The sequence below is a fragment of the Larus michahellis genome, chromosome 3 (assembly GCF_964199755.1).
Source record: "Larus michahellis chromosome 3, bLarMic1.1, whole genome shotgun sequence".
Lineage (NCBI taxonomy): Eukaryota > Metazoa > Chordata > Aves > Charadriiformes > Laridae > Larus > Larus michahellis.
In genome coordinates, this window is record NC_133898.1 from 7285687 (window position 1) to 7493964 (window position 208278).

A 208278-nucleotide genomic window follows, 5' to 3' on the forward strand; every position below is an offset into this window, starting at 1 on the left:
ACTGCCTCAAGCCCAGATCTTGTGGCAAGTCATTCAGAAAGACATTCACCCTGATTTATGGGTACCAGTCTGGATGTGAGAACGCCACACAAAGCAGTTCCTGTCTTGAGCTTTATGCAATGAATTGCAAAGTTAAGTTGGTTCATGGGTTTGAAATGCCTGTAATCCAGTAAGATTCTCTCTCCAATTCCAGGCGGAAATAGTGTGTAGGTGGCTTATAAAACTTCCTTTCTACAGTGACCCCAAATCTAAGCAAAAGGTCAGAATCATTTGTGTTGCTTCAAAGGCTCAATTGTTACTCAGGCCAACAAGTTAGCCATGAAAAAACTATATTCAATTCTGCAATCTATGACATAGCTAAGATAAACATGGTGAAAGATTGTTATTGTTTACTCAAATTCTTTCTCTACTGAAATTGTAGTATCATTTTTCAGTGCATTAATTGCTTATGGTTCTCATGCCATGGTTTTTAAATCTAGGTGCTAATAACTATATTTTGCTCCCAGATACACACACGGCCAATAGACTTCCTTTATAGAAATTCCAAAACAGGTGGATGAAATCTGAGTCCCAGTAAAGTTAAAGGAGTTTTGCCACAGTCCAGCAGGGCAGGCAAGCCCCTGTGGGACCAGTACCAATTCCGGTTCCCACTGAGGTACCAGTACCAGCGCCAGCTGAGGTGAGGAAATGACTCCTTTTACTTGCATAAAGTTGTTTTGTGATACATGACCGTAACTCCCTGGCAAATACAATCTTTGAAATGTGTCTAGTTTTACGCAGGAGAGGCTGTGTAAGTCCACATCTCAACACAGCCCAAGGACCTTGCTGTTGCTGTGTGTGTGCCCGTGCGGGTAACACAACTACTCACACTGCTATTTGTTGTTGTTACAATGGAATACAAGATGTAAAATACAGCTGTTGCACCGCATAAAACAGACTACTATTACAATGACATTAACTGCTCCTATTTTAGTGACACCAAATGAAACGGGGACCTCACAATAGAAGTATTTGACTGACAAGTGCTTAATGGACAGTAGCCCGTTAGACTTAAAACCAAACTAGACAAGGCAGTGAAACAAACAGAAGACTGAGAAAGAGGAATTGATTTATGGATGGCTGCGTGGCAGATAGCTGAAAAATCAGGAACTGGACAAAACAGATCAGAGAATTAACCATCTACAAATGGTCTACATTAACTTAACCATCCCAACAAATATTAATCATTCAAATGCCAGAAAGCCATTTATTAAGTTACAAGGCCCTTCAACCTCAGTCAATAGCCATTCCATTTCAACCTGGAGTGTACCTACCAAACAAATACACAGGAGCCCCATGGAAGTGTTCTTTAAAATGCAAAGTGTTGGCTGAAGCTTCGTGTTTACTCTTTCAAGCCATGTAAACCTGAGAATAAATCCACCTGTTGCCCTTTCTTCAATGAGGTCACTAAAAAGACCTCCCTTTTATTTGCAAACAGCTTAGTGGCTACCAAAGAGCCGTCACCAATAAAGTTATTCCAAACAAAGATTAATTCCTGATTAATCACTGGGAAGGGTTAAATCAGCACTAAGGAAAATGCCAGCCACTGAAAAGCGAGATTTTTCTGTAGTAGTTTATTGCAACCTTCCATGCTGAGGCTAACTAGAATTGGACAAAAGAAGATTTTTAAAATTCTGAAAAGTAAAGTGAAAGGTCATAAAAACAGAGAAAGTAAATAATACAGAACAACAAGATAGACTGAAAATCAGGAAAGATAACAATAACAACATGACCAAACAAAGTCTACATTTAGGTAATAACCTGGGAACGAGAAGAAAGGAATAAAATTCAGCTCTATGAAAAGTCAGCTCCAAATAAGTCATTTGAAAAGAGCTGAACACCTGTTTTGTTAATTACCAATATATCAAACTTAAAGTAAAACAGATTTATTACCAATGATAAGTCCATAATACCTTTAACAACCCATTTATTGTTCCTCAAAATATCCTACACAATTTTCCTATGATTTTCAAATGCACACACTCAAATAAACAGCGGCTAAGTGCTCCGTACTGTATGTTCTGCCAGTAAGCAGTCTCAGAACGGAGGTGCCAATGATCTTCTAGCTGTGGAGCGTACTGGTTTCATTGAAGGTACTTCTGACATGTGTCTCTGAGAGAAACCTGGGACGAGCACTATATAATGAACCCTTTGCCATGTACACCCTAATAAATAACCAACAAGTTAGAGACTGAGGCTGGTGGAAGGCCAAATCCTCCTTCTTGTGCCTCAAGAGGCAGGGGAGGAGGAGGAGGATGAGCTCTGCACCACAGCTTCTCTCTGGAGACGCCGGGGCAGCACAGGCTGACCCACAGTGGGATCCTCACCAGATGGATGAGTTGGAGATGGGAGGACGGAGTTCCAGCTGGAAATGGAAGGGCACACAGCTTTTTCCGGGCTAAAATCTTCTGCTTTCAGGTAGTGAGACAGGTTGACTGAGGAGGATCCTCAGCAGATGGATGAGTTGCTGCAGGATAGAGAAGAGAGAATGGAGTCCATCTGGAGATGGGAGAGCACACAGCTTTCTCCAGGCTAAAATCTTCTGATTTCTGGGAGTGAAAATGTATCCAAGGAAGCAGATGTTGAAAGAAGAAAGGCCTCCTTTACAAATTCTCATGGGAAAGCCCAACTTCTCACTAGGCAACAGCCTGGAGGGACACTTTTTGACCTGGCCTAGCCCTAACCAGAGCTGGGTATGAAGTTCTTTTCTCTCCCCACCCAAACTTCAGAAATGCCACCTTTAATAAACCATAAGGAATATAAACCAGCACAGACCTTAATGAAAAACAAAAACAACTGTTGCCTTAGTCCAACAGTCTTGAGCTAAACATTTTATTTAAGTAACTCAATAGAATTATGCTTCTTGATCTTATTATTTAAGAGAAACAAATTTTTTAAAGTTAAAAAAAAAAACCAAATCAACCAAAAAAGAGCAAATCTGAATTAAATAAAAAGGGAAAAATGACTCAACACAAGAGTGTGATCCCCGTGTTAATCAAGCACCATGAGCTGAGCTCTGGGCCTTTTGGGTAAAAGTAGCTCCATTAGCAACCCGTAGAGCCCTCCCGTTGTGCTGCACCACTGTAAATTGAATGTTGGTGAACTGCATAATATAATGTGGTGTTTGCAAAGCCACTGCGACCTGGCTTTACTCCACTCCTGTTTACATCAGTAAGAGTGCGACAATTAAATTCAATGGAAGAATAGGTAAACTATGGAGTCCAAGTTTCTTTCCAGTATGCTCTCCTAAATAAGACTTGCTAACACTGTATAGACATTTATGGGATGTTGTTTGCTGGAGCGGTTACAGTGACATGCTTGTATTCTTTGTTATGAATTGACCATAATGATAAACACATCTGTCTTAGGCAAGGAATGTTATTTAAGGACTGGAGAATGATGCCTTTTGCTTGAAGCATTTGCTCAAATTATGTGTTTTTCTCTGACTTTTTCTTTCTATTTTTAATTAGGCAATGCAAAACCAGGAAAGGGAGAGAGAGAGAAAGAGAGAAGAGGAGGTAGAGGAAGGAAGAAAGAGAGGACGAAAGAGAATGCAAGAAAGTGCTAAAGAAAACAAGAAAGACAAAAGAAAGACAAAGAAAGGAAGAGAGAAAGAGAGAAAGAAGGAAAGAAAGAGAAAGAGAAGAAAGAAAGAGAAAGAAAGGGAGAAAGAAAGAGAGAAAGAAGGAAAGAAAGAGAGAAAGAAGGAAAGAAAGAAAGAGAGAAAGAAGGAAAGAAGGAAAGAAAGAAAGAAAGAAAGAAAGAAAGAAAGAAAGAAAGAAAGAAAGAAAGAAAGAGAGGAAGGAAGGAAGGAAGGAAGGAAGGAAGGAAGGAAGGAAGGAAGGAAGGAAGGAAGGAAGGAAGGAAGGAAGGAAGGAAGGAAGGAAGGAAGGAAGGAAGGAAGGAAGGAAGGAAGGAAGGAAGGAAGGAAGGAAAGAAAGAAGGAAAGAAAGAAAAAGAAGGAAAGAAGGAAAGAAGGAAAGAAGGAAAGAAGGAAAGAAGGAAAGAAGGAAAGAAAGAAAGAAAGAAAGAAAGAAAGAAAGAAAGAAAGAGAAAGAAAGAAAGAAAAAGAAAGAGGAAAGAAGTCAAGAAAAGCAAGCAGCTGGTGCTGAAACTGAGCAAGACTCTTTCTCTCTCATTTTCTTCTGCCTTTTAATAAATCATTGTAGCAGCTTTGTGACAGGCCTCTGTTATCCATAATGCCCAAGCAAACAGCTTTTCTTTCAGCCTCTATTCAGCTGGCTGCCAGGGAAGCAGGACTGCAGGCAGGAAACTTCAGTGGCTCAGCCTGCTCCCCTGTAATTCAATTAGAAAAGCAAGCATGAAGTCAATATTCATTGCGCCAGGCCAGAACTGCACAGCACAATGAAATGATAATGAGAAAGTTCACAAAGGAGACGGGCTTAATGATAAGTTTTTAAAGAGGTGCTGCAGCGGGTGACCCTCTGTACGACTGGCAAACACACACAGGCATATGGGTCTTTACCCTCTGGGATTTACTCTCATCCCTTGCCATCTGTATCCAGGGCAGACGGCTGATTGTGAATCCAAGGGAATCTCATGATATACTGTCTTAGGTCGCCCTATTCAGCTATTTTGCATCTCTGAAGGGAAAGAAGACATGTTTCTTAAACACCCACGCCCCAAGGGAACACATACAATTTGCTGGATCACAGGTAATGCAGTTCCAAGTGGCAGGGAGTTGTGACTCCCAAGCCCAGCAGGGAGGTTGGGCCTGTGGGGCACAGACCAAGGAAATAATGAGAGAGAACTTCCAAGACTTCGTGGAAGTGCAGAAGAAGAAGAACTGCACCCTTGTGCTTTCAGAGCAAGGCAGCACTCGGCCCCTACAACCGTGAGAACTTGAAGCATTTGTGCTTTAAACTGATCAGTACTGGGTAAATGCTGGACCCAATTCTGCAGCTCCTCCTCGAAGAGATTTCCCGCTGGGGAAGGTCTCTACATGATTTCCTTTCTTCTCCTTTTAGCACTTTGCTGGTGACAATAAAATATGTAGTTATTTATTTTGTAAACATCATTGTATTTAGTTTTAAAAATAATGAATGATTGAAGTAGTAATTAAAAAAACAGCATTGTGTGTACAAGCCCAGAGTTGCCTTGTTCTAATTTTGCATTGCAATTCAACATTCCAGATATGACGGAATTTGTTCTTTTTAAAATTACTTCTATGGTAAAGCCCTGGGCCCCTCACAGAGGGACTTGGGCCTCATTCTTTTCGGTGCAGTACAGAAAGAACGACTCTAAGCTCTGACTCTAAGCAGGCAAACATGAGAAACAGAAAGTTTTTCTTTTCTTCTTTAACAAAAGGGAAACAGGGCACACGGAGCTTATATAAGTTCCCTGAGGTCACACAGGGTGTCAGTGACAGAGGCACAAATTGAATTCAGATTCTCAGGCTCTCGGTCCCAGTTCGTGTCATATTGTAGTGCAGGGCAGTCCAAAGCTTTAACGCGATTTTCAGAAACATGTTGTTATTGCCCTAAATTAATCTCTCAGCCTAACATATATTAACATTCCACATATCCCCATCATCAGCAATGGATGCTTAATAAGATGGTAAATAACTAATACATGTCAACAGCTGTATATTTTCTTAAAATCAGGAGGTATTTTTCAACATAATTGCTCATGACAACAGCCCGTTTTTTACTTCAGAGCCCCACAAAAAGGAAGTCAATTTTGCCATTCTTCCTGATTCAAAAAGCCTTCCACTGCCAATAATAGAAGTGGGTGGTGAATTGCTTCATCTGCAGTAGGAAGCTCTTCATGTCCTATTGGGCCAGTTCTTCAGCTGCTACAAACCCACACAGCCTCACTGGAGGCAATTCAGCTTTGTCAAGTCACGCAAGCCAAGGGCAGATGTATTTGTGTGCCCGTTGAATCTCTTCAGGCCGACCCAATCTCTGCATCTCAAAGGGGGAATGCAGCACTGCCCACCACGGGAGCTACACTCGGGGATGTAACAGGTAGAACAGGCTGGTTGGATGTCTCTTACAGCCGTCACTCTTCTCCTGAAATCCTCCCTGGGGGAAAAGCAGAGCTAAACAGCAGAAACGGCAAGCCTGTCCCAACAAACCACACCGATGTCCTGGACTCAACCCTCACCCCTCTGAAACAACCCAGGATAACAGCAAAGCCTCTCAGAATGAGCCGCTTTCTTCCAACACCAACCAAGAGATGTTATCTGAAAAAAAGGGAAGAGTTTTACCCCTAAGGCTGCACACACTTGTGGCAGCTTCTGCAGTTCACAGTTTTCAACCATTTTCTTCCCCTAACTGCAATTTGTTGGCTTTTGCCAGAATTTTGAAGGGTTACAGATCCTGGGTAGACATGAAGGGATCAGATGCTGAACTGATGTACATTCTTGTCTATACTGAATTATGCCAGGAAAGGGTCAGATCCCAGGACTTTTCCTTTTGGTTAATTAATCTCCAGTGCAACTCTAAGAGGCTGGAGAAAAAGGGGCAGGATAGCCAGATCTTTGTTATGTATTTGTACTCATTCTTACTATTATATAAAAGGCCAGAAGAGATAAGAAGTACTAGTCATATTAGATATCAGTACAGAACATAATTATACTCTATCTTTTCACATATATATAAACCCCAATGTTCACAACTAAATGCAAATTTTGGGTACTCTCCAAAGGCCCAATGCGTGAAATGAAGTCCTCGCTGCTCAAGAAAACTGGAGCTCAAATGTCCCTGTGTAACTCCTGCACGTAGCTGTCAGAAGTGATCACAATAACTTCCTCTTTCTTATTTTAGAGGCAGCACTCTCACTCTTATGTAACAAAGGCAAAATCTGTTGAGGTCAGGGATTCAGAGACACCAGCTTCGTCCACTGAGTAGCCTTCGCTTCTCAGTGACAGGCCCTGGGAAGTTCACAAGACACTGCAGGTATCTATCTCCCTTCAGTTATCACTCGTTCATGTCAGACCCTGCTATCCTGTTTCGTGCTCTGTGCTGTGGTGGGAGACGTTGTCTGCACAATATCTTCAGCTGAGAATTGGGTTTTCCTGGAGACATTAATGCATGCAATTGGCGCATGCTTTTCTGGAGTATTTCTATCACCTTTCAAAGATAGAGACAATCAAATCTCTCCTCCACTCATCAAGGAAATCCTTAAAGCATCAAGTGGGGAATTCCAGGCCAGCTTATGGCTGCTACTTCACATTTTCTCAAGCAGTAAGGTAACATGGGACGAGGACTGTCACAGTGTTTATTTTGAGTTCCCTGGTGAGAAAAACATTTGACACTTATCCTGGATGGCTGAAACCTTCCTCCCTTCCTGGGGAAGTCAGGCTATCTCTGCCATTCATATACAGCTGCTGTTACTTGACTTCACCCGTCCCCTCCGAACACCCATCACTGAAGTCAGCTCCCCTAGGTCAGGCGCTAACCTTCAGAAGGGTAAGGTAAAATGGAGCTCTCGTCTCTGGCTTGGTCATGGTGTTCATTAGAGATGAGCTCAAAACTTATAAGCTTACCTCGAAGAAAAGTACTAGGAAAACATTAAAAGCCCTCTCAAAGTTCTGCATCTTTCCAGTTCCTGCCATGTTGTATTCAGTCCTGAAGCAAGCCATTTCAAAATGGAGGAATTGAGAAAAGTGCACTCAAAAGGGAAAAGGTGGTCCTGTAATTAAGTGATTAGCCTGACCAGGGTTTAATTTCAAACACTGACATAAGACTGCTTTGTACCAATGGGCTCTCTTCACTGTGCCATTTTAAGAATAAATGAGAGATGATCACACTTTTCTTCCGTTCTTTGTTTTGATTATCAGTGTTTAGAGGCAGATATCTTTTTATTGGATCACAATGTAGCTTGCACAAGAGACTTCTATCTTCTGAGAGATCAACGTGTTGTGATACACCTTAAATTTATTTATTTTATTTATATTCACTACAGAACACGCCCAGATGACGAGGAGCCTCTATGCTTCATGTACCCTTTCAGCAAAAAGGAGTGAACTTGGAGGCAAAGACACAGACGATCTAGGTACAGGTTTTAGCCAAAGACCTACAAAACCACGTGCCGAATTCAATCCAGCAGAGAAATTACAGAAACACAGAATGGAGAGTCTATTTATGTTATTAATAATAAAGGTACTGCAACCAGTGAGTCCAGAGCTATGCATTTACAAGGAGACACGCAGTGTACACAATCAGGAATCCTTATCAGATTGTTTGGTCTATCTTTTCCATTTAAAAGTGATGTTTAAACTATGTTTATAGACAAAAGAATTGATCAATGAACCTGTCATTTGGTCAGGAGTAACATGGAAAAAATGAATCAGGTGATGAAAATATTGCCATTTCTCCATGTGGGGAATAAATTGAAGATATTTTAAAAAGATTTTGTCGAAACTTTGGGGACACGTGCATCAGCAAAGTCAAATGTTACATCTTTGAAAATTTCCCACAAGCAAACATCTCTAAAGATATTCAGAAATGAGATTTTCCAAAGGTAAAATAGCTGGAAAAAACCAGAAACAGAGATTTACTATTATTTAAGCTCTTCAGCTGCTCCCTAAGAAAATAAACTTGGAGTTAAACAAAAACTTGACTGTTTTCCTACAAAATAAATAACAGTAACATTATACCCACTAAACAGGAATCAGCTGTATAAACAGTTTACCTGCCACTGACAGCATCAACTATAGAGAGAATTTCTGGGCAACTCTATTCAAAGAAGGAATAACCCAAGTTATGGAACCATTGTAACCCAACTCATAATAAACACGAAGAAGCAAGTAGGAGGGGAAAATACCTAAAAACTTCATAATCTTGACTAAGCATCTTCAAATTTTTTACTTGAAAAAGATGACAATCACCACACTGTTCTACTTATCACTTTAAGCTTGTCCAATAGTTGCCATTATAAGCCCTTTCTTCAAGATTTAACTGTCTTTAACCAGCTAAACTCAGTTCAGTAATTTCTGAAACTTGACTGTCTAATTTTCCACATTTATTTTCTTCACCCACAAATAGACAGACGTTGTATGCAATTTGAAAGTATTTTGCAGCTTGGAAACAAAGGCCTATTTTTCTGTCCTGCAGTCCCCCTGGACAGTTTGATTAATTATGATGAATTAAATCTGAAGAGCACACAAGCCTCACATGGTCCAAGCAAGGGAAGAAGGGGAAAAAAAATAAATCAATCATTTTCACAGTATCATTCTCTGCAAACTTGGACTATAATAACACAGTGATCAAACGATTTGCAGTTGTGAACACTAAGAAACGGGAGCCTTTGAAACATGTCATCATGGCAGAAACGTATCTCCCCTCCTACTCTCATCCTTCCCACCAGTTCAGCATATGTAAACTTTTAGGTACTGCATGTTCAAGTTGTTCCCACAATATATAACAGAAAAATGTATGCTGTTGCGGAACAGAGGCTTGTGCAATAAATACTTTGTGTGCTCAAGAGCCTAGAAATAGATTGTAGGCTGCATGTGTATTACAGACTTGTGCCAACATAGCTAGATCCATCAGGTGCATGAAGAGAAATGATCCTGATGGAACACAGCTGGGTTTCAGAAGCTGTCTCTACAGTCTTATTTATAGCAGCAAAACTGTCCGTGTTCTAGTTCAGTGCTTGAGAAAAGGATATATAACAGAGCTTTGCTAGTGGGGCTGCATCTACAGTAGGAGCACATCAGCTGTAGAATACATGATATTTGCAACTGATACAAATCACCCAGCACAAATCTGGCATGAGATCTAGGGAGAGAAGCTGGATGTGGAGGGATGACATGCAGCACTTTCTAAGACAGTGTTCTCTGAAGAATGAAAAGGGCTTGACTCTACCTTGCCCCAAATCTTGCGCTGTCATCCTCATCAAAGGAACCAAGATGAAAAACCTTCTCTCTTCGATCTTGGGTACTGGTACATTTCACACCACTTTGTGAACAGCTTTGTTTAGTAACCAAGTGCCCTGAAATAACAGATCTGAATCCTCTCATACAATTTCAGCTTTATCATGCCTGTAGTCACTTTTCTTTTAGAGGATTTGCAATAGGAACTGAAAGCTGAATTCCTCTTTGTGCTTCTTTGGACCACATCCTCGGCTAGTACAAACTAACTTAAGACCCACAGATGTCACAAAATCTTCCCATATTTATACCAGCTGAAGATCCAGCCTTTGTTTGCCAATGAGGCTGTTGCTCTACAGTAATACTGTTTCTGGTCCAAGTAATTCCTAACATTATTGTAATTTACAACACTATCAGGTACAAAAAGGAAAGAGTAACCACCAGGAACAAATCTTCTTTCCTGGTTCTCTAGAGTACGTGCATGTAGCTAATGCATGGTCAACAGAAAAAATACAGGGATATGCCCATAAAAATATCTTCTAATTATCTTAACCTGCTGCTTTGGGACAGATTTCACTGTTCACTTCCCTCAGATGCTCTCCTGCCTCCTTCCTCACACCCTGTGCGCTGTCAGTTTGCTGTCAGCTTTACAGTATCAAGCGTGTGATCTCTCCGCTGGTACCCTGTTCAGTGTCATTTAAGCTGGCCAGTCTGCAAGGCCACCAAGGTCAAGGAACTATCAGGAGTAAGGTTTCTTAAGTGCAATGTGTGAGACACCATCTGACACTGTTTATAGATAGAGTTAGCCTCTTATTGACCATGGGATAGAAGTTAAAAGCATTGCCTTGGGAGTTCAAATGTGTTAACCTCTGAAGTGATGTTTGAATTAGGGTTATAAAGGGCCTAAAGTTTTGATCAGAGGCTTGGAGAATAAAAAGGATTTGGAAAAATTTTAGAGCAGGATCAGAGTAGCTATACTGAGTGTGCCAACTGCTATATTATTGTTGATTTAATTGAGTCCATCTATCAGGTCTGTGCATTATGTGATCCAGTTCCAAAGATGTTTCCCTGCTGCAGCTGACAAAATACAGACTATACACTTCAAATGCAGTTGTCGGTCTTTAAAACAGGCAGTTACAAAACATGTTGGCTGCTCTAGCAATCAATAATGGGAAGGGCAGTGTACGTTGGACTAACTCCCAAACAATTAAATACTTGCCAGTGTAAAGTAAAAAACGACGCAAGACCACGCCAAAAGCTTGTTCACTGTTTGGCAACCCACAGTATTACAAACACTGATGGTTTAATAATCAGGCAAAATTAACAAAGCTGGAAAAGCAGAAAAATTTTCTGGGAAGTTTTCTGATGAATACACTGAAGAGGTAACAAATACACCTTCTCTGGAATTGTATCCACATGCCACCTGGAATTCCTGATGCACTGTTTTACTGGAAGTTGACTCACAGAGGAGGAGTTTAGATACCTGTCACGAATTACAGACACAAACTATGTAGACATCACACAGCCTTCGGCAAAAGAAGCAATGCATCTAACCCAGAAAGGAGGCCCCTAACAGCTTAAACGTTTTGGAGCATTGGACCTTCAGTCTCCAGACTGAGAATGAACAATTCAGCCCAGCTCTGAAAACAAGGGAAGGAAAGTGCCATCTCAGGGTGCAGCAAGGGCCAGTAACTCCCTAAGGGACCAGGGCCTGGGTGTGATGACACAGCCAGGGGACAGGCGAGCAAGGCGAGCAGGCACGTCTAGAGTGACAGCCCCAGAGCCCGGACCACCAGCCAAGTTCTTGGAGAGCTGAGGCCAGGCCAGGCCAGGCCATCAGACTGCAGGTTGGGCCTGGAACAGCAGGGCCCCGTGGCCAGGCAGGGCAGGGCTGTGGCAGAGCTGGAGAGTGGCATCCTACGGTGTCACTGGGGTGGCGAGTGATGGCCCCAGCTGGGCTGAACTGGAGCCCTGAGCCATGAGCAGGAATGTGAGTGGAAGCCCCAGGGGAGGCAGGTGGGGCCATTAGTGCCATTTTTTCCTTAAGAATTCCACTGTTTTTCAATGTTAAATTATCTTTCTTCCCATGCCTTGGTTTCGCCACAACAAAGTGTTAAATATGTTGACAGTTTGAGCACCGTTATTAATTTTTCCACATTTGTGATCTGTCTTATTAATACAGAAAAGAGAGAAAGAGCACCAAAACTGCAGAGAAAGAATGGCAGAAAGGTGCGTGCTATATGCTATTCCAATTGTTGTGCTTAAAAAGTATGGTCTTTCTTTTACTACTCCACAGTCTTGCAATAAGTATGTTACCTCTGTGCACTGAAATAATAAAGCTCTGGCACCCATGCTTTGATTTGCGCACGGAAGAAGGGAGTCACTTAGGGGCTTAGAGACAACCTCCCCTTTGCCATTAATGCCAGCTAACATGGCACGTTTACTTGTTATCATGTAACATGCAGGTACATGGCAGTTTCCCTCGACCTCTCCGTTCAGGCAAGGGCTGGGCATAGCCCTGCTCTATTTCATGAAGGACTGAGAGGGGTCTGCAGCCAAACTGGACAGATGATGCTTCAGAGATGTCAGAGAGCCAGTCAGTGGTTATTGCTCATGTGGCCAGAAACAGAGACCCTAACTGGCATTACACATAGTCCTGAGTAGAGGTTTGCCTTGTTGCAAACTTCCTCGGTCTTTCAAAGTGTGGGAAATATGGTAGATTTTGGTATTATTTATCTGAAACATAGCAAGAAATGCCATGAACTCAACTATTCTTGCTGCTTCCTACTGCAGTGCACCCTTTCTATAGTGATGTTGTAGGATATAAGATCCATACTCACTTTTTCTGGGACCATCAATTATCTAGAATAATAATCTTTCATACTTTTTAATCCCCCCACTGCATAGCTGAGGAAATGGCAAAGTATAGGTAGCTATTAACTTTGCATTGAAGATCATTTAGAATGTTCCCGTTACACACACACAGACCTCTGAGCTGGACTTAACTTTAAAGACATTTCTCTTTCAGAAGATGGTGCATTTACCTGGGGTAACGAACATTTCCCGAAATCAAATATTCTGGTGCCCAAACTAACACAAAACAGGTTGGTTTCTCTAACTCTCCCCCTCTCCCCTCCTTATCACTTTTTTTTCCTTTTCTCACTTTCTGTCTTCCTTTCTTTATTTCTTAACTCTAGCACATGAAACTAGCATGGGAGTAACTGGATATAGAAATACATCTCTATTAGCTTTTACACTTCAGGTAAAATATGGTACTGTGCGATTTCTAAGCATTTACAGAGAAAAAGGAAACAAAGCAAAGTTACCTAAAAGGTGTCAGTTTTAATACTGCAAACTATCAGTTCAGAGTGCTACAGAATATAGTTACCTTTCTTTAACCCTGCAATAAAACATGTGTCAGATCTGTAGACCAGACCCCAAATAGCCCAAGCCCAAGGGTGCACAACCCTTCCATCTGCCACTCAGCTATCAATAAAAGAATTGTCCCAGATAGGATGCGTAAACGAACTGTCAAAATACAGTAGTAATCTGTAGAACCAAAGTCTCAATGTAGACAACAATCTCTGATTAATGAAAGAAAAAAACTGATGTCAGCCAAACCAAGAAGTCCTAGACCTGGAGATAACACTATATATTGTACACCACCATATTTTGTATATCATAAAAAACTTCCCAGGCGACAATAAAGAAGGGAGGTAGTGACAGACTGGTAAGTGGTGTTTACTTCAGTAGTGTCAGAGGTGGATTCTAAGCACAGCCCTAGAGCTGTTCAGGTGAGGCGTGCGAGGAGCACGGGCTACCTAAGAAACTTTGACAATCTCACTAGAATATGAACCCAGTGTTACTTAGGCACCTTCCTTTTTTCACCGTTAGTTTTTACTCTGAGGAAAAGGAAACGCTAGAAAATGAATTCTGTTAGTACGTATTAGTTTGTAGCAGAAGATACAAATTTTTACTCAGTGCTTTGTAAGGAAAGGCACCAATTTGCAATGCAGTCTAACTCAAATTGCCTGCTGGCAAACAGTTCGACTGAAACCCTGGGAAAACCAGACCAACACTATGTGCCCTGTAATAGAAAACCAAAATATAGTTCTAGAGGCTAATTTTGACCCCAAAAGCTTTTTTGAGCTCTCTCGTAATGCTAATAACTTTTTTCTAAGTCAGGATCATTTTAGACAGAGGTACAATCTGATCTGCAATCTGCAGTTATTCAGAGGATTTGCAATATCTCCCTGACATTAAAATTGATACTTTGGCTGAGTATTCCACCCTAGCAGGAATCAGCAAATATTTAGAATAGAAACCTCAGATCCTGTTCAACACCCATTTGCAGAAATTATGTAAAAAAATCAGAAAGAAAAGTTTCGCCTTGAAAATTCAAGCTTGACTTTCCATATTTTAAGAGCAGACTAAAACGTAGGTCGGTTGACTTAAGGTAATATTTTAACCAGAAAGCGCAAGAAAAGAAACATCCTAATTGACTGAAAATCCAGCTGTGGACTTAAAATAGAATTTTAAGAAGTCGCATTTTTCATGTTACTAAGTTCAGCACTGTCTAGTCTTTGAAGAAATGGATTGGCTCGACAGAGCTAGCTGGAGCACTCAGCATTCACACGGGAACTCTCTTCTGCTGTCAACTGGCCCAAAAGCATGGCTGTGAGACTTACCATATCCTGGCTGCTAGCTATTAAACATATCTGCTAGGGCCACCTTCGTGCTTAAAGGAGAAATTTAGAGTAGGAACTTTTTAAGCTTTTTGTGGATGCTTTGTTCTGTTTAAAAACATCTTTGCCTTTACCGGAGAGATTTTCAAAGCGGAGGAAAGAATCTGTGGGCTGGATCCGTTCCATTTTAGTAGTAATTAAACTCTCTATTCCTAAAGGCCCAGTCTAACCCTTAATGAAATAAACAGCATCGCTCCCATTACGTTCTGGAGAGGCAGGATCCATTTCCATCTACTTAGGGTTCTTCACATGAATGCCTCCTAACTGTGCTCAAGACAGCAGCAGACAGAAATCATAGTAGAGCAAAGTGTTTGAAACTAGTATCTCTAGCACGATGACTAATCTGTGCCACATTTTCCACTATCAATCTCTGAGTGGAAACTTCAAAAACCATATCCACTGTCTGTTATATTAGCATTCTGTACTTAAACCAACCACTTCATCCCTTGATTTCCATGTAACACCCACCTCGTAACCATATACATTGAAAGCCTGCCGTGCCAAGTGTTTCAGGGATCCTGAAATGAGTCCCTGCTAGCACTAACTTTTCCATCTTCAAGGCCTTTACCCTACCCACTGAACTCTCCCCCTATTTCCTTGCTGCCTCGTGACTCACCACTGAGCCATGCTGCCTGTGCAATGCAACCAAGCGATCTCTAGCCGCCGAGCCCCAAAATCCGCCTCACTCAAAGCAGTACAGTAGCAGTCTTCTAAAATTCAGCTGAACTCACGGGGTTTCTGACTTCTCTTAGAAGCGATACTGGTTGGAAAAAATGCCGATATGGTGAAATCAAGATATCCCACAGAATCATTTTTACCTCTTTTTTCTTTTTTTTTGAAGGAAAAAGAATCAAGAAACATTTCAACCTGAAACCTCTTTAGTTTCCTGACAGCTCATTTATCCAGCACATTGACAGCTCATCAGGTAGAGAGGCATCCAGCATCTGCAGTTTATTACGCAGATGGAGCCAGGGGACCTCAGGCTTCCAACTGATCACTGGAAAGCTCTATAGTAAGACCGAGTATTTATCTCAATTTATAAGCTTCAGGGACAAGGTTCTTCAGAGAGTGAAAAATCAATGCAGCTGAACGGAAATTAGCAAATGCCAGGGCATTTGCAGGAGCTGGGGATTTGGCCCTTGTTTTGTAATATTTGATTAAAACAGACTTCCACATCCCAAATGCTACACTGCCAAAGTTGAACATCAACTGCACGAGCAGCTATGCGGCAGGATGTGGAAAACTACTTTGTGTTAATGATTCTATGCTCTAATCAATATTCTACAGTGAACAAGTTAGTGTTTCACAGAAGATAAGACAATGGGAGCAACAAGTGTCAAACCACTAGGGCAGTGCCAGATTTCGTACTGCTACAATCCCGTACTGCAAGCATTTGAAAGGTTGCCTGAAGCAAAATAATAATAATTGCACAAAACGTATGCAAAAGAATCTCACTGATCTGTGAAATGTAGCATTTCATCACACAGATCCTTGTTGTTTGGAGAATAAGAAAGGCAAAGAACTCCAATGAATACTCTTCAATAGGAAGTCAATCAGCTTATGGCTGTTTATATCGCATACGGACTTGATCATATGTCTGACTCATTGGTATTTTTCAAAGAATTAATGGTGTATAAATCACATGATTAAAGCCATTGCAGGGTGTTTTATAACTGTAGGCTCTCTTTATAAACCTTAAGCTTACTATGTGACCTAAACCTGGCTCGGTTTTATAATTTTTTTATTCAGTTGCCAAGAAAATCAACTGGCAATGCTCCCCTAATTGTCTGCATAGACAACTAGAAGGTTTTTAAGTATTCCTCATATTCAAATCTTTCTACCTGCCTTCGTTAAAATTTTGTGAAGCTCTACTGGTTAGCCAGAAGGACCTCCACCTTGAACAGCCTGTCCCATCTGTGATTACAAACCTGTGTGCTCTCTCCACCCAGACTTCACGGAGGCACTCATTCACAGGGTGAAAAGTGCCAAACCTGAGCCCACAGTGACTACAGTTCTATACAATCACCCTCTGCTTGCCCACCAATCACAAACGATTTTTCCCATTCCTGCTTTTTACAAATCCCAGAAGCTTGTTCTGGGTGTCTGATCAGGCAAGTCTTTACCCTCTTATTTCAAGGGGTCTGGAAAAGAATGAAGAATGTTGTAATACGAGACATAGTTCACTAACGTGAGCGTGGAAAAGATCTTTAGCACTGTCAAACCACCTGTTACAATGAATATATTTAACAAAACCTTATCTCCCTTGATGGCATGAAAAGCTAAGCACTTTATCCCAAAGGTTTTCTCTGCTGTCTTTTTTTTTCCAGATCAATTTCCATTTCTGGTATTTAAAGATGGCTTCAAACTGTTTCAGTCCACATAATTTATTAGTCTGAAGACAGAAGCGTTCCCCTCTAAAAACTCTTCTGCTTATGTGCTGTTGGAGATTGGAAAGGGTAAACTATCTGGCCAGTGGGGATCATCCAACATAGGCCCAACAAGCCAGCAAGGACCCATTTTTTTTATTTATTTATTTACAGGCAATACAGGAAGAGACTGATAATTAGAAGAATAACAATGAAGTTACTCTCACAGTCGAGGAATAGAGAAGCCTATGAAAGCAACATGAATAAAAAGTTCAGAGCCCAAGTACTTCATTCTGAAACTAGAAGACAGTTGGGGGAGAAGGGACATCTGTTCCCAGAACAAAAGGCCAAGAGGGACAGGATGGGGGGAGCTCAGCTTGTTGCAGCCCCCCCGAGCCACTACATAAGTTTGTTTTAGCCTGATATGATCTTTAGCTCTCTTTGGAAGACGCATGCATTTAACACTGTGCTGCTTCTACTTACTGTCACTACTAAACCCTTTTTATTCCTCTGCAGGGAAAGCTCAGTCACTGAATCTGTCTACTCCTTCTCCCCTCCCCTCCCCTCCCCTCTGACCCTCAAAGCCAAGACATGAAGTTACATTTCTCTATTTCTTCCATCAGCTATTGGGGTATGAGAGTTCCACTAAGACATGGGCACGTTCCAAAAAAAACATGCGAATAAGGACTTCTGTGTTTTTAAGACCTGACCCAAGATATTTATTTATCCAGAAGTTGAAATTCTCACGAGCAATGGGTGAAATTCTGAGGAGAGGAGATCTGCAGCAGGCCTGGACAGAACACTGAATCTCAGGGCAACAAGTGCTATGATATAGGCAATGAAGGATAAGCCGTAAACCAAGCGTCAGCAGAAATCTGTATATTAACATCATTTCATAACTCGCATCAGTCACTTTTATATTAGAAAGGAGTGAGAATGAAAACATAGGTACACTTAAATAATAATAGGGATTCCTACAAATCCTGGAATGATTTACTACTGACAGTGCAGTAATGGATTGCTTATGGCAAACAGGAGATTCACAGTTTCCCAGGAGGCTTATTCCCCCACTGCAGGATACAAATAATTCCCATTGACTTCAGTGCCTTTCCTGCCGTGAAGGACTAGGAATTTATTGGCTTCAGTGGGAGTTACGAATAACTTGCGTGAGGAAAATGAAACCCTAAAGAAACAAATTAAGAAGGACTCTGTCTACTTCTTAAATCTATTTCAAATATTTCTCTCTATGTCAGCTGGAAAAAACCTGCACTCAGCTCAAACTTACCCATCTATAGAAACTAAAAATTCTAGCAACATCTAGAAACAAATGTATATGGTCAGTGGAGCACAACTAGCAACAAAAGCCATAAGAAGCTGAAAGATTTCTCATGGAAGAAGTTCTCTGTAGAACATTTGTCTCCTGGACAGATTTCACCAGCTAACAGCCAAGGTGCCTTCACCCTGCAGATGTACCACAGGGTAACCTCACTAACACCGTGTAGTCATCTTGCTGTAATTGTGCACTTTGTTTCATTTACCAGTGAAGAGCAATTACGTTAAAAAAATCAACCCAAATAACAGGTTCTACTTTTTGACAGTTGTGTGCTTAAATTCCCATCCTGACCATCTGCACCACTTGTCTGGCAGTATATCTGGTGCAGAAGAAGAGGAGGATGAAACGTTCTTCTCTGAGAACCATATTTGGAGAAAATTCAGTGCTTTAAAGCAGACATAAGGGCTAATATTTAATGTTTGACCAGCAGATGGACAATCACACAGCTGTTGGCCTACCTAGTCAGGCGTATCACATTTCCACAACAGGAAAGTGTTTTCAAGAAACCAGTGAAATGTGCACGTTTGGCAGCTAAGTGGGTGAGCAGAGGACTGTTGTGGATTTCTTACCGCCTCATCACAGACATCGAGCTGGAGCAACTCCTAATGACAGGAAACACGGCCAGAGGATCTGCTCCAGTGTCGCAACTTGTATGGAAGGAGACCTCCACGCAATTTCCACTGGAATGGCAGCACTGAAGGAATCACTCCTGGAAAGAGGAATTAATAAATTACTCTCTGACATCCTAGGAAATCTCCCACTGGTGTCAGGGAGGCTACGGGCACAGGTGAGGGAACAAACCTGAAAAGGCAGGACTCTTCAACAAGAGGAAAATACAGATAGTACTCTCTGTGTATAAATTGATTATTTTATATGATATAGCATTTAGGTTCAGCAGAGCTTTTCCAAGCTAACGGAGACTCGCAAAACCAAGTAAATGTGGAAATATGTCCTTGTAAATGTCACCTTTGTGTAGCAGATAGGGATTATGCAACGTGTTTGTTATTTTCAACTTTCCATTTAAAAATAAAAATTGTTTTGCTTTGACAAACTCTACTGCCTTTGTGACAGGCCCAAAAGATATCACTGTCAGGTGTCTCAGATTGTACTAGAAATGTCAGATGATTTCTAGTCACAAAGCCCACAGCAAATAGAGGGGAGGATTGCATTATGGTAATGTGGCTTAATACTTCCATAGAAAGTCTACATCCAGCTGGAAAGGAAAGAGCATCTCCAGAGGGTTCAGTACCATATATGCTGGCAGGACAGTTTGTGGACATAGGAATTGCTCCACATCTTTATTTTCCTTTTAAGCAGAAACTAGGCCATGAAAAAGCTAACAGTGTGTACACAAGTTTATAAGCGATGTATTTGCCAGAACCGGTTTGCCTTTGCTGTTGAAGAGAGCGTAGACAGCCTGGATGACTAAGTAACACAGATTCTGCTGAAAGGGGATGAAGTAAAGATACAGTTTCGTAAAGGATTTAGTAGAAGGGAGCAGGGGGAAAAGGGAGGTTTCATTCTGTATTTGCTATTTTTTAAAATACCTGCCATTCACTTAGTTCCTAAAGATCAAAAAGAAAGTATCCTTCCAGAGTATTTTCATGGGCCCTGGGGCCAGGCAGTTGCTAATCTGGATGAGTCAAGAGCATCCACTACAGAGGAAACAACAGCAGGAAGCAGGGAAATCATCTCAGACTTCCCCTGGCTTTTCTGTCTGACTTAATAGGGAGACCCCACCTACACATTACATAGGGTCAGAGCCATATCCCGAGGCTATAGGGCATACAGATTCTTGATCATTCCATTACAGTAAGGATGTACATTTCTCATTAAACTCAGAAACAATGCTGAATAGCTACTCAGAAGATTAACAGGACCTCCCACTTCATGGAAACAGTGACTGTTTACATAATAAGTAATGACAGTAAATCATAACAAATCCTAGGAGAAAACTCCAGTGAGAGATAAAATAACATGACCTGCTGATTTTTCTTCTTTTCTCAGTCTTACAATCCATGTCTTTATTCCACCATCCTGTAAGGATTTCTACATGTACTTAACATCAGTAGTCCCACAGGTTTCATTAGTCTAATTAAGTGCAAAAAAAATAAGTACATGCATAAGAGAATGTCCTTTTTCCCCTGTGCTTATGCAGTGCCTAACGTGGTAGGATCCCTCTCCATAGCTTGAGCTCCCTACCACTGTGATATAAATAATACAATACATTCCACTTTGCAAGGTTAAACAATTAGCATTCTAAATACAGGGCTGGTACAAAGTAGCACCACTATTGATCTCCATTACAATGCTCAGCTAGACCAGCTGAGGATCAGACCCTACCTAAGATGGTGAGGAATTTGCAATATGCAAAGGAACTAAACAAACATATTTCTGCGGGGAAAAAACTTGCAACTGGACAACTGGTTTCTGAAACTCAGCTGCCGGTTGAAATTAATTACTGAAGAATGTCCTGCATGAGAAATTCTCGTTCCATCATTTGCTATATTATAATACAACGTAGCTTTCGCAAGACAAACAGACTTCATTACTTTTCCCCTGGGAACTCCTCCACTCTCTTTTTGTGCATGTGCATGCGAGCAGATCCATAATTACACAACCAGAACTCAGATTTGCTTAAAATGAACCATTCTAGTGCTTACTCCCTAACAGGATGCTCCTGTGAAAAAATACCTATTCCTTGGTAAGACAACAAAGTCAAGGCAAAAAAAAAAAAATATTAAAAAGAAAATTGGTTTCTTTTCACATCTAGCATTTACTTGTGCTGCACTTGCTTCAAGAAGCTCACATCAGGCCTGAAAGATAGTATGCTAGGTGCTTTACCAACATGTGAAAGAAGGACAGTCTGTTCCTGAAGCTTTCCATCAGAAGTGTGTCCGCGTTACATTACAACGCATGACTTTTAAGGGAAGGGATTGCCTGTAGCAGACGAACAAGGCTTGGTGCAAAAGGTCTGCAGGGCCACAGGAACGTAAATGCTTCGCATCGGTGCAAGACGGAGGCGATGCACACCCTGAGAGCACGGGCTGCAGCCTTCTGCCAGCCCTTGCGACGTGGCCAGGGTGTCGGACACAGGCAGCTTGGAGAGTCCTCCTGCAGTCTCCCCGTGTGGTCAGCAGTCGGGAGAGGGTTCTGGCTGCTCTTTTAATATTATTAGTGGTTTAATCGTCCAACAAAGAAACAAAATTCAAAACAAGGACTCCAACATGTGAATTCGCTATACTTCAGCACTTGCCCAGCTTCCATTCATATGGCAGCTAAAAGATCTAGTGGAAAAGAACAGACTTTAATGACCATGCGTCCTTGTGCTCTGGAGTGTGGGCTACAGCAACTAATAATAGATGAAGGTTTACATGTTTTTCTTGTGTTTCTGCTGTTTCATTAATTCAGCTTGTGCCTGGCTACTTATGTTAAACATTCCCTTTGTGGCTTTCTCTAAATCTTAAATTTTGCATGTGACCACATGTAAATGTAAATGTGTATTTTTATGGTCCCGTAATCTCAGTGCTTTTAAATCCCAATTGCCTGAAGGCATACAGGGAGCTGAAGCAGAAAAGCTTGGTCAGTTTGTGATCATTTAGAGCTAGTTTATTTGCTCTTTCTGAGTGGATTCAGTTCCTGTAGAGGTTTTTGCCTTTCGTGTAATAGAGTAAAGATAAGATCTAGGAACCTAATTAACCCTGCAGGGCCTGTGAACAAGGCTCATTAGAAAGCAGTCAAACACATTTATGTTTAAATACCTTATTTATAGGAATTCATATCACATTTCTGAACAGCAGATGCACATGCCTCACACTCATACCTTTAACCGCTGTAAACCATTTCCTTAAATAAAGCTGAAAAATGCATCAAGTTTGAGCTCAAAGTCATCTGGATTATACTTGTAAATTGCCTATCGTTCGAAAAACTACTCAGTAATAAATTAAAGTCCTGTCTGCAGGACACTGTGAGCCATAGTGTCCTTTCACCTGCACCCAAAAAAAAAGACACACGTTCCATAAAACCAGCATTATTGCAGCCCACATCCTGACCAGTAAACACCACTCGGAAGCAATTTCTCTGGGGACTTTCCCATCTGTCCAAGGAAGTGACAATAAAATATATGTGATCACAGACATCTCTGAGGACTTCTGGAAAGTCTTAGTAAGGAGTCAGAATAAGGTTATTAAAAACCTCATTCTGAGGTTACTCCATATCTCTGTAAATATTCTGGGTCAGACAGTAGCAAAGTATGGGTTCTGGTACTCAGTGCCTATGAATATATACAGGTACTTGTCATACAGGCTCAAGTTACTTGAGAACAAAAGTATCCTCAGCAATTCTGAATTCTTTGTCTTTCCCAACCCTTCATTCATTCCACCCCCAGCCCTCATCACACAGAGATCAGAAGAGCCAAGCAAAGAGAGATCTTCGGAAATATCTGACGCAATTTTCTACTCTGAAGAAAGGTATAGGAAAAGAGATGTTTATTTGTGGGCACAGCTGGTTCACAATTTGCAGTTCAAATCCACATCCTCAAAGTACCAGCACTTGACGTATCCTGTTGATCGAGGACTTCAGGAGCCTGATGCTGGTGATTAGCCCTTGCCTTATGTGTTGGTGCATTACTGGGTGCAGCTCTACGTATGTACTGTGTACATGGCGGCTTAAAAGCCAGGAGAACTAGTCTTGCCTCTCGTGACATCTTGAAGGAGCGCCTGGATTCAGAATTAGGCCTGGTCAGTACTTAACTTTGTTGTAAGAGACTGCCTGACCAGTGAGTAGGATAAATGATGCCACTGGGACTGAAATGTATCTTAAAATTAATCACTCGCTTAATGGTTTTCCTGGAGAAGGATGGGTTTAAATACAAATTTAAGGGCATTTTCTGCTGCAAGGCTTGTGAGAGTGAAGATCCCGTCACAGAGAGATTCTAAGCACAACAGATCTACACTGTGTTATTTTAAAATCAAAGGCATTATAAATTTAATTTATTTTAAATTCTATATCCAGACACAATTGGTAAAAGCAACCAAATCTTTACGCTGTAAGTTCTTCAGGAAAGGAATGAGTTTTGTTGGGATTTATATGGCATTTAATACAACAGAAACCAGTCTAGGACCGGGGCACCTGCACTGTAATGTTATACAAATGAATATAATTGTGTTTTTTTAAAAACCCTTAGCTTAAAATTCTGTTTCAAAGGCCTGAAATTAGTGTTTTACTAGCCAGTTTAAAAGCACGCTGTTTAAAAAAGACAAAACCTCTACTGCTTCTATAAGTAGATCCATGATTTATATTGTGAATCACTTTGACAAGAGGAGGAAAATCCCAAATCAAGTTACTCTTCAACCTGCACTAATAAATCCTGTGTTGACATGAATTCTTTTTTTCAGTGCTTCATTTTCAAGGAGTCATGTGGTTTTTTAATAATCAGTCTTGTTGTTTCCTCTTCATCCTATTCAACAAAGCAGCAATAACTGCAAAAGCATCTTAGGCAACACACAGCAACTCCAATGCAGCACTGAGAAGTATCTCTGTGAAATCAAGTTTAATGAGATATCAAAATATTACATCTGCAAGTCTTGGCTGCCGGACAGTACTTTGGAAAGCAACGCCAGTTTCCCTAGTCCAGATTAGTCAACATCAGGTTCGTTGGTCTAACATTTCACAAAATATTTTCCCACATTTGTCCGACTGCAGTTTGAAGGGTGTAGCTGACAACATAAATGTGCCCTTAGGTGAAAATCCCTAAACATTTCCCTCGGCGATCTTTTCGTCTGGACATTACCAATGCAGATGTCTGTAATCAAGAGATCTCTATGGACCTGCTAATTATTCCCTAGGCTTTTTCACTGGCCATAAAAATCCCATTTGTCGCAGCTTGTTTGCAGAACTGCTTCCATTTCCACAGTGGTGGCATTAATTAGCAAAAACCTGTGAAAATTGTGGGAGTTTATACGTTCAAAAAAACCCACTCAGCATTGCTCCTAAATATTCCTATAAATTCAGCCATGGCAACAAGTCCTGAAAGTCCAACTTTCTCAGTTGGAACAATTTTTCATGCTTGTAGCAATAAGTGGGAAATAATGGGGGTCTCAGATTCACATTAGGAAAGTTGCTTCTGTGACCTCTTCATGCAGATGGATGGTGAATTTCTCAGATAATAAATCAAAGTTTCCTGATGGTAAAGTGGCATCTCTTGCTGAGGCCCGTAGAGCTGCTGGCTGCCCTCTATTCAAAGGCAGCAGGCCTCTACCCTGCAGGATGCTTTCTCTACAAATCCTTCAGTCACGATCAGGAGATATTAGGGCCTCTATAAACTGCCCAGGCATTTTGGGGAACAGCCAGCATCCTGCTGGGAAATGGACACTTTTCAACTTCATTGACATCTGTCACGCATACAAAGAATAGAAAGTGATCAGGAAAAAAGCCACATTATGACTTTCCCATCAGCAGGGCCAGTTAAGTCTTTGTTCTTAAAACATATTTAAAAGGCTCCTCAGAGCTACCTTGCTTAATAGTATCTTTACTAAGAGAATCTTACCTTTGGGTTTTAATGACCGTAGAATGTTTCTCTGTTTCTTGACACTTTTTGGATTCGGCTGACTTTCCTGCAGGAATTTCAAACAAAAAAAAAATAGCTGTGATGCTAGTTTTTCCATGCAGTTTTTATTAACTTTCTTCCGAATAAGTCCCTGCAAGGAAAACGACACCGATTTTTATTATCAGAAATATATTTATTAAGTGACAATCTAACTCCCAGAATAGCAATGCATTCATTTTTTTGGAGTTAAAGCTTTTTCCCAAATGACTCTAAAATAAGCATGGGAAAGTAGTACTGTAAATACAGTAACGAATTTCAAGCGAATATACTTTTTTCTCTCAACACATTGCCTATAATAAAAATCATTGGGGACAGGGCTGTGAAGTATTGTGCTTATATAACATAAGGATAAAACTTAAGATGATGCGCTCTTGCTATTTATAATAATTTTTAAGTGTCTTACACACAGACCACAAAACTTCAATAGTAAGTGGTAACTGAAAACAGGATTTGGCCAGCTGGCTTCAGTCTTTTTACTAGTTCCACCCAAGTCAACTAAATTCAACTGTGAGGTGAATTAAGAACTGGGCCAGAGCTTCATATTCTATACGAAGACAAAATTGAGATTGATCAGGCAGAAGTATGGGAGATAATGTACTTACTTACCCAAATAAAAACCAGGGGAAAAACCTCAACATGCCTGCTCAGCTGCAGTGACAAAGCCCTAGTACTGCGCAGGTGCCTGGGGAAAGGGATTTAGCTGCTGGTGGCTGGACAAAGGGGAGCAGTGACAGGCTGGGAGCATCAGTCACTGAATGCTGACCATGGTCTAATATTTGCAATTTAAGATTAAATGTAAGATTAGATGAGCAAAGGATAAGGTGGACTTAGAAATGGGTCCCGGTGAGCCTTACAGCAGACCACTAAGCCCAAAGCCAGCTGGTGCACTGGTTTCCCAAAGCAGCATGAGAGCCCAAGAGTCATACTAATGAGTCACACCTGCTTAAAGCCATCGCAACAGAGAATGACGAAGGGCAACCTGGTAATGGAAAGCAGTCTGGATCCCTCCATTAGGTGATAGATTTTTAATAACCTCCCCCCCGCTTCTAGTTAGAAGACTTTTTTCTAACAGCTAAGCCTGACTGAGCAAACTTAGCAGCAATGTCAAATTTAGGAGTCTTCAAAGTTTTAATGGAAAACACTATCAAATTCCGTTGGGCAGAAAATGTGCTTTTCATGAAGAAAACCTCTTTGTTAAAAATTAACATACCGAAAGCATTAACATAGTGTTTAAAAGACTAGGCTCATTCCGAACACCTTAAAACAAAAGGAACTACAACATTCCAGAAATAGGTTTTCATTCGGTCAGGAGTTTAACAGTTAAATACCTTTAAAGGTCCAAAGTTTAATGATTTGGACCCTGGAATGACTTTTTAAAACTGGCTAATTCTACTAAAGCATGCAATTTTTTTATAGGAAATGGGGTTTTCTGAAATAAAGCTGCAATTTCCATCTTTCTTATTATGACTTCATGGACTACCCACAGAACGTAGTTCACTGCACACTGCACTTCTGGGTGTATGAGAACACAGCACAAGGCTGATGGAGCTCAGTTTATCACCATCAGTGTGACCTGTGCTCAGAGCTCTGGTTTGGAGTGCAGGATAACCCAATGAAGTATTTAAGTAAGTAGACACTTCATATTCTAGGATACAAACAGTGCAACCAAAGTCAAAGAGTCTGTTCGAGTGCTTAAAACTACTCACAACCTCAAGCGTTTTGCTAGATGAGCCTAAAGTACTCCCTGTCTTGCTGGATCAAACTCTGATGTAAGGGCAAAGAGGTGTAAAATTGCAACACAGCCAAATCACGCTAAAGACAGCAGTGAAGTAAGTCAGTGGTCTTCCCGGTTAATGCTAAAGCTACTCCATATAAAACATTTTAAATGTCAATGCTTTAATTATGTATTGACTTTACTTTCAAACAGGGGAACAATCTGAAATGATTCAAAAGTGATCCTGCTACTTTTGAACACAGCTTAAGTATTGCAAAATTGAGATTTTCAAAGGGTTGTTTTGTTTTCTGTTTATTTTCTAGAAACTGTCAAGTAAACTATTGTCCTTCTACTCCTTCTATCAGGCTATACCTTCTTCTGAACAGCTGCATCTTTTATAACTTTATATAGAGGGCATTTCATCACCGAGATTTGAAACAATTTAGATATTCTGGAATATAAATACTTGAGAAGCATCCTTAACAATATGCAAATATCTACATATTCTAAAGAAGTGCATTTACTACTAACAACCGGTGCACAGCTAAACTCTTAAGGCAAACAGCACAGATTCTGAAACACAGGCATTTATGGAGTTTGATTTTATATCATCAGGTTCTCTTTCCAGCATTATAATATAGCTTCAGAAATGATCTGATACTATTGTTCCCACGTGCCCTGTATATAAGAAACTGCCATCCTTCTTTTACCTATTGTCCTATTCCATGGAGGCACTTCTGGGTTCTTGGTTTGTTTAGGAAAATCCTACAGAATGCTGAACATGCCTTACTGTCACTCAAGCACATTTAAAAGCTAAGGGATGTCTCTCCTCTCCCTGGATCAAATAATTTCCTCTGTGTAAACATGTTTAACATTTTAAAACTCCTTTTACACATGAAAAAATCTGGCAATCTTTTCCTTGGTATTCTCTAAAGAAAATGTGAATTCTTCATAGTCCTTTGCTGTAAAGGGGAAAATTCATTCACCCTCTGACATTTCATCCTTTGCAGTTACTGCAGAAGATAAGCTAATGACCCAAGATTTGTAAGGGGACTGCCCCATGCTGCGACTTCCCAATTTATAAAGGCCACACGGAAGGTTTCACTTGTCTCATTAACTTCCCCACTGTACCAACCAGAAGTTTATTATACAGTACTTTTCTCTTTCAACTTTTACAGTTCATATACCTCGGCAGGAGCCTGCACACAATGACCCAGGACGCCCCTTCCAGTCCTAGGTTCCTATGAGATGCATGAAAACAAATCGCAAAGGTCCAAAGCAGCATTTTTAGAAACTTTAGATGAGATGAAGCACAACAATGGAACATAGGATTCCAACAACGGCCTTCAAGGTAATATGACAGACACAAACCATATTGTGTTTTATATAAACTATACAAACATTTCCACTTGATTTCCTAAGGAAATGAGGCTTATGCAGTCATGCCGTCTGACTGTTCGTGTCTCCCCCTAATAACTTTCAAACCCACCGGCACATTTCAATGCAAGTTGTCAGGGGAGAAGCAAAAGACTTGGAGATAATTATGTTCCTACAGGTCTTGTCATTGCACAGAGGGAAGAGACCTAAATTAGTGCCCCCAGCTGAGGAAAATCTCCTTGAAGGAGTGGGATCAATGGTTCCTCGTCCAACCAGTACAAATCAGCTTATTTCCAGCCTTCAAATCAGTACGTGTGTAGCTCCACAGCAGATGCAGCGGAAGCCGCCTTTTGCCCTTCTGGTCGTGAGTGGTTCTGGGAAGGATCTGGGGTCCCTAGAAGGTGCATGGGAGACAGGGGATATGGGTCCACAGGAAACTGAGCTTCTGTTGCTCCTGGAACAGCTCCTTTTTTTTTTTTTTTCCACAAAATGAACAAGGGTAGTTTCTGATTTTAATCCCTTGGCTGGACTATTTCTGCTCTCTCAGTTCTTCCATTGGCCTCAAAGGGCTAGGAATCTAGTACACAGTCACTCAAGAATGCTTGGTCATACTACTGGCTGCGTTTTTCATTACAGATCAAGAAATTTATTACTGGGCTCAGGATTCCCTCAGACCTTTAAGAGACTCTTCTACAGAGCGCACGTCCCGTTCTCCTAACCTTCCCGTAATTTATTAAACCACATGAGTCCCCGCTGACATGCAAGGTTTGCTCTTTCGCACAGTAAAGTTAAATCTACCTAATTTTATTCTTTTGCCACCCTTTGCTGGAGGGTGTCCTTTGGAACCAGTTCATCTTCCAATTCCCAGTTACCTTCCTTGCCCACCCTCCTGCCTTCTCTTTTTATTCCCAGATCACATGCACTAATACTGCCATATTCAGAGGCATTCTGAGACACCTGATAAGCTCATGCTAAGTGGAATGCAAAATGAGAAGACACCCCTTGAAGCCATGCTGCTGACATGCATCATATGGAAAAGTTTTGTGAAAGTGGCTGACTTCAGCATCCCGTGGAGCATCCTAAATCCTGTCACTGCACTTGAAAAAAAAAAACCACAAAAATTTTGAATTAATACATCTGGATGCAAGAAAAATCACCCTGAAAGAAAGAACTAACACTCTGAAAAACATCTGACACCGTTTTCATTCAAGCCACTAAGTCAAATAGAACAGGTAGTGCAGCAACTTGAGAACTGAGCAGAAGAAAAAAGAAAGCTTAATCCAAATGTACCTCGAAGTACAATACTTATGGATCCAGCAGAGCCCATCCTCTTTTAACTTAACAGCTAGTTAAGTACCCACCTACGGGGAAGAAGGACAGATTCACTGCATGTGAGATAAACAGAATACTCCTGCCAAGTTGGAGAGTCTTTTAAAAGTCAGATTGATTCAGTGAATAAATTAAAGACTGCAATGCTTTACACACTTAGGATGGAAAGCTTCCTTCCCTTCCAAGTTATCTGACACTTCTTTTGAGGAATTACACTACGCAAAAATGATTTCTGGAGATTGTGACTTTGAAAAAGGTTTACGCTTGCATTCTTTGCTGAAAGTGAGTTACATGCTGGGGATGCAGTCATATTTTTAAAGGATTCACCAGCAGACCTTATTTTTAGTAACCATTTAACAAATCTGCAGAAGAGCATTGATCTTAAGAACTAATGAATGGATAATGTTGTTAAAATAGCATTTTTCAAGAAGGATGAAGCAAAAATGAAACTGCAATGAGGACATCTGAACAAACAACACACCATCCTCCAAACCCAGTGTTATAGCTCACTGTTGCTTAAGTCAGTCTGTTATTTGCATGGATATGAATTGTGAGAATTCGGCTTTTTTTCTTTTTAATGAGTTATTGATTTTAGAAAATCACTCAAGGCAGAAAATCCATACATTAACAGGCTGGCTTCACTCGCCAAGATGTGTTATTTTATAGCACTACTGAGAAAATTCAATGCATAAAGTAATTTCAGCTACTCTAGACAAGACAGATCGATGTGCCTCTTAGACAGAGATCAACGCTTTACGGTACTGATCAATAAGGAAATACTTGAGAGACTCCTCCCTCAGAGGGATTAAGATGTTTACACTTTTTCAGTATGACAAAGACCTGAGATGCAGAACTAGGGGGTGAAGTAGATATCCTATTCATTGCACACAGAGCTCTCATAGATTTCCAGCAGGTTCCCTTGTCTAAGAAATTCCAGGTCTTGAAAACTACGAGCTTGTGAGAATGTAAAGGTATATGCTTTTAAATTCAACAGGATGTTAAGGCAGACGGGTTTTTGAAGGGAAAAAAGAGGAAAAGGATGATTTTTTTTGTCTGGGCTCACTTGTTTTTTTAAATCCTGCCCCCTTCTCGCCCCCCTTCAAAAAAAAAAAGTATAAATTAAGTATAAATTAGATTCCTACTTTGACTATCTTAGGTGTTAAATGTACTCACTTCCTTGTGACTTGTTAACTGACAAATGCTTCCAAGTTAAACATTGATTTTCCTTTGCCTCCTTTCATTCCTGTCTTGAGCAACCTCTGGGATTGTGGGATTACAAAAAGAGTACATACATATATCACCCATTTCAGGTTTCATGGACTTCGGAATCATTAGGTCTTTATACAGTAAACCTACAACAGACAAGTCAGACTACACCGAGTGCTATTGCATTGAAACCGAAGTAGTTAAAGTTAGCAGAGGTGCGATCTGGCCCACTATCTGGCAGGAAATAGTTTTGCAGAGATAACTGAGTGGAATTCTACGGCATGCAAAATCCATATGGTCACATTAGATAGTCTTGAATTTCCTTCTCATCTAAAATCCATTAATTTAGTCATGTTTCCTTGGTAAATGAAAGAGGAACTTTTGACGAGCTGCAGATATATTTGAATCTTCACTAAATTTCTGCTGTAGCTCTTGAACTCAATATTGTCCCAACTTTGGACTAACTTCACTGTGATTTTACTGCTTTGTGTTTATGAAAGTAATCACACAAATTAATAAAATAAGCACAACATCCTATGAAAAACATTTAAAAACAAAAATGTCAGTGAAGTAGACAAAGTCCAGAACAAAAATCTTCTGAATTTTAGGTCTGCTTTGCTACTCGCTCCCAAGAGCAGAGTTACTTGCTTCATTTTTCTGCCTCGTTTTTTTCCTTAAAAATAAGAGAAAAGCTGCTTGCTTGCTTTTCTCTCAAGCATATTGTAAAAATTTATTTTTGTGCTTGCTTCATTTATTTAGTTTACTCAAATTTAATAAGGGTCTCATCCAGCAAAGCTTCTAAGCATATACCCCACAAACAATTGTACAGCCTTCTGTAAGAGCAGAACACCTTCAACCTGACCTTCACAACTGCGAATTTTTATCTTGCACAGAAAGTGCACTCCCTGAATTTTACCCCTGCATTCAGGGGTTCTTGTTAAAGCGGATTTCCCCTTCTACACTTGCAATGAGACTATCTCTAAGAGCAAACCTGCCCTCCGGCTTGGCTTCTCTGTACACAGTAGAGACTGCACCGATGAATGCAGGGAAGAAAAAAGCTGGCTGGAGAGAGATGTAAGGGAGATGAATGGGGCTTTACGTTTCTTCTGCAATGAAAAGAGTAATGATATAGAAAGGCAGAAAAAAAGATGTGAGATGCTGCTCTGGGTTCTTCAGGTTTAGGCAGGCATCACCTACTCTGGTTTCTAAGGAAAAAAGCAAAAAGGAGCCCAGTGGCCATACACCATAAGGGGTGTGCCTACCCCAGAATTTAAGTGCCTAAATGGCACATTTAAGACTCACGGAAACTACCTTCGAGAAGCTCTGATATCTGTCAGTCAGACTCTCATTAGCAAATCAGGCTCCAGCCTTAAGTGATGTTGCTATTAGGAGTGAAGGAGGCTGTTGGTTAGGCAAAGTACTGTCTCCCTTTATTTGGAAAAACTTCTAAGAACTGTAAAATAATATGAATAAAGTGTGGAAGAAAGAAGAACATAAAAATCCCACCAAAGTCAAAGCCCTTCAGAAAGACAGAGTAGAGATAAGGGAAGTTTAAGCAGTAACTTGCCTCCCTAGCCAATAGGAACATGGTCTCCTTTCAGGTAATGGCTGATTATGAAGCCATAGATGATTTATACAGTTTAGTTAACTCAGGCAGGGGAGGCAGATTATCAGACGTATGGGAGAACTATACTGAAGCAGTACAGAAAAAAAGACGGAAATATTCTGTTACTAATTGATAGTTGGTATGAGGGTCACGCTGATATTATAGCGTAGAGGGGGGAAAGAGAGAGAAATATTGTTAAAGGATTTAGGAATAACTCAACTAGAACTTGCCAAGAAAAGAAAGACACTCTACCCAAACTGAAACTCAGGGGTCAGGGACTGTTCTGACAGATACGAGAGACAACATACAGAAAAGGAGACCTGTAGCAAAAATATTGGGAGTTCGCAAAAACAAGGCATAGTTTGTGAATAAGAGAAGCCAAGATGACATCTGGTATTTGGAAAAAGATACCAGAACTGCGATGGCTCACATCATTTTGGCATTTGCAAACTTTTGAAGGGAGGTGCTGGAGAAAGTCCAGTACAAAGTCAATGGCCACTGCATGACTAGCTTGGAAAAGGTTGTAGGGCACTAGATAGTGCTGCAGAGCATCAACTGACTGCGAGAAAATGGATTGCTTCATTCACGTTGGACACGAACATGCAAGACAGTTTGATTCCAGAAAAAGCAATATTTGTGATACCTCGCTAATATTAGCGATGACCATAGAAAACAGCCAACAAAATGCAAAACTCTTCTCTTCAATAAGGAAAAGTAAACTAAGCATTGAGGTAGATAAACCAGAGAGATACATTGTGTACCAAGAGAAAGTATTTGCTGTGGTAAAAAACCTGTTCCTGGGTCTTCTTAAGAGTGTACATTCACTGCAAGGTTATGGGACAGAAAAAAATGAAGAATTTCATGTAAACTTTCAGGGGCAAGCAACCTCTCTGAGTACACAAAACTCATCGAGAGCCCAAACACGTGATATTTTACACTCCTGGGAAAGTGGCTCTGGAAGCTACTAGAATATTTGAATAAGAATATTGTTTGAGAATAAGCAGAAGAGTCAAGAGTCAGTTCAATCATCAGTTCAGATTAAGGGGAAAAACTGAGTTCTTCAGCTGTGTATTGCCACCTCCATTCTCCCCCAACAAACTCCCCCCCCCTCCAAATCTTCAAATGTGCTCACTCAAGCAGTCAAAGAGATCAGATGCAGAGATCCATTGGGAGAGTAGTGTGCAATCTGAAGGTAATGCGCAATCTCACCACCCAATACTGATCTGAGAGGACAACAGCAGGGAACAGACCCAGGGGCAAACCACAATAAAACCAGGAAAAACTGAAGGAACAAGTTAGAGGCGCCAGACCCAAGGTGTGACTGAAAATCTAAATCTGAATTTCCATGGAAATTTCTATGACGAGTACCGGCGCAGCCTTAACAGCTGGGATGCTGAGGTTTCTGAAGACTCACAGCTTGCTGTAGTGGCACAGAGCATCCTGAACACTGAAAGAATATTACTAATTAGTTAATAGATATTCAGACCACATAAAATGCTGTATTAGGTTAATGTTTTGCAGGAAATAATTTTTAACATAATTTATTATAAGCAAGTTGGAATTTCATACATCACCCAGTCTTATATTAAGCCAAACTGAGTCTCAGATACCTTGGCTCCAAGCAATTTCCACATGGCAGAGGACAGGATGCTACTCTTGCTTTTTACATGTTTCTCAGTGATGACAGTCCTCTGACAAAACTTGCAAGGTTGTACCTATATCAAGTTCATGGTGAATGAGGTAAGGCTCTGCTCACTCTGATGTAATCTGAAATAAATGGGATGGACAAGTGATCAGATTAAAGAAGTGGGTCAGATCTGCCGCTGGCGCTGCTCCACTGACGTCAATGGAACTAAGCTGATTTACACCAGCCGAGTATCTGACCTGGAAGTTTCAATGTATTTAGACAAAATAAATGAAAATGTACATAAAAAGCTCCCCTTGGAAGATCCCAAGTCCAAAACCCTTATTCCTAAATAGACTAAATAAATAACAAGAAAGCAGCTACTGTAGACATCACTCGTTACAAGTCAACAATGAACAGAATAAAGGTCAGGCCACCCTAAATCTTTAATTGCCCCTTACACTCCTGAGTGAGAAAGAAACTGATAATTCAGCACAAAATCACCTTAACTCCGACCCAAAACAAATATCTTAGCAGTAACCGTTCCTGGAATGAACAGGTGCTGTTCTTTGCCTCATGAAACATTAACTTCAATCCACACCAGGCAACTAAGGCTACAAAATAAAGTTTAGCTTTGGCCATGAACTGGGTCATACCTTTATTGCTGAAGAAAAGCAGCGTTTGTGGTCTATATACAGGAACGCAAACGCTCTCTGAAAACAAGTCTACATGCATAGATAAACTTTCAGGTGTTCCTCAGACATAAGTTCACACACCCACATCCTTATCCTAACTCTAATACAATTTCCTTCGGAAAATGTCTTTATAATTGCTGTTCTTCTAAACAACACTTTGAAAATATTACAGTCAGATGATACGTGTGCATTGTAATACTTCGTAACTTCATCCCTGGTGAGAAAATATTTAGCTGTTGATAGGGTAAAACAACCATAAGAAATGGCAAATCAGGCTTATTATAATGAAATTATAAAGCATAAATATTTCTTTGCATCTAAGAATAATAGGCCATATCCTCAAATTGTTGGAAATCAGTGTTGCCCTGCAGAAATTACATAGCTTTGCCACTCACACAAAGTCAGTGTTTGCTGTGGCGCATTTATCATACCAAAAAATAAAACATATCCTCAGTTATTTAAGGATAGTGATCTAGAGAGACAGAATTTCAGACAAGTTTAGATATATTTATTTTCACAAATGACGCCGAACTGTATGTATTCCATACAAAAGCACTCTAATTTGTGTTTCCAGTTTACTTCAACCTTAGCAATTCCTAGGTGCTTCTCTTCACACCGTGTTGGCTTAAAGCACAGATGTTTCTGCTGAGGCCTAGAAGAGAGCTGGAGACTTTTATCATGTTTTAAATGTCCATCAGAAATCATACATTCCAGAAACAGTCAAATTGTCTTGCTGGACATACAAACTTAGTCTGGCATCTCCAAGTCTCTACTGCTTGTGTTTGCCACAATAAAATTAAGTATGTTTTACGTACATGAACTCCCTCCAAAATATAGATAGATTTGTTTGTATTTATATTATTGATTTTTTTTTTTTCCTTACAGAAAAATAACTATTTTCCACTTCTACACTTCAGCCTCAGTTTTGAGGTCTTACTGATTCCAGCTTTCTGCTGTCTTGGGACACAATCTACACCTGCTTTGTGCTACAGAAAGGATGAGCAAGGATGCAAACCTGGGAAGGCTGACTTGCTCGTCTAATATATCCTTCTCTACATGCAATTATCGACACCTTCTTTCCTTCTGTGGGTTTGTGCACCAGAAACCCTCTTCTCCATACATCTACCCTGGGTAGTTGCATGCAGAATAAGCCTTGTGTTGAACTTATGCTGCCAGCATTCCTAAAATGCTACAGCTAAGCACAGAATTTGACCTATAGCCCACTGGAGGAAAAGTTCAAACACAAAATGAGATATCCATTCCACAATCTGAATTCCAATAAGCAATTTCCTTTTCCCAGTGTACCACAGATTCTCATCAGATAGGCAGTAACAGAAACCTTGCCAGTTTTTATTTTATTTTTTTATAACCCACAAAATTTCTTCAAGCAATTGTACAGATTTCAGGCTTCCCTTTGATCAGTCTTTGCAACAATGACTCCGGACCTTTGCCTAGGTATGATTCCTCCATCCCAATACATACAATGGAAGTGCCCTAGTGCACAGAGAGCCTTCTCATTAAAGCTCTAATCTGTTCCACTACATTCTTGCAAGACAGAATTATCCAGCTTTAAAGCATGCCTCAATAGTGAGCCGTAATAAGACTGATAGAAACAGCTTAAGTAATTGGATTGCTATATGGTATTGAATGTCTGACAACAAAAGATATCAATCTCTATTCTACTACCGAATCTTTGTTCCAGCAATGAATTCATTTAGTAATGCACTTGGAGGCTTGCAGTCCCTGCAGGAGAAATAACAGACTGCGGACACAAAAGCAGGGCCATCTGATGAGCACAGAGAAAGCGACTGTGCCATTCCAAGAAGTTAATTACAGTGAACAAAAGCACAAGACTATGACTTGTTGACCATTACCATAATCACATTACTATAGTCTTCTTTTATTCCCAGCGGCAGAGGGTCTATTCTTTCTTTCCATTTGGCACTGTGCATCATATTCGTGTTTTGTCACCTGAAATGTATTGTAGAACAGACCTCCCTCTAAAGATAGCCAGAAACATCACAGTTCTGCTTTGGTGCTGTTTCCTTTACAATTTATTCTTTCAAGGCTAATTTATGAATACTGTAAGTAGATTACTTTTTTTTAGCTTTGAACAAAGGCAACAGCTACCAAGATTTTCTGCAAATGAATATTTGTAAGAATTATTGCCTATGAAAGCTTGTACTTGTGACATACGATACTGCTATGATTTATGTATATTATTGTAACTCAGACGTGATAGAATGGTTCATGACATACTGTTTACACCCACACTCCTTCTGGAGCTAAACATATCCCGTACTTGCGTGTATTTAACAATGTTTTAAATCCTTATGGTTACTCCTGATTTACTCCACAGTAAAGGTCCCGTCTAATAACATGTGACAAATATTTTGCTCCAGACAAAAGCATGTTCTAAGACCTTTAAAATGTATGACTTGGTGGAAATAGCACTGGGACTCAGTGTTTTCATATCTATTAGACATAGTGACGTACGAGGGGGCTAGGATACCTAGAATCGGGGGAGCTGGGTGGCATCTGTGTCTGAGAAAACCCTCAGCTTTCAATTCCATATGCCAGGGGACAAATTTTTAACTGGCGTACATCAGCCAAGCACAAAGTTAATATATCTGGTTCCAATAACTACACACATTTCACGCAAAATACAACCAAAATAAAATGTAGCTAGAGCTCTTCTTCTTCAAAGTAGCTTAAATGGCACAGTGAATTAATTCCCAACCACTTAGAATTACTCAAATGGTGCTGTGCCAAAAGCTGTATGAATTTATTTTTTTAACATTATGATCAGCTTCAGTAGAGCTGTAAGTACTTCCCAGTTTGAAGGACAGGGAGAAACGGGATAGTTTGCAGTGGAAAAGACCACAGCAGTGTCCATTCCTCACAGAAAGCTCCAGAAACAGATCCCCAAGTGCTCTCCAAGAGAAGGAAGAAACAAGCAAAAACATGGGAGAATATCAAGGTCACCAAGTTTCGTGTTCAACCAGGAAGAAAATGGGTAAGTAGCAGGAACCTGCCTGCAATCCACCATAGATTCATAGTTTCTGCACAAAGAGCCCAATATCTCTGCTATTTAACTTAACATAAGGATCATAAATTAGCAGAACACCTTTTAACTAACAAGAGTATCAAGAGTGCTGTCATAGGAGCAACTGAATTACCAAGTGCTAATTGAAGCCTCAATCAAGCCTCAAAAGAAGCTCTAGTCTACCCAAACCCTACCTCACCCATGGTTGGCCACAGAACACCTTAGCTAGTCATTACAGCCTACATCCTGCCTCTGTAGTGAACCGTCCCTCTCACAGTGCAGCTCCCAAAGGAAGGACAGGGAGGTTTAGTGAAGAAGCATGGTTCTCCAGACCTCAGCTGACCAGTGTAATTTCTAGTTTGCTAGAATGCGTCTCACCCAAACCGATCCTTTTCACACCCCAAAAAAAATCCCTTGTGGACCAGCCAAACCCTGAAAAATTTCAACCAAAGCAGGACATGCTATTGAACAAGAAACTCCCCAGCAGAGCCCTGGGGATCCCACTGGATGACCACAGGGCAGTCTGATAAAAATCACCCACCACTGACCGGAATCGCTCTCTGTGGTACAGTCTGACACACCACAGCACATTTCCTGTCATACGCAACCCATATTCCAGCAACAGCCCATCAACACCAAAAACCAAAAATACCCCTCTCTCCTGAAGCATTTCTCCCCTCCGGAATGGCAATGCTCTGCAGAGCACTGACCACAGAACCCAGTGTTCAGACGTGGAAACTGAGGCACCAAATGGCAGCACGGCTTACTGGGTATTTAAACTTGGAGGGGACCGTGGGGTCTCTGCTCACCAAGGCCTCTCCTCTTCCAGCTGTGAATTCAGGAATCCCCCAAAAAAGTTGTGTTTGAATTGCGGCAGCTTCTATACCCAGGCCTGACTTTTTAATAGCAGCACTGCTGGTTTGGAAACACTAAGCAGTATAGACACTTCCCTATGTAGAGTAATGATTAAAATCAGCAGAGCTTTAGGCTCCCTTGAAACTTGCCGAAGATTTATTCTTTAAACAAGAGAATGATTTATTTCAACAATTATCTTCAGGCGGATTAAATTATGTGCTTTCAGGGCTCTTATTCACCACAAAATTAAGAACACTGGGTGCCAGCCATGGAAGCCCCATGATCCTTTGAGTCTCGGCACTGACGGAGACTCATCCCGACCCACGAGAAAGAGCTGTCTCTTTCCCAGGGCCACAAAATGCCATCCCTGACCTTCTGCTTGGCTCCACCATTTGCACAAATCCTTTGGCTTCCCCCTACTTGACCTCCTGCAAGTTGCAATGGACATATAAGGCACATGGCTCCCCAGGACCACAGTAGGCATGCTCTGCATCGGTGTCATGACAGAAGAGTTAGGCTCTGAAAGGACTGACTGATTACAAACCAGATGCCCCAAAGCAATAGCATTTCCTAAGAGTATCTGTTTTAAAAGGCTCTAAAAGACCAAAGAATTTTTCAAGGAAGAAGTAGCTTTCAATGAGCAGGAAGTCTCCACCAGGAACACTGAAAGCATTTTTTTTTTAAGAATAAAATTCAAGAAAGCTTTTCCTGCATCTTACGAGGGAGGGCCCTAGCTTCAACTAACAGTCTAAGAGTGTACTTATTATCATGTAAGGCTACCTTTTGGCTTTGATGAATCAGGCTGAAAGTTGAGAGAGAGGGAGGGAAGGTGTTGGTGAAGTCTTGCTGATAAATAAACTCTTTAAATAAATAAATAAACCTCCAAGAATCGCAAATCCAAACTTAAATAAAGGGGCTCTTGCGTCAAGCAAAGTTTTGGAAGAATGACTCATGCTTTTCCCCCATTGCTGGAACCTAGATCTCTGTTTCATACAGAAAAACCCTCAAATGTTGATTCTCCTTTTCCCTTCCCACTCCATTACTTCTGTTTCCCTTGATTTCAGCTTTTGCTCCCTTTATGGTTTTACAGCTTTGACTCAGTAAATAAAAGCCAGTTGTTCTGTGTGTACTGGACTTGTTCCTGTTCTTTTCACCACAGACCAAGATGACTCCAAATGAGCCATTCACACTGCCTAATGCTCAGTGTCAGCAGCAAGACACTCTGAAATACACAGAGTGCAAGCCTTCCTAAAACACGCACTCCAGAATTAAAGATACCCAAACGTACAGAAAGCATTAAAAATGTAATGTGAACATCCTGTAGAAGACCACAGGCCCTGAACCAATAGATTTTCAGTACCACCATACTATGAGTCACTATCGATTTACCTCCAGCAGCAACATGAAAGATCATGCTCAGGCTGAAAAGTCATGCTCAGTGCTGCAGCTCTCCTGTAATTTAAATACCTTTATTTTCACTCGGCTGTAATTATTAAGTAATAGCAACACAGCATGCCTACCTGGCTCAGCCAAGACATCGTTTTCCTAGCAAGAGAATTCATTATACTTCTACTTTGATAGTCTAAAACAAAAAATTAGAGACTTGGATGAGATAAGTGTTATAAAATCTCGTCTAGACGGTTGTTTATAATATATGGGCATTTAGTATAAATTTTATTCCTTTCCTAGTACAATAGTGTTGGTACGTAAGTTCCTCATCTGAAATACTGAATCCACAGGAAGAAAAGAAGAGAGCAAAAACAACAGGGGTCCAGAGATTGGCAAGCGAAGTGGCTAGAAGTTAGAAGAAATATCTGGAAAAAATACGCTGAAAACACTAGGATTATCATTGTTAAATGAAAAGGAGATGAGAGTTACATAACAGATCAAACACACAGAAAGTCCATGTCCTCTTCAGCCTCTCTCATAACAAAAGACAAAGGTTCTGCCAATGAAGTAGAAAGATAATATTTAAAAGTGATTTCATAAAAGTTTCAATCTGGCTAATTAATCTGTGGGAGACTCTGCCAGAAGAACAACTGGGAAACCAAAAATGCTGCATTTCAAGATGAATTAGCGCTATTTACAAGATACAACGAAATGGTTATAAAGCCCTGTGATTCTGATCCAAACTACTAACTAAAGGCTCAGGGTATTGCTTTCTAATTTCTTTGCCCCTTGTACTGACCAATACCAACAAATGTTATTGCACTGGATATCTTATCTGGTATGACAGTGTTCGTGCTTCTCTATTGCTTTCCTTCTTATATAACTTACTTCTCTATAATATAGTGATATTAATAGCATTTTCCTTTTTAAAAAACAGTCCCTTTCAAGCTCAGAGATGTCAGAAATCACTAAAATGCAGGACTTCCATTGTGAAAGTGTTGCTTATATGAAAATTATTCTCATTATAGCTTTTTGTTGACAAAAAGCCAAGGACCATTTTGAGTGAGAATACAATTCTTGTGATAACATACATAAGCGTAACAGATACTGTGAAGGAACCACACTGTAATAGAAGCAATATCTACATTAATGGTTATGTAAAAGCAGATGTTTCTAATGTTTAGGGATGTTCTTTACATGCTTTTGCGTTTCTGGAAGTTTGGGGGCAACTGTTTATTTATTTTTTAAAAACCTTGAATTGTAGACTAATCAGTTTTAACTGTGGTCAAAGTTATCAAATATGTAATCATGTTTTAGAAAGCTGTGTCTTGATGAAAGATGTGTAAAATAAAAACCTCACAGGTCCTTTTAGATTAGTTTTCAAGCTATGTTTATCAACACTGGTTGAGTCATCAGAATGAAAGACTAGCCTTGTAGTCAATCCATGGGGCACACAGCAAGGTATTTCAGCAAAAGAACCTCAGACAATTGATGTCTTCAGTTTCATGTTAAAGTATATATTTCATTTCCTGCCTGGGTTGTTTTTGTGTAAGGTCTGGGCTAAGTGCTTATTCCTAAGCAGGCTTTCTTATGCGCTGTAATTCACTTTATGCCTCTATGCCATTTTTCTGTCCCAACTACTTGAACTCAGTTTTATGGACCAGGGATTGTCTCCTGTTTAATAAGCACAACCATCGCAATCATACTGGAAGCTGTCTCACAGGAATCAGCCTTTCACTCTTCATCTCTGTACAAGGCCTTCACCAAGCCATTTGTTGCCCTTAAAAAAATTGCAATTCCAATATGACTTTCCATATATCCGAGGCCAGCTAAAAACAGCGGGACAGTATAAAAACTCCTGGACTCAATGAGAGGTTTTCTAGCAACTTTGAAATACTCTGTATAAAATTACTCAGAAGTTGCCCAACCTGCATTAGGGCTGGTCTACTTCATGCCTTTCATCAAAGTCTCTTCATCCTTTCTCCCATCAATGAACTTCCTCCCAAAACTCTGCAAGTCCAGTGTCTTCTCCTCTTGTGAGCAGGATCACTCAGTTAGCCATTGGATGTAGAGTACCAACCGAATTTCAGATCTGCTGGACACATGTCTACCAAGAACAAAGGAGGTCACAAACGTAAATTTCTTCTGTACTTGGAAGGCATCACCTTGGGTATAAATTTTGCAAAAATCCTCCTCTAGAAGCAAGTTTCCCTTAGCAAAGCTAGCTTGGGCTTGGGCATAATCCTCTTTCAACACCATCCATGTTTTCTGTAACCTGAAGTCACAAAAATAAAGACCACATTTGAGGAGAAAAACAGAACTCACTGTATGTACATACTCTTTTTAGAACACCGCCTTTCTTTTTGCCAGTTCAGGTCTGACAGCTTTGCAGTTTGTCACTTGATGTGGATAGGCTGGAACAACCTAAAACCAAGCCATGCACAAACTTCTGTACAGCAACAAATCTTCCAATCACTTGCCACCAATGACTGCAGTGCACTCACTCGGCCTACAGAGCACCATAAGCACTCTTTCTCAGGGAAACATCATGCTTAGAATCACAGCAGAATGAACTGTCAAGTCTTATATCCCTTCTTAATGAGTTAGCAAATGGGCTGACTTTTTTTTTTTACAAGCATCTAACTTGTGAATTGATAGCGTTTACCCTTAGCTATTATTTTTAAGGAAGCCCACTCTGGCCACAGTACAAACATCCCTTTTGCTGCAGGCTGCTCCTTTGTCTAACAATCAGATACATGGAGCCTATTGACTGGTCCACTGCTCACAGAGAGATGAGGTTCCCTGGGTATAGAGCTCAAACTTTCACTAGTCTCCATTCAAGTTAAAAATGGCCACGTTAAAAAAAGTTCAAAGAACTGGCAAACAATTCCAGAGTCCTAGAGAAATAAAAAATTGCTAGAGGAAATCTTCGTCCGGCATAAACAAGCCTCTCTTGGTACACTGGGAAAGCATTGTTTTCCACCTACCCCAGTGACAGTCTTCAGAAGAGCAGCATTTCTACTTCACACAAATGAGAAAGCCCTTCACACAATGAGAAAGCATCTTTTTGTGCACAGCCAAGGAGAAGATGGGAAGGTGCGACGTATATCCTATGACCTGTACAGGATGGGTGCAGTTGGGGCCTGCCCTTCCTGATGGCAGGCTGCTCTGGAAAGCAGAGAGAAAAGGGGCTGCTCTACGTTTAAAAAAAAAAAAAAAAAAAAGTAAGAAATAGAATCTTTCCAACAACAAGGACAGCATCAATCCAGCTTGTGTGATGTCCTCACATCCACAGAGCCCTCGGGAATCCGTTCTCCTCCAGCCTTAGGCAAGATGGACCAGAGTGCTTTCAAAAGGTTTGTGACTGTAAGAGGTGGGGGGTGAGAGGTAAGAAATCAGTTCTATGTAAAGATATGTGGCTCATAAAAAAGTGTTGCCTTCTCACTTGTTGGCCTAGATGAAATAAATAACCTTCTGCACAAGAAAAGAGTTGTTTCCTACCAAAGGTGAGGTAGGTACCATACATGCACCTTCTTCAGTTGGAGAGGTGCGTTGAAGGAGCTAGCAGGACAAAAGACACAGGGAGAGGACTGCTGGACCCATGGGAGGGAACATAGCTATCCCAGAAATCCCAGTCTCTTCACGGCTGTTGGACAAAGGATCCTTCTTCCTTCTGCAAGGTCTTTCCTCCTGTATCAAGAACTCTGTGAATCAAAACCCTGAGGAGTTCAGGAATTATATGCCCATTGCTTCATGAAGATGCATTCAAGAAAGGACTGGACAAGTCATTAAGTTAAAGAGCGACTTCGCTGCAACAACTGCCAAATCCCTATCAATCCAATTTTTACAAGCACTGAATATTGCAGCAACATATTTACTTAAACATAAGTAAAACAGTGAGCTTAAAAATATGTAGCAATAACTTTCTCTTTATATTTTCTAATAAAACCAGTTCTGACGTAGATTTCTACTCTCATATATAACACATTAAACAAATGCTTTCCAGTTTAACCAGCTAATACTTACATACATTCAGAATTGTTCTGTTCTGAAAGTATGAAAGTTTAGTTATGGAAGATGACTTGATGATGTGCTTTAATAGCTTTATGGGCAAGCAGTAAAACAAACATGTTTTGCCACAAACTTAGGCAAAGGGAGGCTCAGGGATGCTAGGAAGAGAAGGAAAGTAAGAGATAAGATAGAGTGGTGAAAGGCAAAAGTTGCTATCAGTGAGATCTGGTGCTGAGTTTGTCCCTTATATGTTACTTTGCAAATACAATGGACACGCAACAACAGGCTGGAAAACATCAGTTAAGGAAAAAAGTCTATAGCCTTATATATCCCTCTCAAGTATCTTCTTTAGCAATCTTGCATTTAGTTTCAGTGTAATATGAACAGACCTATCTACTTACAAAAGCTCCCCTCTTCCCACCAGCCTTGTTTGTTATTTTATGTGTCTCTGCATCATTTGCAGAGTTTGCTTTGATCTACATTCCTCCTGGATGTGCGGTTTCCTTTTCGGCTACCAAAAGGAAAACTGTTTGGTTTGAGAATTTGCTTATTTTGAAGCTCCACTGGCCCAAAATACCTATTTTTAATCCAAATGAGCACAGCTCAGTGCTTTCAGCTCTTCAGCGCTGGTTGCCTTCCTTTCAGGAAAAACGTCTTTGAAACAATAAGTGACCTCTTCATACTCTAATAAAATTGCCAAACTCTAATCCTAGCTGGCATAAATGAGAGCATTCTGTTTGCTACAGCTGAGTTTGAATATTTACACTCATGCATAATTTGATCCTTGAATTGCTTTTATGTTAACACCATCCTGAAATGATCAAAATTTTGTTCCACACCTGACACCCAACAACATATACCACTATGCTCTAAAACATCATCAGAACAGCTAATTATGAATTCTTTCAATATTTCTCTATTACAGACTCAATCTGTCTTCCACTCATGGCAGAATTCCTGCTGCCTCCAAGGCTTGGCTGGGCTTTGGTGCATTTATAATATGACTGTAAATCTTCTGCATACAATATGTGATGTTGAATGTAAAGTCTGAGCCATTTTAATCCTTCCTCCTTCTCTAATAAGCATCACAATGCCACCACACTAGGAACAGTGCATAGACAAAACACAGTTCATAAATAACAGGTAAACAATCTTCAAATGAGAAGAGAAGACAGGACACATCCTTGGAATGACTCTTTGACTGGGAAACAGGATATATTCTTCAAGGACCTTGCAGGAATAGTCCCAGAGGACAATTAGAGATTAGATCTTCTCTTCTATGGGGTTAGGCCACAGGAGTTAACTTGGGAAACAATTCAGATAAACAAAGTGCTAGCAAGAGGAAGGACACTGTTAGATTTTGCTTCTGTGTCTTTACTAGACATGGGCCTTCATGTCAAGCTCCACATTAAGAACTTAGTTTCAAATGGTAGCAGATCATTAATTGACATCACCAGTATTGGAACGGAGTAAGCCCCTATGATTCTGGAGACTAATTAACTATTGTGAGAATATTCTTAATGAGATAGCCTAGAATTAGAGTGTCCTGATCCACTGACTGAAAGTAAGGGCCAACGTGGTTAGTATCATTCAGCAAATACGCAACTCTTTCTTTAAGTGCAAGTGCAGAAGCTTGAAGATTTATGCTCTTTTCATCTGCAGCCTGGTGTACTGTATGCAGCCAAAGGCAGACATGCTGTCTACGAATAATTTTTGTTTTAAGAAAAAAATTGATGAAGGAAATTTGTACTCAAGTACATGTGCGCCCACAGACACCGCCGCACATAGAGCTGCACAAGTAGAGGGAGAAACAGTGTTCCTACTTTGCAAGAAGAAAACCATTCCTCTTAAACACACCTCTATGCCCACTTTACCAGGGTAAATATTAAGAAAACAGTTATCAAGGATGATGAGTAACTGAAATGCCTAAGAACAGTTGCCCTTTTTCATACAGATATATATAGGGGGGGGTGAGGGGGGAAGTAAATAAATGGAGCAATGTATAAGCCCACCCTTGTAAGCCTACATGAATTATGAAGAAGCTTTGCTGGAAGAGGAGACACATATACAGAAAATCTGAACTTCTGAGCTGCTCTGTATCCAATTTAAAATTTAGAAAATGGAAGCTGTTTCCTGCTAAGTGTACGTGGATGAGGCTATTGCAGATTCTAATGTAAAACATAGTGGTTTTCTGTATGCACTCTTTTGAAACACATTTCTCTCTATCTTTAAAATATAAGACTTTAATAATAAGGACACATTAGAACATAGTGATGGCATTCTGTGTGGTTCATTCTGTGAAGCCATGTTCTCCCACTCAGAAAGTGAGAGGATTAAAATATCACAGAAGAGAATCAGTACCTGAGGCACCCAAACAGTAATGCCAGTGGACGATGCCAGAAACACCTGGTTTCTTTTTTTATAGATTTAAAATATATATAAATAGATAAACATTGTAAATCTCAGATAAATAAGCTAAAAGCAGGAAACACCACATGTCCCAGCTGGCAATGCGTTACAAAAGCAGCACATCAGGGTTACCCCAAAGCAGACCCCTAAGAGCAGTGCCTGTCCCGCTGCCTGCAACGCAGTGCCTCAGCTGCACTGCCTGCCATCTTCCGCATTGTCAGTACCACAGCTTGCATCATTAAGACTTGAAACTGATCCACTTCAGTGATTAGGCTGATCCAAGGACACGGACAGAAGAGCAGGATTTAACGGGCAGGCAGGCAGGAAAAGTCTTTTAACACTTTAGAAAACATTGACTTGGTGGAAGGAATTGGTGAGCTCAAGGGATTAGTAATGAGATACTGAGCCCCTTAGCTCTAGGTCACCACACTGAATCAGGTCCAGGTCAGTAGAAATCAAAAGCTGTTGCTGCTCGGTGGCCTTCAGGAAGTCAGTTGGTGGTCCTACCGTAGCTACTACTGGCAAAATATCTGTACCGTCATGACCTGTAACAGTTGGCAGCACTTACAGGAAAGGTTTAGGACTGGCATGGTACAGGAAAAGACTGAGCAGAGAAAGATGTGCCAGCAAACACACTAGGCTGGGACTCAAGAAAACTGAGAAAACAAGCTCCCTGGTCATCTACAGATTTCCAGTATGACTTGGGGCATGAGATTAAGGACCCTGTTCAAGAAAACTTTGTTTCCTCACTGCTATGGTCTTCACAAGGCATTTGTGACCTAAATGTCTCTGAAGGGTAAAGCAATTGCTGAAGTTCAGATCCCTACCTTTAAAATGGGAGTAACTAGCTCACAGGGAGATCCACAGTAAAGGGGAGATTAGATACAAAAGCTAAACGAGAAACCAAGACAGGTGAGCGAAGCCTTTTCTACCTAAAATCAGCTCCCTTAACTCTAAAGCAAAGCATTTCCTGTGTATGCACAAGACTCCCAGTCACAAAGCTCTGTATTTAATATGCTTAAAAAGAACAAATTCCCCTTATAGCAAAGAGTACCCCCCAAAACCCCCCCACATTTCCACTGTTGCCCTGCAGAGCAGCATCAAAGAATCCAGCTGCTCCCAGCTTTTGTCCCACCTAGGATGAAATTCTAATGTCTATGTTGTGCAGGAGGTCAAATAGATTATCATCATAGTCCCTTCTGGCCATAAAAACTATGAAATTGGAGAGTGAATCACAAACTATGGGACACTATTGAAGGCAGGATAGTAGGCGGCATAGTTCAGTGATAGGGTGTGATATCGCAGAGTAAATCCGATGTTCTTAGGCTGTGTGAAGCTGGGAAACTGACATTTTGCCTTCTTTGTTGCCCCTTTGGGACACCGAGAGAGATGCAGGTTATTATAATAATAAGCCCAGTTTCACTCTCAATGCAGCCTAAGAATATTGCCTCTTACGGGAGTGAGTGCGTGAAGGATTGAGAAACACTAGTTATTTTCAAACTGGATTAAGTCTTTCAAAAGCTAATAGGTTTCCAATGAGCTGTGGTGTTGCTGCTGCAGCTGCTCTAATTTGAGAATAAAAGAATGCAGGCTTTGTGCCTAGGGACCTGTTATTGATCTGAGCAAGGAGGATGGGAAGGAAGGGGGTAGAGGAGGGTTATCCTCCTTTCAGCTGGGGTGGGGGACGCTCTTTTCAAAGTCACATTATCTGCTAGTAACAACAAAGCCTAACCCCATGACATGCTGCTCTATACAGGATTGCACTTGTTGAGAACTAAAAGCATTAGAGAAAAAAAAAAAACTCCTCTGGCAACCTTGTGCAGCTAACTTCATTGAGGGCCCACGAGACTCAACAGATGGGTCTCAGGACTCCCTCATTAGGAAACATGCCTGTCCCTTTGCATCTGGTGCCCCGCTCTGCTCTGTGCCACGCACTCATTAGCATTGCAGGCTCACAGATTCCTTAGCACGTGCTTCCAATAAATATTGGAAAGAAAGGAGAGGAGGAAAGCCACTGCTTGGAGCAGCAAGATGAGAGGTCACCCACTAGGCTGGGAAATCCTTCTACACACACGCAGGCACTCCCCTGCAGCCCCAGAGGAGGGAGGACAATAAAAGGCAGCCAACCACAAATGCGCATTTAAAGGGACAGGTGTGGAATTGCTTCCATTCAAGTTGTGGCAGACCCTCATTCGTTCCCCTCTGCCACAGTAAATAAAAATCATCATTATATATAGAAAAAACCCCGACAATTCAGGGCAACACACAGATTGTGGATCTGCGAGAGCCTCTGGCCCTTTTCAGACGGAAAGCGGATGCACACTGGGTAATGCCATTACCTCCAAAGAAATTAATTGGTTTTAAGGGTCCAATTCTACAGCCGGGCTCTTTTTCTTTCAGGTCTTCACCAAGCATGTCTTGCTGCCACAGTGCCACAAACTGGGGATGTCCTTCACCACACTTGGAGTGGTCCATGACTCAGGGCCGAGATCAGGAGCGACTGAAGGGAAAAACATCTCCTCTGTGTTTGAAAACGTTGTGAGACAGAACAGCTGGCAGGGAGGCAGGAATGTAAAACCTTCCAGGTACTGTGGAAAGAGCAAAGAAAAACCTTTCATCAGAGAGGCAAGGTGACAGGGCACTGTATCTTGCTTATACCCCCAAGAATAAGGCCTTTTATTTGCCAGCTCTCCACAATGCCCCTAGCCTATTCCTATTTTATTCCTTCTCATTCACTCGTTTCCACTATCCTGCTAGGAATTGCAGGGACCTTGATCACAGCTAACTCCAGAGCAGGACTGGGAGAAGCTCTAGCAATTAACTGCCGAAGTTGATATGGACCTTGTTCAAAATGCAGTGTTTCAACACCAGAACTCCCAAATCAGAGCAGACTCAGCCCCTTCTGAGTGCTGCTGGCTCTATCGTACATTCCTGTCACATCTCTCACTGCATGATCAGTGACAGAAAAGCCCTCAGTGCAGATATAGGTAACACCTGCATGCCAGTTGCACTCTTGTAACATGCAGAATGGTCAAGGTTTTGGTTTGGTTTTTTTTCCCCTGTTTAAAGGATGGACACGGAGAAAGCCATTTTTAGCCCCTTTGCCTAAGACCTTGTCTTTATCTGTACCATCAAGGATGCTGCTGAAACAAAAAAGGTTTGTTCTGCCAGGCAGCAGGCAGTGCCAAGGGACTAAACAAGCACAGGTCATTGTGCCATGGTATATACCCCTAACTCCCTGTAGATCAGCAGGGTCACTCCCATCCACCCAACTTTGCAGCTCAACTGACTGGCCATTCCAGCAAGTTACTCAAGCGCATCCCTAACTTGAAAGTTTTTTGTTCCTTCATTTAGGCACATTTATATTTTGGGCTGAATCTGGATTTTAGTAATCCTAACTCCTCCGAATGTTTCTTCATGCCAAAGAAAGTAACTCCACTTATATTCCCCATGCAGGACTAAGTAAACCCAAGGCACAGAATACTGGTTCATCCATGGAATAATGGAGGGTGAAGGCAAGAAGTTCATACACTGTACACCCAAATTTAAATTTGCTAATTGCAGCTCTCTTCTTTTTAGTCATTTCCTTAGCTAAATGACACCCCTGTATTCTTCAATCTTGCACCCTTGGGATTGTTTGTGATTGAGAACGCATTGAACACATACTATCATCTGCATTTAACAATGGAGAGAAAACGATCTACGTGAAAACTGCAGACATTTTGATGCTTTCATAACAAGAAAATGAAACAGCCTAGGTTTCAGTGCAGCCGTTTCTATGACTGACAATAGCGGAGGTTACTGCTTATCAAATTAAAGTGTCATCTTGTCTGTGACAGACGTGCCAGCACTGCTCAGTGTCACAGTCTTTGCACCTACTGGAAGCTACACGAGCTTGATAAGCTGTCCCCCTACTCAGACCTAAAACCCTAGTTCAGCTCTCACCCGTTTTTAGAAAGTGGGGATTTGAGATCAAATCGCTGGTGTATAGGAATCCCACCACTGGGGAGGATAACTGAAGGACAAAGCAACTGGGTTCAAAGGTAAACGTGGAGGCATCTGATCCTCGAAGGGTTAACAGAGAAACAATCCGAAAGCAGGTTTTATATGCATATAAATAAAGGAAACAGTACTATTCCCTGGAATGGAGTAAGGTCTCAATTTTAAGCTATGACAGAAAGCAATAATATTATGGATTCAGTTAATTACAGCTGGATAAAACTTAAAAGCTCTACAATAGACATATTTTTTTGCTCTACAACTTTTAACTCTTTCAAGGACTTTACTAACATGGTTCTCACTAACATAACTTCCGAGTACCCCACAGTCTTTTTTATTGTTCTCAGAGTACCCTCTGAATTAGACTTAGTGCCTCATTTTAATTCCAGGGAGCCAAGGTACAGAAAAACTAAGGTAGGAACTTTGAAGTCACAAAACGCACATGCACAATGTATACAGCGGGGCTTTGAAATTTTAATTCCCTTAAGCAGCATGCTCCAGGGAAAGAGGAAAGTAAGCGCTTGTGGCGGCAAACTGGATTTGGATCTCTGGTCACCAGAGCATCATCTTCTCCAAAATCTTTTGTCACATTTGGAAAGCTTGCAACAGCTTCAAGAAATCGCCTATCTCTGAAGAACCGAAGCTTTTATGGAAGTAGGCATGCAGTGCTCAGTGTTTGGTAAACTGTACTCTTTTTCCTAACCTCCACCACTTGCTCAACTTTCTCATCGTAGGTAGTTTTCTCTCCCGATCCATTTGTGAAATAGTCTAATGTGGGGTGTGGCCTCCCCACAAAACGCTTTCTAATTAGTTTCTAAACATTAAATGATTATGGAAGTGCAATTCCCATTCCAGTCAGGTGATGAAAAGCTTTACAGGAGTTCAGTCTCACTTTGTAATTAGAGAAATTAGCTTTCTAAGTTTAGATCACTCAACTGTGCAAATGGGTTCATCTGGTGGAATGTGTTGCTCTGAAATGTGTGTCAGCCAAGCAGCGCGGCACAGTCCCTATCTCTGCCTGTGCGACACTCGCCCAAGTGGGGAGGTCAGTTCCAGTACAGCAAGAGGAAAATAAAGTGTTATGGGTGTATTATAGGAAAGGCCTTATCTAAAAACTCGCTCATCTGTGATGGACTGGAGCGATATGTTCTTCTCCTTGCAATAGGGAAGCTTAACTCCTAGATAAAGGATTATCCAAGTGGGTGAAATATTCACTCGTTCACTCAGTTTGTCCAGAATTACATCTACAATTGCAGTAAATTAATTTTAGAGGGTGGCTAACTTTGACAAGCAAAACTACTTTTATAAAAATCTACAGAGAAACAAAGGGCTCTGTGAGCCTCCTTATTTGCTGTGAAATGAGGTCATCAAGCTTTACAAATTCTGTGACTACAGATTCCCTGTTTCAACTGATTCTTTTCTGGTAGCTCTTTCTCCTGGTTTATTGGAGGCTGATGCAGGATCAGGCCCCCACGATTATGCAACTTGATCTGCATTACAGTAGTAAACAGAAGTTTAGTCACTGACTTGAAAATGAGATGGATCAGATCCCTGAACGAAGAATTTTTCCAGGGTCACCACTCCAAGCTTACCTTCAGGTATCGCAAATCTAAGGAAATCCTGTGGGATTGTTCACAGCCATGAGTCACTGAGCTTTAAAAGGAAATTACAACTTTCCTAGCAGAAAGTCTTGACTTCACGACACCTGACCCTTGCAAGCCAGGCACTCCCTCTAAAGGCTGTGATCCTCGTCCCACTGAAGTCCTGGGCATCCTCCCAGTGGCTTCAGCAAAGCGGGATCTAACTCTATAATAGGGAACTGATTCAGGCCCGAAGCAAAGTCCTGTCTGTAACACTGGACCTTGGCACACGAGATGTTTATAACGGCTTCTAACATGGATGTAATCTAATTATGTCAGAATAGGAAGATTACCAGGAAGTAACTTTACGCAATGCGAAAAGCTGAGTGCCAACACTGAAAAGTTCTTCACCGGCCTCAAAGGAAGACACGTCGGCTCCACGCCTCGTGAGACACAGGCGTATGCAAGCAGAGCATTGCAGCAGGAATTTTACATGCACCAGGCTCAGGCCACTCAAAGCAACTACAGCTCAAGACCCCCCTGTGCACATGCAGCAATTTGTACATTGCTGCACACATAGTGAAATGGGCATCTTCAAAAGATCCTCAGGCTGCATAATACACTGTGCTCAATTGGTTTTCAGTGGCTAGACATCTGGCCTGAAGAGGTCAGTGAAGAAAAGCAGGAGATAAGACTTCAGGGGTGAAATTCTGGCCTTAATAAGTTAAGGGGATTTTACTCCTGACTTCCAGGAGGTCAGAATTTCTTGCAGGGCTGCAAGAGAGAGGGTTCGCAATGCGCTTCTGCACATGACTCACGCTTTGCCTTGGTTTACCTATCAGTAATACTTTGTGTCTCAAGACATTGGGAGGCTTAATTCATTAGTGCTTGCAAAGCATTTTAAGTTGTTGGACGAGTAATTCTGTTTAAGGGCAGCTACGCTGCTGAGTCACAAGCACTGTGGGAACCAGAACTCTGGATTTCCTAAGGGTGGAGTAACCTCCTGCAGAAAGGCCAATTCCAGACCTGCCCTAAAGGTATGGAGCATACCAGCAAGCAGTAGGGTATTTAAAGGCCCAGAGGAGCACATGTGTGGCACTTGTGAATGAGTAACAATTAAATAGGCTGTGGAAGCTAACCAACACCCGCTGAAAAAAAGGAGAGAGGCACTGGTCCTCGTATCACCAAACTGCAGCCGCTTTGCGGATAAAACACAATGAAGGTTTACCAGCCTAAGAAAAGGTAACGGCTCCGAGTAAGGAGCAAGCGATGCTGTTAGAACTTCTGGGCTGGAAGGAGTATTCAGCCATAGTGCAGCCCACAGGCATGCCAAAATGGCTGGTACGTGATCTAAGTTTGAAACTCACGAGTGGAAAGCGATCCGACAGAGTCTGAGGGAAGCATGAGCACAATTCTAGGGTCCAGGGGCACAAACACAGCCAGCTTCGCAGCCTCGGGCACCCCATCGTAACATGACAGACCTCGCCACAGCCGAGAGCGAGCGTGTGCTTTGCTTTTGCCATAGGAAGTGAAAACAAAGGATATAAAATTAGATCAGAAAGCTTGTTTTCCTCTACATTCTGGTGTATAGAATAGACATTTGCACATCTACGGTGTTGGATGGGGCCACAATGGAAGATGGGGCCGTAAGAATAGCTGTCCCGGATCAGACCAAACGTCAGGCAGGCTGGGTTCCTGTCTCCAGCGCCTCAGGAAGAATGGGACAGCAATCCAGTGACAGTTCCCAGCACGCTCACCCAACTTCTAGTCAGGGAATTCCCGAGCCAGACGCAAAGCTAGGGGCTGTGTTTTTGTAGGGTTTTTTGGTTTGTTTGTTTGTTCAATGCCCTTTGGTGCGTGGCTCTTCCTCCAGGAGCTAGTCTGAATGCCCTTTGCTACTGTGCAAACTCTTGGGCTTCTCAGAGTCCTAGGGCAAGGAGTCCCCACCCGGCTCTGTGCCTCAGGACCCCGCTCCTGGAGGGATGCGGCCGACAAACCCCAACACTCACTTGGAAGCTGGGCAGCGCCGGGAAGCAGGCGAGCCTGAGAGGCGGCTACCACCGGACGAGGGTAGGAGAAGCTTTCCGTGCAAAAAGCGACCCCAAAACCTTCATTTTTTCCCCTTCAAACAGCCCCGGGAGGCGACGAGGCGAGGGCCTGCGGCGCCGGGGCAGGGGGAGCCGCGAGTCCCCTCAGCGAGCGGCGGGCGAGAAAAGCCGCCTCAGGCGCGAGCGCCCCTGAGGTGAACGCACGCGCCCGCTCGCCCTTCCCCGGGGCCGCCTCAGCGGGGCGGCGGCGACCCCGCCGCTCCTCCCGGTAGCCCGGGAGGCACCTGCGGAGCGGGGCTTCCCGGGGGAGGCGGAGCGGGTCCCCGCCACCTCCCGCAGGAGGAGCAGCCGCAGCCGGCTAACCCTCCTCCTCTCCTGCCGGTACCTACCTTCCCCTGCTCCTGCCATTCCCCTCCTTCCCCGCCTCATGCATATGGATAGGCGCATGCGCGAGCGGGCGGCCTCCCCGCCTGCCGCCCTGGGCTAGATGAAGGCGAGCGGCGGCGGGGCTGCCAGACGGGCGGCCGGCGGCGGGGTGGTGTGTGTGAGTGTGTGTGGTGTGTGTGTGAGTGAGTGTGTGTGTGTGTGTGTGTGTCTCGGGGGGCGGGAGGGAGGGGAGCCCTCGCCGCGCCTCCGCCGCGCGGTGGCCGGCGACCTGAAAGAAATAAAAGGATCGGGATAATAATCGCAATAATAAAATAAAGAGAAAAGGGGAAGAAAAGAGGGAGGCGAGAGAATAAGGAGAATAAAAGGAGGCCGGGCTGCTTTGCATTGAAGACCGGGGCGCTATTGAAAAGCGCTTGAAAAGCGGCGTTGTTCGGCGCGGGTGCGCGCCGCGGCCGGCGCGGTATATTAGAGCGGGGCGGCGGCGGCGGCGGGCAGCAGCGGCGGCGCCTCCTCCTCCTCCGCCTCCTTTTCCTCCTCCCCTCCTGGTCTACCCGTCCCGTCCCGGAGCGAGCGGCGGCGGCGGCGGCCTGCAGGCGGGCAGCGGCGCGGCGGCGGCGGCGGCATGCGTGCGCCCCGGCGGGCAGCCGCGGCGGCGTGCTCTCTCCTCATCTTCCTCCTCCTGGGGCTGCGGGCACAGGTACGTACCGGGGCACCGCCGGTCACCCCCGGGATGGGGGAGAGGGGACAGCCCGCACCGGGGTCCGCCGCGGCGGGGGCTGTGCCGCCTGTCTCGCAGAGGGTTGCAGTGGACGGGTGTGAAGCAAAGCCCGGACCCGCCGCCGAGGCACCGCCGGTAACTTCTCTGCGGGGACGGCTGACGCGCAAGCCCTCCTTGCAGCAAGGCTGTATTCCCTCGGAATAAAAGTTGCAATTGCTGCAAGCCACTTTTTTTTTTTTTTTTTTAATTTCCGAAATTTCTTTTTTTTTGTTTGTTTCTTAACTGGGACTAATTTCAGTGTTCTGAATCCCAGCTGGTTTTCCCCCGGTCTCAGCTGTACCTCGGAGGAGGCAGAGGGGCTGCATTTCCAGGCTACATCGTTTTGTTGGGTTTGCCCTGGCGTGTACACTCTTGGGTTGGTTTAGGTTTATTTCCTAACGATTTAGCAGCCTTCCCCGCACACGCGGTTTTTTGGAGTTGGCACTTAAGGTTGTTTTTTAGCATTAAAGGCGTTATTTGCTTGGGGTGATTTATGAGCCTTGCTCATGGATGCCTGATAGGGAAAAGCTTGGAGTGGTTGCTTTTTTTTGATGTTATGCGTGTGCTTCTTGAAAGCACACTTAAAATGACTTTCTCCTGTCTGCAAAGTTTTTGTAGATGGCATTTGGTGAAAAAAGTGAGGTAACTGTCTGTTTCTTGTTTCTGTTTTTTTCTTTTTTTTTTTTTTTTTTGTTTGTTTGTTTTCTCCTCCAATTCTTTCTTGGGATTAACAGGTGACTTTAGCATCGGGACAGTTCGAGTTGGAGATCTTATCCATGCAAAATGTGAATGGTGAACTGCAAAATGGAAATTGCTGTGATGGCACCCGGAACCCAGGAGATAAAAAATGCACCAGAGACGAGTGTGATACCTATTTTAAAGTTTGCCTGAAGGAGTATCAGTCGCGGGTCACTGCTGGCGGTCCTTGCAGCTTTGGATCCAAATCCACTCCTGTCATTGGAGGAAATACCTTCAATTTAAAGTATAACCGGAATAATGAAAAGAACCGGATTGTTATCCCTTTCAGCTTTGCCTGGCCGGTGAGTTGCGTGGCCTGCTCTGGCTCTGCTTCTGTTGGACGGTCCTGGTTGAGATGGGCAGAGGGAGCTGAACTCCAGCTTCTCGCACAGGGGGAGAGGGACCAGGATCGGGGAGGGAGCAGGCATCTTGGCGAGAGCGTCAGGAATCCACAGCACAGAAATAAGTAAAATGTGGTGGTGTTTTTGTTTTTGCTCCCTGGGGCTCACAATGCGTAGCCTGTTAAATTTGAAAGTCAGATGTGCAGTGAGGGGGATCGAAATGGGTCAGGGAAGCAAACCCAGTATCTCTGCACTTTACAGCATGAATAAGTCTCTTGAGACTTGGAAGGTCAGAAGTTCATTTTTTTTTTTTTCTTTTTTTTCTTTTTTTTTTTTTTTTTCCTTCCTAACCAGTGAAGTCTTGGGCATAAGCCAAAAGAGCAGTGGGTTAGGGGCTGTAGAGGGATCCCGTGTGAAAAGTGTGTGTCATAGCTGGCCTCCTTCCCTGGAGCGTGTTTGGGAAGGCTTCCTGCTTCTCCCAAGGGGACAATCTCGCTGCACTGCTTGGTGTTGATGGGAGCTGCTGTTGCTGCTCTTCGTGAACTAGTTGCCAGCTTCCCTGCGAAGCTTGCTATGTTTTGAGGTACTTGCAGACTCCAGAAGCTGAAGACGGAGAAAAGCCTGGCCTTAGCTTTTGGTCCGTTTCCCCCACTCCTCCCCACAGCACACCTTTTCCTGGCTGCTTGCCTCTGCGGTCCATAGATTCTGGCTTCCCTCTAGTTGTGTGCAAAACTCGATGGCTCAAGGAGGTGGGGCTCTTTGCCAGGCACTTTCCCAGCGTTGTCCACTCCAGCAAATACTGGTCAGGTTTGTAGAGTGGTTGAGATGGAGGATGGGTGACCCCTTCATTAGCTGAAGCCTGCTTTGTTGTTGGATCATGTAAAGAGCACTTGCTTAGACTTCAGTGCTGCTTCTTTCTTCTGGGGTGCTTGAGAGGGCTGAAGCTTTGATATGGTCAGCTCTGCAGAGGAATCCTCTGCTCACTGTATAGAAACTGAGGACCATTTTTACAAAGGGGACATCACCCAGGACAGACCCACAGATGCAGGCTCCAGGGCTGTAGGGCTTCTGGAGGTAGAAGACTACCATGGCCTCGGATGGCAGGAGGTGCATTGTTTTGTGCCCCGCAGTGCTGGGCTGCATGCAGGCAAGCAAAAGCTGAGGATGGTCTGGGAGGGCTTTTATGCGTGCACAACAGCCTGTCTTTTGAGGTGGCTGCCTGGGATGCTATGGTATGAAAGCTGAAAACTCCCCAAAACTCCAAACTCCTAAAACTTCTATTTAGAGATCACCTAGGAAACAAAACTGTTTTTCCTGCCCCCCCCCCCCACCTTCTCCAAAGGTGCTGAGCAGACAGTTTCCCACCGAGTGCCTTGGGATATGTTGATGCTCAGCAGTTTTGAAAATCCAGTCATCCTAACCTAGATGCCTAAGGTCGTTTTTGCGAGGGGAGGAGGGCTCTTTACATGCGTGCAGGGGAGGGCTGAATCTTGTTTCCTATCCTCCGTCACTATCACTGCTGGCGAGGGGAAAGCCAGACTTTCCGCTCCCTCCAAAGCTTGGCCCTTCCTAGTCAGATAAGGACTGGTTGCTGGGAGGGCTTGGACTTTTGGGAGGGAAAGCCCACCCCAAAAGCATTCATTCCTTCTCCAGTTGGAGCGTAGACACCCACTTTGTAGTCCTACAGCCAAGCGCTGCAGGCAGCCATGTGTTCTTGAAATGTCCTGTGCTGCCTCCTACCTGCCTCTTCTGTCAGTTGTGACTTCTGGAGTCTTGACGGCTGGAGAGGCGCAAGGGCGAAATCCAGTCTGCGTTTTTAAGGAGATAGTATTACAAAGTACAATAGCAGAGTTAACAAAAGTATTCTCTGTTGGAAGTACAAGTCCTTCCTTTCTTTCTTTCTCTTTTCTTTCTCTTTTTTTATTTTTTTCTAACATGAAATGAGATAAAACTGTTATCAAATATGCCATCAAAGGGATAAAGGGCTTTGTAAAAATCTGAGGTATTTGAAGCTTTGCCAACGGCTGCAGTGGTTGTGTTGCAGATTTTGAGGTTTTTCAGAAAAGTCAGGTTCATCAGGGATTTTTTTTTTTTTTTTTTTAACTAGCCCCCTACCCTGCTCCCAGTAATTCAAGATCCTTGAATCTGAAGTATGTGTATGTATATAAAAACAATGTGAAAACTGAATGTGTTCCTTCTAACAGCCCCTCTCTTCATAGGGTTGGGAAGGGAAATCTGTGGGTTTGAGGGGGCTGGGGACCCTGGGAGAAGTTTCCCAAGCTTGCCTGCATCTTAGTGAAAGAAATGCTTCTATTGTCCCACTGAATCTAATTGAGCACTGGAATCCTGGAGCAGCAGCAGCAAAACTCCAGTGCAGCCTTTGAAATGTGTAAAACTCGTCAACTTCAGACACTCTGGTTCCTAAGACTGGAATTTTTTTGCAATAAACTCTTGCATGTTCCCACGCAGAAATGCACTTTTTGAGATTGTGATGATAGTCTGTTTGCAATTATCAAGCTTGCCTCCTAGCTTTAACTTCCATAGCACACAGCTTTTATGCTAGCCATTGTGACTTTCAAATGGCATTTGAACAAAAGAATATCTAATGTGGCAAAGCTCTTATTTGTACTAAAATTGTGTACACAAATCATTTTGGGCATTTTGAAAGCTCTACAGATAAAGTAGTAAACTTAATTAGTCAATTCAAATCCGATGCTGAGATTTCATAACTTAAAAAAATTTCTTTAGATGGGTGAATACTGTTGACTTCAGTAAAAGCTTGAGACTAGCGTTGCATTTACCAATGTGGCTAATTGTGAGAGTTGTCTTTGAATACATCCAACTGAAAATTACAGTAAAGGTAATAGGAGTGAGACCAAAATGTTAATCATGTTGCACCTGAAAATCATGCTCATCTCAGAATATGTATTGTTTGTGGTCTGCTGTCTGAGGGAGGCTTTTCTGGGATGTTCCAGCTTGAGTCAGTAACATTAAGAAGTCTCATTGCCTTGACTACCTAAAAAAAACCAAACAAAAAACCCCCCAAAAAACCTCTTCCCTTGTCAAGCTGCCCCCTTATGCCATTTGTGAAAAATAGTTATATTGCATTAGAGGTCTTTATTCATCATGTGAGAGGGGAAGAAAAGAGAATGGTGTGCTTTAAATGTACTGTTAAGATTTGGCTTGTAGTTGTAATGTAGATTTGAAGTGTCAGAGTTTTATTAATAACTTATGCAGTTTGCTCTTGTCAGTTTTGATATGTACCCGTGTGAGTAATGAGTGTGGAGATGGTGGGCCATAAATTAATTTAAGTGATGGGAGGTTTGAGTAAGTTGCTAGGAAACGGGGCAGCAGACCAGCATGAAGGAACTAGAGTGCATCAGAAAGCTGCCCTTGCAGTAGCTAGCAATTCTTCAGTAAATTGAAATGATGGTGATTTTTAAAAAACTAAAATAATAATACGCATAGTCTTGCGTCTTGCATTCATTTTGAGACTAGTGACTCTCTTGACAGGCAAACTTGGCTTAAGAGGCCATATAGAAAAGTATGTAACAAAAGAATTTCCATGTTCCAGTTGTCAAAGTCTGTCTCAACAAGTTTTGTCTCATGGTAGACACATGCTCGTCTCTGACATAAATTAAATCTCTTGCCTTTCTTAAAGAATCCAAAACGTGATGTGTGCCGTACCTTAAGGGAGCAGTGCATGAATTAACTAAGGAAAGCATAGCACTAAACTCTGCTTTTATGTAAAGAAAGATCTTTTGGGGGTTTGGCGAGACTGTGAGTAAGAAGGAGGTCAAACTTGGCAATTCCTTTGGTATGCATAGCTCCAATTTCAAACGGCTTGTTTATCCTGAAATTACGATCCTTGTAATTATTTAATATTGGGGCCAATTGCACCAACACACCAGGAAACTACTGAGGTGGAAAAAAACCCTTCCAGCATCTAAATGACTTTAGCATAAAATACAAGTAAAAAGAGTTTTGAACATCTTATTTCAGTCTTATGCTAAAAAATAAAATAGTCAGCCTTTCCCCTTTTTAATGGCAAATCTTACCGCTGCTGGTTCCTGAAGATGTAAAATGTGTTTTCTGGGTAGGCATTTTTTTTTCTGACTAGAAAGAGATAATGAAAGACCTTTAGTGTTTTTTAAGCTTCATGAACTTCTTCCCCCTGTCTTGACACATGAGGCTTCCAGAATCCTAATCTGCAGCTGATATTAAAGTAATAGCCTTTTGAATCTTGGAGGAAAATATCACTTCATTCAACTCCCTTTGTTGTTTTTTGTTTGTTTGTTTGTTTTAAAAAAAAAAAAAACCCACAAAACAAACAGTAGGTCACAAGTATAAAACTCAAGCTTGTTTTTTTGATTTTTGTTTTTCCCTCCTTCCAGTTAACTTTTTGAAAACTTGCAGAAGTAAATGCTAGATAATGTTCAAGCTTTTCTTAAGGAAGACCTGATAAGTCATCTTGAAGCATGGGCACATCAGAAGAAATTTTTGTAATAACAAAATGCATATTAATCAAATCCACACTGTGTCGCTTACTGTTGACTAATAATTTAAGAATAAATTTTCAGCACTCAAAGGGCAATGTTTTGCCTGGGTTTACTATCCAAAAAGGAGCTGGGAGTATTAAGTGACGTCTGAGGCATAATTAGCATCCACAAGTCTGTTTTTTCCCAGGACTGCAGAGAAGCGATGCATCCATTTGGAGTTTTTGGACTTCTTACATGTTCTTAAGAGTTATGTATGTTCCTGTCAGTTCAGAACTTCATCTTCCCGGTAAATCCATTTGACTATATTACCATAATATGTCTAAAAATAAATCCTCATCCTGCCTGCTCCCAGAATTTTTGTTCTTGTTATAATAAAGGCCTGCTCCAGTTTAACTTCAGTGGCAGCTGGACTGGACCTGGCGTTGGAGCTTATTCCTAAACTTTCTCAGCCTGCATATATCCAGTGCTGTCAGCTTGTTTATGCAGCTGGAAGTCTGCATGTCTGAAAACGATTGCATAAAATTGATGCTTCATGCTTAAAATTCTAGTTAACTCAAGGAAACTTGCTGCTTTGTTGCAGACTGAAGGCTGCAGTAGAAGTAAATTAGTACTGAAGCTGGTAAAGTTGGGCCTTAGCTAATTAAGTGAGATGATGTGCCGTACAAGAGGCTGCACTCTCGTACATGGCCCTTAGTTCAGCTTCAGTTCTTGAGTCTGATGCTCTGCGGTACATCCAAAAACCTTAAGCTGCAGTTCTTAAAAGTATTTCTGTGTAGATAATACCAATGACAGGATTGGTTTTGAAAGTTCAAACTAAACTTGACTTTGCATTTCTGCTGATGGATAGAAGTTTTGTATGTTAACTGACACAGTTCTAACAATTTTAGCTGGTAATCCGTATGCCTCAACATGGGGAAAGATCAAAACTAGAAGCTGTTGTATTTATTTCTTGTTAGTCTGTGGAGCTCATGGTTATGTGGTCACCGCTGTGTAGTGTAAATTACACTCATTATTCTTGTAGTATTCTGAAGAAACTGTAAAATGTGGATAGAAGTGGTTAAAGTGGTTTGTAAATAGTCAAATATCCAGAGTTCTTTACCAGCTCAACCCAGTTCTTATGCACTTAGGTAAATAAGTAGAAAGGCTTCTTGTTCAGGCTTGCTCTGTGTGAACCTGACTGTTTTGCTTGGCTGGCTACTAGGTATTCTCTCTATTAACCTTGCCACCCTTTTGTAACTGGTGCATTTAATTATCAGTGGGATGCTTTAAACAGGTAGGGGGACTGATAAGAGCAGGTAATCTGCTTGTTGGGGAAGGTTGAAAGCAACCATTGACATCTTGGCCTACCTGCTAGTCTTTGACAAGTGAGGCTCCGTGAGAAAATAACTGCGTAATGAGATAAGGTACCGATTAAAATGCTGTTGTCGTACGATGCACCCAGATAGCTGAGATTGCTTAAAATCATTAGTTTAAAAAGAAAGAGATGCTATACTTTTTTTTTTCTTTTTTTTTTTTTTTTTTTTAAAGGAGGGGAGGAGGGAGTCTCCCCACTCTGTCCCAGTACATTGTTCCATTAATGCATGCTAGTTTTATGATTGGAATACATTGTAGTCCGGCCACCCAGACAGAGGCATTGACTGCTAATATTAACCAAGAACAATAGTGTGTCCATACTGACTGCAGTGAGGATTACAGAACATAATGGGGCCTATCCAAAAATAATGCTAATACGGGACAAGCAACAGGAAGCAGCAGTAGACTCAGCATTGCTCGGCTCCCAGACAAACCATGGACTTACTTCACACAATGGCAACTTCAGCACATTATGTATTCACAGGATACTCATTATTCCAGCAGGCTTGCCAGATCAGAGATCAGCCTGGTTTACTGGATGCTTAAGCATATGCATAGTTTGGATAGCGGTACTTTTGTGTCCTTCATCATTTGGCAGGAGGGTGGCAGTTGTATCGCGGAGAAGGTCTTGCCTTCAGTTACTGGCTTGGCTTCTGCCAAGGCGGAATCGGGGGAAAGTCTCTCCTGGAAGCTGGTAATACAGTTAAATTTGGTTTTGTGTCTTCCCCTTTATGTGGCAATGAAGTGTTTACTGGCACTAACAGCAATGAAGGAACTACTCAAAACGAAGACTGAAGGAACAGAGTGCTCTGTTTTCATGTGGGCATATTCTGATGAGGCTCTTGGCTGGGCTGCCTGCTTGAAGTGCTGCCTAGGTCTTGGCCATGGGCTCCTCCGCGTGAGCCTGTCACAGTTTAGACTTTGTTTATATATGCGGGGTTGAAAGAGTAACAGCTTTATAGGGTGTTGCCTGACCCTTATGTAGGATGGCCCAAAGAAGAGCTTCCTGAGGATGTTGCATTCGACAAAGGGTTAAGAGGGTTAGGTTGTTTCCCTCCTCTTCCTAAATACATCCATCTCTCCTCTGAATGAGGAACCGGTTGTCTTTAACTCCTTTGAAGAAATATTCTGTTGTCAAAGTTGACTGGCTGACCGTGGCATGACGTTGTGACGCATCTGTGTGCCGTCATTGTGACTTGTTGTGTGGCAACAGGGGTACCGAAGTGAGAGTCCCGCTGACGTTTAGAGGAAGTGGTTTTGTGACTAGCATTAATTCTCCTCAGAGATGCCCTCCTCCCTGGCCCTTGGGCACTTTGAAATATGCCTCAGTTTACCTCTTCCCTATCTCATCCCCTTCCAGCTGAAGGGAGGAGGGATTCCTGGAGCTCTTGGCAATTTGCTGTGACCTTCTTCCCTAGGACACGGGCAGGGTGCGAGCACCGTTCTCACGCTGGTCTTCACAGCTGTGCGTGGCTGGCAGAGCACAAGAACAACATTGCTGGGCTTAACCTGCTCTCCTTGTTTGGCAGAGGAGGAGCAGGCACAGCATTCAGAATGCAAACTTCCCACTGCATTTGTCTAGTCATGGTTTCACATGCTCAGCAAAGCTCTTGCATGGTTTAACCACAAGGACAGGAGGGAAAGAAGTTTGACTAGTTGCAACCCCTTTCAAAAAGGAGGCAGTCCTTTCACTAATGAGCCTGATGTTTTAATCTTGCTCTCTCCCACTGACTTGCAGAATGCCTTTAGAAGCCAAAGTACAAAAACATCTGTGTTGGGTGGATGTCTGGATGAAGGGAGGGAGAAGGTAATCAAGCAGAGAGCTTTAAACACCTTCTGCTTACCTGGAACTGCTAGTATTTCATTTAAATAACCAGAAAAGAGGTTTCATTGCCCTTTCAGAACCTTAACAGGGACAGTTTCTGATGGATTTCAGGGTCTTCAAAGCCTTTCTTGAGCTGTGTTATCAATCGACCAAGACTAAATTGTGGTGTCTTGTCATTGAGGAAAATAGCTCTTGCACATTGGTGCTTGCTTTGGTTTGTTTGGAGTGTGAACTTAACCATTTCCATCCTCTCATAGCATAACTCGTTGGAGTTTTGCTTGAATTTGACCATGCTGCCTTTCAGTCCTTTGGGCCGATCAGACCGTGGATGTTCTGCAAACTGTGCCGGCTTGCCATTCCTTTCAAGCTGCCTTTACTCTCAAGTCAGAATCCCTGCCTTCTGGTCAAGCTCAGGTTTACAGTGGCTAATTGGGTGTGACTCTGCAAAGTTCACTGCTGCCTTATTGCCTAGGACGTTGCTTTGATGGAATAAGGTGCATGACGTGGAATTTTTGTGTCTGGATATATATATTTATTCAAAGATGGGCAAAGGTCATCTATGGGCATGGGAAAACTTAAACCTCCACGCTGTAAGTAGTCATTCCTGAGATATCTGAATTGTTGATCTATAGAGTGGGGATGATATGCGCTTTTAAAAAAAATCTCAACAGTGCAGTCTTTTCACAGAACTGGATTTGTTTTTTTTTTTTGGGGCGGTGAGGAATTGGCTGGAGGTGTACCATAGTTGGATTGTTGGGGGGGGGTTGCTACTGTTGTGAGGCTGTGGGTGTCTGTGTGCCTTTTGTTTAGAAGGGTCCCATCTTGAACACAAAGTCTTCCTTTTCTTTGCCCCATGCTGCGAGGGACAGAGCCAACAGATTAAACTGCCATTCTTTGTATCGTCCCTTTTCAGGACAGGGATTCCTCATTTAAAATATTCAGATGAGGTGAGAGAGGGCACATAGAAACCAGAGAATTGCTAGGGTAGGTCTGTTCGCCCTGCGCTTTATTGCCATCCAGTTAAGCAGAAGCGTCTTCTGTCTTAAGGCAAACTCCTGCGTGGTGTTGGAAAGTGGTCACGCAAGTATCTAGCAACAGTAGCACTTAAAGCTAGGATTCAGCCTTTCCTTTCCTTAAGGGCTAGGTGTGTTGGTAAACAGTCCTGAGAACCAACCGGGAACTGTTGCTATGAGTTTAGACAGAATATCTTCCAAAACAATTATGCAAGGCCGAAAGGAAAACATCCTTAACTTTATTGGAAGTAGTGCTAGTTGCCATAATTCATTCTCTATATCATAATATTTTTTTTTCAAGCTTGCAGTAACATGTTGTGCTTGTGCTTCTCAATGTTGGTAATTAAAGCAGTGAGGAAGCACCCAAGATAGTGCAATCTGTATCTGTAATATGGCTTAGGAATTCTATTCTGGTTTTGTTTGTTTGTTTTTTTTCTCTCTGACTTGTGTAAGGACTTCTTAAATCTGCTTGATACGGTGTTAAACGATTGTGTTGTCTTTTATTTTTCAGAGTTTCTTTCAAGTTGAGAGACTTGGTCTAGAATAATAACAAAAAACATGTAACTTTCATGAAATATTAACCAAAAATGGTTTTGGCCAGTGGAGCTTCTGCATAGAAGTTTGGGCACATGTCTCGGCTTGCCCAGCTTTGCTTACTTTTTGAAGCATTTTCCCACAGTTATCAGTGAACGAAATGGAATCCTAGTCTGCTTTGAATATGAAACATATTTAGGCTATATTCCAAGCCGGTGTCCATCACAAACTAGGTTTTCATTCAGAGGCTGCATGCTGTGTCCAGTCGTGAGAAAGCAGTCTGCTTCGACTGTTTTTCCTTTCTTTTTTTTTTTTTTTTTTTTTTTCTCCTTTCCTCTCCTCTTAAGGAATTTGAGGTCTGCCTTACACTTGCACCTTGTAGCAGCTTATTCTCAAAACTGTATTTTGGCTTCTGTTCCAGAAAAGGTGTTAAGCGCTGCAGACCACAAATAAGCAGGCTGTAACTAAGCGCAGATACAATTAAGAAGCAGTAAACCTTACAATGCACAGCTTTGATGGCAAAGCATCAAAATCCTTAATGGAGAGTTTTATTTGTTCAATTATCGTTCTGCTCACCGGAAAGATGTTACATTTATTGCCTCATTTATAGTTATTATTATACTTGTTACTCTTCAAGTCATATTTTTTTCTTGCTGTCCCTCAGCTTTTTTGGGGGAGGGAATGTTTTGTTTTTGAATCATTCTGTAAGTTTGTATATGGCTGGGTAAATGGCAATTTTGAAAGATACAGCCTGGATAATAATATCTCTGAGCAGAGCTGGGGGAGGAGAAGACGTTTTAATGGCTCTTGTTCTCAAGTGAGGATTGAAGATAAAGGTGGCTTAGATGTAATAGCTGGCATCTTTCCAACCCATGGAGTCACTTCAGTTAGTTTATGCTTATGATGATTGTTATTACTGGAGTGCTAGCGAGCTCGCTGGCAGATTAGTACGTCTGTAAATGTGACACAGGGTGGATAGTGCGTCTTCCCTTTCCCTGCTCTTCCCAACAGACTGATCTTAGCCTTTGTTTTACAGTGCTTCTCTCTCACCGCCCCCTTCCCATCTCCATCGGTCCTTCCCTCCGTTACCTGATACTTGTGGGAGCTGCGATGGCCCTCATGCAGACAAAGCTTTCAAAGGGGGTGCTGAAAAGCAAAGTCCCTGGAGACTGTGCTGTCAAGGCAGAGCACAGTAATCTTAGCAACACTTCTTGCTTTCAGGACGGCTGGGGGAAGGGACATCATGGCTACCTTTCTGTAACTAAAATTCTTTTGAAGCAGTTTTTGAGGGTGGGTGTGTGGAGGGCTTTTTTTCTTTGTTTTCTGATGCTGCTGTGCTAGCTCGGTGATTTCTCTCTTCCATGGGCAATTCTTCCACACATGCTTTATGGTGGCTACAGCATAGTGTCAAAGGCTGTACTTCCTGGTTAAGCACATAAGATGCATTAATGATGACAAAGATGAGCTATCCAAGGTGAAAGGTCCTCTAAGTCAGACTGGATAAGATAGCTTACGGGATTTCAAGATGATCATGTTTGTCTCGAGGATAATCTATTACCTATTTATGTTTTCAAGTATTCCACTTTAGGGCAGAGACCAGGTTTATTTTTGTTTTCAAAATTATATATATTTTTTTTTTCCGTACAGTCACGTGTGGCTTTGAAACTAACTCTTATTTTTCTTTTGCAGAGATCCTACACACTGCTCGTTGAGGCATGGGATTACAATGATAACTCTACTAGTAAGTATTCATTCTTCTGGTTTACTTAGTTTGGACACCTCAATTTCCTGACCATTGAAAGGCTTTTGGTAGTCAAACCAGCCCACTGCGAGTAGGGCATGAGGAGAGGGTAAAGCTCTCCCCGAGACAACAATTCAGAGCAACTACTCCAGGCTCTGCAGCAGCCTCTTTCCCTCATATTGCCTGTAGAGGGTGAGTAGCTTGCTCGCCTAGGCACCAACAGTTTGATGCCTAAAAATAGATGCTGTTAATTCCCTCTTTCTCCGTAGCGAGAATAAAAGCCAAGGGCTTTCTTCAGGATTTTTTGTTTTGATTTATTTATTTTTTATTAGGAGTGATATTTGGAAGCCTGAGTCTTGTTGACTTGGGACATCTCTATAAACTATGTGCTTCTCAAAACGGAACATGCTGCTTTAAAAAAAAAAAAAATAATAAAAATCTCCATAAGACTTGGTATAGATATGACTTTAATGGCTGTAGATGAGAAACAGGAGTCTCTACCAGCTCTTCCTTGGGAGTTGGATGTCTAGGGATTTATATTCAGGGGCTGAAAAACATGTACCAGACACCACCTGGTACAGCTGGCTGGAAATCAAGGGTGGGAATCTTTTGCCTGGAATGTCTTTGGTTGGTTTCAGAAACTTTCTGCTAAGCTTTTCCTCTTGGCTAGAGGAATCTGTGTAGAGTCTCTTGGCACATGAACTGTTCTGCTGTTACTGAAGTAGGTGGGCAAAATTAGCTCTATTTTCAATCTAAGGCTTTAATAGTGTGTGGTAAAAGCCACAGGAGAAAGTATGAATCTGAACTCATAAACTTTCTGTTGACACAACAAGCCTTTTCCTTTAACAAGGAAGCGGCAGCACTGGGGCCCATCTTACACAAATCTTACAGCAGCTTCTTGTAGTCCGCTTTGGAATGCCAGCTGACAGCCGCACAGTAATGAAATGGACTTCGTGCTTCACGAAAGAAAGGCCTTGTAGAAATGTGCACAGTACTATGGTTTTATATTTTAATGGGTGGAGAGTACACTGCTTAGGAATGGCCTTTGAGCCTGGGAACCTTTCTGCACACATCTGCTTTTTAATTTATTTATTTTTAATATACATGGGGTGTCCTATTAGTTCTTAGGTCTAGAAGAGTTGTCCATTGCAAACGATTGATGTGACCTGTCCGCGATAGCCACGGTTTGCTTTACAACCTGCCACGTTCAGCACTGTTGCAGTACCTGCGATTTCAGGCCCTACCCCGGCACAGTCATGGAGCGGTGACTAGGGGACTTCTTAGCTATGGAGTGTTTTATGCAGGCGCAGAAAATAGATTGCTACAGCAGCAGAGTTGTATTAAAAATGGAAGATGCCTGAATTCAAAATGACGGTCTTGTTTACAGTAGGATCTGAGAGTTTTTTCAGACTGGGTCTCTGCCACTTTTACTATTATTAGAGCTCATCTTTTTTCATGAAACAACTGCATTTCCAAAGCTACACAATGAACCCTTTCTTTGCTTTCATGTTCTGGAAGTACAATTGTCTTCAGACAAAATTGCCTCATTTCTCAGCAGTGCATTTGACCAAGTGCAGACATGTTCCTACATATGTTCCTGATTTGCATTCCTGCTCTAGCTTTGCTGTCATATGCCCCTCTGTGGGTCACTTCAGTCACTCTACTGCACAAAGCTTTTCCTTTGTACTGCATCGCTTTGCTTACAGTCAGCTTTCCCATAGCTGAAGAATAAGTCTTGAAGAACTAGTTAAGGAAATCACCAGAACTGAACAATTGTCATCGTATAGAGTGATGAGTGTTTATTTTTGTATTTTTTTAATGTTCTTTCACCCTGATTACCACTGAATTGTAAGGACTCTGTGAGAGCGCTCTCTCAAAAAAATAAAATTAGTTTAGTAGGCTTTGTGTAACTTTTCAATAGCTCTAGCATCCTCTGATCAATGCAGTTGTTCGGAGATCCTAGAGTGGATGCTTCCTTCCCCCCTCTACATTCCACTCCTCCTACGTTCCCTTTACCACATACTCTCTCTTGTCTCACTTCCAAGAGTAGCTTGCAGTTAAATTCTGGCCCTGTTGAAGCTGATGAGAATCGTGCTTTGTTGGAGCCAAGATTCAACTTAAATGGTTTTCTTACTCTGGTTCTTGTCTAGATGCCATCTTGCTACTGTCGCTTCTTACATAAAGCTAATGGGGCTGACATTGCAGCTCAAACTATGTCAAAGAGCTATTGTAAATTACTGGTATCGGTTGCATGTGAATTCCAGTCGGGCATAAGAGACTTCAGCACAATGTAAACCAAGCCATAGCTGGAAGTTGTCTGAAACAAAGACTTTCAAAAATAACTGTGCTGTCCTTGGCCACACAAACTGTTCAGAGGAGTCTGGGCTTTTTTTTGTGTTGTTGTTTGCTCCCTGATGATGGGTAGTTATAATTTCCAGAAATTGGAGGAGCACTGAAAAGCAAAGGTGGGCAGTCAAAATAGCTAATTTCCCTGTGCCTAAAACCTCTGATACAGTTGCCCACGGAATAAAAAGATGCATTAAGAACTTTGAAGTGTAGCCACAAAAAGTGAATGAAACCAACCAACTCTCTGACAGCAAAGTGCGGAGTGTAAAGATGTACAGAAAGCCTTTCTCTTGCGCTTCATCAATTTCTAATTGGTTAATGTTTCCTCTACCTTCCCATCAAAGCATGGCGTCCTGAGTCAGATGATGTCAGGGGAGTTAGGAAGATGGCTTTCCCTCAAGCCTTGGCTGACTGCTGCTTTTTATTTACTTAACCAGTCTGCTGCTTTGGGATTGCTTACTATAAAACATTGTTGGTGCGGGCTAAGAATGGAAGAGTTGTTGCAATGCCTTCCCTGAAGTCTGGGTCAGCACGCTTGTGTAAGGGCGTACTGGCAGGTGGGAATAGGGAAGGGTGGAGAAATTTTTGTACAAGAAGGAACATGCCAATACTTCATTGTGAAAACTGTGGGTGATGGCTAATGGAAAGAGATTTTAAGTCTGTGAGACCTTACTTGAATTCAAAAGTTTGGTGGTAGCTTCACAATGTGTATCAAATGAAAAGCATTTTAGCCATGATCTAAAGTGAAATTGCAGCTGGTTTTCATCTGTGTCCTTAAAAAAAAAAAATAAATAAAGTCCAGCAGACTAATAAGGATGTTTCCATTTGAGTTCAGCCTGTGGTTAAGGGCTCAAAAGAGCCGGTGGCTGGAGTGAGATGTCATAGGCGTACAGCAAGGACATGCTTCCTAATGAGCTGGCAGATAGGGGAGGAATGATAGAGCAGAGGCAAGAGGAAAGATCTCTTTTCCAAGGCGATTGTTTTTCTGGTGCCAAGGACTGAAATAGCTGTCAGCGGTATGTTCCCAACGGGGAACAGGAAAAGACTGGAAAAGCAAGAGTGAGTGTGTGTGTGTGGAGGGGGTTTGCAAAACTAAATTGAGTGTCACTCCCCTTTTCTTCTGCCACTTACAGGAGAAAAGGATAGAGTTGTTTTACTCGCAAGAAACAGGATGTCTTTATGCACTGAGTCGGTATTTGGGGAAATGCGTTTGCTTTCCAACTGTGCTGTAGATCGGGGTGTAATCTTGGCAAGTGCAGCAAAGCCATCTCCAGCACGCATGAGTGGAACTATAATCGCTTGACTAGCCCCATTCAAGGCGAATAGATATGCATCTGCTTAAGTACCTCTTAGAATTAGTCAGTAATCTTGTTGATGAGATCTAAGAGCCTTACACCTGCACAGTACAGGACATGATATTGCTCTGGATATACCAGTATGGAAAAGTCCTTAGGCATCTACATTATTTGTGAATGGGATTTAAGTTAATAAAGGCCTGTGTGCGTTTCAAAGTCTTACACATAGATGTGGGGTTGGGGGCTTAGTGCCAATGAATAATAAAAACTGATTTAAATGGAAAATATTATAGAACCAGAAATACCAGAAGGTGAATAAGAAGCTGTTGCCCTTAATTTCACACTGTAAACACTTAATGAATGCTGTAGTCTCAAGGCAAGAACATCCCCCAAAATAGGGAAATGCTTACAGTATCAACACTCTTCTGTGGTTGTGCAGCAAGCGCTTTGACCTGACTTTATTCAAAACTGCCGGCAAGCAGGCGGGATCTAGTGGGGAATTGATAATGGCTATCTGAGGCTTGAGAAGCCTGTTTGGATGTTCTTCTTGAAAGCTACAAATCAAAGGTCCTTGGTAATCCATTTAAAAGTATTTTAGATGAAAAACTGCCCATGTGTCATCTTAAGCTTTATGTGGCAACTTCATTAGTCTTCAGTTCTGCCTTATGTAAAATCCCCAAACTTTCTTTTGTAATTGTTGGAAGAACAAGCTGAACATCACTACATTTTAATTCTTAACACTCAAATGTGCCAGTACTTCACACGCTGCTTCCTAATGCATCATTGGCAAACTGCCCTTCTACCGAAAATTCTTCTGTCGCTGGATTATGTTCCTGTATACAGAACAGTGTAGCCCAGGTACTGCTTATTTTTGGTTTTGTACTATGTCTGCAAGGATATTTTGGCTGTTTTATGATAAACTTTTACTGGGCAGTCAAGTGCTTGCTAGCAGCAGGTCGTAAGGCAGTGTCAGCTCATTTAAATCACAAGACCTGGACTACAAAGTGAAATACCACAGATATATACAATGTTCCGAGCTAATGTGAAATATTATTATTTCAAGCCATAATTTAGACAGTTGTAGGGCTCTAAAAGCCAGAAGACTTTTGCTGGAAGTAAATGTCAAGTAGAAAGTCAAAACTTTGAAATGCTGCGTAGCGAGAAGAGGGATCTATATGCAGTAATTCGAGTTCTCTGCTTTGAGCTCTGGTAGTCTTGAATTTTCAGTGTCAGCTAACATCTGAAGAGAGAACTTCCACGGTATTTCTCAGCCAAAAGCTTGTGAGATCACTGATGTCGACTGAATGCCAGAGTTGCTAGTTTTCAATTTTGTGTTTACACCAGAGTCCCAGGAAGCTGCAAACCTTTTGTGGTGACATTGCTTTATTAGGCTATTGTAGTGTGATGTTTTTGTAAATATTCCAGTTAAAAACAAAACTCGTACCATTAATGGAGAAGCCTGGAAAACCACATTATGTACCAATCTATTGTAGCTAGAAGTAAAAGCAGCTGAATTTTCTTTAATCGTGAACTGTATGATACTTACTGGATGTCCTTACAGTGCAAAAGAGATAAGTGATTGGCAGGAACCTATCAGTCCTTTTTGATTTCAAGCTTTGTTCAGTTTGATAATGCTGCATGTGTGTTTCAGTTAATGGTTTGTAGCTCCAGGGCAGCCTTATCTTACTTTCTAAAGCAGAAAATTAATAAAACCAACTGGCTGCCTCAGAGAGTCTGCCTGCGACGCTAGAGCGCTGTGGTGTGGGAGGTAATGATACCCAAACGAAGTGTTAACTCTGACATCTCTTCTGACTTCTAGATCCCGATCGCATTATTGAGAAGGCATCCCACTCCGGCATGATCAATCCAAGCCGTCAGTGGCAGACTTTGAAACATAATGCAGGAGTTGCCCACTTTGAGTATCAAATCCGTGTGACTTGTGCAGAACATTACTATGGCTTTGGCTGCAACAAGTTTTGTCGACCGAGAGATGACTTCTTCACTCACCATACCTGTGACCAGAACGGCAACAAAACCTGCTTGGAAGGCTGGATGGGACCAGAATGCAACAAAGGTTTGTGACGAACGCTCAACCCCTAAATGATCAGCAGGCTCGGATAGGATCTGGGTGCATCGTATCCAGGTTGCAGTTCAGTGGTCAGTTTGTGCAGACAACAGGACTGATGGGACAGCAACAAACTCCTCACACAGAGAGCTAGGGGCAGGAGAAGACTAGTTTCTGCCTTGTTTTAAAATCTTGGAGAGGCCTGACAAGTACCGGGCACTTAGAAGATGTGTTCTTTCTCTGATTATCCACATCTTTGCCCTTGGGAAGAAAACCCAGCCCATTGACTTCAATGGGAGTTCTTCTGCTGACTTCAAAAAGGATTTCCCCTTTGGTGCAGAACTTCAAGACAAGCAGGAAGGAGAGACTTGTTTTAGAGCTGACCTGGCAAGCGTAAAGCTTTGGTGTGTGAAAAGTCCCAGGCTGTTTGTTCTACCTGAGATGATGTTTAACATGTTTATTAGGGAATGGCAACTTCCTAGGTAATTTCAGAAGGAGAAAGCAGCACTCTGAATAGGAACAGACTATCAGTGTGTCTTGCTGACTGAGTTTGCCTGCAATTTGAATCTTTGCTCACCTGAATATCGTGTCTGTTCAGAGATAGGGCTCCAAAGTGAATCCAGAGTAGTTAAAAGTTGCTTTGAATTAGATGTAAAGCCAGGAAGAGTGGGACGGGTCACCTGCAAAAGACAGAGAAAGGACACCTGTAGACTCAGAGGCTTGAGCTCTCTCAGGCGAGATGGTTTCTCTTGCATAGAAACAACTCTTTGAACGGCATTAGGGACAATTCCTCTGCAAAGCTAGCTGATAGGTTTCCTAGCACAGGGAGCCACCTACCTTGGCTTTCCTTCCAGTAGACTTGATACGACAGACTTGTTAAACCCTTGGATTCCGTAGGATTACAGTGCTGGCTAGGAACTAAAACATTCCCAGGAGTGTGAAGATGCAGGAAGCGGGCAGCATGCTGATACTATTCTTTTTTTTTTTGTTTGTTTTAACAGCTATTTGTCGTCAGGGATGTAGCCCCAAGCACGGTTCTTGCACAATTCCAGGAGAGTGCAGGTAAATGCTCCCTCTCTCTCCTTGTTTCCCCCGACCCTCCCCCCCACCCCCAGATAATTACACAAGCGATGCTAAACACAATAGGATTGGGGAGGGAAGGTGTTTTTGGAGTCATGTTTTTGACCAAGGCACATTATTCATGCTGACTTGCCCAGAATAAGGGGGGAGCAGGCTTTTAATGCACTGATAATTTTAAGAAGCTTTTGCTTTGTGAAATGGTGGCACTGGGGGGAAGGGAGGTGTGGGATAAATCGTGTGAATGCTGCCTAATGAGCACTAACTAATTGTTTCTGCATAAATAGTGCAAATGTTTTGTGGGTATGGGTTTTTTTCCAACAGCCTGATTAATAGGCTTTTTCAACTACTAGCTTGAAGTACAGAAGTACACAGAAAAGCTTGTGGCTTTTCTCTCCTCTTCTCCTTTTCACTGTTTTCCCCCTTCCTCCCTCCCCCCCCCCCCCCCCCCCCCCGTTTTCTTCCATCAGTAGGCAAAAGTCAAGCATTCTTTAGAATGGGATTAGTTAAATCTCTCCGTTCCTTTACCATTGTGAGCCAGGCTCTGAGTGCTGAGAGGTTAATAGCTGGGATGAAATCTTGTCAGTAGGCTCCGATGAATGCAGAATCTTGCTCCCGTGCTTTGAAGCCCATTCTGTCCTGGCAAGGAGACAATGAAAAGCAGAGTTTATCCGTAACCCAACAATTAAATATTTGGAATGCCTCAAAATATACAGCAGAGGGAAGTTTTCTGACTTACTAATAGAGGGTTAATGGATATTGAATGTGGACATTCTTTATCAACAAACTGGTTGTTAAGTTGCTTCATGCAACCCTTTATTATATCTGTTGACATGCGATAGGGAACTGAGCGCTTCTGAGGTTACAAAACGTTGATATTGATCCTCCGTAGGAAGGGTAAATAGTGAAGCTTGGGTATTCACGGATAAAACTCAGAAGCCTGAAAGGAATGGAAAGTAGTTTTTCTGCCTAACAAACGTATTGGTGGATTCTCTATTGCTGGAAACTTTTGCATGAAGCGGGCTGCTTTTCTTTCTAGATAAGCTGAAGTTCAAACAAGAACTAAATCTGGGGTGTCGGACAGACTGTATTGTATAAGAAGTCAGCCGAAATAGTCACAGTGCTTCACTCTTTCTCTCTGTCCCTCTAATTTATGCTTCAAAACCAAACCAGAACCAAAAAAATCATCAAGGAACATTCTGAAAGTATGGTAGGAAGTAACTTCTCATCCTGCACAACAAGAGACATGGCAAAGTGAAAGTCAAGCCGCAAGATGGACTGTTGTAGCTTACACTCCGTGATTTTAATATTTAGCAGCACTGATATAAGCTGGTTAACCCCCAGAACACCAAATCTAAATCTTTTTTTAATTAAAAAAAAAAAAAAAAAGAAAAAGAAGAAAGCCTAGCAAGTGGTAGGAAGTATCGGGGGGCCAGATGGCGAGAGGAGTGTATCAGTCAAGGCTACCAGTGATTTGTGCTTCTGTCATCAGAATAAACATGCCTTGTAGGGGTTGCTGTCTCCTAGTCAGAACAACAGGCTTTGTTTCCAGATTATTTTTTTTTCTTTCCTTTCTCTTTCTAAGTCTCTTACCTCCCACTCACTGCCCAGACATGCACTAGTGCTCTTATTTACTTAAGGTGCAACTTTCCCACACTTGATTTGCATAGTCTTGAAACAATGCTGTCCTTCTGGTGCTTTCAGATAACTTCTGCTTGCCAAGTTAGACCAATATCTTTAAAGTGAACACAGAAACAAGATTCCATTTTCTTTTAAGTTTTGATGAGTCATATAGCCTGTATGTTACAAATGCAGCAGAGTATAAAAATAACATCCCAGCAGAAACTGCTCTGGGTTCTGGTACAATAGACAACTCGCAAACGTTCTTAAAATATCCTTTTCCCTTTTGGTGCAAGTCACTTTCTTTTAATGCAGGCGAGCCAACAAAACCATATTTACTCATGAATCACTATACAAGGAAAGTTAACTTTAAATTTCTCATGAGAAACTGCTGCATACGTATTATTAAACAAGAATTATTACCATGAATCTTTTTCTGGAATTGGTATCTAACTTTTTTTTTTTTAAATGCCCATAGCCTTAACCAATTTTGTTTGTTACACTTTGAAGCCCATCATATCTTTGGCTCTAAAGCTCATGGTTTTTTCCTCTGTGTGTGTTGTGTGTTTGGGCTTTTTTTGGGGTTTTTTTTTAATTACTTGTTTCTCTTTACACTGGCTTTAAAGAAAATTTAAAAACCCAGCCCTTCTGATTTGGCAGAAAAGAGTAAAAATCTCAATTTGGATACCTGGTTTTGCAGGTGAGGTCCCTTAGTTTTGCTTGTGTGTGAGCTCACAGGCAAGCTGCTTTGAATGCAAAAACACCTTAAGAGAGTATGTTCCTAAATTTTTATTTTTGTGCATTCTTATTATATTCCCTATACAAAAGGATTTTCCAAGAGCTACTTTAGAGAGAGGTTGTTTTGCCCGATCTGGTTTTCTTTCATGTTCTTTGCACACACAGACACATAAGTTTCATAAGCTTTTTTTTTTTTTTAAACACACAAACTAATAAGAATTTCCCATTGACTTTGAACAGGCTGCTATTGAAATAGCTATTAAAAAAAAAAAAGTTAATTAAGATGCGGTTTGTCACCTGAGATTTTTAGAAGGGGAGTCAGCCTTACCACTAGCTGTGTGAGATTACCCAATGGATAGATCCTTCTAGCCTTTTCCCATGAGAAGAAATTGCCAGTAGAAGAATGGTGGGGGGTTTTATAAATAGAAAGCTTAGCTGACTTCTGTACAGATGAGGTTTGTTTTCATAATTTAGTGACAGCTTAGTGCATAATTGCTGCTGATCAATTACTCTCAGGATCTGTTCATGAAATACAGTACCTCAACAAACCCTTGCTTTTCATTTTCAACTTGTTTTCCTTGTTTCTATCTATAGATCCACTTTAATTTGAAGAATCCTTGGTCTGCCTTGCTAGTGAGAACTAAATGAAAGCCAAAATGAGCTTTCCCTTAAGGAGGCTTTACTTTAAAAGAACATCTTCCTTTTAAGTATGGAATTCGGCTAGCTCATTGATAGCGGCAATAAATAATTTAAATAATAATAAATCATTCTCCAGACGTGAAATTAAAGTTTCTCAGAATTGGATATGTTTTAGTTATTTCCTGAAAAGAAGTTAGCATAAATCAAACTCTGAAAGACACTGACAACTGATCTTCTTGGAACACGTGTAAAATCCTGATGCGTGCTGTTTTCTTTCATCTCTTACTGTGGCCCAGTCCATACTTGCTCTTACATCTTCTAATTCAGAATAAGGTTAGCTTCCGATAGAGCAGAGAACTCCTAATGCTTTGCCGCTGCCTTGCCGAGGGCTCAGAGTTGGGTTTTATGGTTTTGTTTGTCTTCCTGCAAAGCCAGCGTGGCTGAAATGCCTGGAACCCTGTGTTCATGAGGATTTCTGGATAATTATTGTTTCCACTGACTTTTTCTTCCCCCCCTTCAATTTATAAAGCACCCTGTCAAAGTCCAGAGATTGATTTGTAGTGCACACCCACCCTCTCTGCCACATTTGTATGAGGCTCCAAAAGAGTATTATTGTGCTGAATGGCCTCATGCTGGTTCTCTCAGAACAGTTATTCTTTTGTCAGGAGGCTGGCTATGGAGACCTTGGCAAAACTACTAAAATGTTTGTTTACAAGAAACCATCAAACAAACCTTGAATAGCTTCTCCCCTCCCCTCGTCCTGCCCATCTCCCTCACCTCCCCAGTCTTTCTCCAAGCTTTGGAGCTCCACACTCGATGTACACAGAGCAATTTGAACGGGGTTGGGGTTTGTTTCCCTGTTCTGATTTTTCTTTTTTCTTTTTTTTTTCTTCCTTAAACGAAGGTGTCAGTATGGATGGCAAGGCCAGTACTGTGATAAGTGCATTCCACACCCAGGATGTGTCCATGGCACTTGCATTGAACCATGGCAATGCCTCTGTGAAACCAACTGGGGTGGTCAGCTCTGTGACAAAGGTATGCTAATCTTACGGAGAGCCAACTGTAACACTTGAATTTTAACGCTGGCAGACTTAGCAAGAAGAGAGTGTATCCGAGACTGAGTAATTCGGCCTCTTGAAACATGGTGGGAGTTTTTTGTCCTTCAGCTACTTAGTGTTGTCTCCTCTGCTGTTCTGGCGTTGTTAGCATATGTGCTTAATTTCTCCCTCTCCTACTCTTGTGTGCGGATGTATCCTGGAAAGGCTGTAGAATAATGGAACAAAGCGTGCACATGGTGATGTTTCTGTTCTTTCTCAACCGTGGCGTTATTGCTCCTCACCTCTTGCAGATCTGAACTACTGTGGAACCCACCCACCCTGTTTGAATGGTGGTACCTGCAGCAACACTGGCCCTGATAAATACCAATGTTCCTGCCCTGAGGGCTACTCGGGACAGAACTGTGAAATTGGTAAGTGTTTGATGCAGCCACTGAGCCGCCACTTGGCAGTTAATTCTTGCCAGCTTTTAGCGGCTGGTTTGGGATATGTTTTATGAGGTTGGGGAAAAGTCAATTTCTAACATTAATTATGATGTCAGAGCTGGCTATAAAGATCCAAGACTTGCTTGTTCATGCTTCTTCATGAACAGCTGATATCTTTGAACATCAGCCTTCTGCTCACCGGAGAGATCACTGCAAGTTACCTTGTCTGGCTCTGCCTCAAACAGGTGCAAGTCGATGCGTTAATGAGTTTTTAGCACAGAAGATGACTTCCTGCTGGCTAGTAGCTTTTTGATCCACAGCTCTCGCAGGAGTGCAATACATCAAGAGTAATGATGGTGTGTCCAGAGTAGAAGCGCGTGGAGGGAGCAGGGGGTGGCTTCTGGTGATATTGCTATAGTCTCTACCATGATGTCCTTCTGTCCCGGTGCAGCGGAGCACGCCTGCCTCTCTGATCCTTGTCACAACGGAGGAAGCTGCTTAGAGACGTCTACAGGATTTGAATGTGTGTGTGCGCCTGGCTGGGCTGGACCAACTTGCACTGACAGTAAGTCCTTTCAAAATTGAATTTAAAATGTGCTAGTTTGCTGCTTTAGATCAGTCTTTCTAATCCCTGATAAACTTACAGGGCAGCCTGCTTAACCTTTCCCAGCTTTAGTGTTGGTTCTTGGCATCCATTTATACCGTGGTGCACGCTCTTCTTCATGCCAAGGTTTTTGTTAAATGCAAAGGGACAGAATGGCCAAAGGCTTCTTGAAAGAAGCAGGACACTGAATTTTCGTAGCATTCTGGCAACTTTGTTAAAATACCGTTTTGAGAGACTTGCTGGATCAAAATCTGACTTCCACTTGCAAAAAGGCCGTGGGTGTAAACTGCTTCCCCTGTGCTTTGAACCCCCTTTCACGCTACTATTATTTTTAAAGGCGACTTTTGCTGAAATCAGAGTAGACCTAGAAATTCCAAGCAGAGGTCCTGTTGTCTTTCTGTTCCTCGGGGCAAATCCTAGTAGCAGCAAATCAAATTTCTCAGTTACTGACACTGCCTGTTTGGGAACGCAGCTAAGCCTCTCCTTACTTTCCCTTACAGATATTGATGATTGTTCTCCAAATCCCTGTGGTCATGGAGGAACTTGCCAAGATCTAGTTGATGGATTTAAGTGTGTTTGTCCACCTCAGTGGACTGGCAAAACTTGCCAGCTAGGTGAGAACTGCTTTTCTCTTCATCCAGTGTCGCTCTGGGCGGCGGAAGATAAATGCGAGAGGGATCACAGTGCAGCAGGCAAGGGCGGTTGTGCCCTTTGTGTTAGGCATGTTGATGGTTCCGAAGCCTATGGATGTATTCTGGCACACTGAGAGCATTAAGTGCTGGTGTTTGCAGGACTGGGGTCTAGGACAGTCTCTAAGCAGAGAATGGCTTCCTTCTGTCGTTGTTTTGCTGATGCAGTTGAAGGAAATAGTTAACTAAGCCAAACAGACATACTTTAAACCATAAATGAAGTGGAGAGGGTGCATGTGTATGCCTTCCAGTCCCACCCCCACATCTATTTCTTCCTTTAGCCTGTGAGAAAGTTGCTGTATCTCTTCAGCCATGTCAACTCCTCCAGACCAAGGAGTTCACAGCTGGGTTCCAAAATGTGGATGATCTCATGAAGAATGAGCTGTCTGCATTCTTTACACACCACGCTAATCCCAATGACCAGGCTGTAGCACCTCCTCCTTCAAAATGCTCCCTTGAGATGTGTGTGGAGGGGGGGGGTGAAAGTTGCTCTTAATGAGTGGCTGTGTAATTATCAAATAATTAGCGTAGCCTGTATGTTCTAATTGCAGAGAAATTGAAAGAGACTGATGTATGATTAACTTTTGTTTGTTCAAGTCACGCTAATCCATGCTGTATATTACAAGTTCCTCTTAGATCTGAATGAACTGCTGATTATTGCTGTGAAAACCAGCTGTAGGCTTCCCCCCGTCCCTTGCCCTACAAGCCCTGCGTTTGGCCATTCACGTTGGTTTTTTTTTCAGATGCGAATGAATGTGAGGGCAAACCCTGTGTCAATGCCAACTCCTGCAGGAACCTGATTGGCAGCTACTATTGCGACTGCATTACTGGCTGGTCTGGCCACAACTGTGATATAAGTAAGTGTCCGTATCCTTGGGCTTATCAAAGGCCGATCGTGTGTGTACATGTATTTATGCCACTGAGTTCTAAGCTCAGATTTAAGTATCAGGCGGAATCCCAGCGGTTGATGTTTTTAGAAAGGGAGTAGTTGGTGTGGAATGAAAATACACATTTTTTATCAAACTCATTAGCCCATAACATAGCTATATTCTGATAAAGGGACTAAAACAATGATGTGAAGTTTCACTGCCACTAGTAGAAGAATCACGAAAGGTTCCCACCCATTATAACCACCTTATCTCAAGGAAGGCATGCAGGAAACTTGACAAAAGGTTTATCTAACTGCAGTTTCAGAGAGACTTGAACTCTGTATCTAGTGTAAATATATTTTTGCCTTCTAACCACGCTAATTTTATTACAGATATTAACGACTGTCGTGGACAATGTCAGAATGGAGGATCCTGTCGGGTAAGCCATTCTTGTTTTATTTTGGTTTCCGTGAGACTTGCAACAGTAATGAAAACATTCGAGTCTACACACAAATAGTGTGGAAAATAGCAATTAGCTGGTATAAATTGTCATTTCGTTGAGTTGGGAGGAGGGGCTGTATCATGCTACAGCACGTCGGGGTAAAAAAATATAACTGCAATAAATGACTCATTTTCACTGCCGGTGTCACCAGTGAATGGGCTGGTTTTTGTGCAAACTACCTACTGTAAATGTAGATACTCCACTTCAAAACGTGGATTAATGTATCCTGCTTGGAAATTAAGAACGTAAGCCAGTACTGGTGTGTCTGTGTGTATTTTTCCCCCTAAATATTCTTGCCTTGTTTTAATTCGAGCTAGTTTCTTATGTTGGTATTGGATATAGTAAGAGGATTATTTTTATTTTTTTTTGGACTGTCACCTTTCTCTTTTCTTTTTTTCTTTAATAAGAATGTATCAAAAGGGAGGAAAAAAAACCCCTTAACTCTAAACTTTCTTGTTCCTTCCCAGGACTTGGTTAATGGTTATCGGTGTATCTGTTCACCTGGCTATGCAGGAGATCACTGTGAGAAAGACATCAATGAATGTGCAAGTAACCCTTGCATGAATGGGGGTCACTGCCAGGATGAAATCAATGGATTCCAATGTCTGTGTCCCGCTGGTTTCTCAGGAAACCTCTGTCAGGTAAGAAGCATGGGTGAAAGGCAGGCCCTCAGCCAGCGGTGTTTCTACCAGCACTCAGGATCTGTACACCGAATGCCTTGCATCCAGTGAACCATAGTATAAAGTTGTACTTGATATCGCTGTCAGTCTGCCAAGAAAGTGCTTGATTAATATATATTGGGGGGGAAAAAAGAAACCAACGAAAAACCCTCACGGGCTGCTGAGGATTCTTTTTGTTAAACAGACCGCAAGCATTTGCGTGTTGGGTTTTGTTGGGTGCTAACGATTAACTTTCAGTGGCTGTTAAATATCAAGAGCGGTGTCTGCTGAAATAGTTGCAAGTCTCACTAAACTCTGAGCATTATGAACAATTCATTGAGGCAGCAGATAAAAAGGTCAGATTCCACAATGTCTGCCTGTCGTAGCGAGGGAAAGCTAAGATAAAACTTCTGTTTCACTCAGCCTTCTCCCTCTCTCCCCTCCCCCCCCCCCCCCCCCCCCCCCCGCTTTTTATTTCCCTTTTCTCTCTGCACTACTTACAGCTGGACATAGATTATTGTGAGCCAAATCCTTGCCAGAATGGTGCCCAGTGCTTCAATCTTGCTATGGACTATTTCTGTAACTGCCCTGAAGATTACGAAGGGAAGAACTGCTCCCACCTGAAAGATCACTGCCGCACAACTCCTTGTGAAGGTGTGTGTTACCTTGCAGGTGAACGGGAATGACTGACAACAGTTTCTGCCCCTCCCCTGGCTGAAGCCACAACGCAGCTCCAATGGTGTTAGTCAGTGGAGCAGCCTTTGTGTAAAGAGGCTGAATTTTGCCCTGTGCCTCGTGCCTCTGTTTGTAGGAGATGAGTACTATTTGTAAATATGAGACAGTCTTATGTCAACGTGGGCACAAAACACAGGTAGCAAATAACCTGCCTTGCTGGCCACAAATGTGGTCCAGCAATCTTCAGATAAGATGCTGTGATTATTTGATGCGCAAACACTTGGTACAGTCCTTTTATTTTAAAGCAGCAAGCTTATTTGGCGCTGTTGTGGTTTGCGGTTGGAGTCGGTGATCTTAAAGGTCATTTTCCAACCTGAATGATTTTATGATACGCCTGTCTTCTTAAATGTCCATTACTGGATTAATTAAAGTTAAAATAAAATGTTGCTCTTAGCTTAAGAAATCAAGTAGAATGGGCAATACTCACGCGGGTCTGTGCTTTTTCTACAGTAATTGACAGCTGTACCGTGGCAGTAGCTTCTAACAGCACACCGGAAGGAGTTCGTTATATTTCTTCAAACGTCTGTGGTCCTCATGGAAAATGCAAGAGCCAAGCAGGTGGAAAATTCACCTGTGAATGCAACAAAGGATTCACTGGCACCTACTGTCACGAGAGTAAGAGATAAGAGAGAAAATGTTTTGCTGTCCCCTGCTCTTTTTGGAATAAGATTCCATCCTTTCCCCCCCAGACCGCTTTAAGGTTTCTTTCTTGTAACACAGTGAACCTTGGAACTGCTTTAAGTTTTCATATCCTGCTTGGGTGAGGCAGATTGGAATTTGCTAGGCCTTGGGGAAAGTTCACAGTAATGAACCTTCTGGCCTTGAATTGTATGTTTTTAAAAACCTTATGTATACAAGATCTGAGGTAGTTAATAGTGGGGTTTAACACGGATCTTAAGGACTCCTGATTTTTATTTTTTTTTTAATAGTAGTTGTTGAGTGACAGGCTCATCACTTTGTGCGCTGTTTTTCAGCTATTTCTCATCTTGCTTATAACCCTTCCTCTCAAAACAGTCTGCAATAGCAAGATGATACTTCTAGTTTGATTTAATCTTTTTCTCCTTCCCCCCCCCCCCCCCAAACTGTTGCAGATATTAATGACTGCGAGAGCAACCCCTGTAAAAATGGTGGCACTTGTATCGATGGCATCAACTCCTACAAATGTATTTGTAGTGATGGATGGGAAGGAACATATTGTGAAACAAGTAAGTTAACCGTTCTTCAGCACGCAGAAAGATCTCCTGGAAATACATCAGGAAGGGATGGCCTGTACTGTCTTTAAGAGGATAGTGACCAATGCCAATTCAACATAAACTCTGCTGCAAAGGCCGCAGAGGACAAGGTGTCACCTTTTTTTCCACTGAGTCCCGGGCTTTTGAATAGGAACTAAACACAAATTAGGAAGCTGGACTGGAAGTAGAACCTGGCTCTCCTCCTGTTCAATTTTCTGCCCTACCCTTTGGGTAACTTCCTGTAAGAAACCCTTAGCGTTAGTACACAGCACTTTAAGAACGGCACATCGGCACATCACACTTGTATTTTGTCGGTCTCGGGAACAGGGGAGGAGTGAGCACTCAGCTCCTATCCCCTGACTGGTAGGGTAGTTTATGTAACAGGCCTTTGCACTTCTTGTTTACTGAAAGAAGATGCCAAACAAAATGAAAATAAACTGGTGGAATATTCTTCATCTCTGTGACAGCGCTTAAAGCTTTAAAATACTGACCTAAGTGTTTAATCCATGATTGAAACACAGGCCGAAATTAGGGACAGGACATGCACCTTTCAAGCATTAAGTGTGTGTCAGTTCTGTAAACACTGCTTAGCTCGTTTTCTCTCCTTAACGTATCTAGATATTAATGACTGCAGTAAAAACCCTTGCCACAATGGAGGAACTTGCCGAGACTTGGTCAACGACTTCTTCTGTGAATGTAAAAATGGGTGGAAAGGAAAAACCTGCCACTCCCGTAAGTTCAGCGTTTCCAAAACATAACAGGCGTGCTCTGTTAGGCTGCTTAAACTTGTTGCATTGCATTATGAAAGCCCTGATATTAAGGGTAGTTTGGGTTCTTCACAGGTGACAGCCAGTGCGATGAGGCAACGTGCAACAACGGAGGAACGTGTTATGACGAGGGGGACACTTTCAAGTGCATGTGTCCTGCAGGATGGGAAGGAGCCACTTGTAATATAGGTAAATACCCCGTATAATCGCCAGGAAGCAGATGCAGCGCTGAATCTGTGACCTCAGTTTTTCCTCTTGGCTCGCTCTTGGCAGCTTTCTAACAACTTAGCGGCAAATCTTGTTTCTGTTACAGCAAGGAACAGCAGCTGCCTGCCAAACCCCTGTCATAACGGTGGTACCTGCGTGGTCAGCGGGGATTCTTTTACTTGTGTCTGCAAGGAGGGCTGGGAAGGACCCACGTGCACCCAGAGTAAGTCGTCTCTGCTTGAACTTTTCCAGAGTGTTGCATGATGAGAACATTGGCTCATCCTGTCGCCCCTGGAGTCGAGATTGAAACCAGAAGGGAAAGCTTGTTTGATGTAGGCTTTAGCATCACCTGAATCTTTGTTTTTAATGACTTTATGTGATAGAGCCTTGACCTGGGCATGAGAAAGTTGCAAATGAGCTAAGTGGAGACAGATGTCGTCTTGTTTTGTCCCACATTCTTTTTCTACGAGCAGCTCTGTCTGCTTCCACTTTCCCCCCGCTCCTTGTTAGATTCTTTACAAGGATCTCTTCCTGTGTACATGTGTTCCACAATGTAGTTAACAAATTTTGTGGTAGAAGCCTGGAATCAATTTAGTGGAGAATTTGAGCATATTTTTGTTAAAGTTGAGCTAAGTGTAACTTGGGCATTAGGGGAAGTTTTGATCATTCTTTACTGGCAGTAGAGTTGCGTTAGCCAAAGTTTGCATATTTAATGTTGTCTGTCTTGTCTCTGCAGACACAAACGACTGCAGTCCTCATCCCTGGTGAGTTTAATATGTTTATCTTTCATCCTTTGCTTTTTTTTTTTTTGCTTTAGAATTCTAGATTCTTTTCATCTGTAGCAGTTTTTTTTTAACATATATAATGACTTTTCGTTATAGTTATAATAGTGGCACTTGTGTGGATGGAGACAACTGGTACCGCTGCGAATGTGCTCCGGGCTTCGCAGGCCCTGACTGCAGGATCAGTAAGTGTCTCAATGGCCCTCTGCCGTGATTTTCGTCTCGCTTGACTCTTGTTGCAAGACAATCATCTTAATTAAGTGGTAGATCAGATTAATGATAGATGTGCTGTGTCTTCTGCATCCCTACCTAGATCTGTAGCAGATGTGGGGAAGAAAGGAATTGCACTGAAAATTAAAGAAATCTTAAAGTTCATTGAGCTAGAGCCGAAACCTCTTGGTTCATCTGAGTGGGCAAAGTGCCCTTCAGGATAGTCTGCCCAGTTAGATGTATTTGTGTGGCACAGGTTTCTGCCTGAGATGAAAGCGTGCCAGCCAAAAACCTTGTCAATTAATAATCCACCTACAAGCCCTGAGGTGATGCATGCACTTCCCTGTAATTTAATAATAATTACAGGTAGGAGGACACTAACAGTCTTTTTTTTTCTTTTTTTTTTTTTATTTTATTTTAACAACAGCCATGGAAATAGAAGTTTCTTAGTAGCAGTACAGCTAGAAAGGGGTTTAATGTTGTCACCGGTTGAAGAATCTAGTGGGGGGCAAAACTGGACTATGTCAAAGGAGAGGAAGTGTGTTTGTGCGAGAGGGAATGCATCCTTGCCCTTGAAACGCTGAAGTAGCCATAGGGGTCAAGTTTTGATCTTTTAGTGCCACACAGCAACAACTTCAAAGAACTTGCTCTGAGATTTTGCTGGTGCTGCTAGTAAGAATCTGTCTCTGAGTAGACACTAGAAAATGAACATAAAGCTCCAGTAGGCAAATCTCTCATGTTTTTTCTGACAAAACAGAAGGATGCTAGAGAGTAACTCTTTTATTTCCTCTCCTTCCCATCATAGATATCAATGAATGTCAGTCTTCACCCTGTGCCTTTGGAGCTACATGTGTAGACGAGATTAATGGGTACCGCTGCATTTGCCCACCGGGTCGTAGTGGTCCAGGATGCCAAGAAGGTATTCCAGATGTCACAGCTGGTCATGATAGTTGTGGCAAGATCTGTGTAATTGCATGTTAACAGGCTTTTTTGGTGGTGGTGGGGTGTTATTTGTTGTTGTTTTAAAGCAAGTCTCTTTATTGGAGAAGCAAACTTACCACTAAGTTTGGATGAACTTAGGAAAGGGGGTTTTTCACTTTTTTTTTTCCTATTTTAAGTTTATCATTCTGTTCAATCTCTCTCCAGTTACAGGAAGGCCTTGCATTACCAGCGTTCGAGTGATGCCAGATGGGGCTAAGTGGGATGACGACTGTAATACCTGTCAGTGTTTGAACGGGAAAGTCACCTGTTCTAAGGTAGAGCTGCGCTGTGTTTTGGGTGGGTTATACTGTCTTCTGTCCTGTAACCGGCAGTTAATTATCACTATTTATTCTCTTCCAGGTTTGGTGTGGTCCTCGACCTTGTGTCGTACATGCCAAAGGTCATAACGAATGCCCAGCCGGACACGCTTGTGTTCCTGTTAAAGAAGACCACTGCTTCACTCACCCCTGTGCTGCGGTGGGGGAATGTTGGCCTTCGAATCAGCAGCCCGTGAAGACCAAATGCAATTCTGATTCTTACTACCAAGACAACTGTGCCAACATCACCTTTACCTTTAATAAAGAAATGATGGCACCGGTAAGCAGCAGAACATAGCTCTCCATGCTGTGGCACGTGCGTGCTTGCTTCCCGCAGCAGGAAACAACTGTTTTGACTGGTAGAAGTACAGTAGAAGCTGATGCTCCCTTATTATCAAAGAAAACAGAAGGTAGAGAAGGATTAACAAAAGATTAAGAACAAAAGCTGGTTTGGAGGGAATTTCACCTCCTCTTCCCTTGAAAACTCTTACTTCGGGGCAAAAAAATATTCTGTGTGTTTGTGTGCATATATATTTAAAAAAGACCAACACCTTTTTTTGTATCCCCCAGGGGCTTACCACAGAGCACATCTGCAGTGAATTGAGGAATCTGAATATTCTGAAGAATGTTTCTGTTGAATATTCCATCTATATTACCTGTGAGCCTTCACACTTGGCAAATAATGAAATACATGTTGCTATTGTAAGTATTCCTGGAATATTTTTAAATGTCTTCGTAGTTGTTTGCTTGGATACGTGTGCAACATGTGGATTTCATAAAAATCCTAATGCCTGGCTCTGTCAGCACTTCTCGTGTTTTAGTTTCCATCCCAATTCCCTTTAAGAACAGGGAAGAAATCCTGGTTACACGTGCGTACCTGAAAGCTACCATCTGGTAGCAACTGTAACAGGGGTAGTAAAACATTCTTCTGTTGTACTCTCTTGAGCACCGCTTTTGGGTTTGTTTGGGGTATTTTTTGTCTTCTTTTTAAAGATGGAGACAGAAATTCTGCATTGGTTTCTGCCCACAGCAGGGTTTTTTTGCGTGTTTTGTTTTTTTAAGTATTAAAATTACTGAGAGCCTTAACTGATTGTGAAAGTTTATAAATAGCAGATTACCCACGCATCTGATCTGGCATTTGGCATTAATTGTATGACTTCTTCTGTAGTCTGCAGAAGATATAGGGGAAGATGAAAACCCAATCAAAGACATCACGGATAAGATTATTGACCTTGTCAGTAAGCGCGATGGTAACAACACGCTGATTGCTGCAGTTGCGGAAGTCAGAGTACAACGGCGACCAGTTAAAAACAAAACAGGTAAGCTTTTCCTTCTCTCCAGAAACTCATACGCTGGCCGTGACTAGAGCAGCTTTTCAAAGCAGGTGAAGCTTTTCTCACTCTTGAGGTTTGCAGCGAGTCTGAGAAGCTCTGCCTTTTGGCCCTGTTAACTGGGAACAAGAAGGAGGCTTTGCACCAGGATCTTAGTACTTGAAAAAAATAAAAAAAATTAAAAAATGAACAGTTCTGAAAATGCTCTAAAAGGGCTAAGCTGTTAAAGGTTAAAAGGGCTGCCACTCTTCAGCCCCCTTCATGGAGAAGTAAGGAAGAAGAAAGCTAGTGAAGTCGTGCTGCCTGGCTCTGAAAGCTTCCATGTATTTACCTGGCAATGCCACTGTCCAAATGGGATGAATTAAATGTTCAGGTCAGAAATCTCCATTATTAGCTTTCCACGTAGCGCCAGGCGTGCACTGGCATCTTACTGACAGTCACCGGTGGAGAGAGGAATGACCGCAGTGGGTACAGAGCCAACTGCCCTCGGGCTGGGAGATGTTCTGGGAGCTGGGAACGCAGCGTGAAGCGTGACTGGCTCTGTGCACATGAGGAAGACATTTTCCGTGAGGGCTCTCGGACAGTACTCCCGAGTCCTAAACTCACTGTAAACACCCTGTATTCTAAAAGAGCCGAGATTATCTTTATGCTACTGTCCGGACCCCAGTGAAAAAACCACAGGCTTAAGAACTGAGATTTGTTTTCTTTGTAGAAAGCCTTGAGTGGAACGCTTGGTTTGCAGCAGGTTTAACCGGTCTCGTATCTCTTCCAGATTTCTTGGTGCCGTTACTGAGCTCGGTCCTAACAGTAGCCTGGATCTGTTGCCTGGTAACTGTTTTTTATTGGTGTATTCGAAAGCGCAGAAAGCAGAGCAGCCATACTCACACGGCCTCCGACGACAACACTACCAACAACGTAAGGGAGCAGCTGAACCAGATAAAGAACCCCATTGAGAAACATGGAGCAAATACTGTCCCGATTAAAGACTATGAAAACAAAAACTCTAAAATTGCCAAAATAAGGACACACAATTCAGAGGTGGAGGAAGACGACATGGACAAACACCAGCAGAAGGCCCGATTTGCCAAGCAGCCAGCGTACACTTTGGTAGACAGAGATGAAAAGCCCCCCAACAGCACACCTACAAAACACCCGAACTGGACAAATAAACAAGACAACAGAGACTTGGAAAGTGCACAAAGCCTAAATCGGATGGAGTACATCGTATAGCAGACAGTGGGGTGCTGCCATGCAGGGCCTTTAAATATCATTATAAAGGCACTCAAGAGCTTGTAGTTCTTAAACTGTTGTGTAATATTTGAGTCTAAGGCTATTATTTACTTAGAATCCCTGTGTTAATTTAAGTTTTGACAAGCTGGCTTACACTGGCAATGATAGTTGCTGTGGTTGGCTGGGATACCAAGTGCTGCATTTCACATCTATGCAAAACTAGTCAAAAGTGCCCTCATGTAAATTCAGCTGTAGCTGATACATCACCGAAACGTTTCATAAGGTATTACATAGCCTTATTACTCTTCCTTAGTGTTAATTTTTTTTTTCTGCCAGATGTCCCGATTTATACAGTTTCTTTAGAATAATACATTTTATTTATATTTATTGAATTTGAGTTTTTTGTATATTGGTTTTATGGTGACGTACAACTAGTTCTGTATTTGAAAGTGCCTTTGCAGCTCGGAACCACAGCAACTATCAAAAATAAGTTTATTATTTATTTTTTTATTGTATTTTTGTTGGGGGCGGGTGGGGGGAACTTGTCAGCAGTTGCTGGTAAATGAAGAATTTAAAGAGGAAAATGTGTCAAAAATAGAAGTTTGTATAGATATGTAAATAATTCTTTTTTTATTAATCACTGTGTATATTTGATTTATTAACTTAATAATCAAGAGCCTTAAAATATCATTCCTTTTTATTTATATGTATGTGTTTAGAGTTGAAGGTTTTTGATAGCATTGTAAGCTTGTGGCTTCTCTATTTTGAATTTATTTTCTTGTTACATGTTGCCTATATGCCAAAACTAAGGTGTTCTAAAATAGTTTATTTTTAATAGGATGGGCTTTCATGCCTTGATGCTGGTTTTTGTACAAATGTCAAACGTTTGAAACACCTTCCATAGTATCACTTTAAGACTCTTTGTAAGTACTGACTGAGGCAGTTTAGATAATTAGACTAGAAAATTTTTTTGCTGCTTTAGACTTGAAAAACGAGTGACAGGCAGATAATCTGCTAAGAAGCAGTTTAAGGGAACAAAACTGAGCTATTACTTTATGTAGATGAAATGTGAGTGGTTGCATGTAATTAAAATATCAGATTAGCGTGTGAAGTTGGAAACACAGCAATCTTATTTTGTAAATTCTGATTATTTTTTTTTTCTCACCATGAATATGTAATACTGAACCACTTGTAGATTTGACTTTTTTTGTAATCTACTGCATTTAGGGAGTATTCTAATAAGCTAGTTGTTGAATACTTGAACAGTAGAATGTCCAGTAAGATCACTGTGTAGGTTTGCCATAGATTACACTGCCCGCCTTAACAAGTGAGGAAATCAAAGTGCTATTACGACGTTTAAGATCAAAAGGCTTATAAACATAGTAATCTCAGTGGTTAACCATTGAGATCACGAAGATACCTTGTATTGTGATATTAGTGTTATATGAAAATGCATCTTTGATGTGTTGTTCCTGGCAATAAATCTTGAAAAGTAATATTTATTAAATTTTTTGTATGAAAACATGAAAGAGCGTGGAGATTATTGAGCTCGGAGGCACTCCCCATGAGTGAGTTGTGCAAAACCAGGGGCAGGTGCCGGTTTACATCTCCAAGACCTGCCGCTGATTTGAGTGGAGTCAGGTGTTTTTTTAGAGGATTACACAGTCCCCTCTGGCTCTCAATCAAACTGAAGGGGTTTGAAAGCAGCATGTCCCTTGCTCTCAGTGACTTTTGGCTAACATAGCTCCATGTACTTCTAAGAGGAGGAGGATGATGATGTGACTGGAATTGTGCAACGAGTTTACTTTGCGTGGGCCAATGAGCTGCCACCAGGTAGTAACCAAATCTAAGTAGCTAGGCAAGACACAAACTGCTGACCTGGATGGGAAAGGATCCATAGATCATACTGATTTCTAATGGGCAAAAAGTGCTTTGTAAAGCATAAAATAAACTCTTGAAATATTCAAGACAACGGCTTTCAATGCTTAACTCATGCAGCCCCTCCCGCGCACGAGGGGCTGCATGTAGAAGTAGGGGTTAGCTGTCGGACAGTCTTAGTTAACACACTTTTGTGATGAAGCTGCAAATTTGTTTTGGTCAGGTGCTGGTACAAGTCGAAAGGAAAAATGAACAGTGTGTAACAAACGCAATTAAAAAATGTTATAATAATAGCGTCAGGCTGCTTCTTGTACTTCAGCTTAAAGCAACCCACTGCAAGGTTAGGCCTTTTCATCCATATTTCGTTTGTAGCAAATACAGATACTTTATATAAAGATTGCCGCGATGTGAATATGATGAACACGTAAAAAATCCGCTAGCGAGACGTACTCTGTTTCTGTACCTTTTTCACAGCTGTCTAAAAAAAAAAAAAAAAAACCTGGCAAAAATCTATTTAGTGTTACTTTTTATTTCAAACTCACTTTAAAATGCGATTTCTAACTTGCGCTGCACTGCCGTGAAAGGAGGACTGCTCTTACTCTTCACAATCACGTGCCACATAACTTAAGTACTGGAGAATCACCAGTGTACTGCCTGCGGAATGGGAAGTCAACAAGATTAGCTTCAGCTGACCACTTCAATAATTCCTCATCAAACAAATCCCAGGAGTATTTATTTCCCTTTGTTCCTTGACTTCAACAATCCGCAATAAAGCAAACGCGGCCTGTCTAGAACAGCCACTTAAAGATAATAGAATCTTCCACCTGCCTCAGAGCGCAAAGTGAGGCTATTTACCGAACGCTTTTCTGTACGTCTAATGTTGAATTTGCCGTCTTCCCGAAGCCTACTGTTCACATAGGTCTCCCATTCAATGACGCAGAAACCAGCTACCTCTTCTAAATGACTGAAATGTTTATACCTGAATTTGTAGGAATAAATCTGAGTCTGCCTTCTATTAAGCAAAAGAAAAAGAAAAATAGGGCTTCTGCTGGTCCTGGGAACGTGTATTTGACAGGCTGCTTCAAAACCCACTGAGGCAAATTGTATTTACAGACTTGATGATTTAATAGAGTGACAAAGCTGTTTAGATCTCTGAAGGCTCAGTGTAGAGCAAAACCTGGGTTCCTCAAGCTTCAAAACTTGTCAAAGCCTTGAGCACAGTATTCATTTCTTTCTTTCCGGCGCTACAAAGTACTGTATCGACCCTGCAGAGGTCTCATTACTGCAGAGCTTCTCCACGCACAACCTATTTTTCCCATATAACTCGTTTCATCGCTATCTCATAGCGTTACAAAGTTAGAGCCACACAAGATGTACAGGAAGAGGGAAAAAGAATTCTGAGAAATCGCTATAATTATGTTTTTAAATTATATCCTCGTATCTCAGTGGTAGCTTCAAAACTTACACGGGTGAACTTAACGCAGAAACGGTCTTTCCAAAGCCCAGAACCCCCACCAAGCTGGGGGTTGCTCTATGGAGTGTTTTCTGTTGTCAAGAAAATAAATAGAAACATGAAGTTTAAGGCTTTCCCATTAGAATACCAAGGCACATTTATTTTTGTGGAAGTTATACTTTGCCAGTTCACAGTTTACTACTCCAGGAAGATACATTCTGTTTAGTCAGGAGAAGCTTCCCGCTGCTACCATTTGTTCTTTGGATCCTTATTCATCTAAGAACTGAAAAATGTGTCCTTCCTGAGCCGCCATTTAAACACAGAGGCTTTCAAAAATAAAAAATAAAAAAAATTCTGCCCTTAGCGTCCTCAGCTTTGCTATACCTACAGCTAATGGAACCTGTCGCATCTGGGTTTGGTTCAACTGGAGCTGAACGCAGCCACATCAAAGCGGCTGCACCTCCACATGGAAAGGGCCCGTCTTACGTAGAGGTAACTAGGGAAAAGGTGCTGATGGTGCACCTTACAGCAGCCTTAACGCCAATATATTCATGGCACCGGGGCAAAGACGGCCTTGGGAACAGCTATTTCTGCATTGCTAATAGGAGCCAGTGACAGCCGGCAAGCGCTTGTACACCTGAAGCCCAGCAAGTAACATAAAGTAGTTCAGGGCCTCGAGACGAGACTGGCATCTTCAAGCAATTTCGCTGATGAAGCCACGCTCCTTTCCATAGATCTTACACCCCTGCACAGCAAGAGTTAATAGGATTAATCAGCTCTCTGCCGAGCTAGAAAATGTACAAGGTTACGCTCTCCGTGGCTCCTAGAAGATTGCAGGGCCCAGCTCCTCATCTGCCAGCCCCCAGCGCGGCTGCTCCAGCCTCCCCAGCTATCCAGGGATCCAGAATCCCTCGGGAGCAAGTCACAAGGCAGAGGCTTTATGTTTTTATTAGAGTATGGAAAGATGAGAAGTTCTGACAAGGGAAGTACCAAATTCAGCCTTTTTTCCCTAGAAGATGGAAGTGATTGTGCAAGCTCCCCCTCCCCTTTCTAAACAGAGCAAAAATGTTAAAGAATATTTGAGAATTTGTCAGCTTCCCCTTTTTCAGCATTGGCCATCAGCATCTCACCAGTGGCCATCGCGAATACTGTTCAGCGCACACAGAGTTTGCATTCAAAGGTTACCTATTGTTCCCAAAAGAGGGAACAAAAGAGTAAAATACCTGTGCAACAATGAATTGTGATTTCTGGGGGTGAGGAGGAGGAAAGCGGTGAAGGTTCTGAAGGGTCTGTCGGCCACCAACTGGAGGTTCGGCAGAGGCCTTACCCAGCACTGGGGCGGCACGGGAGCCCTCTGGTATCAGACGGGGCGTCAGACCGGAGTTCCAGCCCAGATCTTCCAGCGAGCGCCTTCTCTGTGATGTGCAAATGGTTTCAACCAGTTTCTCTACAGGGTGGAGAAATAAATCTCTATTCTTTTCATTCTAGCACTATGAGTTCATATTAATATTAAACAGGGGCATGCCCATCTCTAGAATTATAGCTCAAGACACTTTTCTTTAAAGATCTGATGCATAAATCAAAAAGATAATTATTATGGCATCAAATAAAGCAGTTACGGAGCTAGATTACCAATTCCTACTACCGAGTTACTCTGTCTCAGCTACACTAAGGGATTTAACTTTGACAGAATGGGAGCAAATCAGTGAAATTCTCATTCAAAAAAGGTGCGTTGTCAGCTCTCACAGGAAGTAATTCCCAGCTCTGGAATAACTGAAATGGATAGCAGAGGAGGTAGGATGGTGGAGGTTAATTCCCTGGACAATTTCCAGGTGACAGCTGCAATGCCCTGTGACACTACATCATTTTCACAACTCTCTTACGATTTCTCAGCATAAGCCAACACCAAACAAACAAACAGCCCCCGTCTAAAAACGTCACCTTACTGCCACCGTGGAAAGGTCACGCACTACCAGGTTCCATTTAAATTATCTGGGGAAAAAAAAAAGCGAACAAGAACTGTGCTCAAAAATATTTGAACGAGTTGACGAAAGAATTTGCAGTACGAGTTCATTAACCGGCTTGCTTTACCTTGAAGAAATTGCTTACCCTCAGTGCTGCCCCAACTGTCAAAATAAGCATATTCATATTCCTCCCAGGTTCAGCTGCAGAAGGCTTTGATATCCCTGTGATGAAAGGCTCGCTGCGCTGCTCTTCCCCCATCCCACATCACCTCCTTCACGTCGGGTTTTGGATGCTAGTTAATGCTTATTAGAGAAGCAAAAAAGCAGAAAGCAAAGAAGTGAGGAGTGCCTTTTATTAAAGCTAATTTCTGAGGCCAACCCACACTTCCCACTGCTGGCTAAACGACTCTTGATACTGTTCCTTGTTTGCTCAAGCCTGCATTACAGTGTTTTAATACAGCATTAAACCTTTCATTAGGTACTGATATAGGCAAGGAGCTAACTGCTCATAACACGCAATCTGGGATAGTCTAATGCATTTTAAATCTTTCTCGTTTGAACTGCAAACAAAAAAAGTATTCCTCCATCTTCTTCCTGAGAAGTAATCCATTTTTCAGTCAAAAGCCAATGAGATGATGATATAAAATGTCAATTAGAACTCGGTGACCCACCTGCAGAGGGGCGAGAGGGAAGGAAGTTCCCACTGACAAAACAAACGCCTTCAGAAGGCTACTTAACACCACACTTGGGCAAAACTTTCTGTAGCAAGAGAAGTTTTGGTTCTTAAAATACTCCTTTTTTTGTTAGAAACAGGTGCTCTTGAAATTCTTCAAGCCAAGCGTAAGACAGAAATGCGGCTACACAATTGTAATAAGACGCGAACATACGCTCTCGACCCTGGTGTGCAGAACTACAACCTGGCAGATAATATCAGAACTAGCACAAAGCTTATTACTCAAAATAACTCTTGCGATAGTTAAAACCTTCCTACCCATCAACAGTGGGCAAGGGAGATTTCACATCAGCCTGCTTCCTCTTTATAAATAACTATGTAAAAGGCTGGTCTGGCTTTTGATGTGTGTTTAAACACAAAAGTTAGCTAAACAAATATTTTTTAAGTACTTTGATGTAAAGAATAATGGAAACGATAGTCTGCACACATGAGAAAGTGTTTGGCTAGGAAAGGACTGTTTCACTATCAGCAAACAGCACAGACCAAATTAACCAGATGATTCATTTAAAGAAAACAAAAAAAGCACCAAAAAAACCCACCAAAGCTGCCTGGTTTAGAATAAACAGTTGTTTCTCTTTAAGACAAATATGTATTTTTCAATGTAAGCTCTGCACTGCGGGCTTTAGCTAGTCTCAGATCTACACATGTGTCAGAGGAGTTCAAAGAAGCTCTGCAAGTAAAAAAACCCAAACCAATACAACACACAAATCTACATGAAAAAATAAATGAACCAAAGAATTAGTTTCTGTGCTTCAATGGCAGTTTCAGAACTGAACACAGACTTAAATATTTATTCCTTTTAACAGAAAGGTATGCTAATGCTGCTCTGAAGCAAATTGGGAACAGAAAGCCAAGGCCAAGACTTGCAAATTGCTAATTTTACTCCAGCTCAGTTTCCAGCTTCTTCACCCCCCCACCCCAAACCTGATTTAAGAAATCAGGTTTGTGGTTCAAGAGCGTGTCAGAGCACACCTCTCCCAGTGATCTGGATGCAGGTGGATTGTAGATAAAGGCAAATGCAAAGACTGAGAAGAGAACCTTGGGCTTAAAGCGCAGAGATAACAGAGGCATATGGTAACGATACAGCCTGGACGTCACGGCGTCATGTAACACACCCCTAAGGTTTGCAAAAGGGAAACTTTTGTCTGTGCAGTAGGACTATTCTAAAAAAAAAGCACAGTTTTGAGCAGCAACACCATCTAAAATCCAGAAACGAGCATGAATTCAAAGCTTTTTCCTTGAATATCTGCCTTTCCGAGGGGATCTAACAGACAACTTTTTAAAGTAACTAAGCTCTAAGTACGCAGCTACAAAGAGCCTAGGAACCTAACGAGTCAGTAATTACAGTAAGAATGATGCAGCTATGCACTTTTGAGAAAGTCCACTGGTGTTTGTTCTGACTCTAGGCTCTAAGAGCTTTAATCAATCTAGCCCTGCATTTCTTACTGTTACAAGATCACCATTTTAAAAAGATTACCCTGCTATCAACGAGGTTATGGGAAACAGCATTGTAAGCAACATAACAAAATATCCTGAAGGAAAAATCAAGCGTTCTTAGCTATACAGACAACGATTTAATTTACCCGAGCCCCCCATGTACGTATGACATCCATTTGTAAGGGTGTGTGCAGGTATGTTATTCAGTTCAGATTAAAACTAAATCATAGTTCTAAGGTTGAAATACAGATAATAACAGCATGTGATGATACAAACTCTATATGCGGTTGCCCTCTGGTTTCTAATACTCGAGTTAAATGGATTTGGAGAGGAGAGAGGCAAGAAGGGAAGCTTTGGAATCCCAAACTGTTAGCAATAGTAGTTTGGGGCATACTTGCTCAAGACCATCCCCGATTTTCACACATACAATCAGTGCGTTTGCCAGTTTGGAAAAGCAAGCATGAGCCATCCAGAAAATAGATGCTAAAACATTAACATAAACTATTAAATGATTCTATTTCAATCACTCTTATTTTTCTGATAAATACTTCGTTAAATGTCCTTACACCTCTTAAGTCCATCAAAAAGGTGCTTTTTACTCCCTTCCTGGCCCAGTATCTCATGCCCATAAAAAGACAACAGTAAACAGACCTCAGGCCATTCTTCCTCCATACCCCGGTTCATTTGCAGCCTCGCTTTTGCTTGTTATTAGGAAAGCCGTTTTTGCAGAGCCTGAAGATTGGTAAGCATTAGCTACTGCAAAGCCCTGTGAGAAACAGCACGCAAACAGGCTGAAAGAAAAAAGAGAAAACGTCTTAGAGCAGGCATGCAGAATCTTTTTGATTTACGGCAAAAGCAGAAGCTGTTTATAGCAGGAAGAAGCTGCTCAGTTGGCAGTTTCTTGCTGTCAACTGCTAACTCTCATAAGGACCTGGATTACGCTACCCATCTAATGCTCATTGATGTGAATCTTCGTCTTAACCTAAAAGAGGACATCCACAGTCACAGCTATGTGTCAGCAGTATTTTTCACAATTGCTTCACATAAAACATCTGTGGTCGCGCTGTTTTGGAGAGAACGATGAAAGAAAATTGCTTAAAATTTTATTTTAAACACTTTAAAAAGATAAGCATGAAATAAAAAGTTACATTTCCATACAAGTTGCAAAAGCAGTGTTAAAATGCACTGTACAATTAAAAATTACCTCTATCTTAAAATAAGAAATAACTTGGGTATCGCTAACACCTGAAAAACAGTCCTTGCAGACCAACAAGGCCTGATTTTGAAGCGTCAATGCACAAAGATGTGTATGCATGTTTATGTATGAATTTTTCCCAATAGCAATGCTTGCACATCCAGGTGACTACATATATAAACCAATCTTCCTTCTCCCAAAGACTGAATGCACGATCGCTTGTGCCCACAACCCGGGTTAGAAATACAGGGTCATATCAAAACTGCACAAGTTGTTTTGAAACCTCGCCGAAAAGGTGGGCCTTAAGTTACCAGCAGCGTTAAATCCTGGTTAAAGATTTATTTGAAATAACCTCAATTCGCCTTACTGTTGTAAAGACCATGTGAATAAAGCATGAACTTCCTAACACAGAGAGAGAAAGGATTAATTTTTACTAAAATAAACTACGTGTTCAGAAACAAGCAAAACACTGAATATCTGCAGCTGCTAACAGATCAGGAAAGCGGTTTTAACTTTTGCTGCCATCAGCTGATATGACTTTTTAATGGTACTAAAACATACACAGATCTAAAACTTTGCTTAGTAAATATTATTTTATAAGATTTTTCTTTCTATAAATACTACATACAATATTCATGCCTAATTCCAAATGACTTAACAGAATTATCTTCATTACAGTTCCAAATGACTAAGAAACTTAGTTAACTAAATTTTCTTTAAAAGTTTGAGCTAATTTTGTCTTTGCACTTTTATTATTGTTCAATATTTTGAATTGCTTCCTACTTTTTGCATCTGCTTTCCAAACACAAATTTGGCTGTCCACCCGTGCCATCAAGGTAATATTTCAGACTTTATGACTTCTTAAGCCTTCGCAGTTTCAACTTCCTGAGACCATTTTCAGCTTCTTTTTTTCTTTTTTGGGTAAGCTCCTCTGAAGACACAGGCTGCAGTTCTGAAGACGATGATGGCATCCCAGGCAATTCTTCAGTGGTTGTGCTCGGCTCATTTTTGTTTGTCTGTAGTATATTGTTCCTCACAGAAAGAGGCCGGGAGAGGTTTTTTCCCAAAGTTAGTGACTCCTCACCAGACGTAGCAGTCTCTGTCATGTCTTGTTTAGAAAACAACCAGGAATTAAGCGGGGTCTTCTCCGCCAGGAATAGACCTAAACAATCATCATCGCACTTACTCATTTCTGTATTGCTAGGAATTAAAGAAGCCCCTTCAGAGGACACTTTTTTCCTGAACTTTTCTTCTGCACCACAGCTCTTTTGTTGAGCCTGTGTTTTGGTCACTTTTAGACTTTGTTTTGGACCCAGCAGTGCTGACTCATAGCTACAAGGGGGGTTCTCGCTTAGAAGACTCGACTTCAGCCACTCCACAGAGTGAGGTTTTTGCTGGCTGCTAACATCATCTGGCTGTCTCTGATTAACGTGATTTTCCAGCTCTAAAACAGGAAGCTCCAAGTTGCTCTCAGCTGTATTTATGCCGTCTTTTAGCTGTCCTGTACTCCTACATTTCACTTCAGATTGAGGACCGAGAGAAGTCTGACAGTCGTTCTTTCTGTTCCCTGTCTGCAAGTCCACTGAGCCAAGATACACTTTGTTGAAGTCCTTGCTGATTTGAGGTTTGCTCGTGCTACTTTTCTTTGTTTTTGTCCTTTTCACACTGCAATAAAGAAGAATTTTGTTTTTAAATTAAATTCTGCCTCAATCATCCCTCCTTACAAACTCCGAAACACCACTAGGTCAACCCTCTTTCTGAACATGGAAAAAAGCCCTGTATATCATATTGACAAGCAGTAATGTTTGTCTAGCGTGGGTAATATCAAGTGTTATCCATCTGATTTTCCACTGCACTAGAGGAACCCTATTTATTAAAGACTAAGCCATGAAGGAGTTCGCATTCTGTTCCAAGAGGCAGAACTGGATTCATTACAGATGTTAAAGGTCAACCCTGCATAAGTATATTGAATTCCCTCCCAAACAGACTAGATAAAATAGTATTTCATAAGTGCCTAAACGATTTCAAACCATTCCCATATATTCACATGCATAATGTATATCTAAAGAATAGAGGGGGGCAGGCAGGGAGAGGCAGCGTGTGTGTGTCTGTGTGAGAGTTTCTAATCTCTATTTTAGAATGTTCCTCTGGAATTTTTCCCAGGACGTTTCAAAGCATTACTTTAAAGTTAACCACTACTCATCTAATATCAAGCCCGTTCATCTGGGAAGGACTTAGGCAATGCAAGTAGATGATATTCTAAAGGAATTATAGAGGAAAAATGGAATCGCAAGGGACATGATGGGGTGTCAGTACAGAAACGCTCCTCAGCAGTGCGTTACCCAGAAATCTAGCTTTCACATCAGCTGCAAGATGAACTTTATGCGTAAGTATTGTAGCTGCCTATGTAAGATTTTGAGTCTGACGATACTGCTCTGGATTGTCCCATGCTGAGACTGCTTTCTGCTGCTCTGCTGATGCCAAGCAGTTCCCAGGTCGGCATAACTAACTCTTCAGAAAGGGGTCTCCTCTAAAATAGGTAGAGCTGGTGTTACCTCCAAATCTAATCTCATTTCTAAACACAATACAGATGAGACAACATGGGTAAAAAGAAAAGTTGCCAGGACTCACAGCAAATCCCCAATTCCACAGCTGATTTGGGGTTGCGCAGGTAAGAACAGCATCCTGGTACAGCAGAGGACCAGTAAAATGTTCAGCTAACTAACCCTCTCCATCCACTACACGAGGGACACTCGTTAACGGTGACCAAAGATCCAGACTAGTATGGTGGTACACTGCAGACTCTCAAAATGAACAAAACTATATTTGCAAAGTGTTTTTCACCAGATTCTAACATCACGTTTATTTTGGCTCAGAGCTTCATTCAAGGAAAAAACACCCTGTTTTTATTCTGCCTAGTGCTACGCGAGATATCTATGTGGGTTGTAATAGCTTTTTTCATGCCCTACAAAACAACGACGATCATTTTATGTGCTTATCTACACCAAAGTGAATAAGCTACACTACACTAAGTAGTCTGTTAGTAATTTAAAATAATCTTTTGCAAAGGAGTCTATATTATTTGAAGTTTTATTACATAGGCTAGATTCCATTTACCCAAATTTTACCAGATTATACATTTTACACCTTAGAAAGAATAGTGACATACATTTTTTTCAAGATGTCTTGCTTTATCTGTTCATTCAGACTAATCTTAAGCTTCTTGTTCTCAGCAGACTCAGTAAAGTATTCAGACGTCCCATTGGAAAGTTCTTCTTTCTGCTCCAAAAGAAAACACAGGTTTAAAACATCAAGCTATGATTATTCAACATAAAACTCCGTTTCTAATACTAAGACTTACAGATGTTCTTTATTATTTTGATCTGAGCAGTCTAAGAGAAACAGAATTATTTTTAATCTTTTAATATTTGGTAGTCTAGTCAGTTCCCTCCCCTTTCAGACTCCCAACGAGCATATTTCATATGCTAAAATATACCGCAAACAAACAAGACTGCAATGTAAAGGACGGAGCTTTCCAAACCGTCTGAGGAAACTGTTGGCAAATATTTGACATCTTTGTGGCTCAAACTGTGACAAATGCCAGGAATCTCTCTTGCAGACAGGAGCATGTTTGTCAGTTTTTTTTCTGAAGAGACTGACTGGCGCAGCGGTCTATACACTTATTCTCAGAAGAATTCCCATAATTTTCCATACTTACCAAAAAATATACAGAGTGTTATTTGCTCATTTAAGAAGGCAAGGGTTAAAACTTTTAATGCTAACATTCAAACGCTCACAGCTTGTAGTGGTTGGCGACTACAGGACAACAAGGGAATTCTTTCTGGTCTCAGCTAACAGCAGCACCATGGTTTTATATAATACGAGATTGGGGCGAGAGGGAGGGAAGGAAAATGCTCTTCTTCTTCAAGCTGTGAGCATTTCCTTTCACAATGAAACAATCTCAATGAGAGAAGGGCCATTTGCTGACTTCACTGTTAACTACCACATACTTCAAAAAAGTATTATCTCTGAGGCTACGGAGAGGAGAGAAAAAAAATGTGGCAAAGTCAAGAAGAGAAGAGGCTTTGTGCATCCCCTTTTCTTTGATAGCATTTTTCTTCCCCAGCCTGCATGATGCAACTTCTGATCGGGGCTCAGCAGACGTAGGGAGCGCTTATTCATACCGTTTCTTGCTCCGCACGATGAAGCCAGCACAACTGGAGCCAGGTGGTATGAAAGAACTGAAGAAAGCAGAGAGGGACTGCGGAGGCGCAAGGCTAAAGCGTGGACATGACTGCTGCCCGGAACACTGCTCAGGAACCTGTCATCTACGGGGGATTCGATCCTGCCCATTTTTATTTCTATTTTAAAGGAGAGGGGGTAAACCTCACTGCTTTTTCCAGAAGAATAAGCCAGTGAAAACAACTTCCTGTTTTGTAAGCAGAAAGAGGGTAGTCAGGCAAAGAAATAAAGCCATTTTGACAGTTTAAAAAACTACAGCTGTTTTGAGCCTTCCTTTCAGAGGCAAATTGCGCAAACGTGTTTGTGTGTATTGTTAGATGCATGAAGTTCGGTTCACTAATGGTGCAACACGTGTGTTTACAGCAGGCAGAAAACACATGAGACATACATGCAATGTGATTTCAACCTCAGAAATCAAGCCTAACTAGTTTAATCTGAGGGATTAATTGCTGCTTCTATTCTTGTTAGAGGTATGGACTCCCCTAATTTGACTAAATACATTTTCATATTTTGTAAACTATTAAAGAAGGGAATATTATTAAGATACTCGAGAGCTTTGCTAATTTTAAGAGAAGACGCAGACTCTTAACGGTAAAGTCTGTAGAAACGATTCAGATTTCCAGTAACATTCACACAACTCAGGCCGGAGGATCTTGCACAATCACGCTGCACCAACGCAGCTGGAGAGCACTCTTACTTAGCCAGAGAAGAGGAGCACGAGCAGAAGCATTTGAATTTCTGCTTTATGGTAAGTGGTAAGGCTAATTCTATTAAATCTTCTTCAGCCCTTGACACAGCAGACCATGACAGGATCACCACTCCACTACAGCAATTCTTGTAGATGCGGTAAGCAACGCATGGAAAGTACCGCTTTGGACAAAATCCAGAGGAGGACTGGGGACAGTTCCTGTCCACACGTGCTCACTACTGCAGATAAGCAATAAACCTCAGCTCTAACTGGCATCTGATTATGAACTGTGTGTGATCGTTGCCTGCAGCGTACCGTCACGCCGCGGTGTGAAGAGCAGACCCTGGAGAGAGGCGAAGATGACGAAGCCATGTCACTTGTGAGTTGAGTCAGACTGGAGTTAATGGTCCAGAGGTGAAGGGCTAACACATTCCCTCACAACACTGTCGTCAACCTTTTATTTTGTTTTCAAATAACTTATCACATAACGCTGTGACAAAAAAGGGTTAAGGCATTAAAAAAAAATTAAAAATCAAAATGATTTATATGTGAAACACTTCTGAACATGCCCTCTAAGTACAGTAGATTTTCCCCTTGGAACCACACCCTGTAAGTGCTGTATTTTGAGAGCTGAACAATTAACATAAGGCATATGAGTCAGTCTTTGAAAGACTCTGTGGGAACCAGAGAGCCTTTTGCTATTAGGAGTGATGTAAACTCCCTAAGGCTGGAATAAGTCCACAATAGAAGGCAGAAAGAGTCATAAATAACAACAATGGGCACTCCATATACTACTAAGACACTCAGCCATTATTGGTGATACTTCCTTTATTTTCTTTATTAGATTTAATAATTTTAGTTAATTAAAAAAAAATAAAAAACACTGTCTGTTTTGGGAATACTATTTATTTCCTATGGGAACTTCAAGACTTGTTAAAGAAAGAAAAAAAGCTAATCTGCTCTCATCCTGTCTAGTAATCCCAAATTCCTTTTAGGCAGTGAAATAATTAAAGAAAAATATTCCAGGCATAAAAAGGAGGACAGCAGAAGCAGACATCATATAAACAATGACACCATGACAGAGAAAAACGTCAAAGCACCGCCAGACTTGTGACTTGAGTCTGAAAGAGCTGCAGGGAGTGGGACTGCTGCTAACAAATTAAAACCACATTTCTTGGCAAATTGTTAAAGACAGACATATTTACATTTGTATAGAGACTGGGTGGGCACAAAAGATTAAAATGCTTCTCTAGCCCTTGAACTGCCAAGTTCTATTAGAAATATGTGCTCTTAAAATGCTAGGGTAAGCTCACTCTTTTTTGTCACTAAAACTCGGCAAAGAAGGGCCTGCAGAAGTGAAGCTCACAAAGTCTTGCTACCTTACCTGCTCATAATACTGGCCTCTCAAAACCCAATTTTAAGATCCTTAGTACTTATCCAAAGAGATGTCTGGGGAATAAAAACCTCTATTTAAGACCTACAGAGAAACATGACTGTTAGGCACACAATGTACTTGCTTTAAGGCTTATCTAATTGAATTTTAATTCTTTCGCTACCTACTCAACTTACTATCTCACTCAAAATGAAAAAGCCGCCCTCAAAAATATAGAAGTGGCGACTGCCATCTGGAGCTCTCTCCAGGGCAGTCAAATTCAGCAATATAGCATTAAATGTCTGTAAAAGAACTACCTATGGATGTGCACTTGTGAAGAATCCTTACAACGCATTATCTTGAAGAAGAGTGAAAGGTTTGGCCTTTTCAGCCTGACAATAACACTCATACAAATATTGATATTTTTTTTTCAGTCTAGGGTTTGGGATGCTGAGCTGAAAGACAGATTGCTGAAGTGAACAGTGCTGCCCCCCTTCCCACCTCTCGTAGGGTTTCATACTTTCTAGCTGTCTCTTACGATGCACAGGATAACAGTTGCACATGCTTATGTTCCAATGCAGTAACTCTAAGGGATAATTAGGTATCATGTCTGGGTAACAACAAAAAAAAAAAACCCAAAAAACAAACCCAAAAAACGAGAATAAAACCCCCACACATTGTTTCTGAATTGCATTTATGAATGTGGCTCAACTTGCTCATCAAAGAAATACTTAATAGAAAACATCAACGGATCCAATCAATCAAATTTGGTATCAGAGTGCCATACAAGAGGGGACTCTGAATATAATAATGTAGACGAAGCAATGAATTAAAGTATTATACCAGGCAAGTGAATAAAATTAAAATTAGTAAAAGGAATTAGACAGAAACAGTTATTTAGGGGAGCTTTATGTGAGCTTGCAATTGCATTTCTCTTAATGTCACTCTAAGCAGTACCATGAGCTCAACCACCTAAGATAACCTGTAGGTCTCAGAACATTTCTAATAGATGATTGGCAGATTAGAGAGGTCAGACAGGACTTTTACAATCTGATAAACAGAAAAGGGCTCCTAAAGCAAGTGAGGAGGCTTGTTGGTGAAGGATGAATCAGATACTATCATTTAACTGATAGAAAATCGACAGAGACAGGACTTTGGGTCTAGTCTCCTGCCCTTTCCCATCCCACATGGAGGAAAAGCTACCCACGATTTCATGATGCAAATTTTTCAACGCTGCCAATGTAGTGATGCATCTGTCCTAGCAATTCTACTTATGAACTCCTACCACATCATAAAACATTCATAGAACCTTGCCAAGTACAGAAATGCATGTTATTCTCAACCTGAAATACAGATCCTTGATTGGACTTGAGGAATATTGCTCTACGTTTTAAGATGGACTGTTCTGCTGTATATATCAGTAAGTCCAAGTAAAAAACATTAAGGATCGTTCCACGTTACATATGGGAGTACAGATTTTTCATTTGAAATAGATATTTTTAAGGAATGCTAGTGGTTTTAAAAAATTCATTCTTTTCAAGATTGGAATTGGAGAAACAACCAGAGAAAATTGCATCTGTCCAGTGAGGAGCAGAACTGTGTAACCTATCTGTGGGCTAGCACAGAAAGCAAAATCTAACTCCTGGATCAGTACAGTCTTCATTATCTGCTACCAAAATTCATTTCGATTTGATACCACACCATGGATCTTAACTATTAAGTTTTTGCCTGCCAAGTGTCCCTACTTTGTACTATTTGGTCCAAGGGCTGGCCCAATCTGTTACAAGTCCCTGTGATGCACATTCCACTTTCTCAAAATACAAGGTGTGAACTCGGGTTTCTCGCTCTAGACATAAATCCTGGCAATTCCAAACACTCCAAAAGGTCCCCAAAGCATCATCAGATTACCTTAAAGCATATGACTTCTATGAGGAAAATGCCTTATTGCTTTTGAAGTCTTTTGTTCGGATTTGAATCATATTTTACACCTAGCCGGAATCCCAGACTATTCTGAATGTAGAAAATTCAGAGTTCTCTACATTTGCATTTGAACGCTTGCTAGATAATAGAAAAATTCCTAATAAGCTGTAAATGGCATAAAACAAACAAGTTGCACGGGAGGCTTTTTAAAAATTGATACACATCTGTAACCCAGATAGCAAGGACATACGTAACACTTTCTAAAGCCATGGAAGGTGCTCCTGAAACAAACGATTTATTTACCTAGTGAGAAGCATGTGAGACATGCTGTGTGTATTTGCTTGAAGGCAAAAAGCGTTAAAATTAATGTTAAGTAATTGAGCTATTAATCATTCTGATTTTATATACTGATGCTACAAGACTCAGATTCTATCTTCAGAGAAAGTGTCCACTGATAAGAAACGGAGGAAAAGACAATAGCTTTTCAACTAAAATAACTTCTCTCAATGACACTGAAGAAAAATGTAAAGTTTATTAATGCTGAATTTTATTTTTTTAAAGAAAACCTATGTCTTCAAAGCATGCATCTTTAGCTAGCCTTTCCCATCAATTTTAAGGTTCCTGCCTCCATTAGTTATGAAAGAGGACATGCACGCAAGATATACACGTCTTATACTTTAAAGACTTTTTTATAAAACAAGAAGATAGCAATTTTATGTGGAGCCTGACCCCTTTTCCCCAACTTACAAACTACGAGGGAAGGAATCTACTACTCAATTGTCACATGAGTATCTGAAAAAGCAAGGCCACTCCCGTACAACTTTTAACAGTCTGAAATGGGGATCCTCTCTCTGCCTACCAAATCTAAATGGGTATCAGAGTCAACCAGTACAGATGTTTAAACACCTGGCAATAATACTGAACTAAACTTTGTACTTATCCTTCCAGATATAGCGTGGGTTATATGACATAACCAAATACTACTTAGAGTAGATTATGTATAGAACAAGATGATTCATACACTTAAACCTTGCAGAAAAAAAAAATATGGAAAAGAATACATCAATTTTAAAAAACAACTGTTCTCTTCGAACAATTACAACAGTGTTTAACAACTGTAGGAGATCTTGGAAAGAATAACTAATACTCTTGATCTTGCTAGTTATACAGAAGCAAAATATGTAAAATAGACAGAACTGCACAGCCCAGGAGATAATTACTGTTCAACAGTTTAGTCAATGTTTCAGCTTGGTTTCCAAAACAAAGACCACCACCCCCAAAGCCCCCAGGATCTCCGAGCTCACACTGGGGATGTGTTCCTCCAAATAATTTCATATCATTACAAATTGTTCAAAAACCCTCTTGTGAACTTTACCATCATATATTTCAGCTTACTGTTCAGTCAAGTTATGAAACTCCTATTAGTCGTAACCAATTTCTGCTGAAGGCTGAGGAACGGATTGCTTTTTAAATCAATTTAAAAAATAAATCCATCAAATATTCTTAGCCCAACAGAAATATAGAGAATTATTATCAAAAACTGAAGTGATTTAAATCTTTTTAATTCCTAGAGTCATCAAAATCTCGCAGATGCACAGCAGCTAAATAAAAACTTTAGCTCACTGTAGCTTTAAACATTATTAGTTTTAGCCTTCCACCCTGCACATTTGCTGGAGGTGCTCGTCCTCTCAAAGTCTGCAGAGAGGAAAGAAAATCATCGAGTGCAAAGTCCAGAATCTCAGCTCAAATGCACATTAACCACCCACATAAGCTGTGACAGCAAGAGAGTGAGAGGGGAGAGGAAAATGAGGGAGGTGAAGGGATGATGACAGATGATAATATCTTAAATAACCACAAGACTTTGACAAATGAGATCTTGTGAACGCTGCTAAGTAGTTACATTTAAATCAACTGGAGCACTCATATAAGAGGCAACTACCAAAATCAGTAAAAGATTACTCAATTTGTCCCTACTTTTTAAAGATTGCTTCACATGGAAACCATTTTATGTGCTTAATCATTTATACTGCAGTTACAGGACCTTTTATATTTCTGCTGTCCTTCATCCGGACCTTGCACAATGAGAGGTACATAGTCTTTTATTGAAGATGTATTCAGCTTGCTTATTACCTTTAAGACAATTTAAGTATTAATTTTTATTTCATTCCATATATGTTCTGTCTGCTGTTCAGAGAAATAACGCTATGGGACAAAGGTTTTCAAATCAGTTCCTTGTAGCGATTTCTTGGCCTTTTTCCAGAGATCGTAGAGTTAATTCACTCAGCAGCATGCATGAACACTGTAATTGCTCTTTTCAGTAAGAACGCTGTGCATTTATCAACAGATGATTTTCATTTACACTCCAAACGCCCCTCTACCCAGCTCTGTGAGGTTTCTCTGAAAGTCTCCACGGCCTTCTCTAGTCTTGACTAATTGAAATAATTCTGTCAGATTTCATTTCATCATTTGTCCGTTTCTCTGGATCATTAATGTAACAAACAGCAGACAGCTATTAGAATTTTGCCATGTAGAAAATAAATCAGCCAGTTTGTAAGCTATAAGAAGAAACTAAGACAAGTTCAGGCAAATCTCACTGAGGCAATTCACAGCATTACAGCTCTCAGGTATCCTCCCGCCCCTTTTGCAGGAGGTTCCTACCCCCAGCTGCAGGGTTGGCAGAAGGGAGCACACACACATGCCCCAGCTGCTCCCACCCGCAATTCAATGTGCTAACTTAAAAATCAGGGAAGTTTGATTTGCCTGAATCCACAAGACTGTGATACGCAGCAAGATGAGATCCAGGCACACAGCCCTTTTGGCAAACTCAGATATAGGAGTGGTAATCTCCAAGGAAAAGAGGCAGACAGCTGGGACAAAAGGGAATATTGTAAAACTGCCGAAGCATTCGTCTTTATGACCAAGTCAAAGACATTAGTATCATTACTTTGCGATGCAGTTTCTCAGAGAGAGCAGTTTTATGATTCAAGCTAATTTAAAGCTATCCTGACATTGCAAGGGAAATCTCACCCTCACCCAACTCATGGTCCTGCCAAGTCTCTGTATCGACACTAGCGTTTATGCAGCCATGCAGTGAGAGTCTGACCTAAGTGATCCAGCTGAAAGCTAACCACGCAAACAACAAAAAAAACCCACAAAATTAAACAAACCCCCCCCGTTTTCAGAGGGATCAATGAATTAACCCAGCTCCCCACAGATGCCAGTACTGACGGACACTGAGGACAAGAATGCATGGCCAAGAGAAGAGAAGGCAGGAGGGACTGCACGTTTCAGTATCATCAGTCTTACATCAGCTTGAGCAGAATACGAAGGATGAGTAGAAAAAAGTGACAAAGTGTCAAAAGGGAAAACTCACCAAAGAGAAACGCAGTTCTTTAGTCTGTTCCACTATGTGGTATATGTATGGGGTTCATTAGTCTGCAGTTTCCCTTCTCTAACTTTTTGAAAAAAAGTAGTGAACACCGTTCACACAGTTACCAAACTACAGCTTAATATCAAGTTGGTTTCCTCTAGCTGTATCTCCATTATCTAAAAACACATGAAAACTAAATTTGATGAAATTTAAAAAATTATAATGAAATTGAAAACCGTCAACAAGAAAATTATTACAATAAATGTAATGTTAATGTGTGTTTTGGATGTTACTTCCAAAAGCTGCTACCTAAAGGAATGGTCCTGCTTTCTTCATCCAAATCCTGGCTGCATGCTCCTGCAACATTTTTTGTGTCGCACTTGGCAACTGCGAGGCTACAGGATGAGTTGGTTCAGTGAACGGACATGACGGAAAACTAATCCTCCAATAAAAAACAGAGAAACTTCACAAATAAATGGTTTTCTGCTGGATCAAGTCAATGAACTAATTCATTCTTGACTGAAGAATCACTTGGTCCATTGTAACCAGAAAGGAAAGGAATATATAGCTGGAACTAGAGGGGATGCAGACTGACCTTTTCAGTAGTAGCCCACTATTACAGCAGTTTAACTTTGATCTCTTTTATATATATATATACACACACACATAGATACACATACATACATACACACACAGTTCCACGCCAAGATTAGCACTTACACAGTGTGAATTGTGCAATTGTATTTCACAGGGTTTCCTTCTTCCCTTACCCAATCTGATATCACTTAACAATAGTCTTTAAGGTACTTAAGATAACTAAATTCCACAAAGTCTTCTACTAATCTTTACAAATTGCTATCTGAAAAAAGTTTTCATCCTACCTTCCAAAAGACACGCTATTCCAGCAACATGTACTCTAGTGTTAAAAGTCATCTGTTAATTACAGTTAAGAGTATGTTTTCATGAAAAAACCAAAAGCCTCTTCCCAGCATAATCAAAATCCAAGTAAATCCTGTCACTGACGCTCTTAGGAGTTTTAAGAAAGAGAACCGTCTAATGTACCTGAAGTATGTTACAATAACACAATTTATAAAATCAGACATGTATGAAGATGACTAAATAGTTTGCTTATATCTCTCTGTTGGGGATTTAATAAGCAGTGGGCATATCTTTAGCATTCTTTCTCCTCCTTGCATACCTATGTAGGGGTTTTTTTTGTTTGGTTGGTTGTTTCTTTAAGAGTAATGTCCTGTGTGTAAAAGAATCTTTTTCTCCGGTATAATATTCTCTGTAACTTAAGAAGACTCAGTGGAAACTTAGAGATCTTTTTAATCAAGATAGGCTCTCCTACTCCCCACTTCCTTTTCTAATTTCATATGAATTGTGATTTCAAATTGCCACTTTAATATCATCATTAGCTTAACTTCCTTCATGCTTTCCCTGTAACTGCTTCCTCTCATAGAGTCTAGTATAAAGCCGATGTGGTTATCAATGAATACTCCATTGTTAGCACATTTTCAAATGCTCACAAGCCTCCAATAAGCCTTCCACCCATTTCCATGTCCACTGTTTCTTCAGATAACCCGTTTTCAATTTTCCATTTTAGCTCTCTACATAATAATCATCAAGAAAATGTTGTCATTGACAAAGATGACTAATCTCTCCAGAGCTCTTACGTGTTTCCCTGGGTTTCCTCTTTTGCCATGTTCCCAAAACTGTCATCTTTTTCAAGATAAAACTATTCAAGATTAAAAACATAGTTCGGCAGAACATGAAACAATAGTTTTATGTTTAAACCCAGCATTAATCAGCCAGACTATTCTTCCGTCTTTTCCTTGAGACTTCCAATTTGCTTATGTATCTTCAATAACTTGCTGTATTGTTTCTTTAATACAGCAAGTTCTTCAAGAGATTCCTGAAGAGATTTTCCTTCTTCCAAAAGGATTATTACTACCTGTAGCCTGATTTTTAGATATGTCCACAGGAACACCTGTTTCTAAATAGATTTTAAAACACAGAAAATTACATATTGATAGATTTTCTTCTATTTTATTTCAGCTCTACCCCTTGGAAGTGCTTTCAAATCTTTTATTAGTTTATGCTTAAAGCTACATTTTCCTTCATCTTACAAGATGCAGCACAGAAGGCTTCAAAAATTGCTTCTTTCAGCAATTGATGCTAAGGTTTGCACTTGTGAATATCTCAAAAGCAATCTAATTATGATCTGTCCTAAGATGTAGGGTATAAGAATTTCATTTCATATCTAGCTACATCCCTTGAAAATCTTGGTTTAATCACAGTCTATTTCAGAGATACAAAGAATAGCTGCCTGAAAGGCAGTGAAAATGCAAAGAATAAAGTGCTGAAGATCAGTGAAGAAAGAGAGAACTGCAATGAGTGAAAGGAATGTGTCTGTATCGGGCTGACATAAAACCAGATCCAAGTAATGGGAAAGCAGGGTATTGAGCCTGACTTGTCTTGACGGAGCTGAGGAATGAAAGCTTGACCCAAACTGTAAAACAACATAAAAGCAGTTAAAAAAAAAAAAAAAAGATTGTGAAGTCTTGACTGAGTTAATCGCAAAGACATTAAGCAACACTGAAAAAGTGACAAAGTCTCCATTAACGTATAGTCAACTACTTTTATAAAACACAGATAGGCCCTCCAAACCAAGGGTGAGAACTGATTTAACATTTGAAAGAACTTGCATGCAACATCATGAAATTATTCAAACCTAAACAACATACAGAGGAAAACAAAACATATGCCTCATTTTTAGCCCATGACAGAATACACTGGAGTATATCAACAGAAAGGTCTTCTGGGTGGTCTTTTGCAGCCTAGTCTAGAGTTCAAGCATACTCACTGCTAAATTGCCTAGAGAAAAGTACACACACAAAGCACAGATCCTTAGCCTTTACTTCTGGAGTGCCAAAAACTTGAAATTACCTCTCAGTGGCAATCAAAGACTCCCCTAGTTTGGCAAAGTACTGAACTGGAGTATACGACAAAGTTGGTACTAACGTGCCGTAGAAATTCTGGATCAACAAACTAGTCTAGTGTGGACCCTTTAAGGTAGGGGTGCAAGAATTAAAACGATACTCCAAAACATTTCCTGAGCGTCTGTTCACATCTTGTTAGTTCTTCAAATCAGGAAAGATGGCTTAGGGATAACTTTCTCTTATTCTCTCCTACCAACATAGTACTCTGGCTGTTCCAGACAGTTCTATGCACATGTATCGCATCTGCAAGTAAAGCAAACTCCCAAGACTTTATTATTGCTTAGGTTATGATCCCAGTACAGGATTGATTTATTTATTTTAAAACATTAAAATGTTTAAACTCCCTTTTTGAACAACAAGGAGTTTCCATAGATAAAGATCAAATTTTGAAATAGTCAAGCTAAAGTCCATAACATTATATTTTTCATTTGCCTTCTCCTTACTACGCAGGATCTTGTGAAAAAAAACTAAAAAAACCTAAAGAAATCTTCTCATCTCTTATGGAAAGATTAAAAATACCAAATGAGGGAACTGGATATCTCATAAGATATACTTAAGCAAGAAAAAAAAAAAGATAAAATAATTATTTCTCTGTCAAAATGCAGAGACGTGATTTTCTACCTAAAGCACCTAAGTAGTTTTTAAGACAATGCTGAGGAAGTAATAACTTTCAATGTAGTAAAGTACTTCTAAAGCAGTTAGATTTTTTTCTGAGAGAGAAAAACACTTGCTTGATCCTTTGACATTTAAGGGTACTTACCGATGTAGGAATAAAGATAATAAAATTTTCATTTACTATAATAAATAAAAACACCCTGCTGGATATTAAAAAAATAGTAAGTTGAATGAGTAGAAGAAAACCTTTTTTTTCCAAGGGAAATATACTTTAATACATCTAAAATAAACTAAAATACACGTAGACCTCAGTGTGTGATTCTGACTGGTACTGTGAGCACAGAATAGACTGCCTGCCATATAGCAGCCACCTGGGTCAAGATGAGCACTTCTGAGACAACCAGCAGTTACCTGCAGCATAAAATTCATAAGCCTTTGACCCTGATAAAGCTTTCAGGATGAAATATTTAAGCAGAAATTTTTATGGTATTTAACTACGCACCAGTACCTTTTACTCCATAAATATTTGTTTGGGTTTTGTTTTGTTGTTTTTTTTCCCAGCAGGTCTAGCACTGATCTATTTGAGTTGTTTTGCAGAACAAGCGCTAAGAAAACATACAAGAAACCCTCAGACATTAAAAACTGTGCCACTATAATTTTGGAAAGTAAAATGTTACATGGACAAAGTATAAAGGAAAAAAAAACTCCTTAAAACAAGGTGCTAAAGTCACACCTAGCTTTATAAACATGTAGTCTTTTTCTTTGAGACTTATATGGTTCCGAAAACACTGAGCTTCCAAAAACTACCCTTTTTGTCTGTTTCTGAGTCACTTAAGGATCTTGTTCCGAATACTTTGGGCCAACTGTTAATGTGACTTTCTGTTTCCAAGATGACAGTCACAAATATGTCAATAACTACACCTATATATAAACATTCATCTTACCCCTAGAAAACAAATCAAAAAATTGACAGAACAGTTTTGTACATACCAATACGCCATTTTCACATGTCCAAGCACTTGGATCAAATTCAAGTTTACTGACACAAACTATAAATCTCTCTGGAAACACACGTAGCTCTATACAAAAAGAATTGAAAAGAAGATTACAAAAATTATACGCATGTTGAAAAACACACATGACAACATATATATGCTATTTTAGTAAACAAAATAATTTATTTTTTTAAATTGCACACTAAATCACTTCATACGCTCTACTAGTTTCTTACCTACTCTCTTCAACATCACATCCCTACTTTTGTTTTGCTTTTATAAACCATTCAAAAAAAATAAAATAAAATCAATAAGTTAGAGTAAGTTTAGTTCCCAAGAGGATAGTCATGGCTGCAAATTAGTCCACCTGCACCTCTGGACAAATATACCAGACAGAACCAACAGACAGAACCAACATTTAACAACAATTTCTTTTGTGCTATTCTGGTGACGAGTCTTTTCATCACAAAAGCTGTAAATGATGTTTGTAATACAGCACAAAACATTCGGTCAGGACTTGGCATAAAATCTCAGCATAAGGCTAAGCGTTTCAAACTCTGACTACAGGGATCTTTGAAGTCATTAAACAAATTGGTTAACTACTACTGAATTACATATTTTACTCAAGATCACATCGTTTGTTGTGAACACAACAAAGTTTCTATTTACCAAGAATTAAAAATTGAAGGATTCTCAGATTAGAACAGACCAGACAAAGCTTTATTCAGTACCTAGCAATGCTATGAGAAAAGCATAGCTGGATATTTTGCTATTTTACACATCGGATTATTTCCAGATTACTATCTTCATATTTTCAGCTCAGATGGTTTTATTGTTGGTTTTTGTCTTGGTTTGGCTTTATAAGAAGAAAGTTACTAATTTTTAAAGTTTGTTATACTTCAAAAAGAAGCCATAGCACCCTATTTTCTGGGAAAGAAAGAGACAAGGCATGAACTAAAAACACGAGGCTGACCTCACAGGTTTGGGGTTTTTTTTTCGTAGAATAGCTCCTCACAACGAATTGAGCATAGGCATGATGTGCACAATTTGCCAGTGATGATCAGGTCATCCTTATGGGTTACTACCTCCTCTACAATGTACTGCTCCTTCACTAAAGCATATCTCCATTCGTATCTGACAAATCCCTCTGAGTGCGCACCAGCAGCAACTTTTCTAGGGTCATTACAATGAAAGAAGGGGATGTTGAAAGAGATTACCTTGCATTTGCCATCGGTTGAAAAAGCATACACAGAGAGCTCAGATGCATCTGCATTGGCACAACAGCTTGTTAAGCTACTATAACTTGATAATCAATACGAGCCTTTCATAATCCTTTCAGAAATACCAACTCTGTTAGCAAAACTGTGTCTGAGGCAGTATTCCTGCCGTGCCTTATGTCCAGACTACCGTTTCTCAGCTTGTATCCTCAAGACCTCAAAAGCCACCCCCTCAACGGCTTTCAAACTGCATGCAGTCTATGGACACCTTCCAAATGGGCTACAAAAGAAAAGCTGGACAACTGTTGCAAGGACTGAATTTGTTATATGTGGTTCCAATAATAAACTCTGTTACGTTTACGTTAGATATTGAGTGAGCATCACCAATATAAAGTATCCAAGATTCTTCTTCTATTGGGCTCAATGTCTGGTTTTTGTTTGTGAAGTACTAGTTGCATCTTACAGAATAAACATCAGTGCCAAATTATTTAATTTTTGAGGATATGTGCTTATTCTGCTATTTATTGGGAGCAAAAGCCACTTAGGAACTTCATGTGGAAGGAAAATTTTGACTGCAGCATCAGAGCACTGCTCTTTATGGCAGCACTAGTAGGGCAAGTTCATTCCAGTTTGACATTTTTATTGTTACGTTTTATAACAATCTCACTTGCTGGCTAACAAAATGAAAGTATCTTTAGGTATACATTGATGCTTTAAAAAAGTTCAAATTTAATACACAGAAACCAATATTGAGATACCAATGCAGACACTCTGCTCTTTTACTCTGACTATTCTTCCAGGAGGCTGGGAGAACAACTTTGAGGAAATATTTAAAATCCACACTCCAATCTCTTCAACCAATACGGACTTAGAAAACAACTAGCTGCCATTTTAAGAAAGATTTAAATATTTATGGATATAAAGAATTCCTACAAAAATAAGAAATTCTTTACAAACAGCCATTCAAGTATTCAAAATTTTTAAGGGCCCCTAATTGATTTATTTTGCCTTTTTTTTTTTTAATACAAAAAGCTCAACACAAAGGGCAGTGATCATTATAACTCCTTTTTACCGCTGTTGGCAGGACAGGATTGATATCACTTCCTTACAGAGCATCTTGGCTTGAGAAAACATGAAAAAAAGATCTGGTCCAATGACATCACCTACGTACAGATTTTATAGCACTGAGGTGAATGAAAGCCTTTTCTTGCATACACTTGTACTGTACAGTTGATGTCACAAGACACTCGAGCAATAATGAAGTGATTCATACCGCAGCCTCTGGTTGATTCACCCTGCAAAGACTCAGGAAAATGCTGAGTCTCATCATACTTACAGAATTTGGTGTGGCTTAGCTGATTACCCTGGGGCAAGGCATGCACAAATTTAAAATTAAGTTAAAAAAAAAAACCATCATGTGTTAAGAAATACTTCTTTTTTTTTTTTTTTTAAAGTAAACATCCTCTGGAAAAGAAAAAAAAATAAATCAAGTTCTGAAAGAAATTTTGATTAAGTAGACCAAAAATCTGACAAAGTATTAGTTTATATTCCCTTTTTCCCCCCCCCAGAAACGCAAAATTCTATGTAACACTGTAAGAAACTGATTTCTTACCACGATAATGTTTCCCTACAGCACAACGGAGATTAACCCATCTCTTCATAAAGTAGGCAGTAATGTGAAAACTGTTGGCTGCAACATAAAACAAAGGGATAATAAGTGCACGGGGTATCTTGGGCATTCTGGTCTCAAAGTGTAGCACACCTGCACAGACAGGATTGAGAGAAAGCAGCAGCAGCAGCTCAAGAATATAAAAAGAAAACATAATTTGAAAGTAATATATTTAAAAAGAAAATGCTCATACGGTCTAAAGTCTCAAGAAATTAGTATCTGAAACAGGAGAAAAATCTAAACAAATTACTAACCACCACATTGTGGTATCCAACCACAGAAATAATTTTAAATCAATTCATTGATCAGAGATGTAATCAGCTTAATAGCCCAGTGTCACGGTCACTAGTCCACCAGTCCATCACTAGGACTTTTTCATACATATTTCTACAGGAACACTACAGATCACCAATTACTTAACTGCCTTCTAGAGAAAGGTGACATACTCAAAGCTGATAGAAAAAATGCTGGCTACAAAAAAAAAAAAGCCACAAACGAACATGAAAGGTCTTAATTATCTGCCATTTGAATTAAGTGAGACATGCATACATTTAAACTCCTCAATACAAGTAGACAGAGCTAGCCTGGCTGACCCAGCAGATACCTGTAACATACACAGAGGCTTCTTCAGTTCCTATTCCTGACAATGACAGGAATCCTTGTGCAGCAGGAGCAGAAGAAAAGACCATAAAGGATTACATTACAGCAAAGAGATTATTAGACTATGGTTAAGGAAATCAGCTTTTACTTTTGTTCTACTTAAATTCCCAAATGACCCTGAGTAAATCAGTTAGGACTTGATTCATAAAGGTATTTAGCAACCTAACTCCCACTGAAATGGAAAGAGTTACCATCTGTGACTCCTCCTCCTTAGTCTCTCCACACACCTCGCTAAAATGAACGTGCAAAAGAGGGTATTTCCTCTAACTCTGATGGATTTTGCAAGACTAATTATTGCTGCTTCCAAGACAGCCCGATACCCTAGGTGCAATTACCACAGAAAAGTTAGAAAATTAAGCACTACTGTTGTTCTTCTAATCTAACCATTTAAAAAGAAGTAAGAAAAACTTGTTTGTTCCAGCTTCAACCACTACTGAGCAAACGCCAAGACATGCCTTATTTCTAAGTATAAGCCCCAAAATGCATGTCCTCTCCTGCAGAGTCTACAGCTCTTCTACTTGTACAGGGTCTCCTGGAGCTCACCATCAAGTGCTGTTTAGCATCATCTCTCATTAAGAACTATAGTTATTGATCACAATCAATCCCTTTGAAATTTATCATCCATCTTTTTTCCTTCCCCTCAGGAAGATACCTAAAATTTGACTTCCCTTTAGAGATCAAGTCAAGATGTGACAAGTTAAACCATCCCTTAAAAATGATGAGCGCTAGAGAAAATTTTGGATGTAATCCACCAGCTTTATTAACTGTATATTTACAAGCACAATTAAAAGAAAATTACTTTTAGCTATTTCCAGTTTGGCATCCGCAATTATTTTGCATTGTTCATAGGATTAGCCAAATCAAGGAATTTGCCCTGTATATAAATAAGTTATTAGTGTGATAATAGTATCTTACACCGTGACCTCTGTAATGCTGAAAAAGTAACATTCATAAAACTACAACTTTGCAAATAAATATTCAAACAGAGAGTAAGTATTACTAAAAGAGTCTTTCCTCCCCCGTTTGTGTGAGATATTCCAAATGTATTTTTCTTGAGAAGACCTTAAAATGCAAAAGTGTGGATCTTTTGCTTTTCACAAAGCACAATACTTCACTCCTGAAATTCTTTTATGAATCGGGGACACGTACATCCGTTTATTTTTCTTGCTCTCCTCGTATTCTCTGAGAGGTTAAGTGTTTAATCATATTTGATTGACTAATGGCCTGAACAAAGTTTCAAATTCCTCTTAAAGGCCCTTGATTCAGCTAACTTCTGTTCTGTGGAAGAGGGCACCTACCTCAAATCTAACAAAATAAATAATTGTGTAAGAGATCAAGACATCTCTACACTATTTTGGCAGTGTCAGCTCAACCTGAAAGTCTTATAAAGCCTTCACAGGGAGTTACACCTGAGCTAATAAGCTCAGCCCAGAGGGACTAACACTAGAAAAATAATTTTCGTTTCGATGACTATTTACTACTTGACTTTGCTGAAAAATCCTGCACAGGCGATTTGCTGTTACTTATTGCGACCCGTGAGAAAATGTTAAGATGCATTACATTCAAGTACCCATATTTTGAAAGTATCACACAGCTACGCTCATCAAATATTTTGAAACCCTCTTGTATGACATCTGATCTAATCCGTAGTCAGCTGGAGTTTGCAAAACTTCCCTAGTTTTAAAGTTGCCAGAGTTACTGCAGAACTATAAAAACTGTGATATCCTCTTTCTGCTTCCTCCAAGAGAAAGATATTATCCAATTAGCCATTTTGATTCGTGAAATAAGAAACTAAAAAAATAAGCCCCACCACGAAAACCTTCTTATCCGACAACCTCATACAACTTGCAGCTTTTTAAACTTTCTACGCAGTTACTCAGCATGAGTCTAAATCTGTTCTCAATTCCAGACTTGTCCACCATCAACACTGTTTATATATGAGCATATACATACTAATGTTGGCTTTGGGCAAGCTGTGGATTATCCTCCAGAGAAGGAGTTACCCAGCGTATACTCAGCAAGGACCAAAATCTGCTCTTCACAATATGTGGAAGGATGAAACAAATGATATGTACCAAATGATCCAGCAGTAACTCCTTTTAAGCACACCATACACGTTTTAGCCTTGAGCTATAAACAGCGTTTTGCAGCCAGTAATACAGAGAGAAATTTCACTGATCTTAGGCTCAGCAAACACCCACTTGGCCCAATCTTCAATTTTCTTTTCATCGTGCAATGTAGACAAAGCTCTATTTGTAGATTACCAACACAGCAGCAGAAATAAAATTGCTGTTAGTGATTCGGAGTTTTGTTTTTCTTACTTCAAAACTGTGCACCTAAATGATCAGATCCAGGTTCCAAAAACAAACAAGAAAAAACAAAAACCCCAAACCCTGAAGCCCAAAATGTGACAGAATAAAAGCAGTTCTAGAAAAACCACAGTTCAGTTTCAGCTGAAATACACACCAGTGAGTGCTGCCTTTTAAGGGAAGGGTAATTTGCCCTGCTCGTTATATTGCATAGTCCCATGACACTGAGAGGACGTATCAGACGCTGACTCTTTACTGTAAGACTATCCAGCAACACTTGTTTTCCAAAAGAGTCCCAGCCAAGCTGACTTGTGCTTCCAGAAGGCTGCCAAGAAGAGGCCGTGGTACAGTGTGGAGCAGTGGGAAGCCCTCTCCCACGGCTATTACGGACCATTCATCCAGGAGCCTGGGAAAATGCCTCTGAGCTGCTGAGTTATCTGGAGCAGCCTGGCAGGTGTTCACTTCCCAGCGCAATCTGGCACCTGCACAGCTCTGTAACTAAATTCAGGCAAGTCTTCTCCAAAGCCACAGTACAAGCCTAAGAAGTCCAGCTGACCCCCAAACATTTCCATATCTGACAGGCACCTATTTCTCATCACACAGTGTTTTTATACTATCTTTAAAAAAAAAAAAAACACCAATTTTTCCTCCCAGCCAAGACGTTTCGCATTTCTGACAGGTTGTTCTGGATTAGGACTGGCTCTGCCTCTGGAAAGTAACAACAAAGTAAATCATTGCAACACACAGATATTAAAAAAAAAAAATAATAAGAGGATGAATTTCTTATGTTACAATGTAAAAGTAAATATGTAGGTGCATTAGACTTGCTGAAACACTATGCTGTACATTTAAAAAAATAATCTACATTTTGCTTATGCTAGATTAATTATTCCACACAGATTAAGCTATACTAGTAATAATGTTTACAGTATATAGAGCTTTTCATCTTCAAAGTGCTCTACAGACGTATTATTATATTGCTTTTTAGCAGTTCTATTTCTCCACTTAAAAATATTCACCACCAAATCCAAGTTCCTGATCATTTGTAAACAAAACAAAAACCATTTTATTCTAAAACTACTGTTAATCATGCAGCTTTCCTTCGCCAAAACAAACGTTCATACCATGTGCTCCAGAGTACGTTGCCATTTCTAACTGAGAAGAGATTCAAAACCAAATGTTGGCATTTAAGTTGAAGTCCGAGTCTAGGATAGACCAGGGACAGCAGATAAAAGTCATCAGATACAAGAAGCTATCAAGATTTCCTGAGCCTTTTCTGGTGTTCAGAATGGGTGCAGAATTTCTGTATCACTCTCTCAGACCACAAAAAAAAAAAAAAAATTCAACTTCATAGTTAATGGCAACAAACATCTTCATTTAGTGAAAGTTTTTATACACCGAGTAGTGGGTTTAAGCTGAGGATGCCATCCATTCTTTCCATCCAGTCCGCCTTCAGTTCAGAGAAGTTTTAAATTACTTTTTAAAGTTTTATTATTTCAAGGGAGAATTACAAGCAAGTCCACAGGAAAATGTGTACTGATCAATACAAAAATAAAGCCTATAAAGTTTTTTTAAAAATGTTTAATACTTAATAAAACACAATCTGGCCATTAAATTTATATATCTAAAGTGTGGACAAAAAAAATGAAAAAATAAAAAAAAATTGTAATTTGCCTCTGTCTTTTTCCAAGGTGCCTTGCTTAAACCAAGTACAGACAAAAACAGATTACTGATTTTTTTTTTTCTCCTTACTCTCTCACATTTTTATTAGTATTTGTGCTATTCTTCTATCCGCTAAATCTTCTGAACGCAGGACAGTTGCCAATACAAATAGATGAGAGATCTGTCCCATCAAGGATGTCGGGACAAGATTTAGTTCCTATCAGGGAACGGGGTCCCTGACTGGAAGAAGGACATTAACCAATAACTGAATCTGATCAGGACAGGATGGTACATGCCCAGCAGAAACCCCTCTGCTATCAGAACATTGATAGCTGGACTAAAACCTTTACACTGTCTAAAACCTTCAGAATATGAGCCACTGACAGGAAATCTGAGCCATTGTATGAAATCCCAGAGGAGGGTTGTAGGGCTCTCCTGTAGCAGGAGAGGTGCAGAATTCACTCCGAAATCAGAACTACACTGGTCAAACTGTATCCAGGGTAAGGCATTTCTTAGGCTGCTTGTCATGGGTATTTAAGATGAAAGAACTGAAAAGAAAAGCAGATATGAGACTGTCTGGCCACAGGATGAGAAATGGACCTGATGGACGTCCTGAGAACACACCAGCTCTGAAGGAAAATGACCATCTTTCCCTTACTGGTACTTGAGATGGACAGGCAGGCTAATCCAGGCCTGGAAAACAGCTCCTAAAATACAGTCTCTCAAGACCCATTCATACGTATAAACAATAATAGCTAGCACCACCTGTTAATGCCTTCAAGGAGATACACGTAGAGCAAGATATTTGATGGTCAGCGTACCATCACCAGGAGACAAGATTTGATTTCACCTTTTTGTTGGTCTCAGACTCAATGACCATATTATTAATTGCATGTGATGGGCTTTAACAAACAAACTGAAAGCTATTTATGAATCCTCGCTGATTTGACCATATAAACTGTATTTCAGAGGAAGCCACGTGCCTGGACTTCCTTAACCACTGACCAAACCCGACAACTGAGATAAAGGCTGAGAAAAGCGTCTGTTGCTACGAGCCACAAGGCAGAGACAACTGGAAAACAAACCCTGTGGGTAAACACTAACAATTCAGCAGTGGAGGAGAATCTAAAGTCTCTTCGAAGCAGCTGTATGGCCATGAAGGAGCAGCTTTGTTAAAAACTGTCTGATGCCACACTTGCACATCAAGCTGAGCATCTCTCCCAACACTGGCCAGACATAGCTGCATCCAAACGGAGCAATGTCACTTACTTACATCACTGCATTCCTTGAGGTGATAGAAGTAAGGTAGATTCTAGCTAAAATGAAACACATACAGTGTGACGGTGGGAAGTTGACTTCAAGGGCACAGTCACCTTTAAAGTACATGCCTCTTCCAAAAAACATGTCTTTTCAGCCTGTGTCTGTGTTTTTTTCCCTTGAGGATATCCATGAGATTTGTGAAATATTTTGATGTCATGAAATACTTGAAAGGGAGGATTTTGTATTTTAAATGTCAGGAATCTTTACACAGCAAAGTCTCTTCTAGCACAAAAACTCCACCAAAATGTGGAAACGAGCCTTTCAGAATTTAACAGACTGGTTCCCCTTACTATTCATTAGAACAACATTATCGTGGGTGCCAATACTACCATGCTGAAAGATTTTCAAATAAAGTCAATCAAGTCCTCCATGGGTCTCCAGGCTCTATGTTTTTTTTTTTTTTCTGGTAATAGGAAATAACTTCTGCAAAATTTCTTCACCAATAGGAAAGGGTTTTAACCCTATAGCTCCCACAGCTGGCAAGACTTTCATCTTCTACCAATAACAAGGTCTCTAGGCAAGGGTCATTAAAAATGTCAGGAATAAATTGCATCACATGGTTACAAAACCTATGGGTTTCATGAAAAAATCCCAACAGTCTGCCACTGGACACTTGATAGGAGACCATGAGAAGGAAAGAAAAGCTAGCAGCAGGTATGTTCAGCAGAACTTTAAAAAGATGGCACGAACATGAAAAGGTAGTTTCTTCAAAGCTGATCTTGACATATGGCAGCAATAAATGGTCTTGTCTTTCTTTTTTGAGGACTCCTGTTAGAATAGCCCGGTGGAGCTAAGAGGTAGGTGTTGATCGTCATGAATCCTCTTTTCTTCTACCCTGTCATTTAGAGGACAATTCAAAAGAGAGTGAGTTCTAAGAGATGTGTGTGGACTTGAACCAGGACACATTTCAATGCTGTTCACAGCATCACAGAATGGTAGGGGTTGGAAGGGACCTCTAGAGATCATCTAGTCCAAACCTTGTGCTAAAGCAGGTTCACTTACAGCAGGTTGGACAGGATCTCGTCCAGGGGGGTTTTGAACATCTCCGGAGGACACTCCACAACCTCTCTGGGCAGCCTGTTCCAGGTCTCTGGCACCCTCAAAGAAGTTTTCCCTCATCTTCAGATGGAATTTCCTGTGTTCCATTTTGTGCCCATTGGCCCTTTTCCTGTTGCTGGGCACCACTGAAAAGAGTCTGGCCCCATCCAGTTGTGCCAGAGGTTCATGGGTTTTGTCTTTTTACACAACAGACTCTTGTTAGATTTATAACAACTCAGAATATAAGGAAGTTCTAGAGCACAGCAAATAGGTGGAAAATCACTGCAGTGGAGCCCTCCGTATTTTCTCTTTTTAAATGCTAGCAAATAGCCCATATTTAAGTCAGCTGCTGAAAGGCTCTATTTCCAAATAAGTCTCCATCTCCTTCTGCTCTCACAAGCTCTCAGGCAAAGAGGATACCACCAAAAAGACCAACAAGAACCTATGATTGTGATCGTCTGATCAGTACTACTCAGCTATAGCAGTAGTGAAGTAGGTGCTGGTTGTGGTGCAAAGAGCTGGAAACTGACTGCAAAATGGTTTGTAACGAATTGCTCATTTTAGCTTACTCAAGAACACAGTATTACAGCGGACCACCTGAATTACACAGCTCCGTATCTTGCAGTTTCTCGTATCAGTGTAACAGATGCTAAGTGCGAAAAAAAAAAAAAAAAAAAACAAACACAACCCCAAAAGTACACAGAGCATCCTCTTTCTCATAATAAATACCAAATTTAGGGTCTTTTATACAAAAGACCAAAACCGACAAGCCTTACTTTTGCCATGGGAAGACAACAGAAAAGAACAGACAGGCACTGCCCATATCCTATGACCCACACTCATGCACACAAAAAAAGGAAAACTAAATATCTTAAATTAAAAGAATAAGAGAAAGATACTCTGTAAATGAATACAAGACTGTCACCTTCTATCCTCTCTAAAGCAAGCTTTGTTATTTAAACAACTGTCCAAGGATTATCCACAGATTTGTATAGCGAATATTTCACAGGTAGAATGTTTCTCTCTGAATAAATCTATTTGCTCTGCATTAGAACAGCTCTTATAATTTTGAAGTTGATGGAACGCTACTATGCCCAAAATGCATACTCAAGATTGCGCTGGACTTTTTTTTGCTCCTCTTTTCAAGTAAAAGTCTTATAATTTACTGCACTGCTTCCATACGTTTTTAATAAATTAAGGTTTGGCTCCTGCTAAGCTTTGCTCATATAGTTTTGTTTAAAGTCTGCCACTTGTGCCTTTGCAGTCAATAGAAATATTCAGTGTGTAATAAATACAACATATCCAGTACCTTCAACAGTGAACCAAATGCACATAACTGCTCTCGCTGAACTACTTATGCCAAAGAAAGTATGCAGAACTTTTTTCAGGAATTGGCCCTGATTTTTGTAAAGCCTTATAAAAGTTTTCCAAATATAAATAAACTCACAAAAATGTTTGTAATTTAAAAAGCTGTATTTTGTCTCTACCTGTGTCATGTGATAATGAAACTTAAGAACAAAAGCACAACGGAGAGTATTATTATGTAATACGGTAACATGAAAAGTTTAAAAGAAATTCCTATTCATCTTTAACCATGAAATTATACTTGCAATTATTTCCAGTTATAATAAAAATAGAAAGGACATCAATGTTCAACACATATCTATAACAATTTTTTTTCTTAAAATGTAATGCAAATTTTTGTTTGTCTTGGACACTGGTGACTTTCATATGACTCGGGACTTTCATATTGAGACTTTCAGGGAATGCAAGGGTTAAAGATGTGTAACAGAGATTTTCTCACAGTTTAGAGAGAGCAAAACAACACATTTAGGAAACCAGACAGCTAAAAGGTCAAAACGTTACACTTCCAGGTCAAACTTCTGGTTGCAATTAAGTAAATTCCTCTAAGCATTTCTAGGGAAATCATATTTCTTTTAGGTCTTATTTAAAATCCCTATTCTTTCTTGTTTACATTGTAATCAAAACAATATTGCTCTCTTTAGAAACATTTAATAAACAGTACTTTTTTTTTTTAAAGGAAACTGACATTTCATGTCAAAATAAAAACCAAATTCCTATTTTTTTCCACCTTATTTAATATATAGTTGAACTAATAAAAGAAAGGCAAAAGAAGCTATCAAACCTAGTTAATTTAAAAAAAAAAATAGATAGCCTTTCTTTTCCCCTTAGAAATAATATTTCCCTTTTCATCCACTTTCATTATTTGTATTTTCATAGCAGGGTTTGTTTTGGTGTTTTTTTAACTAAATCAAGCTATTTTCTCCCTCCCATGCAGCGATATGAAAAGCCCTCAAACCCAAGATGCTGACAATAGCGCTGATGTAAACACTGAGGTGCCTGCTAAAACATACCAGCAATCTCATGACTCCTGTCAGCGCCCAACAAGACCACTGAGGTCTAAAAACATAGACTCTCTGCCCCCGTAACACACAGGTATTTTCAGAGTTTTGTTCGGAAATCCCAAATGCAGCACATGGCCAACAAGGACAACAGGAGTGCTGTGTATGTGCTTTTTTGTAATGCACAAGAGGTAGTCCCGCTATGCAACGCAGCCCACTATGTATGTTAGCAAGTGATATGTGCAATCACGTTTTCATTTTTCACCAAGCTGAAAAAATGAAATTCTAAAGGCATATTCATACTACACTAGAAATTTACCCAACAGAAAGGATATGACCAGATTCAGACGTTATTGGCAAACATTTTACTTCAGCAGAATGCACGTATTACATTAAACTGCCCTCACTACTTTATAGAATCGTAGAATAGAATCATAGAATCATCTAGGTTGGAAGGGACCTTTAAGACCAGGGAGTCCGAGATCTGTATCTGTAGCATATTCCAGGCAGCACAGTCTTCGAGCTATCCCACACACATATTTGTAGAGGTCAGACAGTTAGGGAAAGTCAGGTCTATCATACTGACCAAATAATTTCTTCTCTGGTATTTTAGACATTCCAATGCAAGGAATTTGAGCATCCATTAAATGCAGACCACAGAATCTATAAAATGCTTCTAGCAGAAATCCTATTTGCCCTGTTCACAAAAGATGGGAGAAGATAATTTAAAGTCTAACATTCTTCAGAAAATTTAAACTGAAACAGTGAGCACTCAAAACCCCCCCCAAATCTATCTGCTACCTATTCCAGTTGTGCGTCGAGCTCAAACCGGTCCATAGGAGCTGTAGACTGATATCCTATCCTCTGTAATCTTCTTCCCAATGACTACAGAAGCTTTTAAAGAAACCTATACAGAGCACACATGAGTACCTTCAAGAGGAACAGATGTTGCACAAAAGAGTCAGGCAGTCGTATAAGAAATGGCAAGTGCTTAGGGACAGATTTTCAAGATCACTCCGTGTGGATTCCAAAAATGTTGAATTCCCACTTGGGACAAGCAGATGCTAAGGGCTCTTTCAAAAGGTAGCTGTATGTTCCCTGGCCTAGATGAGAGTCACTTTAATATTCTCAAGTGAGTACCAAATCAGAAACCAAAGGTGGGGTTCATCTTGCCTAACTGGCAACATCTGCACAAACTAGTATCCTAAACTTCATTTTTAACTGATAGATATTAATTGCATATCAACTTTGAGCCAGCTTTTATAATCTGAAAGAGGAGACATAATTCCACTTTGTAAATACACGTGATTAATAGATACTGCGTTTTTGCATAACTATGTAAGTCCAAAAAAAAAAAACCCATTTAAATTTGCATAAATATACATGTCTTTACATAAACTGAAATACTAACAGCAGAATTACTGTGCAGATCCATGTGGGTGCTACAGAAAGACTCATATAGGTATACAAGCTTATATAGGTATACAAGATAGTAGATCTCAACATTTGTGCATGCAAACACACACGGTTTTCACGCACACACATACTTAAGAGTAACTTTCATGATATTGTTTTCTTTTCATAAAATGAAAAAATCATATGGAAAGAAGAGACAAACAAAAGATGGAAACGAGAGGAAGAGAATTAAAGGCAGATATCAATTGAAGGTTAGAGGTCAAGGCTGTTTTAAAAACAAACACCAAGTTTTTTCTGTTCACAAAAATACACCAAATTAAACAACTCTCTTGTTGTTTTAAATAAATGATATTTCTTTTCAATACAATACTAACTATATAAAACACTTTATTAAGGGTATCTTTAAAATAAATACACTATTTCATTTCCTATCCAAGACCATAAATAACTTCACATGGGAGCTGCAACTTAGGGAAGAAGTAAAATAAGGAGAGCGCATTCAACCCACCTGGTGCTGCAGCTGCAAATGTCCCATGTAAGACAGCGATAGCAATTGCTCAAGTCTCTGCAAATATCAGTGCAATAATAGGAAAACAAAGGTAGAGACTTCAATCTGGAAATTACAGAATTTTCTCTGACAATCTTTGAAACACACTGACTCTGACATACTAATGAGTTTTCAGTTTATAGTACAGGCTTTTTCCAGGAAGGTACAATAAGAAAGGCCATACTGGGTAAGATAAAGGTCCATATAGCTAAATGCATGTAAACAGCATGTAAAAGTCGCTACAAATGTCTTCAGGAGGATACTAAACACAAGAGCAAAGTGCGCGTGGTTATTTCCCCAATACTCTCCCTGACTCCAAGCACTCTCAGCTCAGGCCTTTATTGAGCCAAAGGAGATTTGTGAATTCTGTACCCACCCTGGATTACTCTCCCATGAGGTTGTGGACTCAGTGTAAGCTTTTATCATACCCATTATTCTTTGGCAAAGAGTTCCAGAGTTCTGCTAACTACAACAGCACTTCCACTTGTTCTCAAATTGGAAGAGAAGGAGAGAAGAAATTATTTTGTACATCTCTATTGCATTCTCCCTAATTCATATATTTTCCAGGCTGAAGACTCCTAGCACACTTAACTGTTCCCTGTATTTCACCTATTCGCTGTATTGCATTTCCTCATCTTGGATCATCTTTGTTGCCCTTCTTGGAATTTTTCCAATTCTATTCTATTATAATCTAAGGTAAGCAAAAAAAAGCCCAACAATCACTAAAAAGAAAATACTCAAATAGTGCATAAGTATAAGGTTATTTGTTCTTGTCAGATATCCTCTACCCTGAGAAAAGAAAAAAAATAATTCAGATATATATCCTTGATTTTCTGGAAGAAAAAATGTTTTAGTGGAAAAAAAAAAGATTACTTTATTCCCCATTAGCTGGCTATAAAAAACGGAAAAAAGTGATTTAAAGTAAATACAGGAAATATTAAGTACAAGATATGAATCAAAATATTTTTCAGAAGTTATTGCATAAGTTACTGCATACTTCAGGGAGCTACGAGTCTCTGTTGTCACAGATAGATGAATCTAAGTTTAAAGTTCACCAGGATCTGCAGGACTTGGCCACAAATCATAAATGAGTCCATTGTAAAGAAGCTGCAATATAATTCTTTTGAGAGACAGAAATTACAGTGTGCAACTGCAAACATCAAAGTTAATTTAAAAGACTTCTGTCCTCCTCAGTCCCCTGTGGTAGCTTATCTGCTATAGCTTATTTTCCCCTCCAGTTACACCATCTTTAAGCAAGATAGGTGAAATGATTCTATTAAAACCAAACAAAAACACTGTTTCACAGCAGAGGAGCAAGAGTTTACAGCGGGGAGAGTGGTAATAAATCAGTTTTGCTGCCACAGGATTGTAACGTGGAACATACCCCACGCACATCTTACACATTTCAGGTTCTACAATAACAGTGAACACTCCTAAAGCAGATGAGGGCAGTCTGAAAAGGGTGTCTTCCTTAAAAATACCATAACATTCAAATTGAAATGCAAGGCCAGAAGAGTTTGGAATATTTACTATCATGAGTTACTGTATATTTTCCGTGTGCTTACAGGAGCCAAGCAATAATTTCATAAGCAACAGAACAGAAATCAATTTTCTTACAAAATTGCATCTTATGCATTTTTTTATATTAAATAAGACATGAACTTTGACTCCAGATCTTTGTAAGGCTGAACTATTCATAATAGCACTTGCACTTCTTCCAGTTTCTCCTTTTAAGAGCTTATCAGAAGTTAATATCTGCAAATTTAATGTCTGAGCCTTCTACCTGTTCATGAAGTTCAATCACACTTGCAAAAAGCAAATGGAGGAAAAGATGGATGGACAAACAGACACACACGGAGAAAACATGATCACAATAAGCCCAATTTCCTCTAGAAAACTAGGTTAAAATAGAAAAAAAATATACACAATCCCAGAGAAAGCAGATAAAATCAAGCTGGGAGCTCTTTGTGCCATGTGACAGCATGTTCTCTAATTATTTTCACTGTAGAAGAGACTGTACAATAAAGAGATCTGAAATCAGAGCAAAAACGTTCCACCCTCAAGCCAAGAGAAACAACAAGGATGCTAGGGAAGGAATGAGAAAAGATCTGAAAATTACTTGTAGGATAAACATAGTTGACTTTTTCCTCCCTCAAGATGGGGAAGAAGGTCGGTTTACAAGATAACTTTTTCCTTCCTTTTCTAACGTGGACATTTCTACCAGCCGTATTTTCTTTCCGCATCCTTCTTTTTGATTCCCCTCTGCCCATGTAAACTTTGCCTTCTTCCTTAATTTTCCACAGTCCTCCCTTAGTCATTCTCCTGTATTAAATACCTCCACCCACTCCACTTTATAGCCTCTAGTTACTTAATTCTCGTTGTTTTTAATCAAAAACAGACACCTTCTGTCGAACACACACAAAAAAGGCTCTGCTTTTAGCCTGTTTAAGTCAAGTCTACAGTGAGTGAGCACTATGACACACCAACTGCTTGACATCATCACTAAAAAACAGTATGTGTTACTGAGTAGCGCAAGTGGTGCAAAGTGAAAACGTATGGCACTTACATATTAAAACATAAGTTCTAACTTCAAAGATTATACATTTCTAAAGTGAAGTAGTGGGGTTTTTTAATGAATAAGAGAAGTTCACTAACACCTGGGTTTTGTTATTGGATGGCTTACGTTGATTGAACTTCAAATAATGCCAGCTAACCATACCTGATCAATGCCCTTGATCTTGCCCAATGATTTGGGCCAAGAAAGTTGGATGCAGGCAAAATTAAATCCTTGAAAATCTACCTTATTTTAATTTTGTCTTAAAAAAAATTAAACAAACCAAAATCAAACAAGTTTGGACATTAATTAAACATAGAAAACGGAGAGTTTATACCAAAGCCTATGTCCAATGACTAAATTAAAGCTTACTTTGGCAAATTGTTCATACTGGCCATTTGGGAGGGGTGGGGAAATTGTTCAGACAGAAGGAAGAATAGGAAGAACTTGCTTGTCTTGGCTACTTTCTCTCATTTTTCCATTCTTTCTTTCTTTCTTCTCCTCTGTGTAACACCCACAGATTTCCTAATGAGATGGTATGCGACCCACCACACACTGCTGTGTGGGTGTAACTTAAACGAAAAAGAAGTGTAAATTAACAAGGAACATGCATGGATATTTATATTATGTGCCACAAAACTGAAAGGTGGTATTAAATACTATTAACATAAACATAATATAACATTAATAATAAAAAAGAAATTATGATACGTGAAAATTTTCTCTTCAAAATAGTTACGGTAGCCTGTTTAACAACAGTCTTTTCTGCTCAACAGATCTAGCCAGCAGGATGAGATCTGCTCAAAGTAAGGTAGCTTGGCTTCTATTTCTGAAGAAAATCCTAACACAACATGCTTTGATATTAGAGGCAGTCTAAAATCTTACTGATACTGGTCTAATAATTCTGATTCTAATAAATTTTGAATACATCCTGCAATGTGGAGAGCAAATTAATGAAAATTGACCTGAAAAGATACGAGTTCAAATAGCTGTGGAATGCTGACCTGGGATACTTGGAGTAGTAAATAACCGGCTAATAAGCATCTTAATGTCCCTCCTATAGATACATTCTTCCTCGCAATAGCGAGGGTTTTGCAGCAGTGAAACTCTAGACACTGACTTGCATAACTTTGAGCAAAAGAAACCACATGCAGTTTGAAGAGCTCAAACCTTTTAATAACCTCGAAATGCAGCAATAGCTGCAAGCTTAAACACTTCACCAGCAGCACCGACAGTATGCCTGTGTAGTTAGCCACATACCGAGCTTGTGCATTTCTTTGTGTACTCCAAAACACTGTCAGCCAAACACTGGCCAGCTATCTCGCACTTCATCTGTTTGTGAAAAAACACAAACCCACATCTTTGTACTCTACAAACAGAAGCTGTGATCCTAGAGGGGAAGGCAAAATACAAAAGGTTTTGGAGCCACGTTGAGTGATGATAACTGCTACAGGCTATTAGACTTGTGGCTCACCTAAAAGGGTCAGTCCCTTAGAGGTAGGTCCCAGTTGCTCCGGTGAACACCCACCTATTCTGTTATTTCCTTCTCAGGTAAGAACAGACTTGAATGTAACTTGAATAAACTTGATTCTTGGACTTGAACAAAGCACTCCTTTCTTACAAATTACAGCCCTGAGCAAAGCAGGCTGAGAGAAGAGGAAAGAGATTTGGAAATTAAGTTCAACATGAACGTTCGTTATCGCAGACTGTTTTCTTCCTTTATTTCTTTACTGTTCATTAATGACAGTGAGATTAACTGCAGAAAACTGATGGAACAGTAATTCTGCCTCATCCAAAATAAATATTCTTTAATCTAAAACTGTCACAGATATTACTGATGACCTCCTCAAATGCATACCCTTAAATTTTTCATTTTCAGGAAATAAGGGGGAGAGTCAGGCAGAAGATCAGTTCACAACCCTGGGAGAGCATACCAGTGTACTTTTACTGAAAAGTTCACAATATAAAAGAAAATATAAACCCCTAAAATCTCACAAACACCCTCAAATTAGTGTTGCATCTGTCTGCATATCTAAAAACAATTATTATGTCTGGCAGTTTTATCTTACAAAATCATTGTTTTTGAAAACCTACTTTTTACTGAGGCAGGAAACTTTAAAAAAAATAAATACATAAAAATATCACTCGGTAAAAGAAAACACAGAAAAACCTCAACAAATCTCAGAAATTCTGATCCCACCCTTTGTAATTTCCCTCTGCTTCCACTATAAGAAAATTCTATTTGTTCACTCAAAATCAGAAATGTACGGGCATCTGAAAGTTCATGCGTTTTATCAACATTAATCATATTTTAAAGCGATAAAATGTAGTTACAACTTGCAAGGAAAAAAAGGGTTTAAAAATCCTTTAGTATCCCGAAGCACTTTTTACTTACGTGATATTGTGTTCTTGTGGGTGGAAAAAACCCCTCCTGTCATGCCACAACAATCTGGCACCCATATATGCCTAAAATTTTGCAATAGGCAGCCAACCATACAGTAGTTAACCTGTGTTTTCTTTATTAAGAACGCTCATTAATATTGCTGTTAGTGTTTAAAGCTGCAACCATCAATATAATTCTATAGGAGTATACCTTTTCACTAACTGAAAACATTTTGAGGGGGAAAGAATTTTTTCAGAATTAAAATTGTTAATATTATATACTTTGAATTCAAAAACATGTATGGGTATACCGATTGCACATTGTAAGCATGCAATTATATTCATTGTGGAATTCATATTTCAGTAGAGATCTATTTCAATATATTTAAGGAAATGTGAGAAACCATAGCCAACACAGGGCTTTACTATTGCAGCCCTTCTTTTCTGTGACAAGTTTATAACATGCTCCAGGCTGGTAATAAAAAAAAAAAAAAAAAAAGTCTTATTTGCTAAGAACTATTTAGAAATAAATTGCTTGTGTGATATAACACCAACAGATAAGCCTATCAGCTGTAAAACCACCATGATGACCAGAACAGCTAGTGAAATAATATTAAACAAAAGCATTTACTCTTCTTAATTCTAATGACAGGCTCTCATACTAATCGTACAAGCGTTATGTTCATTTTTCAATGACACAGAAAATTAAAACCCACTTACTTTTTTCAATAACATAGCTGAAGTAATTTCAAACCTAGACGCCAGCTATTTCAGGCTTACTGGATTTCTCATGATAAAAATAAACAGCAGCGGTTTTGACCATGCCTTATCTTACTATATTTTACAAAAAGTTAAATAATTTATTTTACCGGTAAGAAACAAAGGACCAGATGGTGTACGTTGCATTGATTTCCATTGACCACGTTGTTTAGGCGCTTCCAAGTAGTGTTTGACCCTTGAAGCAACAACTTCTTCTAGCAGCATGCAGATCTCCTGAAAGAGTAACCATTGGCCTATTTAGATCTAAATTTACATATGTGCTCACAGACATGCAACAGAAATCAATGCAAAATCACTCCTTTTCACATAAAAAGTAACAACTTCATCTGCAATTAAGTACTGAGGTATCACAGAGGCAAGACACACATAATTTAAGAAATGAATGGGAATAAGGAGGGAGAAAAATCAATTTTGCTGCAAAACAGGAGAGGAAATACGTGATGAAATCTCACTTGGCAGATCAAATACATTATATTACAATATTAATTTCTGAACAGCAAATTAATTTCATTAGTGTGCAAAGTAGGAAAAAAATACATGTCAAAAAAGTATCATAACTTTAGGTATTTAAGCAGAATATTAGTAGAAATCCTCCCAGGAATTGTCAACACACTATTTCTCTGCCAGAATCCTTATAAAACACAACAGATATTTGGTTCATATTTGGTTCAATTCAGTGTCATTTTGGGGGGAAGACTCAGAGCTAATTAGGTCACAGCAACCTAATTTCTCTAGCTCATTTTTGTTTTTCTGCTCCTAAACATAACTGTTCATATCTTTCATATTTTCCTCAGCAAAAGCACAATAAAAACCACACACAACTCAAGAACAAACCCTTCAGCCAGAATAACCATAGAAAACTTGGAGTAAAGGCAAAAAATTAATCTCTTGAATACCAGAATAAGTTTTCAGATTAATACATACACAAATATTTGAGACTTTTCCCTCAGTATTCTCATTTTCCATTGTGCATAACTATGTGCTCACGGAAATGATACTTTGTGGCACACAAAAATATCATTTTACCTTTTTACAGTGTTTGGACAATAGACAAAATTATATTAGTACCATCTAAACTAGAACATCTTGGCTTGAAATTTACTTTTGATTAATCTAGAAAGTATGCAGAGCAACAAATTTTTAAAGTATTGCTCTAAATGAAAGCAATGCACATATATTGGTCAACCACAAACAGTATTTTCTCCTTACAGTAAGAAATACCTTTTCCTTTCTGCTTGAGGAGTACAATTATAAAATACTATATCTACTTATTCTTCTGTTTAACTCATTAAAGTGATCTCATTACACATTCCTGCCCAGGACTCTACATTCAGGTTAGAATGAAAAGGTCTAGAAGGCAGCAGAAACATAGTGTGCATTTGGTTCCTTCTGCAACAATAAAGATTAGCATGCACTTCCTTAATTTACCTGGAAAATATTTTAGTTTACATGGAAAATATTTTAGTTATTATGCTTACGGAAATATTATTTAAGTGGCTATCCACAAAGACCTACATAGACCTGTATTTAAGAAAGCATAAACAAGAGCAGGCTTCAAGAGAAGCATCTCTGTGTACTTTCCACCGCTAAAAAGAACTTGTACCTAAGACCTTCTAGATGTGTATGGAGAGATCATAGCAATGACCGGAATAGAAATCAGTTTAAAAAATGTTTCTCAAAGTACAAAGACAAAACTTTGTTATTCTAGGGGAAAGGTAGATAGAAAGTGCAGGGAAATTTGAAGGGTGGAAAGAGCAAAAAGGTCCCCAATGCCTCAGTTTGCAGCTCGCAGCAATCCCAAGATGACTCTGTATGACGCACGTGACAGCAATGTGCAAACTGTGGTCTTTACAATGCCCAGCTGGACAATATTTACTGTATTTTCTTACACCAGCCTCGTGCTTATGGGCACTCATTTACCTCCCAGCCTGCTCTACGCAACCCATTCTCCAGCAAGAGCTGGCAGGAGCCAGCACTGCTCCTCCCTTCCTTCTGCCTGGGATGGCATTGCCAGCCGAGGCACTGCCCAGCAGGTCCATCACACGGCATCCCTTTCTGCACCCATCCAACATCCTTCCAGGCTCCGTTTGCTACAAACAGCGGGCGCTGCCTGTCATCCAGGGTAAGCAGGGGATCAGCAGAAATCATGTTTGTGTAACAAGGGGTCTAAGAGACATCTGCTTTTCCCACAGACAAGCAAAGAGGGCTCTACCATCATGAGTATTTTCCAGAATTTGGAAACAACAAGAATGCTCGTGATGAACACGTAAAGGCTCTCATAAAAGAAATGTCGAAGCATAATTTGCTTATAATACCTTACTGACCTTTTTCATCCCAGCTCAACAACGATTCTGCATTGGACTTTCAGGAAGCAAATTGTAAAGCTATTGGAATCACACTTCTCGGTTGTCAAAAATATGCAACCTTTGTACTTCACTCAAAATGTGTGGTCACAGAAATGTAATGAATGCTGCCCTGTCATGCCTCTTTATTAAATCAATCATGATCTAATTTCCTGAAAGTCATATCTTTTGTTTTGGCAGTCTTACAAAATACATTTTGAAAAGTCTTAAAAGTCAGATAACCGGGATGGTAAAATTGGTTATAAATAGAAGTGGTAATGAGTACTCATTTAGTCAGAAAAAAAGAAGTCTAAAAGATTTCCCCTGTTTTCTTCTTTCTCTGCTTAATAAAGCACAAATTGGATGAACCACAGGCTGTTAAATATTCTGCTTTCACTCCCTCAGGATATTAATTTATTGCTCCTTCTAATTTTATTTAAACGTATTGCTTTGAGACGTATGGGGATGCTCTGCAGTGACAAGTTAATTATGCCATTATTAGAAAAGCTATCTGCTGAAAATTACCGTAACAGAGACTTGCGGGAAAGTCCACAGGCATTTGAAACATGTCCTGCATTCATTTTCAATAGGGAACTTCTCAAGTTCCCACACAGGCTGAAATAAGGGAAAACTCCCACCAGTAACTTGTCACAAGACCGTAGCAGAAATCACACAGGATCTGATGAAAGTTATATGCATAATTTTGCTGGTCACTGATGCACTGATTTTCCAAAATTTTATCTCTTGTCAGGATATACAAATGATACACTTAAATTTAAATATTGGAAGTTTCTTTTCATAAGATTCAGTAGTTCTATTATAGTTTGTCATGCATACTCATTATGTTTTCCTGCACTCTCTAAACGCAACATCATTCACGCTTCTCGGAACGAGAAAAAACAATAGAAAGATATTTCACCAACAAGCTCTGCAAACGATACCTGTCACAATCTGGTTTATATCACTCAGGATAATTTACAAACATTCATCAGAGATATGTTTTTAAAATTAAAACTTAAGGCAGATGAATCAAAACAGTATGCACACATGCATGCATGCACACACACAGAGTTTAAAAATTAAAAGACAAATTGAAAGCGGTCATTAGTGACCCAAAAAGCACATACGGTTGACTTAGGGGTCCCAAAGCAACCGTTGACGGTTAGGTATAACTAACAATATTCTCATAACACTGAAAAAATCCTGAACAGTTCAAGGCAATCCAACTTTTTCCCTGCAGCCACATGCTTTTGAAGTAGAACTGATATTTTTTGTACCTCTTTCTCATGATCTGAAAACCAGCTGGTGTCTTTACTGGAGCCTTGAGGCAAAATATGAACATCCACCAAAACAGCAAAGTTCCCACACTGAAAAAAAAAAAAAAACAAAAAAAAAACAAAGAAGGAAAAAAACGTTCAACTGTAGCTGCCAGGAAGCACATGTCGAGCAGACAAGGAGGTAAACAATCAGGTAAGCATATGCATCTGATTCAGAGATACAGCAGGCAGAACATAAAACTGTGGAAAATTATGAAGTATGGAATTACAAATTTACCATTGTTTGCAGGCTTAATGAGAAACAAGAGTACCAGAGCTATCTTGGATAGCTCACTGAAAAGTTTAAACAATAACAACATGCACAAGTACATGGAATTTTCTTCCACTATCTATATGCCACTTTTAAATCTGAGTTCACAAATTTTAGGATATGAAAAATTATCTATTCCTTCACCAAATCATCTAGATCATTCTATTTTCTGATAATGTATTACCATATTAGTTATCTAGTTTGCATTTTATATTTATTAAGTCCTTAAAAACTTAGCCTCTTTAGAAGTCTTTTCCTCTCTCCAAACTACCTGATATAAAGAACGGCAAGTTTGAAGAACGTGTGGTAATTACCCAATATTCATTGACACCTGACATTTAGCCAATACTATACTTTGACTGGTTAAATGATAATAAGGCTAACCTATTAATAAACACTACAAATAGTTGTTAGGATGATAGAGGCTAAATCCCAAGACACATCAGTGATTTCCGAAATTCCTTGATAGGCTTTAATTCAGGATAGTGTGACATGCATGGTTTAATCATTATCTTTCATCCGTATGTCAGTCATTGATGACTTTCTAATATAAGGAAGAGTGAACAGCACAAACACACCTCCTTAGTTCTGCTGTGTGCTAACTCACCCCTAGTAAGAGAACACGACCTCTTTTGATGTGCAGAGGTATGGTGCATTACAAGCTAACGCTTTCCCTTGCTTCTAACATAACACAGCACAAAATCTCACTCAGACATCCTTTAACTAAACAACTCATAAGGTAAAAGCCAATTGCATCATTCTGTTTTGGCTGCTTGTGCCGTGCTTGTGATGCAATAAACTCACTCTTTGAGAAGACTGGACATGTGCGGTCATGGTAATTGCACATCCGGAATGTCTGATGGAATAGCAACAACATCCTGATTCCAGATAAATCTCAAATGTGTATGTACAATCCAGCATCAGATTGGGCTCATTTCAAGTGGACGCTGCAGCACGCACTTCCTGTCCTAACTTTCTCTCTCTCCCTCCCTCTCTCTCCATATTTGCTCTTCGCTGCCAAACATCTGCAAACCCCACGCCAGAATTCCAATTGCTAACAGAACGAGTTCTAGAAATAGTATGACATATATTTTTACACTATAGTCGTACATCACCTACAGTCTAAAAGGTACATCTATATCTTAGGCTTATGGTATAGCAGAAGTACAGTCTTTGAGAGTACCTGTACAGTTAGTACAAACAAAGAACAAGATTTAACATCAATTTTATTAGTCATGACGGCTTATTTGGCAAATTAGAAAACTCTGGGTTTAGAAAACACTGAGATCTGTAAGTTACCCATACACAGAAGTACTTAAATAATTATTTAAATATAATTAAAATATAACTCATGACTAATATTGTACTGTAAACTAGAATGCAAAAGTTTGGCAAATGAGACAGGCATTGTGAAATCATTTTGAGAAACTTCTAAGTTACTTATAGGTATCAGTCACTGAAAGAGCAGAATGCTTTGATCTATTTTATCAAAAGACTTCTCTTTCCTCCAGAGAACCAAGAATTACCAGATGGCTGCAACAGCAAACCTCTCCAAGCTTTAAATTGATGACAAAATATCTCTCAAAAATCTCTGGTGAATCATTTGTCAGTTCCAGCAAACTTTAAAGTTGACTACTGAACTTCAAAGTTAGCAGACACTGCATATTATAAAGAGAAAGCCAGTAAATTATTCACGGTTCAGCACTTATAACAACGAACAAGTATTTGATGCATCGAGAAAATTCAAATTATCAAATGCTACATGTTAACTTGCATCATTTTCTATTGACTGCAGAAACTTTACATATAGATACAGATGCAAAGTATAGACCTGTTTTTCAAGCAGAGATAATGCTTAATTATTTTCTTTTAAATGGCAATATTTGTCTCATTTGCCAATCTCAAAACAACTAGAAAAAAGAAAATAACTAACCATATTTTAAACTATATAATGAAACAGTTCAATATTATCTTAAAAAATATTACAAAAAGACCAAACATTTGTAGTACTTCAAAGAAAAACAAATATTTATTAATAATGTGTAATTCTTTGTAAAAGACAAGCTTTCCCAATGGAAGATTTCTATGCCTCTGAGTTCTGGAGCATTCTTCTTGTAGAGAGCGTACCTGGAAATATTTCAACATCAAAAAGCCAACAGCTTTGCCCCTCAATTAGAATGGCTTTGGGACAGGACACAAAGAAGCATAACGGTCACAGACAAAGAGGAATAAGGGGAATAAGAGAATATAAGCTCAGATCTTTCTGGCACTCGTTACCTTCTATTTTTCCTAAGTCCTGCACATGATATAAAGCAACAGCTCCCATGCAGGCTCCTTTGTATTCTGAAATTATATCATCCACTGTGAACCCTACACCTCTATTTATACTTTATGTGCCTTCACATGGTACAGCTTTATGTATGGTATTTACACTAAGCAGCTCAATAGAACTTTGGCTGCTCTAGCAGCAAAGGAAGAGTTCTCCATTCAGACTAAATTCCAATACAAATAACTGCAGGGAACTGAAAGAAGTGGAAGAAAAACGTATACTGTTTATATTAAGAGATTTGATGATCTTATAAAAGTTTCTAAATACTTCTTATTCTACAGACATGCAATTCCACGAAAATACTGGTTATTATTTTAGAAGAAATGAAGTGTTTCCAGTCATTGTGGCTGCAAGAAGCAACTCATGCCTCCTAAGCACCATAACTGAAAGGCAAACAAAGAGAATAGAAATTTTTAATTTTATTTTTTCAACCTCAATGTCAAAATTTGCACTAGAAATTATTTTCAGAGGTGCAATTTTCAGAACTGGAACCCAAACGCCTGATTTGATGGGAAACACTTTTGTCAAGAATCAACAGAAAAGCATTTCACTGAAAAATTAAAGACAGAAACAGATGCGCCAATTTTATATATCCTCCATAATTCTAGAATTCAAAAACTTCATTTTTACAAGCTGTTTTTTAGTGTACTTGCTGTAACAGTCTAGTGACATTCACTGTGCTATTAAACAAAGGGCTTTAAATGATCTCAGAATGTTGTTAGTGTATTGTTGTACAGTAATGGCATCTAATTCAGAACATATTTTCAGGAATCAAACTGTTTATACAAATACATCAAACACTCCATAGATTCTGAAAATGGAAAAGATAACCAGACATGTAACATAAACAGAATGAATACCAATGCAAAGTGGTAAGTCAGTCAAGGAAAGTCAGCTGCTCATGACCTGTTAAAACCTTGGCTCAGGATAAGCACATATTAGACTTTGGATTATTATCTCAAATCCCCCGATGAGTAGAAAAACCCAACCAAATACTTTTTATTGCTATACTCATTTTTACAATCTGGGGGCTCCTACATGGGTACTTGCATTTCTTAAAATGCATCACTTCAAATAGCATAAAAACAGTCATTATAAACAAAAATACTCGGGATGCTGGGGATAAGCATGGTGAGTTTGTATTCAGTTACATCATTCCAAGTGCGCTGTATCATTAAACCAGCCAGGACTGGAGAGCCAGCCTCCCAAGACACATATTAGCTGTTCCCATTTCTGTGATTATTCTACGGATGCGGGCTGTAGGGTCAGAATTAATTGAAGCTTAGTTGAAGAGGAAACATATGATAGTTTGGCTAGCTTTTGGGGGCGGGTAGGAAGGACACAAGCTGCAACTGTCACACACGCCTTCGCTTTCCAGAAGGATAGCTGCAAACGTAGGTGAAATCGTCAGCGTGATAGTAGTAGTGTGCTTGAAGTTTGCTGTCTCTGCTTCAGATCAGAATGGTCTTCGTAGTAGCAAAAGCTTGGGAAATTCGTTATATTTATTGGCCTACAGAAAGACAATACTTTTCCCTTTAAGCCTTACTTTGTTTCTAATCAATTTTAATTAAAGACGATTTTAAAACACATTTCCCAGTTCTACTGGGAGAGAAACATGTAAACTGTAAAACTTCAGTTCGCCAGGCTGAGCATATAGGGACTGTTTCTTCCTAATGTTACCTCTTCCCTTAAAGTTGTGGTATTTAGTTACACCAATAATTTTATTCCACTCTCAGATGATGTCAATAGTTAAAAAAAAAAATAGACTAGATCCTGACAACAACTCAAAAATGTCGTGATGCTGAAAAGGGCAGTGAAAGTCTTGTAGTTTGTTATAAATATTGCATGACTCCAAGGAGATGAGTTGTAACACAAAACCATGCTCAACACTGAGCCATTAACTTTGTTATTGAGGAATTCACAGCTGATGGTACTAGGTACAAAATGGGACTACAGGGAAGAGTAACTAGAAACTCATACCCACAGACTACACTCTGCTGTGTTTCAGAAAACTTTACACTATCTTGGCTGTATATTGCTGTTTCATGAGTGTCCAGCAAACACCCAGGCTGCCCTTCACAAATCTCAAATGGGATTCTATTTTATTTACTAGAGTTGTAAAAAAGTTTTGACAAATAGCTGGCCTTGTTATAGAAGGATTATAGCCATCAGCTGACATAGTCTAGATCTTTTTAGTCCTCTGCTTTCAAAAAATCTATGGGATCACTCTGCAACAGTAAAAAGGGAGCAGCAGATCAACAGCAACTGCATAAGGGAGGGGGGTCTAATTTGAAGATCTATCTTCAAAGATAGCTGTACTAAATTATACACAGATTTATCAGGAGTCAGTCAACCTAAAATGCATTCAGACTTCCCAAAAGCACTAAGGAAATTCCCCCTTTTATAAGCTGAATACAAGTTATATCTAAATAATCTTTTGCAAGGCTTGCTTTTTTAGGAATATAGTCCATGTATGAGAAATTCGTAAAGGGAGGAGTGTTCAGTTTTCTGGTCGTTCAGTGTAAGAAAAGAAGTAGTATCTCAAAATTCAATCAATGAGCTATAGGAGTATCCAGATCACATTCAGAGGGTCCCATGCCAAGCAAAGAGGTGCAAACAGAGAACAAGCCTTTACAACAAATTTCTGAGAAAAGTAGTGTGAGAACACAACAAGAAACCAGGATGCATCATCAAGGCAGTATGCTAGACTCTTAGAAGGTGAAGATAGCCAGGATATTAAATGTAAGAAATAATGGGAAAAGGAAAACAAGAAATACGTGTGAATAATTCAACCCCTAGGAAAATGTAAAGAAATGTAAGTAGTTTCAAACCTGATGGAGCTGGGTGTAATGGAGACTTTCAAATTAAGAACTAATACGCTACTGTCAAAGCACACAATTGTGACAGAGCCACCCGAATCAATAGATTAAAATAAATTAGTCCAGACAACTCCTTCAAGAACACTCTAAGCACCTCCTATGGTAAAGGTCTGCATGTTTTTTAGCAACATAAGAATGCTTCAGCACAAACAGAGCCCTTCAGTTCATCACCCACAGTCAGGCTAAGGAGTAATTACTTAATCTAAACATCTGAACTGGTCTCAGAGAACTGCTCTATCAGGTACAAAGTTGAAAAAGAAGCCTAAATTGCATGAGAGAATTAAGCTCAATTTAGGTTGTCAGTCTATGCTGGTCTGGTCCCAATTCCGTAGGAGGTTTTGTAGCCTACATATTGAAAGGAGCCATGAAGCTGGAGCTCAAACAATTGCAAAAAGCAAGTTTTTCCTCAGGGCAAAGTCTCCAAGTAACAGTGCAATCTCAACATTGTTTTGAAAGGATATATACCATGCCCCTGCCTGTGTCAGAACTGATCCAGAAAAACAGAAATAGCAACACAGTATTTGTTCAAGATAATAAAAAGATAATTTGAGATTCCAACAAGCTGCTTTCACCCTTTTTTTGTAAAATATTATTATAAGAACTATGTTATTTCTTAAATCACAGTTAGCAAGTCATGAAGAAATACTAATCTCTGCAGCAACGTGCATTTATGACACTTTGGGTTGGGGAGGGTGAGAGGCCATATTAACTGGAGAGCTGATCATATTCACAGTCTATCTAAATGCAATTAATTCTTAATTGTAAATTTTAAGGACATTTCCTAGGGCTTGGACACAGCAATAGGGTGCCACAGGATAACACATTATTGTGTATCACCTGATCTTCGGTAAGTGGGTGGAGATAAAGAATAGAGCTTCCTTACCTAGCTCTCACCCTAAGCTATCAGCAATAAAAGCTTGGTATAATGAAAGTGATTAATGACGAGAAGAATGGCCTCGTCACTGCTATACTAACCTGGAATTTGGGACGTCCTCTGTGGTTCTAGAAAGCCAGTGCTGGGATTTAGTTTCTTACCCAGGTGGAAAGACAAAGGAACTAGTACGCACCCTGGACAAAAAGCTTGGCACATCTGAATCATTCATTTTGTAATGATCAGATACTACAGTAATAGGTATTATCATATTAAGTATTGAGAACTGGTAACCCTAACAATAATCACTACTTCTTTTGATTTCTGCACTGTAGATCAGAGAAATCAGCCTCTTCAATACTTCCTCACAAACTAAATTAAGCTTCAGATTTAGGTATTTCTAACTATCACAGGTCTAGCAAGTGGTTAAAACAATTAGAATGCGTAGAGATTTCCAATACATAAAATGGCTCGCTTATTAAAGTCAAGCTAAGACACAAGAGGTACGACTAAAGCTTCCAACAAACCTGAAAACCACCATCAGTAAAGTGACAATGTAATTTTCTGAAGAAATTACAGCCAGAAATAAAAAGACTTCAGGGCCTTTTTCAGACCTTTAACTTCTTAAATAATTTTCACAGGTTTTCACATATATCCTCTACATGCTATATTTTAATATTAATCAGCCAAACTTGAACAGAAGATTACCAAGTATGTATTGGCAAGCTACTGGTGCATTTGTGGACAGCTAAGGAGCTTAGTAATGTACCACCTGATTTTAGGTGTTTCTGCATGTGCTAGTCGTGACTAGAAAATTAAGTGCAATAAAAATTAAGGTAAAAAGACACCACCCTCAGTATCTTTTGATGTAAGCTCTATCAGACAAAATAAATCCAGCCATTGGACAGCATGAAAAACACGATTTACAAAATTCTCGTAAGGTGAAGAAAAGATAAACCACAATGTTTGCTGGGTAAGGTAATGTGCACGTTACTAAGCTGAAGGGAGCAGCAGTTCCCGAGCATATGATGCATCCAGTAACATATTTCTTGAGTTTATTGTACAACAGCTGCAGGGCTGGGCCGACTTCCCTCTCACAAAAACAGAACGGGGAAGTGAGGGCAGGTCCCACGCAGGAAATTGTTCCACGTTCCCCAACTTTGCAATTATTTCACAAAGCCTCTGATTCCTTTTAATACTAAGAGAGAAGGTCTCACCTGCCCTAAAATTTACTTCCTTCCCTCCCTCTCATGAAGACATTACCTACCGCAGCATGCAGCTACTTCAGTGGGAAGCAGGAGGCAACAGAAAACCAAACATCTGCAGTCCACATTTCAATATAAAATATTTGCAGATGTTAAATCTTTATGCCAAAATAATTTAACAGATTAAAGACACATTGATTACAGATGCTCAAGACTTTAAGACAAAAACATAAAGCAAAAGTATTTTTTATTTGCAAAAAAAGAAATAGCAAGCCAAATTTCTTAATATTGTTAGATTTGCTTAAGTGGTTGAAATGTTACATTTTCCAAGTGCGTAAAAGAAGTACTTTTTAACTCTGCATTTTAAATAATTTGTCTTTGAAATAAAGCTAAGCCAGGAAAGTTTCAGAATGCTTGAAAGCTCTTTCAAAAATAATATAAGAAAAAAGTGATTCACTTCTGAAAAAGGCGTATTACAAAAGTGACACCCTTTGGACAAAATCCTTCGACTAAGTGATAGCATATTTAGTCAACAAAGTAGAGAAAAGCTCATCAAAATAATCAATGCTTTATCTGCAAAGGCAGAAGGGAAGAAACAAATGAAGCCTTTCGAGTGAACAAGTGATGCTCTAAATCCTACTGCCAAAAAAGCAGAATCAAATGGACGGAGAATACATAGTATTTCAAAATGGAAACAGGTCATAAAAAACCTAAAGGAACTACCAGCTGGAAAGCAAACGAATGTAATTTTTTTTTTCATCTCCAAGAGAAAAAATTGTTTTCATCCAGCATTGAACAAAGTGTATAATAAATAGAGTTTGTGCATGAATAAAAAGAAAAATGGATATAAAAGGAATAGGAGCAACAACTGATATATGAAAATACGTAAAATATTAACATTGTTGAACACTGAAAAGTTAGCAATAAGCAAGAACGAGTTGTGAAATGTACCACTGGTTCCTGATGGAGGTGTTTGTCAGCAGAAAGGCTGCTCAGACTAAAACTTAACCTGCGAAGGAAGCTATTTCCCCATTTGTCTGTCATTGCCCATTCTGCCCCCACCTTTCTTCCAGAACTGAACAGGTACAACTGTCCCCTAACTAAACCAGTTTTGATACAACATCTGTTTCAAAATTCATACTAAAAACTACTGAGTTTAATAGAAATAAATAGGGAGTGACTACTCATATATCTCCTAGCAAACTTAAGAAGTGGTAACCTCTGGTAGGAGAACAGGGCAATGAAAAGCAGGTGGTAGATGACTGGATCTTAACTTAAATCAGATGTAGCTGAAAAAGTACACCTGACTGTTCTAACAGCAGGCCTTCAGGAGGCACCCAGTAACACGTCACCTACCTATAGGGAGGGCAGGTGTGTACAGCATTAGATCATACACATGTTAATCAGTATTTACATGCACACAACAGGCCCATCAAAAATTTGTAACAAAAAAAAAAAGTTAATCCGTCTGCAAATACTCCTCTTTTTACAACTCAGTTTCTCAGGTTGGGGTACCTACCATTTTTCTTCTAAAGATTTGTAAAAATGAGTTAATCAACGCAAGTCTCTTCCAATAGGGAAAAAGAAGCTCCAAACTAAGCACAATTGGTTTTAACAACAAACAGTGAATGGACATAGAAAGAAACAAACTCGGTACTTTACTCAAGTATAGTTTAATCTATACTTGGTTTTGTAACTTTCTATAATTATTTTTCAGACTAAGTGCATTGATAGGTATTACATTCACATGTGGTCAATCAAGTAATGAAAACCCAAGGGAAAACACTTGCTTTTAATACAATGTACAGACAGTATGGGTAACACATTGCTCATTTTCACCTATTATGAACTATAATAGAAACAACATGCTCCCAAGATTTCAGAGAAGTCCTATTTTAAAGGGGGGGGGGGGGGGGGGGGGGAGTGACAAGAAGGACTGATTTATTCTCAAAAAAATATTTATCTATTTCACTGAGATCAAAAGAAAAAAAGGACATAATTTTAGTAATGTTAAAAAGGACTATAAGTACCTAGGATTTCAACTGATATTTGGGAATGCGTTTAAAAAAAAGGTGAAGCTTTAAATTTCAAAGCCAATTTTTTCAGATTTCCCATGGATTATGTTACTAATTGGGAATACGTGGGAAATATTTCCCACGATTATGTTTATAAAAGTCAAGTTCCAGTGATAATTAGCAGCAATCCTAACACACGTGGAAAACATTAAAACCACTTAAAATGATAAATAGTGATGATTTTATGTAACAAAATGTACACTTTAAATACATAAAAAATTATATTGGGTCAATCCAAAGGTCCACAATGACCTGCATGCTCTGACAGTGACTAGTAGTAGATGTCTATAGGAAAAGGTTAAAAAAGATAAGCAAATAACGATACTTTCCTCAGTAGATATATTAGACATTCGGCAACATGAGGTTCCGGGGCTTTATATCCCATAGGCTGTATCTATATTTAGAAGTCATTGGTGACTGTTTTCTTGCAGAATTTGTTAAATTTGTTTATAAAACTGCATGAATTTTTGCATCCACAATATCCTGTGACAAGCAGTCCCACAAACCGATCGCACACTCACGAGGAATCATATCTCCTAGTTCATTTCAAATTATCATGTTGGTTTAACTAAATACCTTCAGTTGTTAAATTAGAACAAACAGTCATTTCTTGTTTATCTCTTCCCGCCATCCATGATTTAATAGACCACTATTATTCCCCACCCACCCACCTCCAGCTTTCTCTCTTCCCGGCTGAAGAGTGTAAATTGTTCCTTATACTGAAGAAGTTCCACGTCTCACTAATTCTCTTAGTTCCACTAAGGAGAACTATAAGCACACGTCACATTTAAAAAGTAGCTGTGCACTCCATTTGTACCATGGCGCAGTGATGGTATTAATTATGTTTTCTTCATTCTGTTCCCCAAATGACTTTGGTTTTTAGAATGCTGCTGTGAATAGAGCGCATGCTTTCAGAAAATATTATAAACTTTAAGAAGTCATTGCTGTGTGTTGGTCTTGTGTTCAGGACCCACCATTTACATACGTAAGTTTGAAGCTGTTCTCCCTCACTCCCCACATCCATCACATTTACCTAGTCATCAGTCATTTAATTGTACAGCCACTCGATACTCTGAGATTTTTTGCAGTACTTCATTGTAATTCAGCTCCCCTCTCAGGTCATTTGCAAATACAAAGAACGTCCACCCCCAGAGTTCCCTGTTGTACTCCAGTATTGCCTCCATCCACTTTTATCCTTTAGCCAGGTCATCTATGTAAGGACCTTCTTTTTCAGCTCACTTAAAGAGACTTTGGTGAGGCACCTTGTCAATCACTTTTGGAGAACCTAAAAGGGTTGTAGCAACCAGATTTCCTTGTTCCTTACACTCACTAGTTCCTGTAAAGAAGCCAGAAGGCTGTGATGCATGACTTCTCTTTACAATGGGTGTCTTGACTTTTTCCCCAATGTACTCCACAAATCTGTATATCCGTTCATTCTGCCTTAATGGAGTTTGTGGTAATTTGCCTGCTACGGATGTTAGACATTGATCTGACAACTTTCTGGTCCTATCATACGAAGCACTCTCAAATACATGGAACTAGGGCAGTTTAAAAGGAACAAGATCTGCCAAAGTTTACTATTCACACGTATGCTAAAATCGGGCTTTCTGTGTACTTATTCCAGTGCAGAGTACCAATTAACTAAAATAGACAACTATATTAAAACTCATTGTTTCTTTTGCAGCTAAGAACATTATGAAACTGGAAAATTAGTTCTTAAAGTTAACATGTCTGTTTCAAAAATTTCAGCTTTTTTAAGAACATCTTAGTAAATAGCAAAACTCTACAAATGCATCTTAGTACCCTCTCCTCTTGCGTACAAATAGAGAGATTCATGTTCAAGTGCTTTCTCCCTCAGGAGACTAAGTCTGCTTCACTTACCTCCCAGATTCCCCCCATACTGAACCAAACTGCTGAAAAAACCCCCTCACCTTCTGTACAGAAGGCCATAATCTTGTATAAAACAGTCCCTTAACACTTTTTTTTATAATTTTCTAGCTAAAGGTACATATCTTTCTACATTTATCAGATTCTTTTTCTCCATGGTCTATCAGTAAGCCTATTGCAAAAAATTGCCATAGGTGTTCTAACACTTCATGATGTTTTTCATGGATTTAAGTTCATCATTCAAGACTTCTCCAGGCCTGCCAAGGTCACAATTCCTCCTTAGTGCATCTTCTAAATAGGTGAGTGCTATAGTAAAACAGAGAGAAGAAAGCAGCTCACTAAAGTAAGGTATGTCATCTAATAACGAGCATCTCAGATGTCACCTAGCTGAATTTAATCTTGCTTAATTGCAATATTTATGTCTATCCAGCAATACGTTAAAAAGGAAAACAAAAACTGAATTGCTTAACACGTCTACAGTACACCTAATTTTTCACAACCTGTATCTATCTGCTTAGCTCTGTAAGGGGGAAAGAAATACAGTTTACATGCAAAACATCCCTACCTGCTGCACTGCAATTTAATGCCCATAATCAATAAGAACAAGACATCCATCACTGTCAACTGCTTTGTATCGCACAAAGGGTAAATTATTTTCATCATTGTTGATTTTGCTCCCCTAAAAAATGAAATTCTGAGTGATACAGCATTTTGCGTTAAAAAAACCAGTGCATTTTTCTTTAAAAAAGTCAATGATTAGTTGCCAGAGCTGTAAAAACTAGGCCCAGTTTACGCTATTGTGCCAACAAAAACAACTGTTTCTTAACTTGCTAGTTCTTTTAATTTATTACCATATCAAGGAGATATAACTCAAATTTGTAATCAACAAAAACATAATTATTGGGGCATCAGCCTAAGAGAAGACTTTTTCCCCTGCTTGCTGAAGTAGAGTTCTGGTCTATATCACTCTCAGTTCCCAAGCCTCTTTCCACCTCTCCTTATCTCGGTCTTCATTTTCCCACTGTCAAAGCCTGTTTTTCCAGGAAGGAAAGTTATGGTAAAGATGAGGAATATTGTTCAGCACCTCTTTGCCCTTTGGCACTGCTATCAAACACTGGGATTTTATCTGCCACATTAGCAGAGATCTTACAAAAAACACATTCCTTTTTGTATAATGTACATGGTGGTCACTCAAACAATAACCAGTAACAGATGTCTGAAGCGAGGAGAATGGACTATTTAAATAGAACTTTATAAATTCTGATGATACTTTCCCAGATTTGAAACCTTGACACTTAATTTATAACTATCAGTATGGCCATATACTTTCCTTTGTGTGTTTATTTCTAGTTCCAACCTCGGTAAGTATACTTTGTCCATCATGCTTTAAGTTTCACTATGACCTTGCAGATAATCTTACCCTCAACTTGCATTCATTTAATAGCATAAAGATAATGGTAAAAAATGAAAAACCCTTTGCAAAGAATCCAATACCCAAATAAGGAATTCTGACAGGGGCTATGAACTTAAATGCTTACATAAAATTACTGGTCACATTTAGTACCCTGCAATGACCATCTGGGAAAGTTTTTCTTTCAAAGGAAACACAGAAGTATGAAAGAAATGTAACCTGCCAGGGTCTTTTCCATTGAAGTTTTAATGTTACAGGATCTGTATTTAGGTCTGCTTTCCAGGGATTTTTAAAAAGCACTCTCACACAATATGCATGGGAAATTAAATAAGTGCTTTAAATACCCTTACAGTTTACTATTAAAAGAAAATGTTGGAGGTTTTAGAAGAAAATTCTCCATGAATCTACATACGTAACCCATATCTGCAATAGCACTTTTACTCACATAGAAACAGTAGAACTAAAGATCAACTTGGCATAACACTGAAGCAGTTTTTTAAGACTACAGTCTTTACACTGCTGCATTATGTTTAATTACCTTTGTTTTCACAATTCCTTTTAACAAATAAAGTTTCCTATATGTATTTGTGGTTACAGCTGCTTAAGAAAAAAGTAATTTTTTAAAATGTCGTTAAAAAATCCATCTTAGCTACAGAAACAAATGATATCAATAGAAGTAGCAGCAATGGACAAGAATAGATTTTAAAAGACAAAGTCAAATTCTGCCATTGTAACATCTCTGCATAGATGAAGAAGAGGTTTAGACACACACTTAGAGACAATTTGTTGTACTTGAGGACAAAACGTATCCTTCAGAACCTTCAAACTTGTTGATATGTAAAAATAAGCAGATGCAGTAGAATTTTCACATTCCTGATTAAATTTTTAAAACAGTTGAATAAGATGGATAATAATCCCATAAAACACGAGACATTTTAAAGCTTTGCAGTCAGCTTCAATAGCATAAATCCACTTGTATTTTGCTCAAGACACTCAGACATGACTTTCAGGGTCATTTTTAGGGAATACTTGTCCCCTTTCTTCTAAAGGCAGTGCAACAGTAGTATCCTGTGTAAAGGTTTTACCCTCTGTGGGCAGTAGATAAACAGATGTATGAAGTATTCTTCCAATAGACAGATCACATTACAGGTCAGAAAGTTTCTTTTCTTCGCGTTACAATATTCACCTGTATCCATGTTATTGGAAACCCACAAAGCTCAAAGAGACAGGCTGACAAGACGGAAAGGGCTCTTTGTATACAGCAATAACATTTCTGATAGAACTTAAGCAATGCCTACCAGTAGTCACAAATTTTATATTAAAATACATGACGATAGATGCTACTAATATAATGCAATTTCAGCGGTTTAAAAAAAGCCACAGCTGTCGTACAATTGTATGTGTGAAAATCACAGGAGAAAAACCAAAGGATGAACTCTCACAACTCTCACATACTGCAAGAGTCACCTACGACAGACAGTGGCTGATAAGACTATGCCAATTAAGGATCTTCAACATATCTGCAAAGCTAGACTGCTATGGCTAAGTCTTCACTTCCTATATATCTGCGTCTTTTTAAAGAGCAAACATAGGAAAGAGTACACTTTATAAGTTAAGAAGAAAAAAAAAAAGCAACTTTATTTTTTTCCGTGGATTTAAACAGAAAAAAACCCTCTACATTACAGATTGAGAGGGAATTACCCCTTGGAAAGTAACAGCTCATTTTTAATTAAAAAAATTGATAGTATGCTAGCCTCACAACTGTCTCTGTTAAAAGGAATGAAGAAACAGAGATGACAGCACATGACCGATGACAGTTCCTGGATGTCAGGAACGCAGAGTACCACAGAGACAGGAACAAGTGAACGCACTCTCCATTTTATCTGATTCACAAGAGGAAGAGGAAGACAAAAAAAGAACTTTGCTTTAACATGTCCGAGAATGTTGTTAAGCTTCATTATACTTACATACAGCCATGTATTTATATCTTTATATTATTTTTTGCTTGAACAAGAGGTTGACTCGGGGCTTTTCAAACAGACAGAAAAGACAAGCATTTGTGTACAACAAACACAGCAAAAATACATGTTATTAATCAACTAACAGGCCCTACGATCTTGCTAAAGGACGCAGTTAAATGAAGATGAAATATTTCTTTACTTGTCTGACACTAAGCATGAATTTATGTGATCTACTGTAAAGTAATTAACATCAAAGAACATTAGACCAGGGTGTGTAAACATTTTAATTCATTAATATTAATGATTATAAATTGATAAAAGTGCTAGATACTCCAAACCTTGCTGGCTTTAAAGTTTTTCAATATGGCCTTCAACCTTCCTTAATTAGGCTGAAGATTACTCTGAAATAGTTGCACTAAAAATTAATAAATAAAAAGTCATCCTCAGCTTAACAAAAGTTACATATTCTTGAAATTATACAATAGGTCATTAATAGCTGAACAAGCATGACTAGCAAAAGAAAATATATTAATTGATAGTATTTAGTGAAAAGTATTTCAGAGACAAAAATTTTGTATTTGATGCTTCAGAAAAACAATGAAAAATAACAATCAACAAAAAAAATCTGCAAATTTATCAACCAAGCATTTTTGAATCATTCAGACAAGTATACAAGTTCTTAATAGCCATTAACAGAAATACACACTTTCTGGATAAAACGTTATCGATTTGTATATAATTGTAGACGACAAAAACAGAATAAAATAAAAATAAAAAATCTAATCATATAGATTTATGTTTTAAAAGGGGTTTGATTTGTTTTTTAAAGAAGCAGTCTCTTTCTATACTACTGAGGATGTGGAGATTATCCAAATTTATTTTATCCTCTATTAACTGATTAATAGTAGGAATAGCTAGGTGACAAATGTTCAAGAAGTCTTGAAAAATGGACTCCTGGAATAGCTTACCTATAGTCCAGTTCAGTATACCTTTAAAGACTCGCTCCTCTAAGAATACCACACTGAAGTGAACTTTATTTTTTTCACAGACACTGTTCATCTCTTCGTAAGAAAAATGCACACAGTGAAGCAGTGATATACAAAAAACACAATCACAATATACTACAGAAAGACTTCAAAAAAGGCCAAGGCCATCACACATGCTCCCAGATGACTAAAGGTAGATTTAAGTTAAACAGTTTCTGAATATGACCTTGGTAGGAGCAGGTGGAAAACTGATTAAGTAAAATCTACCATATGGTGACACATTGACTCCCACAGGGAAATTAGCAGGATTGGAAGCACCACACAAGTCTCTGCCAATTGAATCAATACAGTTAACCTACACCAAACAAGTCTCTGCCAATTGAATCAATACAATTAACCTACACCAAACCATCATCCTTTCTTTGGATTAGGACTGGAGAAGGATAAAACATTTTGCGACTTTGTTTCACTTCAGAGGCCTTAGGTTCTCCTTCCAGTGTGGAAAGGAGAGCACAGGCTATAAAGCAGACAATTGTGCCCACCATCCCCCCAAAATTATACTTTCCAGCATCTGGGAATTCCTCATCTCTTCCCTATTTCAAGCTGCCAAAACCAGTCTTTCGACCAATTAATCTTGCCACTCAAGATTTTTCCATTGGTTTGAATATAGTTTACTACTCCTAATCCTCATCTCATCATTGAGCCATTACCGATCACTGTTTTACTCCCCTCACTCCATACTTTGAGGGGAAAAGAAGAAAAAAAAAAAAAGGGCAAGCAGGAGACTGTTGCCCTGTTCCTAGCTTTCTCTCCGTTCACCCTTTTAGTTCAGCTTTCAGTTTGACTCTACCTGCACATCCCTGCTACAGCGTTGGTGTCCATCATTAATTTTCTCCTTGTTCTTGCTCCACTGCTCTCTGTAAGTCAGTCTCTGTTCCTCGCCCAAACTACTGAATTCCTGTAGCCCATTCCCATGCCAGCCACCCCCAGCCTCTGCCCCATAAATAAGGAACTTCATCCGGTTATGGTTTGTTTGCCTTCTGTTGTTCTTGGGGTTTTTTTGTTTTCTTTAAATCATCCCACCCCTTCTCCTCTTTACTTTCAAATTAGGCAGGCTCCATCTTCACTCTTCTAATCTCCAGTCCAGCAGGGGCCACTAAAATCACAGACAATTCACTCTCAGTAGAGGGCTTTTCTTAACTAAAAATTGAATCTATTGAATGAATGTAAACTGATTTTCCCAGATGTGTGTAACTTGGTGGGGAGACTTCCAAACCAATGCCAAAGGGCTCATCACAAAACTCAACTTACAATTACTGTCGTTTCTTAAAGCCCGTGATTTCTTACCATTCAAAAGACTACAATAGATAGCCAGCAGGTATGTCCAAAATACACCATTTGCAGGGAAAAAATGAGTAAAAAATTAATTTTTAAAAATATATGTATTCATATCTACATTAATATAGAAACATTATATAAAGACTATACAGTACGTATGTATCTTAAAGAGGCCAAACATGTTGTCAGTTGACACTGGGGGTGGGGGAACCCACCAAAATGGCTAGGAACAGTTTTAAAGGAACTCCTTTCTATGCCATAATTTGCAGCTAGAAGTTGGTGGTCTACTGGTTCTGGAAAAAAATACTCTGTTCCAGTTACCATACTAAACAAATCCTTTACCCAAAATTCACAATTTCAGTTAAATGTTTAAAACCTTGGAAAGCAAAACTGGTATAAATAATTTAGTTTTAACTAGCAGATAAAGATCATTTGCTGCCTCACTTCGTAATTTATATTTATCATTTTTTCCATCAAAGGAAATGAAGCTGGGTCAGGCAGCTGAACAGGAATGATGAAACACACAGATTATCCTTGTTCATATGCTGCTTGGGAGAATGGTTTTTACTGGGAAAAAAAATGATTCAAACTTTAGCACTTACAAAACACCTGGTCCAAGTCGTCTTCAGTAATGGTAACAGAACTTAAGCAGCAAAGAGCACTTAAGACTTAAAAATGAAGAGATAGTGATCTACAAACTGAAACTTTACTAATCTCCTATAAGAACAGTGACAGATTTATTAAATACTTTCTAATAGTGACTTTAAAAATACAGGTTTGCCTTTTAAGAGTTTCATATAATAGCTTATTCTCTCAGATGACTATTTCTAAAACTGAATTTCCCCCCAATAATTTAGCTCATCCACATTGCAAGTCTGTGTGTATTTCGAGATTTTTAAAGTGTCAGTGTTATGGATTGGTGTGCATTCTATACTATGCTGTTATTTTTATCCCTTAAATAAAATACTTTTAAGAAAACAGTTTAGATTTGTACAACCTTCTAAGAAAAGCTCAGGTGAAGTATTGTAACAAAGTGCCCCTGAGACCATGGAATTAATTAATGGCAACCTTCTCAGAAGCAGTGGCAAGTTTTAGTTGGTGATTATACAGCCTACTTCTAAGTAAACACAAAAATCCTTACCAAAGTTCTGTAGATGTGTCTAGTAAGTTTTGAGGTTTGGGGGTTTTTGTTCCCTGTAAAACCTCAAAGATACACTGAAACTAAATTCATAAATATATTAATAAAGACTTTGAGAACAAAGATAAGAGACACAATATAAAAATAAGTATTATTTGACTAGATATGACGTCCGTAAAAACGCGTCTATGCCATCTTAACTCTTATTAACTCCATACTATAAACAAATGAAGAACAGTCTATCAGAATGTGTAGTCTTCACAATTCTTTGTGAAGACAATGATACGGTGCTTAGGTAATATTGCACATGACCACTGCACTTGCAGTTCCTAATGGTAATAAGAATGCTGAAAACATGCATTAGTTACAAAAAAAATAAACAAAAAGGCCTTAGCTATGTTGAAGCTATGCCAGGTCTCATGATAACCAAGGCCTGAAAGAGATGTACGTTCCTGTCTCTAGAGCTAAATTCATGTCAAATAGTAGTTATAGAATCTTATTTAATGTATTGTACCTGTGTCTATTAACATCAAACAGGTATAAGAACAATATTTATGAAATGTATTGCTCTACGGTCCCTTTAAAAAGCCCAAAGCCAGCCGGAAAAAAAAAAAAAAAAAAATCCTTTGTTTTACTAAAACCAGAGTGATGATGCAAAATAATTCTTTGATCTATTATCTATTTGAAAGTACTAAGTTAAATGCAGACAGTAATTGCTGACAAATCCCAGTAGTAAACAAACCAGTTTCACATTTTACATATTATCAAGAGGCTACAGAATTAATGGTTACAGCCAGAGAAATGTTGACACAGTTGCAGATTGAGCCTTAACATGCTGATCATGTTAAAATACTGCACAAGAAATATTTTTCCACTTTGTAAAAAGCCAGACTGTTTACATGCGTAAGTAGCTAGAGACCTTGTTGTCTGTGTGTGGTCTTAACATTTCAGTATCATAACCATGAATATAAAGAGAAGCAGCATGAAATAACCTATTATACTTACAATGAATGCCAGACTGCCAATATTAGAAGCATTGAGATTTAAGATTCCTAAAACGAGCATTACAACATACACATACCTACATCTTTATCCCCTTTTATAAAAGTAATTAAGAAATAAATTGAAACAAAGCTTTTCTAAAAGTAAACAGAGAACTCATATTTCAAAAAAGTTAATTTTTCTTCCCTTTACTTTGTTTAGAAATGAAAAGTTGGAAAAAAAAAATCAAGACATTAAAAATATCGTCATCATTAAAAACCAAGACATTCTGAAACTATGGTAACTTCACTCGTATTCTCTTAGCACCTGAGATGTATTAAATTATTCTAGTTTTTATTACAACTGTAACTGTTATATCACAGCTGTAGTACATGAGTGCCTTAGATCTCTAGTTTTCTGATTTTTAGCAAATTTTTGTTGCAAAAAAATTACAGCAAATTTCTGCTGTAATTTACTTAGAAATCACTGGAAAGTCTTCTGCAACTACCCATAACTTTTTTTTTTTTAAATAAAAAAAAAAACTCGTACTGCTCTCATGCTTTACTGAAGAGAGCACTGTGAAACCATTAGGGAAAAGCAGATGCAAGCTATCTGCGATGCACGGAGATCCATCAGTAGCTTTACCACTTACACAGTTATCTAAAGACTGCCATAGTTAAAGCGTGTCGGCCTGTCCCATCTTCCCATTCTATGTCTAGCAGTAAAACATACAATTTTAGAAGGCAAGTATGCAGTATAAACAAAATAAATATTTTCTTCAATCACTCACTACAAGAATTCTCAATATTTTTCACACTACTTGAGATTTCCTCCTACACCCAGCAATAAAAGGCAGAGGCCATAATCTTTCCAGCATCTATCTGTGAACTCCACTACCCATGGCTGAAATTCCTAAAATCGCATTGAAAAAAAAGACAGATTGAAAGTGCAAGGTTGTTATCAAGAATGTGGGTGTAAAAAGGTCAGAGACAGATTTCTGGTTCTATTTGACCTTTCCCCCCCGCCCCTACTGTTCATTTGCATATGTGGGAAGGTGAAGGGGGAAGGGGAAATTGCCTATTAAGTTTTCCATATGCTTATACCCTACTGTTATTTTTAATGTGTGCATGGAAAGCAAGGTTCTTCAAAATAGTTTCTTCTCTAAAATTACAGGAGTAAAGTTACAAGAGAAAAAAAACAGGGATATAACAATGGATGAACAGAATTAACACTGTGGGACCATTCTAATTCAGTTTGGGACACACATGCCTCATGAGGTTGTATTTCTGTTCCATAAGCATTTAAGAAAAACAAACATGTCACCAAAAGTCTTTAAAAGTATACTTCCTAAATTAGAGAAATGATCAAGAAGCCATTAGAAAATAAATATGTATGAAGGGTAATTCGCTATAAAAACAAACAGTAAATGACCCTTGAAAGGGGTTCTTCTGAGTTTCCTCAAAGGAAGCAGTAGAGCTCTGTAACTAGGCAGAACTGAAATGGACTAACACCGCTTTCCATTTCTCTGTCTTCAAAGAGGGGGACTAGTTAGCCAAACTATACCAGGGAGGAACAAACCAAGCGGCATTACTCGGTTTCCACACCTATACTGGCCAGTCAGGCTGTTGGACGAGGTCTAGACTGCAGGCCGTCCTCCGCAGGCCCGAGGAGCCCACATTTCTGTGGGAGGATGGCGGAGCTTGGGTTGGGGGGAACAACGGGGCTCAGGGAGCTGCTGTCCCAGCCGGGGGTGGTGCTGACACTGCCCCCCACCCCAGCGGGGTTCCCCGGCTGTTGGGCTGATGGCCTGCGAGCAGCTTCCTCCCTCACCAACCGTATCACCACCACCATCATTCCAATCCCATCACCTGTTCACGTGCAATCTGTTCCTTAGAATATGGATGGTTGCAACATAATTGCATTTTCATGCTTATAAACTGCACTTTATCCACAATTTGAAGTGAAACATAGACCCCTGCTAGTTAACAGCACTTCTACCAGTGAAAGTGTATCCCAGATTTGCTCCCCACATAGGACACTGACCTTCCACAGCCTGTTCCACAGCTCTTTCTGTCCCTATTTCTGTCTGATTTGTAAGTGCCTGTAAGGTGCTGTTATAAACATGAAAATAAAAGCAAGAGAGATCTTTGCTGATGAGAACGAGCTCTCTCAGAACAGAATTTTCATAGTCTTTTCACTTTGCAGAAAAACCTGTAATCTTCACTTTAAATACATCGGAAACCATCACACAAGCCCACAACAGAACTACCTTAAAAAGAAACCTTGCTGGTTTTCACCACGCTACTAAGATAATAGATAGCATTGCATTTAAACTACATTATATTTTAATACATTTGGACTAATATCTTACTACTTTAACATTTAAAGATGTAGCATAAGGACTTTTTGAAGAGGTCCAAACTATTACTGAAAACACAAGGGAACTAATCAGAACACCTTGAGGATCACTGAACTCATTTACAGATGGTCAAATTAGAAAAATGAGCACACCATTTGCTTATCAAGGTCTAACTGCTACATTTGTGTGGCAATCCAAAGAGAAAGAAGTAGTATTTCAAAATCAAATACCAATATGATGACAGCCAGCAGCAGAGATTGTTATGTGGGCATTACTATAAAGTAGATGTTCACAGTGAATGAGCTTACCCTCTTAAATATCATTATGTTGCTGATTCTGAAACTACCATTTGCATCAATTTAAAGTCATTAACAACTAATGTAGATAAAGTCGGTGTTAAAGCCTGGTGTTAAGGAGACAACCACTTCTTACATGGAATACAAATACTGACAAGGAAGATACAAGCTGAAGTCATTTCAGAAACATCTGCACTCCAAAAAGTAGGCACAGCTCTGTATTACTATTCAGGCATCATTTCAAAAAGCTCCATATAACAGAGCCCACAGCTAATGAGAGTTATTGAGGATACTGAAATTCTCACTTTTTGCTTCTTAATAAAAAAAAGCTGAAGTGTTTGACAATCTGTTATTCCTAATATCTCCGTGTAAATGAGGAATAGCAAATTGGCAGAGCAATAGATGTGAAGCGAGGCTCTGCTTACACACGGGTCTCCAAGGAACAAGCAATGCTGAAGGTAATTCCAAAAGTACTTTCGTCTTCTAAACTAGTTTTGAATTTGTAGTCCGTTGTGAAGATCAAACTTTCTATTACGTTTTAACAGTCTTTGATCATCAGTGGTATCCATGACACTTTTTTTTACAGATCCAAGAGCCTGGCCAACTGACAGATCTGGTAATTATAATTTGCCACCTTCGTTTTCTTAGCTGGGAATAGGAATGCTGTCTCATAACCGTACATGAATAACAGTTGCCTCACCCTGTCACAATGATGGCTACTAACAACAGAGCTTTCATTGATTGCCTAGGTGTACAGCTTGAAATACTGTGAGATTCCTTGATGCTTGCAAAAGATACTCTAACAAAAAGGTAGGTTCTAACGATACCTGAATATCCTTTCACTTCTGAACTTACAATATTTTTTTATTTTATTCTTCATAACTGGATTTTTCCCTCCCAAAATTTGTATCATAATTCAAATAGAAATTTATAAAACCAGACCAAATCCCAAGAGTTCCTACATGTTTAATAATGTAGGCCTCTATAAAACAAAAGCAAAGAGATAGTTCTTATGTCATCATCCAACAGCTCTACAGAAAATGGCTTCAAATTAGCGAAGATTTTCCTGAACTATGTAGAATATGCTAGGCATCTGTAACTAAATCTCTTTTCGGTTCATAATCAGCAAGTACCCCCAATCGTATCCTCCAAACATTCTGCAAATCAAATCACAATTCTTGACAATTATCAGGGTGAAGAAGGGATATAAACAAAGAAACATTTTCTTCAACATTTGTTTGAAGTCTTCTTCAAAAAGAAGACTCTGTTTACACCAAACAATAAAAGCAAAATAAAATATTCATTCAATTTTCTGAAAGATGCATAAATTGACATATAAAAAGATTTAAAATTAATGACAACTTCTAACAATTTTCTGAAGAAAACCAATGTTGTTGTTTTATTCCAAATCCCCCTGTAAGATTTGTCTCCGCTGGGACACCCATGGCAGCCAATAGCACCAGCCGCTGCTATTTAGTCTATTTCATATTATATTATAAAGACTCAGTACTCAACACCTGTTTGAGGCAAAAATATGTTTTTGCTTGATTGCTTTTTTAAATTGTGGATTTCATTTTCAACTTCTGACACATCAGACTTACTCCTGCCATTTACATTGTTTGTAAATTCCCCAAGACATAGATTGCTACCACATGACAGTTTAACACACAGGAAAAAAAGAACTAGAGACTTACAGACAATACCACAAAGGGAATAACTCTTCATAAGTTTGTTTTCCACAACTGAAGACTACCTTATTATGGCAAGGCAACACACTATGGTAGTGCTACTTATATTACTCTCCTTCCTATTTTTATACTACAGAAACGTCAAAATAAAGAAGGGAAAGTTATATACTCCATGGCCATACCGACTGTCAAAACCTAGGATCTTGGCATTGAACAGATCCTCTTTAATGGCCAAAGACTTAGCTCTTTCCCCACTCTTTAGTTCAGCAAATATTTTATGTTCAGAGCTATGCACTTCTATCACCCTTTATCTGTATGATACAAAGCAGGATAAACCACGACCATATATATTTGGTTAATTTAATTATGAGTGCTATTAAATCACTGGTATATTCAATGAACAAAGACAACCCTCTGAGTTTAAAATAGGAGAATATTGGCTTGAACTTGAAAGGCTGTATTTAACTGGATCTTAAATAAACTATTGTTTCTCCAGCTGAGTGGTGTCAGCTATGCCAGGCACCTTACTACTTCCTGGAAACTAAGCAGGGCTGTGCAAAGTGAACCTTACGTGTGGGACAGAGCTAGTCTAGTTACTGCACATGTTGTTAGAGCAAAATGAGGGTAGAGTCACTAACAGTAAGAAAATGCTGAGAAAATGCTCTGTGGCTGCGTCACATTTTGATGCATGGAAACCAGTGATATCATGGCTTTCGTCCTTACCTCTGTTCTTTTCCTATCTCTCCCTCAAGACTAACGACTAGTTATTCTTCAATGTGCATTTGATGCAACATCTTTACAGTGATTCTCCACTGGAATGCTATTTAATATGTACATGACAAGTGGCATAGAAAAAGGAATAAAATCTTTGTTTTGCTGAAGCTTGTACATTCAGGATTTCATGCAAAAGGATCTGTCTGTAAAACACACAGATAGCAGAAATGGCAAAGATGCCACAATGAAAGAAGTTACAAAGACACAAAAGTACAAAACCAAGAAAGATGACGCTTGCTCTTAAGGCTTCATAAATGGACCATATTTCCCTAGCAAAGTGTACACAGCCAAAAGGAAAAGATCATCTTGAAGCACTGAAATCACTGAAGTTAAAATTTTGGTTCAAAACTCTCTGCACATGATCTAGATCACAAACTAGTCTTTTCCCCACTTACCCAAGTTAAAATCTCTCAGCTACAAATACTGTGTTGTAGTAAGAAGGCAGAGTTGTGTTTTGTGCAGGACTCATTAAAAATACTTCATTCTATGAGGCAGGGAAATAAAAAAATAGATTAGCTTGATATGCAAAGGTACAGACACCATGGCTTGGCAAGACCTATCCTCGTTTACCGTTTCTTTGTATGACTAAATGAACCTATACAGCTACTCTGATTTTTATTCATTATATAAAGGTGTTTATTCTTTCTGTTCATTTGGCCAAGCAATGTCATATGAAGGCAAAAGTGGACAGATTCTGCTAAAAAACAGAAGGTTAGAGATAGCTAAGGGCTAGAATACAGACAAACTCTACAGAACTTGCCTTCTGTTTTAAGAGTTCTTTTATGTCGATTTAGATATTGCTTTACTCCATATTGTCCTTCATTTTTCAAATGTATTTCTGACATTATTACTAAATTTCTTTATTAAATTCGCAACTTTTTGCCTGTTCATTACTATACTGCTTGTGTTAACAAAAATGGCAGAGAGGGATTCAGGGATTAAAAAAAAAAAAAGCAGCCATGACTTTCTCATACATAAACTGTTGACATAGTTTCTATGACTGATATTAAAGCAGCTAAGTAATTTATCTTGTTTCTACCTTTTTTTCTTAATAACTGAAGGTAATATGCAATTCTGATCAGACCAGTCTTTTTCAAACTAGGTGAGTCCCAGTTTTAGCACAGAATACATACATAATGGTCATCATCTCAGTTTGAAATGAGTCATCTGGAAAATAAATGGAACACCCAGAAATGGACATATAACTTAAAAAAAAAAAAAACAACTGTAGGAGTCTGCATGTTAAAGCATGAATTCTTCTTCATCAACATTTGTTTAAGAAGAAAGAGAAAATAATACTTTTATGTTGGTCCCATACACACACCAACATTATCCATTCTAGCAGAAGTTTCAACCATACACATTTGAAATCGCTTAACGTTTTTATTTTCTTAAGCATGGTGCTTCACAGCATTTCAAGTTAGAAATATTTCCAGTCAAAAGAGGGAAACTAGCATAAGACAAAAATCACCAGTGGAACTCCAGATCATTTAAGAGTGACCAGACCATTCCACGCTACCTTACATTCAGTTACTTGTTGAGCACCTTCCTCTGCTTTATAACACAGAATCATACAAATCTAAAGGCTAATTTCATGGGGTTTTATAATTTTATTTTTACTTTATCCATCTTTTCACAGTGCTTGGGTAATCACAAGTTGGCAACACTGGGGTCTTCATTTTACTCTTTTCGTATTGAAATTAAAACTGATTTATATTTTATTATTTGGCTGTATCACTTTTCAATATTTTTCCAACCTAACTTCTTCAGACATTGACATTATAGACAAACAGACTGCGTTTTAAAAAGACGGATAAATTGAACTGAGGAAGGCTGCTGGTGAAATAAATTAGTATGTCCTTAGTTAAGTTACAGTGTGCTGCCAATATACTCCTACAGGCTCTGATCCAAAGCCCATTGATTTCAGTGAGGTTTGGGTCAGATCCACTATAAAAAGAACTTAATTCAGTAGTGGTAAATGAAATCTAAGATGTATAATTTGATTAGAAAACACTCCAAGTAACAGTGCGAATAACGCTGGTGACTTCTTCACAGCACATACAGATTTTTAGTTCCTTAAACTATTATTAAAAAAGTCTGGAATTTATAGTTTTTGCCAACCACATTGTCACAGCCTAATTGAGCAGCTGTCAACTGTTAGAAAATAACTGCATCATCATCCCTTTTAGAAGAACTAGTGTGGGAAGTGAAACACTTACATGGGATCTAAAGTTTCTGGAGTCATGGTAATGAATCTGTTTTCATCAGGTGACCATGAGTCATCATTTTATCAGCAGTTTAAAGGGTTTTCACAATAGTTGAGCGTCATCAGTGCTCATGCTTAGCAATGACTGCGGCAGAATGCCGAAATAGGGTGCCATGTACCATTATTTACAAAAAAGTTTGGCTATTGAGTCAAGAAAAATACTGCAAAGTCACAGCTGAATAAGCGCTGCAGTGCACACAAAATGTCCTGAAACTAAGCTTTTATTTGAGAATTGAAACCCAGCAATAATTTTGCTTTTAAAAATAGACTCCTTTTAAGGAAGTTGTGAACCACATGGATGAAACATAAGGAAAGAATAAAAATATGTCATCAGTCCCTCTTCTCCCTTTTACTCCATAGTCCAGTCAGAACACACTCATACATCAAATACTGAGATAACTTCCACATATCAGAATCCATTGCCCCGGGTGGGGAAAGGCCACATGAAACAATATGAAAATTTTTATATTAAGTTTCCATGATACTAACCTGCATCACTAAACTGTCTGTACACAATATTAACAGGTACTGAATGAAACATGGATCCCTTTACCTCCCAGCCTACTAACCTCCCTCTGAACTCACTGGAAAGAATTGAAGAATTTCACCTACAGCGCAAGCTTCAGTCTCTCCCAGGACCTCAAGACATTCAGTGACCCCATGCAGCATCTCTGCTAAGCCCTGATGTTTTGCTGGACTCAAAGAGATTGAAGTCTGCTTCTAAGTTTCCCATCCCTTCCTCCTTCACTGCTGGACTCAGGGGTCAACCAGGCAGTACCACCAAGATCTCCAAGCAGCAGAACAGTGGAGGTGTAAAATATGGTAGTGCTGGTCAGAAATAAGGCATGTGGCAATTACACCTTTGAATCAATTACATCTAAAAATAATAATAATAATTAGTATCACTTGGTATGGTGTGTATTTAGAATCCCATACCACCATCACAGTGATATAGTGCTTACAATTAGCAAAAGCCTCATTTTCTGCCACAATTAGAACTTTTGGAACTAATCAGATTAATTTATTTGAATTACAAAAAAAAAAAAAGGCAAGTTGAACCATTCTTTTATTCCTTATTTCAAGTGATCCCTGTAAAAGCAGTGTTTCCACTATTGATGTTTATCCCCCTGGCCTCCTATTCCTTTCTCCTTCTGCTAACACTTTAATCTCTCAACTCTTCATCCACTCATCATTTCCCTAGGCTTGAAAATTAATCCTCTGAGGTCAGTGAGGAAACTTCCACTGACTCCAGGAGATTTAGAATTAGACCGTACACTTAATTTTCCTCCCCCCTCTACCTCCCAATTTCCTCTTTTCTTTCTTCTGGAACTTATTTACTCATCACTTTAGTCATTCCATATCTGGTCCCATGAAATTGGGAATTAAATGCAGAGTTAAGCAAAAGAACTAAATAGATGCCCCTCTATCTATTATTACTGTTTTCTACTTCCTATTTTAAATCATATTTTTCCCCCAGATCCCTTGTTATCTTCTTAAGACTTTTAAGCCCTTTTAGACAAGGATCATATTTTATCCATTCATTTAGAAATGAAGATCACAGCTGAGTGAAGTGTATGATACTACTTGATAATAACAATTCCAACCACCTGTATTTATAGTTGTAAGTGATGTTGCTTTAGGAGAACACCATCCCTAGTTAACCACCATTAAATGGTTAGTGTAGCTATTTCTTAATTTTTAAAGACCCAAAAAGCAAATGTAAGAACATCCATGACACATAAAATTCAACAACCTTTAATCAGTTGGGAGAACTTTTACAAATTCTAGCTGATTGTAGAAAACTTAATCTTAGCATATTTCTATTGAATCGTAGAATCATAGGGTTGGAAGGGACCTCTGGAGATCATCTAGTCCAACCCCCCTGCCAGAGCAGGGTCACCTTAGAGCAGGTTGCACAGGAACATGTCCAGGCGGGTTTGGAATGTCTCCAGAGACGGAGACTCCACCACCTCTCTGGGCAGCCTGTGCCAGTGCTCTGTCACCCTCAAAGGAAAGAAGTTCCTCCTCATGTTTAGGTGGAACTTCCTATGCTCAAGTTTGTGCCCATTACCTCTTGAAACATTTGTAAATACTCCAACCACAGGAATTTCACATATAAATGTCTTCGTTTTGCAATGGGGAAGAAGAAAAGGACATAAAATAACTAAGAAATATGATATTTTCTTAACTAAGCACTCTAAAAAAAAAAACTAGCTCTCCAGCTAGAAATCAGTATGCTGAACATTGCAAAACTATGTACATCAGAGAAAAAAATAAAAATTAGATAAGAAAACCTACTCATCTCCCTAGTTTTTTTCTCTCCAAACAACTTGCAAGAAGCAGCAAACACACCACTTTCTCACAGAGTAAAATACTTGCAGAAATATTGATTAGCTAATTCAATGAACACACTTCACAGAAATCTGAACTTTAATCTGTCTTGCCCACTCAGCTGTCACATAAAAATCATCCAAACAGACTTATCTGACACAATAATAGTACGTCGACAAAGATTTCTGTATATCAACTGGTAGCCAAAAAAAAAGAAAGCACTGGAAAGGCTAGAGATATGGTGAAGCTTTAGCATTAGAAATCTATTAAGACATTTAAACATGCATGGGAATATTAGAAAAGGTCCCTTCAAAATAAACTGCTCATTTTCTTATTCCAGACCAAAGACAATAATACCTTCTACAGGTCTGTGAGCAGACCCTAGAATGGTCTAATACAGCACTGTAAGTACATACTAGCGTATTGTCTGACAGGAAGATATCTTTCAGTTTCCCTCTACCCACTGTTCACGGAATTTTTTTAGAGTTGGAAGGGACCTCTAGAGGTCTTCTAGTCCAACTCCCCTGCTAAAGCAGGATTGCCTAGAGCACGTTACTCAGGACTGCATCCAGGCGGGTCTTGAATGTCTCCAGAGAAGGGGACTCCACAACCTCCCTGGGCAGCCTGTTCCAGTGCTCTGTCACCCTCACCGTAAAGTTTTTTTCTCATATTTGATCAGATTAGGGGCCTATAATCAGCATTCTTTCTACGCACGCTTTCTTTCATGAAGCATTTCTAAGATATGCAAAGACAGATGTTAAGATGCCTTTGATTATAAATCAGTATCTTAACAACAACATTAAGACACACCAAAATAATAAAAGTAAAGGATACATACACAAGCAAAATGAAAGGGAAAGTTGACCTCATTTTTCTGCCAAATTATTTCCAATACTTCCATCCTTGTTCCCACTATAAAACGGAAAATTATGCTCGCTGCTTCAAAGGAACTTGCAATTTAAGGCTAGCAAAAAGTTTGAGGTAGGAAGGATCAAAAAGTTTCATATACACTTCCAGCATGCAACAATTTAAATTGATAACAAGGAACATTAATGAAAAATCAATTGCGGAGTGTGCTGGATGACCAGAGGGAACACTGAAAGTATAACTATCTTAATCTAAGATATCTGCTAGAAAAGGCCTACAAATCTGAGACAGAACAGAGCTCTTAATTTGTCAAAGTAGGAAATGGCAAAGTAAAAAAGCTTCCCTTTGAGTTGAGCTATTGAAATGTAGTAACAACTTAAAGCCTTAGTGTTTGGCAAATGAACAGGCTGCAGAAAACAGTAAATGAAATTTTTCTATTACAGCCATAAAAATTACTATATTTAGTTCTGCAGTTTGGCATGGAAAAGTCAATTTACACAATTCTGGAAGAGCAATTCTTTCTAGTTTGTCCAAAGTTTTAAATAAGACCCTAGCGATATTATTTTTCAAATCCATATAGTGTTCATGATTTTGCTTTAAGCCTCACCAATTAAAGTTAAGATTTATTTCTCAAAACAGCAGTAAAATATTCTAGCGACACACAGAGAAAGCTTAATTAAATTCATATGTCTTATTTTCCAGAATTGGGGCTATTTTACCATGCAGCGCTTTATGAAGTATCAATATTTCCTAAAATTGAAAATTGCTTATCAAATTTAACTTGCATAAACTATCTATTGCACATCACAGCACCACAGCATCCAGGTACTTGGCAAGTGAAGAAAGTGTGTTTAGGACTTAACTTTAGTTTTTGCATTAAGGTTTAAAGCTATTTTACTGCATCGATTATTTTATTTCAATCGCTCTTAATTGCCCATAAAACCAAGCTTAGGCTTGCCTTCCAAAAATAGGCCAACTACTCCCTCTACTGAAAGTAATTGATCATTACAGTGGAAGTACAGAGATTCTCATCTAAAATACATGCTGTTAAGAAGCAAAGCCATTAAACACATTATAGGTGTTTTTCTCTTAATTGCATTCCAGTCAGCTAAGACTTGAAAGACTGACAATCTGTACTTTTCGGTTTCTTATCAAAAGATTAACATACACATGCTTACAAAATCTAAATCTCAGAAGTAGAGAATGCAGAAGATGAGGCATTGAGGAACATTTTCAGAGTCGGTAAAATACCCCTATCAGTTCAAACACGAGGAACCTAAAAGTAAGAACATAGTATTTTGTATACTCTCCCTGCAGAGAAAAGCGGGAATATATTCCGCTTTTTGATGGAGAATCTTCTGCACAGGGATCTTCCTTGAAAAAATTATATGAAAGTTGAACAGTCTTTAAAAAGAGAATATTCACATTAAATACAAATCCGTTGAATGTAAAGAAGCAAAAATTCACACACAAAATCCCCAATCTAACAAGCGTTACGCACCTCTGCACAAAGTGAATTCCAGTCAGCTTTTCACATATTTTCATTTATATTTAATATATATTCACATATATTCAATACATTTTAGCCAAAGCAAAGTTAATTTTCAGTAGTCAGTACATGCGAAAAAAATTTATCCTCATTTGTCAAATACTATCAGAAAAAATAAAGTTGTATCTCATTGGCAGTCTCAAAAGTTGTGTTGGTGATACTGCTTACCTAAAAACGCACGCTCAATGAGAACCTAACAGGTTGCATAGATAGTCAGTGATGTTAAACTACTTAGTGATTGCCAGGGTATGTGTTGAATACCAGTAAAGTGTTTATGCTGGATCAGCAAGCTGTAATAATGCAGGTCAGTAATCAAATATCTTAAGGCTTTTTATCTAGCGAAGATATCTCAACTCACACCATTGTTTTCTTGGGCACTTACATTAGTATCGATGACATCAAGAGTTCTCAGCTGAGCAAAAACAATGCCTTCAGCATCAGCTCCTGTTGTTACCCACATCAGTGGCATATAGACTCAGAATATCAGGTAAAATGTGCTCAAAATCAAAGATATTTCTCCTAACTCTATATCACTTTAGGAGCAGTCAATAGTATAGACATGATACCATTAAGGTTTATAATCATGTTAAATGGCAAAAAAAAAAAAATAAAGCAAACATCCCAGTAAGTGACAGTAGTTTTCCTTGGAAAAGAACACATAGGACACAAAAATTAAATGTTTGGTCTGCTTGTTGAACAGGTTGGTTACCCACAAAACCAAGCTTCAATAGCTTCCACAGCCTGCTCAGTCAGGAAGGTTTTTGTAGCTGCCCTCCAAAAAACCCAAGCTTACCCACAGAGGAAAAAGTCTCTTCTGCTAAGAAAATTCCTGGAAACAAACATTTCCAAGAGAACAATATATTGCTCTAATCACTTTGAAATGTATGTATTACCTAAACTACCCTAGACATACAGGAACACAGAAACAAGACAGAAGGTCCAAAAGAGAAGGTTTCACAATTTTTACTGAACAATTAGTTTTATTTATTGATAAGCTGATATCATTACAGTAGAAGAATTATGAAGTGCTATGTTTATTATAGAATGTTTTGAAAAGTGTTACTCTTCAGATACATAACCAAAAGTCATAGCCTGTTTGCAAAACAAACTGCAATAGCATTTTACTGGATGTAAGACAACTAATCCCTGAAAATGGGAAAAGAGGCAAATATAGTCAAGTGTGATAAATAGTTTAAGAACATTGCTATGCCTTAAACCAGGAACTCTTAGATTATCTGGGAAGTGCACAAATAATATTCCAAGATTACAGTGAGAGAAGAATCAACCCTAAATTGTATTTCAGGTAGCAAACACGGTTTTACTGAGAATTTGTGCAGTTTCTAATTCTAACTACACAACTAATCACTTTTAGTTACATGATTTTAATCTTCGTGCTCATGATAGAGCAGTGATTCAAGAAGTTTGCTTCCAAAGAGAGAGAAAAGCTGATACTAAACATGGTACTATGACCAGAAGTCTTAAAGATACACCTCTTCGTCATTAACTTTTAAAATTGATGTACACCCATTCTAAGCAATATTACGGATTTTCTTTTTAAATGAAAGCTATAAAATTCTACTTACCTTAATGACAAATTTGTTGGATGCCATGATAGGTCAGTGTAAGCTGGTCCTATAAAAACATCAATTTAAAAGTGATCAGCACTAGAGAAAAACTCAGATCTCTGCTCCAACTGAGAAGGGTTTTTAAAATCTTTTTTTTTTTCATTACTGCTGTTCTTCAAACCCTACACTCTGCTTTAAGAAAACCAAGGAAAGCTTTTACTTAAAAGAGAATTACTTATCTGCTTGCATTAGTTTCTTTTAGTGAACATCAGAACTGTTCAGGCACTTACCATCCAACACATGAAATATAAAATTAGAACTTATTTTTCAGACCAGTATTAAGACAGAGACAAACCCACCTAACTTAACCTCAAGAAGCCTTTCAGAGAGCAGCAAACTAAACCTGGAATATTCCTTTACTACTGCTTCAACCACTGGTTCTTATATATATGGCCTCAGCCTAGTTTCTCTTTCAAATTAATAGCTCCACATAAAATCCCTTCGCATAGCTTAAAGAAAGAAAGAATGAAGAAGAGGGAAGAAAACACACAACATTTTAAAAGGTATCATTTTCAAGAAAAAACCCCAACAATCTTAATAAATGAAATAATACTTTCTCTAGTCAAGAGAGTCCTCAAACCTCTCTATCTTGTGGATACTCCATTTCTACTTAGCCAGGGAACTCGGAACAGCCTGCATACACTGATGACCCTATAGAAATAATGTCCTCCATCACAGTCTCTTAACAGGAGCTCAACAACACTAAGCAAATTTCAAAATTTGCTTTCAGACCAAGCAACAGTAACCAAGCTTCAGAAGTGAGACACCCGTTCACTACCTGCAGTTCCCGTAATCAGTAGTATAAGAGTTTAAACCAGTTCAAAAACAAAGCACAGTCTTTTTCCTTTTTTTTTTTAAATAAGAAACTATGATTTCTGGTGTGCATATGTAGACACAGATTATGTATATTTAAAATTTTAGACTAACACATCTATAAAGCAACGTGACCTGAGTATTATTGTAGTTGCTCAAAAGTCAAGTGAACTTTGGATATCCTCTTCTCTTGCTTACACCAAACAGGATTTAGATTGCTTAATTTGGGATATTGAGTGAAGTACATTTAGCTGCACAAACCCTGGCCCTGCCTCAGACCATTCCAAGTAACTCACGAAGCATAAGTTACATGCACCTTCTCTTGGGCACAAGAAGAAACCTTCAATTAATTACTAAGATTTCCCCCTCCATTCCCTTAGAAGAACGCTGTACCTCACTCAAATGACTACAAGCTTCAGGTTGGCTTGCAAGCCAAACCACGAGCCTAGTCACTTTCCATGCCGATTTCAGGTTTTTAACTGCTTTTGCTGGGGAAGTTCATCATTCTCCACATAAATGGGAGCTAAGCATTCACTTGTCAAAAGATAGAAGATTAGGTTAAATTCATTAAAGTCCTTCCAGCTAACCCCACAGTGTTGGGATTCCAAAGGGACACGGAATGAGCTCTATGGTACCAAATTAATATCTACAAAAACACATGCATAAGAAAATTAAGATACATTCTGTTTTCACACAGGATAGGAACAGCGGCAACAGACAAGGAACAGATGTGAACTGGACAGAAAAACAGGTGAACAAGGGCCTCAGTATACACTGGCAAAAGATAGAGCACCCAAACAATATAGTTCAAGCTTCAAAAATCAAGAAAAAACAAACATCAGTATCTGCCACCTGCAATAGACAGACTGCAACAGAAACTATACTGAGAATAGAGCTGCCTTTTACACTCTAAAGTTTCCTAAAGGATTAGTCTCTTAGTAAGATAGACAAATCCGGTCAATTTCCTAAGACATGGTGTAGGAGAATAGTAACAATGCAGAAGACATATCTGCTTCTCACTGCATACTTCAAGTTATTGTAAAGCACTGGGATGGAGCTGTCAAAATTTCAGGATACAAGTCAGGTTGGTGACACGTGTCTCTGTCAGGCACTACACTTAAACATTTCAAAATGCAGTCATTATCCTTATTTAACTTCAAAAAAGTGCAAAACAAGATAAAGACCCACTTTACAACTACATAACATAGCGCAGATATTTTTGATCTTAAAATTCAACAGTAATAATTTTGAACTAAATAAACACTTCTATGCGGTGCTTCCATTCCAAATATCCAAATGCTGAGATCCAAGATTTCAAAACAGCTATAAGAAAACATAAAAGTAATGAGGCACAGTTCCATATACTGGCTCAAGGAAAACTCCCAATTACTTCAATGATTTTTTTTTCTATATATCATATCAATATCCAAGCTGTAAGAAACAGAAACAGTAAAAAGATTGCAAGAAGTGAGAAGTTAAACAGTTGTTACCGTCACCAGGTCAAAATGAGTTTGAACTGAGAACCATTCTGCAAGTAACTACTGAATAAAAACTTTAATATAGTTAATAAAATGTTTCAACTATGTTGTGAAAAAGCTCAAATTTGGAGCTTTTATCAACTGCACAGTAACAGTGGGCAAAAAGATATAGAGAGCAAATTGAATTTTCAAGTAACAGTCATGCAGACAGAAGCTGGAATAACACACCTTCTGTCACACAACTGTCATTCTTTCTTGCACAAAAATACAGAATCATAGAGAATTTTTTGTTGGAAGAGACCTTTAAGATCATCAAGTCCAGCTGTTAACCTTGCACTGCCAAGTTACCACTAAACCATAACCCTCAGCACTATAACTACTTTAAAGGAGGTTGTAGCAAGGTGGGTGTCAGTCTCTTCTCCCAAGTAACAGCAAGAGGAAACAGCCTCAAGTTGCACCAGGGGAGGTTTAGATCGGATATTACAAGAAATTTCTTCACTGAAAGGTTTGTCAAACAGTGGAACAAGCTGCCCAGGGAAGCAGTTGAGTCGCCATCCCTGGAGGTATTTAAAGACTTGACCTAGAAACTCTTTTATCTTATCAGAATAAATTCTGTCAACATTATCATTTCAAGAAACACAATGTAACAAACAGTGCCCTTGACCGGTTGGAACATCATATTTCAATTCAGCCAGGTAGTAAGGTGCTACTCTATGGAAGTACACATAGTCGAACGACTACAAGAAGAATCTTAGTAGGAGATAAAACTCAAGAAATTTTTGAAATAGCTGCTGCTAGAACTAGGTCAGAAGAGATGCTAAAGGGAAATGGCAGCCACCAAATGAAAACCAACTGTGCTTACGGATTGCATTCTTGGTGTTTAAGAACTCTAAGGAAGGGCTACCCACTCCATCACACGAAAACAAAAAGGGAATAATAAGGTATTTCACAGCCTTTTCAAAACACCACGAAACCTGAGCAGGTACAACTCATCAGATTCTCTTAAAAAAAAAAAAAAGACAAAATGAAAAAGCTTTCAGTAGCAGTTCAGGATTGGTTTTTTGATTTTAATGAAAGGCTCATATCTAAAGCTTTACTAATGATCCCTACCTCCTCCCCACAACAAAAAACAAAAAAAAAATAGTAAAAATTAGGAAAAATAGCAGGGAAGAAACAGCAAAAAGTAGAATAGCGTTAAATGCTACAGTCTCTCCTCTAAGTTGCTGGAATTTCTAAGCTGAAGCTAGGAAATCTGTAATGACAAACACAATTTGCTGTGGAACGCACCATCAACTAAGATCTCCTACAACAGCAGCGACAGTATTGAACAAACCTAACATTTACATGGAATTACCTGTACCTGGGATATGGTAGAACACAAGGTACTTCGCCTCATGCTTCCAGGAACATAGTTTACCTAGATTGTACACAACTTTCAAGCTGCATATGGCATATAATTCACAGTGGTGCTGCAGGCCTGTGATCTGAAGAACAACATTTGGACTGATCATGTTTTATCATTAAGCCTTACAGTAGCAATAACATGAAGAAGAGTTGCAACAAAATATGACAGAGCATCATCTCTTTTTCCAAAAGGTCATGTCCTGCTGGGGAACAAACCAACCATGTGGATGAATCAGCTGATTTTACCCTGGCATCACCAATCTCTTTTTTTGTAACAATTTACCATCTAGAATACTTTGTTGCAACAAGTCTGCCACTACTGATGGGAGAAGGACTGCTGACAGGCGGAAATCCTCTCCAAATCCAATCTAAAAAATAATAGAAGAAAAAGAAAAGCAAAGGAAAAAAAGATGCACAAGACAAGTTACCTTTGGTTCAATTTGCTCTTCATGGGAGTAAGTTGACTTTGGGAGTTTGCCAACTACCCCATTCTTTGCATTGACTATATAGATAAGGCAAAGGAAATGCAGCAGACAAAATAAATGTAAGCAAATCCTTAGAAAACCAAAAGAATACACCTAACATGTGAACCATCAGGAAAGTCACTGAACCGTCACAAACAAAAAAATGCCCAATACTAAGACATCAGAAAATGAGGAAAAATACCCATCAATTCTACAAGAAAAAAAGCCAACAAGCCCCAAATTACTCTGTCATTTACTGTGTTTAAAAAAAAAAAAAACGAAACACAAGAAACACAGATATGTTACAATTGCTCTACTCAGTAACAAGACTCTGGAATACTGTACATGTTGCAAACTAATGCAAACCTCTAAAGAAAACTGTACGTAAGGAAATGTGAAGATAAGCAAATAAGGCAGAAAAATTCCTCGAAGAAACTACTTTTTTTATTTTTTTTTAAAAAGCCTTGACATAGTACTTGTAGTATTTCAACATCTAAATTTTTGATAGACAGCCTGTACAAAAAAACCACCATCTAGAATTAAACACACAGGTTCCCTGTAGATAGAGAGAGACACTGTTCAAAAATAATGCAGCAGAATATCTTTCTTTCCTAAATTTGCAATTAATTGGAGCAGTAGACTCTCAGGAGAAGCCAGAAAACATGGCCTCCCAGAAAGCAAGCTAAAGTGTTTGCTGCCAGCTGATGAACAGCATCTTACCTTAGTAGCTTCCTGCGGTGAGGGAAGTTGGAACTCAGCAGGAACGAGAAATTGAAAACTCCTGCTGCACATGCCCCCTTGAAGACAGAGCTGCTTTTAACACAACAGCTGCAAATTATTCACACTCTGCCCATCTTTGGTGCCTTTACCTTGTGTGGGGAGAGGTGGGCACCTGAAAAAGGCAGAAACAAAACCACAAATGCTAGTTAAGGAACTCTCTGGAATAAGTTAATATTAGCTATTTTTGTTGTTCAAAATTAACTATTACAACATAAAAGAGAATTTTTCTGAACTTTCCATTCCTTAGGTATTGGAGTCAAACGCTGTCCAGCCCAGACCCAGCACTCGTCAGCTTCTGAGAGCAACTGAGATCCTGAACTCTGGATGAGCAGTGTTTAAAAATTTTTAAAATTCTTTTAAATTCTTTTAAAAAAAGAATTTAAAAATTCCTAAACTCAGCAATTCACAGATTTAGTAAAGCATTTCTAGTTCTGGCAAGACATACCAGAATCTTCACATTTTGCAGTCTCAGGATTTTTAGGCCCACTATTCCCAATTTCTCCGCTTAACCTTTACTCCTCCAACAGGTTAGCATGTTTTTAGCTCATTGTTATTTACAATAACATTGTAATTTACAATGAACTTCATTCATGAACTGACAATTCACCTTTAAAGTTCAACAATTCACTTTCAAAAATGTTCCCCATTCACCACACAACTGCATAGACCTAGAGGAAAGAGAGTCTCTGAGGAATGTCAGAGTACTTATTACAGACAGGTGCTAGCTATTATCTTTTTGCATTACTGAATGTTATTTTTAAAAAAAAAATTTGTGGAACAGCTGAATGCAGTGTTCATAACAAGAAGAATTGCTTTGGTCAGGGCAACTGTGTGCGCCTGCAGGAAGGCTCAGACAGGTGCATGAAGAAGTGAAGCAGAATGCCTGCAACGGGAGTTAAGCAAGGAAGAAAAAGCAGAGAGATATATGTATTTTTGAGCCCGCCGGTGCTCTGGAGGCTCGCACCTCGCCAGGCCGGGAGGGGGCGGCGCAGGAGGGAACCAGCCGAGGCGGCGCCTGAGGGAGGCACGGCGGGAGCCGGCCGGTGCCCTCACAGCAGCAGCTCCCTCAGGGCATCGCCTCACGCATTTATCTCGGGAGGAAGGCGAGACTGAAGAGCAAGGCACAGCCTTTCCCCGCAAGAGCCTCCCAGCCGAGGGTCCCGGCAGGGCTGCTGCCGTAGTCGTGCCGTACCTCTTCCCTGGTCCGGTGCCTGCCTCCAACGGTTCTAACGGCTCCTGTGCCCCCAAGCAAGATGGCTACCGAGCAGGAGCTTCTTCTCCCCTATCCAAAATGGCCGCCAGGCCGTAGCCGCCACCCGCCCTGCCGTGCCCAAACGCAAAATGGCCGCCGGGGCGGCCGCCCGAGGCTTGCCACGTGACGCAGGGTTTGGGCCAATAGCGGACCAGAGGAGGAAGGACCGCGCGCCGGCCTCAGCTCTGTGCCGGCGGGGAGGTGGGGCTGCTGCGCCGTACTTCCGGTCTGCGTGAGGCGGGTGCCCTGTCGTTAGGGGGGCTCCAGCGCGGAGGGGAGGGAGCTGAGGCGCCGGCGGTCGGGCAGGCAGGCAGGCAGCTGGGCCCCCCCCCGCTTTGGGGAGGCTCCTCCTCAGGGCGAGGTGAGAGCTGGGAGGGCTGTTGGGTCTGGCCCCGGAGCCCCTTGCGTGAGGAAAAGGGAGAGAGGCCTTGAGGTGCGCCGTCCCCCTCTCTCACCCGTCCTCCTCAGCTGCCTCTGGCCTGAGGGGAGCCGCTCCCCGCCTCAGGCGGCCGCGTAGCAAGGTCGCTGGGACGCGGGGATAGAGAGAGGAGGTCGGTTGGGAGCTCGTCGCAGCGCGGCCCAGAGCGGAGGGGTCCAGGCCGCCGGCCCGACCGTCAGAGCAGTGTCTGGTTGCTTCAGCTTCTCCTTAGCGGGTTATAGCCGGCCGCCTCGGTTGTAGCGGCCGGCTAGGTGATTTCTTTGAGTCGTTTTTTTCTTGTGTGCCAAGTGGTGTGAGGCTGTGAAATCCCCACAGCGTGATGGGTTTTTAGTTGGGCATATAATTTCTGTCAGGTGGATGAAGGTGGGCAGGGTAGGAACATTTACTCCCCGAGTTGCACCTTTGTAGCTGTTTAAACCAAGACGTTATTTTGATATAAAACCTGGGTATACATACCTTTTTTCCCCTGTATTTAGTAATTCTTAATGAAATCCTATGGGAAGTAGAGGCTTGCGCAATCTTTTTAGACAAGGATGTATTTATTATGTTTGTACTTTGTAATTTCTGAATATCAAGGGCAAAGAGGGCTAAGGCAGGCATAACTGCTACTCTGGGTAACTTAAAGTGATGTCAGAAGCATTGCAATTTCCTTGACCTGCAAGTTCAAAGTTTTGTATTCTGTTAGGAGCTCGGTTAGTCATTGAATTTTATTAACTACAGGGGAGGGAAAATGGTGTATTTTGAAACTGCTTTGTTTTAGACTTCAAATATTTACCATCTGAAGCAGTAGCATTTGTAATTAGATAAACATAACAAAGTAACAAAGCTTTAAGATTTAGCATGCCAAAGCTCGAAGCAAATGCAGCAATTAACATTTCAAGATGTCTGAATTGAGGTTATTTTTATAGCCTTTTTTTTTGAAGTTCGCAAAGTAAGACTTTCTTGTGTCATTTTGTGTTTTAATCATCTGCTGCACTGTAATTAAAGATATTAACTTTCAGGTTTATCTGTTCTGTGCTATTATTATAGAGTAAAAAAAGAATTTCTAGAATATATTTAAAATAATAAATTATTTTTACCTAGGTAGATGCCAGTTTGCAATGGGTCTTAAAACCATCTGGAAGGACTACAAAGTTCTGATTGTTATGGGAACTAGCCTTGGGCTGGTGCACTGGGGGTGGTTTCACTTGAAGTCCAGTCCTATTTTCCAAGTGAAGACAGAGGAATTTGTTCCAGAACCTGGGATTGTGGCATACGTGATGCAAAGGGATCACAAAAATAAAGAAAAATAGCATTAGTGCTATGTATTGTGGGTAAGTTACCTAATTGGTTGTATTTGTATCTTTGAGGCAGGAGATGAGTTGAATAAATGAGAATTTTTTAACAGATGCAGTATTGCTGCTCTAATTTTAGTCTTCCAGAATTTTTTTTTTTTTGCAACTGAGTTAATCTGGTAGTTACACGGCCCCAAAAAATGCATCATACATCTCAAACTGCTGCTAAATCCCATGTGATAGGACCAATTAAGTGATGGTATTATAGGTCTTAAGGATATTTAAAAACAAGTCAAAATAGTCAAACTCTTGTGACTGGGTCTGCAGAATGTCCTTTCAGGTTCGAAACTTCCCAGAAATAATTGTGACATACACTGTGTTGTTAGTAGGGATGGTGATTACAATAAAAAAGAAACTCAAGTATGAGAGAAGTCTAAATACTGTACATCTACATAGAAGTGTAAATAAGTACTCCTTTAAGTTTTGAAGTGTTTAAGAACTAAAAAAAAATTGTGTATCTTAGGTGTCTTGAAGTAAGAAATGTTTCTTTCAGAAGGAGAGATTTCTTGAAGTTGTCTGAACAATAAAAGCTTTTGCTTCTGCAGTGTTTGCCTGGGAAGCAGTGCTGGATAGTTCAGTTCTTTTGTTTTTGAGTAAAAACAGCTTAACATCACTACAGTTTTGACACTGTCATACAATTAAGACCAGTTTATAGTGGCCTGTTACTTAACTTATAGGCCTACAGGTAAAACAGTGTATAAACTGGTGGTCAGAATTGAAGTTATTAACAAACATGTATGATTTTTGTACTATATGCTTATAATATATATAATATTAATAGGTTTCCTCAATTAAAAAGCATTATAATTTGGTATTTGTCCTTATGTGAGTTTTTTTGTGAAAAATAAAATAACAGTTCAAGCTACGCAATATTGTCATAAGATTATCCTAATACCTTTCTGTTTTTTATTGTAGGTGTAATTAGCTTTGGAGCTTTTCTTCTGTGAGTGTTGCTGAAGAAGAGATGGGGAAAGCTAGCTGGAGTAGAAAGAACTTTCTGTTTGTGGCAGGACTGTCACTTATAGGTGTCCATTTTGGAAGCATGCTTGTAAACTTTGTTGCAAAAAAATCTGTTCGATCACATTCAGAAGCTAAAAAGGAAGATCGTTGTGAATGAAATAGCTTACTGCTGTCGTTATATATCAGTTTCACAATATGATTTAAGCCTCATTTTAAGAGATAGATCATAGCGAGTCACAGGAATGTCATTATTGTACTGTATGTACCTTTTCACATTTAAAATAATCCTTAGCTGCAATAATTAAAATGTACTACTTTAAATTTTTTAAGTGCTGTGAATTATAGATCCAAGTAAAAATGAAATCTGTTTTGTTGGCTAGAATTAAAATCTTACTTTGAAAATGTCTTGTCTTGAAGCCAAAAAGCCTCCGTTATTTATTAGCGAACCTTTAACTAAAGATACAGTTAGTCAGTCACTGTCTCTGCTAAACGGAATATTAAAATCTTGCTATGGTCCTGCTGGTAGACTCAAACAGCTCCACAATGGTGTGGGAGGCTATGTTTGTACGACTTCACAATCTTCAGCCATATTCAGTCGTCTTTCTGTCAGTCATCCTGTATTAAGGGTTTTGACTGCCTCCGTACAGAACCATATATCACGCTTCAGTGACTGTGGCTTATTTACTGCCATTCTTTGCTGTAGTATGATTGAAAACTTTAAAAGCCTAAACATTGCAACTTGGACTGTCATTAAAATAAGCAAACATCTTCTGAGTGTATGTATGGACTACCTCAAATCTGAGGCCTGCGGTTGCCGAGTATCTGTGGATTTTAGCAGTCTTGAGACCCTTCTTTGTTTGGTACGCAGTGTATTAAGAAGCAAACCTGCTTGCATGCTTAATAAACCAGAAGTTGAACATCTCACAGCGCTGATTTTAAAGGCTTTTCTGTTTACTGTTCCATGTCATGTCGAGACTAATGCTGTTTTAGGAAAGTGTGTAATAGTACCTGTGAAAGGTAGAAGAGTTGTGGATTCTACAGTTCTTCCTGGACTGCTCATAGAAACACCAGAAATTCAATTGGCAAAACCACTTACTGTCAAAAGAAGTTGTTCAAACATGATCAAGATGGCACTTTTCTGTGTGTCCCTGTCAGGAGACCCCTTCAGCGCTGAAGAAGGAACTATAACAGTCCATCACGGAATTTCTCTAGAAAAGTCAGAGCTGAATCGTTTGCTTAATGTAGGAAAGCAGCTGGTTAATGATGAGGTCGGACTTGTAGTGTGCCAGAAAGTTATCCATCCATCCTTGAAACAGTACCTGGAAGAGAACCACGTAATGGCTGTGGACAGAGCTGGGCTATCTCTGATGGAACCCCTGAGTTGGATGACAGGTAATGAGCTAGTTTTCTGTGCTAAACAATTGTCCTTAATGTTCATCTCATAATGAAAGCCTTTCTAGGTTGGTGTCATTGCAGAGTAAGGATTGTCTTATTTTTGTCTGTATCTTACTTTAGCAGCTGAGCAAGAGTTGCTCTTTTCTAGTCTGAAACCCATTTTTTTTTTAAGATGAGATTGGTCTTTTGCAGGCTCTAATGGTGATATACTGCACATGTGGTTACTGATTGCTGCATGAGGAATATCCAATTATAGTAACTGTTTGCAAATGTAGATTATTTTCAAACTGTTATCTAGCAAGAATAAAAAAAATCACTTTTTTTAGTCTTAAACTATCAGTAAGTCTTGCACTTTGAAAACATGTTGGGTTTGTGATTTCCTATGTAGATTGAAATGTTAGGTATTGAAGAATATATATATAATTTAAAAAGCCAAGAGGAAAAAAGTTCATGCTTTATGAAATGTAACAGATAGCTGTTCTGATGACAGTAATACGTATTGTTCTCTGCTTTTAATTGGACAGGTTCAAAGCCTATAGCTTCCGTACATTTGTTGTCTCCCAGTTGTTATGGCAGTTTGAAAGATGTGCGCATCGAAAGTTTTGCTTCAAAACGTTTTGTGCATCTAATTCCTAATGACACAGTTGTCTGCAGCTTGATACTCTGTAACAGAAATGAAACAGCTTGGGATGAGTTGAAGGTAGGCAAATTCTCTAGAAATCTTTCCTGAAAAGTCATGTTTTTAACAAAAAAATAAAGTTATGAGAAACAGATATGGTGAGTTTAGAAAAGTGATTTTTTTCAGTACATAAATGGAGTTTAGTCAGGGTTTAGGTATACAATTTCAAGAAAGCAATTCAGAAATGCCCTTGTTCCCAGAATTTCAAAATTCTTGAAGTGCTTATGTTCATTAAATGCTTCTATTTTAATATGGGAAGTTGTTTAGAGAGAGAAACATTTTTCACTTTTTCTTGAGGCCAGTGCTGGATAAACGTTTTTCTCTCATTACTTGGTCTATGAGAGCGTAGAGAAAAAATTGCCCAGCAAAAAGCCAGCAGCAATACCTGCAATGGTAGGCAAGCATAGTTTTATATTGAATAGTTGCTCTAGAAATGTCATTGATGCTGATTGGCTTTTTATATATAGTCCTGTTTTGCAAAAAGATGGAATAAAATACAAATAAAAGCTTTTTTTTATTTTATTTCTGCTTTTCCATTCTGAGCGTGGACAAATAAAGACAATTTCTTATTAAGTGAACGTGGTTTTGAAAATCACTCACCAGCTTTATATCCACATGTAATTCAAGTTTATGAAGTCTGTACTAGAAACTACTGAAAATTTTATTCTGGTAGCTTTTTCAATAGGGGCAAATTCTATTAATCATTGTATGTGTAATGACAAATTCGTATGGTTTTCAGCGTGCCTGTGAAACTGCAGAACATGTGCTACAGTTAACAATCAAGGAACCTTTGGCATTGTTAGGAGGTGGCTGTACAGAAACTCATTTGGCTTCGTACATAAGACACAAGGTATGTGAGACATAAGGTTTTTTTAAAGCTCCTTGATATACTTGGGAAACAAGAACTTATGTAGAATCACTGCTACAGTTGAAACACTTGTCTTTTCTAGATTATTGTTGCATTTTTGCTGCCTAACTACTAATATAAAACAAAGGGGTCTATTTGAAGCACTCGGTGCTAATTACATCTTTCAGACTTGTTAATACTGTATTTGTACGTATTAGTCTTTAGGTATGTATTACAGTAAGTGCTTAGTTTTTAAGTGTTAAAATAAAAATATGTAGAATTTTTATATTGAAAGATAATTGTGCAGAGGTTAGCTTTGACTTCTCTAGAAATCTTTCCTATTGTGGAGTAATCATCACATGAACAATTTTTTTAGGTAGGACTGAACCATCTGTTTAAAAAAAAAAAAGCAACAGTATGATGTATGTTTGAATAAAATTATTTCTATATAACAGTGTTCTAATTTTCTGTTTTCCTGGTTTTGTTTTTTTTAGAGTTGTAGTTTGCCCACCAGCAGTTTTAAAGATTTAGATTGTTCTCGGACGCAATACCAATTGGTTGCCGATGGTTTTTGCCGTTCCCTGGAGTCTGTAGCTTGCTCTCTGAATCATGATGATGGAGAAATTCTTACAGACATGGTTTATGGACATTGTTGGTTTGTTCCATCAGGTTTTCCCTCTGTCTCTAACTGGTCGGATTTAGTTTCAAAATGTGGCTGTGGGATTAATGGTAACACTGAGAATCTCAACTGGAGGCTTTTGCAAGGCCAGTTTGGCTCTCCTATTATACAGGGCTGCCCTAAAGACCCCACAGGAAAGGTTGCTGACTTTCTGACACTGGACTGTTTTGCTGCGAAGTGTAGTGGCCTACAAGTAGCTCTGGAGACAGCCAATATGATTTTGGATCTCTCATACGTAATTGAAGATCAAAACTAGCTCTGATCTTATGTGAAAGTACGTAATTGAAAGCAGGGTACTACATAATTTGTTAAGATACTGTAAATGGGTAGAATATGGACAACAGACAGAAATTTTAAATCAAACAGTTGGCCATTAAGTACTCTTCTGATTGTTAATCTGCTGTGCCCTCAAGCATTTTCAAACGTTTAACACTGTTAGGAACTGTTAAATGATTAGCCAAATATACAGTGAATCATAATAACATATGACTTACAAGTATTCAAATTAGGGTATTCAAAAGAGTGAATGACACTTCAAAAATTGAGTTTCTCGTGCCCTTCTGGGAGATTTGAATGTTCTCCTTCAGTCAATAAATGCTGAATTTAAGGAGTCCTGTTATGATATTCCCTCTGCATTAAGCTAAGTTTCGGATGTTTCTGTTAGCTCTGTGGTATCTTCAAAGGAAGGGGAAAATGAATTCACTTGCTGAGAAAACATATGTTAAGGATTAGAATTTATGTGGTCTCAGCAAAAGCTTTACGCATTTGAACAGACTTTTGTAGTGCAGCAGAACTTTATCACTGGTATTTTTAATTTTGTAGGTAAAAAAGAAGGCTTTCCTTAGTAAATTTCTTGAGCCACTTGTTTTCAAATTTTGTTCTGAAGATCTTGTCACCATATACTGTATGCACTTTCAGTTTCTAAATGGCTGGAAGAGTTTAATTCCTATGTAATTTATTTAGCAAATTATTAAAACAACCTGGAGATCTTAAAGTGGCAGGTAGATAATGGAAAACTTGAAAACAAATGGCAGACTGTGTGGAAAAAACTTTTGTAAGTGCACCTTGATTGTCTTCTGTGGAATACAGGCCAGTTTAAATGATAGAAACATCATTATTTATAAGCAAAGCTGCAAGAAAGAACGTCCTACTTACCATTCAATTAACTCTTTGACTGTGTATAGCTGCTTTTCTTTTAATGAAGCAAGGCTTTAAGCTGCTCAGGCTTGTTTTGATCTTTAAATAAGGCTGTAGACTGAATGATTGAAACTTTTTCTCATTTTCAGCTTGCATGTGAGATCAAAAGGGGTGTTACAGTTTCTTGCTTAAACTCATTTTCTTTGCCCCTTTTCTTCTCCCTCTTCATTTTCAGTCACAAGGGACAAATTGTTCATGACATGCTTTTCGAGAAAACATCTGAGTTAGTTATAGACTAGTCTGCTTATTTGTTTCCTGGTCTCTTAAGTTTTTAATATATTTACTGAGTATAAGCAGTAGAATTGTTTGTATAACTCAGTTTTGAAATATGTAATTAAAACCAGCTCTTTCCAGCCCTTTTGTACAAAGTCCTTTTCATTTTGAGAGCATAAATAATCATTTTCTCACTGGAAAAAATGAAAAGTTATTTAAAGTTCTTTATCTTTTTATGACCTGAAATGATTGCCTCAGTGCTATAAGGCATCCTTTGGGAATTTGTGGAAGAATGTTACAAGAGTTGAGATGGAGACTGCTCAAAAGCTGGTTACCAAAAAGGCTGCTTTCATATCTTGATCCTCCCATATACCATGAACCAAATGAAAACATCAGGAATAATGAAGCCAAATGATGGTGTATATCTTAAGGCACAGAAGAATCTTGGTAATACTTCATCTAATTTTGAGTCTCTAACTCAGAGTGTCGAATTAGAGTACTTTGCTTCCTATAATAGCAGCTTGTTATGCAGTGCAAAAATGTTGAATTTAGTGACTACAGCTGTGAAGTGAAAATTAAAACAATATTTAAGTAGAAGTAGTTGCTAGTGTTCTTTTGTCGTGGTATCTGAAAGTTGGTTCACAGCTCCTATAAAACTGTTGTTAGCTCTGATTCTATTTTTTTTTTCCCTGCCCTCCTCGCAGTTTTAAGAAAATCACACATTAGAAAATTGTGAAAAAAATCAAATTTAATTTTTGGTGAGTGGTTCAGGTATAAACAAATTTTTAGCTGCAGATTGTTTCATATTTAGATAGCTTTAATAACAATGAATTTTTGTCTCCTAATGTGACTGAAAAGGATAAATAGGCAGCTGGCACTGCTGCTATGGGCAGTTCAGGTTCAGTTCTCAGTTGTGCTAGAGTCTTCCTGAACCTTTGATGGTTAGTGTTAACCTACCTTTAGTGGGTAACACAGGAGGAATACAACTTTGGATACGATTTAAAATGCAAGTAAATAGAATTTTGACTCTCAATCCAAGAGCAACAAAAATAACTTTGCTAAACTCCCATGTTTCCTGATAAAACTTAGGTGCCAAACCAGTGGGTTTCCCCCCTGTGTTTTTTAAATTGACAAAATGAAATATCCGCAGTTGCAAGTCCTCTGAGAAGCCCCTGTTGTTTTATTCCTGCTCCCCTTGGAACTTGAAGTTTGTTCAGTGGGAAAAATTAGCATTACACAAGTATTATTAAGAGACAAGTGTTTTCTAATCGTGACCTCAGCCATGTCTGTTGACTTCCACAGATTGCTCAGAGGCTATTAATTTAAATTTTAATAATTCTACTGGTAATGCACAAGAAGTAAGAACATTCATCTCCAGCTTTTGCAGCTGTGTTAGTGCTTCAGGCCTAGCAGGAGTAAAAAGAAGTGCTGATATTATAATCACTCAGGTCAGCATATTTAAGTAAGATGCCAGTTTAATATAGTTGCTCTTCAGTTCAGTATTTCAGTTTTCATTTGGTATTTAAAACTTCAAAGTGAAGAAGATCTGAAAATGCTGATTAATTTAGGGATCTTTAGTATTTCTATTATTGCATCCTATTTTCAAGTAGACATACTATAAAACATAACTATTTTGGCATTGGCAAAGAATGCAGAATAGCTGCTTTTCGCCAATTCTGCTACTGATGTGTGAATTTGTAGAGTTGCTGAGCCATATCTGAAGTCTTTTTCTGTCTATTTTCCCATCTATAAAATGTGAACAAAGATAACTCTTCTTAAGGCATGGAGATTTGTGGATGAAGAGTTCTAAGTAAGATCCATACATAAAGTGAAGAACTTACTGCACAGGAGCAAAGAAACAGATAGTTCAAAACAAACTCAAATCCTTGCTAAAATAGTATAGGAACTTCATTAAGGGAACTTTGTCCAGGATTTATGTAGCCTCCTTAAACTACTCTGCTAGGTAAAACTCCTGTTCTCCCTGTATATTGAACCTGGCCGCATTTTCTTTTTCTCTGAACTTCAGCAACAGTATATTACTGTTGCTAACAGTAACCTAATTTATTTCTATACATCTTCAGTACACATACCCAGAGAAATGTGACCTTAAAGCCCTGTGCAGGAATGGTTGAACTTCAAGACGAGCCTTGCCAGACACCTCATCAATCCTTACTGTACCATGTACGTCTTCAGAGTTGTGCTCTGCACGTGTTTCAGACCTGATATTCATATGATGCTAATCCTTGAAGACAGGGTAGAAACAGATTTATGAGTTTGGGAAACCTAACTTTACTGTATTGCTAGTGTAACACTGATTTTTATTTTTTTATGTTTTTATTTTTATTATTCAGAAGCGTTTGGGCATTTTTAGGCTAACCAGCTGTTATAATATTAGATCTGTCCCAATAAGGGAAGAGAGTCTTTATTGTTGTGAAAGCCTGTAAGAAAAATACCACTTGTAAAATCTCAAGCACGGTAGAGCACATACTAAACAATTCACCTTACCCCAAAATGGAACTTTTGAATTTTATTTGTACCCTTATTTAGCTGTTGATGAGTAGCAAAATGTAGTATTTGTCGCATTTTCAGCAGTGCCACGTGAAGTGACTCATGTGAGCACTACACTGTTCAATCTCAGAAAAATCAATATCTGTGAGTCAGTCAATGTCATAGGGAGAACTTTTTAAACTGGATTTGCATTTACTACTGTTCTGAAGAGGCAGAAACAGTCTGGTTTTTATTGCAAAGAGACTGCCTCCAGCGTGCTTATAATCTGTGCAGACAGGCTTTTTGAGAAGTCAGTTGCTAGTCACATTACAATGTTTATTTTAGGAATTTTAGTACCTTTTATCCAGTAATGTAAATGCAAGGTATTTCTACCTGCTTGTCAGCAGATACAAGTTGCTCAATACTAATAAATCAGTTTTGGCCAGTAGCACTCTGATCTTAAATTGTCAGTTAAGAAATTCTTTTACTTTTTGTCTATGTACATTGTACTGTATAAATTAGTCATGCACATTATAAGCTCAAAAGTATACCCAGGTTTATTCTTTATCCTGGAAGCAGAAATATGGTCACAGCATATGTAGATAGAATCACCATGTCATTAGTCCAGACACCAATCAAATTAATTGCAGATTAGGTTCCAGGATTGGGCTGGGCACTTTGTACCTTTAACTGTGCTGACTTCCATTATTCTTGACCTAGATTTACATTAAACATATATAAATATCTTGTAGACATACCTCCTGCAGAATTTTATCTTCATACCTTACTACAAACATCTTCATAAACTTGAACTTTCTGCAAGCTGATTACTGGTGTCTTTGTTGCTTTCTGTCCTGACAATATCAGCTCTCTTCAGGTACACATTAAACACATGTTAAATACTAGCTGCTTATTATAACACAATTATGTGTTGTCTGCTAAGCATTTGTGTGGCAGCATACCACAACATCAGCAGCTATTCTTTATCAATAACTTTCTTTTTATAAATTATTAAGTCTTTTTACAAGCAGAGAAGCTGAATCACCTCTTTTTAATCTTTAAAAGCTATCCTTAGTATCTTCTCCTTTAAGGCTTATGATACTGTTAGCCTGATCTGTTACACCTGGTGAATAATGGGTATTAAAAAAAAAAAAAAAAGAGGGAGTTTGGGGTGACAAAATGAGTTCCCTCATCTGTGGCGATGACTCATCAAGACTGGGTCATCCCCTGGGTGTGGGGCTCGCAGGATCCTCTGCTGAGGGATGGCGCTCCTGAGGGTGACCATCAGGGGATGGTAGGGACTGGGGTGGTTTCAGTTCTCAAAGGACTTTTTGGCTTTGAGAGGCAGAAGCAGAACTATTATCCCCTCGTTTATTACTCCATGTTCATGTGCCAGGGGATACTGAAGCTCTAGTGGGGTTTGCTTTATGGTTTCTGCTATGTTTGATTGGATTACGAGTGCGCTTTTGCAGGTGAATCTGTGGGTTGTCCGTGGCTGGCTGCCAGGCGCCCACCCAGCTGCTCGCTCACTCCCTGCCTCAAACAGGCCAGAGGGAGAAAAAAGGACCAAAAAAATCTTCTGGCTCGAGATAAACCTCCTCCCCCTGTGTTTCTCACAATTTCCCCCCTCCTTGCTGCCAAGTGGTGTTTTGCCCTTTCTTAAACCTGCTTAGGCAGCAGTGCCGCCAGCACGGTTGAGGGGCCGGGCCCTGTGGCGCAGCGGCTGGAACAGGCCTCTCCCCTCACAGGCCGCCCAACCCCTCCTGCTGAAACACCTCCTGGGGCGCCATTTTGTGAGCCCTCTCTTAATCCTCCTTGAAGGATGTGGAAAAATCGCTGATTTTAAAGGAGCTTGGAGGGGCGTAAAGAGCCAAGGAAGAGCACTAGAGATGGTTTGCAAAGCCTAATCCTGGAGGGAAGCGCTGGGGAAAAAGACATTTTGCTTGTGTGGCGAGTGCTTCAGGAGGGACGCCTGCTGCTCCTGGTGATCAACCCACCAAAAGGGCTGACTTAAAAAAAAAAAAAAAAACAAACAAAAAACCCCAAAAAAGACAGGCAGAAGAGACAAAGAGAAATCCAACTTCTACTGGATGTGGGTGGTGTAAAGGTGTGGTTGCTGATGGCTGTTATGGAGGGCAGGTGTGACAGGGCGCCACGCTCCTGAAGAGGCACATCACTGGGGCCTGCCTGTGGAGAAACAAGGGTTTCAAAGCTGTGCTTAAGGACTGAGGAGCTTCCTGAAATGGGTGCTTTTTGAGGAGCCTGAAATGGTTTCCCAGTATCTTTAAGAAGGGGAATGTCCCAACAGCCACATCGTGGGGCCCCCTGGCTGGAGTTCAGATGGGAGGACCACCTACCTGCACCCATAAAAGCCTGATTAAGCATGGTCTGAGGATATGAGCACATGTGTGATATCGACAGACGATCGACCCACAGCCCTTTCCTCATCACATGAGTGTTGCAATCCACAAGGTGACTTCAAAAAGTGAGTGTTTCTATATTTACTTTGCGCTGGCATAGTGCCTACTAAATGGGGGGGCCTTTTTTCTCTTTTTGGCTTTCCATTGCTTCAATTTTAAGCAAGCAAGCAAGCAAATATTTCTTCTGTAACTAACAAAGGTAGGACAAAGTCTTCACTTGGTTTTTTATGCCTTGACCCTGGTCTCCTGTTTTTCTTGGCTGGGGTCAGTGAACAGAGGTGAGAAAAAGGAAAATTAGATTTTTAATTTATACCTGAGTTCTTTTTGGGTATTTAAAATCGTGATCCTAGAAAGCATCTCTTGAAGCTCTCTGTCCTATCGCTTAAGTGTCATGTAGTTCTGTGATCAGTGTTTCGCTGATTTCCATGCTTTGTGTTTGGCCCAGGTATCTTTGCTGAATCAGGTCTTGAACCGTCCTGTCATCATCCTTTACTTGTAAATAAGAACTTGTCCATAAATTATGCTTTTTCAGTACTATACACAGGCACTGAAGTGTTTGGTGTGACCACTCAAATGTGTTAATGTTCCCCAGCTGGGAACATTTCTAATTGAAAGTTGCTCTCAGCTGAAACATGATTAATCAGGCGGTAGCTAAGACAGTTGAAGATGTTCCTGCTGTCTCTTACCTTTGAAATAAACTGTTTTATGTGCATTGGTGATTAGAAGAATATAATACAAAATGCTAAGAAAGTAGAATACTTGAACTCTGCATTGAATAATGCAGTCTTTTTTTCTTTATTGGTTGGTACGGGCTTTTCCAAATAAAGTATTCATCCCCAAAGTAAAGCAGCAGAGAAATTAGTTTGGATTTTTAATAATGAAAACTGCTGTGTAAAATCCTCCTTTGAGTACTGAAATATTACAGTGTCAAATAAGAAAAGCTGTATGCACTTGATGTCTTTGTGAATGTAAAATCCCTTCAAGGAATTCTTTATATCGGTGTTCAACAAAATAGCAGCATTCTGAGAGGAGCGCAAGCGAGTGCACATGCATCCTGGTTTTAGGTGTTAAGAAGATCCATTGCATCTGTTTAATCAAAATGGCTGCTAAACAAAAAAAATCTCATTCCTAAAACTGCATGCGAAACAGCAGATGTCACTCCAGTCTTTCTCTCTGGGCCAGAGAAGAATTTGCTCTTGTAGAAGAATAACTCATGTGTGACATTATTGCTTATGTCTAATATAGTGTATGTTAAGGAACAGATATAGTACATTACAGAATTTCTGAGGTTAATCATGTATTGCTCTTTTACCTACTAGAGAAACGCTCTGTTTCTGGACTGTCTCCATTTGGATCTGTGTATGTTGGCATGAGGTGGAACCAATTTATGGAGAGATGTCGGTAATGCGTAGCAACACATACCTTTTTCTAAGGCATGGCTTATGTTTAAGACAGCGGAGTTTGTTATTAACTGAGAAAAATATACAGTTGCATGGCTGAATTGTTCTAAGCAATTGCATTATTATGGTTCTGAAGTTCAGGATGAAGTTAATATTTTAAGCAAACTACAGCAAATAGTTTGAATGAGCAGTTTATTTCAGTGTTCTCAGTTTGGTCATTACAATTGCTAACTTGATAGTAAATTCGTATGTATAGAAGCCCAGAATGAAAGTCTTAAGTTTCTGATGATGTAGTGTAGTAGTGCTGATGTAAGCATGCACATATTGTATTACTTTATATGCAGTACATGCTGCAAAATATAGGCAAAAATCTCATGTGAGGTGGCAAAACTAAGTTTCGTGCATCACAAAGTTAGAGGATCATAAGTGGCTGCAAACGCCGTAGTAGATGCTGTGAGTACTCAGTGAAATCATGACAATGTGGTTTTTGGTGTGTGGCTGGTGTTGGGATGTTTGTTTTTATAAGCTGGTAGAGATCTAAAGTCTACTTTGCTATCGTCTCTGAAGACATCAGAGTGGAAAGCAAGGTTTTTCTGTTTTATAGGTCATTCTTGGTTGCTTAAAACTCTCACTTTTAGGCATGAAGTCACACAGGACTACATTTGAATCTAGTGCCTGAGTTAGGGGAAGGAAGACAGAGTTGTTCTTACACTGGGGGAAGGAAAAAAAAAAAAAGGTTTTACAACATTAAAGTGCACTTTACAGGAAAACAGTGGTGGTGTTTTGGTTTTTGTTTGTTTTGTTTTTTAAATTAAATAACAGTATAGCCCCACGTCATTCTGTTTTAAGAACATTAAAGATCCTGTGTTGTTACAGAAGACAAAAGCTGAGGAATTGTAGATATTTTTGGCACTACACAGAAGTATAAATTTTTTGTGTTTACCTGTAAGTTCAGACCTCAATTATTAGTTTTTCTTCTGAGACTTGTATCTTAGTAATATTAAAAGATCTGCTGTTTAAAGGCTTTGCAAGCACGTATGGCCTCTGCTCCAGTAAGTGCACAATCTGAATTCTGTTCCTAGGTCTTGGTATTTTAAATAACTGATTTTCCTTTCCACCTTTAAACCCTAATTTTTTTAATCTTGTGATTAATTTGAAGAGGGATGGGAAGGAAAGAACTCAGTTGCTTTTTCCCTTTTTTGTTTCCTCTATTAAATCCACAACACCATTAAATGATTGAAAAGACCTGAACTTACCATTTTAAAAAAGTAATTGTAAGAATATTGATTTGGGGCATAAGACATTTTTTGTGGGGGTGTGGTGGAATTCCTTGAGTGGTTCTTGACAGTTCCTTAAAGTGCCTGTGAAAAGTATCTAAAAATTTTGGGGACATAATTGTTGACTATGAAATGCCCAGCCTCCAAGAGAGGTTGTGGAATAATTACTAAATTGGCCAAGAATACAAAAATACAGCATTGTTCACACATTAGGGAAAGTCATAAAATCAAGAGGCTTCTGAGGTAGAATGTCAGCTGGCAGCGCGAAGAATGCAATGTCTGTGATTCCCTGTACAAGGTTGTTTGTGAAACTACACAAGGGATGGAACGGAACGCGCTTGTTCCGTGGCCTTTCCTTGTGACGAATAGCAGATATGGGGACGAGATGGTACTACAGAACAGATAAGCGGCCTACACGCTACCCGAGCCAACATTTCATCAAGTGTTGATGAAATGCTCTCCTTTGTGCGAACTTTGCTCACTACAATGTACCAAAACACACCTCCATCCCGGAGGCTATCCGCCCCCGAGGTGCGAACACTCCTCCTTGAGTACATTAATCATAATAAAAGTACGTATGACTAAAGTCACTCAAACTCCACTTTGAAGATAAAAAAATAGTATAAAAATAGCCCAAGAGAGAGGGGATGCCAGGCAAGACACCATCGTGAAGAATTCCATTGCTGATTTCCGGGATCAGTCGACAGGCTGAGCCTTTCTTCCCCCCATAGGGACGCCTTTGGGTAAGATTTCAATCACACCGAGTGCTTTCTTGGGGACTTAGAAATTTCTCTAGAGAATCTCTACCCTACATTTATAGCCAGGCTGTATCGTTTGTAATTTTGTCGTGCGTTTTGTGTACTTAACAATACCTTTATTTGCACGTGCTTTGCAGACAGTGTATTTATCACCAGCAATCCTAAAGAACCTGTATATCTGTTGTTTAAATAAACTGCACTGTTTAAGTAGCTAGTCATTTCGCTTTCTCACTGAACGTGACCAAAGACTCGAGAGAGGCCGTGCTAGTTCAGGAGCACGACTAGACTGAAGGTGCAGTCCACTATTAGTGTATCCAAATCGTAATAGTTTAATACATATTAAACACGATTGGACTGATAGTGCTGAATTGGGCATCACTCAGAATTTAAACCCAGCCGCACCTGGCCTCCCACCTCGGTGAGGAGTGTTAGAACGCAAGGGGGTTTATCTTCTGCCAAAACTGCTTGGCCCCTTTTCACGCAACAGAGGCGTCTATGTGAATTGAAAACAAAAACCCCACAACCTAAGGCTTAACATTTCATCGAGCTTTGCTAGGAATAGTTCCACCTCTGCGATAACGCAGAGCTGAGTTTACGTTTTGCTCTCAGACATTTTGCCTGAAGCTTTGCGTACTGAAAGATGTTGCGGATAGCTACCTTTTTAACAGGTCAATGGTTTGGTGATACACAGCAGTTGTTGCAGGGTGCCAGGCAGGTGATACTAAAGGATTCAAAATCATAAATGTCCAAATCTGTTTTGGAAGTCATATATTTTTTGGTTCTGCCAAGAGACCTTGTGGCAAGGCTTCCCAGCTTACTATGAGTTTTGCCTTCAATTCTTCACTGGCTTGCGGTTGCTAGACTTGCCAGTCTTTCTTACTTATCTGTATTTATATTTATAGCTTATAAATATATAGAGAATATTTGCCAGCCTAAATGATGACTAGGCATAGTGAATGGCAAACCCAGCAGTAATTGTAAGGCACAAAATCAATTCCATAACCGTAATAAATACAATTTTAGAAACAGCTACGATGTGCAGAGGAGTTGAGTGGATTTGCAGCCAGAGGCCAAAAGATTGTTTCTGTACAGGGGGGAAAGAAAACACTCAATTTTATCATAATTGTGTAGAAAGGCTCCCTGAATAGAGAATTAGATTGATATTTCCAGGTAATAATAATATGGAATAGTTTGTATGGCAAGTGCGCTGTTGTGGTCTTTACTGCGCATTTAGTGGAAAGAAAACCTGAACAGAAAATCAGTGCATTGCATATATAATTTTAAACTTTATTTGGTAAAGATTGGCACACTGTGTCTAATACGCTTGTCACTTGTATGTTTAATCAAGAATTGGTCTAAATTCCTACGCAGACATACTCTTTATAGCTGTCAATGTTAGGAAAAAGGGTTGGTCCTGCCGGGGGATCTGGCTATCAGTAGAAGTCCAGCTGAACATGATGTTTATCTTTGTTGTGGGCAAGTCGCTTAGATATGAACTTTTTGCCCTAAGGAGACATCCAGAAGCTGAAACTCTGTGCTTTGGCCTCTTCCTGGCAGAATCCCTGGGGTGCAGGTTGATAATAAATCGCATTTAAGAAAATATCTCAACAGAATGTTCTTTGTGTGATGAATTTGAAGGCAGTTGTAGTTCTGCGTGGTTCTGGTTATCATCAGAATACGGCAGGCTGTGCTCCATGTGTAGACCTTGATGGGGAAGCTAGAGATTTTTTGAAGAGTGTCTTCCAGAGAGATTCTCAGTTTCAGCCAAGATGGTAGATGTAGGAACTGCTGCGTTCCCAGGGTTCACACGAACATTTACTGGTTTCTTTTGGCCTTAAACAATGTGCCAGGAGGATGTTGTGGTGCTGTGCACTCAGTTTGCAGGAGCCTGGAGTTGCTGAGGTTCTGGCCCTTTGGAAAACTGGCATGTTTGGGGTTTTTTTGATTGTCTGGTGTGTGTGTGTGTGTGTGTGTTAAGTTTTTTGGGTTTTTTCCTTCCTCTATTTAGTAGGGAGATTAATGACTTGTATGGTAAGAAAAAAATGTTAGTCTGATTTTATTCTGATTTTAAAAAATTGAAATATTTGAAATCTGGACAAAATCTTAAGAATTTCAAGGAGACTTTTGTCTGTTCTTCATCTGTCATCTGTCTGTCATTTCAACCCCAACATGTTGCGAATTCAGTGTGTTCCTTGATGCTGTTTGACATAAGAAGGCACAGAACAAGGTACAGACCAAAAAGGTGGTCCCTGTCCTCAAAAGATATGACTGATGATGAGGCAAAGTAAGCACGCTCTCAGATGAGGTACAATTATCTTTATTCTCTACAGTGGAATTTAAGTGCTGAGGGAGGAATGGCAAGAACTCTTCTGGATGGCTCTCAGCTTCCAGTAATCAGCAGTTTTAAGGACTTTTTTGGTCAGGCTGCATCTGGATTGTCAGTTTTAATTGGTGTTGTTAGGACTATTTCTCAGTTATGCCTAAATGTGTGTTTCTTTAGGTATGTCTGTATTCGGAGCAACAATAAAATCTCACTCAAAAGCAAGCGTGTGCTGAGTCAAGTCTCCAGATCTGTGAAGAAGCATGTCTGGGGCTGAGCCTTGCTTGGGCGACTTCTAACACCAGTACCTAAAAGCCACGGTGAAAATGCTGAAATGGCACGATAAGATATAAAAGTGTTTATATGGACTGTCTCTAGGATTCTAGACCATGCTTTAGAGAGAGGTTTTCAGGCTCTGCTTTGGTCATAAGAATCATGAGATCATGGAGGTCATTTTTTATCTGCTTCGGGGACAGAGCAAGAAGGCTGAGCTTAAGATCCAAAAAGATTTATAGTGTGACAGCAGGGAGAGAAATCTGAAAGATCTGTGCGTCCTATTCTTGAATTCTCTAGGTGTCCCTGTTCTGCCCACCATTTCTTTTATAGCTCACAGAATCAGATGGTAACAGTCATAGTGCTGAATACAAAAGGTTTACAGGTGAAGTTGCCTAGGGAACTTATTTTATAGGAAATGTGTGATGGACTAGCTAGCAATGCTGTAACAGCGAGTATTTAAGATGGTTTAGGTTCCTGATGCCTAAATGGTCGCATTACCCTGTGTAAACCAATGTGCTAAGTTGTTACAACCATGTAAAACAGCAAAACACAGCTTCAAATGTACACCTGCAAAGCCCAGCATAGGCTGGACAAACTGCCCGTGATGGAGTACTGGACAAACCGCCCATGATGGAGTACTGTCCTCTGCAGCAGCAGCAGCCTCGAATTATTCAGTGTGTAAGTGCTGGTACTAAGAGACCACAAGGTGAATTTAACAGATCTTTCAGCGTACACCGGGGACTTAACTTTGGACTTTTCTGTTGTGATAATAAATACAGTAAAATAAGCGCTATTTGTGGGTTTTTTGGTTTTGTTTTTGTTTTATTTTGTTTTTTTAAAATAGGGATGAAGGAAGTTAGGAGAGAACCACTTGAGTATAGTTGATATTCTACTGATTAGGGCTATTCTGATATTCTACTGATTCATTTGAGAATCATAGAATCACAGAATCTTCATGGCTGGAAAGCACCTTTGAGATCATCAAGTCCAACCATACCATACACACACAAAAAAACTCTACAATCTCTGCCACTAGAGCACGCCATGAAGTGTCTACACATTTCTTAAATACCTCTAGGGGTGGTGACTCAACCACCTCCCTGGGCAGGCTGTTCCAGTGCCTGACCACTCTTTCGGTAAAGTAATTCTTCCTAATATCTAATCTAAACCTCCCCTGCCGCAACTTCAGACCATTTCCTCTGGTCCTGTCGTTATTCACTTGGGAGAAGAGGCCAACACCCACCTCTCTACACCCTCCTTTCAGGTAGCTGTAGAGGGCAATGAGGTCTCCCCTCAGCCTCCTCTTCTCCAAGCTAAACATGCCCAGCTCCCTCAGCCTTGAGAATCTAGTTAAAATCCTTGTGCTGTGTGGCAGCATCCCACAGTCCGTGGGAGTGCCCTAACTACCAGGCTGTATCTTTTGAGAGGAAAGCCATGTATATTTTCTGGTTTTATTTTAAAAAGCAAACAAAAAAATTGTTCTGCAGTCAAAACTGTCCTCATATAAAATAAAGGGCAGCATCAGGCTGACTTTGTTAGATAATCCTTGCAACAGAGCAAGTGTAGAGAGATGTGGTTTACAGATAGATTAGAAGAGGAGGCCCAGTTTAAGAAGCTGAAGGTCATGCTTTGGGTGAGAAGGAGGTGGTATTTGATCTTTTGTCTCCTGAGTCCTAAACTTGTGTCTTGTCTACAGAAGGCCTGAGATCTTCTGCTTTACATCCACATCCTTATAAATTATAGAGTGTTCATTTGATCTGGACATTTGGGATTTTGCAGGTCCGTGTCTATCAGTTCTCCTATACCTGTGTGTGAAGTTAATGCTGAAATTCAGGTTGCATTAAACGTTGAAAACTTTGATATGCCCTTGATATCAAGGATGAGACTCCTGGTTTTTCTAGAAGTAGCCTTTTGGCAAATTTTTGGACTAGGAAAACAAGCATGAGAGAGAGGAAATATGTGCCTTTTGCTGAATTTTTTTTCTGGAGTAACTATGCAAATCAAAAAGATCTGCTCTGCTTTTGCTGCTTTTCTTCCCTCTGCTATTTGTATACTTTAACACTTTTGTCAGCTGCAGATGGGCAGTAAGTGAAGGACAGAGAAAGTGGCAGGTGTCCAATCCTTCCAAACCCAATCTCACTTTAGCAAAATAAAAAAAAAAAAAAATAGAAAAGAATTGGTTGCTATGATAAGACTAAGTCATCAATTATCTGGCTTGCTGCAACGCTGTCATGGGACTGCAGTCAGGCTGCTGTGGTAAGGCAGACACCTTACTCCCAATCCTTTGGTTTAATTTGCACAAAATGCTTGTAAAATTTGGAATGATGATAAAGTTGGGTTGCAAATGCACTTTTTACATTTTTCTTTGTGTTGGATGCATCTATGTCCAGAGCAGATCAGGCTTTAGCAGTATTTGTCCCTGACCCCCAATACACCAGGGAAATGCTTCAGTGTTGCTGATGTTGGTTCACAAAACTGGCAAGTGAAATATGCAAGAATTATAGCAAATCTTTTAAAGAACAAGCTGTTGAACTTTGATTCTTTATACATTTTGGTCCTGGCTGAGGGGTGGGAATAGCAATACCAAAGAGGTCAAATCCCCCAGTGATCTGGCCAGCCCCTGTGCTTTCATTGCTGAACTGTGGCAGTTCAATGCACTGCAAAGCAACGACGACTGACACTAAAACAGTGCTGTGCTATAAATCAAGGATTTCAACAGCTAATTTCTGGATGTTTCAGGCCGTTTTGTAGTTGGTGTGAATCAACCAGTTGGGGTTGCTGACCTCGGCCGCTGCGCCATGTCTGGAAAAGGGAGCCAAAGCAGATAGCAATAGGGGAATATGTAAAGTCATTTTTAAGCTAACAATAACGGTGCTCTGTAATGATCTGCGTTTGTCCATTAGCTATGCGGTATACAGTGCTCTAAGGAAGAGCTAGCCTGGGTAAACAAAGGAGCTAACACTGAAGGGTTTTTTCACATTGAAAGCTATTTATTTGTACATATATTTATAACCATTTTCTTTAATAAATATCTCTGTTTAGGAGGTATTGTTATGCCATATGTTTCAACAAATCTAGTATCAAACAACTCCTGATGGCTAAAAAGCATTTATGAAACATCTAGGGTGTTGGGTTTTTTGCCTTTTCAGTGGGTAAAAGCAATATATGAAGTCATGCACAGTGTATCCAGATGCTACTGTTCTTCTGAGATATATTTAAAAAAACGTTCTTCTGTGGCTTTAAAAGCAGAAAAGCTAGAGATCCAGGATGGTTTGAATTTCCCACTTTACCAGTGCGTCCAGGATGAACGCGGGTAGCCCTTTCCATAATGACTGAGTGGGTTATGAATTCCAGCTTGCCTTTTTTTTTTTTTTTTTGGTAAGATCAAGCTAGTGTGTTGCTTTGAGCTGCCAGGCACTGTTTCTTTCGATCTGTACCATAAGTTTTATATTAAAATTTAGTATCTAAGGGGTTCCACTTTTTTTAAAATGCGATATATGAAGCAACTTCCACCTAACACACCAGTTTCCCCCTCATGTCTGGCTGTGGCTGTGTCTCAGGATCTCTATTTGGAAGATAAAATTTTAAACTTACTTTCCTTATAGAAGCAAATGCATCCTGGACTACGTCTGAAAATGTTTTCATCCAATTATTTTATTTTCTAATATTTTTCAAGATTCACCTATCAGTCTGTCCTAATTTTAGTGGGGAGTGAAGAGTGGGGGGAATGACTTTTTTTTTCCCGTGAGATTAGCTGGAGTGATCTTCAGCAGCAAAAAAACAGGGAAGTGGTTTGTGTACTTGGAGAAATTGAGAAATTTTTTTCTTAAACGCTTCCCCGTTGGTACTTATTTGAATGGCACAGCCAGAAGCATCATGACATTCAGAAGACTTACATTACATGGGTGTTGAATACTTTTGTCATGTGAAAGATGATCATATATTCTTGGAGCAGTGCCGTGTAATGTGCAGCAAGCAGGATCTTACTATATGACATTCTCATGGCTCAGGCAAATCCCCTCCATGTAACCCATCATTTGTTTCTCTGTTTTAAATTGGATCTTTCCATGCTAGAAAAAGTCTGAGGTTACTTCAATAGGTGCTTGTTATTGCAGTTTAATGCTTAAATTTGAATATTTATTACAAAGGAAGTAGCTGGTCGTGAGCTATAAGTGCTGTTGAGACATCTCATCTTGACCTCTTGTATTTCATGGGTAAAGTGACTGTGACTTTTTAGTCACCTGCCATAACCAAAGGGACCTGATCTCCAAAAGGTGCCAAGTATTATCTTTTAAAAAGAAATGGCAGTGTTCAGATTTTTGCACTGGCCACTTACAGACTGTTTTATAGCCAAAAATTGCTAGTCGTCTCTGAAAATCATTACCCCATTGGTAGGTTTGTGGTTTTCTAACTGTTTCACACCTACTCACAACTCCCTGTTGCTGTGACTCAGCAGCAGGAGTGTTTCTGCACTTCTGTGGCTGGCCTAGAGCTACGATAGTCATTGTGTTTTTTGTCAATTCACATCTAGGCAGTCCTCTTGGTTCTGATTTGTTTTCATCACTTGTGAGCTCTGAGCACTGCACAGGCTAGTACTTGTCTTGAGCTTACTGTGAAGCGGAAGGTGTTGGCTGCGAAGTGGTTAGTGGGCTTCCTGTGTACTCCCAGCCTCTTTGCTTGCTTGACAGGCTGTCCCCGCTGCTTTTTATCAGCTCTCTTGCAGCTAGTTGAGCCAGGCAACACATAGTTTCCTCTGAAAAAATAAGCATTCTTACTCTCCAATTTCTTGTAAGTTTTTTCTGTGTGCACTTTTCCTTTGCCAGTGGTCCCAGCGCATCTTACCACTGTAGCTGATCCAGTGCTTGGATGTCTTCTGTATCGTTGTATTGTGTCAGCAGAATTTCTTTACAAAAAAAAGGAGGTGTCTTTACATTTTACCTGGATACCTCATTCCACCAACTTGGTTGACTGAATGTGGGAATCTTAAGGTGCACAGTTGATAGAGCTAAACCATTCAACCAGCTTTCAGAATTCAATGCTATAGTGTATAATCTGCTTGCTAAAGGAAAGCATTCTTGGGAATAAAAAGTATTTTTGTTACTTGTAATGAAAATTTTGTTCTTGTAATGAAAATATGGGAGATGTGCACAAAGAAAAAAAGAAAAAATAAAACAAAATACCAAAGTCATTTTGTTGTTTTAGTAGCACAGAGCAAATAAATGTTTAATGTAAAAGGAAATATGGATAGGATTAAAGTAATCATTAACTAAACTAGTTTCACTGCAGGAACCTGATTGAATCCATTTGAGACTATTGCTTTGTGATCTCTTCTCTTTTCAGAGTGTGTTTTAGGTTAAAATACAATGAAACGTTATTTGATCACCCAAGGATATGACGAAAATAGGATTACTGCAGGGTTTTTGAGGAAAAGAACCGGTACTCTGTAATTTGAGTGTTTAGACACTTGAAATGGGCTCATTAAATTAAAGGTTACTCAATAAGGGTGAGTATTAAGTGGCTGCCTTAAGTTATTATATAGCAATTACAAGGATTTTTTTTATTATTTTTTTTTTTACAAAGATGTTTCATAGGTATGTTTGAAGTTAATGGAAAATCTTGCTATAATTCTGTTTAGAAGTCAAGCAAGGAACTTGTGGGGAACAGAACTGTACAGGAATAGAAGGAATAGTCAGAGATCACAGGACAGAGAATTGTCTTAGGTTTGCCATTCACAGGACTCCTTAGTGTGCGTGGTCCAGTAGTTGATCAAAAGATTTCTAGGCTTAGCAAGCCAAAGCAAGGATGGTTTTTTGGCTGGAGACAACTTAGCAAAATACTTTGTGCCGCAGTCTATGTCACTATTTTCTTTATGTTCTTCCATCTCAAAACGTCAAATAAAAGGAGCAAGTGCACTTTTACAAACACAGAGGCGATTCTTTGTTCTGGCTGCTATGCACAAGACCCCAAAATTCCTTGGCTTGCATCCCCAGGAACAGAAAAACTCGTGTGCAATCACAGAATAAGTTACCAGGATTTCTGGCCTATTGATTTGCTGTAGAAATGTATTCTTCAGTATTTACTTCTTACAACTGGTTTCTCATGTTGCTTCTGCTTTCTATCCAGATTAAATTAAGCATTTCAAGTAAAATTTTCCAAAATACTCCTCTTTGTCAGTGACCCTGTGAATTTAGACACACATTTTTAAACACTACATTTTATTCTCTAAAGTGACTAAGGTGTTTTGTCTGTATTTTGGGCCTTTGGTAGGTCATATCTTGAATCCAAAGTCAGTGTCCTCCTTTTCCTCCTTGCATTATTCTGACTTTGTGAAAGACATTCAGCAGTATAGAAAGCCTGAAAAATTTGTTAGAGCTCTGTGAAGATCTGATTCACTTCATCCCAGTAGTGGATCGACTATTATTAGTCCAAGCCCTGATGTACTGATCTTTATGTCCCTTGATCTTTTTAGGGAACTGCTTCAAGTGTGGTTCAGTCTGTCTGCATTCTCAGACACCCATTGTGCCTGTATTTTGTTGCTCCTAGGAAGGCTGTCTCGTAACCACTCTAGTGGCAAGTGCAGTAGAAAGTTGCTGGAAAAGTCTGGTAGAAGGGGAAGTATCATGGAGGCGTTTTTTTTTTTTATACACAGCAAGCGACTCTTCACAACTGCGACTGGAGAGTGTGGACCACCAGAAGGCCTCTCAAGATAAGACTGCCCTGAGAGTTAGGGTAAAGGATGAATACTGAGTCTCTGAGATCTGTATCAGGAAATTTGTGAGTTTGGATGAGATATTTTGCTGTTCTTTACGAAAGAAATTCTTTAAGAACGTTCCATTTTGGAATCAAACAAACAAACAAAAATAATTATAGTTGTCGTACTGAGGTAAAAAAAAAAAAAGCCTGTTTGCTTAAATGATAAGAAATAATGGTAAAGATCCAACTCAACCAGCAAGAAGTAACAAGTGAATTAATTCAGATTCTTTTCAGTTAGGAGGGTTCCCTCCATTTCAGTTGGCCTGCTTTACTTTAGCCTTGTTTCATCTTGCCCTGTCAGTTTCCAAAACATCAGCCAAATGCATTTCTGGGAAGTCATCCACCACAATGGCCTTCCTAATTTTTTATGTTTTAATATGCTTTCATATATGTGCATATATGTGTATGTATATAGATGTTTTTTGCTTGGAGGTCTAGTCAAGAGAAGTGGCCATCATGAAATGTTAATCTCAAATTGAGTCCAAATCATCTCTACAAAAGTACAGTGGAAAATCAAATTAAGCACTCTTCCATTAATCCGTTCAAAAATGTGATATTATTTTTGACATATTTGAATCATAAATACTTGTGTGCTTGTGCAACTAATAGAATTATAGTGAGGATATTGTATGTGCAACAGAGGGCAAATGCAGGCATCACGCAGCCAGAAACCGCTCCTAAATCCCTAGTTTTGGGATGATCTGTAACCTTAATTTCTGGTAAAGTACTCTTACATTCATGCCCATTTACTGATCTTGAGTGTCCTCTGGGGTTTTAGAGCATGCATAAACAGCCACAAGCAGTTCCACCCTTTGGCAGCTGGGATTTTACTGTGTACCTGGTTAATTCTGTGTAAATCATGGTGCAAGCGTTCACTCGTATTGTCTAGAAAGACTGGAGTACTCCTCTACTGCAGTGTTAAATAACCAGATATAATGATTTAACTTGGCAGATGCACAAAATGTAACTCTTGAGATTTCTGTCTTGAAACAGTGGAAGTAGGCATACCTACACTTCCTGCAAGAAATTCCATGAGCTTGCCTTCTTTCTGCAGTTACAAACACTTGGAGTCCCAGTTTTCAGTTGAAAAAAAAAAAAAAAATTTAAAAAATCCACACGTACTAATTGCAGTACAGAGAAGCTTAAAAATATGAATCTGACAATTTCCAAGCAGGTGAAAAACTGTAACTATAAAACCAATATTTTTGGTCTACCTTATTAAAGGGGGGTAGGCGGAAGCATTGGAGGGGTTTAAAGGTTTCACATGACTAATATTGGTTTTAAAAATGTGGGTTAGATTAGTGTATTAGCTAGGGGACTCAAGTGGGGAGTCATGATGAATTTCATACCAGAGATGCGCGAGGGGCATGTTTGCTTTCCCCACTGATGCGCGCAGCGAGACGCTTTCCCACAGCACAGTCAGTCATGTCTATTAGCTCTGTAGCTGCTGTGGGGGGGTTAATTTTTTTTCCACCTGCAGCCCTCACGCTTTCCGACTTTGCTATGTCCATCCCAGCTTGAGGAATTGGACAAGCCACCGTTCCTCTTTCCCGTGGGCAGCGAGTGCAATTCTTCCTGGAAGCGTGAGCCATAGGAAGCCTAAGGAACAGCCTGTTCTCCTCTGCTGTAGTGTTATATAAATAATGGGCTCCCGAGACCTCTGCCATCTCTGCAGTGAGAGGACCAGCTGACTGACACGCGGCCAAAGCAATAACTGGGAGGTACGGGGGTAGAAGAGGACCCTGCTGTTTTGGAGGGGATGGCAAATGCCATCGTTATCCTGATGCTGTCAGACAAGATCTCTCTTTTTTTTTTTTTTTTTTTTTTTTTTTGGTAGTGGCCTTATCAAATAATAGGCACGTGATAATTTATTTGGCAGTTAACAAAGTAAATTCTCTCAAAGTCTTTCACTTTTTTCTTCTGGATGTGTGGAGATTAAAAATGTAAGAATGAAGAAGGGAAAACAGCCAGATCTCAATAGCTGCCCACTGTCAATCCTTGCTGCTTTTCCACATCATCTGTGTGGCAAGGGTAGAAAGCAAAAACACAGGACAGCACTTAAATCTGCACTGGGTTTTATTTCTTCATTTATTTTTTTCTTTTGAGGGAGAAGTTGCTAGTTGTTGGAGGCATAAATGGGTCATGTAGCTGCTGTATCTTAAAAATAAAACCGTTGGCAGGCTTCCCTGCCTGCAACATAGTGCGCAGAATTTCAATGAAAATCACCCAAATGTACAGAGCTCATAGGCAACTCAGAATGCTGCAATATAAAATGCTGCAGCAGACATTTCTAGGCAACTTCCGTGCCATTTGATTTGCTTGTTCATAAATCTTTTCTTAATCAAAGTACTATTATTTTTTTTTTCAGATGAATATCTAGATTCTGAATTGAGCAGCATTAATAATATTTTGTTTCCTCTTCCATAGCCATGCAGGGGATGACTGTTATTTTGAAAATATTAAATACATTCTTCTGACAACAGTCAATTTAAAAGGCAAAAAATAAATCCAAAACCTATGGTTTTTGAAGGAGTGGAAAAAATAGAAGTTTATTGTAACAATTTATTTTAACAGACAGATGCGAAGACTTTGTCTTGCTCAGACTGAGCATTCTCTTTTCCCTTTGATTTCTTTTTTTTTTTTTTTTTTTAAGAGTTTCACACTTGCCAAAACTATCACAGATGTGCAATGGCAATATAGGATTATTGGATTATTGCTGTTTAACCAGCCTCCTGGCTGGTTAACAACTGCCATGTTGATGCTGGCATTGTTCCCCACGCTAGTTAGCCATTAGTTCGTTTTCTACCACATTACGCTTCTATCTTAGTACTGTGCCAGGTAATGTGTATAAACATATACTGCAAAGTATGTGTGATCAAGTCTAAATCATCCCCTGGGATGGGATGAAATCTCTAGAGCCTTTCAGATTTTCTGCCGATATTTCCCATTGGCATAAAGTGCAGACGGAGCAAAGTAAGCACCATGTATTTTTATTTCTATATTCCTCGCATTTTGGCTGTTCTTCACCCACAAACTGATCTTAGCTAAACAACTAGTAAATTGTGTTATGTGAGGGAGTAGAAGGCTGATGTGTGCACATGGCTGGCAGTGGAGTCTCAGCCTGTGTATCTCATCTAGTGGCTGAATCAAGAGCTGAGAGAGCAGGAGGAGATTTGATTCTGGTGTGATCAGTAAGTGAATTTCCTAGTGAAGGGTGCACATCCTTTTCACAGGGAGGAATCTGTCTCCAGAAGGGCTAGAACCCTTCCAATGCATTCCCATAAAGCCCTGCCACTTATGTCTGGCAAACACACAGCAGGTTCTCACTTTTCCCGCTGCTGGATGGTGCAGCAGCATCACAGAAGATGAAGATGTGTGTCTATTTTCTCTCCTTTGACAACGCATCATGCATGAGTGATATTAATGTATTTTCAGATCTATTTTCAGTTCTGTGTCTCAGCCTAAACCCAGGCAGTGGCAAACCTAAAGTCTTAGCTTTAGAGGAACTGGTGGCTGTGGTTTGGCAAGATCCTTTATGAGGCTGCCCAGGAATGGAAATCTTGGTAGTGGTCAGCAACTGGGGAGCTCCCTGTGACTGATCTGTCTAGCAAAACTGGCAGTGGAATGGAAGGGCTCTTCTTTGAACGAGCACTTAAACCACATGATTTTACTTGTGCTGACTGTACAGAGTATCTAGCTGCCTTTGCCACTTTATCTAGTCACCGCAGACGAATTATTCCTCATGTATTTTTATATCAGTTAGCACTTGCTCGTGTGAAGTTTGCCTATGGTAAGCAATGTCTGATATCACTGGACTGTGGGTTCATATTCTCCAAATATTAACATTTCCATGTGCAATATCTAAAGGGGATGTTGACCACATTTCAATCTAAATTAATCTCAGTTATGTTTGTTTTGAAAACATTAGCTGTCCTGTCTTTCCTTCTTCCCGGTGGTTAATTTTCCCATATTTATTCTTCCTGGCTGATGAATGTCTGCACTGGTTGTTTAATTGGCAGTTGGGTTCATTTAAGTTGATAGAAGACCTAACTCTGAAGGGAAGCATGTTATCAAAATGCATAGACTAATCTTATTAGGTGAAAGCATTTTTGTTTAAATGGAAAATTATTAGACTGTATCTTTAGTATCTCTTCAAGAGTGGCTATAGCTGGTTCCTGTTCCTGGAGGCTCATATGGTGTTTCCTGAGTCATGTAACTGTGAATAGAGAGGCGAAGGAACATCATTTCCTCTAATTGTCAGTGGTAAATTCTGTCTTGCTTCCTATGCTGAAATCGCTCTATTGTTTTGTTTTCAAATATCATTGGAATAAGCAATATGACACAGTGCATGTTGGGATGTATAAGAAATCCTTTTTTTAAATTTTTTTTTGTTTTTTTTTATTCTCCCCTAACAGAGCCCACTCTGTTTTATTCCTAGCTGTGCCTGCAGCTGAAGTCATGTGTTAGTACATCTGCTTTACACCAACAGGACCATTTTACATAATTCATTATGTGCAACCACGATGTCAGATGCTAATCCAGGCTAATCCAGCACTTCCCTGAAGAGCTGCATTAACAAATCTTGCTTCAGCATTTTCAGCTCAGCCCTTAATGGCTAGCTGGTTGACCAGACAGCATGTGGTGCAGGGAGCTCGCAGGAGGTCAAGCCAGGGTGTGCAGAGCCACCGGCCTCCGTTCATCCCTGATGACTGGAGCCCTCCAGGGCATGGCTGTGACAGCAAGCTGTGGGGTCCGCTGGTAGACTTGCTCCTCAGCCCTCCATCTGCAGAGGCTACAGCGACACAAGTAGACGTGGTGCCTGGGAGAGCCAGCACTGAAAACAAAGAGCTGATGTGCCAAGACAGGCACAGCCCCTAATTTGCATCAGTGACTTCTAAAACAAATCCTGGCCAGCACGTCTCTGAGGGAGTGCAGACTGTGGTGCACACTGTGTCCTTGTACCCCTGCATGGCCAAATCCAATGCCTATCCAGGGATCCTATTTGTTTCCCTGAGGGTGAGTTGGGGGGTCACAGCAATTTCTGCAAACTGCAAGATGTCCTGGTTTGGGGTAGAACAGGTTGAAGTTTTTGTTTGCTTTTTTGTTGTGGGTTTTTTTCTTATATCTGTGCTGGCCGGACATGCCTCCTGGCATTTGGGGAAAAGGAGCTCTTCCTGAATGGCAGTGAACACCTGAACATCCGCTCCTGGAGCAGAGCCAGCAAGGGCTAAGAGCTCAGGCTGTACTCCCACAGAAACTGCTGAATTTCAGACTGCTGCTTCAGAGCCCCTTCCTCCGCTACTATGCCTCTTAGCACCTCTGTGCTGAAAATGACAGACTTAAAGCTGTTTTATTTTTTCAATTTATCCTTAAGTCCTTATTTCTGACTGAATTTTTCTTTTCTACCAATGTATTCATATGGCCCTACTTTCCTGGTATAGGCTCTATACATCTTGACTCTGCCTGAGAAGAAAAATGGAACTTATTAACTTTTTTTTTTTTTGGCAAATATAGATGTTTAGGTCTGATTTTTGTCTTGAGGCTGCTCTGATGGAGATGATGGCACAATCTTACATCTCCAGAATTGAGAGGGCACAGGCTGGCATAAAGCCATGCCGTGGATCTGGATGTGCAGAAGCAATCGCTTACTCTACAGGATCTGCTGTCATGAGCAACCCCAGGTCACATTTGGTGCTTTTTGGAATAGCGTTTGGCCCAGAGCCATAGGGACCTCCCAAAGATGTCCCC

General features: G+C 39.7%; 5 protein-coding genes across 12 annotated transcripts; 4 read left to right on the forward strand and 1 right to left on the reverse strand.

Annotated features, from left to right (window-relative positions):
* The first annotated feature begins 54684 nt into the window (after positions 1–54684).
* JAG1 (jagged canonical Notch ligand 1) lies at positions 54685–89522 on the forward strand. Its single transcript, XM_074578454.1, has 26 exons — positions 54685–54900; positions 55695–56000; positions 66953–67004; positions 72465–72719; positions 73712–73772; positions 77689–77819; positions 78133–78252; positions 78716–78829; positions 79369–79482; positions 80301–80414; positions 80819–80865; positions 81396–81569; positions 82091–82241; positions 82773–82937; positions 83414–83527; positions 84173–84286; positions 84397–84510; positions 84635–84751; positions 85265–85292; positions 85410–85495; positions 86326–86439; positions 86667–86776; positions 86862–87098; positions 87389–87520; positions 87987–88137; positions 88922–89522. Exons 1-26 carry the CDS (start codon positions 54826–54828, stop codon positions 89377–89379), a joined length of 3654 nt encoding a protein of 1217 aa, XP_074434555.1. The 5' UTR covers positions 54685–54825; the 3' UTR covers positions 89380–89522.
* An 8412-nt stretch (positions 89523–97934) lies between these two features.
* Positions 97935–177249, reverse strand: SLX4IP (SLX4 interacting protein). 8 transcript variants are annotated; one of them, XM_074578457.1, is made up of 10 exons: positions 177037–177170; positions 175785–175956; positions 170864–170912; positions 137780–137869; positions 134250–134373; positions 117734–117787; positions 117073–117150; positions 114239–114327; positions 101209–101318; positions 97935–99704 (listed from the first exon to the last, which is right to left on the reverse strand). In XM_074578457.1, exons 3-10 carry the CDS (start codon positions 170888–170890, stop codon positions 98891–98893), a joined length of 1386 nt encoding a protein of 461 aa, XP_074434558.1. In that variant the 5' UTR covers positions 170891–170912; positions 175785–175956; positions 177037–177170; the 3' UTR covers positions 97935–98890. The 8 variants fall into 8 exon arrangements, with proteins under 8 accessions (XP_074434558.1, XP_074434562.1, XP_074434557.1 ...); XM_074578461.1 differs by lacking the exon at positions 117734–117787 and having other exon boundaries at positions 177037–177187; XM_074578456.1 differs by lacking the exon at positions 170864–170912.
* Positions 177250–178635: 1386 nt separating this feature from the next.
* Positions 178636–178827, forward strand: LOC141740198 (uncharacterized). Its single transcript, XM_074578465.1, has one exon. It carries the CDS (start codon positions 178636–178638, stop codon positions 178825–178827), a length of 192 nt encoding a protein of 63 aa, XP_074434566.1.
* Positions 178828–179833: 1006 nt separating this feature from the next.
* On the forward strand, positions 179834–179986 carry LOC141740199 (uncharacterized). The gene has a single exon (XM_074578466.1). The coding sequence runs from the start codon at positions 179834–179836 to the stop codon at positions 179984–179986; it is 153 nt and encodes a 50-aa protein (XP_074434567.1).
* A 244-nt stretch (positions 179987–180230) lies between these two features.
* Positions 180231–187774, forward strand: MKKS (MKKS centrosomal shuttling protein). The gene is made up of 4 exons (XM_074578455.1): positions 180231–181221; positions 181749–181924; positions 182643–182753; positions 183245–187774. The coding sequence occupies exons 1-4, from the start codon at positions 180231–180233 to the stop codon at positions 183683–183685; spliced, it is 1719 nt and encodes a 572-aa protein (XP_074434556.1). The 3' UTR covers positions 183686–187774.
* The last annotated feature ends 20504 nt before the right edge of the window (positions 187775–208278 follow it).

Coding starts and splice junctions, on each gene's coding strand:
- LOC141740199 (XM_074578466.1), top strand. CDS start 179,834: ATGGGGAAAGCTAGCTGGAGTAGAAAGAACTTTCTGTTTGTGGCAGGA.
- LOC141740198 (XM_074578465.1), top strand. CDS start 178,636: ATGGGTCTTAAAACCATCTGGAAGGACTACAAAGTTCTGATTGTTATG.
- JAG1 (XM_074578454.1), top strand. CDS start 54,826: ATGCGTGCGCCCCGGCGGGCAGCCGCGGCGGCGTGCTCTCTCCTCATC. Junction 78,253..78,715: donor GGGACAGAACTGTGAAATTG/GTAAGTGTTTGA, acceptor GTCCCGGTGCAG/CGGAGCACGCCTGCCTCTCT. Junction 87,099..87,388: donor ATAAAGAAATGATGGCACCG/GTAAGCAGCAGA, acceptor TGTATCCCCCAG/GGGCTTACCACAGAGCACAT.
- SLX4IP (XM_074578456.1), bottom strand. CDS start 175,856: ATGTGCAGCAGGAGTTTTCAATTTCTCGTTCCTGCTGAGTTCCAACTT. Junction 137,870..175,784: donor CACCGCAGGAAGCTACTAAG/GTAAGATGCTGT, acceptor TTTTTTTTTCAG/TGTGGGAACTTTGCTGTTTT. Junction 117,788..134,249: donor TGGTCCTTTGTTTCTTACCG/GTAAAATAAATT, acceptor CTGCTGCACAAG/GATTCCTGTCATTGTCAGGA.
- MKKS (XM_074578455.1), top strand. CDS start 180,231: ATGTCTTGTCTTGAAGCCAAAAAGCCTCCGTTATTTATTAGCGAACCT. Junction 181,222..181,748: donor ACCCCTGAGTTGGATGACAG/GTAATGAGCTAG, acceptor TTAATTGGACAG/GTTCAAAGCCTATAGCTTCC. Junction 182,754..183,244: donor CTTCGTACATAAGACACAAG/GTATGTGAGACA, acceptor TGTTTTTTTTAG/AGTTGTAGTTTGCCCACCAG.